General features: G+C 44.5%; 2 protein-coding genes across 5 annotated transcripts; one reads left to right on the top strand and one right to left on the bottom strand.

Annotated features, from left to right (window-relative positions):
• The first annotated feature begins 14,964 nt into the window (after positions 1 to 14,964).
• Positions 14,965 to 48,285, top strand: DHRS12 (dehydrogenase/reductase 12). 2 transcript variants are annotated; one of them, XM_054015199.1, is made up of 10 exons: positions 14,965 to 15,078; positions 17,066 to 17,199; positions 19,222 to 19,304; positions 23,461 to 23,553; positions 26,007 to 26,088; positions 38,497 to 38,558; positions 39,334 to 39,438; positions 40,233 to 40,323; positions 41,500 to 41,637; positions 44,763 to 48,285. In XM_054015199.1, exons 1-10 carry the CDS (start codon positions 15,071 to 15,073, stop codon positions 44,876 to 44,878), a joined length of 912 nt encoding a protein of 303 aa, XP_053871174.1. In that variant the 5' UTR covers positions 14,965 to 15,070; the 3' UTR covers positions 44,879 to 48,285. The 2 variants fall into 2 exon arrangements, with proteins under 2 accessions (XP_053871174.1, XP_053871173.1); XM_054015198.1 differs by having other exon boundaries at positions 14,965 to 15,126.
• WDFY2 (WD repeat and FYVE domain containing 2) lies at positions 19,185 to 191,291 on the bottom strand. 3 transcript variants are annotated; one of them, XM_054015182.1, is made up of 12 exons: positions 190,994 to 191,291; positions 116,763 to 116,830; positions 105,530 to 105,603; positions 95,909 to 95,963; positions 91,354 to 91,504; positions 87,654 to 87,766; positions 86,364 to 86,490; positions 80,131 to 80,236; positions 75,458 to 75,559; positions 73,651 to 73,781; positions 71,268 to 71,376; positions 19,185 to 19,269 (listed from the first exon to the last, which is right to left on the bottom strand). In XM_054015182.1, the coding sequence occupies exons 1-12, from the start codon at positions 191,128 to 191,130 to the stop codon at positions 19,192 to 19,194; spliced, it is 1,251 nt and encodes a 416-aa protein (XP_053871157.1). In that variant the 5' UTR covers positions 191,131 to 191,291; the 3' UTR covers positions 19,185 to 19,191. The 3 variants fall into 3 exon arrangements, with proteins under 3 accessions (XP_053871157.1, XP_053871171.1, XP_053871164.1); XM_054015189.1 differs by lacking the exon at positions 19,185 to 19,269 and adding an exon at positions 61,976 to 63,104; XM_054015196.1 differs by lacking the exon at positions 105,530 to 105,603 and having other exon boundaries at positions 190,994 to 191,084.
• Positions 191,292 to 240,124: the final 48,833 nt, after the last annotated feature.

Raw genomic sequence — 240,124 nt, 5'->3', positions numbered from 1 at the left:
TAGAGGGAGTGAGGGATCTGCCGCCCCCGAATTGCTGCAGGTGCCGCCCCCCTCCCGTGGTCGCCCCAAGCACCTGCTTGTTAAGCTGGTGCCTGGAGCCGGCCCTGGTTACCCCTTCAAGGTTTGAAACAGGAGCTTTATACCATGGAAAAGGGAAATTAGGAGATTTCCAGTGCAACACACAGCACTTGAGCCCCAAACCTTAAAGGTCTTAAGATATCAGACTTAAAAATCACATTATTAGTAGGTTTAGAAAAACAATTTTAAGTTATTTCCAGAGCTGTCTGAAATGTATTAATTATCATTTTCCTCTCCCTCTGACGTGTGAACAATTGGATTCATGTTCCAAATACATTGGCTTTACTGGCAAAGAGATACAAAATAGAACCAATAAAATTTTCAAAAACATTTCTAAAATAGATTTTCCATAAAATATTTTTAGTCCTACAGGTGTTGATGCAATTACCCCAAGCATGCTGAGGTAGCCATTCTACCACAACACACCATCATTTAGGCGCTGAATAGCACATTGTAACAGGATGGGCTGCCCCTATACTGCATCTGGGGGCAAGCCTCCCATCCCAGGGCCACAGACTCACACTAGCGCAGCTCACACTAGCATGCTAAAAATAGCTCACGCTCTGGAGCTCGGGCTCGCAAGCCCACCCCAGTCTTGAGCGCCCAAGCTCTGTCATAAGCCACAATGTTTACACACTAGTTTAAAAAAAAAACAAGGAATCCTTGTGGCACCTTAGATACTAAAAAATTTATTTGGCGTAAGCTTTCGCGGGCTAGAGCCCACTTCATCAGATGCACAGAGTGAAAAATATGGTAGGCAGGTATAAATATACAGCACATGAAAAGGTGGGAGTTGCCTTACCAAGTGGGGGGTCAGTGTTAACGAGGCCAATTCAATCAGGGTGGATGTGGCCCATTCCCAACAGTTGACAAGAAGGTGTGAGTATCAGCAGAGGGAAAATTACTTTTTGTAGTGACCCAGCCACTCCCAGTCTTTATTCAGGACTAATTTGATGGTGTCACATTTGCAAATTAATTCCAGTTCTGCAATTTCTCATTGAAATCTGTTTTTGAAAATTTTTTTGTTCAAGAATGGCCACTTTTAAGTCTGTTATTGAGTGTCCAGGGAGATTGAAGTGCTCTCCTACTGGTTTTTGAATGTTACAATTCTTGATGTCTGATTTGAGTCCACTTATTCTTTTGCATAGAGACTGTCCGGTTTGGCCAATGTACATGGCAGAGGGGCATTGCTGGCACATGATGGCATATATCACATTGGTAGATTTGCAGGTGAATGCGCCCCTGAGGGTGTGGCTGATGTGGCTAGCTCCTATGACAATGTCCCTTGAATAGATATGCGGACAGAGTTGGCAACAGGGTTTGTTGCAGGGATTGGTTCCTGGGTTAGTGTTTCTGTTGTGTGGTGTGTAGTTGCTGGTGACTATTTGCTTCAGGTTGGGGGGCTATCTGTAAGTGAGGACTGGCCTGTCTCCCAAGGTCTGTGAGAGTGAGGGATCGTCCTTCAGACTAGGTTGTAGATCCTTGATGATGCGCTGGAGAGGTTTTAGTTGGAGGCTGTAGGTGATGGCTAGTGGCATTCTGTTACTTTCTTTGTTGGGCCTGTCCTGTAGTAGGTGACTTCTGGGTACCCTTCTGGCTTTGTCAATCTTTCTTCACTTCCCCAGATGGGTACTATAGCTTTAAGAACACATGATAAAGATCCTGTAGGTGTTTGTCTCTGTCTGAGGGATTGGAGCAAATGCGGTTGTATCTTAGGGCTTGGCTGTAGACAATTGATTGTGTGATGTGGTCTGGATGAAAGCTGGAGGCATGTAGGTAAGTATAGCAGTCAGTAGGTTTCCTGTATAGGGTGGTGTTTATGTGACCATCACTTATTTGCACTGTAGTGTCCAGGAAGTGGATCTCTTGTGTGGACTGGTCCAGGCTGAGGTTGATGGTGGGATAGAAATTGTTGAAATCCTGGTGGAATTCCTCCAGGGCCTCCTTCCCATGGGTCCAAGTAGAGTAGGGGCGCTAGGGGACGAGAGCTGAGAAAGCATTGTTCTAAGTCCGCCATAAAAATGTTGGCATACTGTGGGGCCATGGGGGTACCCATAGCAGTGCCGCTGACTTGAAGGTATAAACAGGGGTGAAAGAAACTTAAAGGACTTACCGGTATGCAGGGCCGGGGTCCTAAGCAGGGGGTGGGGCCTCAACTGGAAGAGGCAGGGACTTTAAAGGACCTGGGGCTCCAGCTGCGGTAGCGGTGGCTGGGAGCCCTGGGCCCTTTAAATCACCGCCGGAGGTTCATGATAGTGGGTAGCGACTGCAGCAGCCAGGAGCTGGAACCCCTGAGCCCTTTAAATCGCCTCCAGAGCCCTGGGGCTCCCGGCCACTGCCGCTACCCCAAGGCTCCGGCAGTCGCGCTCTGGTGCCAATTTAAAGGGTCCAGGGCTCCCCTGTGGTAGCGGCAGCCGGGAGCCCCAGGTCCTTTAAATCACTGCCAGAGCCCCGGGGCTCCCAGCTGCCACCGCAACCCTGGGGCTGCAGCAGTGGGGCTCTGGCGCCAATTTAAAGGGCCTGGGGCTCCGCTGTGATAGCAGCGGCTGGGACCTCGGGCCCTTTAAATCACTGCTGGAGTTCTGGGGCTCCTGGCTGCCACCATGACCCCAAAGCTCTGGCAGCGGGGCTCTGGCAGTGATTTAAAGGGCCCGGGGCTCCGGCTGCTGCTGCCCAGCGCCCAGGACCCTTTTAAATTGCTGGCCTGGGGAAGCTGCCCCCTGCCGGTATGGTCGGCTGTGTACCGACTCTTGCCAGTACGCCGTACCAGACTGGACCGGCTTACTTTCATCTCTGGGTATAAATCGTCCCCAAATCTGAAATAGTTGTGGGTGAGGACAAAGTCACAAACCTCAGCCACCAGGTTTGCCGTGACATTATTGGGCATACTGTTCCTGATGGCTTGCAGGCCATCTTTGTGTGGTATGTTGGTGTAGAGGGCTTCTCCACCCATAGTGGCTAGGATGGTGTTTTCTGGAAGATCACCAATGGATTGTAGTTTCCTCAGGAAGTCAGTGGTGTCTCGAAGATATCTGGGAGTGCTGGTAGAGTAGGGCCTGAGAAGAGAGTCCACATAGCCAGACAATCCTGCTGTCAGGGTGCCAATCCCTGAGATGATGGGGTGTCCGGGATTCCCAGGTTTATGGATCTTGGGTAGCAGATAGAATACCCCTGGTTGGGGCTCTAGGGGTGTGTCTGTGTAGATTTGTTCCTGTGCTTCTTCAGAGAGTTTCTTGAGCAGATGGTGCAGTTTCTTTTGGTAACACTCAGTGGGATCAGAGGGTAATGGCCTGTAGAATGTGGTGTCAGAGAATTTCCTAGCAGCCTCTCGTTCATACTCCGACCTATTCATGATGACTACAGCACCTCCTTTCTCAGCCTTTTTGATTATAATGTCAGAGTTGTTTCTGAGGCTGTGGATGGCGTTGTGTTCTGCATGGCTGAGGTTATGGGGCAAGTAATGCTGCTTTTCCACAATTTCAGCCTGTGCACATCGGCGGAAGCACTCTGTGTAGAAGTCCAGTCTGTTGTTTCGACCATCAGGAGGAGTCCATGCAGAATCCTTCTTCTTGTAGTGTTAATAGGAAGGTTCTGTGGGTTAGTGTGCTGTTCAATGGTGTGGTGGAAGTACTGCTGGGTCACTACAAAAGTAATTTTCCCTCTGTTGATACTCACACCTTCTTGTCAACGGTTGGGAATGGGCCACATCCACCATGATCGAATTGGCCTCGTTAGCACTGACCCCCCACTTGGTAAGGCAACTCCCATCTTTTCATGTGCTGTATATTTATACTTGCCTACTGTATTTTTCACTCCATGCATCTGATGAAGTGGGTTATAGCCCATGAAAGCTTATGCCCAAATAAATTTGTTAGTCTCTAAGGTGCCACAAGGGCTTCTCGTTGTTTTGCTGATACAGACTGACACGGCTACCCCTCTGAAACCTGACACTATTTGTAGTGCACAAGCATCAATCTGGGGACTAGGCCTGGGAGGCTTGCTTCCAGATGCAGTGTAGACATACTCTTGGGTCTAGGGGCCAGCCAGCATATTTCTGAGGCAGAGCCTGGTTAAGAACAGGTTGGAGTCTAGTAGATTACAAGAGATCAGGGCATTGCCTGATAAGCACTGGATTCCTATAGAGGCTGAAGGAGCTAAGCTGGAGAGCTTAGCTGCAGCAAGAACAAGAAAGTTGGTGTCTGTGGCAGGTTGGCTCCCAGGCAGATGGCCTGTGGGAGGACTAGGGAAGAGCTGCTAAGGGCAGGGAGACTCTCCCAAGGAAGCCCCTGGGTCAGGGGAAAAGACCTGGTTTAACTGTTGGAATTATGCTGAACTGTTTAACTGGGGGTTTTGCTGAAGGTTGTTGGTGCCACGAATACATGAAGCCCTGAGAAAAAGGGCCTGAAACACTCTGGTGTGGCACTGGTTCTTTCCTGGACTGGGGAGCCAGGCCAGCAGCCTACAAGCATGGATTATGTCAATAACGTGCCGATATTAATACACAGTTTGTTCTCATGGCTTAAGACTCGTAATGTTCCTATAAAGTGGCAGTTAAGCATCTATTTCCTTTTGTGGAGTTAGCCTCAGCCCCACGCAAGACGGAGCCCTAAATGAGTCCACAAGGTGCAAGACAGTAGAGAATCAAGACCTCTGTTCTCCTTCGTACTGACGTAATGGAAGCAATGTACCGCTGACCCAATCTTTTATATTAGTGCTGCCTGTTTTTGCACACTGCATTGACACCTTATGATTTGCATGGATTTCAAATTAATATTTGGTAAATTGTACTAATTTCAGAATTATAACACACCACACAAAGAGCTGCTTTATTTCTTGTTGGGGTTTCGTTTTTTTTCTCAAATGTTGGTGAAATAAAACCTTTTATAAATGTTTTTGTCTCACTCGTCGCCTTGCGCTGATTAAATTAAAGTAGTTATCTGAAGCCCAGCATCGCAGCATGTGGATTGCTCATGAACAGAAGCTGCAATGCATTTCTTTAGTCATTTTCACCTGGGTGACAGCAGCCTTATATACTAAGGGCTGCATGTTGCCCTACTGATGTCAAGGGTAATTGTATGTGTACGTAGGGCAGCATACGGGCCTAAGTGGTAAAGCTCAAGCCACAATATTCAACCCCACAGCTTCAGAAATAATAATGAACTATAACTGAATTCTGAGTAAGCCAGTCATTACGCCTGTTATAGGATCTGATCCAAAGCCCAGTCAAGTCAATGGAACGACTCTCATTGAGTTCATTTGACTTTGGATGAGAACCCTAGCGTGGAAAACGAACAGCAGTGGCTATAAAGCCTAGCAGAATGATCATATTGCTTGGGTCATGATTTTCTCTTTCTGTCCTGATGACAAGTGTGTGTATTGGGGGGGGGGGGGGAATGTGTCACCCTCCCCGCTACATTACTGACCTGCCCACTCCTCCTTCAGCCCACCAGTACTGCTCCCTGCCCCTCCATGCACCACCAGATCCACATAGCACCCTTCATGGGAATCAGGGGCATTGCTACAGACAGCTGGCCCCCTTTTCTGCACGGGAGCAGTAGGATCTATACACCGAGGGTTCCCCCTGAAGGCAGATCAGTGGAAACTGATTGGCCCCTCTGTAATATATGATAATTCTTTATGGAAAAAGAAAGATAGGGTGGGGAGGAATGCAGCTAACTAAAGGAAATATCAGTACAGAAAAATACTAATGAGGGGAAAGTACTAATTACTGATATGACAATATAACGTGTTTGACGTGATGTTTGATTTACTGAATTCAAAATCATTTTTTAATAATAGGAATTAAAATATTGAGGCTTTATAGCCTAAAAATGTATTTTTCTAAGATGAAAATCAACTACTCAGCTTATTCTTTATAAAGGCTACTTTATTACTATCTAAAGGTATATACAGAAATGTCTATGCAATTAGGAGATGGGTTTATAAGAAGATCTCCACTCTTCCTGCTGTAATAGTAGGGGTTTCATCCTACTTGCACAGAAGTAGCAAAAATCCCATTGACGTGAGTCGGAGCAGGATTGAGTCTTAGCAGCCACTCTCACCGTGAGATAGCACCCGATCTTGAGAGGTGATCCAGGCCCTCAACTCCCATAGAGGTCAATAGGAGATGAAAGCCCTCAAAATCTTACTGGATCCAACCCGTATTTCCGATGAAGAAATGTAGCAAAATCCTATTCTAAGAAAAGCGTGGCTTGATTGTCACCTACCATGAGAGAAATTTCTTGGAAGAGTCTCTTTACATGTTTCCAGTATCAGCTGGAATGGCTGAAAGAAAAGAAAGAGAGGAGGCTGTCATAGGAGGGGCTGACTAAATTGACAGCACCCCACCACATGAATTCCTAATGAACAAAGAGCCTTTGTTCTGGGGAAATTCTGACTATTCACTGGAAAGCAATGATGCTGACAGTTGCCACTGACAGATTTATCATTCTCTCGGATGTATAATCCCTAAACAAAGAAAATGTTCCGCTGTTCAAAACACATCATGAGTTTCAAGAGTCAAGTGGTTTGGCCTATGTGTCTCTTCCTGCACTATCATAAGCAGTTCAGACTTATTCACAAGGCTCCGCGGCTTGGCCATGCCTCTTCTACTCATGTACCAGATTCTCTGCCTCCGCTCTTGCAAAGAGAAGTGGTAAACGCCTTCCCACAAGTTGCTGACAGACTCCCACTGACTCCATTGAGCACAAGACTAGTTACCTCGGGCCAGATTTTCAAGTGCTCAGCACCCAGCAGCTCCCATTGTGACACTGATTCCCAGCTGCAGAGCTCAGCCCATAGGCCACTTCTTTTGAAAGTCTGGTCCCAATTATGGGTGCTGAGCTTTTTTGAAAATTTGGCCCATAGAACCTGCTCCGATTCCCATTGAAATCAATGGCAAAATTCTGATTGACTTAATGGGGGCAGGAGCATTTATAAATCAATGAATGCAGGGAAACAGAGCATCACAAAAGCCATCAGATCTACTGTGGGAACTAAACGAGGAAGCAGGTTTTGGTTTTGTATTTAATACTGAGGCTTTTGCCACTTCAAAAACGATAGTAAAAGAGTTCGCTACTACCTTGGGGCTGCTCTTAAACATCTTTTATTAAATACAATTTCATTTCAGCTCTACTATGACTCTCTCTATTAAATCTCTACCCTCAAGAGATGGTATGAAACATGCTAAAATATGCTGTAGCACAGCCACCTCTATAGTATTCAATGTTTTAGAAATTCCCTTTGTGTTGAAAGGCCTTTAAAACGTTGCTTAAAACTTTCTGCTCAAAATTTGAAAGACGCTATGACAGAGCAGCTCTAGAGCCATTCTTCATGGTCCTGGAGGACTCCCTGTGCATCAGACCGGGCATGCCACTACTCAAGGGATGGCCGTGGTTTTGGGGGAGCTGTGCAAGGATTGCACACCCCCTGTATGAGGCAGAGTCTTAGCCTGTGTTTGGGGGAAAAGGAGTAGATCCTGGGCAGGGCTGGGGATTCGCCACTGTGCAGATCCTTCTATCCCACTCCCTTAATCCAATGGGCAAAGGGAGTGTTTGTCAAAGTCCTGCATGGGATACATCAGTCATCGGTCTCTAGTAACCTCAGAGACACAGCTCAGACATCGGCTGGCAGCCCATGGAAAGGATTCCTGTTCCTCTCTCACATCCTATACGCCAGTAGTTCTCAAACTTTTGTACTGGTGACCCCTTTCAATAGCAAGCCTCTGAGAGTGAACCCCCATTATAAATTAAAAACACTTTTTTATATATTTAACACCATTATAAATGCTGGAGGCAAAGCGGGGTTTGGGGTGGAGGCTGACAGCTTGCGACCCTCCATGTAATAACTTCGCGACCCCCAGTTTGAGAACCCCTGCTATACGCCTGCTATACGTCATTGCTACTGGTCCCTGGAAAGGTCTTCCCTCGCATTCTTCATGGTAGGATGCAGCCGCTCCTTAACAGACATCATCGTTCAGAACAATCAGGTTTCATTGCAGGGCAGTTAACAATGGACACTGTCCTTACCCGCTGGCTTCTGGCTGAGCCGCATCAAGAATTTAACTGCCTGCTTCCTGTGGTGTACATCAACCTCAAAGCTGCTTTTGATTCGGCTGACAAGGCTGCATTTTGTTTTGCTGCATCTGGTCCGTGATCTTCACAGCAGTACTGGAACAAAAGTGTGCATTGATTCATGGCTTTTGCCATGTTTCTTCACAACTCAGGTCTGTGGCAGGGATGTATTCTCATCCAGGCACTATTCTTTGGACCCATTGACTGGATATTAGGACTTGTTGCTCTACACATTGGAATCAAGTCTGGTCAAAAAGTGTTCACAGACTAAGATGATGTCAATGATGCAGCCTCACATGTGGACAAGTCAGAGATTTTGAGCCCTGCCGTCCAACGTCTCCAAGATTCTGCCTGCACAATGGGGTTGGAATATCTCATGGCACAAGACCAAGGTCCAGAACCTCAGCGCTGGGCTGTAGGAATCCTCGGTGCAGGTGGGACTGAGTACTGTGGAGAATGCTGATGAGTTCATCTACCTAGGCTGCAAGCAGAGTTCAAATGGTCAAATGGATTGTGACAGATTGTGCGTTGCCTAAGGCTAGCTTATCACACTGTGCACGTTATTTGAGTCCCCACATGGGCCAAACTGAGGAGATGATGGATTAAGTACCAGGTGATTAATCAATTACCAAGGTGATTCAGCTTGTCAGCTGGAAACAGTTAAAAGAGAGCCAGGAAGAGATAGTAAGGAGCAGTGGTGGATTAGACAATGGGCCAACGGCCAATTGGAGGGCCACAGAAAAATGGATGCCCCCATGCCCTGAGCCCGCTCCCCGGCAGGAGTGCAGAGAAGGACAAGGAGACTGCAGGCAGCAGGGGTGGGGAGGGGCCCCCACTTACTCTGGTCCAGGGCCCCACAAAAGCTTAATTTGCCTCTGGTAAGGATGGGGGAAGGCTAGAAGGAAGGGTAGAGGAGCCCAAGATCTCAGAGAGGTGAGATTTGTCTTCCCCTGCTTCTCCTCCCCTCTTACCCCAGTGCTTTGGTAATAGGTAAAGACTTGGGGGAAAGTCTTGTGCGGTGGGGAACAAAGATTTATAAAGCACATTGTAAATAAAGCACATGGTGTTGAACTTGTCACTGGTGTGCATGAGGAGTGTTTGCAGTAAGAATCCAGGATGAAGGAACCCTGCGTTGTGACAATGGGATTTTGTCCAGGATCTTCCACTCTGCAGTACGAGAGAGACTGATGTGCTGGGTAGTGGAGCAGCAGAAGGAGTTGCAGAAATCCCTCGAAGAGTTTCAGCAGACCCAGTGACAAGAGAGACTGTCCTTGTTATCCTGCAGGCAGAACAACAGAGCCTCCAGCAATTATGGGCCAGGCACAGGTGCAGCAACAGCTCATGGAGAAGCTAGTGAGTCCCCTGGTTTGGGGTGATAACCCTGTGGAGGGTTTGGGACTATGCAAAATGGGCCTGTTGGATGACTCTGATGCCTTTTTGTTACCATTTGAGAGGGTGGCATCAGAAGCGGGCTGGGAGAAGAGGGTATGGGGTCCCTCATAGGCATGGAAACTAGAGGTGCGGGGGGTGCAGGTTTTATGCGGGGGCCTGCATGCAGGCCTCCAGTCCCCAGCCTGGGGCTTGGGTTCCGGCCACCGGCCCTGCTCCCCAGCCGCTGGACCCACGCCTGGGGCCCCGCGCCCGGGGCCCCATGCCTGGGACTCTGCTCCCTGGCCCTGCGTCTGGGGCTCGAGTCTTGGCCACTGGCCCCGCTTCTGGGCTTCTGGCCCTGCGCCTGGGGCCCCACGCCCAGGGCTCTGCTCCCCAACTGTGAGCCCGGGGCTCGGGTCCCGGCTTCCGGTCGGTGGGTTTTCAGTATAGGGTGGTGTTAACGTGACTGTCACTTATTTGTTCCGTGGTGTCTAGGAAGTGGACTTCCCGTGTAGATTGGTCTAGGCTGAGGTTGATGGTGGGGTGGAAGCTGTTGAAATCGTGGTGGAATTCTTCCAGAGTCTCCTGCCCATGGTCTCTACCAAAGTAAACAGCTGTAGTATGTCAACATTTTCCAGTATATTGTTAACCACACTGATGGTTACAAAGTCCAATATAACAAATTTTTATAACAAGCGTCAAAATGTGGGACACCATGGGAGCTTTCTGATTGGATGCTAATGTAAGTAAAGCCCAGTTAATGCTCTGTTTAACTTGTGTTAAAAATTCCCATTCACATAATGTCAGTATGGCACCCCAGGCTGTACAATTTTGCTTATTGAGCTCGATAAGTGACTGTCATATAGCCTTCCTCTTATATCTTACAATTACACAGCTATAGGCAGAGCTTGTTGTGCCACCTGTAGTTAAGGTGGCACAAACTTACAAACTTAATTTGTCCCCGTGTGCATCTCATATAATCATATGGAAGACTGGAAGGGATCTCGAGAGGTCGTCTTGTCCAGTCCCTTGCACTCCTGACAGGACTAAGTATTATCTAGACCATCCCTGACAAGTGTTTGTCTAAACTGCTCTTAAAAATCTCCAGTGATGGAGATTCCACAGCCTCCCTGGGCAATTTATTCCAGTATTTAACCACCCTAATGGTTAGGAAGTTTTTCCTAATGTCCAACCTAAACTGACTTTGCTGCAATTTAAGTCCATTGCTTCTTGTCCTATCCTCAGAAGTTAATGAGAATAATTTTTCTCCCTCCTTCTTGTAACAACCTTTTATGTATCTGAAAACTGTTATCATGTCCAGGGGCAGATTAGGGTTTTGTGGGGCCCCTGGGCCAGAGCAAGTGGAGACCTCTCCCCACCCCTTCTGCCTGTAGTCCTCCCGGTCTGTCCCCTGGCATTCCTGCTGGGGAGTGGGGTTAAGGTGTGGGGGCTTGCCCTGCTCTGCCCACCCGGTGCTCCTGCCGGGGAGCCCCCAGGCTCCAACCCTGCTCCCTAGTTGGTGCACTGGGAGGACAGGCAGAGCAGGGCAAGACCCTGTGCCCTGACCCCGCTCCCCGGCATGAATACCAGGCGGGCGGAGTGCGGAGGATGCCCATTTTTCTGGGGCCCCCCAGTGGCCCAGTGGCTAATCCGCCACTGATCATGTCCCTTCTTAGTCTTCTCTTCTCCAGACTAAACAAATCCAATTTTTTCAATCTTCCCTCATAGGCCTGGACTTCCAATTTGTCCACATCTTTCCTGAAATGTGGCACCCAGATCTGGGCACAATACTCCAGTTGAGGCCTAATTAGTATGGAGTAGAGTGGAAAAATTACTTCTTGTGTCTTGCTTAAAACACTCCTGTTAATACATCCCAGAATGATGTTTGCTATTATAGCCACAGTGTTATACTCTTGACTCATATTTAGCTTGTGATCCACTATGACCTCCAGATCCCTTTCCGCAATATTCCTTCGTAGGCAGTCATTTCCCATTTCGTATATGTGTAACTGATTGTTCCTTCCTAAGTGGAGTACTTTGCATTTGTCTTATTGAATTTCATACTATTTTCTTCAGACCATTTCTCCAGTTTGTGCAGATCATTTTGAATTTTAATCCTATCCTCCAAAGTACTTGCAACCCTTTCCAGCTTGGTATCGTCCACAAACTTCGTAAATGTACTCTCTATGCCATTATCTAAATCACTGATGACGATAGTGAACAGAACTAGACCCAGAACTAATCCCTGCAGTACCCCACTTGATATGCCCTTCCAGCTTGACTGTGAACCACTGATAACTACTCTCTGGGAATGATTTTCCAACCAGTTTTGCACCCACCTTATAGTAGCTCCATCTAGGTTGTATTTCACTAGTTTGTTTATGAGAAAGTCATGCGAGACAGTATCAAAAGTTTTACTAACATCAAGATATACCACATCTACTGCTTCCCCACATCCACAGGGCTTGTTACTCTGTCAAAGAAAGCTATTAGGCTGGTTTGACACGATTTGTTCTTGACAAATCCATGCTGACTGTTACTTATCATCTTATTATCTTCTAGGTGTTTGCAAATTGATTGCTTAATTATTTGCTCCATTATCTTTCCGTGTACTGAAATTAAACTGACTGGTCTGTAATTCCCCGGGTTGTCCTTATTTCCCCTTTTATGGATGGGTACTATATTTGCCCTTTTCCAGTCCTCTTGAATCTCTCCCATCTACCATGACTTTTCGAAGCCTTATGAAATAGTCTTTAATTACATGATCACATTCAATTTTGACCACATGACTCATGCCTCATTGAGTGCATGGGTAGCTATTCGATATATCTTGCACATTCAATGTGTGGCCCCAGTCCTTATTAAACACCCACCGTCCAAACGTTGCATTCAACATTCATTCAAAATGATTAATTTCCTCACATGTGTTTCTATGATGCTCTCACCAGAGTATATGAGTGCTTCACAACATAAGTGAATATATTGACTTGAGTGTTTGACTTTTCAACCCTACATTCCTTTAACAGTTTTTGTAATGTAATTATTTATGTATATAAGAATTTATTTTACAGCAGGCACTGATTGTCAAAAGCCATGCTCTGGTTGACCAGCTGGGCCTTTGTGATGATGTTACACCTGATGGGCACCAAATTCCACTTGTGCATGGCCCAGGAACTCAAAATACACTAAAAGAAATTCCCTGTACCTATTATTATAGGCTGGCTTGTGTCATCCTGATGCTGTTACTTGGTGAGTAGTCCCACTGAAATCAATGGGATTATTTATAACATAAATATGGGTGGGACACTTTCTAACATGAGTATGGATGGGGCAATCTGGGTTTGATTATATTCAGCAGTTTCGCTCTGATGAACTGCCAGTGCAGAGGAGTTTTGATTTTCTGGAGAAAAGTTTTTTTGTGTAGGATCCCTTGTGGAACTCAGGGTTTTCTCCTAATACCACTATGCCATTTACCAGTGGGAATGACTAGGTTTATATAAAGCTGTCTGTGACAGCTGCTAGTGTTGTATAGAGACAGAGTTGCATTTGGCATCTAAATCACAGAACTGGGACTGGGACTCATGGGACTCTGTGTGAGAACAGGAGGACCAATGCAAGAAAATGTGGGGTTGTTTCTGTATCACTTCAGCTAGCAGGGCTCCCTCCCCAGACCAGTAGCATGAGATATTCTGGCATGTTCTGGAATGTAGGGCCAAATTCTTGGGGGAGGTGAGTTTCGCTCCCTCTAAAACTCAGTTCCTAGATCAAAGCAAATTCCAACATATGTTTAGTTATTGTTTTTTCTGTAAATGGCAGGCTACATCTGAACTGAGCAGGGCACATGGCCCATGTCTATGAGAAAGCTCTGAGTCCAGTTTCTTTTTTATGGTCTTTTTAAATCAGTGTAAATCATTTTGAGATTTTTTTATACTTTATAGTGTGTTTTAATGATAAAGCTGTAAATGTTTTTGTTCTTGTTTGATGCAGAGAAATTGAGAACAAACAGAAGGCAGAAGGGACATAGAGCAGGCAGAAGCTTGCCCATGGACTTTCAATTGCCACTTAGTGCCCACAAATGCTTACAGTCAATGTAAGCAGAACAAACTCTATTCCAATAGGTTGCACAATATACAAGTTACACTCATCAGATAGCAAAACACGTTGCCTAGGTATCTTTGGCTAAATAGTACTTTAAAGGAAAAAAAACAAAAGCACCCTAGCAGGAAAATCCATGCTAACCATGGGATAATGTAGACTCGTCATGTAGCTCGGGAGGTCATTCCCCAGTGCCAGGAATGGGGACCTGCTATTATTACAATGGCTAGCAACTGTGTAGAAAGCCATGGAGGGGCCGTGGAACAGCCGGGGAGATCTCCCAGCAAGAAGCCCAGCTGACCGTTACTGAGCCCTCCCAAGGTTGCGCTATCCAGAGAGGTGGCTTGGCCATGTCAGGGCCCATCGCAGCTGCGGGCTGCTTGCCTAGAGCCCTGCAAATCCGCGGGTGTCTGCTTTATATCTGTGCACCATTTCTGCAGATAGCTGTACAGATGCAGATACAAATTTTGTATCCATGCAGGGCTCTGATGGTAAGAGCCGGGCGGGCAGCTGCGAGGAACCGAGGCACGGATCTTCCACCTGCCCTGGGCGTGGGGCCTGAGGGGCAAGGACATTGGGTGGGGGGCTGATTGGGCCCCATGCCCAGAGCAGATGAAGGGTCCTCTGTGGCTCTGTACTGCTGCCCGCCCAGCTTTTACCATGGCGGGGCTGCAGCTCCAAGCTGCCCCTCACCCTGGCCGGAGCCGGGTGGGGGAGAGCTGTGCTGTCAGCTGTGGGGAGCCTGCGTCCCTCCACCTGCCCTCCGCAGAGGGGCTGGAGGCAGGGACACTGGGCAGAGGGGACTGAGGGGCAGGGACACTGAGCAGGGGCACTGGAGGGCAGGAACATTGGGCAGGGGCACTGAAGGGCAGGGACGTTGGGCAGGGGGGCAGGGACATTTAGTGCGAGGGCTGGGGGACAGGGACACGCAGGCAGGCAGAAGGTCTGCAACGGATCCCCAAAGCTGCCAGGCCGCTCTCCCGGATGGGGGGGCCAAGAATGACCAGACAGCAAAGGTGAAAAATCAGGACAGGGGTTGGTGGGTAACAGATACTGTGTCTATATAAGAAAAAGACCCCAAAATCGGGACTGTCCCTATAAAATCAGGACAGCTGGTCACCCTAGCCTGGCTCCCATGGTGGAGCCCTGCAACTCTGCAGATATCAGCAGCGATCTGCAGGTAATTTTTGCGGCTCGCGGATGGGATGCGGAGACACGTGTGTCTCTGCGCGGGGCTCTCTGCCTGCCCACAGCACACAGCCCTCAGCGGCAAGAACCCGCCAGCCGTATTGGCCGTATTGGCGAACCGGGAAGTGGGCGGGCGCCCGAGGGGGGCTGCGGGCCCGGCCCGGGCGCTGCCTGCTAGGGCGTCTCCCGGCCCGTCGCTTATTTAACTCCGGGGGCGGGGCAGGGCGGCGCTTACACAACAGTCGGGCGGCGGCGGGAGCGGCGCCATGTCCTGGTACCGGAACACCGTGTGGTTCCTGAAGGGGCTGCGGGAGTACACCAGGTACCGGGGGGGCCGGGCAGCCGGCCCCTGAGCTCTGCCTGGGGCTGCCCGAGCAGGGGGCTCCCGCGGCGAGCGGCCGCGCGCACAGCCCGCGCCTACCCCCGAGCCTGCAGGCGGGCGCAGCTGGGCGCTGGGGTCGGGGCTGTCCCCGGCCCTCGGGCTTTCCAGCCTGAGGTCGCCGCAGTCCGGGGCGGGGGGCGAGGCCCCGTGGAGCGTCCTGGCGCTTGGCTGGGTGCAAGCCGGTTGCCTCTGCAGCCTTGGTAGGAAAAAGCTGCTCCCTTGAGTCTCCTCTCCCTTGCGGTGCCCTGAGCCTTCGGGTGGGATTGGCTGCTTGCTTCAAGGGGGCGCCTCGGCAGCTCCTCATGCAAGCCCGGCAACAGTGGGGAGCTGGGTTACTCCTCTGTCAGAGGCACCGAGAAAGCAAGGTCGGCTTGGGTTGTATCTGGCTGTCTGCGGCGCAGATCTGGAGTTTAGCGTGCGGGTTTAGCTGCTGAAACCATCCAGAGTGTGACTGACCCAGGGAGTTCAGAGCATAGACCGGGTCCACAGCTGTAAGGTCTTTGGTTTGGCATGCTGGGTGTAAGTCACAGCATTGTGGATCATCACATTGTCTACAAAAACCTTCAGAACTCCACAGGTCTTTTCACAGATCGACCCAGAAATGTGCTGCCCCTCTCCACCCCACATCGAGCCAAGTGACAGATAGCCAGCTTTGTAATACCTTGGGGATGTCATCACAAAGCACTTTCCAGTGCGGAGCAGATCTTGCATAGGGACTGCCACTCTGGCTCAGACTGAGGGATATCTGCTGCAGGATCCTGTCTCTGAAAGTGGCTAGTATCAGCTGCTTCAGAGGAAGGTGTAAGACCCTTGCAGTAAGCCGATATGGGATAATCTGCCCCTGACGTAGGTCTCTGCCTGATCTCTCTAATAAGAGATTGTGTTAACCCCTTAAATGTGAAGTTTAATATCCCATCTAACATGTTGGTTGCCATTAATTCTGGCTATCCATCTCAATGTTCAATCCTTGCCGAATCTTGCTGAGTTCTTGGCCTCCGTGCCTTTCCATGGCAACCAGTTCAATAACATCGTGTGTGAAAAAGCATTTCCTTTTATTGGTTTTGAATTTCCTACCTTGTAATTTCATTGAATGCCCCCTGTGTGGGGTCAGGAAGGCATTTCCCCCCAGGTCAGATTGGCAGTGACCTGAAGGGATTTTCACCCTCCTCTGCAGAGTGTGGAAACAGGTGACTTGCCAGGGTTATCTGGATATACACCTCTACCCCGATATAACACGAATTCGGATATAACATGGTAAAGCAGCGCTCTGGGGGAAGGGGGGGGCTGCGCGCTTCGGCGGATCAAAACAAGTTCGATATAAAGCAAAGCAAGTTTCACCTATAACATGGTAAGATTTTTTGGCTCCCGAGGACAGCTTTATATCTGGGTAGAGGTGTATCTCATTTGATCATTTCCCTGCCATTGCAGGGACCTTGAGCGCGGTCCCTCCTGTTCTCTGCTTGTGTCATTTAGTAATCTAATCTCCCGTGGGTGTCATTTACATCAGTCTCACTTTGGTGGTTGGGTTTAGAGTGTGGGTGCTAGGTGGTGTTGGGGGGCCTGTGAGATACAGGTGGTCAGACTGGATGATCTAGTGGTCCTTTCTGACCTTAAATTCTGATTCTTGTCTTATTTCTTTAAAGTGTGCGCGCGCGCACACACACACACACACTTCCTATCTGTGTATATTCTTATTCACATATTCTTGCTGATCAGTGCCTTTTAATGTTGCATCAAAAACTCCTAGAGCAATAGATGGGGACTTCTTATATTTATTAGAAAGCTAAAGAAAATAAATAAGTAGTTAAATTGAGTCCTGGTAGTGGATCCCCTTTTTCTTTCTTCCACTGAAGACTTTGTATCTTTGTGATTTATTCAGGAGTGGCTATGACTCTGCATCCAAACACTTTGTTCCGGCAGATTTGGAGGTAAATGTAACTGGAAGATCCTTCATGATTACTGGAGCAAACAGTGGTATTGGCAAAGCAACTGCAACGGAGATAGCAAAGAGAGGTGAGATGAAACAGTGGCTCTCAACCAGAGGAACGTATACCCCCAGGCGTATGCAGCGCTCTTCAAGGAGGTAGTCAACTCATCTAGATTAGGGTTTCTCAACTTCGGGATTATGAACCACAGGGGAGTCACTGGACAGGTTTGGGGGGTCACAAGTGCATAGCTGGAATTATGGGGAGGCAAGCAGGGAAATTGCCTGGGACCCCATGCCACAGGGCAACCTGCAAATTTAAAATACATGCTTCAGCCCTGGATGGTGGGGGCTCAGGCTTCAGACTCTGAAAGAGGTACAGTAGTCTGGAAAGGTTGAGAACCACTGAGCTAAACCAATGTTAACCTTTTGGGGATCTTCACAAAGTGTGATAGAAGTTTAACTGGAAAAGTGTTCATCCTTCTGACTATAGGATTCTGCTTTTCAAGACGTTCTAGCTCCCATTTTCAGGGGTAGGATGTTTCATATGAAAAACAACTGTCTTCAGAGGGGCATATTTGAGGGTTGAGCACCTTGTATGGTTCTTTGGCAGATCCTACCATGAATACTGGTCATGAAACAAAAGTAACAAGTGGAGGGGAGCCACGAAATATTATGGGGTGGTAGCTAAAGGTCTCCATCATGGATCAAGACAGTGTTGGCCTAGGCACCGTACAGACAGGGTAAAGTAAGACAGTCTCTGCCTCAAAGAATTTATAGTCTTAAGGTGTGAAGAGACAACAGATAGATAAGACCAACAAAAGGAGGGGAGGACAAGGTAATAGTGAGACAATTGCGTTTGGTACAATAGTCAGCAGTGTCTACACACCAACTACCTTACTTGATTGCATGCAAAAAAATTTCAACTGCTATTCTTGTACTAGCTATCTGGAGTGCAGCATAACAGGCTGCCCCAGGCAAGTCCAAATTGATGTGGTCACAGTGCCAGTATTTCAACACAGGTACAAAATGGACTTCACAATTGAGAGACAAGATGGGTGAGGTAATCTCTTACTGAACCAACTTCTGTGGGTGAAAGAGTCAAGCTTTCAAGCTACAAGAGCTCTGTGTAACTCGAAAACTTCTCACCCACAGAATTTGATCCAATAAAAGATATTACGTCCCCCATCTTGTCTCTCTAATATACTGGGACCAACATGGCTACAACAACACTGCAAACAATTCACAATTTGATACAGTCATATCCCAGCCCATCCCTTTTTGAGCTCGTATGATTCCAGAGATATTGCTCTGGGAACATATGGAAACTTGTATTTAAAAACATCAAATACTATTTTTAGTCTTTCAGAGTAACAGCCGTGTTAGTCTGTATCCGCAAAAAGAAGAATAACAAATTTATTAGAGCATAAACTTTCGTGGACTACAGCCCACTTCTTCGGATGCATATAGAATGGAACATATATTGAGGAGATATATATACACACATACAGAGAGCATAAACAGGTGGGAGTTGTCTTACCAACTCTGAGAGGCCAATTAATTAAGAGAAAAAAAACTTCTGAAGTGATAATCAAGCTAGCCCAGTACAGACAGTTTGATAATAAGTGTGAGAGTACTTACAAGGGGAGATAGAGTCAATGTTTGTAATGGCTCAGCCATTCCCAGTCCTTATTCAAACCGGAGTTGATTGTGTCTAGTTTGCATATCAATTCTAGCTCAGCAGTCTCTCTTTGGAGTCTGTTTTTGAAGTTTTTCTGTTGTAATATAGCCACCCGCAGGTCTGTCACTGAATGACCAGACAGGTTAAAGTGTTCTCCCACTGGTTTTTGAGTATTTTGATTCCTGATGTCAGATTTGTGTCCATTAATTCTTTTGCGTAGAGACTGTCCGGTTTGGCCAATGTACATGGCAGAGGGGCATTGCTGGCACATGAAGGCATATATCACATTGGTAGATGTGCAGGTGAACGAGCCCCTGATGGTATGGCTGATGTGATTAGGTCCTATGATGATGTCACTTGAATTACCTTTCCCCACACCCCTCCACTTCACACCTAATTGTTAACTGTGATTCTTATGGAATTCCACCAGGTGGCACACTTCATCTGGTTTGCCGAAATAAAGAGAGAGCTGAAGAAGCTAAAAGAGAAATAACAACAGAAACTGGTAATCAGGTGAGTTTAGTGTATTGAGGTTTTTGTTAAGCACTTTACCAGCAATAAGACTTAGAAGATTTTAATAAGTAGTTCTCTGCATTATCCCACCCACTTTCATTGTTCGCGGTTTTAGATTGCATATTAGAGGCACCCTCAGAAATCAGCAAAATATTTATCATTCTTTCTGATGGCTGCATTTGATGTTTAAATTCCGCAGCTGATGGTTTTTATTGTTCTCCTGTATTGCTGTGTGTGTGTGTGGGTGTGGAGGCTGGTACATAGGATATTATTCAGGCCAGTGATATTCTTGTACTTTCTCTTTTTAATATGTAACTCCCTACAGTTTGCTATATGGCTGAGGCTTTTTACAGTGAATGTGTATAAAGCACATGCACATTGCTGCAGTAGACGTTCAGACCATTACCTTCCCAACCCCCCACAAAGTTGATCCTAGTCTCTTCTCATGCATTTGCAGATTTTTTCCATCTCCTGTACCTATGGTGTTCCACCGCTGCCTCCCCCCCCTTTCCCTGACCGTTCTTCTTCACACCAGTTTGTATCATTGTTCAACTCACCCTTGTGACTGCTCTTAATGTTGCACCACCAATTGTTCAGCAGTGGCCCCTCTTCAGTGGTGCCATCAGCATCTTCCTATCTTTTGCTGAGAGCTCCATTCGTGTTAGAAAGTGATGTGGCTCTTGACCAGAGTGTTTCAGATCCACTAAGAGTCCTTAATTTAGATTAGAATCAAACATCTGACTTTCTATTTCTAACTATTTCGTACTGCTTGGGTTCCTGCTCTTTGGTCTCAGCTCCCCTGCTGTGAGAGAAACTGGAACTTTCCTAGTCCTCAGACTTTTGAGACACAAGCAGGTCAGCCCCATGTTGTGCCCCCTTTACAATGTTACATTCCAGTTGCTGACTAGAAGAAAAGCAGATTACTCCCAAATAAATGGCCAAAAAGCATTTATTTAAGATAGGGTACCCTACTGGTTACACTGGTCTACAATTTTTGAGAAGTCATCTGCTTCAGAGATAAAATGTGCTATTTATTATGTATTTTGATGTGCTGAATTCAAATATGACAATTAAAACAATTGATTGGCTACTGTTTCTAAGATATTTAAGTTTTTACATTTTATGTCTATGTATATTGTGTAGATAATAGAGTTTTAATCATAAATTGTAAACCTAGGTCTTTTCATGTGTTTATGGTTGCTTTACATGATATTTCACCTGTCCTGTTTATGTAACACTTTAAAAATCAGCAAAAGGGTTATATAAATAAAATTTATTATGAAACAAAAGGCAAAAAACTATTATGTACATAGTTTAGTCTTATTCAGTGTCTACTCAGCGCTTCTTGGCTTGTCTCTTGTATTCATTAAATGGAGCATCTCTTGTCACTGTCCAGCAATAAGTCTGCAAGCATTGATGGGCTCCATTTGCCCTGATAGCGTTTCTCCATTGTGGCAATGTCCTGGTGAAATCGCTCGCCGTGCTCGTCGCTCACTGCTCCGCAGTTCGGTGGAAAAAATCTAGATGAGAGTGCAAAAAATGTATCTTTAGTGACATGTTGCAACCAAGGCTTTTGTATGCCTTGAGGAGGTTTTCCACCAACAACCTGTAGTTGTCTGCCTTGTTGTTTCCGAGAAAATATATTGCCACTAACTGGAAGGCTTTCCATGCCATCTTTTCCTTGCTACGCAATGCATGGTCAAATGCATCATCTGGAAGAAGTTCACGACTCTGAGGACCAACAAAGACACCTTCCTTTATCTTAGCTTCACTTAACCTTGGAAATTTTCCGCGGAGGTACTTGAAAGCTGCTTGTGTTTTGTCAATGGCCTTGACAAAGTTCTTCATCAGACCCAGCTTGATGTGTAAGGGTGGTAACAAAACCTTCCTTGATTCAACAAGTGGTGGATGCTGAACACTTTTCCTCCCAGGCTCCAATGACTGTCGGAGTGGCCAATCTTTCTTGATGTAGTGGGAATCTCTTGCACGACTATCCCATTCGCAGAGAAAACAGCAGTACTTTGTGTATCCAGTCTGCAGACCAAGCAAGAGAGCAACAACCTTCAAATCGCCACAAAGCTGCCACTGATGTTGGTCATAGTTTATGCACCTCAAAAGTTGTTTCATGTTGTCATAGGTTTCCTTCATATGGACTGCATGACCAACTGGAATTGATGGCAAAACATTGCCATTATGCAGTAAAACAGCTTTAAGACTCGTCTTCGATGAATCAATGAACAGTCTCCACTCATCTGGATCGTGACCGATGTTGAGGGCTGCCATCACACCATCGATGTTGTTGCAGGCTACAAGATCACCTTCCATGAATAAATGTCTATTAGGGATGGTCTAGGCAGTATTTGGTCCTGCCATGCGGGCAGGGGACTGGACTCTATGACCTCTCGAGGTCCCTTCCAGTCCTAGAATCTATGAATAAGAAGAATGGGACAAGATCCTTTTGACGGTCACGGAACATGGAAACCCTAACATCACCTGCCAGGAGATTCCACTGCTGTAGTCTGGAGCCCAACAGCTCTGCCTTACTCTTGGGTAGTTCCAAATCCCTGACAAGGTCATTCAGTTCACCTTGTGTTATGAAGTGTGGTTCAGAGGAGGAGGATGGGAGAAAATGTGGGTCCTGTGACATTGATGGTTCAGGACCAGAAGTTTCATCCTCTTCCTCTTCCTCGTCTGACTCAAGTGAGAATGATTCTGGTGCATCAGGAACTGGCAGTCCTTCTCCGTGGGGTACTGGGCGTATAGCTGATGGAATGTTTGGATAATGCACAGTCCACGTTTTCTTCTTTGACACACCTTTCCCAACTGGAGGCACCATGCAGAAGTAACAATTGCTGGTATGATCTGTTGGCTCTCTCCAAATCATTGGCACTGTAAAAGGTATAGATTTCCTTTTCCTGTTCAACCACTGGAAAAGATTTGTTGCACAAGTGTTTCAGCATATGTGTGGGGCCCACCTCTTGTCCTGATCTCCAATTTTGCAGCCAAAATAGAGGTGATAGGCTTTCTTAACCATAGTGGTTATACTGCGCTTTTGTGATGCAAAAGTCACTTCACCACAAACATAGCAGAAGTTATCTGCACTGTTCACACAAGTACGAGGCATCTCTGCTCACTTTGGCTAAACAGAAATGTGTCCCTTTGCAAAATCAAACACTGACAAATAAGAGAGCACGACACTGTATGATTTCTAGAGCTGATATAGGGCAATTTGTTCAGCAGAGTGATGTAAGCTTTGTTATGATTGCATCATCCATGACTTCTAGGAATAACATGATGCAATTCATATCCTGTATGACACAATACCAGCTTCAGATTACATCATTCATTGTTTTGCCTAAAAAGCAAGTACTGTCCAAACCCAGTCATAGATTTATTCATAGATCCAGTCAAAGACGTATTTTAGTCATTTCTGGTTTAAATTGAGATCCCTTCCCTTTATAACTCACTTATCCTCCGCCATTCCCAAGTCAAGGGTTGTATATACTGACCCAATAGCATATCTTGAAAACTAGAGCCAATCAACAATTTTAAGCATCATTTTTGTTCTCAGTGACCCAGAATTAGTAAAGTTTGATGACCTTTATTTCAGAAGCATTTTGGCTGTAAAGCAGTGTTACAGTAGGAAAAGGCCATGAGAAAATATGTAGTTTCTGAAACTGTTACTATCTTTCCAAACTCTGAGAAGACGGTGGGTGAGTAGTAATCCAATCAAATGATATTTTCAGAGAAGCATAACTACAGGTGAGTAATGCTCTTCTGTAAAGATACCTAATGATTACTTTTCTATTTTTGGAGACTACAAATCCATAAATTCTCCTCTCATGGAAGAACAAAGCAACCATACAAGGCAGTTTCATGTTATATTTGGGGAGAAACCTGGGGGCACATGAAGGGAAAACTTTTGATGAAAGTAAAGTCTCTCTATATCACCACACCCTAACTTCTGAAATATTTTCTCCTTAGCATATCAAAAGTAATGTGTTTTAAATTTACTTAGATTAGTTAATATGTAAATTCCTTGCCAATACTATGTTTAAATTTGTGTTTCACATAACATAATGGAGTTTCATTTATGCATGTTGGAGGAAACTGACTTTTCCATATTGATTGTAATGTAATTCCATTTTTGTTTTAGAATATCTTTTTGCACATTCTGGATATGTCTAATCCCAAGGGAATTTGGGAGTTTGCTGAAAAATTCAAGGTTGAACATAAATTAAATGTCTTGGTAAGTTTGCAAGTTTAAATTGTACCTCTTTTGGAGTTTCTCATCTGTACCTCTCCATTCAATAGTCTAACCTCTCTAATTCTGCAGGCTTAATTTGGGTATAATCCTGCTGCAAAAATAATCCACCTAGTCCACTTCTCTGATCTTGTCCAGCCCCTTTTCATATACATAACTTTGATACAGAACACAAGAGAAATCTATCAAAGCTCCTTGTTGCAGCCTTCAAGGCCCTGCACAGCTTTGCTTCCGCATGCCTCTTTGCTCTCATTTCCTCTTGCTTCCTCTTTCACTCCACGGAAACAGCCTGGCGAATTCCCTTATTATTCTACTCCCATTCTCCTGTCTGATTGGTTGGCCCAGAGGAGACCAAAGGCAGAGATGTCTAAAGCCCTAGTTTTGCACCAACGTCCATATAGATGGATCCCGGCATAGAGCCCTTTTGACTTCAGTAGAACTTTGCATGGGTGCATAGGTCTATCCAAATGGATGCAGTTGCAGGATCAGGGCCTAAGTTAGTGCAATTTACCTGGAAGGTGGTGTGTGTTTGTGTGGAAGGCGAGGGCAGAGTATAGAGGTAAGTGGGTAGTGCCTCTAACTTGACACCTTTTCATGCTCTGTTGTTAGCGCTTTCTCTTGCTCCTCCTTATCCTTACTTCTGAGTTTGGCCCAAAGAGAAGGAGGATGTAAGCAATAAGGGGTGGCATGGAAGAAAGCAAAAAGATTAAAGAGTAAGACACACAGACGCATTAAGATGTGTACATGTCTGCTGCGGCTAGGTCTATACTACCCGCCTGAATTCGGCAGGTAGAAATCGACCTCTCGGGGACGCGACAATCGATCCCCAAATCGGCGCTCTAACTCCACCAGCGGAGGTGGTAGTAAGCGCCGCCGACAGAAAGCCGCAGAAGTCGATTTTGCCGCCGTCCTCACAACGGGGTAAGTCGGCTGCGATACGTCGAATTCAGCTACGCTATTCACGTAGCTGAATTTGCGTATCTTAAATCGACTTCCCGCTGTAGTGTAGATGTAGCCTGAGTGACTATGATATCTTGTCATCCTTGTCCTTCCCATCCATTTCTGGTCATGTTTATATCTTGACTTTAGTAAAGCTTTTGATACTATCTCATATGACCTTCTCATAAACACACTAGGGAAATACTACCTAGATGGAGCTACTATAAGGTGGGTGCATAACTGGTTGGAAAACTGTTCCTAGAGTAATTATCAGTGGTTCAGTCATGCTGGAAGACCATTACAAGTGGGGCTCCGCAGGGATCAGTTCTGGGTCCAGTTCTGTTCGCTATCTTCATCAATGATTTAGATAATGGCCTAGAGAGTACACTTATGAAGTTTGTGGACAATACCAAGCTGAGAGGGGATAGGATTATAATTCAAAATGATCTGGACAAACTGGAGAAATGGTCTGAAGTAAATAGGATGAAACTCCATAAGGACAAATGCAAAGTACTCCACTTAGGAAGGAATAATCAGTTGCACACATACAAAATGGGATTCATTACTAGTGTCTTCTGGAATACAGCCCTTGGGATGGGGCTGTGTCTTACTGTTCAAGCACCTGGAACAATTGCTGGTGCTAATAGAGTGTGACAATCACAAATGGAGTATTTGGGAAGGGCAGGTTGGGGGCAGGGTCGGGTCTGGCTTTTTTGCCACCCCAGGCAAAAAAGCCTCCCGCCGCCCCCGACCCCGGAGCGCGGCAGGGAAGGGCGGCGAGCCTGGCCGCGGTCCCCGCTCTCCCTGGCCGGCCGGAGCGCTGCCCCCCCTTGAGGTGCCGCCCCCAAGCACATGGTTGGAGGGCTGGTGCCTGGAGCCGGCCCTGGTTGGGGGAGTAGCAGGAAATGAGCAGAGAAGTAGGTAGGAGCTGTTTTCTCTGGGATCTTGGTGGGGAGGATGAGAAGCTTGAACTCAAGACAGAAGGTGAGAAGCCAGTACGGGGAGTCACACTGAGAAAACACACATTTTCTGCACACCACTTATTAGTTTTTAACCAAAACATGGTAAAATGTTAATGACTTTTCACTGGTAAGAAAAATCAAACTTAGAATATATAAATGCATAGCTGTGATGATGTGGAGTCATTTGGATCTTTAAGATGAAATTGATAAACTACCATACATGCTTTTTTATTGTAATAGTTATGTTCTGCGAATCACACATTATTTCATAGCTTTTGGCCCTTTGGCACACAAACTAGTAAGGCACCATGATGTCTGATGGCACTTTATAATCTTGTTTGTTCAGTTAATTTTATCAGCCTGATTTCAATGAAATGTATTACACTTCCTTGTGAAGATGGTTTTCACACAGCAGCTTCACTGTAAGTGGCGGATTATGATAGCTGGAGTTGCAGTTTGCACACCCCGGTGCATTGAAACAAGTGTATGATTGTGTGTATGTGGCTTTTTTTTTTAATACTGAGCTGTGTATTGCAGATCAACAATGCAGGCTGCATGGTAAACAAGAGAGAACTAACAGAGGATGGACTTGAAAAGAATTTTGCTACAAATACCTTGGGTGAGTACAGCAGTCTTTAGATAAGAGTCTAGGGTACTCCCGTGAATCTTTTTTGTTTGTTTGTTTTGTTTATAGAAAGGTATAGTCTCATGTAGTTTTGCAGGATATGTTTTCTTCTTGCATTGAGAGAGTAGGAGGATTAGACTTGTATTGCAAAAAATGTATAACTTGTACAGAAGGTTTGTACTTCTCAGGTTTCTCCCATATGCAAGCTATTCTCATATTGACCCCATTGTTTGTTCGTTGCTCTGAGAATAGCATGTAGCAATTAAAGCTAGTTAAACCATTTTGAAATTTCAGTGGAAAATTTTCCAATTGGCTCTGCTAATGATACTCTGTGTAGTGCCTTTTTTGCAGGATCTGCAAGATGCTCTAACAACTGTCTTGGGGTTCAGATGGTTCTTACAACATTCAAGTGTGGTTTTTTTATTATAAAGATGACACATTGGTATTGTGGTAGCACCAAAAAGCTCCAGTTGACATCCAGGCCTCAATGATACAGAGCGGTACAAAAAATCCACACACATAAAAATAGGTAAAGGTTGGAGAGAAGGGATGCAATACACAGGCAGAGGGACGGGGTAATGCTTGGCAAAGGCCATGAGAGTCATGTGGTGTTTAATACATTAGGGCGAACTGGTGGGGGGGAACGTAGGAGGGCGGACAAAGAGTGGGGCAAGTGGAAGACGGGGGGCACTGAGGATGAGGGGCAGAAGAAGTCTGAGCAAGCCGGCAATCATCAGAGGGAAATGTCCAGATTTTAAACGAAGAAAGTAGTCATCACTGACATTCAGAGGGCTGCAAAAATCACTCCTGCAAAAGGAAGCATTGGATAGTAAGTGCTTTAGTGGCAGCTGGCAGGGACCATATTTTTTATTCTGTTTGTACAGAACCTAGCACTACAGGATCCTGGTCCCTGATTAGGGCTCCTAGATACTGCAGTCATACAAATAATGAATAATAAGCATCCCTGGTGGTTGACTCTGCCAGGAGTTCTGTGTCCCACCCTCCAAACCCCCATTGGTAGGGAATGGAGTTGGGTGACTTCTGGGCCAACCAGATAAGGTCACCTGCTCGGTTCTGGATCTAAGGGGTTGGAGGAAGCGCGCCCTGGCTGGGACTTACTGTTAGCACTGTTGCTGCTCTGTTTCTCTGGCTCCTGCTTACGTTTTTGAAAATCAACATTTGGGCAGCAATGTCTCATACTTGACTGGCATGTCAATGAGATTTTCGGTTTTGTAAGTCTGATTACATTCATTTGGTTCCAATTTTTCAAAAATATTGGAGCTGATGGAGGGAATGCATTTTTCTTCAGCTACACTTTCCATACTGTTTGCTCAAAACTCAAAGCAGATTGTTATTTCTGCTTCAGATTTGCCCTGGATCTACTCTATAATAAAGAATAAAAGCACCTCTGACCTTCCTGAAGAAATTGTCTTTCAGTTAAACTAGTTTAAACCCCTTGCACTTTTTCAAACAGTTCAGTAATTTACTAGGATGTAGTGGCTCCAGGTACAAGCACACTGAAGCAAACACAGCTGTTTGAATGTGAAGTTACTTTTCATTTTTTTAAACTGCAAACTAATTGCCATAAAACACATTAGTGCATCAGTTAGTATAGATTTGTATCACACACAAGTAGAGTAAACTGCAAACTATAAGTCAACCATACAGCATAGATTCTAGTTAACATTTAGGGCTGGTCTACACTTGGGGGTTGGGGGGTGGGGATCGATCCAAGATACGCAACTTCAGCTATGTGAATAGCGTAGCTGAAGTCGAAGTATCTTGGAACGAATTACCTGGGGTCCAGACGACGCGGGATCGATGGCTGCGGCTCCCCTGTCGACTGCGCTACGGCCGCTCGCTCTAGTGGAGTTCCGGAGTCGACGGTGAGCGCGTTCGGGGATCGATATATCTCATCTTAACGAGATGCGATATATCGATCCTGGATACATCGATTACTACCTGCCGATACGGCAGGTAGTGAAGACGTACCCTTACAGTGCAGAATACAACTGTATATATGTCCAAGAGGCTGTGAATTATGGTGTCTGAGGGAACTGTAACTCTGAATTGCCTGTATTTTTGTGGAAATTGGAACCATGCATCCATTCTTTTAGGAATTAGTAGTATTTAAAATCTTGCCTTACTTGCAAGGCATCTCATCTATCTTCCCTTAGTGACCTGCTTCTGCCTTATCTCATCTGTCCCTCTTAGGTCAGGTCTAATGAAGCGGTCTACTGGTAATACCTGTGTAATTGTGCAAGACTTTGGGACATGACAGGATTTAAACACTTTGCAACATTTTAGAGCCGAGTCAGTGTGCCAGATCTGATATCTAGATAACATGTACATCGGTTGTGGCATTGTCTGCCTTGGGGTCTAAAACATTGTGAAGTCTTTAAATCCAGGTTAGAGACATTTCCCCTTCTCTTTTTTTTTTTAGTCCTGGATGTATTGCATAAAGGATACTAAATTTTTTTTTATTTCTAATTGAAAACAGGGCTTTTAAGGGCATGCATATTTATTTATATTTATATATACAGTATATATAAAAAAATAAAAATATTGGCTATGGTAGAAAGAAAAGGTTCTGCACTATAGTCCTTTTCTCTCTCCTTTCCTCATCAGAAGATTTTTTTTCTTCTCACCAAGTTGTTTTTAAGAAGTAAGACTTTAATTCTAATTCAGTTCATGTGCTATACTTTGTTAGAAAATGTTAAGGCACAGCAGGTGTGTGAAGCAAAAGAATTACTATTCCTTAGTAAAGAGCTCTGAGTCACTGAAAGTGATCCTGAGGAGAATAGAGAAGTCCCCAAATTGTATTATCTACAGTTTTTGTGCAGTGGTAGTCCAAGTAAGAACTTTCTAGTGTTTAATAAAAAAAAAGATAGAAAAGCAAACTGTTTTATGCTGGATACTGGGATGTTTGAAGTCTGTCTTTGCAGTGTAGTATCATGCCTGTCTATTACATAATCCAGCTTGTGATTGGCTTGTCAGACTTTTCCGGATTTGTATTGTTAATGTTAAACCTTTTCTGTTGAGGAAAATAGGGTAGTCCTGTAGCTCTTTATTTCTATAAATGTTCATGGCAGTTTCGTGAACAAACACGACGTGATCCTTGCTGCAAAGACCTTTTGACCGAGGGGCCTGAATTCACATTTCATTGTGACTGTTCCGAAGTAAGGACTGATCATGTGAATACGAGTTTCTAGAATTGGCCCTACTTTTATACATGAGTGAAAGCTGGCAGGGCAAAGGGAAATAGGGTGTGTCAGTGGGCAGAGTGCACACATGCACACAATTGGGTTTTGTGTCTTGATGGCTTCTTTAAAAACAAAGTTTCTAAGCTAAAATCGTTGATTGTAAGCTTGTGGGCAGGGACCATGTCTTCCTCTATGTTCATCTAGTACGGTGGAACTGTGGGCACTATCACAGTAGAAGTAAATACTGTGTGGTTCATTGTAGTTGTATAGCTGTTATTGCTCTTAATACCTCGCCCCTTGTTACCAGCTAGACCACAAAGAGTTAGTGCTGTGTTTTCTGGAACTTAATTGAAGTAGAAGAATTGGAGAATGATCAATCTGTAGTGACTGCTGTGCAGCTATGTAGAATTAATACTGTAGTATAGAAACAGCAATTAACAAGTCACGTTGATTTGCTGAGATTGTATAGATGGTAGGGGGCAGTTCAAAATGGTTTCTTGTGTAGCAGCATATGTACATGGAGAACTCTTGTTGCTTTTGTCCTTTGTCTCAGATGTGGTTGAGCTTAAATCTCATTCTAGAGGTTGGTGTGGCTATTTTGTCAAGGAGCTGCTGCAGTGATTTCTTCAGATGTGACATCTAGGCTTTCTAGTCAGCATTTGCCTTTTTGAAGCCAGCCACTGCAAGATGATTATACCAGCTGACAGTGTTCAATCCATCTGTATAAAAGCTGTCAGTGGAGGCAGATGGATAGAGGACTCAGTACTGTTTGCTTGTGGGTGCATTAAAGATAATCTTTCACAGTTGAAACCAGGCCTGTAAAGTACTGGAACAAGAGAAGTTCTTTCTTCATTTTTACATGTCACATCTTTTCACTCCAATATCAGAAAATAGTACATCTATTCATTTTTATTGGTACTTACTGGCAGAGGGAGCACTAAAACACACTGGGAGATGATCGTAGAATACAGTATGTCTCCATTCCTCACTCCAACTGAACCTAAACCCTCTTGCTTCACGACCTTTTTTTCTTTTTAATTTAATCCTAGAATATCAGGGTTGAAAGGGACCTCAGGAGGTCATCTAGTCCAACCCCCTGCTCAAAGCAGGACCAATCCCCAGACAGATTTTTACTCCAGTTCCCTAAATGGCCCCATCAAGGATTGAACTCACAACCCTGGGTTTAGCAGGCCAATGCTCAAACCACTGAGCTATCCCACATAGACAATCTTACTAGTTCAAGCCACATCCTTTTCCCAGTGTTCAGCCAAAATAATGGGCATGGGGAAGGATCTTCCTCTCAGGCCCTAGAATGCAGCACAGCTCTTCAACGGTAACTACTTTAGCCTCCGTCGCAGTTTGCAAACCCCTTTTTCCCCAGTATGAGTCTGGCTAGTGAATCATGGGAGTCAGTGCTGCCTAGTGGTTAGGGCGCTAGACTATTTGGACTCAGGAGATCCCAGATGTGACATTGGGCAAGTCACTTCCTCTCTTTGTGCCTCCATTTCCACATTGGTAAAATGGAAATACTTGCCTGCTTTTTTAAAGTGCTTTGAGATCTACAGATGAAGTCTTGTATTAGTGTTGTTAATAATCCAGATACCTGCAAATCCACTGGCTGTATTACCTCCCTACATATCAGGGCAGAGAGAGCCCTTACTAAGCACAGCTTTGTGATATAAAGGAAGTGGCGACCGGTGTCTTGTCTTTCGCACACGTTCCACGTTGTCTTTTCACTCCACTTTCTTGTGCTGGGCTGTCAGATTGGGCCCTTAAAGAACAGTGTACTAAAATCTGGAATTCTGATTTCCTGCTTGAGAAAGCTGGCCTGTGGCTGTCTCCTCATAGGGGACTGTATAAACAAGAGGCTTCAAAGATAAACAGTTCAAGGAAAATCTTCAGTATACTTAATTTAAAAATACTTGGCTGTGGCAAAAGCAAGCCCATTTATTTTTTAACAATGAATTTACCAGATGAATGACCCATTGAAACCTGTATAAGCAAACAAGATTATTTTTGTTCCCACTTTTTTTCCACAGTTGAAATAACACTGTTGCCGATATGCTGCAAAGCATGGGCAAATAGGAAAAACTCCACTGAGTGTGGTGTTGGCTACCTGCCATTGTCTGAATGTTTGAGGATTAAAAACTTCACCAACAACTTTACTCTAATTGCCAAGTAGAACATCAAAAGAAAACTATTCCAGCATGCTCCCAGGACATTTTGGTCTGCAACGATTGCATCATCAATTAATTTAATGTTATAAACAGGCCGCAGGTTTACACTTTTCCTCTTGCAGAAGCCCTAATTTACTTTATAAATAGGGTTACCATATTTTGTGCCTCCGAATGGAGGACACTCCACAGGACCCCGGCCCCGCCCACAGCCACGCCCCTGCCCCCGCCCCAACTCCGCCCCCTCCCCAAAGTCTCCGCCCCCTCCCCTGCTTCCCGCGAACATTTAATTCGCGGGAAGCCTGAAGCAGGTAAGGGGGGGTGTGGGGGGAGGAGGCGCGACCCAGGCTGGGTCGGCTCGGGCCCTGGGGTGCCGGCCCCGGCCGACCACCCCCGGCCCGCCCAGCACTGCCGGCCCCCGGCGGCCCGGCGCACCCCCCGGCAGCCCGGCTCCGGCCCGGCTCGGCCTCCCGGCCCCGCGCACCCCCCGGATCCCGGCCCCGCGGCCCAGCGCACCCCCCGGCCCAGCGCACCCCGCGACCCCGGACCGGCTCCTGGCCCCCGGCGGCCCGTCTCCCAGCGCACCCCCCGGCGGCCCGGCTCCCAGCCCCGCGGCCCTGGCCCAGCTCCCAGCGCACCCCCCGGCGGCCCTGGCCCGGCTCCCAGCGCACCCCCCGGCGGCCCGGCTCCCCGCCCCGCGGCCCGGCGCACCCCCCCGCGGCCCGGCTCCCGGCCCCGCGGGCCCGGCCCGGCTCCCGGCCCCGCGGGCCCGGCCCAGCGCACCCCCCGGCGGCCCAGCGCACCCCCCGGCGGCCCCACAGCCCAGCGCACCCCCCGGCGGCCCGGCTCCCAGCCCCGCGGGCCCGGCCCCGCACCCAGCCCGGCCCGGCACCGCGCGCCCGGCCCGGCACCGCGCGCCCGGCCCCGCACCGGCCCCGGCCAAAGAGGCCCCGCCGAGCCCTCCCTCCCTCCCGATTTTCCCGGACATGCCCGGCTTTTGGGGATTTCCCCCCGGACGGGGATTTGAGCCCCCAAAAGCCGGACATGTCCGGGAAAATCCGGACGTATGGTAACCCTATTATAAATCCATTTTGAAACCTAAGATTTTTGGGTCATTCTATACAAATGCAGAACAGCAGGTAGGAAAGAATATTCTCATGTACAGTGTTGCATATTCTATTCTGGTGATCTTCAAGTTTTTAAGTATGTAAAAACTGGTTGTTTTAACCAGTAGCATATTAAAATGTTGACTTGAAGGCATTCTTGAAATCTGCTTTCAGGACATTGGCACTTGGGCTGATGCACATTTTGTTTAGATCCTCAGTCTAGCTCAGGATATATTTTTGTAGCCTTGTGTAGAAAGAATTAGTGTCCTAATACAACATAGTCGTCTAAGACACTGCTTGGGAGTAGTTTTCCCACTATTGTATTGCTGTAGAACTAGTGCGATCTGCAGTGACTGAAAATTTCTGCAAGAATTTACAAACTGCATTTCAGCAATACTGTTGTTTCATCAGAGTGCCTTCAGCTTCTATTTCACAACAGATGAATTGAAAAATAATTTGATTTAAAAATTAAAATTGAGATTTTTAAACCAACAAAATCTAGGCTATTGATATTTCTTGATTCCATAAGAAATCATAATTTTAGAACTCTAACATTGAGGGTCTCACAATGTGATCACGAAACACTGAGCATTGTGACATACAGTTTTACTGCTGTGTGTTTAACTGTGTGGAATTACCAAAATGGGAGAGATGGTAATTAGGGCATGATGTCAAATTACATAAAACGATGAGAGGATCTCTGAGTAATTGGGGCAATTATGGAACATACCACTAGGGAATGTGTGGTCATATTTTTTGTTTAAAATAATGTGTATGTGTTTTTTAAAAAAAGTAAAATATAGTGTTCTTACTGACATACCAACTACTCTGGAATGGCAGTGTGTAACTCACTGAACTTTAACCTATATTATCTAGCTTCTCATGTGAGCTACTGCTATGGTTTCCAAACAATGAGCTGTGCTCATTGGTCTACTTATTGAAAAGGATGTAGCAGGACTATATTATGCACCATTGATTACTGTGTGAGCTCAGTTTACAGAAATAAAACTAGTGGATTTTTCCCAAAGAAATATCCAGACCCCTATGTTTCTTTTGAAAAAGAAATCTGTGTCAATGGGTTGACAACTCCATTTTAACTCCAGAAGGCATGACCAGCTACTGCTGTGACAAACCTCATTTTGTGGGACAGTGCTGTGGCTGGCTTTTCTTTAGACCGCTTCCACTTCATCAGAGTCCAGTTTGATGTAGGATTTTTCTCACCCTGTCTGAAGATGACTGGCCTAGCATTTGCTAACAGTCTTCACGCTCTGTCACTTACTACCTAATAAGAGCCTGAAGAGATCTTAATAGACTCTGGCCTCTCTTCTGGCACTATGATTAAAAAATAAATACTTCTCCCTTTTGGACAGAAGTATGTAACCTGTTTCTAATGCAATTCATTTCTCCTTACTGCCTTCCTTGAAACTATAGTTTCTTGAGTTAGATGTGGATACACATTCCAAAATACTCCCACAGAATTAAGAGCTCTAGCTCTTTTTAAAAGAATCCTCTTTTGTCACTGAATCACTGCCTTCCTTCTGAATGAATAAAAAGAGCAAGGGACATAATGTGGATAACCACCTGGTGGATCTCTTCTACTTTATATAGGACCTCCTCTAAGATAGGGCATTAGATATGCAGTATTCAGTGGTAGTAATTTCACATTACACTTTCTGTTCACCATCTACATTTCACTTAAAAACCTATGTTTTGTGCTTTTTCTTAATCATTTTTGGTTTGTTCAGTATTTCTACTCATTTCTCTAATGGATATGATTCAGTCCTATAGTTCTTGGTGTTTATACTTTATGTATTTACCAAGTTCAGTTTGGTTTTGTGTATATTTCCCCTGTGCCTGTATGCAGAAGTCTGTTGTGAGTTATTTGTATATTTGGGTATTTGCTTTTTTTTAAAGAAAACATAATAGATGAGGGAGTTGCTATTTATTAATTATGAAAGTGCACAATCAACTCAGTTAAGTTTCAGAAATTTCACCTTGCTTTTCCTTAATGGTGGAAATCTTCATCAATCTTTCTAAATTCTATTCCACCAAACTAAAATTCTAGCAGTTATTTCTCTGTGGAGAAAGTAATGTACAAAATATTTGAAGGGGGTGGGGGGGGATGTTTTCCCCACATTTCTTTTCACTACTGTTATGCGATTCATAATACTACAGCTCTATCCCGATATAACACTAATTCAGATATAACGTGGTAAAGCAGCGCTCTGGGGGGGCGGGGCTGTGTGCTCCGGCAGATCAAAGCAAGGTCAATATAATGCGGTTTCATCTATAACGCGGTAAGATTTTTTTGGCTCCCGAGGACCGCGTTCTATCAGGGTAGAGGTGTATTTTGCAAGGCAGCATAACTTTTATTCCCATTTATTCACTCTTCTTCCCCCGCCCCCTCATCACTCAGTGGAAATTCTACATCTGTATTGCTGTCCATATAGGCTGTAGTCTGTCCACAATTGTAAAATATTTGCCCTATAGCATGCGATCGTGTAACAAAACCCTATTTGATTTTAGCTGAATTTTGTAGACTAGCTTGGCCCGTTTGTACATAACTGTCTAACTGTATAAGAATTTTTTATTAAAAGTGTGTGGGTTTAAAATAGTGGAGACTTCAACTAGAAGATGCACCAAATAAACTTTATTCCTTGTTTTAATTATTTGGAGGGGAGTTATTTCTCTTAACTCTAGCTGGCACAGACTGCTTTGTTAATATTATCCACCAGACTTCTATGTTAAAGTGCAGAGTAATTGGTATCCAGATAATTAGGCTTGGGGCACCAGTCATGGGATTACATAGCAATGGCTGAAGATCTGAGTCTTTTGAGGCCTGACCATTCCCATCAGTGTGTTTATGTATCAGCGTCTGCCTAATGACATCTGGAGCAAAAACTTTATTTTCACACCTTATCTCAAAGCAACTGCACAAGGGAACAACAACTCAATTTCTGTTTTTGCGGACTATGATCTCTACCTTTTTTTGTGCTTTGTTTGTTTAATTCTCATATTAAATTCTCCTCTTAAACTGGAGGAAGATAAATTAGGGTTTGAGTGGTTTTATTATTAAAACTTGTGTGATGAGCCAGCCCTTTGTCACAATCAGTCTCTAGCCTTCAGGATTTGTTTCTCTCACAAGGCTAAAAGAACACTTGCTGGACTGAAGGCCTTGAAAGATGAACAACATTCCTCTTTGTCTTTGCACTTCTTCAGAACTTGTAAACAAAAATGTACCATCTGTAAAATCCAAATTAATCCTGGAGACAACTAAGTTAAGTGTTGGCAGGTGTGTTGCACCTCAGGATTTTGGAAATGAAGTCAGTTTATCCAAATTTGAGTCCCTATCAAAATGAAAGTTTAAACCAGGATTGTGGCTTGTATTAGAGCTCTGCTTAACTCCTTGGGAACAACCAATGACAATCAAGATATCTTGCTTTGCTGCTGTTTTTCAGGCTTCCAGCCCCAGCAGGGAGAGACTTAAATTCTCTTTTGTTACTGACATTCTTCCTTACTGACCACAGCTTCTGCTTGTACTTTTTGCTCAAGACAAACTGTGCTAACTCATTCAGTGTGCATTCACTTAGTTTGATTTTTATTTTGTGTGCTCTAATTATTCATGAGGGTCCAAATGAGTATAGGAAAAGTTAGATCTGTTATGGATGGACAAGGGTACCAAGCAGATTGCTCAAGTGGAATGTATCAGAGGGGTAGCTGTGTTAGTCTGGATCTGTAAAAAGCAACAGCGCCCTGTGGCACCGGAATGTAATACTTTAAAATTCTGTAACACGTTGATCAATGTGCTGTATTGCAACGTTTCATCCACAAGTGTTGATCATTCTGATTTGCAAAGAAACATGTTAGTCTATATAAATAGTGAAAAATGTGGCCTCACTAATTTATGTGCAAATTGTTTATTTTCATAGAACTGAAGAACCAGGGTTAGGCCTTGTCTACACAGGCACTTTACAGCGCTGAAACTTTTTTGCTCAGGGATGTGAAACACCCCCCTGAGCGATGCAAGTTTCAGCGCTGTGAAGTGCCGTGTAGACAGTGCACCAGCACTGGGAGTCATGCTCCAAGCACTGGGAGCCACTCCCCTTGTAGGGGTGGTGTCTTTTTTTTTTTATTATTATTATTATTATTATTTTACAGCACTGGAAGTTCTTTCCCAGCACTGGTGCCGCGACTACACAGCTAGGTTAAAGCGCTGCTGTAGCACAGACTCTTCTGCCTGGTCTCCTCCAACTGGTCCCTGTCCCACTCCTGTCTCTTTCCTGCCCTTTGCTCCTTGTCCCAGTGTCCTCATCTCTACAGTCAGTCAGGAGTGGTTCTAGGGCCAGGCGAGCAGGGTGGTCGCCCTGGGTACCAACTTCCAGAGGCCACTGAAATGGTGTGATGCTGGGTTGTTTTCAATATTCATATTTTTGCTTCACTCTGTTTGTCTTTGCTCCACTTTGATTGGCCAGCCACTTTTTCTTTTTTGGCTTACCTGCTTGGCAGGGGATGCCAAAAACGTTACTGCTCTGGCCAGCAAAATGGCTTGGGCTGCTCTTGGTCCCAGTTGCCATGATTTTCATCCATTCCTCTTGCCCAGCTAGTCTGTCTTCCTCCTCCTTTGCCAAAACTCCCAGTCCTGGTTTCCTCTGGCCTAGGTTCCTGGTCCCAATTTAATTCTCTTGCCTTTCCTCTCTCTGCATTGGAATCAGGCAGCTTCCTCTTCACTGTCTGTGTGTCAACCATGTGGAGCGTTGGGAGCACAGGAGAGACAGGCTCACTACTCTCAGTTTAGGTCCCTGTTTCTGACATGGCCTGCAGCAGCCCAGAGCCGCAGGGAAAGACCTGCTCATAGAATCTCAGGGTTGGAAGGGACCTCAGGAGGTCTAGTCCAACCCGCTGCTCAAAGCAGGACCTATCTCCAGACAGATTTTTACCCCAGTTTCCTAAATGTCCCCCTCAAGGATTGAGCACACAACCCTGGGTTTAGCAAGCCAATGCTCAAACCACTGAGCTATCCCTCCCCTGCTCATGTTGCCCACTGGGGATGGAATATTGGAGATTTTAGCTGTGGTCTGGCGTGTCTCGTCTGAGCATTTGCAAGCTGTGATTCCTAACCCTTTCTCTCCCCCCCCCCCGTTCCAATGAAAGCATGTAACTTCTCCAAATTTGGGTAGATTTTCACAGAGATGGCAAAAGGCAAATCCTCAACTCACGGGCCACTCACTGCCAAATTTGAAGTTCCTGCTTTGAAGCATTAGGGCACTAGTGCCTCTCAAATAAAAGCTCCAGAATTTAAACTTGGCAAAACATGTTTTTCCCTACTTTTGTTTTTTTCTTGGAAATATCTGAACCCTCTTCAGGGAGGGAAAAACATTCCAGCTTGAGGCAGGCACTTAAGATTGTAAATTTCAAACAGTTAAAATTTGGCAAACTTATCAGCAACTAAAAGCAGGATTTTATTATGGGAAATGTCAGGCAACCTCAGTAGGCAGTGACACCCCCCCAGCCCCCTCATTGTAAATGAGCAGGCCGTTTTCTGCATAATACTCAATTGCAGTAATTGGAATTTGGGTATTTAAGTTATTTTAGGGGGAGAAAGTAGAAATGTCTGTCTGCCACAGTTGTGAGTTGTCTCTGGCATGTTTTTTCCCTAGTAAACCATTGTCTTTAGAATTATGACTAGACTGTAGCTAGCAGTCTAATATTGTATATAAAATACTTTTAAAAATCTTTGTACTCTGAATACGTCTAATGATGAACACGCAATACATTTTATTAATAATTTGTCAATTCAGAGAAGCACTGAGACTCTTGAGTCTTTATACCAAATGGCCAAGAAATGGAGGGTTTTTACATTAGTCAGTAATGTGGAGGAACTTGTTTTCGGTGAAATGTTTTTGTTTTCCTTTCTTTTAGGTACATACATTCTCACAACTGCTCTACTGCCTTTGCTGGAAAAAGAAGATGATCCTAGAGTTGTGAGTTTATAATGCTCCTTTTTTAAGCTGTTGTTTTTACTACACTCTTTTTGTGTTTTGTGGCAATGTCTCTTTCCTCTTTGATTGTGTACATGTTTGCAGCCCTGCTACTAGTTACCCCTCTGTCATGTGCCTCGCACACTCTTAGACTCTAATAAATAGTAGTCATCCATTCAAAATCTGAATTCTATCTCGCTGTTTTGTACAGGAGCTACAGTGGCCGGTGAAGTAGATAAAATACCTTATTCAGAGATTGCTTCCCTACACCATATCTCCTGCAGCACAGTAAAACACCTATAACAGGAGTGTAGGGTTAAAGTTGCCTTCTAGACGTTGGTGCAAAAGGGGACATTTTATTAGGAAGCATTCAATATTTATACAAAATAATTGAAAAATGTTCTAATGAGCTGCCACCTATATTTTAAGGTTTGCTGTCTTGTAACTTGCCAGGATTAGAAATGCACATCAGGCCTTTTAATGTGCCTGTATCTAAATAAGAAAAATGGATTTATTAGCGATTGCGATAAAAGCATGAGCAGGTCCCTAGTGGGGCAAAGAGCATTTTGAATGAGCATGTGCTCCATTTTTGACCTATCCTTTGTCCGCTCTCCAGGTACGCTTTGTGGTACAAGTGTGATGGTCCTCTTCTACAGGCACAGTGTAAAGAGAGTAGAACAGAAAAATCTTGTATGCAGTGTAACTTCATGAGTGGGCCTTAAGACAATCTTAATGAACGTGGGGGATTGGCTTTTTACATTCACTTAATTTATTACAGATAACTGTCTCTTCAGGAGGGATGTTGGTGCAGAAATTAGATGTATCTGATTTGCAGTCTGAAAACATAACATTTGATGGTACTATGGTCTATGCCCAAAACAAGGTAGGTATGTGGATTTGAAAGTAAACCCTATAACTTGGATCAGACTGACAGTGTGATACAGCTTCCTTTAAAATAGGCTGCAAATCGGATGGCTATTGACATGGGATTGCTCTTTTCACTGCATCTAAACTAGATATAGCGCAGCATGCAACATTCCGTATCAATACAGTTCATTTCCTGCTGAAAGTGAAATGAATGTTGCATATTACAGTAAAGATTACGGAGAAGCTTGAGGAGTGGGTGATTCTTGCACTTTGTGAGAGCAATATGAGCGTTTAGTTTCACCCAACCCCAAACATTTTACAGACGGGGTTGAGCAGAAAATTAGCCTGGATTTGTCTTTTTCTCATTCCATTTCTACCCCTATATTTAGCCTGCAGAAAATGGAGTTGGTGAATGAAAGCTTCCTGAACTTACATTAGCAAAAAGCTTTAACAAACAGGGGTTAATACCTATTGCTGCGTACGTAGGTTGCCTTTACCACTCTACAGTGGTTTCTGACAACATTATCTTGAAGAAGAGCTCTATGTAGCTCAAAAGCTTGTCTTTCACCAACAAAATTTGGTCTGATAAAAGGTATGACCTCGCCCATTTTGTCTCTCTAACATTATCTAATGGATTGCTGCTTTTCCCAGTATGAGTGGTACAGGTATTTTCTATATTGTCTGCAACCTGGTAATTACAGTGCATTATGGGTGTATTGGAAGCATTTGGGATTGGCTACTGGGAGAAGGATAACAGACTAAATGGATCATTGTTCTTTTCCAGTATGGCATTTTTTTGTTGTATCCTAGAGACAGCAAGTAGTCTTGACAGAACAATGGGCTAAAGTGCACAAAAACATCCATTTCTCTGCCATGCATCCTGGCTGGGCAGATACACCAGGTACAGTCTGCTAAAGGCACTTACGCCTTCCAGTCTTAGTCTAAAATTGAATCGTAATATGACATTACTGTAAATTTGTATAACAGGTCCACCGATCTCTTCAGTTTAAATTCCTGGAAAGCGGCTGTTTTAGAACCCTCTGCTGTCCTGTTTTACAGGGAGTCTGAGATCAGATGGAGCTGGAGATGCAGGTCTGCACTCTAGTCTGACCTGCTCCTGCAATTCCCCCCCACCTGACACTCTTGCTTCAGAATCTGGGCCCCCCCGTGATGTCACTCTCCCTTTCTGCTTTGAGCTTGGAAACTACCAGTTCCAACTGTGCACTTCAGTATCTTGTATTACTCACCCACACAACCCCTGTAGTTCAACTTCCCAGTGGACTTCAGCTTATTCTGCCTTGTTAAGGAGATGGATACAGGGTGAAGGATTTCCACCCTAGATCAAAGGACACTGTCTAGTCACCTTCCTTTACTTTTACACTCTGTAGAATGCAATTTCTTAATAGGCTTCAAAATATCCCTTTACAAATCTAGGGGCTGGCCTGCCACATAGAGAGCTCCCCCAACACCCACTGATCATGTGACTCTCCACATTCTCCTGCAGTTTCCTGCTGATTGGAAAATATAGGCTTCATCTTTCCTTGCCCAACGTTTTACTTCACACTTAAGCAGTTTAAATGCAGTGTTCGTAGCTTAGGGAATACTATTTTCCATGTCTGCTTTTTTTTGCCATGTGCTTATAAAATAACTCAAAAGACTACACTGGTTAAAGTCTATCTCATTATTTCTAGCAGTCCATAGTCATAAAATCAATGAAAATAAGAACTAAATCCCCAGATATTTCCACCATTTGTTTTCTCATGTTCTGCATCCAGTCAACTTTGAACAGGATCAAACAGAACTGGGGTGCACCTCTTTTTGATTCTTATTCTCTCAGCCTTTTGACTGTCTCCGTAGACTTTAGTCCAAACAATGAGAAATGTCTGGTTCATCTTTTGGCAACCTAACATCCCAGCACGATAGTAACTCTGCCATCCATGGGACAACAGTGTCTCCTTTCCCTGATTTTAAAAGGTCACTGCTTTTCACACTACCATTACCATTTTAACGTTTAAAAAAAACTCTTTAGCAAAAAAGATTGATTGACTCAACACCCTTTCATTATTCTTCACTGTAGCGGTGAGATCAGCGATGCCAGAATTCTATGAAAAGATGAAGAATAAACTGCGCACAGAGGCTCAGGGAGCCGATACAGTAGTGTGGCTGGCAGTCTCACCTGCAGCAGCTAAGCAAACAAGCGGCCTGTTCTTCCAAGGTAAGGTGGCAGTTTCATAGACTGAACCTGAAGGAGGAGTGCTATTACTGCACTGATTGTACAATTGACTTTACCAAAGGGTCAGAGCGGTTATACGTTGAGGGTTAAAATAGTTCCTGCAATTGTTTATAATGTGTGACTCCAAAGGCCAAGCACAGCGTTGCATAACTAACAGAACTAGTCAAACTGACAGTATTTTGCTGGTCCTGCCCTTTCGACCAGCTGGCATTAATTGGATAAAACATCTGGGTTGAAGTTGGCTCTGCACATGACTAGGCAGAGACGTGGCAAAGCAAAGTGAGCCTGCAGCGATGTCTGATGGACTCTTGCCTTCTGTACAGAGTACAGAGGAGTTGCATTCATTTTGAGGGCACTTGTCTCCCCTCTTTCTCCTGTTCACATTAACAGTGCCCAGGTGCCAGTGTGCACTCGTTCTTTCTGCAGCTCTGTGGTGGGGACTTGCAGTCAGGATTGTTAGTGTGAACAATGCAGACTCGGAGATGAAATCTAAGTGCAGCTGGGTTGGTGAACGAGGGGTCAGGGAGAGAGGAGGGTGGGAAAGGGCTTTGAAAGTTCCCATTCTGCTACTCACACAGTAAGTGCTCAAGTGGGAGTGGTTTTGTGACACCTCTGCTCTCAGGGCAGTGGAGATCTATGATGTGGGAGACAGGCCAGAGGTGGGGCCCCTTTTCATAGAAAGCCCCTCTCCCTCCCCCCCCCCTCCCTTCCTGGGTGTGACGAAGGCCTGCTTTCAACCTGTTCGTTCAGTCTGGGGCATCTGGGAAGTTTGGATCCCTCCTCTCCACAGGTACCAGACCCATTCTTAGTCAAGAGATTTTTACTGTGTGTCGTTCTTCCCCCCCCTCCCCCCCAAGAGCAGTAAACTACAGGCTTGAATCATCTGCCCATAAACCTGACTGGAATTTCTTTTCAGATGGAATCATTTGTCTGTGGTGCATGCACAAAATGGAACACACACGTGGTTCTGCCTCATTGTAGAGCGGGGGTAGTGCCTCTTCTTCATCCTTAATCTCTCTTCCTCCCTCTTATTTCTATTGTCTGCTCCAACCACGCTTCCTGTTACCTTGTCGTCATCACCTCGGCCTGGCCCAGCTTGCCCTACAGCCTTAGCAAACAAGCAGGGGGACTGTAATCCTCAAGGTTGACCAGAGCTGTGTGTTCCTGTGAGCTTTGCACTTGGCAAGGCTGCAGCTTTGGAGAGGGGCGTGAGGATTCTTGGGGTGGCCCCCAGTAACAGTGTTCTCCATTTTGTCGGTTGGGGAACCCTGGGACTCAGTGGCTCAGTTTTTTGACAACTCTGGGAAAATCACTTGTTTTTAAATGCTCTCTGTGCCATCATCCCTTGGGGTCAGGCACAGCCCCCCTGCTTCCCCTCTTGACTCTGAATAGTGCATTGTCATCCCTTGCTGTCTTAGTTCCCTGGGAGCTATTTGCCAACTCACAATAAAATACCCCCAAACTGGATGAATATGCAGCTGTTCTGCTTCCATTCCCCTCCTGCTTCACTTTCACCTTCCTTATTCTGTTCAGTTTAGATACTTAATGCAAACCCCAGTCAGCTTTTTTGCTGAGGAAGGGAAGGGGGCTGGGAGTAGGCTGTCCTAAGCTCAAATAATTCTTTCCTCTCTGCTAATGAGACTTCACAGGACAGTGCACAGGCAGGCAGGTAGCTGTTTCCTCCATAGCTTTGGCCTGGTAGAGTACAGCAGTTCCCAGGTATCCATGTAGGCTAATTCTCGCAAACATTTTTCTTCCCCCCAGTAGTATTGATTGCTGCACCATAAGGAAGCGTGAGTGTGCCTCTTACTGTTTGGCTTCCTGTGCACAGCCAAGGGTGAACAGATGTAATGCTGTATGTACACTGAGTTGTTATGCTAACTTCACAAGAAACTGACAATTCACCTTTCTGGAAATTCTCCTCTGAGAATGAGGCAGGCCCCTGTGCTTCCATGGAAATCCTCCACTAGAGCTCAGAACAATGTTTGAAACTGAACTCTTGTGCAAGGATGGATGACAATCCTGTAGCTCTCCACAGCTTCCTGCTTACTGCATGGCTGCTATAGATATGGTGAAGATAAACTAGCTTTCCGCAGCTCAACTGGCCACTTCACTAAACATATTCTAGCCATACTGCTGAAGGAGAAATACTCCTCCAATGCACAGTAGTGATCTGAAGTTGCTTTTTAAAAAGATAGTCATTACTAAGTTACTAAGTTCTGTAAAAGTTAATAAAGCTCTAACTTGCTGTACCTAAACAAAATAGTAAAAACTCAGTTTTTCTCCAACAATTCTGTGACCACAGTCATTGTGTTAAGGCAAAGACAGAGCTTCGCTGTGGGTGGTATGTAATTAGTTATAATCAGGAATGGAAATTTAGTACTATCCCTTGTGTTATGGTGCTCTATTGGTGGAGCTGTGTGGTAGACTGAACCAGGAGGCTCAGGTTCATGTAACCAGACAAGGAATGTCTTATTGTGCATGTTTGACTAAGCATTTTGACTGAGAACCAGTTTATTCTCTTGATAAAAGGCGGAGTGCTTAACAAGCTAATTCCATAGTGCTAATGCTAAGCTCTGTATTTTAAGGATAAAATTAGCCCAATTCCATCCTGTGGAATAGCTGCACCAGTGCAAACCCCCATCCTGAAAACAAGGAAAGCTACAGTTTGTTTTGCTGCTTGAAACTAGGTAAACTCCAGCAAAACAAATCACTGCACTGCTACAGCTACATTGACTAAAATCAGGGCTAATTTCTATGTGGACAGGGCCTTCCTTTTTCTAATGTCTGGCTACAAAGAGTCTACGTCTCTCTAAAATCAGTCTCACAAGGACAGGCCTTTTGGGTGCCTAATTCAAAATGAAATTAGTGTAAGTGCATTCTGTTTTGGTAAATGAAGTAATATTTTTTTTAAAAGTACAGTATTTAAATGTTGTAGAAATCCACAAGGCCAGATTAACCTTTTGGCCTCAAGATCATTCTGTGCACAGGTAAAATGCATTGGTGGGTCTGGTTTTGAGACCAACTTTGTGCTGGGAGAGGTGAAAGATTTACTACTTTACTTTTTTTTTTTTTTCTCTTCCCCTCTCCCGCCCACCCCCCTGCAGACCGGCAACCTGTTTCTACCCACTTGCTCCTGGCCAGAACATATTCTTCACCAGAGGAGGAAGAGAAGCTAATAAAAACTTTGGAAGAGCTTTCCCAGAAATTTAAACCCACTTGATCATGTCTTCTGTAGGCATTTATCACCACCCAATTGAACAGAAATGAAGCTTTGAATTAGAATACTAGCAGAACTGTATTACACCTGTTACAAATATGAGGGGAAGAGAACAAGTTTGCTACAACTAATATACTTATGCAGAATCACACTTCACCTTTTATAACAAGTTGTAATGTATACTGTTACTGCAGGCTTTCATAAGATAGCATAAGCTATTGAGCAGTTGAAGATGAATTCAGATTTTGCTCCCCTGAAGTCCTACCTCTGTCTGTCATACAGTAGAGTACATGCACCTTGCTTCAAGTATGTAAAGGAAACACCAGAGGGAGGTATTTCAGCATTGGGTTGCTCATATGTGCCTGTAACAAACAAGTGCTAGCCTAGCACTATTACTAATTACTGACTGCCCCATAAACTTGTGTGGCTACAATCAGTTAGTGCTTGGTTAGACTTTACCTCTCCTATCTAGGTTTTGCTAGTGTCAGTATTTTCCCCTTGCACTCACAACTCCTCCACTGCTTTATAACAGTAGAGGAGTGGGCTGTAGGTGGAAAAGAAAGGTCAAAGTACTTTTTCCAAGACCAGAAGTGCTAGACTGCTATTTGGAAAGCCTATTATAGTCCTTTTCAATCTGATTTTTCTAACTGATCTTTTATTTATAGCAAACTACTTTTCTTCTTTGGAGGCTAAACCAGTACCTTTCCCTCTATCTATATATGCTGTATTTTAGAGCTAAGAACCTTCTCTCCTGTATGGGGGCAAGGGGTAGTCTGCTTATGGGGCTGTAGACACTCAGTTTGGAGTGTCTTTCCTTTCATAGGTTTCAGAGTAGCAGCCGTGTTAGTCTGTATCCGCAAAAAGAACAGGAGTACTTGTGGCACCTTAGAGACTAACAAATTTATTAGAGCATAAGCTTTCGTGGACTACAGCCCACTTCTTTGGATGCATATAGAATGGAACATATATTGAGGAGATAAGGCCTGTTCCTACAAAGGTCTATATCAGTTTAACTGAACCAGCAAGTGTTACACAATTCATGTAAACAGTCAGGTTTAAGGCCTTGAGATTTTCTGTAAACTAATTACTGAAAACAGGAGGAAGTAAGACCACTATTTTCTGTGTAGGCAGCTCTGCAGCTGTTGCCAAATTCCTGCTGCTTGACTCAATGAACAGGGAGGAAATACTATTCCATTCCAGCCTCAAGGGGTTGGAGCTTTGATTTAAGGAAGCACAGAGCCACATACTAAAGTGAAAACCTAATCTGGATGGGAGCTTGCCTTCAGCAATGGTAATGACAATGCTTGAAAATAGCTGTACCTTTACAGCCAAGAGAATGAAAGGAGAAACTAGTACATGCTTGTTACATGGGTGGCACCTAAAGCTGTAGTAAAGCCTTTAACAGAAGGGTGCACACATCATAGCTTCCATATGCTGCACTTACTGCATGTAACAGGACTAGTTGCATTCCACCCTCCATTTCAGGGACTCACTGAAATCCCCCTCACAAGGATTCTGTATGTCTCCCATACCAGCATCTCAGTACATCCTCTAGTGATCATGTTACATTCAGACAGAAGTGCTGGCTAGTTGAGTGCAAGGCCATGCAAACTCAGCTAATTATGGGAGGTAACTAAAAGGTTAAATTCATTTTAGCTGTGTACATTCAGAATTGATGGAATATGCTGAATAAGACAATTGAAGTGCAAGCAGGGGGAACTAATGAACTTTAGAATTAGCAAAGTATTGGTCTGCTTAAGGCAACATGGACACAGCCACACTGCAAAAGCAGTAAAATTTTGAACAGCAGTAGTTTGATTGCCTATAGGCAACACCAGTCTTTGGCAGTAAACTTTTTATAACAAGCCTTTGAAAATTACAAAAGAAATATTATTCTAACATACCTTATTGAGACTGTTAAACTAGAACCTGTATATAAAAAATAACTAGTTCTCAGCTAGCAGCAAGAATACTACCTTTAAGGCTTGTCTACACTACATGGCAAAGTCTTCAGGGGGAGGGGGTCCACAGGTTAGAGGAGGTAGTTGTAGAGCACTGTAACTGCTCAATGTAGATACTGCTGGCATGTTCTAAAAGGTACTTAGTTTGCATTAGTCCTCTGTCAATAAGACCCCCTCTAGAACACTTTGCTGCCCTGCAGACAAGCCCATAGTTTACTAGAGATATCAAAGTGAGTGAGTTGTCTTTCTGGGCTATAAAGATTGATCACTTGAGGCCATGCTACTGCCCAAAGGAGAATTAATTATGTCTAGATTTTAAATGTTATAAGGAAGCTTTCACAAAAGAGGTGTCCCAGCTGTGTAAAGTGCACACAGTTTAAAAAAGGAGTATGCTGTAAGGTCCTTTACATTTGTGTTCAGAAGCATCCAAATTAGGTATAAAGAAACTTGTGTTTCCAGTCTGCTCTCTCTATGTCAAAATACAGTCAAACGAAAACATTATCTTAGTAGTATAACAAGCTTCTAGCAAGATACTGAGTAGTTAGATGTTAGAATATAGATATTCAGGCCTGCCTGTAAAGGTCTATATACTTTAAGAACTTAGGTGTATTTTTAATCACTTAGCTAGTTATAGAGGTATGAAACAAATCAAAAATCACAAGTCCACCTGTGTACAGGCCTTCTCCCACTAGGATAGCCTGAGGCCTTGTTCTCAGGCTAAGGCCTTTGGCTAAGCAGTAGAGGCAGCCATAAGCTGGGAAGTGAATGGTCACATCCTCACATCCCAAACCAGTCACACTAAAAATAAGCTGCTATTGGGCTGTTAGGAAGACAATCCTGTCCTGATAGTGCCCATCACCACCAGATAAAGAAATCGATCTTAAGATGGTTAAAGAAAACTTAAGTTTGATTTCTTGCCAGACAGGATGCTCTTATCAATGGTTGTGAAACCCTCATTTCTGTATTTTTATCTTTATGGCCCCCACTTTTCTATTGTTAATCTGTCTGGTTCTCTAACTTTTTCTGTCTGCTGTATAATTAATTTTGCTAGATGTAAGTTAATTAGGGTAGTGAGAATTCTCTAACCAATTCTATGTTAGGCTTGGTTAGTTAAATTTCAGTAAAATGACTGGTTAAGGTACAGCTGAGAATATTACTATATAAACTGGGGTCAAACAGGAAGTGGAAGAGGAAATTGGAATCATGCTTGCTAATGAGGGGGAAGGAACTGGAATAGGGACACAGTAAACACTCTGTGGCATCAAAGCTGGGAAGGGGGATGGGTAAATGCTCTGTGGAGTCAGAGCTGGGAACAGAACACTGAGGGGGGAGGGGGGAAGGGGAAGAAACAGGCTCTCTTGGCGTATTAAAGATAAGCCCGACTGGTGTGAAGGGCTTTGGAATAGGCTTGCTTGGAAACTAACCCCAATAAACATCGCATTGTCTGCGCTTCGGACTTCTGGTCTTTTACTGCTTGCTGTTTGCGTGACAAGAACCAGGGAAGTGGGAGGGTTGAGGGAAAGCCCTCTAACAGTAGATCACTTTCAGGTTATTGTAGTGTTGAAGAGGAGACTGGTAAAGAACAATCTAAAAAGCAGTAAGTAGTATGAGAGCGAGAGAGTGTGTGTGTGTGTGTATATGTTTTGAGAATTGGATTCTTTCTCACATACAAATTACAGTGAAAAAGTACAACAGGAAGATTTGCACAGACATTTATTTCCCAAAGGTTTAGGTTTTACATTAATTTATTACACTGTTTGAACAGTTAAACAGTTACTGAAAAGATGGCAAATTGTGGAGGGAAAATTCTAGACAAAGGGAAACAATGACATTCAGCAGCATTTTAATAGTACATTAATTGCAGAATTTAAATAAAAGTTTCTCATTACTGAATAATCTTGTTAGCCAAATTCCTGTGCAACTGGAATTTCCTCCTACCAGTGTAAAAATATACCAAACCCTCACCCTTCGGTAATATTCTGACAAATGGCATGTGGGTGTCAATATTCTTAGGGAACTAAATATATTTTAGTCAATTTGCAGTAACTGAACACTACCCTTCAACCACAACAAAGCTGGCAGGTGTGAAGAGAAAGTTTCAAAATAGATTCCAAAATCCATAGTTAATAACCGCTAACAACAGAGGGCATTCTTCTATTTAACAGTGGAGAGAAAGTTACCCGTACCAGATAATTTAATAAATTGAAGCATATTGTTTGGACAAGCGTTTTAACAGAAAGCATATGCAGTAGCTACATTTCCTAATCTAGCAGGCTGCAGAGCTTAACAACTTAATGTTCGTGTACTTTTCAGTGTGTTTTAGCTAAAGTAAGTTTGCAACCCTGTAGAAGTCCGTATAATGTAAGCTACCTAAAACAGCGCATAAAACTAAAAAAGTGCACTTACATCTTTTGGTCCATATTCCATACTTAAATATCCCTTTTCTTTCCATTCATAGGTTATAGGTGGAAAGGCTCAAAGTCATGTAAGCGTAAAACTTAGTCACAGTGTAGGAAAATGCCAGCTGTCATATTTTGTAGTTGAAGTGATCAACAATTAAATCTAGGGCTAGGGCAGCAATTCAAAACCAAATATGTAGTTTTTCATAACATTGGCATTATATTTCATTTAGTTCAACATTTAAACACAATTCTTCTCCCCTTTAAAAACATTCCTTTTTCCTCACCACAACTTTGACTGAGGTATGTAATCATGACGCAAGTGAGATGCTTTATTTTAAAATATAATGCACATTAGGTTGTGTGTCATGTAAGCAAATACATTCATTGTCATCTTAAATTCTAGTGGCAAGAGACACTACTGACTGAATATCCAATGTAGACAGAGGACCAGCACTAGTTAAGCAATGCTCTTTCAATACTTTAAAACAAACAAACAAAAAAACAAAACAAAAAAAAAAAAAAAAACAGCCAGACACAGGAAGGCAACATAAACAGTGAACGGGTGAAGTTATTTTTCCAGGATATGTAACTTTCAGCTTGAGTCTGTAATGCCAACACAGCTGTTCTCTCTCACCTCACCTCCTTTCCTACAATCAGTCTAGAGCTTTGATGCTAGCTTCCGAAAAACACTGCAAACTTATCTTTAATTGTCTTATTTAAAAAAAAAAATCCCATCGAGTCCTTATATTTTTTCCTTACTCTTAAGGGCTCCCGGGCAATAGTTAAGGGGCTGTGTGCTCCTGTTTATGTAAAGAGCTTTTTTGCACAGGCCAGAGAGCACCACCATTAACCATGCTTAAACTTACTCCCCTGCACCTTCTCAAGACACACGTCCCTGTTTAGAGGATAACCACCCCTTGCAGGCTCTGAAGATGGGCGCGCACCATCAACGCTACAGCAGAACTGATAATAGTGTTTTGAGCTCTACCAGGGAAGCAAACTTGAACACTTTAATCTTTGATAGGAATGCTAATGTAATAATGGTCAGGTGATTTTTCAAGTTCACAGGGTCCCTGTCCTGAGTTCCGTGTCTGGCACAAACTTGTTCCATGTAAAAATGTTAGTCTAACTAAAAAACCTGTAAACAACAATTGTAAACAAAGTAGGCTGCCTTCTAGTACCAGGGCTCTGCCGATAACAATGGTACCATATCACATTTTGTGCTGTTATTCTCAAAAGCAGGTGCAGGGCACATCCAGTAACTTTGTAATGACCACACATTTTTGTAGAATGTACCACTGAACTGGAAATGATTTTTCAGTGCAGATCCTTCATTACAATTTCTTGAAGGAAACTCAAAGTACCATCTACAGTTATTTGCTTACTTCTGACATGTCAGTTTTCTATACTATGTATAAAATGAGAATTTCTCAGCTTACTATTGTACCATGGTACAAGTAAGGTTGCAGGGGAAGATGTCCCTACGTGACTCAGATTAAGGGTGGTATTTTGAAAAGTGCTCAATGACTTCAGTGGGAGCAGAGTTAGGCAAACACCGAATACGTTTGAAAATCCCACCTTGAGATAGTGGGTGTAGATTTCTCTTCTAGGCCAATTAATACAATTTTCAACTCAATCTGATTACATTTTAGGAAAAATGTCACTTGTTAAAATACAATAGCATCTGTGGCAGTACAACATGTTAGTCAATGTTTAATTTAGTAAGTGGAAAGTGAATGTTGTTTAATAACCCAAGCAACAGTGGATACAAAGGGATACTTGTAGAAAAATCACTGCTCATTGACTTCATTAAGGACTGGCAGCCTCTCACCATTTGTAAACTATAGTAAAAGAAACCCATAGTCTTCAGTTGCCCTCCCGACCCCCCATACTCGGTATGTTCTCCCTTTCTTCTGCAAAGCTCTCTGATAGAGAGAGAGTTCTAACGCATAGTGCCATCATATTTTCCCAATTAAATTAGATCTCACTTTAATTCATTCAAAACTAGAGCTTGTCAAAGTCTTCCCAGTGCCAATTTTGCAAGATTTTGAATTTGGATGAAAATGGGGGAAGAGGCTTCTAAATCTGGGCATATTTCTCCCGTTTTTCAACCAGTTTGTTCCAACACTACTTTATAATCCTACTTTTGTGGGCGAGGTTGCTTTTGATGGATTTTCACTTACCTTGCACTTCGACAGACACCAGTGACTGGTTAGGGGAAAGAATTCTGGGATGTGAATAAAGGGGTTTAAAATCATTGTATGCAGGCAGACAAGAGGAGAGGGAAGGTACCTGAAAGGAAGGAAAACCAAGAAAAAGCGAAGTAAAATTTAACAAAAATGGCACCTCCACTATAAACGTGTCCAAACCCAAGAAATATTTCTAGAGGGCAGTATCAATATTTAATACCCCCCCCTCCCCATGCAGGTTCACAGACCTAATTCCTAAAGGGAGGGTGTCAGATAATATTTACAGGTTAAAAAAAAAAAACAAATGGCACGTTCTCTCCCTGAACAAAGCTATCTTCTAACATGATGGGATATATAAGGCAGGCTTTAAAAAAAGATGTGAGGACAGATGAGCCAAAGACTGCAGTAGTGGCAAGTCAGGTATGTGGATTTCTACAGTACCCAATGTCAAAGAAATTGGAAGACTAACAGCAGCTGATCAGGAGACGTTATAGCTCAATCCAGAAGGTGGCACTGTTTCTAACAGGATAAGCCCCAACCAGTCGAAGTTTCCACAGCTGCTAGTTTTTGCAGAGCTAGGTGAAGAAGGGAACTTTGAACAATTAAGGCTCTTCACAGTTTTTCTTCTTTTGGGCTGGGAGGGTGAAGTCTGATTGGCAAAACTAAACCTTTATCAGCCCCCCACACGACTGGGGGGTTTTAAGGATTACCTAAAAACACAGGCCCCTCTCGCTCCAAAGGAAACAGCCTCGAAGGACTCCTAGGGCATGTGTACACTACAAAGTTAAGTCAAGTCAAGTCGACATCCAGCTGCCACAGTAATTAAGTCAGTGGTGCATGTCCACACCGTGGTCAGTGTGTCGGTGGAGTGCATCCTAACTAACAGCATTTGCATCGATGCACAGAGCAGTGCACTGTGGGTAGTATCCCACAGTGCAACTAGCCGCAGAGGGTTTTAGGAAGGGCTTGCAATGCCTTATGGGACCAAAACATTGTCGCGGGGGGGAATGGGAACATGGCTTTGGCCTTCCATGATGCAGTTTCCTCCCTCCCTCTCCTGATATAAAGGGCAAACAGCCCATACTTTCTCAAGCCTTTTTTCGAAAACTTGGCTTAGCCATGGACCCCACTCAGCTGTGCAATCTTGTGAGCATTACAAACACCTCACCTTACCCTGCAGTATTTCCAGAGCCGAGACGAGAGCTGCCACATGGAATACAGCGATGTCATACAAGCAGCCCTGCTGCAAGCCATAGAACAATTCCCGGTTGCCGCTGGCAATCGTGCAGCACTTGAACATGGTGGAGCGCGGTTTCTGCTCTTGGGAAACAAGCACTGACTGGTGGGATCACATAGTTACACAGCTATGGGATGACTAGCAGTGGCTGCACAACTTTCGAATGCGAAAGGCCACGTTCCAGGAACTTTGTGCAGAGCTTTCCCCAGCCCTGAAGCACAGCAGCACTAAAATGAGACCTGCACTGACAGTGGAGAAGCGAGTGGTGATAGCTCTGTGGAAACTTGCAATGCCAGATTGCTACCGGTCAGTGGGGAATCAATTTGGAGTGGGTAAATCCACTGTGGGAGCTGTTGTGATCCAAGTGTGCAGGGCCATTAATTGAATTCTACTAAGAAGGGCAGTAACTCTGGGCAATGTGCAGGACATAGTGGATGGTTTTGTCACGATGGAGTTCCTGAGCTACAATGGGGTGATAGAAGGTATACATATCCCTATCTTGGCACCAGACCACCTAGCCAAAGAGTACATAACCGTAAGGTATATTTTTCAATGGTGTTGCAAGTGCTGGTGGATCACAGTTTGACGGACATAACATAGGATGGTCAGGAACGGTGCATGACGTGCACATCTTTAGGAAAACAAGTTTGTTCAGAAAGCTGCAAGCAAGGACTCTTTCCAAATCACAAAGTAAGCATTGATGATGTTGAAACGCTAACAGTGATCCTGGGAGATCCAGCGTACCCCTTGCTCATGAAGCCGTACGCTGTACTCAGAAACAGTCTTTTCTGGGGCGCACAGTCTGCGTAGCTGGAGGGGCTACTGGGAAGCAGATACCCACTGAACCTCACTTTTTCTTCAGATTAAACATAAAATATAAGAGCATGTAACCCCGACAGTTTGACTGGAATTGCACTCACCAGAGGTGCCTTCCCTGGCATCACACTTGGCCACCATGCTGTCCTGCGACCAAAAATACCTCCTAGTTCTCTGGGAGAATGGATCCACCCGCACCTGTCTCCCATTCTCCTCCTCCTCCTCTTGCTTGTCCAGAATGTCCTCCTCATTGTTGCCTGAGGTGGCCTGGGACTCAGACTCCTGGGAGGTATCCACACTGATTTGGGGTTAGTCGTGGGGTCACCACCAAGATCTGCATTCAGCTCATTGTAGAAGCAGCATGTGTGTGGTGCAGAACCAGAACAACTGTTCATCTCCTTTGTCTTCTGGTACGTCAGCCAAAGTTCTTTGATTTTCACATGATAATGCTGCATGTCCCTGCTGTAGTCCTTCTCCTCCATCTCGTAGATGTCTCTCTCGGCTGGATCAGAGCTGTGCCTGCAGACTCTTCTCCCCACAGACCAATAAGATCCACCACCTCCTGTGTACTCCAGGCTGGAGCGTGCTTGGGGCATTGAGTCACCATGATCAGCTGGGCTGGTGAGCTCTCCATGCTGATCCAACAGGAAATTGGAATTCAAAAGTTCCTGGAGCTTTAAAAGGGGAGGAGCTGTTTCCTGTGTAGCTGGCTGCTGTGCAATGGAGTTGAAAAACGATCTCCAGAGTGGTCACAAAGGAGCATTGTGGGACACCTCCTGGAGGCCAATTCAGTTGACTTACACAATGCTGTGTCAACACTGCCTCTTTGTCTACCCATCAACATTGATGTAAGCGCTACGCCTCTCGTGGAAGTGGAGTCATTAACTCAACATTACAGGCGAGTTAGGTCAGCAGAAGGGACCTGGTAGTGTAGAGGCATACATTATTAGGGAGATATAAGGTGCCTTCCATTGACCTAAGTTTGTAGTGTACAGCAGGCCCCGGATAATGTGCTGGTGTGACTAACCTGGTCAAAGACCCCTCAGCCACACCAATATGCCACTCAGCTGCTTAATCAAATGGTGCAGACAGGCTGATAAAACAAAGGGAGACCTGCAGAGCTTGTGTGCCTGGGCATCACCATAAGAGGAGCTTTCAGAAAAGTTGGGTTTTTCTTGCTTCTGCCAATTTGTCTGCTATTAACTCATAAGTAAAGCCTAGAAGTTAACTCAGAAAAAAGTTCTGAAGCCTTAGTGGGAGCTGAGAAGTTATGCTGCCAATCAAGATGATGCCAAGAATCCGGCAGCCCACACATCCTACTCTCATTGGCTGCTCAGGCCCTTCCAAGTGTGATAAGTGAAAACCCATCTCATTAAAAGAATGACCTTGTTCACTCATTGTTTAGAAGAGGCAGTTTTATTTCGGCATAGACAGAACAGGCAGATGTATATCAGATAAGACTGTATATCCAAATTTCCCTATTAAAAATTAAACAAAGCAAGAGGATGGAGAGGTTAAAGACAGATTTTGATGAAAATAAATTTAGTAAACTGTTAAACTCGTGCTGAAGAACATATTAAAGTATCTTGGAGACATGCATTTACATACAGGAACCACAAGACAAAGTGGTAGTTGGATCATTTATGCCCACAAGAATTATAAACTGCCAAGTAGAATTGTTAGAGGAAAATTGACTGGAACAGAAATCAGTAGTTTTTCCCGTTTTTAAAACTAAATCTATCCCAATCTGAGGTTAGCAAGAGCTTTATTTGGTCAATATAATGACCACAGAAAACAGACTGATAAAATAAAGGGAAAGTGAAAAATAATGGAAAAACAAATCAAACCATTAGCTGGTCAATAAAAATCAATTTTTCTAAGACAGAAGTATTACCACATGGATGCCTGGTAAGTGCAATTTATCACCATGTGGCTTGCATGCTTTTGTCCTAGTCATAAGGAACCATCAGGACTACATATTTCTCTCTGATGCAATATTATTTTTGTACTGAACATTTACCAAAGCCCAAACTGGAGGGAATGAGTTTTACAAATGTGCTGTAAATAACCAGATTCACAGTGTTAAAGACAAACTATTTATTTTACTCCACCCTAAAACCCAGGGGTCCACTTCATCCCTGTCTATCTACATTTACTTAGCTCAATTTTTCCACGTTCACCAATACTCCACTGACTGAGAACCACAATCCCAAGTAATTACCAGTAACAATTTCTTGGTAGAGGGACACAGAAGTGCTATTCATCTTCTTAAGAGAAATGGCAAGGGGCATTTCAGATCTGTTCAAGGAAGTCCTGACTGTTCACAAAATATTAAGTATCAGAGGGGTAGCCGTGTTAGTCTGGATCTGTAAAATATTAGTTATCTGGCTCCCATTACTGTAGTATTGGAGTGTCTCAGTGTAATATATTCTCTCCATACCATCCCAGTGAAGTAGGGAAGTGCTATCGCCCCACTGTATAGATGGGGAACTTCGGCCCAGAGGGACTAAGTGAGTTGCACATGGTCATACAGGAAGTCTCTAGCAAAGCAGGAAATTGAACTCCAGGTTTCCAGAGTCCCAGGCTAGCACCAACAACCAGGACCATCCTTACTCACCGTGGAATCCCGATCCTGACAGGGGCCTCTGGGCATGCTGTGATTAATAAAGAAGGCTAAAACAGCAGAACTGGGTTCAGCTTTGTATCCCATTGACTATTATGCATCTCCAGTCTTAGTTTGGTCTGAAAACATTCTGTTTCAGCACTGTTTTCTTTTGAATTATTTTGCCAATGGTTCTCTGAGTTCTGTCCCCAACAGGAAAAGATTTCAGTCTCCCTGAACACAAATAAATGGAATAGAGAAATTCAGAGATGCCTGGAATTTTTTTTTTTTTTTTTAAATATGGTTATACAACCCACCAAACTGAAGATACTGAAGTAGCCACACAAAATTAAGGGAGAATCTCTTTGAATCCTGATTATTAGAATTTTGGGTCTTTATTGGTCCCAAGCTGGAGGCAACATTTTTCCCTCAGATGCATGCAGGATTCCCACCATCATTCATGTGTGAGATCATAAGGAAAAATCTGGCCCCATCTTTTCCATCAATACTGCACACAAGTGATTCTGTAACACATCTGCTCTCACACGGTGCTTTGCCAGACTTGGCTCATCCAAAAATCAGCAAGCTTGCAAATAATAAAGTGATACTTATCTCTTATGCCCAAACCACTTCAAGTTAGAGCTCAGGGCAGTCAGCACTCCAGTCTTCCTAGAAATGTGGTTAGGTGTGTGGCTTTGGGTTTTTTTTTTAACACATCTGAGTGTGTATGCACGGCATATAGTGAAAAGATGAAAAAAGACTATTGAAAAAAAATATGCACCATTTGTTTAAGCTGGTCAATGCCGTCTTCTGTAAAGAATCAGGATACTCATGTGGGGTATGTACACATTCACTGCACCATTAGTTCCTACATACTACAAAACAGAAAGATTTAAATGCTGATAATTAATCTGGCCTTTTTTTCCAAGCTCTGTTGTAAACAGTAAGGACAATTCATGCACTGCATTCTAAAATAATAGTTCTAGCAGCCCTGTTTTGGACTGAGAAAAATCATCTCAATATTTTTCACCTACATTGAAGTCTTATGAAATGAAGCAATCTGCGTATGAGAACATACAATTTCCTTCCGTTTGCTTAAACCAATGGTTTCTTTCTGCAACTAGATGGGGCTACACAGAATCCTCTTCAAATGTCTGACATCCCACTTTTGCATCAGCAACCAATCCAATACTGAGGAAATATGCTCCCCACCCACTGCCCAATACTGTATATATTTAAGCAACCCTGCCAGGGCTAAGCTTTAACAGTTATCCCCTTTCATACCACTTCAAGGATCACACCATGTGGTGTTAAGACCCCCCCCCCCCCTTTTTTTTTTCTTGCTTGATATCAAGGTCACCATCAGTAGGGTTACCATATTTAAACATTAAAAAAAGAGGACACTCCACGGGGTCCTGGCCCCGCCCCTTCCCCAAAATCCCCGTCCCAACTCCACCCTCCCCTGAGCACCCCGCATTCCCCCTCCTCCCTCCCAGCCACGCGAAACAGCTGCCCGAGCGCTACCGGCTTCCTGGTTTGCTGGGCAGCCTCCAGACCTCCAGACCCTGTGCCCCCGGCCGGGCGCTTCCCCAGTGCAGCCAGAGCCTGGGAGGGGAAGCACCTGGCCGGGGGTGCAGGGTCTGGAGGTCTGGGAGCTGCCCGGCAAACCATGAGGCTGGTAGTGCTCAGGCAGCTCAGCTCTTCAGCTTCACAAAGCTGAGGTGTCTGGGGGGAGCAGCAGCAGCCATCACCGCAGGGGAATCCGCCTGCAGCTCGCAGCCTGCCGGAGCCGCTCTAAGGTAAGCAGGGGACTGGGGCAGGGATGCCAGCAAAACAAAGCTGGGAGTATTTTCCCGGACATGTTCGGCTTTTTGGCAATTCCCCCTGGACGGGGATTTGAGGACCAAAAATCCGGACGTATGGTAACCCTACCATCAGGTCATAGAAAATAGAAAAGAGACCTATTGGACCATCTAGTCTCTTGTTACTAGTGCAGAATTCTTCCCTGCAGTACAGTTTGTTAGCCCTCTGTCCAGTTTGAAATGACCCATGCAATGAGTTTGTTTTTTCTATCCTCAGGAGACTATTGCTGTTATCTAAGAAAACTGTTGCTAGTAGTCAGCATACATTTTCCTTTGCTTAATTTCATCTCATTCCTAGTTCCTACCTTAAAGACAAACAACACACTTCTCAGCTTCTCCTCCAAACCCGCAAAAATATCTTCTTTTAGTCACCAATACCGAGCAGGAACATAAGTAGTTATATTAATATCTTGCCTCAGGTCAATTGCCAACACACATTTATTGTCAGTGCAATGTACAATAATGGTGGGGTTTATTTTCTGTAAGCATTGCAGTAATCATTGGTTTTTAAGCCACACAGACTGGGTAGATTCCCTGAAGGGGAAAAAACGCTAACAGAGGATAGATGAAAATCTGATAAATTTAAATTTAAGAGTGGAGGAAGGCTAGTGTTTTCTGCATTCCTCTGATGCAGTGGAAAAATCATGTAACTAAAATAAACAGCAACTGTAATCAACTACCCCAAGAAAATGGAGGATTTCTGCTTGTACTTCTTAGGATGGAATTTAGCATCCTTGTTGAAAGATGCCCTTGCCTCACCTCCAAGTAAAAAGAAAAAGGATAATTGTATAGAATAATTGCACTGAGGGTCTCTCCTCACAGCTATAACTGCAAGAATGGAGCAGGCAACAGGAATTTGGGGATCCACGCTGATCAAAAGGGCTGAAAGAAACGGACACTAAGGGTTTGTCTACACTTACCGGGGGATCGACACGCGGCATTCATTGCATCGGTGGTCGATTTAGCGAATCTAGTGAAGACCCACTAAATTGACCGCAGATCCACTCCCACTGACTCCTGTACTCCACTTGAATGAGAAGTGCAAGGGGTGTTGATGGGAGAGCGTCTCCTGTCGACATAGTGTAGTATGGACCCCAAGGTAAGTAGATCCAAGGTACATAATTATTCACGTAGCTGAAGTTGCGTAATTTAGATCAATCTCCCCCCATAGTATATAGAAGGCCTAACTCTTATCCCAGAGATCGGACGTTCTTCTTAACTCTCACAGTGTTGAATCTTTGTACTTTTATTTGAGAGATAAAGGAGCTGCAGTTCAGGTAAGACAGGTCTATTTTTCTTGCTTGATATCAATACATATTCACATACGTAAGACGTAGCTCCAATGAGAGCTAACTGATTACATCAAGAGAACAGAACCCCTTTAGCTCTTATGTGTCCTCCAGTCAAGACAATTCTTTTTGTTAGTAGACTGAACCCTGAACTGCCCAATACATCAGAAGTTTTTCTAGGCACAAAGAGAAGCAAAAAGAACAAACCAACCCACAGAATGGGATTTCTCAGTCTCTCATCCACAGCATTTAAACTGTAAAGACCAAGAAAAGGACTTCATTACAATTTGCAGAGAAGTCTGTTTTCACAGTACAGTCAACCCTCTTACAGTCAGATGGTTTGTGGATGGTGGAGTCTCTGGTTCTCCTCCATTTTGGGGGGTAAAAACTCTGGGTTATTTTTTTGTTTGTTTGGTGGATTTGTACTTACACAGCCTATGAGGGAGAGGCTAAAAGACAGGGGCAAATCCTCAGCTGATGTAAATTGTTAGCTCCTCTGACTTCAATGGAACTATAATAATTTACACCAGATGCTGAACTGCCCTCTTAGTGTTTACCTTTGGGCATGTTTACACTACAAAATTAAGTTGCCCTAAGTGATGTTAATGTTCAGCCACCGCAGTAATTAAAATCGTATTTGCATGTCCACACTACGCTCTTGTCGGCGGTGCACAACCTCACCAGGACCGCTTGTACCGATTGAACTGTCAGTGCGGGGCATTGTGGAACCGCTTCTGAAAGGCAGCAACAGTTGATGTAAGCAATGCAGTGTCTACACTGACACTGCGTCAACCTAACTACATTGACCAAAGCGCTACGCCTCTCTTGGAGGTAGAGTTATTAAGTCCGTGTAGTGGGCGAGTTACATTAAAAAGTAGCTCCTACCAATAGGCACTTACAGAGTTAGGTCAACATAAGCTGTCTTATGCTGACTAACTCTGTAGTGTAGACCAGGGCTAAGTGTATACATTTTTACGAAAGACACTGGTCTGAGTTGTTTAGCCCAGTATTTCCAGATGTTTCACCCATCCTGCTACATACTTGTTCAGAGCAGCAGCAAAGTGGATCTTGTTTTAGGAAAGTAGCCCGACCCTTCCAAGGTACTGTGGAGTAGCATAATCCAGCAGTTTCCCCGCCGCTAAGCAACAAGCATGTGGAGTTATCTTGCACAGCTTTTTCAGCAGAAGAAATTTCAGTCATCATTAAGGCTGCGTGTCCGTCACAGAGGTCACGGATACTGATACTTTCAGTGACCTCCGTGATTTCGCCCAGCAGCAACAATAGTTTGGATGTGGGAGGGGGCTCAGGGCTGGGGTGTGATGCTTACCTTGGGGGGGGGATCCCCAGAAGTGGCCGGGATGTCCCTGCAGCTCCTAGGCAGAGGAGCCAGGGGGGTCTGCGCACTGCCCCTGCCTGCAGGCACTACCCCCGCATCTCCCATTGGCTGGGTTCCTGGCCAACAGGAGCTGCAGAGCCAGCGCTTGTGGGGGAGTGAAGGGGGGCAGCACACGGCACCCCTCTGGCCTTCCCTTCCCTCCTCCTAGGAGCTGCAGGGACATGCTGGCCGCTTCATGGAGCTGGGTAGGGAGCCTGCCAGCCTCGCCAACCCTCTCCCCTCCCCCAAGCACCAGTGGGGATCCCAGGCTGCATGCTCGTGCCCTCCCCCAGCACCCACAGTGGCCTGGCCCGCCTCCTTCCAGAGCACCCCAAGTTTTAGTTAGGGGTATATAGTACAAGTCATGGACAAGTCACGGGCCGTGAATTTTTGTTTACTGCCCATGACCTGCCCATGACTTTTACTAAAAATACCCATGACTTAAGTGTCGCCTTAGTCATACAATATGGAACAGGTGTAATGACCCACCTTTGAAAGGTTTTCCAGTGGGAGAATAAAATCAGCAGCCAGCTACCATGAGAGAAAACAGGATGGCTTGCAAAAGAATTAACATTTACATTGGAAAATATTCTTTTAGCTAAGTCTTTATCATGTTTGAAAATATACATTAAAATGGGCTGCTTAGAGGAGAAGCAGATACTTGGCAGCATGTCCAATGAAGCAAGAGTGGGGTCATTTTAAAAAGGAGAATATGAGGATTGGCAAACCTATACATATAGAGTAAATAATGCAAAACACAGAATTTTCAGGAAGATGGACCAACTCTGGCACGCGCACACCCCTACTCATTCACCCTTTACTATGACAACTGATGATGGCTGAAGAACTAATTGTATTTTATTCACCCACTAAAAAAAAAAAAAAAAAGGTTACCTACTGTAGGCAAGGGGCAAGAGTAGGTGTTTGCAGAGCTGTAATAGCACACTTAGCACTACAGCACTTGACATCCACAGCCTGCAATGTGCTTTACAAAGGTGGGTGTGTATCATTACACTCCAGTTTACAGTGGGGGGATGATGCACACAGAGGGGCAAGTCACTTCATCAAGGCCACATGGAAGACCTAGCTTGTACCACTGACTTGCTGATTACCAGTTGTATATTCAAGTCCCCAGATCATGGTGCCTACCTTGATAGTGGCCCCATATGAAAGGTCTGGCAGTACCTGCTGCAGTCTTTCCACTTTTAGTTTCTTCAAAGCATGGCCACAATAATTTATTTATAAATGAAACATTCAAGGAATCCAGAAGGCAAGGACTTTCCAGATGGGACCCCTGTGGAAGGAGGACAATTTTCCCACCTATGAACCTTGACAATATCCCTTTAAAAAGGTCATTTGGGCCAGGGTGGGTTTTTTAATCATTTTTATTTTTAAAAAGAAACTGCCAAACGCAACAGCAGGACACTGGGTGTGAGTCAGCAACATTATTTCTGAACCACATACACGATTAATAAAAAACCATCAGCAATTTTAAAATAAATATGAATAACGGGGTGGGGAGCAGGAATGGGAAAGTTAAAATTCTCTCCAGCGAAAAAGACGGACGTAAATGCTGACATGATGCTTCATGAGGAAGAAATGGGCTTGTTTGGGCCCGATCAAGCCTGTTTAGTCACCCTTTTATACAACTCCACAGTTCTACAAGCTGCTGTCAATTTAATTTGAATCAGCCTTTGTGGCCTCATCAAATTCAAACTGGTCTGGACACTCCTTGTTAATGTCTGGGCTAGAAAACTATTTCAGCTATTGTAAGATTAGTTGCTAAGCAACCCAGCCCCTTGATTTTGCAACCTGTGTGACAAGGGAAGAGACAGAAGGAACTGAATTTCATTTTATGCAACAATAAAATATCGTCTCAAGGTGGTATTTGCTAGAACAAGTAGACGGAAGAGCCCTTTTCGGAAGGGTGCAATAGTTCCACAGATCCTTTACGAAGCAGTAAGCAAAGGTGCAAGGTCTTGCTCAAAGTTGCTCCACTGAAGAGGCTGTTAGCAAAAACATCACAAATAAATAGGTACTCTCTCTGGGGAACTCTGATAGCTTTGTACAGTGTGTTGAGATTGGAAACTTTTTTTTTACAAGCCCAGACACAAAAAACAAAGAACCCTTCCACACAAAGCAACCAATATACCAACGTAATGAAATATAAAAACTAAATTGCACTGCACACAGATTTTCCAGATAAACTCAAAATAACTGAACATAGCCAGATCGTACAAACCGTTAGTTAAAAAAATACCTTCTCGGATATTTTGAGAACAAAGTTGAAATAGAGTCTTCGTGCAAATGTTCACCCTTGATCTAGCCGATGAAAAATCGTCACAGATGTGTTAGCTCCTTCCTTATCTGCCATATACACACAGCGTTTATCTTCTGCAATACGATTAGGGTTAGGAAATCTGTTTCTTCAGTAAATACCACCTTTTAAGTTCCACTGACGTATCATCAAGACACTACTGGTGTCATATCCCACAACTGTTAAAAATAATAAGAATGCATGTAATATCATAGGGGAAAGCATTGTGTTCTTCTGTAAAGAGAAGCATTAGGTTTGAAAACATTTGACATTTTAACTCATTTAAACAACAGAGCCTTCATTATGAGAAGGAAACAAGCATAAAACATAAAACCATAGCAATAACAAAACATAAAACCAAGAACACAGCACCTTTGCTTACATGTCCGATGAGCACTACGAGCTATAGTCCTTTCCTTTTGTCAAGATAAGCTACATCTAGACATCTAGATAGCTACCCTCTATTTTCCTAGTGTTGATGCACCCCCTGTTTCAGTGTAAGAATTATTTTTAAGTTGCACAGGTGACAAAATCTATCTTCCATCACTATTACACAAAACAGTCAAGGCAAATGGGTAGTATATAGAAGACTATATGCATCCGAAGAAGTGGGCTGTAGTCCACAAAAGCTTATGCTCTAATAAATTTGTTAGTCTCTAAGGTGCCACAAGTACTCCTGTTCTTCTTTTTGCGGATACAGACTAACACGGCTGTTACTCTGAAACTTGTCATATAGAAGACTGAATTTGTACAATGATTTTTTGTGCTATGAGAACTTTAAAGTGTATTTTTAAATGAAATTTGAGACATTTGCTTAAGACAAAAACATTCCACCCTAGCAATCTACTGAGGTTGTACACCACTTATTAGCACTTAACATATTTTCAGTTTTTCAGGCACAAGGATACAGAACAATTCCTTCAATTCTTTAGCTGTTTTGATTTTTTTTTTTTTTTTTTTTTTTTTTTTTTTAAAAGAAGTTACTGTTTTATTTCCCCCATTTCTGCCACCTCAGAGCTCTACATATGAAGCTCAGTGAAGTGATTGGGTTTATGAATTTCTTGCTCGTGGATGGGCAGTGACCTGAAATCAGGACAGGCCAAGATAAAAGACACGTTACCTTTTCCGTAACTGGTGTTCTTCGAGATGTAATGGACATGAGCAACTCATGTTAGTTGTGTGCTCACCACATGCACTGGTGCTGTAAGTTTTTCCCTCAGTGGTATCCACAAGGGACCGGCTCTGGCAGCCCGTGCACGTATGCCATGGTATAAGGAGCGCCGCCGGCTCCCCTCACCCTCTCAGTTCCTTCTTGACAGAAACTCCAAAAGTGGGGAAGGAGGGCGGGTCATGGAATGGACATTTCGAACACCAGTTACAGAAAAGGTAACTGTCTTTTCTTCAAGTGCTTGCTCATGTCCATTTCATGTTAGGTGACTCCCAAGCAGTACCAATGGAGGCAGGTAGGAATTCATGGACATGCAGCTTGTAACACAGCTCTGCCAAACCCAGCGTCATCTCTGGCCTGCTAGGTGATGGCATAGAGTGCTGTGAACGTGTGAACTGAAGACCACATCGCGGTTCTGCAAATGTCCTGAATGAGGACATGCATCAGGAAGGCCCAGGAGGACACTTGCACGCTCATCGAGTGGGCCCTCACCGAGGCAGCGGTTGGACCTGCGCCACCTCGTAACAGGTCTGGATGAATGAGTGACCGGGGTCCAAGTGGGGGCCAGCTGTGGACACTCAATTAGAGTGAACTGCAAAGAACGGGGTAGACAATCCCCATAAAGCTGGTGGATATTCCAATACTTAGATTCACCATAAAACACGCAGCATAAAACAGCTTCTTTATTACCTTACTGGTTACTCAGAAGTCTAAACAACACGGTTCCCTTAAAGTGATCCAGCCTTAGACCTCCACCCAGGTACCCAAGTCAAATATGAGGTTTTCTGAAAATTTCATAATATAAAAGAAAAGGTTCTACCAATCCCAAAGGATCAGACACATTACCTCCCAGGTTATTGAATATTCCAGATCTTACCCAAATACACGCTTACAGCCAATTCTTATTAACTAAACTAAAATTTAGTAAAAAACAAAGAGAGCATGGTTAAAAGATCAATATTGTGACAAAGTTCTGTCCTTGACTCCGTGGGTCCTGCGTTTCCTGATGGATTTTTGCTAGCCTCAGAGGCTCACTGTGACCCTCCTATAGCCCTTCTCTCTCTAGAGGCAAGGGTCACAGTCTACTGAGCCATTTTCATCATAAACCAGCAAGGGAGGTGAGGAGAAACAACCCTCCCTCACACAGTCTCTGTTGTCTCCCAGTATCAGTGATTAATCAGGGAGGGGAGGGGGGGAGCCCGGGCCCGCCCTCTACTCCGGGCTCCAGCCCAGAGACCCTAAACTTAGCAGCTATGAAAGCTGACTTTTTGGAAATAGGGCACGTACAATTCCCTGGGCTACTTCTCCACAGCAGCCCCCACTCAATATCTTCTTCACAATTACCTCAGGGCCTCCTTCCTTGCACCTGATATGGATTCATACTACTTCGTTCCTCCAACAGTACAGCTCCCTCCTATAGCTCCTGTCACCCACCCCGCACTGACTAACTGAGAGGCTTTTAACTAGTTCCAGCCAGTCCTTAATTGGCTTCAGGTGTCCCAATCAATCTAGCTGTCTCTCCTGCTTTCTAGAAGGATCTTAATTGGCCCCAGGTGTCTTGATTAACCTGGAGCAACTGCCATTTGGTTACCATGGTACCAGGGATTTGTTTAGCCTGGGGCTAACATACCTGTTCCTCACTTCTTTACTGTAGCCATCTGGCCTTGCCCCATCACAATATACATACAGACACGAGTTTAGTTCTTAAGATTCAGATTCACAGCAGAGATGGTTAGCTTTGTGGTTGCAAAGAGTCTCTTATAACCTATGGTTATAATCCAATGTTTATATTTTAGGGCGATCCAGTTAGAACTGGGATCTCAGTCTTTACGGCTCAAGCTTCTCCTGTATGAAGCTTCAAGCAGATCGGAGATGACAGAATCAGGACCCAATGGTCTTTTATACAGTTTTTTAGCATCCACTTGACCATGCAGTCCTGGGTAAACAATAGGCTTTTGATGTAACCTTCTGTTTTCTAACTACCACCAGTAATTAGTTACACAAATTAACATAGGGCAATTTATCCATTAGGCAGTCTATCACAAACTTCAAAGAGACATATAGACAATAACATTTCACCCAAGAGTCATCTAAATGTTAATATTCCCTTTTGATCTCTAAATTAATAGTTATAGTGACAGACAGGAACTGTCTGTTTACACGGGTAGCATCCAAGATGCACACAATTATGCCCAAATAAATTTGTTAGTCTCTAAGGTGCCACAAGTACTCCTCGTTCTTTTATTACTTCACAGGTTTGCATTTCAAAGTTCTAGCCTATTTACTATGAAGGGCCTTAATTACCATTCGCATACCTTTCTAGCATGACTTTAAAAGTCGGCTTTGAGTCAGCCAGCCTGCAAGCTGTTTAACCCCTTCTGGCCACAAGTTTATATTCTGTATAAGATTCGTTGCAAGTATATAATAGTGGTAGAAATAATGGCTTGCATAATTATATTTTAATCAGACGTCACAATGAGGTAATCCAGTTGGAGGTCCTCAGAGAGGACACCAGAAGGCTCTTTATCCTGTCCGCTGTGTCGCGATGAAGAGCTGCATCGACCTGCGAAAGGGCTTGGTACGCTCCAGGTAAAACACCAAGGCATGACAGACATCCAGGGCGTGTAGCCGCCTTGCCTCATTGGTCTTGTGTGGCTTAGGACAGAACACAGGGAGGAGAATGTCCTGGTTGATATGGAAGAAAGACATCACCTTTGGCAGGAAGGTCAGATGGGGTCGCAACTGCAGCTTGTCTTTGTAGAAGACCATGTAAGGTGGTTCTGAGGTTAGGGCTTTAATCTCCGACACTCATCAAGCCGACGTCACTGCCACAAGGAAGGTGACTTTCCACGATAGGTGGGAAAGGGAACAATAGCCCAAGGGTTCAAATAGCAGACCCGTGAGTCTGGAGAGAACAAGATTGACGTCCCATTGCGGGACAGGATTCCTAATGAGAGGGAAGAGCCTTTCGAGGCCTTTCAGGAACCTGGTGGATATCTTGTGTGATAACACTGATCTACTCTGGATCGGCAGATGAAAAGCTGAGATGGCAGCTAGATGAACCTTAATAGAACAGAGGGCCAAGCCCTGATTCTTCAGGAGGAGCAGGTATTCCAAGATTGACTGCAGAGAAGAGTGTGTCGGGGAGATGCTATGTTCAGATGCCCAGTGGGAGAACCTCGTCCACTTCGCCAGGTAAGTCGCTCTAGTGGAGGGTTTTCTATTTCCCCAAAGGACCTGCTGCACCTCCCTGGAGCAGGCTCACTCCTCCGGGTTCAACCATGCAGCATCCATGCCGTGAGGTGGAGGGAGGAGAGGTTGGAGTGCAGGGGGCGACCGTGGTCTTGCAAGAGAAGGTCCAGGAGGTTGGGCAGCGGCCCCAGGGGTGGGGGAGTCGGGGAGCTACTACCAGATCCAACAGCGTACCAAACTAATGCTGGCGCGGCCACGCTGGGGCGATGATGACTCGAGCCTTGTCCCTCTTGATCTCTGACAGGACTCTGCTGATGAGCGGGATGGGTGGGAACACGTACATCAGGACCCCCGACCAGGATAGGAGAAAGGCACCTGGGAAAGCAAGGCCAAGGCCCTGCAGGGAGCAAAATTGATGACATTTCCTGTTCTGTCTGGTGGTGAACTGGTCCACTCGGGGAGTTCTCCACCTCTGGAAGAGCATTTGGACCACTTCTGAGTGGAGCAACCACTCGTGGTGAGAAAAGGACCTGCTGAGGCAATCTGGCAGCGTGTTCCTGATGCCGGGAAGGTGATAGGCCTCGAGGTTGATAACATGCTGGATGTAGAAATGCCATAGGTGGAGTTTCTCTTAACAGAAGCCGATGAGCATGCTCCCCCTTGCCTGTTGATGTAAAACATCGAGGCCATATTTTCCATCAGCACTTGAACCACTCGGCCAGTTAACTGCAGGAGAAAAACCCAGCAGGCTAGGCGAACTTCCCTGTGTTCTTTGACATTTATATGCAACATCATCTCCTCTGTGGACCTCGTGCCAAGGTGCGCTCCACAGCTGAGGTCCGAGGCATCCAATATCAGCGACGCTGAAGGATGCGGGCTGTTGAATTGATACCAGTCAGCTCTGGGGAACCAGGGCGCAGTATCTAGCCTGTCTGATTCATGAAAGACACGCACACCCCCCCCCAACTCTGATTGAACCAAAACCAACCATAGAAAAGGCTTGCAGAGAGCAGTGAAGGGCGTTAGGAAACACACCTAGACCCCTCCTGACAAGGGTGACAAGATTAAGACATCTCCATTTGCATACAGAATGGAGAGCAGAGACAACTCCCCTAGCCTCATCTGCATGAAAGTTGGGACAGGGATTAGCATACAGAATGAAGAACAGAGAACCGCACTGAACTCTGGGACCAGAAAAAGCAGGGAAGCACTGAATCATGGGAATCTCTGCTCAAGATGTTAATGAATGTATGCCTGTTCACACCCAGCTCAGCAGTTATCAGACCAATTCTAGTAATGAATCCTTGATTGATATCCAAAATACTGAAGCAGCCTAGTTGCATTGTGAGCTCCCTGGAAGAAACCACCACCCATAGCCAAGAGTGATCAGCTCCTATTGACTAGCCTAAAGAAAAACCCTTGAGTCATCAGTTTACCGATAAACAAATCTAGTGTTCTCCCTTGAACCATTGTTGTTTCTCTACAAAAACCCCTACCTATGTTCAAGTAAGTGTTCTGATACTTAGATCCAAACTATGCATCAGTTCCACTGGGACTCCATCTTCTCCTGACTGATTGTGCTGGTGGCTCTGCCTGTCTCCAGCACTCAGGACCCTGAGCTACCACCATCACCTGGAAACCCCGACCAGTTCAAGCTTCATGGAGTGGGTGAGATCCCCCCCCTCTTTCTCTCTGTTTTCCTTTCTACCTTATATATTAACCCTTAATAATGTATGTTATGTTGGTTTAGCCCTCCTTGTGTGGTTATCACTATTATTCAATAAGTAACGTTTATGGTTAAGCTGGTTGCTTCTCTCTCTCTGAACTTTACTCTTGTGTTTTTAGCTTCCCCCATTTACTCTACAGCAATGCTTCTTGTACCTAAGCTAAAGATCCCTGCAGCGCCCAAAATACTGTGGGGTTTGCTCATCAAGTAGGTTACTACCAGTACAATTGTGATGTGGGAGTGGGGATAGGGACATGCTGAATCTGGGACACATAAGGGTGGCAGCTTGAAAGTGCTGCTTCATCCAGCCCATTGAGTCCAGGGATGTATAAGGGGGTCAGCTTGAAAGTGCTGATTGAGGGCCATGTTCTGGAGACTGGGACCTCATCAATGCGGGAGTCTTGGTCCCAGCTGCATCCACTGCAATGCTCCGAATGGGATCTGTATGTGGGCAACGATCCACTGCATCGAGATCCTGGTGACCGGCGTCAGAGTTCGGTGGATCCGCAATGGTACCCTGGCGATCCACACCAAATGTTTCCCGACCGGTGCCAGTCCATAGAGCGGGAGCAAAAGCGTGACTGACACCACGATGATGAGCGTCAACACTGGTACAATGACCTCTGACTATAGGCTGGTGACTGGTACAGAGTCCTGACAGAGGCTTCCGCTGAAGCGGCGTTGATCCAAAGGCAAGTGATGCTCCTGGTACCGGGGTCACAGGGATGAACGTGCCTCAGCAGGCCTATGCCATACCATCAGCAACCAGTGCTCAGAGCCCACAGAGCGATGGCTCGAATCCAGAGAGTTGCACCAAGGGCTCCAATTGGTAGGTAGCCCTACGTCCGAGATGTGGTGGCTTTTCGCGGGCAAGCACCGGTGGGACACTCCCTGAGGTGGCGAGCAGTGCCGCACTGATGGGAACTGAGGTGATGATCCAAAGGCAAGTTTACCCCTTGATTTGGGAGCTACTGTCGCCTGTGCGGACGGCACTGGGAGGGACAAAATATCCTGCGTCACCTGCAGGGCCTCCTGGGTTGATGACATCCCGTGCCACTATCCGAAGTGGCTGATGCATCCCGTGATGGGCTAATCCGCACAACTGAAGCTGGGGCTTGACTCTCACTTGGAGGCGATGAGCCACCTTTCGTGGGTCTAGGCTCGCCTCCTGCCCTCTCCTTGACCTTGTGATCAGGAGAACAACTTCTCCCAGTTTTCTTTTTACTGGGTCGTGCCAGGGAGATGAATTGTCGTCTGACGACAGTACCCGCAGGGCGCTCTGCACCGATGCCGTGATGCTAGGTGCAGAATCCAATCTCGGCTGCTCCAGCGCCGGTGTCAGCGCTGACTCCATAAGGAGTACGTACAATAGAAAGGATCGCAACAAACAGTTCTACAGAAGGAAAGGTTTGCCAAAGCAAAGGAACGTTCCAGTGCCATCACTGGCGGTAAGAAGGAACTAAGGTTGGAGGGTGCCGGTGGCGCCCCTTATACCGCAGCAAACATGCGCCACTCTAAGGGGCACCAGAGCCTGTCGCCTACGGATACCACTGAGGGAAAAACTTCTGGCACCAGTGCATGTGACAAGCATACACACCTAACATGGAATGAACATGAACAAACATTCAAAGAAGAAACTGGCATTTCAGATTAGCATTGCACATTTTTTTCTTACCAACTCCCTTGTTAGTACTAAGACTACAATAGATAGCATATGTTTGAAATAATAGTGTCCTTATTCAGATGGAAAGTTGCAAAGGAACTTACTGACTTAGGTGTAAAATTAGTCAGTTAAAACAGTGTCCCAGCCAGCCTGTTGGATACCATGCGCAGAATGACCAATTTAATCTGAAACAGGTCTTCTGACCCTCTGCCATGCTGCCAGCAAGACAAGGCCAGACACTTATGAGAGAGGAGAACATGTTGCATCAGCATAGTTTTCTGATAGACAGGGTGACATTCAAGAGAATTTTGTACTAACTCCCTGGTGGAACAATTCCATTGTAGAGGGCAACACCTGCTTGTGAAAGGAAGGAGCAACTCCCAATGGAAGGACATTGATGATCCCTACTGGGCAGAAAATCTCTGAATGGCTGTGAAAAATATCTGGTGAGAAACAGCGGTGTATGATAAAATTCTCTAGACCATGAGTCTGTTATTGGCAGGAAAGGGAGACTTAGACCTGAAACCACGTGGGAGGAGGAACGGACATGAAAAAAGACAGAAAATGAACTAAAGCAGTCTTCTTAGTCCTACCTTAATAATCTTGTCTGTCCCGGAAGTCAATAACCATCCCCTGGTTGCGTCAAAGTGTACATGGACAATGTTGTGCTTACTGTCATGGAAAGTAGCTGTGGGTGCACGTCTAAAGAAAGATCAAAAATCAAGAATCAAGGAGACAGTGACTGCAGTATTACCCTGAACTATTCAGAGGAGGAAATAAGAATTTGAACACTAAAGTAAGTAATTGATTTTCTTCAGTGACTCAACTTAATTACTGAGCGAGAGGAGATGGCTTCATGGTCTCTCTCTGGCTATGCCTACATGGCACACCACTAGTGGCAGCATGTAGCTACATGCTGCAGTGAAAAGTGGGCTGCTCCCATGCTGCGGTGTGAAGCTACATGTGTCAGTGAAAGGCTCTGGCAGAAGGGAGTTGCTGCTGCTGCTACTGGAGCCTTTCCCTGCTTCCTCCCTCTGCCAGAGCCTTTCCTTGCTGCCAGAGTCTTCCATGCAATAGGGAAGCAGCGGATTGCTGCACTGCTATTTTAGTGGTGTAAAGGGGGTAGGCACTGCTTGGGAGTGCAGAGAGCTGTGGAGGGGACATACCCACAGGATTCAGGCATCTTTGCTCATCTAAGCAGTGCCTCCCCATCTACACTGCTATTTATACCTGTGCTAGGGATGTGTGTATAAACATAAGGACCGTGCAGTTTAGACACACCCTACGAAGGATGACCTGTAGTTCCCTAGAACCACAGATTTTCTTTCAGAGATAGAAAAATCGAATTTCCCAGGCAGTTACTGTGCAGGAATCTTTCAGATGAGATACTGAAAATGTAAGTGTACCTGCTTTCGTGTGGACAATGAAGACACCAGGGCACTTTTGATCTTTCCTTGACCAATATTGCATTGCACTGTGCATCTCCCCTGGGGTGTCCGAGTTTTAATAAACCACAGAAGATAGAACTGGAACACACCTTATGAGATCATCCAGTACATCTCCACTGTCCAGGCAAGATGGTTCCCTACAGCACCTTTTCCAGTGTTTCGTTCAGCCTAGTTTTAAATGTCCCAAACAATGGGGTTTCCAGCACTTATTTAAAAAGACTATTCTATAGCCTAATGGATTCCATTTTCAGGAAACTTTTTTTTTAGTTAGCCTAAAGATGTTTCTTTTAATTTCATCCCACTGCACCTAATTATACCCTGCTTTACCACATTAAATAAAACAGACACCACTAAAAAGTCAGTTTCCTACAATTAATACAGTTATGTGGTATGCCAGGTAAATGCTAATTTTAAAAAAGTTATCAGCACTCTAACTAGCCTCTTCCTTTGGTGTATTTGTAGACAGTTGTCTTTCCCACAGCCACTTAGCTGTCACTCAGCCAAATGGGACAGGCACTGACTGAAGGGAAAGTGAGTGGGCATTGGTGAAGAAGTATGGTGCTATGACAGAAGCCCATCCTGCTGTCCCTGGTTTTAAGGCCCCAGGCTGAAATCTCTGAAGCAGGGTGGACTTCATCTCTCAAGAGACAGTCCAGTATTGCAAGATGACCATCTCGCTGAACCTCTCAATGACATGTTAGGCTGGGAAATGAAGTCCATTATGGTGGCCAACTTTGTAAGTACGTCTGTGGCAAGGCAGGCTGGGAGATGTAGTTCACAGTCTCTCTCCCCACAGGGGGATTTGTGACAAGGCAAAATGTGAAAACAGCTCCCCTTTCATATTCAGGAAGAGCATATCAGGAAAGAAACAGGTAGGAAGAAACAAGGGCTGTTTAAAATCCACTGCTGGAGGATTCTTCTACTTTGCACCACCTCTTTAGAAAGGACTCTTCATATTCCAGTTTTTGCTAACTGTGTCCAACTATGTACTGCAGTCTTGGTAAAAGCCACAGTTTTAGCTTCAGGCAAAATAAACCCTTTATTTTGCATAAAAATCCCTCTCTCTCCACACTCCATTTCTGGGGGCATCCCCAGATACAAGACAGATGTGTACCACAAGTCCTGGTATTCCAAACAGCAAGACACTGTACCAAGTTACACACAAGAAAGAGAAATTAGGAGCTAATAAAATGAATTCCTCTGGCCGCCAGAACGTTTTTGTTGCTCTTTCCTAAACTCCTTCCAAACTGTCTCTCTCTTTCTAGTAATGAGGTACGCAGAACTGAACACAGCAACTGAGTCACAAGAACACTATAGTCATATAAAGGAGGATACTAATTCCCGTCTCTACATAGACCTATGGAGACTGATGACCTGACCTGTTAAAGGAGAAAGCACTTTATACAGCTCTGTGACACTCCCATCTGGTTGACTCTGAGCAGAGTGCAGTATACAGGAGTACAGCTTGAGGAGTTCTGTAACTCATTAAGCCTCCTCTGAGGCAACTGGGCTCAAAGTTCAGACTCACTCCTCATCCGTTATCGATTCGTGACAGCTATCGCAGACTCTCACTTCAAACTCAAATCCCATCAGTGGTATGGAGGAGCGCTTAGAGCTGCATTTGCCACACACTGCTTTCCCACACTTCCGGCAGTGATGCTGAAAAAGGCAAGCCAAAAAAGGATTGGTCAGAATGGAAAAAGCAAAGCACAGCTGTGATCTCCTCTTAACTTCACACCCATTTGCCTCAGCAGAACTCACCTGGGGCCACAGCAAGTTCTCTGAACCCCCATTCAGGGCAGAAGGAGAAAAAGCTGAATAGTAGGAAAAAACTAGTCTCAATTTTGCATTTCTTTATCTTTCACTAATAACTACATCCAGCTAAGCATCTGGGGTAAGCCAGCTAACGATGGCCAAATGGGGGCAGTGTGGCCTAGTTGACCGAGCACTGAACTGGGACTCGAGAGATGGGTTCTGTTCCCGGCTCTGCCTCCGGCCACTGGGAGACCTTGGCCAAATCGCTTCTTCTATACCCATGTCACAGATGGGGAAGTGAGGGACAGGGATACTGACCTTTCTAGAGCACTTTGAGAGTGGTGGATGAAAAGAGCTACATGAGAGCTAGTTATATTATTATGTGGTGAATTTAGATCACAGCTATTTTACTTACATCTGTATCACTAGCTCGAGTAAAGATCTTTGAAACCTTTTCTCAGCCTGGTATTTTGATCAGGCAAAAATCCTCTGACTGGATATTCTCTTTTGTGCGGGGGGAAGGGTATTCTCATTACCGTGTGGGCGAATCAACGTGTGCAAGCCACTTTAGTGTTACGAGAATTGCCTGCGTATCATTAGGAGACCACTATCCTTTTATCAGTATTGTACAATTACATTCAGGACACTGGGCGAATCCTTCTGCCTCCTCAAATATGATCTGAGATACGAACACACATGTAAACATACATGCCTGACAGGCAGCTCAATGTGGTCCCTTTTGCCACTTTTTCAGTCTTAACAAAAGGACCAGGAATACATACCTTCAAACAAAGCGAAACAGAGTAGGATCTCACACACTGAGCTGGGCTCTGGGATCATGTATTAGGATTATAGGGGACAGCGAGTTTCCCCTCCCTGCTGGCTTTGTAACACTGGTTACTGTTGGAGGGCCAGATAACATCTCAGTGTTAAACTGAATGCCTGACATCGCCCATATAAACACTGTCCATCTAAAATCAAGTGAGCAGATTCTCCTCAGCTTTTTACAATCCTTCCTAATAAAACAGGCCTGGAAATGCCTTTGGCAATGTGACAGTTGCTACCTAACACTGTCCATTTTTCTCACACTGCAAACTGTAGACCAGTTTTGCTAATAACTCTGGGCAGTTGGAACTGCAATTATGGACATTTGCCTTGGAAGGGAAAGCAATGACCTTTTTAGTACACTATTATACTGGTTCCATTAGAATCTTCAGAAGTGAGCTTTGGGCCATGTTTATTTGTACAGAATATTCCTGTTGAGATTAAATGAGATTCACATAGCTAAACCCACATGCAACTCAAAATTTACCCAAGCCAATGTACAGTGTGCATTTTCTATAGAATGGATTGCAAAAAGTGCTTCGGTTTGTGAGGGCCAAGATATTCACCCATCACCAGGCCTTTGCCTACCACTCCCCCTCTCTTGGCATGAGGGTAGCTAAATGCCTTTAATCACTAAGCAGCCAACGGAAAAGTTAAACAAGTTCCTATACATCTGAAAAATGTTAAAATATTTCATTGAACTATCGGGTATATTGTTCCCTTAAATTACTTCATCAATACAAAACAGAACAAACCTGTCTAAGGCCTATTTTCTTACTGTCCCACATCTGTTTGAAATTCCAGAAGAAAGGCTGGTCACACTTTTGACAAGAGTCACTGTCCAACCACTCCGGTGTCTGTAACACATAAAAGGGTTATGATAAATAGGCAGAAAAGCTTCAGGCAGGAATCCAATAGCAGAACAAGCTGTGTGGCTTCTGTTGCAATAATTAAACAGTGTTATGCTGAACTTGTCTAGAAAAAACAGTTTTTCAGCTTAAGGTTGTATAAAACACCAAAGCGTTCCCCGGGATTTATGTTGCTGTGTTCTGAAAGTTCACACAGGAGGAACGTTTCTCACCATAAAGTGGGATTCTATTCTGAAAGAAAGGCCAACATTTGACAGAAACATGGATGCTTAAAATCAGACGCCTGAAATGAATGGTGTGATCCTGAGCACTCGCAACTGGCTCCACTGAGCGTTGCAGGTACTCAGCACTACTAAGACTCAGACCTGGGCCCCTGAAACTCTCCCTGGACCCACTTGTGGGGGGTCAGCACTACTTAGAACCAGCTCATTCATTTTTAGATGCCTAAACACCCAATGTTTGAAAATTTTGCTCAATCTTTTTAATTGTAATTGGCTTTTCTGAACCTCCTGCTGTCAGACTGTTGTGCTTCAAGTCTCATGTGTGGGGATGGCAGGCAGATCCTGAACAAGCCTGAACAAAAAGAAAGTCGGCTCTATCGTGCTTTTACATTTATATACTAAGCTAGCATTTATTTTTAGTAAAATCTTGTATTTTCTAAGGCAGTTTGATCTAATGCTATGCTTGTCATGCCGTGAGCGAAGTGGGTAAGAATTACTTCTGGGGAAATTCTGCGTCATTGCACAAGGCAGAATTGTGCAGAGATTAATGCTGTGTGTGCAGAATTTCCTTTCCCCCTCCCCCCCACAGAAATGGATTGCAGAGATGTTGGCCCCCCACTGGACGCAGGCAAATAGAAGACAAAGCCAGTGGGAGAGGGAGTGGTCGTGGACTGGAGGGTTGCCTGCAGCTGCAGTTCCCAGCATACCCTGAAGGAAGAAGACTGTATGCAGGAAACTCCATGCAAGCCCGGAACCCAGCATCAGGCTGTTTCTCCCTCTGGATCCCTGGGCTCTAGGAAGATAGGGGGTGAGTGTCTGAGCTGAGGGGGGCCCTATAGCTGGGCTCTAGGGGGTAGAGGGTGAGTGTCTGGGTTGGGGGGACCCCTGCAGCTGGGCTCTGGGAGGAAAGGTTGTGAGTTTCTGAGCCGAAGAGCCCCCCAGCTGGGCTCTGTGGGGGAGGGGGTAGTAGGGTGACCAGACAGCAAGTGTGAAAAATAGGGACAGTGGGTGGGGGATAATAGGAGCCTATGTAAGAAAAAGACCCAAAAATCTGGACTGTCCCTATAAAATCAGGACCTCTGGTCACCCTAGGGGGTAGAGAAACAGGAACTGGGTTGTCATAGGGGTTTCTTTAACTATTCCTGGGGGATTTTTGTGTGTGTCTGTATTGTTACAGACAGAGTTGCTGACAGGTATTTTGAAATAAATTACCAAAATAATTTACCACTACATAATCATGTCAGTTTCTTTTGACAAATAAAATTTGCAGAATTTTTAATTGTTTGGTGCAGAATTCCCACAGGAGTAAGGAATGGAGAAACCTCAGCAAAGGCTATCCTCAATAGCCTGTAACCCTCACCCAAGCCCCAACCTGAGGAGTGATGACAATGACTCAATTCTCTACTGGGAGGGGAAGTCTGGTAAACTAATGCATCTCCTGACCCCGTTTTGCTATCATGCCCCCTGCTGGCAGCAGACAACAGGAAACTAAGTGATAGCAGCTGTATTGGCAGGGGCCTGAACGCTCTCACCTCCTTGCCACTGGTGTGTCTTTGGGAAGCAGGGGCACTCCTCTCCAATGCGCAGCTTCCCCTCTTGTGTTTCCCTCCCTCTAGTCTTTGTCTTTCTCCTGCATCCCCACCAATAGGGCCCCTCCTTGAGGCTGCTGCTGCCTGCTGCATTCTCTCAGCCACCCTCACCCCCACCTTTTGCAAGGTTGCTCTAATATAAATACACATTAATCCATTTCACACCCATTCCTGACTATTGGGTGTAGAAGAGGATTGTTTAAAAAACTGCCTCATTAAGTACACACCCAGTTAACCGGACTGGATTCAGAAGATGCACTAGCTGCTTGGGTATCAAACATTAAGGATTAAAATGCACAACACTGTGGTTAAATAAGGTTAAATTATGATGAAGTTTAGCAAAAGCAAAAAAGCAAGGTAAGGCTGATGAAATCCTTAAACTTAAGCCTTCACTCCAGCCCCTTACAATGGAACAAGTCCTAACCTAACAAAGCAAGCTGCAGTTCCTTTATCTCAAAGGTGCAGGTGCTTTAGGGGTAAGTCCCCACTGTCTACTTTTCTAAAAGTAACCAAGTCTTTAATTAGATGTGTGTTCTGAGAAAATAGGGCTTTCATCTCCTACGCACTGAAGCACAACATTTGAAAAAGGTAGATATTGCTTGTGACAGTAACTGCTCAGTAGTAAAATGGAAACCACTTCTATCCTCTTTCAAATGTTCCTTTCTTATGGCCTTTTAAGATTGACAGATAAAATAATTTATAAGAATTAAAATATAAAATGGCTTAATTCCTCCCTTGTGCAATTCCAGAGACATGGTAGAAGTGATCATATCAAAGTGAATACTACACACACATCAAGTGGAAAATCTAATCAGTGAAAAATGCCACCAAAGCAATAACCAGAAAATTTCAAGAAAAAAGGCACTTCAGAAAAGAGCCCAAGGCAAAATATTTTATATGAAAATCTTAAGGATTAGTGTTTTGGAGTCAATGTAGCAATATATATACTCCCTCCTGACAACAAGAATGAGCCAATATAGACATATCTGTTAACACCTGATGCTAAACACTCATTTAGCTAATTATATTTCTTACCCACTTTTCAACCAACTCACACACAATAAAGCAGTTTGTTTTATAACAAAGTACTTTTCAATTTTAAATCTTTGTAGTTGCCTTTGTAAAACATTAAGTAACATATTATTTCTGGATGTTAAAGTTACACCAAAAGGGAAAGGGCAGTTAGTTACCTGTGACTGGAGGCTCTTTGAGATGTGTGGTCCCTATCTGTATTCCACAGATGGGATATGCATGTGCACCATGTGTCAAAAGTTTAATTTTTTTTGCAAGCAGTGTCCATTGGCCTCCTCATGCTCTGAGCCACGGGCACAAAAGATGGTGCAGGCTGACACTTCTCCAGTTTCCCATTCTTACCACAGTTCAATCAATCAATCAGCTACAGAAGGAGCGGAGGATGGGTAGCGAATACAGATAGGGACCACACATGAAGAACCCACAGTTATAGGCAGGTAACCTCTTCAAGAGATAGTCCCTATGTGATTTCCACATATGGCAGATTAACAAGTAGTAGTCAGACAGGCAATGGGTACCAAAGTGATAGTACAGCAATCTCAGGTGTAACAATAATTGTGAAAAAAATCCCACAGAAGTGAGGTTTTTATGTGGGTTGTGTTCCTTTCAAAGTGTAGTTCCACACTACAGAATGACTAAAAATGCCATCATGTAACTCATGTGGGTATCAGTTGTATGACCTTACTTTAATGGCTAAGGCCTTGTCTACACTCCAGAAATGGGCCAATTCAGCAGTTAAGTGTAGTTACACCCCATATGGTAGACAAGGACAAACAGAAGTTTGCAAGGATTGATTTTTTCGGGGTTTACCCCAGTTACAAGGAAGTGCAAAACATGAGCTCAATGAGTGCAAGTCCTGCATGTCCTTGTCTACACCTAAGGTTCAGCACCGTTGCAGCTACAGAGACTACAGAACTGAGGCTACTCTCAAGCATACATAAAGCATAGAGTAAGTTTTTACTACTTTTATGTTAGCCATAGACAGCCAATACGTTATGAGTGTGCAAGGAGGATTCTATTCTCTTATGCATCAAAGCAATTGTTTATTAATTGCCAATCGGTTACACCTGTCCAAAACTATTAGCAGTAGGGGGATTACACAGTTGTAACCCAGGGCCTAATTTAGTGATTTTTGGCAAAGGTAGAAAAAAAGAAAATGACTCAAATGGCAATCTGAGTTTCCAGAACTGGCTGTCTAAAAATCAAACATCCATCCTTTCACTTGTAAACTGAGAGCCCTGGATACTAACAGATTTGAGTCACTAGGGTTTTTTCCCCCTGTCATTGTTAAAACATTAAATTAGGCCTTTGGTATAATCCCACTACCTCTAAATTTTGCACAAGTGTAACTGACTGAAATTTAAACAATCATTTTGATGCATAAGAGAACAGAAATCCTACTTGCACATTTGTAACGGAATCCTATGGAGTCACTGAAAAACACAGGCAGAACACATCACGATGCCCTCTTCAAAGAGTCACTTTTCAGAGCAGACGCTATTTAGCAACATACATAAAACACAAACTCCCTGCTACATAACTACCCTGAACCACTAAATCACACACAAAGCTATACATCTTACATGTGTAACAACTGGAGCATTCCTAAAACACTAGTTTATTTTCTAACTTTTAAAAAGATACCAATCAGATTCAAATTACATGCTTTAGAAAGGCCCCAGATTTTTTAGAAGATGAACAAGAGATAGATATCTACCTCCTGTCTCTCAACATCCATATTCCAGATAACAATTCCACCATCTGCACCACAAGAGATGAGCTGTCTTGTGTGGGGAGCATAGGAGAGACACTGAACTTTATCGCTGCAAAAGAAACATACAATATCAGTTAAGTTAAAGGTTTAAACATATGTCCCAAGGCAAAGTAACTGATTTGCCATATTTTTCTCTCTTAGCTCATTCATGTATAAAATTCACTAGTCCTACAATTCCAATTAGTAGATTATATACTGTACCATGTGCTGTGAATTTGGTCCCCATTGGGTAGCACACCACTTATTAGAGGAGGATTTAAAACAAGATTAGTTTTCAGACATAACTATTGCTTTTCCAGTTAATTAGGTTGGAGATCCTAGCTTCCTTGAAAGCCATGGTTGCATTGCAATTGAATGACCCCTGAGAACATAGTCCCAAAAACCTATAAACCACTATGGTAAAGTGCTCGCTCTCTCTCAGAACAAATGTGTCAGTTATTGGTTTATTTGTTAAATCCCCATACGGTGCCTGTGAATGAAGCAATGAAAAACCCAATGTTATCTAGCAACTTGAAGAGAAAAATAGTTTCTAAGGTGCTGCTGTGAGCATTTAAATCTAACACTAACAAATTAAAATAATTTCAAATAGAATAGAACTGATAAGGCTGCCCCAGATCTTCCCAAAATTTTAAGATTAAAGGTTTTTACAAAAATGGACTATTCCTCCTTTTGTTATTCTTTGTTAAACATGAAAAAAGTGTGCTCAGCTCTATAGAAGAGGGAAATATTAAAGCCCAGAAAACTTTCTATCTAGGAGACAGGCACAGAAAGAAGACACTGAGACCAAGGGGGAAGGAATTACTTGAGCTCATTTTGTTTTCTTGCACTAGTCTTTTTTGCGGGGGCCTCCAGAAGAAATGGATCTTCAAGAGGGGGGTGGTTTAGTGCATTGAGCCCTGGTCTACACTATGAGTTTAGGTCGAATTTAGCAGCGTTAGATCGATTTAACCCTGGACCTATCCACACAACGAAGCCATTTTTGTCCGCTTAAAGGGCTTTTAAAATTGATTTCTGTACTCCTCCCCGACGAGGGGATTAGCGCTGGAATCGACATCGCTGGGTCGAATTTGGGGTAGTGTGGACGTAATTCGACTGTATTGGCCTCCGGGAGCTATCCCAGAGTGCTCCATTGTGACCGATCTAGACAGCATTCTCAACTCAGATGCACTGGCTAGGTAGACAGGAAAAAGCCCTGGGAACTTTTGAATTTCATTTCCTGTTTGGCCAGCGTGGCGAGCTGATCAGCACAGGTGACCATGCAGTCCCAGAATCGCAGAAGAGCTCCAGCATGGACCGAATGGGAGGTACTGGATCTGATCGCTATTTGGGGAGACGAATCCGTGCTAACAGAACTCCGTTCCAAAAGATGAAATGCCAAAATATTTGAAATCTCTAAAGGCACAATGGACAGAGGCTACAAAGGGACCCACAGCAGTGCCACGTGAAAATTAAGGAGCTCAGGCAAGCCCACCAAAAAGCCAAAGAGGCAAACAGCCACTCTGGGTCAGAGCCCCAGACATGCTGCTTCTACGATGAGCTGCAATTCGGGGGGGGGGGGGGGGGGGGCACCACTACCCCACCCCTATCTGTGGACACGTGCGGGGGGGAGGGGGAGGGAGTCTCACGCAACAGGGATGAGGATTTGGGGAATGAGTAAGATGAGGAGACGGAAGAGAAGGAGAAGGATAGCACACAGCACACAAGTGGAGAAACCATTCTCCCCGACAGCCAGGAACTGTTTATCACCCTGGAGCCAATGCTCTCCCAAACTGGGCTCACGAACCATGAAGCCGGAGAAGGCACCTCTGGTGAGTGTACCTTTGTAAATATAACGCATGGTTTAAAGGCAAGCGTGTTTAATGATTAATTTGCCCTGAAGACTTGGGATGCATTCGCGGTCAGTACAGCACCTCCTTTTAAATGGCCAACCCAACGGGTGCTTGGTATGAGAAAGGAGGGCGCTGCTGTTTGAACCCATTCCCACATGTTATGAAGGTTGAAGAAGCTGAAAGACTGTGGCTTACCAGGGCTGCCTGCAAGCCGAATTCCATTGCCCGGCCCAGCATCTGTGATCTCTCACACCAAACCGGCAGGCCCTCAATATAAGAGGCAAAATACGACCTTGTACTGAAAGTACACGTGCTATGTAATGTTAACAGCTTGGATCACCATAAAAGAGTCTACCCATTGTTCTCTAAAACGTGTCTTTAAGAATACTCTTTTTTTTCCTCCCGCAGATGCAAATGTTTCAACGATCCCCCCTATCATCTCCATCCCAGAGGCTAGTGCAGGTAAGGCAGCGAAAAAAACGCACTCGCGATGAAATGTTCTGAGCTCATACAGTCCTCCCGCACTGAAAGAGCTCAGCAGAATGCCTGGAGGCAAACAATGTCAGAGTCCAGGAAAGCAGAAAATGAACGCGAGGACTGGAGCAACGAGTGAGATGAGGTGGCGGAAGCAAAAGGAGAGGTGGTGGCAGCGTGATAAGAGGAGACAGGATGCAATGCTGAGGCTACTGGGGGATCAAACCGATATGCTCCGGTGTCTGGTGGAGCTGCAGGAAATGCAGCAGGAGCACAGGCCGCCGCAGCAGCCCCTGTGTAACCGCCTGCCCTCCTCCCCAAGTTCCATAGCCTCCTCACCCAGACGCCCAAGAATGCGTGGGGAGGGAGAGGGGCTCCAGCCACCCTACCACTCCACCCCAGATGACTGCGCAAGCAACAGAAGGCGGGCATTCAATATGTTTTAAAGTGCAGTGTGGCCTTGTCCTGCCCTCCTATCCTCATCCACCACCCCACCCAGTGCTCCCCTCCTCACCCACCCCTCGCGGGCTACGTTGGCAGTTATCCCCTATTTGTGTGATGAATTAATAAAGAATGCATGATTTTGCAACAATATTGACTTTATTGCCTCTGCAAGAGGTGATCGAAGGGGGCAGGGCAGTTGGCTTACAGGGAAGTAGAGTGAACCAAGGGGACGGGTTTTCATCAAGGAGGAACAAACAGAACCGTCACACCAAAGCCTGGCCAGTCATGAAACTGGTTTTCAAAGCTTCTCTGATGCGCAGCGCGACCTGCTGTACTCTTCTAACCGCCCTGGTATCTGGCTGCGTGTAATCAGCAGACAGGCGATTTGCCTCAACCAGTCACCCCACCATAAACGTCTCCCCCTTACTCTCACAGATATTGTGGAGCACACAGCAAGTAGCAATAACAACGGGAATATTGGTTTCGCTGAGGTCTAACTGAGTCAGTAAACTGCGCCAGCACGCTTTTAAACATCCAAATGCACATTCTACCACCATTCTGCACTTGCTCAGCTTCTTACTACTATCCAGGGTGCCTGTGTATGGCTTCATGAGCCATGGTATTAAGGGGTAGGCTGGGTCCCCAAGGATAACTATAGGCATTTCAATGTCCCCAACAGTTATTTTCTGGTCTGGGAAGTAAGTCCCTTCCTGCAGCTGTTCAAACAGACCAGAGTTCCTGAAGATGCAAGCGTCATGTACCTTTCCCGGCCATCCCACGTTGATGTCGGTGAAGCGTCCCTTGTGATCCACCAGTGCTTGCAGCACCATTGAAAAATACCCCTTGTGGTTTATGTACTGGCTGCCAAGGTGGTCCAGTCCCAAGATAGGGATATGGGTTCCGTCTATCGCCCCACCACAGTTAGGGAATCCCATTGCAGCAAAGCCATTCACTATGAGCTGCACATTTCCCAGTCACTACCCTTGATAGCAGCAGCTCAGTGATTGTGTTGGCTACTTGGATCACAGCAGCCCCCATAGTAGGTTTACCCACTCCAAATTGATTCCCGACTGACCGGTAGCTGTCTGGCATTGCAAGCTTCCAGAGGACTATTGCCACTCGCTTCTCAGCTGTGAGGGCTGCTCTCATCTTGGTATTCTGGCGCTTCAGGGCAGGGGACAGCAAATCAAAGTTCCATGAAAGTGCCCTTATGCATGCAAAAGTTTCGCAGCCACTTGGAATCATCCCAGACCTGCAACACTATGCATTCCCACCAGTCTCTGCTTGTTTCCCGGGCCCAGAATCGGCGTTCCACGGCACAAAACTGCCCCATTACCACCATGATGTTCAAATTGCCAAGGTCTGTACTTTGAGAGACGTCTGTGTCCATGTCCTCATCACTATGGCGATTGTGCTGTCGTCACCTCCTCGCCTGCTTTTGTAGGTTCTGGTTCTGCACATACTGCAGGATAATGCGCGAGGTGTTTACAACGCTCACAACAGCAGCAGCGAGCTGAGCAGGCTCCATGCTTGCCGTGGTATGGCGTCTGAGGGACAGCAGGAAAGCAGAGTTGCTGCGGAATCGGTGGATGACGACGGCTGCCACAAGAATAGATATTTATACCAATGACAAGAGGACCTGCGAGGTGGATTCATGGCACCAGGAGGGCAGAGTTGCAGCAGAGGTGGTGGCAGACGATGGTTAGCACTGTGCACATTTCCCGAGGACCCGGGAGCCCATGACAGACAACATGGAGAAATTTGCTGTTGAGGCAATATCAGCAGAGCAGAGTTGCAGCGGAAGCGGTGTATGACAATGATGATGGTTTGCAGTCCTACTGCACCGTCTGCTGAGCTGAGCGGGCTGCACGCTTGCGGTGGTATGGCGTCTGAAGGAGAGCAGGAAAGCAGAGTTGCAGCAGAAGCAGTGTATGACGATGATGATGGTTTGCAGTCCTATTGCACCACCTGCTGCCAGCAGCACCCAGGCCACAACAGTGGTGGTGTCAGTGAGCTGAGCTGAGTGGGCTGCAGCTTGCCGTGGTATTGCGTCTGCGCGGAAAAAAGGCGTGAAACGATTGTCTGATGTTGCTTTCATGGAGGGAGGGGCGACTGACGACATGTACCCAAAACCACCCACGACAATGTTTTTGCCCCATCAGACACTGGGAGCTTAACTCAGAATTCCAATGGGCGGCGGAGAATGCGGGAACTGTGCGATAGCTACCCACAGTGCACCGCTCCGTAAGTGGATGCTAGCCACAGTAGTGAGGACGCACTCCGACGACTTAATGCACTTAGTATGGACATACGCAGTCGACTGTATAAAATCGGTTTCTAAAAATCGACTTCTACGAAATTAGGTCGATTTTATAGTGTAGACATACCCTGAGATTAGGTCAGAATCTTCACCCCACACTTTGGCACCAGCACTGCCTGACACCAAGCCAGGCTCATACTCTGAAGTGCTTTAATACTGGTCCATTATCTTGTATATGGATGCTCCTCTATGTAGCAATGCTTTTTGAAGGCAATTTAGAACAGTGCCACACTACTGTGTATCTACGACTTGCCAACTCAAAGGCAGCACTGTGTGGAAATGCCAGATTTACTGTGGTTCTATCTAAGGCAATGCATTACCTCACTGAACCAGCATGTTCTCCAACACTGTCATACTGCAAATAAGATACAGAGGTTTGCCTGCACGTTAGATGCTGTGATGCTACAACAATGAGCCATGGCAGGGCACACAGCAGTAGGCTTTAATATAAATAGACAAAGATTGAGTGTTTCAGTGAGGAAGTCCCAGGCATGCACTGTTGGAGTGATACAGAACCACAAAATCAAGGCAGCCCAATCAGCCAAGCAGAAAGTGCCTTTGAACAGTCAGTCAGCACAGTCACAGTAATTCAATGGTTGGAAAAGCACGATGTGTGAAATTAGTCTTTAATATTGTGTTAGACCAAAAGTACCAAGTCGTCCCCTCCTCTCTAGGTCTATTAAGTCTGGTTTGTACCTCTAGTGAATTCCCCTCTACAACAGCAGGAGCCAGTTCTGCCTTGCTCAGTTGCTGATGCTTAGGAACACGCATTTAACACGTTGACAAATGATGGCTAATTAGACAGAGCATCTTGGGTACAGCCTGGATTCTACATACATTCACATTTCAAAAATACTTGGTTAGCATGGAGTTAAAGTGTCTGGTACTCCGAATCTTGTGCTCCCTTCAAGGGGGTGGGGGGAGGGGGAAGAGACGATAGAACCCTATCGGGAAAACAACCTCTCATTAAATGAGTTAATATTGGTAATATACAAAGATACAGGAAGTCGCACACAAATCCCATGCACAGACATAATATACTCCTTGGTTCTGCTTCATTTTGTTTTTCTCCCCTAAACACAGGAGGAGGAAAAACTCTTCAAACGTACTTGTGTCCTTGTAATTCAATGGCTGTTCCTTTTCTTCCTCCTATGTCCCACATAATAATGGAATGATCCGAACTGCCCGAGAACAATACTCTCTGCACTGGGTCCCAACAAAGAGCAGTGACACCACCTAAAACAGGAGAGAGACAGTACAGTTATTTAATTACAACTGAAGGTGGAAGGGAAGAATGTAATAAAAAGTGAGTCTCAACTTAAAGAGATGTGACTTAAGTTTAAACACATCCAACTCACCCTCCATGTGCACCACCACACTGCAAACTTTCCAACTGAAAGGTCTGGCACAGAATGAGCCCCACTGAAAAGCCTAGGAAACCAGAACCAAATTCTAATCCTGCGCTTCTGTTGGTGCAGAGCCCAGTCCCAGCTCTGTAACTCATGCAGACTGAGCCCAGTGAATGGTAAACAAATCCTGGGATAGGAAGTTACCTCATGAGTGGTCAAAGAGCTGCTATGTGGCCACCCATCTCCACACCCTGCAGGCAGAGTTTGTGATTCACAGTGGAGACACTGGGGAGTAATGAGAGGCGATGCCATCACAAAAATTGCAGGATGAGAACTGAGCAGCCTTGCCTCAAAGCTAGTAAGTCAGTGGGTTGTCAAAACACTTCCCACACCCTCAGCACCAGCTGACTGGTTTGACGTGGAGTGATAGGCCAATATGGAGATCCACTGAGGCCAAAGAACGGCCATAGGAGGAAAATAAATTGATCAATGAAGAATGAGCCATCAACCCCCCTCTCCATGGACACCTGTTATATGGTGGGCTGACACACCAACTGCAAGGACAATATAAGAGCCCCAGCAGCAAAGTGACCAGTCAGCTCCTGCGATGCGTATTGTCCTTTTAAACGTCAACTCCTTACATGCTTCTGGTCACATCCTGGAAACACTGCGCACAGCATTCCAAACGCTGAGCAGTTCAGCTGACTACAAATGGGACTCCTCACATGCATGTGTTAGCAGGATCGGGACTTTAATCTACTAACATCTTCTCTATCAGGGCTTTATTTGTTGTTACAGCACTTTCCCACCAAAGTACTTTAAGGTGCAGAAATTTTCACAATTTAAGTCTGGCTTCTCTCCTGTTTTTAGTAATACAGAATTACCACCCTTTACCTTGTTGACAATTTAAGCTCATCTATTGTGCCCCCCAAAATACAGACATTTCAATTCAAACCATCACAGCTACTTACAAATTTTAAAAAGTTCATCCCATGGTAATCCATAACCTATATGAAGAACCAGAGATGATTATTTAACCTTAAACTTTACCTGTATGTCCCTTAAATGTTGTGACAAGGCTGCAGTTCTCTTGCTCTAGTTTGAGAATGGTTACCTGCCCAGAATGATCACCTATAAACACATGTCGGGTCTCAACATCAAATCTGATTGAAAGCATTGAGGAATCTTTTATAAAGGCTAGTCAGAGGTTCTGAATTCTGGGATGTATCTATAAGAATATGTTGCATTTTTATGAAGTTACATAGCAGTTACTCAATTTTTTGTTTAAATACTAATTATTGTATTACACTGGAGTCATAGTTGGAATAACCACTATTACATTTGCATTTACGGCACGCCCATTGCAGTACCATTGTGCTCTGGGGGGGAGGGATAGCTCAGTGGTTTGAGCTTGGCCTGCTAAACCCAGGGTTGTGAGTTCAATCCTTGAGGAGGCCATTTAGGGATCTGGGGCAAAAATCTGCCTGGGGATTGGCCCTGCTTTGAGCAGGGGGTTGGATTAGATGACCTCCTGAGGTCCCTTCCAACCCTGATATTCTAGGATTCTATTCTATGATTAGAGACCGATCAGTTACCTCTAGGAAGATGACTCCTCCTTCCTTCTAAAATGGTTTCTAGTAGGTGGCAGTGGCTGTTCTTTGAGAGAGCTGGTTTGTGTTTTATGACATATTTGGGGAAATGCCAGTTTGAACAGGTGCATCCTGAAGTGTGGTCTAAACATGGCGAGATTACAACCAATTACTGGAATAATCCATTTTGACAGGTTAGATCCCCTCAATCTAATTTTAGTTGCACCTCATATATTTGAGGAATGGGTTATTACAGAGGTGGGCAAACTATGGGGTTATTACAGAGGTGGGCAAACTATCCAGTCCGCGGGACCCTCCTGCCCGGCCTCTGAGCTCCTGGCCCGGGAGGCTAGCCCCCGGCCCCATACCTGCTGTTCCCCTTTCCCCACAGCCTCAGCTCACTGCGCCACCGGTGCAATGCTCTGGGAGGCGGGACTGCAAGCTCCTGGGGCAGTGCAGCTGCAGAGCTGCGGCCTGACCTGGTTCTCTGTGCTGCGTGGGGCATGGCTGGTTCCAGCCGGGCGGCACGGCTGCCTGTCCTGGAGCAGCCGCACCGCCAGCCACTGCTCCAGGCAGCGCGGTCAGAGGGCAGGGAGCATGGGGGGTTGGATAGAGGGCAGGGGAGTTTGGGGTGCTGGTCAGGGGCCAGTGGTGTGGATAGGGGTTGGGGTGGTCAGAGGACAGGGAGGTTGAATGGGGGCAGGGATCCCGGGGGGTGGTGGGAGGAGAGTCAGGAATGAGAGGAGGGGTTGGATGGGGCGGCAGGGGGCAGTCTGGGGTGGGGATTCCGGGGGCCGTCAGGGGACTGAGAGCAGGGGGGGCCGTCAGGGGGTGAGAAGCAGGGGGGGCGGTCGGATAGGGGATGGGGGCTGTGCCATGCCTGGCTATTTGGGGAGGCATAACCTCCCCTAACTGGCCCTCCATGCAATTTCAGAAACCCGAAGCAGCCGTCAGGCCAAAAAGTTTGTCCCCCCTGGGTTATTAGCATTGACAGGCTGCATTGCACTAATGTCTTTTATAATCAAAGGGTACATTCACACAGCAAAAAGCCCACAACAATGAGTCTCAGAGCTGGGTACAGACTTGGGCTTGTGCTACGGCGCTAAAAATAGCCGCATAGACGTTCCTGCTCTGGGCTCTGAAGCCTGGGAAAGGGGTTGAGTTTCAGACGTAACTGTCTACATGGCTATTTTTAGCATTAAAGTGCAAGACCTACAAATGAGAGTCTATAGACCAAGGGTCTCAAACTCCTGGGCTGCGGGCCATCTGTGGCCCATGGAGGAGACACAGGAGGAGAGACCCAGGCAGATAGTTGCTGGCAATGTCTGCTGTAGGCGCCGCCCCTGTCGTGCGCCCCCCACTCACCATAGCTCCCATTGGCTGGGGAAGAGGGACAGAGATCTCATCATTAGTTGCCAGGCAGAGTCAGCCATGGAGGCAGCATTGTTTATATTCATTGTGGAAAAAAAGTAAGTCAAAATACCAAACACAACTATCTGACGCACACCTTGCTGCAATCCTGAAGGTTTCAACTACTCAGTCACGGAGGCCAAACATCAACCAACTGACAGAACTGAAGCATTGCCAGGTGTCTGGCAAACACTAAAAACACTCTGACAGATGAAGAATTGTATAAAGTTGTATGACAGCTTTATTATTTCTAAGAAATTCAAAATAAAAAATACAATATAAATATTTTCTTTTCTGAACACCATCTTCAGTGACATTATTGGCCCACTGGGAGGATTTGAGGACTGGCATTGGCCCTACGGTAAATTGAGTTTGAGACCCCTGCTATAGACCCAGGCTCTGAGTCTCTCTCTCTCTCTGCTGCAGATGTTTTTTTCCGCAATGTAGACATACCCAAAGAACTATGTATTCTGAAACAAGAGGCACAGCAGAGAACAGAGTACGGAATTAACAGGGTAAAGGGGTTGTTAGCATTACCAGTCTATTACTTATACTTGTTGGTGTTAATACAAACACAGGAGCGGCTGTTCTGACATGAATCATAGAATCATAGAATATCAGGGTTGGAAGGGACCTCAGGAGGTCATCTAGTCCAACCCCCTCCTCAAAGCAGGACCAATCCCCAGACAGATTTTTGCCCCAGATCCCTAAACTGCTCCCTCAAGGATTGAGCTCTCAACCCTGGGTTTAGCAGGCCAATGCTCAAACCCCTGAGCTATCCCTCCCCCCCAGACATGATCTAAGGGTCCAGTTCAAATGGTTTCCAAGCTGTGGGAAGAGTTCCCAGACCCCTAAAGGGAACTATCCAGAAGAAATGACAACAAGATCCTGTGTTAATCAACACTTAACACTAATAAGGACAAATATTTTAGAAGTGGAATTTACTCTTCACTATTTATACTTTTTTGCATTTCACTTAGCCTGGGCAAAGAGGCTGGTCAATTTCACTTGTTTGTACAGAAATTGGTTTCAAGTCAATTTGATCTTCAGGTTCTCATGAACTAGTAAAATGGGCTGTTACTGCACTGTAGACACTATAAGAGCAGTTTCACTAACAACTCATTGAAATCTCCATTGTCTCAGTCTTTCTAAAAGACTGGTTTTTAAAACTTACAATGTATCACTGATCAAAGGAGAGAGTTGACATTTCTTTTGTCAGGCAACTAGGGGCAGATCTTGGAGAATTAGCCTGTTTGTGAGTAACATTTTAGGAATCATTTACTCTCCAGCTGAGCCCATATTTCAAAAGCATATTGTTCTGTTCCAAGGTAGAGAATATGCGCTCATTATTTCATATTAAGTCATTTAATTTTTGCCATGCATGCACACACGCTTGGACCCGATCATTGACCTACTTTGCTGCTATTATAATTCCCAAAAGAAAAAGCGTGTTTTAAATGACGCTCCCATCAATCTCTACCTTACAATGAGACCACAATAGGATGCAGCTTTTAAGAATGGATAGGTCACAGAGTTTTTAAAAATAAATGTTTAAATCTAAATATACCTCATGCATAAAGTGGACAAAGCTATGAGGGCTGACAATTTTTAACTGAGTTTTAAAAATTATTTCCTTGTAAGGTTTTGAATATAGATGGTTAAGATGATGGAGGCCTGAAAATGGCTGTTTTAAACAAAGACGTGCAAAGACAAAAGAATCAGAGAAAAGCTAAGATGTTAACAAAGGATACTGCAGGCCGCAGGCCCCCGCACTGGTGCGATACCCTCCGAGCCGCTGCCCACTCTCCGAGCAGTGCCATGTGAATTGCTTGTCCTGTCCTGTGCTTAACACCCATTCCATCTCCAGGACAAACAGAATCATCATAACCCTGCCTTGGTGAGCTGGAAAATCAAGCAGAAAAACAGACATATAACACTGAAGAGAGTCACCCCTCTGCTATCCAAAAAAATCCACGAACATTAATCCCTTCCCACCAAACCACTTCTAGGGTCCAATCCTGCAAGCCTTTATTCACACCTGTAAGCCTAACTGATGTCCTAATAGGATTGGTCATGTGACTAACTACATATGTAACAGCCCAATCTTGCAAGCCTTATGTCTGTATGATACAGTACGAACACCAGAGTTACGAACTGACCAGTCAACCACACATCTTATTTGGAACCGGAAGTATTCAATCAGGCAGCAGCAGAGACCAAAAAAAGAGTAAATGCAGTACAGTACTATGTTAAATGTAAACAACTAAAAAAATAAAGGGAAAGCAGCATTTTTCTTCTTAGTAAAGTTTCAAAGCTGTATTAAGTCAATGTTCAGTTTTAAACAATGTAACATTTTTTAAATGTTCAGAGTTACGAACAACCTCCATTCCTGAGATGTTCATAACTCTGCGGTGCTACTGTAATATACTTTTGCTTACACTTGCATTTTTCAGGAAAACTCCTATCACTGCACTATCACCACTGGTAATGCTAGCATGGCAGGACTCAAGGCTGGGATTTTTAGACCTACTGAGCAGACTTAGATAACATAGTGGTACAAACGCCCATGCCCTGTCTACACTCCCAGCATTTCTATCACTGGTGGGACTGCGCAGGTGGAAATGCAATCACAGGTTTTCTGAAGATTTAGCATAGACACAGCCTTAAACTAAAGAAGAGTTTTAGCACTGTACACACATTGTTGGAGTCCTGGTCACAGATGACAAATCAGAGTTAGTTTGTTTCAGTGCATCTCCTTGTGTGAATGGAAACCGACGAGGGATCTGCAAATGCGTCCGCACATCAGGCAGATGTGGCTCCATGTTTTTGCCACAGCCTGCTTTCTTAACTCCCACCTCTCTTGGCTTTTCCTGTTCTGCTGTTCTCAATGGCTTTAATGGCAGACCAATAGGCCTGCTGCCATTGGCGGCAGCAGTTTCCCCTGCATTTGGGTTGACTTGGTCAGCTTTTAGGTGAGCTTGGAGACTGTGCTTATATTGCTTTCACTGGTCCCCCAGCACATGTGCTCCCGTTTTCAACTGTCCATAAAGCATTGCTTTGGGGAATCGTATTGTCCAGGCATATGAGGTGACTAGCCCAGCCAAGTTGCCCCTCTATGATAACAGATTCAATGCTAGTCACGCAGGGGCCGGTCCAGGACTGATGTTTGGTATTCTGTCCGACCACTTGATGTTACAGGTGAGATGCAAACAGTGCACATGAAAACTGCGTACACATATGGCACACCAGAAAGTTATTCAAATAGGATGTTGAAATAAGTGCTATATAAAGATCACAGCTGGTCAATATCAATAAAACAGCTGAACAAATAGATTTGTAGTTCTACATAAATAAAACCCTCAACAGCTTTTAACCTAAGAAACAGTGCTCTACCTCTGGGCTGATCTGCGAAGTGCTGACTGAACAGATTTAAGTAAAAAAAGTGGTTTGAAAAAAAAACGTACAGATTTATTCCTAGCTGTGTCATAAAAGTGAATGCCATACTCCTCAATACACAAACCTATTGCTTTATTACTGTTCTGGGACTTTGAGACATATGTCAGCCAAACCAGGCTGCTTGTATCTGTTTATGTGAAAGTTGACATTGGAAAGAGATCAAATATCTTTGCAGCTGTATTCTAAACTGGTATTTTTTTTAAAAAGCAAAATTACTCAGAATACAATCCCCAAATAAAGCACAGATTGTTGTTGTTGCATACACTACACAAATATATGCACACTGTCTGTTGAATCCTATGGAGGAATTAGTTCTAGTCAAGGATGTAAAGTCTGTGTAAACATCTGTCACTAGTTCCCCCACTTTTCAGGATCAGGTTCCTCATGGCCTAGTAACACGATTAACATATGTGGCTCTAACAGTGGCCTCCAAACTTCTATAGCAAATGGGTCAGTTTATTAGACTAAAACTTAAGATGTACAGTAACTCCTCACTTAAAGTCGTCCCGGTTAACGTTGTTTCGTTGCTGATCAATTAGGGAACATGCTCGTTTAAAGTTGTGCAATGCTCCCTTATAACGTCATTTGGCAGCTGCCTGCTTTGTCTACTGCTTGCAGGAAGAGCAGCCCATTGGAGCTGGCTGGTGGGGGCTTGGAACCAAGATGGACTGGCGGCCCCCCTATCCGCTCCCCGTTCCCCTAAGTTCCCTGTGCAGCAGCTGCCCAGCAGGCTACCAATCAGCAGTTCAGCTGTCCCTTCCCCGACTGCCATGTGCTGCTCCTGCCCTCTGCCTTGGAGCTGCTCCCTGAGTCTCCTGCTTGCTGTGCGGGGGGAGGGGGAAGGGAAGGAAGAGGGGGGCTAATGTCAGGGTGTTCCCCTACCCCTGCTCCTGTACCCTGCTTACCCCATCTTCCATAGAGCAGGGGGGACACACCAGGGCTCAAGATGGGGGGAGCTTGCAGCAGCTGCAGTCTCAGCAAGCTGATCTAATTAACAAGGCAGTGTACTTAAGGGGAAATGCGCATCTCTCCCTCCATTTCTGCTGCCTTGTAGAGTGAGAGAGTTAACCCTGGAGGGCTCAGCCAATTGCAAGTTAATCATTTAGCAGTAAGGGAAATATCCGACAATCTGACTCCTCCACCTCAACCAAGCTTCACAACCTGGAACCTAGCCCCCGCACTAACATTAATTCTTATGAACATAAGTGATCTCATAAGAACAGCCATACCGGGTCAGACCAAAGGTCCATCTAGCCCAGTATCCTGTCTACCGACAGTGGCCAATGCCAGGTGTCCCAGAGGGAGTGGACCTAACAGGCAATGATCAAGTGATCTTTCTCCTGCCATCCAGCTCCATCCTCTGACAAACAGAGGCTAGGGACACCATTCCTTACCCATCCTGGCTAATAGCCATTAATGGACTTAACCACCATGAATTTATCCAGTTCTCTTTTAAACGCTGTTATAGTCCTAGCCTGCACAACCTCCTCAGGTAAGGAGTTCCCCAAGTTGACTGTGCGCTGCATGAAGAAGAACTTCCTTGTATTTGTTTTAAACCTGCTGCCTATTAATTTCATTTGGTGACCCCTAGTTCTTGTATTATTGGAATAAGTAAATAACTTTTCCTTATCCACTTTCTCCACATTACTCATGATTTTATATACCTCTATCATATCCCCCCTTAGTCTCCTCTTTTCCAAGCTGAAGAGTCCTAGCCTCTAATCTCTCTTCATATGGGACCCGTTCCAAACCCCTAATCATTTTAGTTGCCCTTTTCTGAACCTTTTCTAGTGCCAGTTTATCTTTTTTGAGATGAGACCACCACATCTGTACGCAGTATTCGAGATGTGGGCGTACCATCGATTTATATAAGGGCAATAATATATTCTCAGTCTTATTCTCTATCCCCTTTTTAATGATCCCTAACATCCTGTTTGCTTTTTTGACCACCTCTGCACACTGTGCGGACATCTTCAGAGAACTATCCACGATGACTCCAAGATCTTTTTCCTGACTTGTTATAGCTAAATTAGCCCCCATCATATTGTATGTATCGTTGGGGTTATTTTTTCCCATGTGCATTACTTTACATTTATCCACATGAAATTTCATTTGCCATTTTGTTGCCCAATTGCTTAGTTTTGTGAGATCTTTTTGAAGTTCGTCACAGTCTGCTTTGGTCTTAACTATCTTGAGCAGTTTAGTATCATCTGCAAACTTTGCCACCTCACTGTTTACCCCTTTCTCCAGATCATTTATAAATAAGTTGAATAGGATTGGTCCGAGGACTGACTTTTGGGGAACACCACTAGTTACCTCTCTCCATTCTGAGAATTTACCATTAATTCCTACTCTTTGTTCCTGGTCTTTTAACCAGTTCTCAATCCACGAAAGGACCTTCCCTTTTATCCCATGACAGCTTAATTTACGTAAGAGCCTTTGGTGAGGGACCTTGTCAAAGGCTTTCTGGAAATCTAAGTACACTATGTCCACTGGATCCCCCTTGTCCACATGTTTGTTGACCCCTTCAAAGAACTCTAATAGATTAGTAAGACACAATTTCCCTTTACAGAAACCATGTTGACTATTGCTCAACAGTTTATGTTTTTCTATGTGTCTGACAATTCAAATAACTGTTTTTTCACTTTTGTAATCTCAGAACACAGTATAGTATCAATCCAATGACAAACCAAGGTTTTATATTAGTAAATCAATAATTACAGGAAATAACACTTTCCTCCCTTCTACTGCAAAAGAGAAAAAGGTTTGTTTTTTTTTTTAAAAAGAAATTGATGACATTAACAAATGTAAAATATAACTCTGCTAACAAAGACTGATTGCATTTCTTACCCTGGTAACTTTTGACTGGTGTCATCTTGTTGTAATCTTCTGCTAAAATAAACTCCTGTAAAAATAAAATAATGTTTTGAAATGTGAAATATTTGCAAATAAGTCTGTGTTCTATTTGAATTTACATAAAATATAAATTTTCTACCAAGTTCAAATCCAACATTAACTAGAATTTTACAAATAAATAGTTTCCTTTAAAATAAATAAATGACTATTAAATTCCACTACTACCAGAGTATTTCACCTTTGCAATCTGCCCAATAAGTGATTTCACAATAGTGACTTTGAATGAAATGGAGGTGGGAAAAGTGGCAACCAAAAAATTTAAAAGCAAGCTGGCCCAAGTTAATGACTTAGCTATTAGCCAACAACATGCCACAGAATGGGAGACCTGGGATCAAATGCATCCCAAGTACTTTAGTTTCTCAAGCCAACTGGGGCTTCAATTCAATGGTGTGTGTCTGTGTACTACTGCCCTCTTCTGGTTAAAAATAGGTCAGAACCCAGGTACCTGTAATTCAATTTAGAGATGCAACAGCCCTAGTCCAACCCCTTACCAGTGTTAGATTATTCCTCATTGTGTTCCATCTAGTTTCAAATCTCAACAGATCTGTGTGTTGGGAAGTTTTCACAGATATTAAGGCCATATTTCCTTTTGCTTAATTTCATCCCACTGGTGATTCTATATCCCTTTGTACCATCCTTAAACTCAATATTTCTCCTTTTTTGGTGTTTACACAAGGCTGCAAACAGTTACATCTGTGTGTATGTGGGATGCCATGAATTATTACAAGCTCTCTCTAGATGGGAGAGGAGGAGTGGTTTGGATCCTCAGCCTCGAGCACTTCTTTTGCCAGTTACAGGAGCATTCACATCAGAGGAGGTTGTCAGCCTCCCAATGCTGCTCAGGTTTGTGCCGATTTAAAAAAGCAACAGAAGTTACATTAACAGCTTAAGAACTATTTCTGAAAATATCAGCATACAATAAAACCTGAGGAACAGTCTCCAGCCTTTGGAGCACAGAGCGGCAAACCCCATGCAAGTTAGTATTTACAGGGAGCACCAGTGTCCTTCGTCTGCTTGAGTTTTGAGGAAGAACAGATCAAAATACGGGAAACTAATTGGCCTCAATTAAAAGAATCAGATAGAAGTCTTGTGATACTGGATTCCAATGGCTTAATACCCAGATCTCAGAGTTTGTGCTTTGTGGTAGGATCATATGAATTTATTTTCAGATTGATGGTGGGCACAGACACTAAAAAAGTGACTTATAATGGACTAGACTTGTGGTCTCCAAAGTGGGGTGCGCAAGAGGATCCTTGGGGGTGCGCAGCAGAAGCAGCATTTTTTTTTTTTTTTTTGCTTTGGCGCGGCAGGGGGTGCGTGCTCAAAAATTTTTTACCGATAGGGGTGCGCGATCAAAAAAGTTTGGAGACCACTGAACTAGACAAAAAACAAGTGAAGGTGACATGTTCAAGCAGTATGGCATAACTTTGGGGCTGAAGCTCATGGAGTCCTTTCATAGGGAAATAGGTGCACGAAATGGGTACAGGCTTAGTCAACACTCAGGAGCAAGTGAGAGAAAGCTAAAAATGCACAAGACAGCAAGTGTTGAGAGACTTCATGAGAAGAAAAGAGCAACAGTGACACTGGGGAAAAAATCATCCTTATTGTGACTTCAGTGAAAGGGGAGAGGATCACAGAAACTGAAATAGGTGAAGGTAGCACAGAGTAAGGGGAAAAATGAGACTCAAAGTATGTCTACACTACCCACTGGATTGGCGGGCAGCGATCGATACGCGATAAATTGACCCCCGAGCACTCTCCCGTCGACTCCTGTACTCCATCACCACGAGAGGCGCAGATAGAGTCGATGGGGGAGCAGCAGCAGTCGACTCACCGCGGTGAAGACACCACCGCAAGTCGATCTAAGTACGTCGACTTCAGCTACGTTATTCACGAAACTGAAGTTGCGTAACTTAGATCGATTCCCCCAGTGTAGACCAGGGCTAAGTAAAAGTGTTTAAAATAAATAAGTTTTAAAAGCCACAGAGTACTGGGGTATCCAATTTGCAAGAACTGCCAAAACAATGAACGAATGACTAGTACTGCAATCTATTTGTAAAGAAAAGTCTATTGTATATAAAAAATAATAAAAGCCATTCTTTGACTAGAGACCTGGTAGTTATTTAAAAAAAGCCAATGTTTCCCTATAGCTTCCAAGTTTCACGGAATAGCCAAGGTCATCTCAGATCTCACTGTGAAGTAGCTATAGGGCTATGTTAACTCTTTAAAATGGTGGCCAATTTAATCCAAAATCAGCCTACAGTAAAATGGCTCTGAGACAACCATTTCACAATAGTAACAGAGCAATCTTCCTCTAAAAGAGGCCATTATACCAAGGCACTGGATATGATCCACTAAAATTGAGGTCAGATTAATGAATATTACAGCCTGTCAGTCAAAGGCTACAAACACTGGACCGAAGAAATGAAATGTGACTGGTTGTCTTACCAGTTTATGCAGCAACAGAGCACAAAAGCAAGTGTTTTATGTTTGTAGGTTTCCTTGGCAAGTTAATTATAATTGTATAATTGCGTTCTCTTGACTTGCCCTACTTCACCCTACTGTTCCCTTACTCTAATCATTTCACAATGGCTATCCCCTGGCACCAGCAGACTACAATTCAGAGCACAGTTAACAGTGATAACAAATCTATTAAGTGCGCTGAATTTCTAGCCCAAGGTCACCCTGACATTTTCGCCCTCAGAGCAGCAAGAAATTGCTCCACCATTAATGTTAGTTTTGATTAGTTATTGCCCTAAAGATCCTAACAATCTAACCAAAGCATCAAGTGCTTTACAATAATATTAATTTAGACCAAGGTTCCTTGGTGTGAAGGGTTATTTAACTTTCCTGACGTTACCTGAAAAAATAAATTAGCTTTACTTGCCACAATGTGTAACAGGTAAACATTCCTACCTTATTAACCTTTAAGTTTAAAGCTCCATATGACACTGCAGTGGTGCATGCATTCAAGGGTTTTGAACCAGAGGTAGCTACATTAGTGTGACAACAATGATCCCAGTCACATACCCAATAGTGTCAAGTATCGGGGGTAGCCATGTTAGTCTGTATCTACAAAAACAAGGAATCTGGTGGCACCTTAAAGACTAACAGATTTATTTGGGCATAAGCTTTCGTGGGTAAAAAAACCTACTTCTTCAGATGCATGGAGTGAAAATTACAGATGCAGGCATTATATAATGACACATGAAGAGATCGGAGTTACCTCACAAGCGGAGAACCAGTGTTGACAGGGCCAATTCGATTAGGGTGGATGTAGTCCACTCCCAATAATTGATGAGGAGGTGTCAATTCCAGGAGAGGCAAAGCTGCTTTTGCAGTGAGCCAGCCACTCCCAGTCCCTATTCAAGCCCAAATTAATGGTGTTACATTTGCAAACGAATTTTAGTTCTGCAGTTTCTCTTTTAAGTCAGTTTCTGAAGCGTTTTTGTTCAAGTATGGCTACTTTTAAATCTGTTATAGAATGTTCGGGGAGATTGAAGTGCTCTCCTACTGGCTTTTGTATGTTACCATTCCTGATGTCCGATTTGTGTCCATTTATTCTTTTACGTAGAGACCGTCTGGTTTGGCCAATGTACATGGCAGAGGGGCACTGCTGGCACATGATGGCATATATAACAACATTAGTACATGTGCAGGTGAATGAGTCCCTGATGGTGTGGCTGATGTGGTTGGGTCCTCAAGACCCACATCTACCTGTACATCTACTAATATAACTATCAGCAACACGTGAACTCCAGTCTCATCACTGTCTTCACCCACCTCAGATTAACCTTCCACATTTTTCCAAAAGGAAGTAAGATGGTATACATACAATGTACATCCATAACTAGTTCCAATTTTGCCTTATGGTCATATTACCTAACTACCAGTTAATCACTAGTAGTCTTCAGTGAAAGACTTTGCAAACGCTTTGTAACGAAGTATTACGGCGTTGTGGTATAGGGAATAATATGGTCACTGTCTAGCAAAGGTGAAAGTGGAATAAGGATTACCAATGTATTGATTACCTACTTGTGCTTTAATACATTGTGGATAGATATTTGCTAGTAACACAGAGATATAAAATAGACAAACTATCATTATACACAAACTTTAACCCCCCCCTTTCCTTTCTTAAAAAGAGGAGGTTCAATGTATAAGAAAAAATGTTCCATTAACCTGAACACAATCCATAGTTTTTAATCTTTTCTTCCTTTCCATACAAAATCCATAGCTACATCTCATTCTTACCTTGTATTCTCTCTTCTTTATACATTCTTGGGTGTTTCCCCAACATTTTTTTTTTATTTTCTGCTTCCCTTCCCCTTTTGACCTTTGGTTTTCTTTTACTGCATTTTCATTCCCCTATCCTTGTCAAAAGTGATTGAATTGGTTGCTCCAATGGACAAGTATTTTAATATAAGGTGCCCTACTCATGAAGTTCATGCCTACTGCACCTATATGTTTTGTTTTGTCTCCACTTTGAGAACACTGGATTTCATTTCTAAAAACTGTACAAAGGTAAATTTTCATTTTTCTAACCATAGCTATATTATAAAAATAAATGTAAGTTTGCTATTTTCATGGAATATGGTTCTATTGTCAAAGCAATTGATTGCCAGTTGTTGTTAGACAACTTTCTGGCTCCGTCCATCATAAAGATAGAGGTCACCCACAAAGTTCAGAACACATCTGTCACAAATTGTAAGGGTTATTTCCACAGTACTTTCCTCAGGAATTGAAATTAGAAGTGGTGTTTGAATTTACCAGGGGGTGTGTGTGTGTGTGTGGAAAAAACTAAATTGACAACAGTTAGTTGAACACTCGGGGTGTGTGTGTTTAGGGAAATGCATTTGGATTGGACCTATCACTACTTAAATCGGAGGCGGATACATCTGACAAAGATGGACCCCAAGATAACTGGCTGTTGCTCTTCTGTGGCTAGCGACAATGGGTTGTAAACAAAAGCTTTTTTTGTTTGTTTGTTTGTTTGTTCAAATAAAGAGTTCTTCCACATCCACTTACAATTCTGAATGCCCACACTGGTTACACATATTGCCTATCAGGATGGAAGTTGCTGCTATAAACAAATTTTTGGTTGGCAAGGTAATTGGGCTCTTCAGAAGTCTGTTAGATTCTTCTTACCTACGCTGTTTGCTATGATGAACCCTTCAAATATTAGTCTGATTTGTTTCTAGATACACTTATTTAGTCAGTCACAGAATGATAAAAATGTAGGGCTGGAAGGGACCTTGAGAAGTCATTAATTCCAGCCCCTTGTGCTCAGGGAAGACCACATAACCCTAGACCATCCCAGATAGATGTTTGCCCAATCTGTTCTTTAAAGCTTCCAACGATGGGGAGTCCACAACCTCCCTTGGAAGCCTATTCCAGTGCTGGATCCACTACAAAAGCCTTCATGAACTGGGGAGAAGAATCTTGAGTAGGCAAGAATGATTTTGTCTTATTTGGTGCAGTATAGGCATCAACATTGCCACATATAAACCTTTGAATAATAGTTGAGATAGAGAGGCCAATATTTTCCCTCAAAATTTTAATTAAAGTAATATCCTTTGCGAATTTTAATCTTTTCCAATCTGAAAATCTTGAATTTGGCCACATAGGCATCCTAATGGTACTCTCTTGACAATCAATGAGCAGATTGAGAGTATACTATCCTCACACATTATTTATGTTAGCTACTAACAGAGTGCTCAGTGTTGTAGAAGAGGCAGAAAAAATGGGCCTTGGCCCAATGATCTCATAATCCCACTTGACAGACTATACAGTTTGGACACAGATATCCAGAGGTAGGTTCCATTTTACACTCTTATTTAAAAGGCTGTCTGACAGCATTTTTATTGGAGTGGGGTAGCGAGTACATTCCCCCAGAGGTAAACAGATTGGCCTCAGGATTAGAAAAAGATGAAGGGTCTTTAAAAGATAACTGTAATTGCATAGTCAACAGTAAGATTTTGTTTATCCCCCAAGGGACATTATGAAAGATGATCAAAGTGGGGTTTTTTTTAACTGGGAAATATTGCTCAGGATTAAGGATATTAAGGATTAAAAGATTTCAGAAAATGCAGAAAAAGTTGGGGCACAGAGTTTGGATTTGAAGTAGGATTTTCATTCTGGGTTTAAAACAGTCTCCTTGATCTAGTTTGCAGAGTAGAATTCACAGGATATATTCCAGAAGCAAAATAAAGTTTAAGATCTCAAGTTTTGAAGTAACTCATTCTGTACAGAATACGAATCAGATCAACGGGCTGGGAGGGTGACGTAAACTATGATTTAATCTTCTTGCCTCTTGAGGAAAGAGATATTCTAACTGACAATCTGGGTGAGCAAGCCAACATGAGTTATTCAGTTACAGACATTGAAAGTGCGCCATATGACTAAGTCTCTAAATATCTAGCAGGAGCAAATGATAGAAGATGTTAAGATCAATTCTTCCTGATGGTAAAGAGTCATTGTTCTGAACGGGGTGTTTGATGGGATCTTTTCCTTGAGGCCCAACTGAGGGCTTGCTGTCCAAACAAACGCCGAGTTTGAATCAAGCGGGAGTGTAAGTCTACCACATATTAGCCTGCTATGCATTAGGAGCTCATGAAGACAAGCCGTGAGATCATGCAAGATCTTTGCTTGCAACAAGAATAGTAGGAGAATAAGTGACAGTGTATAAATGTCCTTACCATTAAGGGAGGCAGAGCTTTTAAGATACCTTTATAAAAAGGGAGGTTTCTTCTTCACAGCCACTTGCGTGGGAGACTGGCATCTCCTTCAAAGCTTAATTTTCCTTCATGTTGAAGCAGAAAGTTTCTTTTTGGAGGGAAGAGTCCCATGGCTTCTAAGGGACCTGAAATAGCCCTGAAGATTTGGAGTGAGCAATGGAATGAGAGGTACTCTTCAAAGAGAGCTTTCCCAACTTCAGGCCAAGATTTGGGGAAGGGGTTGCAAAGTGGGAGCACAAGAAAAAAATAATACAACATGATTTTGTTTTAAGTGCCACCATTTCCTAAGGAAGTATGCAATCTGGCAGTGGTGATTAAAATCAACTGTGAGACATAATCTGTCATCTTGTCTAAAGGTTCTGCTTATAAATTTAAACTTCCAAGCTGACAAGTTATAAAGTTTGAAAATAACCACTTGTGTCACTTCTAGCAGCAAAAGGAGGGAAGTTTATCATCCATTTTGTTTTATTCCATGACAAATGGGTGAATGATTCTAATTAACTTTTAGCTAGAGGTTAAGTTAAATGGAAACATAACAGTAATTCATCTGAGCCACGAGTCTTCCAGCTCTTTTTCACCAGCTCTGGTGAAAAATCTGTCCCTCTACTGATTTTGATGGTAATACAGCCTCTCTATATACAAACATCCTCCTTCTTACAATGCACTACCCCATTCACCAAAATGCCAGGCATATTACTGGAATCAGTCTCATTTTAAAAGTGCACGTAGAGAGATTATTTTAACACATTTCCTTGATTTCTGAAAGTAGCATTTCTCTGCCCTGTACCGATGCATTTGAAATAGTCTGGACTTTGAGTCAAAAGTTGGTTATCTTGAACTATTTCCCAGAAATTTTGTTCTATATTTTAGAATTATTTTAGAACATAACTGCTGCTTTCTGAACCATTAGCAATCAGATATTCCTCTGAATGCCTGACTAATTCAGATGTTGGGGGAACATTACAAAAAAAAAATCTGTATGCTATGTGATTTTTGCTGTTGCTGCTAGTATAAGATGCTGGTACTGTCAGAGCATTTAAAGGGCCAACACAAGGAAAAAATAGCCTGACAGAATAGAATCTATGTGTATATAAACAAACCCAATAACGTACAATCTAAGAGATTGTAGCCAGCATATTTTCCCTCAATTTACTTTCTTTACAATAAATAACATGTGTCTTCCTAGAGGATCCAAGTGCCCTATCAATTATTTAGAATTACAAATGCAAAACACAGTTCTATCAGCTCCCCCTTTCACACACGCAGGAGCAAAAATACCAACACTCCATTATGCTGGTAAGTATATTAACCCCGTCCCTTTCCTCAAAGGCCAGGCAAAACAAGTGCAGTGTGTGCTGAAAGACAAGTGCAAACTAAATCAGACTGGAGGAAAGACTTCCATGAAGCCCTTACAGAAAACACCCCGTCAACCCCTCCTTTATTAGATTAATGAGGATTTAGCATCAGCACTTCTGCTGACTGCAGCTATAGCAGAATATAATGGGGAGATGCAGTCTCGGGCAGGCTGTTCCCAGGTAATTTCATGCTTTAGAAGTCAAAGCCAGCACCTTAAAACCTACCAGAGAGCTCACAAGTAACCAGGGCAGGTCCCAAAGCATGGGGGCCATGTGCTCTCTATAGGACACCATGCTTACCAAGAAGGCAAGTTAACTTTGGCACTTGTTCCAGCTTCCAAATCAATGTTAAGATATGGCCCCTTGTAAAGCACATGGCAAAGGTCTGACCATGAAATATCAAAGCTACAGATAACGGTACCAAGATTCTCATTTGAAAGAATGACAGAATGCCTCTGACCCAGGGCTGGCGCTGGCGACCCTAGGCAGTCTCCTAGGGTGGCAGGATTTGGGGGGTGGCATTTTGCCGCCCTCGGCAGAAATTCGGCGGGGGGGGGGCCCTTCCGCTCCGGGTCTTCGGTGGAAATTCGGAGGCGGGTCCTTCACTCGCTCCGGGACCCACCGCCGAAGTGCCCCGAAGATGGAGCGGAATGGACCCCCGCCGCCGAATGCTCAGAGGAGGAGCGCTGCCGCCTAGAGCAGCAAAAACCCTGGCACCGCTCCTGCTCTGACCAACACTGCCACCTGAGGCCCTAAAAACAGCTCTTAGTCTAGTCAGATGCCCAAGTAACAGTTTCCATAATAATTACAATCAAATGGCAACATGGGGCCCTTTGATCCACATGGCAGATCTCTGCTTCAATATTCTGCTCTTTTTACATGCATGGGGATATCTCAGAAGTTACTGAAAGGAGAATGGACCCATTCACACTGCTGTAAATCAGAACGGACTCCACGGAAAGAAGTTCTCTCTCACAAAGGAGAATTACACCTGCGTAACACTGAATTAACAAAAGGGTAACCAGGACCCGTCTTTGTACAGTGCTCTGGAACAGTGCTATATATTACATATAAAGAGCTAACTGTATGAGTTGAGATGCATCATATGGATCTGAGAGTAACTTTACGCCCATTTGCTGTGTTCAGAGACCAATTTAGCACAAGTGATTAATAATTTGATCAAAGTTGGTAAATTAAAAACTTGTTATTGGACAAGTAAACCCATACAATTTGTTTAGTTGCCTAATTCCTCTAAACCCAGCTCAAATTTATATAGCAGTTACTTTGAAATTTGTCATGGGTCTTCTGTTTTCTGCACTAGAGCGGTCAGTGTCATTAGTAGCTAGGATCAATGTTAATCTGTCATTTAGCCAATGCTAATTAAAATTCCTCAGCACAATAATATATACATACTTCTCAAAAGGGAAGTATTTCAATGGGAAATCTTATTTATATGTACTTACTGAGATTGAACCATTGTCTAGACCTACGGACAGCCTTCTTGTTTCCGGATTAAAAGACATGCATGAACATGGAGCTGAAAAAAATGAACATGTTGATGAAGTTAACAAAACCATGATTCTCATTGATCTTGAAGCTCTGGAGTCCCTATCTAGCTAACATACTTATGAGGCTATTCTTTATTTTACCCCTTATGACAGAAAACCATAAACATACCCTTCCTGCAATGCTATTCAGTAAACCCTGTTACATCAGGAAATAAATGAGTAGCTATACAACTACTCCTTATTTCATGATCCACTTCCCCCCCTCCCCCTTAATTAAATTATTTAAACAGAAAAATGTTATACAAGAGCAGTTGTGGGGTCACAGACCCCTCAAAGAATATTAAAGACATTTCAGTTTTAAAGTTTTTGTGGATTTAACAGAATGATTGAAGATAATTTTCTACATTTTCTGATTTTCAGCTATAAAGTAATATAATATTATTTCTAAGGTTTACATCCCATCAGTTTAAATTCTTGAAGTAGGAAACTCCTATGGACTGAAAGGTCATTGAGTTTCAACAAAATTAAAGACAGATAGTCCATAATGGAACTACAGTTGTCAATCATCTCTATTATAATTAGATTACATTGTAACCAATGACTAAAAGTATGTTCAAAACAATATTCTATCTAATACCCTAGAAACACATTACCCTACACAACTACCACACTACAAATGTTCAGGATATACTCTTGCAGCTTGCTTTTTAAAAAGTGTCTTAGGCTCTTTTGAGAATCTGGTGATGTTAACATGTTGGTGTAGAGTCAGAATTTTCTACTAAGAATTAGAGTTATGTTTGCTCTGTGTTTATAGACAGCCTTTTTAATCCAATTTAGGTGTGCAGTGATAGTTTTGGTTTTTTTGCCTCTTAATACTGTAGCTGACGTCTCAATCAAGTTTCTGCAGGACAGGTTCAACATTACAATTGGCAATCTTAGCAGTGGGGCCAGGAATTCTTGCTCCTTCTGATTTTTACCATTAATTCTATATTGATCACAGGAATAAAGAACTAAAGATTTTTAGTACTGCTTTTCACTGGATTTTTCTGTTCTGTTTTTGTAGCCCTCCCCCAACCCCTAACTAGATATGTGCACTTGCTTCTATAAATAGTGAATACCCTATATATTTTAGGGTTACCATACGTCCTCTTTTTCCCGGACATGTCCGGCTTTTCGGCAGTCAAACCCCCGTCCGGGGGGAATTGCCAAAAAGCCGAACATGTCCGGGAAAATGGCGGCTCTGTTTAAGAGCCGGGCTGCCTGAACGCTACCGGCTTCGGGCAGCCCCGTGCCTCCAGACCCTGCACCGCCGGAGCCCGGGAGGGGAAGTGCCCGGCTGGGGGCGCAGGGTCTGGAGGCAAGGGGGCTGCCTGAAGCCGGGAGCTCTCGGGCAGCCCGGTTCTTAAACAGAGCCTCCAGCGGCTGCGGCTCTGTGTAACTGACACTGTGTCAGTTACACACAGCCCCCGCAGCTGGAGGCTCCAGCCGCCCCCGCTCTGTTTAAGAGCCGGGCTGCCCGAGCGCTACCGGCTTCGGGCAGCCCCGTGCCTCCAGATCCTGCGCCCCCAGCCGGGCACTTCCCGTCCCGGGCTCCGGCGGCGCAGGGTCTCCAGGCACGGGGCTGCCAGAAGCCGGTAGCTCTGGGGCAGCCCGGCTCTTAAACAGAGCCTCCAGCGGCTGGGGCTCTGTGTAACTGACACTGTGTCAGTTACACACAGCCCCGGCGGCTGGAGGCTCCAGCCGACCCCGCTCTATTTAAGAGCCGGGCTGCCCGAGCGCTACCGGCTTCGGGCAGCCCCGTGCCTCCAGACCCTGCGCCGCCGGAGCCCGGGACGGGAAGTGCCCGGCTGGGGGCGCAGGATCTGGAGGCACGGGGCTGCCCGAAGCCGGTAGCGCTCGGGCAGCCCGGCTCTTAAACAGAGCGGGGGCGGCTGGAGCCTCCAGCCCCCGGGGCTGTGTGTAACTGACACAGTGTCAGTTACACAGAGCCAAAGAGGAGCAAAGCCTCCAGCCCCCTGGGCTGTGTGTAACTGACACAGAGGCTCTGTTTAAGAACCGGGCTGCCCGAGAGCTACCGGCTTCAGGCAGCCCCCTTGCCTCCGGACCCTGCGCCGCCAGCCGGGCACTTCCCCTCCCGGGCTCCGGCGGCGCAGGGTCCGGAGGCACGGGGGCTGCCCGAAGCCGGTAGCGCTGGGGCAGCCCGGCTCTTAGAGCCTAAGAGGAGCAGAGCCTCCAGCTGCGGGGGCTCTGCTCGTCTTCGGCTCTGTGTAACTTATACAGTATAAGTTACGCAGAGCCGCCGGAGCCCTGGAGGGGAAGTGCCCGGCTGGGGGCGCAGGGTCCGGAGGCATAGGGGCTGCCCAAAGCCCGAGCGCTACCAGCTTCACGGTTTGCTGGGCAGCCTCCAGACCCTGCGCGCTGGGGCTCCAGCTGCGCTGGGGAAGCGCCGGCCGGGGGCGCAGGGTCTGGGGGCTGCCCGGCAAACCGTGAAGCTGGTAGCACTGGGGCAGCCCTTTCCCCCTGGCTGGGAGTGGGAGGGAGGAGGGGGTGGAGTTAGGGTGGGGGAAGGGGTGGAGTTGGGGCGGGGCTAGGGGTGGGGAAATGGGCGGGGCCATGGCCCGTGGAGGGTCCTCTTTTTTTATTTATGAGATATGGTAACCCTAATATATTTTCAACTTGTTTTCTCAACAGTTTTCAACAAACACTCTAGATTGGTATCAAAACATCAATCAATCCAGTGGAGCCTCCATGTTCTTTATTTTGTGGCATAATCAGATGAAGACAAGACAATACAAAAAAGTTTGTGTTAGACATTTAACTGAAATTTCACCACCACGTGTAGTTTAGGATTGTATTGATTTATTTATTTATTGAGGGGCGAATACAGAATAATTTATGGCAACAGAAACTCAAAGAGCACAACAGTCAATCAAGTAGATCAAGAGTGGCTCTGATTACTTGTTTTTTCACTTTATTTTTTTGGAATGTTTAACTTGCTGCTCAACGAACAGATAAAAGGCTTCAGTTAAAAAAGGAAGCTGTCACAATGAAAAGTATTTTGTGGTGCTACTAACACCACCAGAGATTATTAAAGTGAAACTGGTGAATAGAAAAGTTTACTTTTCACCATTTTGCCATTTACTTAGTGGATTTAAAGCAATTTCTGTTAAGAGGTCATTCCAACTGCTGGTGCTTGGTGCAATGCTGTTATGTCTGGGTTTCTAACATTGCAGGGCAGTGTTTAAGGCAAATGATTATTCTTTCAAAAAAAATCATTGTATCATACCAGACTATATAAAATCCTTAAAATACCACCCACACCCTACAGTTTTTGGTCCAGTGCTAGATAGTATCTAATCTAAAGAACCCCTACCACCATTGCAAATACTATTAACAGTTCACAGAAAATCAGATTTTTACAAATCACTGTCAGTGGCGGGCTCCAATAAATTAGTTATTTTTCAAGTCATGCTTTTTCCAAAACACACAATGTGTCAGTAATGGAGCTGACCAAAAAAAAAAAAAAAAAAAGCTTTTGGGTAAAAATATTCAAAAGCACTTAAACAACATAGGCCTAGTATAACTATTTCTATTAGGGGGTTTTGGTTTTTTTTTTTTTCTCTTTCAAAACCACAATAGTTATACTGGTACCACCCCTAGTGTAAATGCAGTTATTTCTGTTTACAAAGATGCCATACATCTTATTCCTTCTCTTATATAAAGGACCTTTTTACTGGCTTATTTATGTTCACCCTAGGGGGTTGAACTGCTTTAATTGTACCAGTATAGTTCAAGTGATACAGCTTGTGTGTAGATGAGCCCTTTCGTGCTTACTTCCCATTGAAACTACCTGAGTCTCATTGACTTAAATGCTTTGAAAATAGAACTTAAACTGGTAAAACATTTAAGGGCTTGTGAAAATTTTACCCACAGGACTAGTCATTTTCATTAAGCCCCTCTGCTTTAGTCTTATTAAGGGTTGTTCTTCAGAATGGAATGATCCAGTAACCCCTTCTGCCGCCGAAAAGACTTGAGGTGGTGTGTTTTGTTCATTTACTTACAAATATGACAAGTGACCCACCCTTAATGCACTCATTTTCACCTTCTCAAACTGAATTATAAAGGAATTAACAAATTATATATTCTATACTCCCCCTATGGTACATTCCTCTCTACTACAATGAAGTATATACTGTTACTTTACATCAATGGTCTCCAACCTTTTTATGCACAAGATCACTTTTTGAATATAAGTGCAAACCAGGATATACCCGGCCCCTTCCCTGAAGCCCCACCCCTTCCCTAAAGCCCCACCCACTCACTCCTTCCATACATCCCTCCTTAGCTCACTCTTCCTCAATCACTTTCAGCTCTGGGAGTGAGTTTGGGTGCAGGAGGGGCTCCAGGCTGGGGCAGAATGTTGGGGTGCAGAAGAGGATATGGGATGCTGGCTCTGGGAGGGGGGCCAGGGCTGGGGTGCTGGCTCTGGGAGGAGGCTCAAGGCTGGGGGTTGGGGTGTGGGCTCCTGCAGGGTGGCACTTACCTCAGGCAGCTCCTGGTTGGAGGCACAGGGGGGGCTAAAAATTAATGGAGATATCCTATCTCCTAGAACTGGAAGGGACCCCGAAAGGTCATCAAGTCCAGCCCCCTGCCTTCACTAGCAGGACCAAGTACTGATTTTGCCCCAGATCCCTATGTGGCCCCCTCAAGGATTGAACTCACAACCTTGGGTTTAGCAGGCCAACGCTCAAACCACTGAGCTAACCCTCCCCCCTGCCTAAGGCAGGCTCCCTGCTTGCCCCGGCCCCACGCCGCTCCTGGAAGTGGCCAACACGCCCCCGTGGCCCTAATGGGGGGGGAGGGGGAGCACATGGCTCTGTGCACTGCTACTGCCTGCAATCACCGCCCTCACAGCTCTCATTGGCCACAATTCCCCATTCCCGGCAAATGGGAGCTGTGCAGATGGCACCTGCATGCAGGAGCAGCACGCGGAGAACTCTGCCCCCACAGGAGCGTGCTGGCCGCTTCCACGAGTGGCTTGGGGCCAGGACAGGCACGGAACCTGCCTTAGCCCTGCTGAGCCGCCAGACTTTTAGTGGCCAGAGATCGTGATAGACTGGCAGAGGCTCCAGGATCGACCAGTCTATTGTGATCTACGGTTTGGTGACCACTGCTTTATATAATTATTATCCCTATGAGTCCCTTGAGATGGGATACAACCAATACTGATTTTATTTAAAAGCGATCATTTTTATACCTAATGCATATCCTGATTTACAATGTATTTCACTCTCCTCTAGATCACAGTAGTTTGTATTGAAACTATTAACACTAACATCAGGTAGGCAGAGCAGGCTACCTCCTGGTACATAACAAATTCCGTCTTCCTCTATTACAGGATTCCATTCTACACTCTTTTAGCATATGTTTGTTCGCTAGACTGTTTCCCTTTCATAATCTTAAGGCCATTTACAGGCAAAAGTAAGGTTTAAACAGTGCTCGAATGCTTAATACTAACAAAGCCTTCGTGAATGTGCATGAGGAGGATAAGCTGCCTGTAGTTATCTTTTAGAGGCCCATTGTAAAGAATACTGCTGCTAAGCCAACTAACATGTACTGAACATGAGAACTATATTAACTTGTTTTTCAGTTCACCCCTGTTAGCCATATAGATCAGCAGTGCCTCTTAAGTGTGAGTTTTCATTGTCTGTTTCCCCAGAAGTAATAATCTATCAAGCATGAGGAGGGTGCTGTTCCAAAAACAAAGATCATCAACAAAAGTATGTCCCATCTGTTAAAGAATTCAAAAGTTTCATTCCAGTGCTTTCTCTCATTTTGTTCTCGTTCCATATTCTGATATCCATTAATGACCTATTTCAACGCAAGGCCGGCAGAAACTCAAACAGCTGACATCTGGCTCAGGCCTGTAGCCCTTCTTTCTCCCTCTTCCTCACACAGACACTCCCAGCGTACTAACAAGTCACAAGCACAAATAAGAATCCTGTACATCTGTGTTTTGAATAGTGATGCCAAAGTGACGTATGCATGTGATGCTAGTGGGATGGCTATGTTTGGGAGCAGGGATTTCAGCACATTCTGGTAGCAAAGAGACATCTTTCCCCCCACCTACAACCCTAACAAGTCTTTTTAGACAGTCACTGCTCCAGTGCTGCTTTCTCCTGGCTAGAGAAGCTAAAAGAAACTGTGTGAAGAACACAGCAATGCCACTCCACACTCAGGTAGTAAGGTCACTTCTGGTGTAAGAGGTGTGTGGGCAGTGGGGGTTACAATCACTCATGTCCCATCCAATAGCTTTCAGAAACAATGATAAAGAAAAGACGCAATGTGTGTCAATTCAGCAGGCAACACCCCACAGCCCTAGGATTATACTTGTATGCACTTAGAAAGAAGTGCTAGAACAGCATGACTCATGTTCGATAGTTCTAAAGTTTTCCAAAATATCGGGCAAGGGGGATGGTGCAAGATGTTCCTCAAAATTGGGTGTGGGGGTGAGGCTGACAGGCCAGCTCAAGTCAGAGCAATAGGCCAATTCGCTTGTGTGAGATTATCAAAGAAACGTTAAGTGTACTAATTCACTTGATTGTTAATTTATTTCAAAGGAAATGTGAATGATATGGTCTTAACTTATCTACAAACTATTGATTGCTGTCGATTTACATTATGTGTATCCCTGTACTTAATTAATCCTAGATCAAAAATTTTGTGAGAATACTTGGATAAGAATTTTCTTGATGTGTAAACAATGAAAACTAATGAAGGATTGTTCCTGGCTATCACACTGTGCTTACATTACATTTACTCATCACATGAGAATGGAGCACTGGAAATATAGAAGATCGCTAACTTCAAAGTATGCGTTGCTGTGTTCGACAATGGAAATTCAGAGACTTTGTTTATATTTAATCAGCAAAAGGAGAGTTCATGCTGTGAATGAAAACACCTGCCAGATTGCCCTCCCAGGAAAGACGCTATAAGAATGGATTCAGTGATCAATCATGCATCTCTGAACTGTTTTGGATGCTAACAGGGTGGAATACTGAACAAGTGGACAAAGATCCCTAGAATTACTCTGGATAACCCTAAGGAACTTTTGGAAATTTAGCAGATTAATGAAATGTTAAGAATTGTAAACTTATAAACTTTGACTCGCCTGTTAATGTATTTTACCTGCTTTAACCTCTCAATAATTCATTTCCTTTTTTAAAAACTAATAAACCTTTAGTTGTTTACTAAAGGCTGTCAGCATTGTCTTTGGTGTGATGTCGAGAGTATCCATTGACCTGGAATAAGTGACGGACCCTTTGGGGTTGGGAGTAACTTAATGAGATGTGATATTTGGTATAGTGACCAGTATCACAAAGTCCAGTTTGTCTGGGTGGCAAGGTAGGCTGAAGAGCCTAAAGCAGGGGTGGACAAATTTTTTGGCCTGAGGGCCACATTGGGGTTCCAAAACTGTATGGAGGGCTGGTGTAGTTATTAAATTGCTCCTCGTAGGAATGTGCCACTTACAGAGCACCAGGACTGGCAGCTGTAAGTACACCGTAAGTAGCACATTGCTACGGGGAGCAATTTAATACAGTACACCCCGGGTAGGGAAAGCTGTGGCTCCCCAAACAGCCTGGCCCCTGCCCCCTATCTGCCTCCTCCCAGCCCCTCAGAATCCCTGACCCATCCAACCCCCCCGTTTCTTGTCCCATGACTGCCCCCTCCTGGGACCCCACCCCCATCCAACCCCTCCTGCTCCCTGTCCCCTGACTGCCCTGACCCCTATCCACACCCCTGCCCCCAGACAGGCCCCCTGGGACTCCAGCTGCTCCCTGTCCCCTGACTGCCCCCCCCGGGATCTCCTGCCCCTTATCCAACCCCCCCACTCCCTGCCCCCTTACCATGCCGCTCAGAGCACCAGGACTGGCAGCCGTAAGTAGTACACCGTAAGTAGCACATTCCTACGAGGAGCAATTTAATCTACTACATGCCGGCAGCTCTCGCAGCCCCACTGCCTGGCAGGAGCTCGCAGCCCCACCACCCAGGGCGCTGGCGGCACGGCGAGCTGAGGCTATGGGGGAGTGGGGACAGGAGAGGATGGGACGGGGGCTAGCCTCCCTGGCCGGGAACTCAAGGGCCGGGCAGGACGGTCCCGTGGGTCGGATGTGGCCCGCGGGCTGTAGTTTGTCCACTTCTGGCCTAAAGGGACTGTTTGGGACTAAATGGTAAGACTAAAAGATTGATCAGGAGTGCACATGTGTTACTGGTTTGGTGAAATCTAGTTGTAGACTATACCACCAGTTTGGTGTATATGCCTTGACAGTCTGACCTGAAATTGGCACTCACAATTGGGAGCCATTTCAGACTGCGTGACAAGTGGTGTAGGCGGCAGGATTCACATGCCACAGGTCAATTGGGCTTAAAGATTAGAACAGGAGGACAGAGGGAAATCTAAAATTACCCTGCTCAGAACTGATTTGAGACAGAATTAATGAGATGCCCCCATGTTTTCTCATGACACCCGCCGTTTGCAGAGACACAAAACCCAACCCTCTGGATCTAGGGGATCTGGGCAGAGGTAACAAAAATCTTAAACACAAATGTATACAAATATTTTAAAGAAATAAATATCAGCCAAAGCAGATGAATGACATACTGCTAAAGGCATCTGTTCCACTACAGAGCTAGGTAAGGGAACACAACTGCTTAGGTCAGATTAACAGAACTGCAGCTGCTATAAATCAGCATAGCTTCATCGACTTCAACGGAGCTACCTACTTTTACCCCAGCAGAGGATGTGGCCCGGTATGTTTTTGAGCAACATACTGAATATACAGACCTCTCAAGCACTGAGATTCCCACAAGCTCACCCATGGACACAAGATGGCGGTTAGAAGAAACGGCCTGCCAGGGACACCTGGAATCCTTCTTGAATAGAGTAACTGGGGTGTTTCCCCCATTGAGCATGTTTGGTTTGGTTTGGAACATGTCAAAAAATATTGCATACTCCTGCTGCAGGATGTTAGTAACCCATCAATACAACAATGCTGTGCTAAGACTCCAAGCTTACAAAAGCCATTACTGGGGAACTAAACACTGAGTAGGTACAATGCATTTCCCAGTAAAGAGATGGGTCTATCAATCAGCAAGTCTTAAAATGTAAACTTAACATGTAAATATTCTCTGATTGGAGAGCAAGGCTGAGGGAGGAAGAGAGATGGGAAGAACGTTACATGTTAGTAACTCAGATTCACAGGATAGCTTTGGTTTTCAGTACACTATGAGCAGGTGGGGTTTCCACCCAGCTCTGAATAGAATCCACGCACACTTAGCTCAAACTTACCCCTCCCCCCATCCCATTATTTTTTTCTTTACTGGTAACTCATAAGCACAACACAAACCAGCCTAAGCTTTCTCCCTAGGGTTTCCATGCAGAAACCTGCCTTAGATCTGGTACCCTCTCTCTAAAAATCACTCCCCACTTCTGTTAGATCTGTGTGAACTGACTTAAGGAGCCATACCTGCTAAGGAGTCAGCAGCTTGACAGAACTTTAACATGGTGCATCAGCAAAGAAGACATGCCAACCTGTTGTGTGCATCATTTATAAACTTCCCTCTACAATTAGTGCAACCCTTCTCTAGAAGGTAGCCAAGATTTGCCACACTGGAGAAGACCACTGGCCTGTACGTCCAGTATCCTGCAGTAGCCAATACCAGATTCTTGCCCACTAAGATTTTAAAGGTTATAATGCTATAGGAGAAAGGGGTGAAATATAAAAGGTTCTTACTTGAGACTCCTCAGCCTTGACTGACCCCTTTAATGGCAGAATTTTAGACTGGACTGAGTTTCCTGGCTTTTGGTGATTTGCATTACATTTGTATATAAAAGTGTTCAAGCATTCATTCATCACCTGACTCAGTGATTCTAGTTTCCTTTTGCTGCACTTTCACCTCCCCTCTCCAGTATTCTGTTAATGACCCTCAGGGCTTTGTCCTCCATCCTCCACTCTTTCCCCCTTACACACAGATCTTCCCCTCTACTCATGAATTCTCCCCCACTCTTCACTCACCTCCAATTACCCTCAGGTTGCCCCTCCCGTCTAATGGAGCCAAGTTCCACTAGCCTCCTCCACTGCCCCAGCTCAGAAATTTGGTGTCTCTCACCCTTTTTCTCCTCCTTCCATTGCCGACTGCCATTTCGGATCTTCCTCTACATCATCATCATCTATGGAACCCACACTCTTCTCCATTCCCTACTGCTTAACTTTGACAAATGCTATGGTCATCTCCTCCCCTAATTTTTGTAACATTCTCCTCTCTGGCTTCCCTCAACTTCCACCTTCCTGTCCCTCCAGGACGCCTAGTTAAAAATAAGCACACCTTTTCCCACTGTTCTGATCAGATCACTGCCTACTTTAAATCCCATTATTGATTTTCCTGATTTCCCCTTAATTTCAAGGCTCTGTAAACACCATACTGTCTATAATTCTGTTCACTTCTTTCTACTTTCCTTCTTTAGTTAGCTCATTGATGGTGGATGGATATGTTTGACATCTCCGGACGCTGCTGCTGTGACAGAGTGGTCACATCACTTACCCAGCATCAGAACCCATACACCAGAAGACTGAGCTCATCTCAAATTGCCCATCCAATCCAGCCCCAACGTATTCTCTTCCCACTCTCCTCTTTGTATCTTCATTGATGCCACCTCTTTGGGGATATCCTCCCTCTTCTCACATATCAGACAATCCTCTCTTCTAGACCCTCTCTCAACAAAAGAGAGGCCACTTCCTCTGCAAAACTCCCTATACCACCTTCAGCTCACACTGGTGCATCATGAATCTGAACTAGATTGTCATCTCTTCAGAGTAGGGACTGTGCCTTTTACTTTTAAAAAGAAATCACCACTACTAACACTTGAGCTAGTAATAGAAACAAAGGAGAAATTTTTACAAAGTATCAAATAATTTATATTAAATTTAAAAAAAAGATAGGGGATTTTTTTAATTGGTTCATAACTTGGTAAACAAGCTTCAGAGAACCTAGACATTTAGCTCAAGTATAGTATCTAGCATACAATTGTGAGCTCCCCAAAAGGTCACAAGCTCAGAGGTACATGTCCAGGCCCAAAGAAGTCAGGCGGCAAATACACAGTAAAGAATGAACATCCCAAAATACTTACATGGCATTGCATGGTATATGCTAGGCCAATATTGCCCACTCTCTCTCTTCAGCCACACGCGGACAGTTCTGTAGAGGAAAAATGAGTCATTCATATTAATTTTCAAGTGAGTGTTAGAGTTACTAGACAAATAGCCTTTGAAACTAAAATATTTTGCCCAGAAAACCAAACACCAGAATCCCTTTGATTCCCTACTAGCCTGCCTCAGTCATTAACTGTATCTAGGGATAAGGTGACAGTTAATTCTCTACACCCATCCCAATCCTTGGCATCTCTGCTGAATGTCAAATAATAACAAACTATTTGGCATGTGTGGTAGCATTTTTGATGTTGACTTTTGCCCACTAGGAAGTGGACTATGGCCACCAACACATTTCATATAATCCATCAGACAGTCATTAAGATAGAAATGACAACTAATTACTAGCAACATGAACCACATTCTAATCAAAAGGGCTCCTGAAAGAGAGGCCAAAGACCGATGTCCCTCCAGCTCATGGTTGAAGCTAGAGGCTGGGTGGTTGTGGTGGAAGAGACTATAGGGCGCTGCTGTTCCCCTTTGCTGGAAAAGCAGAATTCAGTCCACAGTACTGTCAATCTGTCACCTTTTACCAGCTGTAAAATTAATGTAAAGAGTTAATTTAGCAGGGTTGAACATGTTGTATGGAGGTGGAGAAAGTTACAAGGATTTTAGTCCAACATCATTTGAATTTTTATCTACCGAGTTATTGTTATTCATCATTTAGATACTTAGACATTTCATAGTATGCAAACAGAGTGGCTCTACCTGAATTACAGAATTTCTTGTTCAAAGGTTGGGAGGGGTTCACAGTACCCTAGTGCCCCTCGGATTCATAAAAATCAAGTAATTCAGAAAGTTATAGACTTGGACATTATACAAATATACTTAACTAAAATGTCTCTTATGTAGCTCTTCGGAACATATGACACTCAGAAAAGGATACCTGAGGTGGTTTGTTAGTGTCAATACTGGAAGACTTATAGTTTGGACTATTTAAAAGACATGCATTTGGTTAAAATTACCTTTTTAGTTTTAACTGTCATTTATAGATGAGTAAGTGAAGGGTTAGATGCACCTTGGCAGATTTTAAGGAAAACAATCAAATTTGTTTTGAGACTGCAGTCTATTATTGCAACCAATATGGTCACATTGTTTCCTTGTACTCCTCCATCCCTCTATCCATATCCATCTGTTGTCTCTTGTCTCACACCCACTCTCTCCATTGTAAAAGCAGCTCCCATTTTGGTGTATTGGTGCCGGGTGAGCTCAGCACACAGTTCTGGGAATGTGGCCTTCTGCATCCAAAAGCTATGCCACCACCGCTGGTCATCCCAGGTTTGCATCACAATCTGATCCCACCATTTGGTGCTTGCTGCCTGGGCCCAGAACTGCCAGTGGCCACGTGCAGCAGCTGGCCAAGTTTCATTCAATAGCCGCATCATCCACTTCCCCTTAGTATTTTCATTTGTAGTGTTGTGCAGCCAGCCACACTGTGGTAGCTGTGGTTCCACAAATTAAAAACAGGGTGACTGATTTGTTTTGTAAGCAGCCACAAGAGCTCTGCTAATCTGTTGAGCATGCATATTTGCCAGTGAGGTGATGGACAGACTGAAAACTGTCATAGAAAAACAGATATCAAGATGGACCAGAGAATTGTGGGAACTTGACCCCAAACTCCCACAACTCCTTGAGAGCACTGGTTTCCCTCAATATCACCATGTGTTCCTGCAAACATTTCCCACAAAGTAATGTGCCAGATGGTGGTGATGAGGATAATGGGATGCCTTCCCACTGTGCCGCACAGCTGCTGCTGATACAACCTGGCACTATGGGGACCCACTGCACCAGCAAAGGCAGCCAAATGTAAAACACCTCCACCGAAATAGCTATGCCAGCTGCTATATGCTGGCAGAACTGTTACTGATAAAGCTTCGTGGCGCAGACAGGTCTTAGATTTAAGCTCCTTGCAGCAGGGACCTGTTTTTTGCTGTGTAATTTCAGTGTCTAGCACAATGGGATTCTGGTCCGTGGCTAGGGTTCCTCGGCACTATGGTAATACAAATTATTAACATTAAATGGAACTGCCTTTATTTCATGGTCTCCTCTTAATAAATTTTTTAGTAGACTTGCACACACAATATTCAGTATACAGAAATGAGTACAAACCACCAAGTAGCAGCTATTAATTAACAGTGTCAGTACAGAAACCCAACAGGTATGCTAGGGTAATGTAAATTTAGACAATCACAAATAAGGTCAATATGCCATTGTGATGACTGCAGACCGATTTTTGTGGAGGACATTAGGCTAGTTAGTTTAGCAACACTATTAGGGCCTAATAAATGGTACTTAGGAGATCACCATGTGACCACTTAGCACTCCCTCAGCATCGAGGTGAGCAAATTCCAATCCTCCCTGCTCTTTGGAGTTGTGGCAGCATTCCAGGTTTGCTTCTTAAATGCTCCTGACTTTAAGCATACTTCTTCCTCCTCATTAATCAAACTCCTTGCTTTTCTCTGGGAGAGAGTTAAAGCAAAGCCTTCAAGCAAGCTGAGAGATGCAGTGGTTTTCCCTCTTTTGAGCAGGGAGAACGTAAAACTTAAACAGGCAGCAAACATGTTCACTGGTTTCCCTTCCTCTTCAGAGCAGAGAAGTCTTTAAAAAGGCAGCAAACAGACCAGTGTCAAAACACACACTGACAGGCCTTGGCTACACTGGCAATTCACAGCGCTGCACTTGCTGTGCTCAGGGGTGTGAAAAAAGACCCCCCCTGAGCACAGCGAGTGCAGCGCTGTAAAGCGCCAGTAGCGCTGCACGCTCTCTCGCAGCGCTGCAAGCTATTCCCCTCGGAGAGGTGGAGTAATTGCAGCACTGCGAGAGAGCTCTCGCAGCGCTGGTGGCACGACGACACTCGCGCTTCACAGCGCTGCCGCAGCAGCGCTGTGAATCCGCGAGTGTAGCCAAGGCCTAATAAAAGGCTTACACTGATCTTAGTAGTGTTAGCTCTGAGGAGCAGACTTTTTATAGTATAGCATTTGAGCTGCTCAACCACTCCCAGACCCAAGAACTAGCCTTCCACTTTTGATGCACCAGGCTTGTTTCCCAGGAGGCCAATGAGTTCTCTATCTTTATAGGCCCTGCTAGACAATCCGCAGCCTCCCCACAAAGAACCTGGCCTGTAGCCCTGTAATCCATCCAGTCTGCTGGCCCCTCCATCACACAAGCATGGCATATTTTTGTTAAATTTCAGGTTTGTATGTTTGTGACAAGAATGTCACATACTTTGCTGTACTATCACAACAGCATGGGTACATAAAGCTTCTATCAGCCTGCAGCAATAGAAAGACAAGCAGCAATCAGAACTTGCCAAGATCTACCTCATCTGGAAATTCCCTGACTGCCAGTAACTAGGTGGCTATGTTCAGATCAATTTTTTGAATTTGCTTTTATCGTCCCCCAAAATATGTTTATTTTGGGATAGTCCCCCACATATCTAGAAGTACCAGTTTTACCACTACTATCCTAGCAGAGGACTGTCTGTCATACCCTATTCCGCAAGGATTTTTAAATGTAAAGTCCTATAGGAGACAGTGTATTTACAATTTAGATTAGAACAGATGGACACTTTGAATGGGGTGCGCCAAACTTCCCTTCTCAGTGTCCAGCATCAAATCAGGCAGCAAAAAACTAAGTTCACATTTAATCCAAATTATTCTTTACATTGTCGTTTGTACTTTAAAAAGAATTGTATTAGTTATTAGAGAGCTACTGAATAATCATAAATCCTGGCAGTTTACTATCCTTTGAGTAGGAGAATACACTCAACAGTCCATCTTCAACAAGTAGAAAACACTGCAATGAACTCAGATCTTGGGGGCTGCGTTACTTTGCTGAAAAGCTACATTTTCTTTAATCAGTACTGCACTGAAGAGTACTGGAGCCTTATTAAAAACTTCAATAATAATCACCTCTAATAGATGGTTTATCTACAATATTTGTATTTACATTGACACTGCCCATTTCTGAATGGAACAGAAATGGAGCAGGGCCCCTTAATCTTTATTCAGAAGTTTTATTTGCTTACAAAGAATTCAGGCAGCAGAATAAATATTTAGCATCAAGAATTCAGAGCATAGGAGGAGCCAAACTATCCCCTGCAAGTGACTTTCAGCCTACATTCTGCACATTTTTGTACGCCTCTTGGTACAACACGGTCCGCCAGAAATTAAACCCAGAATTTTTAAAACCTCATAAGAAAGCAAAGCACAAATAAATGTAGTTTAAATGCATTTATTATGGAAATAAAGCATAGTATATCTGCTGGTTGCTTAGTTACTGAAATATAACAGAGTACCCACCCACCTCAAAATCTATTCTTCAGCTGCTCTAGAATGCAAGTCACATTACCATGGAAATGAACTGTCCCTTTGAAAGTGAAGTCATATTTTGCTGCCAGTGAAATGATTTAAAACGAACTTTGAGAGTACTCGATGAATCAATGGATACTTTTCTAGTCCTTTCGTGACAGATCTTTGTGCATTCTATAGACTGAAAAACTGCATAAAATGAACAATTATGCCACTCAAAGGAGTGAGACTGCACTCTTTATATATTAAAGGGATGCAAAATCTTATTACTTAATAGACTCATAGACTTTAAGGTCAGAAGGGACCATTATGATCATCTGGTCTGACCCCCTGCATGCTGCAGGCCGCAAGACCCTTCCCTGGACTCTGCCGTTGAAGTCCCCAATCCTGTGTTTTAGTGACTTCAATCGGCTGAGACCCTCCTGCTAGTGATCCCTGCCCCATGCTGCGGAGGAAGGCGAAAAACCTCCAGAGGCTCAGCCAATCTACCCTGGAGGAAAATTCCTTCCCGACCCCAAATATGGCGATCAGTAATACCCCGAGCATATAGGCAAGAGTCTCTAGCCTGACCCTTGTTGGCCATTATGCTATTCATGTACCATTGCTTGGTTTTCCTTGGCTACTATGTTTTACCATTAAACCATTCCCTCCATAAACTTATCCAACTTAATCTTAAAACCAGACAGGTCCGTCGCCCCCACCGTTTCCCTCGGAAGGCCGTTCCAATATTTCACCCCTCTGACGGTCAGAAACCTTCGTCTAATTTCAAGCCTGAACTTCCCCACGGCCAGTTTATATCCATTCGTTCTCGTGTCCACATTAGTACTAAGCTGGAATAATTCCTCTCCCTCCCTTGTATTAACCCCTCTCATATATTTGAAGATAGCAATCATATCCCCCCTCAGCCTTCGCTTTGTCAGACTAAACAACCCAAGCTCCTCTAATCTCTTTTCATACGACAGGTTTTCCATTCCTCTGATCATCTTAGTCGCCCTTCTCTGCACCCGTTCCAGTTTGAGTTCATCTTTTTTAAACATGGGAGACCAGAACTGCACACAGTACTCCCCAGAACTGCACACAGTACTTAATTTTAACACAGCTTTTTAAATACAATTTTTTTTCCAGTTTCTATGCAGGAGTGTGTGTGCATGCATCCCAAGTCCAACTAGTCTGCTTGACTAGACTACTAAATAAAGTAAGTCAAGAAGTTACATATGATATTTTTTGACCACTAAGACACTTTTCCCAGATGTCAGATCCTAATTTTTAAGTGTGTATAATACGTTAAAGAGAGTCAGAGCAATGTTTGGCACCTGGTGCAATGTAAGCAGGCAAAACGCAAAATTCCTTAGGTATCTTTGCCAGTCACCTCTGTTCTGACCTGCAAGATTTTGTAAGTTCAATGGATGGTAAGCAGGTGGTGCATCAATCCTCCGAGATGCAAAGCCCCTCCTGTGTGTGCCTGGGTTATCCTCAACATCCTGCATGATCACATTTTGGGAAATGGCAGATACTATTCTTGAGTGTAATGTATCTAACCATATAGAAAGCATCTAACCGTTGTGTGCACTTTAACATCATGGACTCTGTTGTAAGAGATTCCAATAATGGCAAATATTTACTATGAAGGGATACAGTATCACATGGACTTCTGAGTTCTTCGTGGCATCTGTACAGGTGCCCAGTTCGCTGGGTGACTATGTTGTGTGGTAAGTGCTACCTCAATGGTCATTTTCCAGGGTGTTTTAAGGTTTGTTTTGTTTTCTTCTAACACTTTCATTAGATAAGGTGGCCCACCTTAACTGTGCATTTGCTGTGTTCTCTACTCCCTGCAGTTTGCCCCTTTCCCCCAAAAATGTTTGAGTTTGGTGTTTTGAAGTCTCATTCTGGGGAGTTACAGGGTGAAGAAGCTGTTATGAGGGAGTAACCTTAAGGTTTTTTGCAACTGAACATCTACAAAGTCAAAATTTCCTGAGGAACTGCACAGGAAAATGGACACCTCCCCCTCCACCCCCCCACCAAAAAAAAAAAAAAAAAAAAAGAGGAGAGAGAGAAAGATTATAGCCCAGATAAGAGGAAGTTTGAAAAATGGGTGGCTTTCCTGTAAAAATCACCTTCCAGTCTAGCTTTCTCAGTATGTATTGATAGTTGTCTGTCATGGAGAGTCACATTTTCCTAGTAGTTGTAAAATATTCACCTAAACTAGGGGCAGTCAGCATCACTGCCCACACACTGGAGAGATTTATTTTTAATTTGTATTGCAATAGCACCGAGGAGCCTAGTCATACACCAGGGTCCCACTGTCCCAGGGACTGTACAAAACATGAGACGTCAGTCCTTGTCCCAAAGAATTTACAATCTAAGATTACAGGTACTTACCCTTTAAGTTTCCGGTGCTGGCTGGATTTAATTTTTAACAAACAAATGCCTTATCCTCTAAGCATTGTATCAGATATCAACAAATTAGTTATCTATCCCCTCTGAAGATAAAATGATGCAGAAAGTATGTGGATTTTCTCTTACATACCTTCCTTTCCTACATGCTAATCAGAATTCCACTCTAACAACCCCACTTACTGTAGAGATCTGTGTCACCATGAATTTCATGCAGATATTTAACATAAGAATGGCCATACGGAGTCAGACCAAAGGTTCACCTAGCCCAGCATCCTGTCTTCTGACAGTGGCCGATGCCAGGCATTTCAGAGGGAATGAACAGAATGGGTAATCAACTGAACATTCCCTCTGGCCCATTCCCAGCTTCTGGAAAACAGAGGCTAGGGACACCATCCCTGCCCATCTTGGCTAATAGCCATTTATGGACCTATCCTCCATGAACTTATCCAGTTCTTTTTTGAACCCTGTTATAGTCTTGGCCTTCACAACATTCTCTCGCAAAGCGTTCCACAGATTTTCTTCACACAACGCATAGCCAAAACTTGCTTTTGTTTTAAACCTGCTGCCTATTAATTTCATTTGGTGACCCCTACTTCTTGTGTTATTTACTTTCTCCACAACAGTCATGCTTTTATAGACCTCTGTCATACCCACCCCCTTAGTTGTCTCTTTCCCAAACTGAAAAATCCCAGTCTTACTAAACTGTTCTCCTATGGAAACCATTCGATACCCCTAATCATTTTTGTTGCCATTTTCTGTACCAATTCCAATATATCTTTTTTGAAATGGTGTGACCACATCTGCACGCAGTATTCAACAGGTGGGCATACCATGGATTTACATAGAGACAATAGGATATTTTCTGTCTTATTATCTATCCCTTTCCTAACAATTCCCAACATTTGGTTCGCTTTTTTAACTGCCACTGCACATTGAGTGGATGTTTTCAGAGAACTATGCACAATGACTCCACGATCAGCTAATTTAGACCCAATCATTTTATATGTATAGTCAGGATTATGTTTTCCAATGTGCATTACTTTGCATTTATCAATAATGAATTTAATCTGCCAATTTCTTGCCCAGTCACCCAGTTTTGTGAGGTCCCTTGGTAACTCTTTGCAGTCAGCTTTGGACTTAAACTACCTTGAGTAGTTTTGTATCATCTGAAAATTTTGCCACCTCAACGTTTACCCCTTTTTCAAGATCATTTATGAATAAGTTGAACAGCACCAGTCCCAGCACAGACCTCTGGGGGATACCACTATTTACCTCTCTCCATTACGAAAACTGACCGTTTATTCCTACTCTTTGTTTCCTATCTTTTAACCAGTTACTGATCTATGAGAGGACTTTCCCGCGTATCCCATGACTGCTTACTTTGCTTACGAGCCTTCGGCGAGGGACCTTCTCAAAGGCTTTCTGAAAATCTAAGCACACTATATCCACATGCTTGTTGACCCCCTCAAAGAATTCTAATAGATTGTTTTTGTAAAGGGAAATAATGTCTCACCAATGTTGACTCTTCTCCAACAAATCGTGATCATCTATGCGTCTGCTAATTCTGTTCTTTACTATAGTTTCAACCAGTTTGCCCAGTACTGAAGTTAGGCTTACCTCTGGAGCCTTTTTTAAAATCTGGCGTCACATCAGCTTCTATACCAGATGACTGGAGAATAACTAATTTAAATGATAGGTTACATGCCACTGTTAGTAGTTCTAGACTGTCATGAAAAGCTTAATAGTGGGGAGAAAAAAAATCAATATAGACAAAGCAGTTGCTAAAGATTATTGAGATGGAGGGAGAGACAAGGCAGACCAACACCTGTTGATACCAGATCCAGCCCTCGCTCAAGTGTATTAGGGAGAATTTGGAGGAAAAAGAATGAGCCAGGATATGGCTCCACACCCAGAAGCATCCATGTGCTGTGGGAGAAATGCATGCTGGATAATTACCATACCATTAGATTTGTAATTTTCCCTCTTACAGAGGGAAAAATTCAATAGTGAATGTCAAGTTCAATGTTAGGAGCAAAATGGGTTACATCTCCATTTATGGTGAAGCTGCCCAGGGGATCGTGGAAGCAAGACAAATTTAAAAATGTAATAGGTTTGCCTACAGCTCTAGCCCCCAAAGTATTACTGGGCTGGAAGACAGCTCCTTCAAAATGAATAAAGATCTTTCAGTGAAGATAATACCATGCAGCCAGACATACAACTGCCCTCTGTCAGCTGTATTGACTAAAGATCTATCTTAGAGTGTTTGAAAAGCTCCCCAGTACTATCCACAGAGGAGACAACAATGAACTCTATTTGGGGACTACTTCAAAGTTCAGATACTGGCTGCCTGACTGGAGCAAGTCTGTATACTTGGACTTGGGCAGAATACAACAGGCAATTTAGGAAAGGATATATTAATGGTGTATCCAGGGTTTGTTGAACTGTACAGTTTTCTGTGCTCATAGGATAGATGTATTTGCAAGCATGCTTTGACCCCCATGTACTAGGTCTTTTCTTGCCTTAGCAAAATGAAGGCTTAAAAAAAAAAAAAAAAAATACGCTACCAAATATCCATCAGTGACAATGCTGATGTGTTCACAAAAGCACATTGAGCTGAAGTGAAGACTGAAATGTTTGCCTCCAACAGCAAAAGCTTTATCCTGCTGTCATATTCAGATAGGGAAAACGTTGCTCTTGATAACATCGTTTCAAACTAAGCCAGATCCCTGATAATTCTGTCATCTTTGACAGAGATCCTGCCATTAGAAAGAAAAAAACGGAGCAAAATAAATTTACAAAAAATACTACAGTATCAGAACACCTCCCCCAAAGATGACCAGTACGGACCTGCTCCATCCACCTTTTGAGTGAGAGATGTGAGCTGAGAATGGCCCCTGCCAGTTAATAAGAACTGGCCTCCAGGAGATTTCTGGAGGAACAGAAGGTTATTTATGTTAGCAGCAATTAATTTGTAACCTAATTCCAGTGGCTTGTAACTAGTGGTGGGGAGTTTTTCCATTTCTATGAGAGAGTTAATAGTGACAGAGGACACAAGAATAGAAGTGAGAGGTGGTGACAGGAGATAATTTCAAAGTAATTTGTCTTACAAAAAAAGAGAAGGCTTAAATCTTCGATCCATAAAATGGGGGTGGGGGGCTGCATATTTGTAGTGGGGGCAAAGGGAGGGTAGAGACCAATCCAGGCTTTGTATTTTCTATAGCAACTTCCATCGGAAAGTGACAAATTACTAGATCAAACTTCAAGGTCTTTACTCACTACTTTTTACTCCAGCAAACTCTGAAATCAGTGAGAATGTGCCTCAATATGGACCAAGCAAGGACTTCAGCATCTGACTACTATTAAATGCTAGGAGACAATAGCATGGCTATTCATCATTATATACTTATTGTCCTAGGTTCTTCTTTAGTCATCAGAGAAGGATTTGGTTAACAGATTCAACCAAATCAATTACTGGTTTAAAGTAGACACAAATGTGGAAAATATATCCTATTTTATTCCATGTGTACTTAATTGCAGGTTAATAAAGCAACTATTCAAATTATTCAAGCATCCACTACCAAAAAGCCCCTTAAAATATGCAGACCTATACTTAACACAAAGTTGGGAACTTACTCCAGTATTATCTAGTACATTTATACTACCCTGACAAGCAAGCTTGCTGTACTACTCATTCCCTTCTATGTATGCAGCAAGTTGTACAGAAGTATTTTATGCATTGGCATACAGCCTAAGATGGTCACATTCTTGTATCCTGGCACACCTATTTCTACATTTAATATTTACCTGAATGGGAGATTACTTTATAGATCACAGCACTTAATGTACCATATTTATAGGGTTTTGGTTCATCTCAGCTTTGGTTCTAAAGAAATGATTCTGTAATTTAGTTAAATAAAAAAAGCTGGGGTGTTGCCTGTAATTTTCCCTGAAGCTGCTGGGATTCCTTTTGATTTATAAGAGAGTCATGGAATTATTTTCATTAAAATTGGGCATGGAGACATTTGCTAAAGTTTCTAGCACAATTAAAAGTCTTTAACATTAAAGAGGAGATGTACTTATGTGAGGTGTTTAGAATGGTCCGGCACATAACCACATTGACACAGTGTCTGGTATAAAGAAAGTTTAATGCAACAGAAAATTGTGGGTTTTTCCCCCCTTTTCTTTTTGCATGCACTGTTGTGAACATGAGCACTCAATTGCATACCCAAAATATGAGATTCATAACAGACTGAGGTAATTTTGTGCTTACATAGCTGCAAACTGATTACTGGCCCCTTGCTCAACATTTCCTCCCTCATTGCATGTAAGTAAATGCCACACTGATGTATAAAGACACTTCAGTGTACAATGCAATGTCTTTACTGTTCAAAGACATTATTAATTATTGCAGTCTTTAGAAAAAATATTCATTTAAAAAAAGCAAAAGTGACTAGACAGGATTAGAAAACGCAACATTCTTGTGAAGTCTACCTTATTATTTTGTTATGGTATGAACTATACATTTGTAAAATACATCAACAAATCCCTTAAAATATTTTTTTTTCCCCAATAGCTCCTTCTCTCTTTTAGAGTAACCTGCCACAGAATTTCAACATAGTCAATTACCTCCAAATTCAAAGGATTTAGTTCAGAAAGTAGAGATGAACACAGGAGTGGCAGGGTGATCTATGAATCTTGGCTAGGGAAGCATCCTTTTCCTAAGGAAACCCACTATCATTTGCTCTCACTTGAGAAAAACATGTTTTTGTTCATAAGCAGTCCTTTCAGAACATCTAAAATGCCAATGCATTAGCATATACAGAAGTCAAACAGAAGGTGCATTTCTTTGACTCATGAGACCTATTCTATTTTTAAAGTCTAATTTGTCAGTTTTCATATACTGCATTCTGAAAAACATTCTTAAGGTCTTGTGGATTTGTCCTTTTAGCAAAATTATCAGCCGAAACAAACAAGTTAAACCATTTCCTATATGAAAATTTCCTATATGAAAGCCCATATTTTACACAAAACTGGTAACTTAGTCCATTAAGCAGTGCATTTATACTGCTTAGCAAAACAAACAGCATATTCCATTCATTCCCTACCGCATATGCACCAGATTACTCAGGTGTACACAAGTCTGTAGGAGTGGTAAGATTTAGCCTTAAGAGGAACCAGAGCCAACTCTCAACTGTTAATACCCTTGGCATATTATACTCCATATGCTAACCTGCAATGCGACTGCCACCACACAATAGTCAGACAAACCCTACTACACATAGCAGAACCAAAGTCAGTATCAGAACTGAGACAAAGAGCCACCACTAGAAAACCTAAATCAAATTGCTGTAGCACAACTACTGGCCATAGTCAGCAGTGTTCCAGATACACTTCTGTGTGGTACGTGGTTGTCAAAAGGTTCATAGGTCCACAAAAAAGTTCCTGTAACAGTGTCTACAAGAAACATTCACAGTTGTGTTGCTATCCCACCACTAGCTTGTCATCAGGTACTCTTCAGAGTGACGCTGAGCACTGATCATCATGCAAGCGTGCGAGCAGGTGCACATGTCCTGACACAGGTTGCATGGATTTGGTTTCTGCCAACATAAGGGAAAAGAGGATGAGAATGAGGGTAAATCTGATGCACTTGGGAAGTGCTGAAAATAGGGCTGTCAAGCGATTAAAAAAATGAAACATGATTAATTGCACAATCGTGCTGTTAAACAATAGAACTCCATTTACTTAAGTATTTTTGGATGTTTTCTACATTTTCAAATATACAGTGCTCATTTTATATTTATTACAAATATTTTCACTGTAAAAAAAACAAAAATAGTATTTTTCACTTCACCCAATACAAGTACTGTAGTGCAATCTCTATCATGAAAGTTGAACTTACAAATGTAGAATGATGTACAAAAAATAACTGCATTCAAAAATAAAAATGTAAAACTTTAGAGCCTACAAGTCCACTCAATCCTATTTCTTGTTCAGTCAATTGCTCAGACAAAAAAGTTTGTTTACATTAGCAGGAGATAATGCTTCTTGTTTACGTCACCTGAAAGTGAGAACGGGCATTCGCATGGCACTTTTGTAGCCAGTGTTGCAAGATATTTACGTGCCAGATATGCTTAAGGTTCATATGTCCCTTCATGCTTCAACCACCATTCCAGAGGACATGCGTCCATGCTGATGATGGATTCCGCTCGATAACTATCCAAAGCAGTGCAGACCAACGCATGTTCATTATCATCATCATCATCTGAGTCAGATGCCACCAGCAAAAGGTTGATTTTCTTTTTTGGTGGTTTGGGTTCTGTAGATCCTGCATCAGAGTGTTGTTCTTTTAAGACTTCCGAAGCATGCGCTGCACCTTGTCCCACTCAGATTTTGGAAGTCTCTTCAGATTCTTAAACCTTGGGTCGAGTGTTGTAGCTATCTTTAGAACTCTCACCTTGGTACCTTCTTTGTGTTTTGTCAAATCTGCTGTGAAAGTGTTCTTAAAATGAACAACATTTGCTGAGTCACTATCCAAGACGGCTATAACATGAAATATATGGCAGAATGCAGGTAAAAAACAGAGGAGACATACAATTCTCCCCCAAGGAGTTCAGTCACAAATTTAATTAATGCATTATTTTTTTAACAAGCATCATCAGCATGGAAGCATGTCCTCTGGAATGGTGGCCGAAGCATGAAGGGGCATACGAATGTTTAGCATACCTGGCCCGTAAATACCTGGCAACGCAGGCTACAAAAGTGACACGTGAATGCCTGTTCTCACTTTCAAGTGACATTGTAAATAAAAAGCAGGCAGCATTATCTCCCATAAATGTAAACAAACTTGTTTGTCTTAGCAACTGGCTGAACAAGAAGTAGGACTGAGTGGACTTGTAGGCGCTCAAGTTTTATATTGTTTTGTTTTTGAGTGCAGTTATGTAACAAAAAAAAAAATCTACATTTATAAGTTGCACTCTCACAATAAAGAGATTGCACTAGAATACTTGTATGAGGTGAACTGAAAAATACTATTTCTTTTATCAGTTTTACCACATTCCACCCAGGTGCAAAAAGTATCCAGTCTTAAGAAACTCAGCTTAGCTTCATTTAGCCGTCTACTATAGCTTCCTGGTATGGTGCATTTCCCCCGACCCCAAAATCATATTTGCTGTTGATTTTCCTGCAATGCTGCTTATGGGAATTGGAGTGCATCTTGTGTCTGAATCTGGCCATGAACTGATCTACAGCTTCAGTTATTTTTGAGTTGTTCAAGATCCACTTCACGAGTAACGTCAGCTTGTCTTTTCACCTCACAATCTGCCTCTCCAGGTTGCCGGGTAACGTTTGTACTAGGGACAGCCTCCTGCATATTGGACAGGGAGTGGAAGAGACAAGAAGGGAGACTGGAACAGAGGGCATTGGTGAGAAGAGACTGCTGATATAGCATTGTTATGTGGTTCTAGAATAACATGGATCAGCACTAGAAGCTGTCTTCTGTGGTGGTGTGCTAGACATTGATCTGGCTTTGGTCCTAAAGGGTCTATTTCAGAAGGGAGATTGAGGTTGAGCGCAACACAGTTTCCTCTACCTTGTTCTGGTCAGTGTGTTCCCCTGTCAAACAGTTGTCTCTAACACTAACTACTTACATGCGGTAGGGACTTCAGATTGACAGAACCTGCGGCTGAAACATCACTCTCCAGAAGCAGTTTGCACAGGAAACTGTCTTAGCCTCAGAAGGCTTGATAGTTGCATTTCAGCAACTGTCCTCGTTTTTAGGATATGACTGCTTCTCCTGCAACCTATCTTGCAGATCCAGCCGGCGGCAGTCAGGCCTACAACCCTATAAAAGGCCTGAGATTGCCTGTTAGTCAGCTATGGACATTAGTACCGTCCTTTGTCTTAGGCTGTGACTTCCAATGGCAAAATAAAAAATAAAATAATAATAATAATAATAAAAATTCTGATAATGGAAATAGTGTAAATGTGTTTTATCACAAGTAGTCAACAAAAATTAATAGCTGGAGCTAACAAACTTATGTATCAAAAGTGTGTTTAGCACTTCAAGAAGAAGAAGATATGGTCTCTGCCCTAAGGATTTTAACCAAGGCCCCCAATTCTGCCAGATTTACACACCTTGCTTTGCTTTACACATAAATAGTCCCACTAAAGTCACTGACCAGCAGGACTTGACAGAGGGAGAGATAACAAGCGAAAGGGGATGGGACCCAATAGGGCCAGTTACACAGACTAAGGTCCTGGAGGTTAGTAATGTTTGCACAGTATGCACTTCGCTAGTTCCTTCATTTTTATTCAGTTTAATCTATTTTAAATTGAGCGTGGAGTGTTAGAGGGATGAAGGTAAATGTTGTATAGACAGTAGTGAGTTTTAAGGAGGAACCTGAGAATTCTAGTTTTTAGTTAAATTATATGAAGTATTTCAACGTTAAGTTCAAATATTAGTTTTACTAATACAAACATTCCAGCTGTAACAGGACATTCACCAAGCAGACAGGCACTGTGAAAGAAACATGCTGTTTAATCATTTTTTTGGTGTGCTCAAATTCTATTTTTGAAGCAGCTGCAAGTTCACATTCAGCTTACACAACACTAACTCAAGTCTTGCTGTGTAAGATATTTTCCCATCCAATTTATGCTGCTGTACACTAAAATGTAATTGCAGATTGCACAACAGCCAAAGACTTGGAAAAGTTTCAGTATCTAGAACTAAAGTTTCATGGCCTTGGCAATAGAAAGCTGTCTTACAATAACTATCTCCTGTATTTAAATTAAAAAAATAAAATAAAAATAGACATTCCTATACTTAAGTAATAAATCTTTCTTTAGCAAATAAACAGTTTTTGAAACAAATATCCAAAATAAAAGTGGCCAGAACACAGACAGTGACTTGACCCACAGGCTGCATGTTATACAACATGCTCAGGAAAACTACATGTCCCTCCAAAATGGCAGCCATCCCAGTTTTGCAATTGCATAGCGCAATCTCATTTTCACTTTCTCCTGTTATTTTTCTGGGTACAGAGAACAGAAGATTTTCTGGGATGACCACTAGAACTAAAAAAGGATTTATATTTGGAGTTGGTGTATGGTACACTTGTTGTTTAGGCACAGAACCCAGAGTCAGGAAGATCCAAGTTTTGATCCTGACTGTACTGCAGTCTCTCCCACAGGGCCTGGAGCATGTTACAAGACATCTGTGTCTGTTTCTTAATCTTCAGAATGGACAACGTAACTTGTTAACCTACCTTAGAGCACAAGTGAGAGGACTAGATATTGAACCACTACTTATAAAGCCCTACAAAGTGGTAAAAGTTTAAGTTACTGAAGTAGTCACAGCATATTACCCTGGTATTCCATATGCTAAATGCATTCCAAAACAAGAAGGCTGTGGTAAACTTGTTTTACCTGAAAATGGGGGCAGTCAAGGTAAGGGTTTTAAGTGACTGCTATCAAATACATCCTAAATGTATAGATCTCATACTTTTTTGTTACAAGAGCAAAGCTTCACAATGGTTTCAATGAGGCTTCTGTATTTGTCTTCCTTATCACAGTTCTGGGAACAGGAAGGTTACAGAAAGATTCACAACAAGTTACCCCACCACCACCACAATTCCCTTAAAATGACTATATGAATACCCCAGATCAACACTTTATTGAAAACTGTATTCCTGTTGTCTGCGGTAAGACTAATCAAAGAATACAATTTCCATTTGTCCAGCAAACACAAGAGACACACTCCCTAAATTCAGTTACCTATTAAACGCTATGCCTCTAGCTACACAAAAAATGATGAAATATTGATTTTTCCACTCAAATATGTTTTTTCCACTGGAACAATGAACTGGTGCAGTCTTTTTTTTTTTTTTAAATAAAAAGAGAGATGACATAATGATCATGATTTACATTTGTATTATTTCTATTACATTGGCACCTAGAGACGATCAAGGCTGGGGCCCACCTTGTATGTGTATGGATCTAGCACAAATCAGAGTCTCTGACCCAAAGACAGTATGGGTCAATTACTCTTTTTTAAAAAAAAAGAGCTCGACAATGAAATATTATGACCATGTTAACTTTTGCAAGCAAAGAAAGTTGTCCATGTTTTCCCTACTACCATTTCAGTCTCAACTCATTAACATTTGAAAGAAAAAGACAGCAGTAGAGAACCGATTGCACTTGACTAGTTCTGATACTGTGCAGTGAAGAGGGGAATGGAAGGATAATTAAATAAATTGGTATAAAGATGTGCACTCTGACATAGTGTGCAGTTGTCCTCTTGTTTTTCTCAGACAGAACATCCACTAGAGATAGTGTCACTGTAAAGACCAGCCAAGTCATTCCTGTGATGTGCCTAGAATGCTTCAGGTCCAGAAATAGGAGTCTTGTCTCCTGGTCATGACCAATGCTGTGATATAGCTATGCCCTTCATAATATATCCTTGTTTTGCTTATTAATATATCTATCTATCATGGTACCAGAAAGTGTAATGAAAAGACATGCCAGACAAAGGTCAATATTGTAAGATGGAAAGGTAAATACTAGTTACTATCAGATGAATTTTTAGATTGAAGTTACACCTGTGCTTGTCATACTGCCACAATCAAGGGTCTGACAGATTCTATTATAATTTATAGGATTTGACAACTGGAAAGTAGAAGTCTGGTCTGTACTGAAATATGCAAGAGACACTGATCCCTTAAGAGTACACAGGGCAAAGGAGAAAGCAATAGAGTTTTGTTCTCCAGAAGTTTTAAAAAACGCTTTTTAGGTAAGCCCACAGGATAGAGTGATCGCTTCAGTCCAAACACTTTCTCCTCCTTTCCCAATTCAAATACCTGAGTAACTTTAGTTACTAAAAAAGCTTCTTTAGATGATCATGCAGGCTTGCTATGTAATCAGTAACTCAATGGAAATGTACTATAGATATCTATTGGATCAGTTATTTGCAAGCCAAAAAATACTACACAACCCATGGTATAGGAGACCAAAACGATGGAGTGTATTGGGTCAGTCTGTTTATCAAGATGTTTCTGAAGAGAGAGATGTGAATATTTAACAGTTTCTTCAGAGCCATTATGGGCTATTGAACTTGGTTTTAAAACTTCATTTATGCACGCTTCACTCTATATAAAAATGAATTCATTAGATATCCTACTTGCAATTTAATCTCATGTTTTCGAATTTACTGCATGCAAATTGGCTACATCCCTTTTTAAAATATAATGCACTGAGAATAGAATGACAGATTACCAATATCATTTCTCTACTGCTAAAGAGAATGTACAGTTTAACTTGCAGCAAAAGATGGATGTTCATTCCAAAGTTTCTCTTCTGAAGACAGAAAATTAAGCTTCTAATGGGAATTTATGACACTGTCTAGACACAATGCAATCAATGATGAAGATTCACACTATGCTGGAAGAGATGCGGGAGCTGAAGCACAAGTTATGAAGGAAATAAGAGACTGGATCACAAAGGCAGATGTACCTTTAGACCCCACCCTTGGTTAGATTTCTCTCTCAGCCCACCAGAAGTCACATTACATAGTGAATTACACACTCAGAGGGGTACAAGCATGTTATCACTTGGATATGGAAACATCCCTTCTTGGTCCCTACTCTCAACGCATGAGTGCAAAGATTTGTAACATCATAGTTCAGAAGAGTTGCTATACTGAGTATTATAACCAACTCACACCACTTCTTCGAAGTGGTTGAGGGAGGGACTCATATGCTAAATCTGATATCTACTTTATTGTGAATACTTCTCAAGAGCTTAGAGAGACTAGCGTATTAGAAAGAGGAGTTCCAATCCTTATAAGGATTTGTAAGGCAAAACTAAAGAGGAACATGCATGTTTTGTTAAATTCTGAAATTATATTGTCAGTGTTTGTATTATATGTATAAGAAACCATCTATGTATACACAAGTTGGAAAGATTAAGAAAAAAAAATCGAAGGGAAAATTGTTTCCATGTTTTTCCACAGCTTTGAAATGAGGGGTTATGGGGAAAAAAAAAAATCTGACAAGAGCCAGAACATCTATGTAGGGCAGGATAACAGCCTGTTTATCTGCTTTTAACCTTACAATATAAATGAACAGAGCAACTGGTTACCTCTCTTGCTTCACATACCAATGAGAAGATTAGTATTTAATGCAATATATTACTGTAACTAACGATCTATTTCTTATTATTGTTTTATAGGTGCAGGAAAATAGAGCTGCATAACTTAAAACAGTTAGACACCAGAAGGATACTCAAAGATGTTATATGAGGGCTGTGCTGAGGTTGGACGCTTATGAAAATAGTTGTGTGTAAAAAAATAATTTCTTTATATTTCTAATGGCCACCTACTATTTTTCCACATAAGTCTTACATACGTTTCTTATTATGTTTATAAGACAACCCTGAAGCAGGTTGGTTTTTTTTTAATCCCACCATTAATATGTGTCTGTAGGGACTATCAGAGGGGTAGCCGTGTTAGTCTGAATCTGTAAAAAGCAACAGAGGGTCCTGTGGCACCTTTGAGACTAACAGAAGTACTGGGAGCATAAGCTTTCGTGAGTAAGAACCTCACTTCTTCAGATGCAAGTAATGGAAATCTCCAGAGGTAGGTATATATCAGTGTGGAGATAACGAGGTTAGTTCAATCAGGGAGGGTGAGGTGCTCTGCTAGCAGTTGAGGTGTGAACACCAAGGGAGGAGAAACTGTTTCTGTAGTTGGATAGCCATTCACAGTCTTTGTTTAATCCTGATCTGATGGTGTCAAATTTGCAAATGAACTGGAGCTCAGCAGTTTCCAAAGTCAACCTGTGGAACTCCTTACCAGAGGATGTTGTGAAGGCCAAGACTATAACAGGGTTCTAAAAAAGAACTAGATAAATTCATGGAGATAGGTCCATCAATGGCTATTAGCTAGGATGGGCAGGGATGGTATCCCTAGCCTCCGTTTGCCAGAAGCTGGGAATGGATGACAGGGGACGGATCACTTGATGATTACCTGTTCTGTTCATTCCCTCTGGGGCACCTGGCATTGGCGTATCCAGAAGACAGGATACTGGGCTAGATGGGCCTTTGGTCTGACCCAGTATGGCCGTTCTTATGTAACTTAAGTTAATGATCTCCACCGTCCTTGTGCCAACCCTTCTCCCTATAGAAGCAACGAAACTCAACAGAAAGGCTCAGAATAACCCATTCACTCAAGGAAAGGAGCCATTTTGCCCTGGTAAAGCGGCAGGGTCAGGCTGGGGAGCCATTAGCATCAGCTCTGAAGGGGAGAGAAGAAATGAGAAGAGCAGCCCAAATACCACTGCTCCTTTAAATAGGACAGCAAGAGGAAGCACAAACCAAAGCATTCTCTGATCAGCTTGCTCTTCAACAGCATCTTCACTGCAGCCCTGCCATTTGAGAAGAGAGGCAGGCTAGCTCAGAACTCATTAAGGTGGGCAGAGAGAAGCGAAGCCCGAGCCCCCAATTAGTTAAATTGACAGAAAGGCAGACCTGTGGCTCATCTAGTCCAGTACCCTGTCATCAACAGGCATGTGAGGAATAATCTGCCCCTCCCCCCCAAATCTCCTCCTATTCTAATAGAGATTGGCTTAAAACCTAAAGTATGAGTTTTTCTATCCCATCCAAAACTCTCTATTTACTAGGACTCTGGATTTTCTTGTTATCCATTTGAGTGGCGAATCCCACTTTGAATCTAGCTACATTCTTCTCCTAAACATCCCATAACAATGAGTGCCACAGTATTGTGTGGAAAAAGCTTTCCTTTTATCAGTTTGTTGTTAGCCATCTTTTAATCGTTCTTGTCATGACACAGGGAGAACAGAAGCTCCCTATCTACCTTCTCTAGACAACTCACTATTTTGGTATATTTTTAAATCACTTCCCTTATCGGTCTCTCCTCTAACGTAAGCAATCCCAGTCTTTCCAATCTCTCTTCATAAAAATCTTTCCCATGCCACTAGTGATTCTCATTACATGCCTCTGATAGCCCTCTAATTCTTCAATATCCTTGTCTGAAATGGCATGATCTGTACTGGACACAGTATGCCAGGTGAGGGCAAACACTTCTTTATGCAATATCATTATTTCTGTTTTATTCTCCACTCTATTCCTTAGGCATTTTAAGATTATTTGCTTATTGTGACCACAGCTCCACACTGACCAGACCACAGTTCCTTTTCCTGAGTTGACAGAAGTTAATTTAGAACCCTGAAAGGTATATGAGCAAATCCATTTTTTCCCTCCGACGTGCATTACTTTTCATTTATCAACATTGAGTTTAATCTGCCAGGATGTTGTTCATTAACCTAGCTTGATTAAGTCCTTCTACAGCTCCTCAATCATCTCTGGATTTGATTAATTTACATTATCTTATCTACAAGTTTGGGGCAGGAGAAGGGCCCAGAATTTAATAGTGGGAGAGGAGAGCAGAAGTTTTACTAATTATGGACACAATGGAAACCCCACAATTCATGTACTGGAGGTGGAGTGGAGGTGTACACAAAAAACAAACAAAAAAACCCCAACACAACAGAAGTAGAAGAGCAACATAAGTGATCATGCACAGGGATTATAATAAAACCTGCACTACATCTCAAATTTTCCCCAGACCTGGTAAATCGGAAAAATCAAGTTTAATATGCAATTGTAGAGAAATACAAAATAAAAAAAAGTTTCCCTCACATACTGAAGTGGGGAGTTACTTTAAGTACATTAACCAGGTGGTGGTATACTATGATAAAACTGTGATGGACTTCAGGTAACAGATTGTGCTTTGACGGGAAGCCAGCCAAGAGAGGATGCTACCTCCTTATCAAATCAACAAACTCTGTAGCAATAACTAGCTCAGCTCCCATTGTTTTTTTCTACTTGTTATGTAAGAGATTCTTTGTGATTAAGCAAGGCTTTAAGGTCATGTGAATCCATTATACCTTATTAAAGCATCTCTTAGTGTTGTATTTCTGTCTATTTGCTCACCGTGCTGTTTTGAGTTTCTTTCGAGGGGAAGTGAATAAACAGTCTCCCACTCCTTCGTACTCAGTTCTCCAAGATCTGCACTGTTTCAGTTCACTGGGGAAGGCTAGGAAAGTATCTCTCTCAGTCCACAAGGAGCAGTTTCCTGAGGACTTTGGTGAGAACGAACTTATGGTGCAATGTACACATCACCACTTGATTTTCAGTGCAGGATGTGCTTGCATGTTTAATATTACATGGAAATTATAAAGGCATGGAAAGACCAATAAAATCAATCATGATACTAAGCAGAAAAGTTTAATTCTACTTTCATTTTCCATAGATTTCAAGGCCAGAAGAGACCATTGTGATAATCTAGTCTGAGCTGTTGTGTAACAGAGGCTACAGAACTCCCTAAAAATAAATCCTAGATATCTTTCAGAAAAAAATCTAGAACATAAGAATGGCCATACCGGATCAGACCAATAGTCTATATAGGCCAGATAACACAGAAAATATCATATTGCCTCTATATAAATTCATGGTATGCCCACATCTTGAATACTGCATACAGATATTAGAATTGGAAAAGGTTCAGAAAAGGGCAAATAAAATTATTAGAGGTATGGAACGGCTTTCACATGAGGCGAGATTAATAAGACTGGGACTTTTTAGCTTGGAAAAAAGAGACAACTAAAGGGGGATATGATAGAGATCTATAAAATCATGATTGGTGTGGAGAAAGTAAATAAGGAAATGTTATTTACTCCACCTCATAACACAAGACCCATGGGTCACCAAATGAAATTAGTAGGCAGTAGGTTTAAAACAAACAAAGGGAAGTATTTTTTTCACACAACACAGAGTCAACCTGTAGAACTCCTTTCCAGAGGATGCTGTGAAGGCCAAGACTAACAGGGTTCAAAGAAGAACTAGATAAATTCATAGAGCAGTGGTTCCCAAACTTGTTCCGCCACTTGTGCAGGGAAAGTCCCTGGCGGGCCGGGCCGGTTTGTTTACCTGCCGTGTCTACAGGTTCAGCCGATTGCGGCTCCCAGGGGCCATGGTTCACTGCTCCAGGCCAATGGGAGCTGCTGGAAGCGGCGCAGGCCGAGGGACATAGTGGCTGCCGCTTCCACCAGCTCCCATTGGCCTGGAGCACTGACCTGCAGCCACTGGGAGCCGCGATCGGCCGAACCTGCGGACGCGGCAGGTAAACAATCCGGCCCGGCCCACCAGGGGCTTTCCCTGCACAAGCAGCGGAACAAGTTTGGGAACCACTGTCATAGAGGATAGGTTATTCAATAGTTATTAGCCAGGAGGGGTAGAGACAGTGTGCCTAATCTCTGTTTGCCAGAAGCTGGGAATGAGCAACAAGGAATGGATCACTTGATGATTACCTGTTCTGTTCATTCCGTCTGGAACACCTGGCATTGGCCATTCTAGAAAGACAGGATACTGGGCTAGATGGACCTTTGGTCTGACCCAGTATGCCCATTCTTATGTTCTTAACTTCTGGCAGAGATTTAGAAGCACCCCGAACAAGGGGCTGTGTCCTTGACCATTTTGGCTAATAGTCATTGATGGTTCTATCCTCCATGAACTTATCTAAATTCTTTTTTTTTTTTAAACTCAGTTATACTTTTGGCCTTGACATCATCCATGGGCAATGAGATCCACAGCTTCACCGTGCATTGGCTGAAGAAATACTTCCTTTTGTTTTAAACCTGCTGCCTACTAATTTCATTGGGGGACCCATGGTTCTTGTGTTGTGAAGGGGTAAATAACACTTCCTTATTTACTTTCTCCACACCAGTCATGATTTTATAGACCTCTGTCACATCCCCCCTTAGTCATCTTTTTTCCAGGCTGAAAAGTCTCAGTCTTATTAATCTCCCCTCATATGGCAGCTGTTCCATACCCGTAATCATTTTTGTTGTCCTTTTTTGAACATTTTCCAATTCTAATATATCTTTTTTGAGATGGGGCGACCACATCTGCATGCAGTATTCAAGATGTGGGTATACCATGGATTTATATAGAGACAATATGATATTTTCTGTGTTATCTACCTTTTTCCTAATAATTCCTAATATTGTTAGCTTTTTTTTGACTGCTGCTGCACACTGAGCAGATATTTTCAGAGAACTATCCACAAGAAAGATCTTGGAGTCATTAAGTGCTAACAACTTTTCATCTGCCTTTTTTTGCCCCATTCACTTTTGAGAGATCCCTTTGTAACTCTTCATAGCGAGCTTTGGACACAACTATCTGAGTAATTTTGTATCATCTGCAAACTTTGCCACCTCACTGTTCAACATATTCCTAAATGATCTAGAAAAAAGTGGTGAAGAAGCTCTGATCCCAGTACAGATCCTTGTGGGACCCTGCTATTTACCTCTCTCCGTTGTGAAAAAAACTGTCCATTTATTCCTAGCCTTTGTTTCTTGTCTTTAAACCAGTTATTGATCCTTGAGAGGACCTTCCCTCTTAAGCAAACTTAAGCAGTCCTGGGATAAGAGCCTTTGGTGTAGGAACTTGTTAAAGGCTTTCTATAAACTGGATAACACTTGTCCACATACCTGCTGACTTCCTCAGAGAATCATATTATGTTGGTGAGGCATGATTTCCCTTTACAAAACTTGTGTTGACTCTTCCCAACATATTGTGTTCGTCTATGTGTCTGATAATTCTATTCTTTACTATAGTTTCAATCAATTTGCTTGATAGTGAAGTTAGGCTTACCGACTTGTAATTGCTAGGATTGGCAAATTGTAACATTTTTTTTTAAAAAAGAATAGATCTATATATATAATCTATCTATATATATTATATATATATATAATCTGAGAGAGAGAGAGAAATCAGCATCACACTAGTACAGAGACAGATTTAGGCAATAGGTTACATACCACATCTAGTAGTTCTGCAATTTCATATCTGAGTTTCTTCAAAATTCCTTAAATCTAGATTTATAAATTGTTAGTGATGGAGAATCCACCAGGACCCTTGATTAATTACTCTCATCTTATTTCCATTTTGAATTTGTCTAGCTTCAACTTCTAGCTACTAGATCATGTTATACCTTTCTTGGCTAGACTGAAGAACCTATTATTAAATATTTGTTCCCTATATAGGTATTTACTGGTAAGGAATACTTACGGAGTAAGGAGGTCATCCCTTAACCTTCTCTTCATTAAGCTAAATAGATTGAGCTCTGAGTCTATCACAATAAAGCATGTTTTCTAATCCTTTAGTCATTCTTGTGGCTTTTCTCTGAACCTTCTCCAATTCATCAGCATCTTCTTGAATTATGGAAAGCAGAACTGGACATAGTATTCCAGCAGCAATTGAACCATTGTCAAATAGAGAGGTAAAGTAACCTCTCTACTCCTACTAGACACTCCCCTGCTTATGTATCCAAAGGATCGCATTTGCCCTTTTGGCCACAACATCCCACTAATCAGTGTCACATATTGGTCAGCTGATTGTCCACCACAAACCGTAAACCTTTTTCAGAGTCACTGCTTCCCAGGATATAGCCCCCACATCCTGTAAGTATGATCTACATGCATATATTTAGATGTATTAAAAAACACATCGTTTGGTAAGTGGGGTGCAAACAATCTTAGTAATATCCTCTTAGAACATCTTAAACAAGTCTTCTGGGCATGTTTACCATCTTGCAGAAAGTTATCCGAACAATCTTTGTTGTTATTTAACCAGGCTATAGATATTTATTGTGCATTTTCATATTTCAGACATATCTACCAAAGCCAGAAATTTAAGTTGAAACACTTTAAAAATAATTAATTTTCCTGGTTTTGCTTGACACATTTTAACCTAACAAAGTAGTTTTTACAAGTATGCAGCAAGATGGTATCAGTATCCCAAGAGACCACAATCCAGCTTGGTTAAATGGTGGCCCAGATAGTTCAGGACATAAAACAGGTTAACTTAGACTCTTTGAACCAATATCTGAAAAGCATATCTAAAGCTGATCAATAAGTGTATTACAATAAATGCCTGGCAGAATTTGTATAGGAAGTTAGCATTTGATGAATTCTATTTTATGCCTTGCGCTACACAATTGGCTTGAATTGTTATATCAGTACATTAGTAAAGATGCAGAGCACATTATCCACTATACAATTCTTTGAGATGCACCATAGGCTGAGTGTAAATATACAAACAATCTATAACTTCTAGTCAGGATGCTGTTACACCTCTTATTTCTTAAGAAAGATGCAATTTTCCCTACATGAGATCTTAATGATTCCAAACTGCTATTTAAAAAAAAAAAAAAAAAAAAAAGAGAGCTGACTTCTGTCATTTCATTATAAAAACTGAGAATACAGGGTTACCCAAGGAGCTACTTGGAGGATCTCTGTCAGAGTTGAGACCTTCTCTTTACAATGGATTGTGAAAAGTGGGAGTGATTCATTCTGCAAAGTATAAGTATATGTCTATATTACTTGACAGAGTGCTTGCAACCTTACTTCACAACAAGTATAGGAAAGTCGTGGGTGGTGATTGAAGGGGGGGAGGAGGGAGAGGCAAGACTTCTAGCTACTTCACAGCCTGTTGAAACCAAAGGATGGCAGCAGATACATAATTGTATGTATGCATATTGTAATTGAAATGCTGACCCCAGCTGGCATCAGATTTTAAATGCTAATTCAAGGTACAGTGCAGTTAGGTACCACCTTGTGCATGAAATCGGTTCACGGCATCTGCTGCAGAATGGGAGGAGATTAAATGGGGAAAGGGAGGCTGGTAATGAGGGAATAAGGGAAGTTCTTTATGTTTCAGTTGTCTCTTGAATTAATCCTTTGGGAAGTACTGAACTGAAGTCTGCATGGCTTGTGGCAGTTGAGCCAGAATTACAGGGTTGCTTCTTACACAATTTTTTTGTGGGGTAGGGGCTGGGTGAGGAGTGAGTGGGGGGAGGGGGGAACGACACAGACCACTCTGTCAATAGTGACAGTTAAACCACTATGGAAAAGGCTGTAACAGGTCCAATTACCTGGGTCCAAGAGATTTGCTTCCCCCACAGACTAGAACCATCAGTTTCTTTTAATACGACTTCATACTCTGTGGCATTATTTGCATTTTTACATTCTTCTGTACTAGAGTTTGAGGCATAAAAACATTTAGTGAAGAGCTCCAGGGAGAAAAGACGGTTACTTACCTTCTGTAACTGTTGTTCTTCGAGATGTGTTGTTCACGGCCATTACACATTAGGTGTGCGCGCGCCGCGTGCACGGACGTCGGAAACTTTTTCCCTTAGCGGCTCCCGTTGGGCCGGCGGGGCCCCCACCTTCCCGCCAGAGCGGCGCCCCGCTCCAGGGTATATATATCCCTGCCGACCTGACCCCTCCGGTTCCTTCTTGCCGGAGACTCCGACAGAGGGGAAGGAGGGTGGGAAGTGTAATGGACGTGAACAACACATCTCGAAGAACAACAGTTACAGAAGGTAAGTAACCGTCTTTTCTTCTTCGAGTGATTGTTCACGTCCATTACACATTAGGTGATTCCCAAGCTTACCATTGGAGGTGGGTAGGAGTCAAGGTACAACTGACTGTAACACAGCCCTGCCGACCATCACGTCCTCTCTGGTCTGATGATGGATCGCGTAGTGGGCTGTGAACGTATGTATGGACGACCAGGTGGCTGCCTTACAGATCTCCTGGATCGGGACCTGCGCCAAGTAGGCCCTTGAGGACGCTTGGGCTCTAGTCGAATGGGCCCGGATCTCCGGGGCCGGAACATTGGCGAGTTCATAACAAGTGCGTATACAATGCACAATCCATGCCGACAAGCGCTGTGTCGAGATAGGCAAGCCTTTCATACGTTCCGCAATCGCAATGAACAGCTGGGGTGTTCTGCGGAACGACCTGGTCCGCTCCAGGTAAAATGCCAACGCCCTTCGGACATCCAGGGTATGTAGGCTGCGGTGGTGCAGGTCCATATGGGGTTTTGGAAAAAACACCGGTAGGCAAATGTCTTGCCCCATGTGAAACTGTGATACCACCTTTGGAAGGAATTTGGGGTGCGGCCTAAGTTGCACCTTATCTTTATGGAACACTGTATAGGGTGGTTCCGACGAGAGGGCCCTCAATTCCGATACCCTTCTGGCCGACGTGATGGCCACGAGAAACGCCACCTTCCACGAGAGGTGCGTGAGGGAGCAAGTGGCCAGGGGCTCAAAGGGAGGACTCATGAGTTTATTTAGGACTAGGTTCAGAGACCACGTCGGAACCGGCGGGCGTGAGTAGGGAAACACCCTTTCCAGCCCTTTGAGGAATCGGGCCACTGTGGGGTTGGAGAATACTGACACTCCCAACTCTCCCGGATGGAAAGCCGAAATAGCGGCTAAGTGAACTCTAATTGAGGCGGGTGCAAGCCCTTGATTCTTAAGGTGCAGTAAATAGTCCAAGATGGACGGGACCGAGGCCTGTAAAGGTTGTATGCGTTGAGGCTCACACCAGTGGGAGAACCTTTTCCACTTCGCCAGGTATGTTGCCCTTGTAGAGGGCTTCCTACTATTAAGGAGGATTTGCTGAACCTGGTGAGAGCACCTGTGTTCTGCATCGTTCAGCCAGAGAGATACCATGCCGTGAGATGAAGTGAGGACAGGTTCGGGTGGAGTAGGCGACCTTTGTCTTGCGTGACTAGGTCGCGATGGAGGGGAAGGGTGATTGGATCGGCTATGGACAGTTCCAGCAGGGACGTGAACCAATGCTGGCGAGGCCAGGCCGGGGCAATAAGTATGATCGTTGCCCTGTCCCTGCGGGTCTTGAGAAGAACCTTGTGTATAAGTGGAAATGGAGGGAAGGCATATTTTAGGCTCCCTCCCCATGGGATCATGAAAGCATCTGCTAATGATCCCGGGCTGAGGTTCTGGAACGAGCAGAACTGAGGGCATTGGCTGTTGTCCCTGGTGGCGAATAGATCCACCCGGGGAAAACCCCACCTCCGGAAGATCGAATGCAGGACGTCTCCTCTCAGCATCCATTCGTGCATTTGGTAGGATCGGCTGAGGCGGTCTGCTAAGCCGTTTTGAATTCCCGGAAGATACGTCGCGATGAGGTGTATCGCATGGGCTATACAGAAGTTCCATAATTGGAGTGCCTCGTGACAGAGGGGAGAAGACCGGGACCCGCCCTGCTTGTTTATATAGAACATGGCGGTAGTGTTGTCCGTCAGGACTGCCATGCTGTGACCCTTTAGGGAGGCGTGGAAGGTCTGGCAGGCGAGGCGAACCGCTCTTAGCTCCTTCAGATTGATGTGAAGCAGCTTGTCCTCTTTGGACCACAGCCCTTGGGTCCGCAGTTCCCCCAGGTGCGTCCCCCCAACCCATGTCTGATGCATCTGTCACTAACGTCAGAGTGGGTTGTGGGGCAGCAAAGGGGATCCCCTCGCATACCTGCTGGCGATCGAGCCACCAGCGTAGCGAGCTGAGTACCTGGTTCGGGATCGTGACTACTTGATCCAATGGGTCTCTGTTGGGGCGATGCGTGTGGGCGAACCACAACTGTAACGGCCGGAGCCTCAGCCGGGCATGTCTGACCACGTGTGTGCAAGCTGCCATATGCCCCAGAAGCTGCATGCAACACCTTGCCGTTGTCGTGGGAAATTTTTGGACCGAGCTTACGGCCCTGTGAATTGACATGAACCGTGCCTCTGGTAAACTCACTCGCGCGGTTACCGAGTCCAGGGTAGCACCTATGAAGTCCAGCCTCTGTGTGGGGACTAACGTGGATTTCGGCACGTTGACCCGGAGGCCGAGCTTGTCGAACGTCTGCAAGGCCAGCGTTACGTGAGATCGGACTTCGGCCTCCGACCTGCCCGCGAGTAGCCAATCGTCCAGGTACGGGAACACACGCATCCTTCTCTTTCGAAGGAAGGCTGCTACCACGGACATGTACTTTGTAAACACCCGTGGTGCTGTCGCCAGGCCGAAGGGCAGGACCGTAAATTGGAAATGGCGCTGGCTGACGATGAAGCGCAGAAACCGCCTGTGGGCCAGATTGATTGCTATGTGAAAATAGGCATCTTTCATATCGAGGGCAGCATACCAATCCCCCGGATCCAGGGATAGAATAATAGTTCCAAGGGAGACCATACGAAAGCGCGTTTTGATCAGGAACCTGTTTAGATCGCGCAGGTCCAAGATAGGACGAAGGCCCCCTTTTGCCTTGGGAATCAGGAAGTATCTGGAATAGAATCCTTTTCCCCTTAGGTCCGGAGGGACCTCTTCTACTGCTCCTGCAGCGAGAAGGGTCTGTACCTCCTGAACGAGGAGTTGCTCGTGAGAAGGGTCCCTGAAGAGGGACGGGGAAGGGGGATGGCAGGGAGGGGGCGAGGAAAACTGGAGGGTATAACCCGCCTTCACTGTGCGCAGGACCCAGCGGTCCGATGTTATGCGCGACCAGGCCCGGTAGAAACGGGACAGACGGTCCTTGAAACCCAAAGGAGGATCCGGTATAGGGAGTGGTACGCTGTCCTCGGGCGTAGCTTCAAAAGCCTGGTTTATTTCCCGGCTGTGGCTTGCCCTGGCCATGATTCTGGCCCTGGTTAGGCGTATTGTTTCGTCTCTGCCTATTATCCCTGCCTCGCCGGCGGTAAGGCTCGTGACGGAGCCGAGGGTGGTAATGCCTTTGTGGCGGCTGGGGTTTGAAGGGCTTACGCTGCGTCACCGGCGTGTGCATACCCAATGACTTAAGGGTCGCTCGTGAGTCCTTAAGGCTATGCAGCCTGGCGTCCGTCTGGTCGGAAAACAAGCCCGAATCTTCAAACGGGAGGTCTTGCAGCGTGGTCTGTACCTCCGGCGGGAGACCTGAAGCCTGCAACCACGCCGAACGCCTCATCGCGACTCCCGACGCAATTGTTCTAGCCGCAGCGTCGTCTGAGTCTAGAGCTGCCTGTAAAGAGGTCTTGGCCGCTGCCATTCCCTCCTCTACCAGGGCCGTGAACTCCTGATGGGCTTCAGGTGGGAGGGAGTCCTTAAACTTGGCGACTGATGCCCAGGAGTTAAAATTGTGCCTGTTTAGAATCGCCTGCTGATTGGCGATCCTCAGCTGAAGGCCTCCCGATGAATAGACTTTCCTCCCGAATAAGTCCAATCTCTTAGCTTCCTTGCCCTTGGGGGCAGGAGCTTGCTGGCCATGCCGCTCTTTCTCGTTTACCACCGAGACCACCAGCGAACAGGGGGACGGATGCAGAAAGAGGAAGTCAAACCCTCTAGATGGGGCGAAGTATTTTCTCTCCACGCCTTTTGCAGTTGGCGCACTGGAGGCCGGTGTTTGCCACACCGTCTTATAGTTGGACTGTACTGTCCGTATAATCAGGAGAGCGACTCTGGAGGGGCCCTCTGGGCTCAGGATATCGACCATGGGGTCGTCCTGCTCCACGGTCTCTTCCGCCTGCAAACCCAGATTGAGGGCTACCCGGCGAAGCAGGTCTTGATGTGCCCGATGATCAATCGGGGGAGGGCCGGACACCAATGTGCCCGCAACTGCCTCATCTGGTGAGGAGGAAGAGGTCGGGGCCTTCTGCCCATCCTCAGTATCCTGCAACCCGGCCTCAGCCAATTGCTCCTCTGCGGCATGACCCGCCGCGTGGGATTGGGACGGTACCGTACTCGGTGCCGAGTCCCCTCTTTCCCGCTCCGGTGGTCTAGAGACCGTTGCCTCCCTATACGATGGCGGACGGTGCCGCGGGGAGCGGGACCGGTACCGGGATGGCCCGGATCTCGAGGCCCTCGATGGGGGCCCTTGTTGGTGGTAGGCCCAGGGTGTCCAGAATGGCCATTGGCTCGGCTGGCCCCATTGAGACTGTCCGTAGTCCCTGCTAGCCTGTGACCTACGGGCAACCCCGCCGTATCGGTCTGAGTCAGTCCCCGAGACCACGGACGGTGACCTGGAAGGCCATGGTGGAGCCGTAGAATGGTGCCGGTCCGATCTTGGAGAGTAGCGCCTTCGCGACCAGGACCTGGAATGGCGCCTCGTCGACCTGGACCTGGAACGGTACCGGTGATCCCGGGACCGGGAACGGCTACGGCTGGTCGGCCTTGGGTAACGAGCCGCCGATGCTTTGCGGTGCCGACTCGTGCTCGGTTGCTGAGTCGGTGCCGATCGTTTGTTGAAGCCCGACTGCTGCGGTGCTTCTTGCGCCGGGGGCAACCGGGAGTCCACCGAGGCGGAGCTCGACCGGGACCGGTCCCTGGAACGGTGCCGAGACGGCGACCGTGACGGGCGCACCATCGCCGGCTTGCCTCTGCGCGGCAGCATAGGCGGGGCGCCTTCAGCGCGTACTGGGGCCTCAACGGACAAGGCGATGAGGTCCTTAGCTGCCTCAAACGTGTCCGGAGTGGAGGGCTGTTCCACAAGTTCCTCTAGCCCTTCATCGTCGCTCGACGCGCTCATCCCGGGGCTCGACGGGCCCTTCGGCGCCGGAGCCACTACCGGGGTCCTTGATGAGGCCATGTCGGCCTTAGGGGCACTCGAGGTCTTTACCGGTGCCGCCTTCTTATGCGGTGAGCGACCACGGGCCTTAGGCTGGCCCTTCACTTTCGCCGGCGAAGACGATCGGCGTCGTGCCCTACCCCGCTGGGTCGGTGCCGCGGTCTTCGAGTGGCCCGCCGGCGCCGGTTCCCGCACCGAAGCCGGTGCGCTCCGCACGGAGGCAGACGGTGCCGTCGAAGTGGAGGGCTGTAACGCTGTCTCCATGAGCAGCTGCTTAAGGCGAAAGTCCCTCTCTTTTTTAGTTCTGGGCTTAAAAGCCTTACAGATTTTGCAGCGCTCTTTCTGGTGAGCTTCCCCCAGGCAACGCAGACACGAAGCGTGGGGGTCGCTCAATGGCATAGGCCTGCAGCACGTGGCATAGGCCTTGAAACCCTGGGCGTGTGGCATACCCCACCGCCCGGGCTGGTGCCGGGGCTGAACAAACAACCCCAGCAGGAGCTTTAAGGACTCTAATGAGCCGTTAACTACTGAGTAACACTATCTTATAACTAACTGATAACTACTAGATAACTCTAATGACTATTGCTAAGGGACACTCTCAGACGAGAGAAAACACCATCCTGGCCACTATGGACGTAGAAGCCCTCTACACCAATATTCCACACAAAGATGGACTACAAGCTATCAGGAACAGTATCCCTGATAATGTCACAGCTAACCTGGTGGCTGAACTTTGTGATTTTGTCCTCACCCACAACTATTTCACATTTGGGGACAATATATACCTTCAAGTCAGCGGCACTGCTATGGGTACCCGCATGGCCCCACAATATGCCAACATTTTTATGGCTGACTTAGAACAACGCTTCCTTAGCTCTCGTCCCCTAACGCCCCTACTCTACTTGCGCTACATTGATGACATCTTCATCATCTGGACCCATGGAAAAGAAGCCCTTGAGGAATTTCACCATGATTTTAATAATTTCCATCCCACCATCAACCTCAGCCTAGATCAATCCACACAAGCGGTCCATTTCCTGGACACTACTGTGCTAATAAGCGATGGTCACATCAATACCACCCTATACCGGAAACCTACTGACCGCTACACTTACCTACATGCCTCCAGCTTCCATCCAGGACACACCACACGATCCATTGTCTACAGCCAAGCTCTAAGATATAACCGCATTTGCTCCAATCCCTCGGATAGAGACAAGCACCTACAAGATCTCTATCAAGCATTCTTAAAACTACAATACCCACCTGCTGAAGTGAAAAAACAGATTGACAGAGCCAGGCGAGTACCCAGAAGTCACCTCCTACAAGACAGGGCCAACAAAGAAAATAACAGAACACCACTAGCTGTCAACTTCAGCCCCCAACTAAAACCTCTCCAGCGCATCATCAGAGATCTACAACCTATCCTGAAAGATGATCCTTTACTCTCACAGATCTTGGGAGACAGACCTGTCCTCGCTTACAGACAACCCCCCAACCTAAAGCAAATACTCACCAGCAACCACACATCACTGAACAAAACCACTAACCCAGGAACCTATCCTTGTAACAAACCCCGATGCCAACTCTGTCCACATATCCATTCAAGTGACATCATCATAGGACCTAATCACATCAGCCATACCATCAGGGGCTCGTTCACCTGCACATCTACCAATGTGATATATGCCATCATGTGCCAGCAATGCCCCTCTGCCATGTACATTGGCCAAACCGGACAGTCTCTACGCAAAAGAATTAATGGACACAAATCTGACATCAGGAATCAAAATACTCAAAAACCAGTGGGAGAACACTTTAACCTGTCTGGTCATTCAGTGACAGACCTGCGGGTGGCTATATTACAACAGAAAAACTTCAAAAACAGACTCCAAAGAGAGACTGCAGAGCTAGAATTGATATGCAAACTAGACACAATCAACTCCGGTTTGAATAAGGACTGGGAATGGCTGAGCCATTACAAACGTTGACTATCTCCCCTTGTAAGTACTCTCACACTTCTTATCACACTGTCTGTACTCGGCTAGCTTGATTATCACTTCAAAAGTTTTTTTTTTTTTTTTCCTCTTAATTAATTGGCCTCTCAGAGTTGGTAAGACAACTCCCACCTGTTTATGCTCTCTGTATGTGTGTATATATATCTCCTCATTATATGTTCCATTCTATATGCATCCGAAGAAGTGGGCTGTAGTCCACGAAAGCTTATGCTCTAATAAATTTGTTAGTCTCTAAGGTGCCACAAGTACTCCTGTTATTCTTTTTGCGGATACAGACTAACACGGCTGTTACTCTGAAACTTCTCAGACGAGAGACAGAGTTGTTCTAACGCCGCCACGGACGGTAAGAAGGAACTGAAGGGTTCGGGTCGGCAGGGATATATATACCCTGGAGCGGGGCGCCGCTCTGGCGGGAAGGTGGGGGCCCCGCCGGCCCGACGGGAGCCGCTAAGGGAAAAAGTTTCCGACGTCCGTGCACGCGGTGCGTGCACACCTAATGTGTAATGGACGTGAACAATCACTCGAAGAAGAAAGACTAGAATCCAATAAGTCTCTTCCAGCTCTAATAGCCACTAAGGAGTGAATTATGTCTAGCTGTACAAGTGAATGTGAAACCTGTTGATGGGCATATGCACTTGACAGACAGTTATCAAAAATTCTACTCAGTGCTCATTAAAGCAAACTGAATCAGTGAGGCAAGTTTGTTATTAAATGAAAAAAGACACAGAAGAGTTATGATCCTAAATGCTAAAGGGAACAAATGGCTTATTTCAGACTTTACACAGGAACCTTCATGATCGATTTTGTGGAATAGAATGTGAGCCAGCTGAGGTGCCTGGGAATAAACTGACCCAACCAATCCACAAATGTCTCCTTAAAGGCATACCAAGGAAAGGAAAATGCACCCTTAATTTATGCAACACCTGAATGAAAGACTGAACGTGCCACCGTAGAACTGTAGTGTAGATGCTTTTAGATGCTTTTTCCAGCGATGTAGTTAATCCACTTTTCTGAGAGGTGACTTGGTCGACAAAAAAAATTCTTCCATCAACCTGGCTGTGTTTACACCAGGGATTAGATCAACCTAACTACTGTGTTCAGGGTGTGAAATTTTTCATAGCACTAAGCAACATAGCTAGGTTGATCTAATTTTTAAAATGTAGACCAGGCCCTCAAATTTCCCAATTTGTTTTGTTGTGCCACAAGCAGTTTTTATTTCGGGGGGGGGGGGGGGGGAGGGGTAGGGGCTGAGGGTGTGTTGATTGATTTAAGTTTGTCTGCAATGTTTTGGAAGGAAAAAAATACTTTTATGGAAGGGTATGAAGTGCATGGTATATGGCGGTGGTTCTCAACCAGAGGTCTGGGGTCCCCTGCGGGGCCGCGAGCAGGTTTCAAAGGGTCTGCCAAGTAGGGACAGCGTTAGACTTGCTGGGGCCCCAGGGCAGAAAGCCAAAGCTCCATCGCATGGGGCTGAAGCCCAGGGCCGAAGCCAAAGCCTGAGCAATGTAGCCACAGGCAATTGCCCTGCTTGCTTCCCCCTAACGCCAGCCCTAGCTTTTATATGCAGAAAAGCTATTGTGGCACAGGTGGGCCGTGGAGATTTTATAGCATGTTGGAGTGGGCCTCAGAAAAGGAAAAAGGTTGAGAACCATTGGTATATGGGGCTAGAACAGTGTCACAGAGGTCAAAGATTTTAATTAGAAATCAACTCCCATCTGTTCATGCTCTCTCTAGGTGTGTATATATATCTCCTCAATATATGTTCCACTCTATATGCATCCGAAGAAGTGGGCTGTAGTCCACGAAAGCTTATGCTCTAATAAATTTGTTAATCTCTAAGGTGCCACAAGTACTCCTGTTCTTTTTGCGGATACAGACTAACACGGCTGCTACTCTGAAATTAGAAATCACTGAACACTGGGAATCTCCATCCCAATTGATTGACTAATAGTTCTTATCTCTTAGCTAGGAGTTAACAACATAGAAAGCTTCACCACAGTGGCCCCCACGGCAGAATCCACAATCTACAAGTCTCTTGGTAACCATAGCAGCTCCCTCCAGCACTGCTTCTAGGAGCAGCATTCCTCTCCTGTTCTTTAACATGCCTCAGCCAGGCTATACTTCTCTTCCCAGGCTTTGGCTTCAGCACTCAATTACCAACAATCCTTATTTGACTACTTCCTCCTCCTCCCAGCCCTCATACTGTTAGGTCTAACCACTTACCTAAAATATAAAATTCAGGCTGAAGGGGAAAACAAAACAAAACAAACACCCAAACCTCTATTTTCAGAGTGAGGTTTGCTAGTAGCTATTGTACAATAAAAGTCTACTTTTTTCCTGGCCGCGGCTTGGATTTTCAGTAATCGTGAGTATCCCCAATTACTGGATTGCTCTGACCCACTTCTGGCCCCTTTCCTCACCCATCAGGAATTGACAGTTTCAGAAAGATCACAAGAAAAGAGCAACCTCCTTCACTCCATTCCCCACCATCTGAGTCTGCGGGAATGAAGATATTTGTTTTGTTTGATGCCATCTATCGCTCTGATCCTTCCAGCCTGCTCATTTGCCTGAACTGCATACACAAATACCCACAACCAGCATGACTTCATTATTCACAAAAACAGTGTTCTTTTAATAAAGTTTTAGTAGAAAAGAGAGCAATTCAATCACAACTGATTAGGACTATGAATGAATAGTGGAAAGAGTTGTTGAATGAAAAAATTGCTAGGAAATAGGATAAGCAGGCAGTTGTATTTTTAAATTTCTTGATGGCAACATTTGTCAGATACCAGTAGATTTTGATGATTTAGGTATTATAATACCACAGATGCACAGGGTTCTTTACATCCTGTCCCAAAGACTTCTCCATTCTAAGCTGCCTTCATTCTTCATCATTGCCTCGTATTAATTCACTGCTGGAAATCTATATCTAGTAGCACTGTCTGTATCAGTAAGTATATATATCAGTTGTGAGAGATCATGAAGATACTAAGCTAGAAGAAGGAAAGATCAGCCAGTCCGTATGAATTTCAAATTGCTAATCCTCAGCATGGATCAGGAGAGGAAACAGAGAATGGAGGAACAGTAAGGTGGGAAAGGAGAGTGAATTTTAAAAAGTGAACCTACAGATGATAAAGAATCAGAGTGGATAAAAATCAATGATTTAAAAAATAAATAAAAAAAACAGATTTTTTGATAAAATGCTTTTTGAGGGGAAAAAAACCCTATCTAAAGATAAAGATATATTATAGCTCAAAGATATCTCATCATGGAATAGGGATTATAAATTCTAAATCTGTAGTATGAGACAATATATTCATGTAATGTTTAAGAAAAGTTCTGTAAATGAGTTCCAATAGTTCATGGATCAGGAACCTAATCTTATGGGATTCCAGGGGCTTCTGTATAGATTATTTAGGTTAATCTTTCTATCTACCCAATGGGACTCAGTGCTCAGTCTAGACGATACCATCAGAGATGCTTAGTTTTGCAGTTCTCAAACAGTGGATTTGTGTCTCCAGAGATAACATTATTTAAAAACATTTTTGCTGTTAAGAAGTAATAAATATATAGATGTGAGAAATAACAGACCTCAACCCTATTATCCCTCTGCAAATTTGTGTACCCAGAGACAATCCCTTACCTCTCTCTAAAAGCGCAAAATTTCGAAAAGTTCAATGAATAGAATAGGGTTACCATATTTTGTGCCTCCAAAAGGAGGACACTCCACGGGGCCCTGGCCCCGCCCCCAGCCCCGCCCCAACTCCGCCCCCTCCCCAAAGTCTCCGCCCCCTCCCCTGCTTCCCGCAAACATTTAATTCGCAGGAAGCCTGGGCAGGTAAGGGGGGGTGTGGGGGGAGGAGGTGCGGCCCAGGCTGGCCCCCCCGGCGGCTCCAGCCTGGGTCGGCTCGGGCCCTCGGGTGCCGGCCCTGGCCCCCGGCCGACCACCCCCGGCCCGCCCAGCACTGCTGGCCCCCGGCGGCCCAGCGCACCCCCCCCGGCGGCCCGACCCCGCGGCCCAGCGCACCCCCCCCGGCGGCCCGGCTCTCGGCCCGACCCCCCGGCTCCCGGCCCCGCGGCCCAACGCACCCCCCCGGCGGCCCGGCTCCCGGCCCGACCTCCAGGCCCCGCGCACCCCCCCGGCGGCCTGACCCCGCTGCCCAGCGCACCCCCCCCAGCGCACCCCCCAGCGGCCCGGCTCCCGGCCCGACCCCCCGGCTCCCGGCCCCGCGCACCCCCCCGGCCCCGCGCACCCCCCCCGGCGGCCCGGCTCCCGGCCCGGCCCCGCGAACCCCCCCGGCGGCCCGGCTCCCAGCCCGACCCCCCGGCTCCCAGCCCCGCGGCCCAGCGCACCCCCTCGGCGGCCCGACCCCGCGGGCCCGGCTCCCGGCCCGGCACCGCGCGCCCGGCACCGCGACCCCGGCCCAGCCCTCCCTCCCGATTTTCCCGGACATGCCCGGCTTTTGGGGGATTTCCCCCCGGACGGGGATTTGAGCCCCCAAAAGCCGGACATGTCCGGGAAAATCCGGACGTATGGTAACCCTAGAATAGAAGATTATTGGGGGCGGAATAGATCTGGAAAAGGAGAAGTCTGGAGATAAATATGGGGGGGAGGGGGAAGACAGGGGGATAACAGGCAGTAGAAACAAAAGTGAAACGGTTTGAACAGCATATTCCAGAAGTCTTGAGGTCTTTCTGAGTGTAGCCTTCATTGATTTGAGATCTACCATACCATTCTCTCACTAGAAGAGAAAACCTATAATGGGAGCAGGCCATAAGAAAGACCTAGTTTGGGAATAAGAACCATTCAAGAGATATATGTTTGCTGATGATGTTTTAAAGAAAGTCACACCAGTGAACTGGAGGAAGTCACTTGAGCACTTGGATTCAGAGACTGTTGAAGTGATAATCTCACTTTTAACAGTAGTAGCTTCTTCTGCCGGTGTAGAAAGAATATTTTCTTCCTTTGGACTAATTCATTCCAAATTGAGAAATCATTTGGGATCTGAAAAAGCAGGAAAATTTGTTCATAATCTGGAAAAGAAAAACAAACAGGAAAATGAAGATGAAGACGACTAAGTTAGCTGCAGAAGCCAATATTTTAAGTTTCTCATGTTGACCTGTCTGACATACTAGATTTAATTTGTGGGTTTTTTTTTTTTAAATATTTAATTTAACTATTTTAGTTAAAAACCTATTTTAAATCAAACAAACCTGATTTTAAAAAACCTGAATGTTTAACTAAATTCAAAAATTCATATACTTGTTTTGTTAAAATATTATATGTTTGCTGTTGAAGGAAAAAAATCCAGAATAACTAACATTGTTGTTTTAGTTGAATAAAACAATTTAAATGTCTGTCTGGTGATGTTCTCCTCCTAAAACAGCATAGCAAGAAAATCCTCCAAATATTAATGATTAACCTGTTGAATTGGAGATATTTATGAAGTCATTGGGAGGTGAACCACCTGCTTCAATTACCTTTGGTAAATGAAATAACCAAACAATCATTCATTTTCTGATATAGCTGTAAAACTAATCTGAAAAGTTTTCAAAATAAATCACTTTACAAATGTATAGTGTGTACCTTCTAAAAATGAAACCTACATCTATCTCTGAGTTGTGAAGAATATGTATTAAGATTATACCAACCAACAAGAATGCACTTTTATATAGAAATCCATGATTAAATTGAGTCCTCCTGACTAGGGATTTAAACCAAATCCACCCTGTAAAGAATGAGGGGAAAGAGTAGGAAGGACATTCTAGTGGATCCTAGGAAGAAGTCATAAAACATGAATGGTATACAAAAATTCAGGTTTCTTTGTTACTGCTGTTGTTTAGTGGGTAATGCAATACTCAGTCTCAATGAGCTCTTCAAGTGCATTATAATATAGCACTAGGTTTAGACAATAGTACCTGTAATTACATCAACATTTGAGACAAAGGAATGAACAGATCCACCCTCCTCGCTCCTCCAATAACTCCTTCCAGTCCCACAGTACTGAAAAGGAGTATACAGAAACTTGTCTGGAGACTTACACTGTGCTTGCAGGTAATTTTAATAAAAACGGACATCCTTTCCAGAATCTGAACTCCATGCCTTTGATTCTGGAAGTACAATGATGGTGATAGAGAAAGATTCCAAGTTGTCTTAATAACTGAGTAAATATTTGCACAGACACCAAAAATCATGGACTGAACAGAGACACTGGATTTATGATTTATTACAACAATCTGGAACCCATTAACTCGCTCTTTTCATCCTATGACAGCGCAAGTGTTAACGGGCCACTCTACCTTGAATGGTCCCTTACAATGTACTCTAGCTACTTACACTAAACAATCTGTTCCACCTTGCATTTAGATGCTGGGAGTTCCTTTCCCAGACCTGAAGAAGAGGAGTGGTGTGTGTCTCAAAAGCTTGTCTCTCACCAAGAGAAATTATTCCAATAAAAAATATTACCTCACCTACCTTTTCCCTCTAAATATTTGCAGTTAGCTAGCCTCCATATTTTCAATATTCAAGATTTTTCCTACATTAGGCATATGCAAGTACAAGGTGTTACAGTTACCTCTGTATCTAGCTTAGGAAAGCTTTTCCAGTATCAGTGCATATACTGAATCCATTAAGCTACATAAACTTCGGCTAAAATACACAAGGATTTACTGGCATTTTTGCCACACGAGGGCTCTCACACTCTCCATCAATGTAAAATAAGTGTGAGCAATAAATAAACTGAATATATTGCCAAGGAATATCAAAATGCACTCTGCAGTGCACCAAGGTCTACATTAGTGCATTTTTAGAAGAAAAAAGTAATTTTACTGTGCATTTTCCTTTTTCAATTAATAACAGACTTCTACTGTATTTTTGCTACACGTTTTTGCAGTTATAGGGAGCCAACGAAAGTGCTTTCTCTATACAATGTCTGTGCAAAACCAAAAAAGTTTCAATGCTTGGTATCATCATGGCAATACTCACTTATCTGTACAGGATCAAACTTGAGCCAAGTTAGGGAGGGGTGAAAAAGTTTTTTCAAGTTACAACTTGGAAATGTTTTATCCATTAAACTCAAAGTATTATTCATTCATGTAGCATAATAAACAAACTGAGGATTTTTATAATATGTATGTTCAACACACTTGCAATCAGGCAGGAACTGAGGATAAAATGTTCAGAAGTGCCTAAAGGACTTAGGAGCCTAACTCTCATTGACTTTCAACGCTACTTAGCCACTTGAAAATTTTATGCATAATACCTTACACTGGATCATTGACATTCCATTCATCTTCACATTTCAAGAAAATAATACAAAAATGGACATATATGGACAAGAGCTAAGTTCCCTCTAAGCTGTGCAGCCGCACAGCTGCCTATTAAAGCCCGCACAGGGGTTCTGGGCTGCAGCAGGGAGAGGCACCTCTCCCCGCCGGCCAAAGCACAGACCTGCCCTGGACTTGCCACGGCAGGGGGAGAGGAGCCCCTCCCTCGGCCTAGCCCAGACCCGCTGGAGCTGCTGCGGCTGGGGAGAGGTGCCTCCCTCCCCCCTGGCCCTGAGCTGCGGTGACAAGAGAGGACTAGGGGGAGTCCTCTCTCTTCACCGCAGCCCCAGGGCAGCCTGCACCCCAAACCTTCTGGCCCCACCGCCAGCCAGAGCCCTCATCCCCCCACACCCTAACCCTCTGTCCCAGCTCTGAGCCCCCTCCCACACGAACCCCTTGGCCTGACTCCCACAACATGAATTTTGTTATATCCAACAATATGGAGGTGATGTGTCACACATCACAGAATATTAGGGTTGGAAGAGACCTTAGGAGGTCATCTACTCCAATCCCCTGCTCAAAGCAGGACCAACACCAACTAAACCATCCCAGCCAGGGCTTTGTCAAGACAGGCCTTAAAAACCTCTAAGGATGGAGATTCCACCACTTCGCTAGGTAACCCATTCCAGTCCAATAGTGTTTCCCAATACCCACCCTAGACCTCCCCCACTGCAACTTGAGACCATTGCTTCTTGTTCGGTCGTCTGCCACCACTGAGAACACGCTAGCTCCATATTGGTGCACATAACAAAATTCATTCTTTACATGGATGTAACAAATTAGAGGGAACATTGAACCAGAGCAGTCATTTTCATGCACACTTCGCCTTCCCCACCCCACTGTCTCTGCTGGCTCAATTCCAAATTAATAAATCATGAAAATGCTTGATGTTTGCAATCACATGCCTTGTTAATACAGAACAGTGTACAATGATCCCGTTTCTTACTCTTAAGTTGTTCCCAGTATAGGCTGGCTGCCAGCAAGTGCACATACATTTCCAGCTTGCCAGAATCACTCTGCATCTCACTTGTTGTCCTTCACAAGCTAGCCATCCTGGAATTCACAGCCAAAATTCCAGTTTTTGTTTAATTGCCTCCCCCCGAAGTCGTATTGAGACAAGAAAGATCAGTTTCAAAATGCTTATTCTGCTCATCAGTAACTTAGGAAGCTCTATAGCAAAAGCTTTCTAAATGAATCCTTTGTTTCAACAATGTACTTATTTCACAGCATCCTGAAATACCTCAGTCACCTGACATTCAACCTTAAAAACACTGTCATAGGTGGACATTGCATTAGTCCTTCCCACTCCTAGTTTTAATTGGCCCTAGTGAACTTCACTTCCTGTCTTAAATTATCACTTTGTTAAAGTTGTTAACTCAAGAACAAATAATTGCTGCATTTCATTCCAGAGACAGCTGCACTTCAGTGGTGGATAAAGTGATGCTTGGGCAGCATTTGCGTAGTCACCTGTTAAATTTCTGGAGAGCACTGGGATCCTTTGGAATTAAAAGTGCTGTATCAATGTAAGTTCATAGTTATTAAAATTATTTTATCCAATACACTTGAGCTTGCATAAAATACAATAGAGAGATATCTAAGTTAGTGTGACAGATGCCAATTTTCAACATTCTGATAAGATTTAGACATTGTATAACAACCAATTTAAAATGCTCTCTATTCTTGCAATACACAGTAGCAGATTCTCAGTTATGACTGGCATTATGTCAGAGATAAACATTAATAATGAATACAATTTTGTAATGGGATCACTACATTTATAAAGATTGAGATATCTCATCAGTTGAGATAGCTATATTTTTGTTGTTATAGTTACGGATATTCAAAAAATCCCAACGAGTGTTGCTTTTCTCTGAATGCTTGCCTGTTCAGCTCTCAAGCATTTGAGATGGGATTTTTCGGCATTTAAACATGATAAAATCTTAATTGTTAGGAGGATGCTTTTCTTAAACTTTATTTACATCTTACCTTCAAAAAGCCTGTCTGGGCAGAACCACCCTGAACACCCCACCTTAATGCTGCTCCAGATGATGATGCAAAGACGAAGCCTGGCAAATTAACAGACAGCACACCAGGTGGCTGCTTTGCAGAATGCCTTTTTCAAGCCATCTCTATTGGTCTAAGAGGGAACCACTGATCTAGTGGATTGGTCATATTTCCCCCAACAGGGACAGGGGAGCTCAGACGTTACATAGGCTTACTGGACACAAGAGCAGATCCAACAGGGTATAATGAAGTGGGAAGCTTCCCCCCCCCCCCCCCCCCTCCATTTGCAGAGACTCTCAAGCAGAATGGACGGAGGACTTCTATCCCAATATTGATGCAAGGGGTGATACAAGACTAATTCCTGCCCAATGGTACCAACTACTGTCTTGCATAGTAACAGAAAACTGGGATTCCTACAGAAGCTGACAGCAACGAGGAAACAAGACAGTAGGTACAAAAAAAGTCTCTCTACAGATTGGCTATCACTTGCCTTAACAGCAGGTGAGAGGGAAATACCACTGTCTGCATTAGTGACAGACATAAGATGGAGTAAAGATTTCACTGTTCACTCCTCTCACCTCCATTTTAAAGTGCCTTTGCAGGTGTTGGCCCTTTGGGAAAACTAAATGTAGTCTGTGGATGCACTAAACCCCAACAGTGCAATTAAAATACATAGATGAATGTAATTAAAACCCAACATACTTTAAAAAAAAAAAAAAAAAAGTTATATCCTTGAACTGATTCATGACTCAGAACTCTAGTCACCCATGTTTGCAGCCCGAGAACAGGATCATAGATATTTAGAAGAAGGAGATTAACATGAGAAGATAATAGCCCTTAGAATGTTAAGTGAGGAACTCTGAGACCTCTAGATGAATAGGCTTCAAGTTGAACTCAAGGTTTCTGAGGCACAACCTATACCTTAAACAGGAAATATTTTTCTCTGCACAGATTTAAAGGGAAATAAGTGATTTTTTAAAAATGGTTGCAAAACGTTAAGTTGGGCCTAAATATTTTAGGCACAGTTCCTTCATGCAGTTGCCAATGGTTGAGCATTTAAAATTTAAAGTTTTCAAAACTTACTCAAGATCTAAGAGGTACAATATGCTCCCTAAATAAAGGAAGCTTAGTTTTTAAGTGAGGTTACCACAACTAAAAATTCATTCTCCAATTTACTGACATTATATGCAAGATTCAAAAACACTCTGTCTAAAGTTCTGCTGTTGACATGCTCTTTGGCTAAGAAATTCCTATTATGGACATACAGTATAATGCTATGGGAGAGCATTGCTTAGTGTGACAGAAATTCAATTTGTGATTAAAATGACTATTATTCAGCATATGACCAGTGCACTCATTTCTGTACAAGCTATGCAGAGCCCTCCCATTTCTCCTCTCAGTTCATTCAAGAACAAAAGAATTGATAAGCAACATTTGAACTGTGTCACCTAGGGCTACCAACTTTCTAATCGCACAAAACCGAATATCCTACCCCCACCCCTTCCCCAAGACCCTGCCCCTGCTCACTACATTCCCCCTCCCTTGGTGGCTCACTCTCCCACAATCTCACTCACTTTCACTGGGCTGGGGCAGGTGCTTGGGGTGCAGGAGGGGGTGTGGGCTCTGGGCTGGGGGTGCGTGCTCGGGGGTACGGCCAGGGATGAGGGGTTTGGGTCCAGGAGGGAGCTCCAGGCTGGGGGGCAGGGCTGAGGGTTGAGGGTTGAGGCAGGGAGTTGGGGGGCAGAAGGGAGTGAGGGCTCTGAGCTGGGGGTACTGGTTCTGGGGTGGGGCCAAGAATGAGGAGTTTGGGGTGCAGGAGGAGATTCCAGGCTGGGGCCGAGGGATTCGGAGTGTGGGAGGGGGCTCTGGGCTAGGGCAGAGGTGTGGGCTTACCTCATGCGGCTCCTAGTCAGCGGCGCAGCCGTGTGTGTGTGCACTCCTGACAAAGCGTCCAGCAGGTCCAGTGCTAGTGCCGGGGGGGGGGAGGGGAAGAGAAGAAGCGCCAATTTCCCTTCCCCGCCTAAGAGCTGGACCTGCTGGCTGCTTCCGGGGTGCAGCACGGTGCCCCAGGACAGGTAGGGACTAGCCTGCCTTAGCGTCTCAGCACCGCCAACCGGACATTTAAGGTCGAAAACCAGACATCTGGTCACCCTAATGCCACGCAAAAACTGTGTTAACATGCAGTAGCCTTCTAACCTGAAGGATTGGAAGAAGTTCTCTTACTCTAAGTGCACAGTGATACCATATCACTGAGAGAATTGTAATACCAGGCAATATGCAAGAAAAAGAATCAGTGCAGTTATCTTGCAGAGTGAGAGAGACGTGGATGTGAGAGGGCCCTTAATTACGTACACACTATGATTATCTTATATAGGCTGTTCTCTTATGTAGAATATTTTCACATTATTCCTGGATCACTGGCATCCCTCCAGGAATTACATTTTTATGCTGCATTTCGCTGTGGTTCTTCTTCTCTCTCAATCACTGCTCAAGTCAAACTCTTGCTTTCCTTAGATTTGATGGAACGGAGACAGAGCAGAATTTCAGTTTGTGCAAGGAGTGAGACAGAAGGAGAACTCTGTAGCGCAGCATGAAAAACAGGTTTATGGGGAAAATGTTACTAGGCTGTGGTAGAAACAAGTTTCCTCAATATTTCAAAGTACATACAACTCTCAAGAAATCCCCTATCACTTTTCCAAATTCTCAAATATCTATTCTAAGAAAGGATAGTCATATTACCCCTAAGACTACTCTATGTTCTTCGCTCAAATTATTCCCTGGTGTAATGCCACTTCAACTGATGGAGTTAAACCAGGGATGATTTTGGCTGAGTGATATCTTACTGAAAACAATGAAATGTTACAGAAAGCAAGGACCTTACTTTTGCACAAGGGCTTTGCATATATAGGGCTAAGTAGGAACTCAGTAAAAAGAACAGGAGTACTTGTGGCACCTTAGAGACTAACAAATTTATTAGAGCATAAACTTTCGTGGACTACAGCCCACTTCTTCGGTATGCATCTGAAGAAGTGGGCTGTAGTCCACGAAAGCTTATGCTCTAATAAATTTGTTAGTCTCTAAGGTGCCACAAGTACTCCTGTTCTTTTTGCGGATACAGACTAACACGGCTGCTACTCTGAAACCTGTCATTATGCTAGGAACTCAGTGTATAACAAAAGTACATCTGATAAAAATCCCATTGAAATCACTAGAAGCAGACTTAGGCCAATCTTGAGCACTTTTACCTCTGCCATCTCCTCCACCCTCCCACTTCTTGCTATCTATCTTGCTAGATAAGCCTGAGAGAACCAATTTTTATTCTTGTGCAGCTGAAGTTTAAAAGCAATTAATTTCAGAACAGCATGTCTGAGCCTGCTCACAATTAAGTCAATAGCAGCATTCCCAATAGTTGAAGAGAAGGTTACTCACCCTGTCCAGTAACTGACGTTCTTCAAGATGAGTGTTCCTGTGGGTGCTCCACTCCAGGTGTTGGTGCGTCCCTGCGCCTTTGCTCGGAGATTTTTTGCAGCAGTACTCGTACCGGCCACGCATGCGCAGAGGCTGCCCCCCCGCTGTGAGTCTAGGTTAACAGTACGCATGCATCGTCGGTCTCCTCAATTCCTTCTCTACAACGGAGGCTACCCCAACTCCGAAGTAGAGGGGAGGAGGGTGGGTACTGGAGCACCCACAGGGACACTCATCTCCAAGATGGTCAGTTACTGCACAGGGTGAGTAACCACCTCTTCTTCAAGAGAGATGTCCCTGTGGGTGCTCCACTCCAGGTGACTTAAAAGCCATGTGTCTTAAGGAGGTAGGGACTTCGGATCTGATAGGAATGCCGTAGATAGTACAGCCCTGCCCAAGTGTATATCATATAGAGGGCCTTGGCTAAGGGCATAGTGTTTAACAAATGTGTGTTCAGAAGACCAGGTGACTGCTTTACAGATATCAGCCAGGGGAACTTTGCATAAGAATGCTACAGAGGCAGCCAGGGATCTAGTGGAGTGTGTTCTGATGCCGTCTGGAGGTGTAACTTCCATGTTTGAAAGTTTCTGGGTAGAAATAGGCGTACCTTTGGAGCGCTCCGCGATGGAGACAAAAAGTCTAGAAGAATTTCTAAAAGATTTGGTTCTATCCAAATAGAAGGACAAGGCCCTGCGTACATCTAGTGTATGCATTGAGGCTTCGAACGAGTTTGCATGTGGTTTCGGAAAAAAGGTCAGTAGGTGTATCGGCTCATTAATGTGGAATGACAAGTGCACCTTTGGAAGAAATTTGGGGTGTAATCTGAGGGTAACCTTGTCTTTGAAAAATAGCGTGTATGGTGGGTCTGCCATAAGAGCTGCTATTTCTCCTGCCCTTTTGGCAGACGTAATTGCCACTAAAAATGCTGTTTTCATCGAAAGGTGTAAAAGGGAACACGTGGCTAGGGGTTCAAATGGTTGTTGAGTTAGGCAAGATAGTACTAGATGAAGGTCCCACGGGGTGGTAGGTGGTTTAATGTCCGAGTATAGGGTTTGGAGTCCCTTGAGGAAACGCTTGGTGCTAGGATGAGCAAAGACGGAATTATCATCAATTGTGTCATGAAAAGTTGTAATAGCAGCTAAATGGACCCTGATGGAGCTGAAAGAAAGGCCGGATTGCTTAAGGTCCAAGAGAGAGTCAAGTATGAGCAAGAGAGATACCGACGTGGGACAAAGTTGTTTAGCTGAACACCAATGTGTGAATCGTTTCCACTTTCGTAGATAGGCAAGGAGATTGGTGGTTGAATCGACATTCTGGTGAGGAACAGAAACCACGGTTGTCTGGGCCATGACGGGGCAATTAGGATCACCTTGGCCAGGTCTGTTCGTATTTTTAAATCAGGACCCTGTTGAGAACCGGTATCGGGGGAAATGCATAGAGTAAGTTTCGGTGCCATGGGATCAAGAATGCGTCTCCCAGGGAATGTTTGCCCAGTCCTGCTCTGGAGCAAAAATTGGGACATTTCTTGTTTTTTTGTAGTTGCAAAGAGGTCTATGGTTGGGTAACCCCAAATGCGGAATACATTGTGAATGGTTTTCTTGTCTATCTCCCATTCGTGGTCCCATGGGACCCTAACCGTCTGCTTAGTTCATCCACTGTGGTGTTCATTACTCCGGGAAGATAGGCAGCCAATACCCAGATGTTGTTCGCAATGCACCAATTCCAGAGCTTCATAGCCTCTGTGCACAGCGAATGGGATCGAGCTCCTCCTTGCCTGTTTACATAAAACATGCATGCAATGTTGTCTGTCATTATGCGTACGTGATGATTCTTGATTAATGGCAGGAAGTGACGGCACGCATTGCGAATAGCTCCAAGTTCTAGGACATTTATGTGCAGGGAGGTCTCGGTTGAAGACCATAGCCCCTGGACTATGTGGTGAGACATGTGTGCACCCCAGCCTGTCAGAAATTCATCGGTAGTCAGTATGGAGGGATAGAGCCTGTTGAAGAAAGGGGACTCCAGAGCAGAGGTTGGAGTGAACTGTCCATCAGCGTAGAGAATCTTTGACTCGGACAGGTATGGAGAGAGTCTTGTTTAGAGAGTGCACATTCGGTCTGTAAACCGTGGCCAACCATGCTTGGAAGCACCTCATGTAGAGGCGTGCATTTTGGACGACAAAAGTGCACGAGGCCATGTGACTTAGTATTTGTAGGCAGTCTCGGACAGTCACCTGGGGACTGTTGCGAATTTTTGTGGCCAGTTGGCTTATGGAGTTGAAGTGGTCGGGTGGGAGAGATGCCAATCCCGTCCAGGAGTCGAGGTATGCTCCTATGAACTGCAGATGTTGGGTGGGGCATAATTTGGATTTGTTTTTGTTTATTTGCAGGCCTAGAGATAAGAAACAATTGATGGTAAGCCGTGTGGATCAGAGAGCTTCGTCGAACGTTGAAGCTTTGAGGAGGCAATCGTCTAGGTAAGGAAATATTACGACCCCTTGTTTCCTGAGGTAGGCAGTAACTACGGCTAGGATCTTGGAAAAAACACAGGGGGCCGTGGACAGTCCGAAGGGGAGAACCCTATATTGAAAATGGGTTGAGCCAAGAGTAAAACGTAGGAATCATCTGTGGGCCGGGTGTATAGTCACATGAAAATAGGCATCTTGTAGGTCGAAGGCAGAAAACCAATCGCCCTGCTCCAGCGCTGGGATTATGGTGGTGAGAGTAACCATCTTGAACTTTTGCTTTCTGACAAATTTGTTGAGCCGCCTGAGGTCGAGGATTGGTCACCATCCCCCATTTTTCTTTTCTGTTAAGAAATAATGGGAGTAAAAACCCCTTCCCTTTGTGTCGTTCTGGCACAATTTCTACTGCTCCCAGTTGAAGGAGATGTTGCAATTCTTGGAGGAGTAGCTGCTCGTGAGAGGGGTCCCTGAAGAGGGATGGGGAGGGTGGGTGGGAGGCAAGGAGAGGAAGGGGATGGCATATCCAATTGTAACTACCTCTATGACTTGTCGGAGGTAATGTTGTGCCATTGGTGGGAGAATGGTCGTAGGTGGTGTCCAAAGATAGGTGTGTTGGCTGAAGTGGGAACGCTGTTCTCTAAACCCTCGACCAATGCTTCAAATCTGCCTGTTAGTTGGAGGGGGTTGAGGCGCCCCTGCAGAATTGGGACGACGATGCTGGAATCTTGGTGGTGTTGTTGTTGCTCCTGTGGTCTATGGGAGTGTTGTGTAAATGCGGGATAGCGTGGACGGTGGTACGGTTGGTATCTATATTGTCGTCTTCTGGTCATAGGTGTCTGGAGACCTAAGGACCGGAGGGTTGCCCTTGAGTCCTTCATTGAATGAAGCACGTCGTTTGTGGTAGAAGCAAAAAAGTTTTTCACCGTCAAAGGGAAGATCTTCAATGGTGCTCTGAACTTCTCGAGGAAAGAAAAAGGAGGAGAGCCATGAACCCCGTCGCATGACCACTGTTGTGGCGGTCGATCTTGCTACAGCGTTGGCTGCATCGAGGGCCGCTTGAAGAGCGGTACGTGATATGACTTGTCCCTCAGAAACCAGAGCTGTGAATTGTTGTTTCTTCTGTTCTGGAATGTCGTCAATAAAGTCCATGATTTTATTATAGTTTTTGTGATCATATTTTGCAAGGACTGCAGTATAATTAGCTATACGAAAATGTAGGGTCGAGGATGCATATACTTTACAACCCAAGAGGGCCAAGCGTTTACTGTCCTTGTTGGCTGGGATGGACCGGGAATACTGTTGTTTGGCCCTTTGGTTTGCTGCGTCTACCACCAGTGAATTTGGCGCCGGGTGGGTAAAAAGGAATTCAGAGCCCTTTGAAGGGATAAAGTACTTCCTGTCCGCTTGTTTACAGGTAGGTAGGCTTGTAGCTGGAGTCTGCCAGATGGACTTAGCGGGTTCTAAAAGGGCTACGTTGATTGGTAATGCCACCCTAGAAGAAGAAGAGGGCTGTAGGATGTCCGTTAACTTATGCTGTTGTTCAGTGACTTCCTCCAAGTTAATTCTCAAGTCACTGGCAACTCTTTTGAAGAGGTCTTGGAATTTTGCACAGTCATCCGACGGTGTTGGAGGAAGGGGAAGTAAGGCTTCTTCAGGCGTTACCTCCGGCTCTGCTGGAATAGGAGCAGGACTAGGTTGATCCTGGAAGTGTGACGGTGCTGCCAGGTGTCTTGTGTTAGTGGCAGATTCGTCAGGTGGTGACGCCAGACCAGCGTTGCGCCTGGTCGAATTGCCGTAGCGCACGTGTTCGAGGGTACGATGCCCATGGTGTCCAATATTGCCGTGGTGGTGGGTAGGGCATAGGTGGTGCCATCCAGGGGTTCACCCCCCAAGGGGCAGGATCCTGAGAATAGGATGAGGTAGTTTTTCTATAACCTCTATTGACTGGGGTCTGGAAGTGGGAGTCTTGATATGGAGAAAAAACTTCCTGTGGATCAGTTTCTTCCTCACTGGAGGAAAGCTGTTCAGATCCTTACTCAGGCATTGGAGAAAAAGAGGCATTCATCAGGGGAGACTGCAGGATAGGTGATACCAAAGATCTGCTGTCTGAGTAAATTGAAATGGTGAGGCTCCTGCGTGAGGTGAAAGCTGTGCAGGGGGAGGTTGCCATGAGGGAACATTCCTCTGAGCAGGGGTTTTGCTTGTGATCTCCCTGTCAGTCTGCTCCGCGGTTGTCGGTGCTGCGGTCAGTGCTGGGCGGGCAACATCAGCCTGCGGGGGATCAGGCATGTTGTGAAATGTTGGCACCGCGTCCGTCATAAGAGAGGCAGGCAACTGAAGGCCTGAAGCCTCGGCACCGGAGCCTCGCGCCACTGCCGCAGCCTTAAGCGGCTTTCGCGCGGTTCCTGAGGAGCCCGGCTCATCAAAGTTGCTGAGGCGAGGAAACACAGGCAGGGAGACTGTTGATCTGCCTGAAGAAATCTTGTGCCTCATAACCTTCTTTGGTGAAGAAGGCTGCCCTTTCTTTGTAGATTTTTTTAGTTTTTTTGAGGCAGGGGGGCTGTGGCGGGCAGCAGAGCCAGATTCAGCGCCTGGGTCTGAAACTGACCTGATAAACTGCTCCTCCTGCAAAAGTCTAAGTCTAAGCTCCCTGTCCTTCCGTGCCCTGGAACTAAGTTTGCTGCAGTGGGCACATTTTTGAGGAATGTGGGCTTCCCCCAAACCTTTTATACACTGTGAGTGGCCATCTGACAGCGGGATAGCCTCCTTACATGTAGAACAGCGCTTGAAGCCTGTGGCCGAAACGGCTGTGGCTGACAGAAAAAACTTTTTTTTTTTGTAACAGATAAAAGAGGTAATTAACTACACCAACAAACAACAAACTAACTACTAGAAGGGTAATTGTAGCAAGAGTGAGGGACTTCCTAACGAATCTGCTGAGCTCCGTCTCAGGCCGGGGACGGTAGAGAAGGAACTGAGGAGACCGGTCACGCATGCGTACTATTAACCTAGACTCACAGCGGGGGGCAGCCTCTGCGCATGCGTGGCCGGTACGAGTACTGCTGCAAAAAATCTCCGAGCAAAGGCACAGGGATGCACCAACACCTGGACATCTCTTGAAGAAGAACCACACTTTTCAGAATATAAAGCAAGCATTAAACTATAACAAGCCAGAAAACAAACTACACCTCTACCCCAATATAATGCTGTCCTCGGGAGCCAAAAAAAAAAAAAAAAAAAAAAATCTTACTGCATTATAGGTGAAACTGAGTTATATCGAACTTGCTTTGATCCGCCGGAGTGCGCAGCTCCGCCTCCTCGGAGCGCTGCTTTACCGCTTTATGTCCAAATTCATATTATATCGGGTCGCATTATATCGGGGTAGAGGCGTACTTATGCTTATTCTCCCCCAATGAGTGTTATTCAGAAAAAAAGCATCACAAAACCTCTTCAGTTCACCTTACTTACACACAACTGTGTGCCAACTGCTAACTGTGTACACTCAGACTGGCAAAAAAGAATGCAAACCTGAAAAAAGCCAATGTGGTAGAGCTTGTATGAATAAGGAACAGATGCCAAAAGATAAAATGGTCATGAAAAGAAGGTATGCAAGATTAAAGCTGCATTTCTTTTGTAGAGGGATGGTTAACACTAATTGCCACGTGCCTCTAAGAACACAGCAGTTACCAATACGTTTCAGATTCCATGTAGTCCGGATCAGTGTAATGAGACTGGTAGAATAAATACAGGGTAAGCTACTGTTGATGTGGAATGTTACACACACACACACACACACACTATACAAAAGCAGCTTATTCTGTATTTATTCTACCAGGCTCATTACACCTATCCAGACTACATCGAATCTGAAATGTACTGGTACCTTCTGTGTTCTTAGGGGCACATGGTAATTGGTGTTAATCATCCCTTCACAAATACATACATACATACATACATACACACACTTTACACTTACAAAATTAAGTAGAATTAATATCTGTACACTTAAAATTAGCTGTACACCTCAGGAAAGTAACTGAAGAAGGCCACAGAGGAATTTTATGAACAAGTGATAAAGCAGAAATGGACGGCCCCAGTTTTGCTGATGACTAAGGCTAAGATTTTGTCACGGATATTTTTAGTCAACGTCACAGACAGGTCACATCTTTAGTGAATCTTTTTTTTTTTTTGCCCCTGACCTGTCTGTGACGTTGACTAAAAATATCCGTGACAAAATGGGCTTCTGCAGGTCCCCACACTGCCTAAAGCAGGCAGCTGTGCAGAGGGTAGAAGCCGCCTGCTGCAGCTGGAGGCTGCAGGGTACCCCTTCCGCCTGCAGCTCAAGGGGCCCCCCGGAGCCGCCCATGGCAGCTGGGAGCTTGCGGGTTTCCCCGCCGCTGGCAGCTCTGGAGGACCCCACTGCCCTGTAGCTCTGTGGGTTCCCCCGCCACCCGGGGTGGCCAGGAGCTTGGGGATACCCTGCCACCCAGGGCCAAGAGCTGCAGGGGTACCCCACTGCCCGCAGTGGCTTGGAGCTCCAGGGGCTGCCATAGGTGGCAGGGGTACCCCACAGCTCCCTACCCCCGCAGGCAGCAGGGGACCCTGCAGCTCCTAACCACCATAGTCACGGAATCCGTGAGTTCCACGACCTCCATGACTAAATCATAGCCTTACTGATGACACTGTCCTGCTTAGTCCAAATGGAAGGAAAAACCATGTTTTTGGCAGATACAGCAAAACGATTTGGTTTGTTCATCTATAAGGAGAAGACAAAATACATGGCTATCAATACCCCAAAAGTAACCATTAGAGTGGATGAAGAAACACTAGAAGAAATCAGTCATTTTACCTATCTAGGGAGTGAGATGTGCAATGATAGTGACATGATGCTAGAGGTCAAGCAACGAATATAAAAAGCAACAAACATCTTTCATATACAGGAAATCTACAACAGAAATTGATCAGGAGATCAACTCATTCCAAAGTAAATGCCTGTGGAAAAATCTTCTAGAGTCTATTGGAAAGAGTTTCTTGAAACATTAGATTGGTTTGTTCTAGTTAAAAGAATTTCTAAAGCATCAGATATGGTAAGATGACACAATGGACATGTTTAGGCCATGCTTTAAGGAAGCCCCCCCAACATGATTTCCAGAGCAAGTGATAATGTGGACACTACCTGGAAAGAGAAAAGGAGGGAGACTTATAGAAGCATTAAGCAGAACAGAGAAAAGAGCCAAATCCATCAACATGATACTCAGAAGCTTGACACACCAGCACAAGACCAAAATAAATGGCAGAAACTGAGAGTGGAGGAAGATAAAGAAAGGTGGTTTACTGAGGGCTTTCCAGGTACAGAAGTTTGAGCCCAGCGTACTTCCCCTTCTTAGTTCCTCTGTAGTAACACCAGTTTCACAGGAAAACAAGTTTCTTTATCTTGTATCCATCTGTCATAGGATCACCATCTTGGAGCACCTTCTGTTTCCCTTTCTCATGGTTCCTAAAAATAATACTTCAACATGGTCTCAGGCTTATAACTCCCATGTCATGGAGGAATTAATATTAAATTGAAATCACAAAATAAAGTCCAAAATGTTCAGGCTCCGCTGGCTTGTGTGACTACAGGGTCTTCATCAGTCTCAGTTGTCCTTCAGACTAGCAGGCTCTCAGGCTCACCGCCAGAGTCCCCTTCTAAAGTTCAAAAGATCAAACAAAGCAATAATGCAAACAACTGTTCACCTGCCCTGGGCTTAATAAAAGTCTCTAATCCTTCCTGGATCTTTCCCAAGTTCCTGACCCTTGTATGGCCAAGGGCATATCTTTGGGCTTTCCTCTTGCTCCAAAGCCTTGTCCTCCCACTACCCAGGTCTCCTGGCTTCTAGCCTAGTTCCCTATTCCCAGTGCGGACCTGCAGAACTTTCTGCTCTCTGCAGCTTCTCTCTCAGGCAGTGAAAGCCCCCATGTCTGCTCCCTGCAATCCTTTCATGACGGACTTTCAGGCCTGACTCACCCAGTCTCCCCCTGTTTAGGGCCCAGACAGCTTAAACCCAGCTAGGGGGTCCACTGACAAGTCACAGGTGCACTGGCCTCTCCCTCTTAAAGGGCCAGTGCCATCCCGTGACTCCATCGATCTTAGGGTACATCTACACTTACGGGTGGTGAGTAAAGTACAGAAACCGCATGCCCAGCTAGCACAGGTCTAAACAGCAGTGTAGATGGTGAGGCACATCTTAGGCAAATACAGTAGAGCAGAGAGCCCTATACGCCTGAACCCTCAACCTCACCTACACAGGCTCTCTATATGCCCAAGCCATCTTTAGCAATATAGTGGTTTGAGCATTGGCCTGCTAAATCCAAGGTTGTGAGTTCAATCCTTGAGGGGGCCATTTAGGGAACTGGGGTAAAAATCTGTCTGGGGATTGGTCCTGCTTTGAGCAGGGGGTTGGACTAGATGACCTCCTGCGTCCTGAGGTCCCTTCCAACCCCGATATTCTAGGATTCTAGTGTCCAACTGCTATTGTCAGCAGCATAGTGCCTCAGGCTCTAGCAGGGGGAGGCAGTTTCTTCACCTCAGAGAAAGGTTCCAGCAGTGGAGACCTTCTGGAGCTTTTCACTGCGGCATGCAGATACACACCAAAGGGACAAGTAAGAACCCAGCCTGCCTTTCACTGTACTGTGTAGCTAAATGTGTAGCGCCTGTACCCTGAATGCCTTTGTAAGTGTAGACATAGCATTTCAGTTTCACATTGCTGCCCACCACAGGACCGGAGGCCTTCCACACAAAAACAAGAGTAACAGTGAAGTCCTTAGTGGGCTACATGGAGCTTCCAGAATTCTCCTGTGCTGGGGTAGGAAGAGGGTTTGTGTTGGACATTTTTAAGAATTTTTGCCTTCATTTTTTGTAAGGTTCATTTGTTTCAGGGTTTTTGTAGGTTGGTTAGCGTTTGGGAGAGGAAAAGAAGGGGTGTTATTTTCATGGTCGAAAAGCCATTTTGAAGGGGGAGATTTTGCAGTATCTCCTTAAGACAGACTCTCGATTCACATGATCTTCTCTGATAGTTTGTTCCATAGCCAGATCACCTTGACCACAAATTATTTGCCTCCAGCAACTCAACCTGAAGATTTATAATTTGCTTTGTCCCAGAAGAGCACAGCTATCTCTGGGGTTCACAGATTGATATGCAGTCTTTAATGTAGCTGGGGTTTAATGCATTTAATTGCTTTGAAAATTAGGACGAGCATCAGAAGCTGATTGGTAGCCAGGATTTGAGCAAACATAAGCTGTGCTCATGATGGCATAAAACAGAGGAAGAGGAAGATAACCACATATTATAACAGCTGGTGTCTTGTAACTCATTTTATCTGAAGCTGCACGTGAAAACAATCCAGCCTGGAGGTGACAAATATGGCTAAATCTTTGTCCCAGAGGGAGGGATGAAGTTTCCTAACAAGTTGGAAGTGAAAGAAGGGATTTTTGGAAATTGATGCTACCTGGTCACTCAAGCTTAGCGAGGAGTCAGGGAGGACCCTGAAGCTTTGCACACTGACAAATGAGTTGTGAGTTGTATGCCTTCCAAAGATGGAAACAGTGTCTCTGCTAGCTCTTCAAAGCATCACTTTGGTCTTCTATGGGTTTAGCTTAAGCCAGCTGCTCTCCATCCAAGAATTGATTTCTTGTAGGCATTCTGACACCTTTGTAGTGATGGCATCAGCTGAGTGATTTTATATCTATATTACATAAAAATAACAATGTCATCAACATATTATTGGCAGCTGAACCCATGGCTTCTCCCCAGCGGCCTCCCATATATAGTATAGATTCTTGTGGGACCCCACAAGTGAGGACCTTTGGAGAGGAGGAGGAGTTGCCCATCACCACTCCCTGAGTTCTGCTGTTGAGAAACGAATGGAGTCACTTGTGCTGGACTACCTACTCCTGCTGTGTCATGCAAGGTCTTAGTAATACTCTGCCGTCAAAAGTGAGAAAAGCAGCAGAAGTCTGGAAGCTTGACCATGAAGTTCTTACCTGTTTCCATAGCCATAACACATTGGCTTTTAGGACCACTAGAGACATCTCTGTGAGGTAGTCAGACCCCTGATTATGAGGCACCCAGGATGCTGGCTGTTGTGTTGGAGCTTGGTGTACTTTCTCAATTATGTTGCCCAGGAATGGTATGTTGCAGGTAGGACAGAAGTTGGAAAGGGCTTCAGGGTCAACTGTTTTTTTCAGGACTGAAAGACCTTTAGCATTTTTTTAAGAAATTTGCTTCTCTGAAGGAGGCACTAACTGTTTGCATTAGTAATGGGCATAGTACTTAGCTGGCTTTTACCAGCCAGGAGCCGATGGATTCTTTTACTGGTTGTTCTCTAATACCTTTTACCTAAAATCATTAGTCTGTATCTTAGGCGTTGGCTACACTTGCAGATGTACAGCGCTGTGAGTTAAACCTGACTTCGTGCAGCTGAGTAGGGAAAGCGCTGCAGTCTGTCCACACTGACAGCTGCCCAGCGCATTGTCGTGGCCACATCTGCAGCAATTGCAGCACTATTGGGAGCGGTGCATTATGGGCAGCTATCCCACAGAGCACCTTTTCCCATTCAGGCGCTGTGGGTTGTGGGTAGGGGGCGTGGGTGCGGGGGGATTTGGGTCCTGTCCCAGTGACCCGTGATGCATCGCTTCACATCCCAGAAATCCCTTTGTTTCCGTCCACCTTTGGCGCCATCTTTCAACCGTTTCTGTGCAGCGCGATCTGTCTGTGGGAAATGGAGTCCGAACTGCTGAGGCGTATGCTGATGAGTCTTGCCAGCACGTTACGTTTGGCTGTCGAACTATTCCTTAAGATCCAAAGTGACAGTGAGAGTGAGGGTGAGGAGTCCGACGATGCTATCGAGCCGCGTAACGCGTACGACATGAAATTGCTTGTGGCATTCACGGACATGCTCAGCACCGTGGAACGCCGCTTTTGGGCTCGGGAAACAAGCACCGAGTGGTGGGATCACATCGTCATGGAAGTCTGGGATAACGAGCAGTGGCTGCAGAACTTTCCGATGAGAAAAGCCACTTTCATGGGACTGTGTGAGGAGCTTGCCCCCACCCTGTGGGGCAAGGACACGAGATTGAGAGCTGCCCTGCCAGTGGAGAAGCGGGTGGCTATTGCAATCTGGAAGCTGGCAACTCCAGACAGCTACCAGTCGGTCGCAAACCAGTTTGGAGTGGGAAAGTCAATCGTGTTGATGCAAGTTTGCAAGGCCATTAATCGCATCCTACTCAGAAGAACCGTGACTCTGGGTAACATGCAGGAAATAGTGGATGGCTTTGCACAAATGGGGTTCCCTAACTGTGGAGGGGCGATAGATGGGACGCACATTCCTATTCTGGCACCACCCCACCTAGGATCCGAGTACATTAATCGGAAGGGGTATTTCTCTATGGTTCTCCAGGCGCTTATGGATCACCGTGGGCATTTCAATGACATTCACACAGGCTGGCCCGGAAAGGTGCATGATGCACGCATCTTTCGGAACACTTGGCTGTTCAGGAAGATGCAGGCCGGGACTTTTTTCCCAGAGCAGAAGATCATGGTAGGGGAAGTTGAAATGCCCATTGTGATCCTTGGAGATCCCGCTTACCCGTTAATGCCATGGCTCATGAAACCCTACACAGGGAGCCTTGACAGCAGCAAGGAACAGTTCAACTACAGGCTGAGCCGGTGCCGAATGACTGTGGAGTGTGCCTTTGGCCATTTAAAGGCCCGATGGCGATCTCTGTATAGGAAGCTGGAGTTGGCTGAAAACAGCATCCCCGCGGTTATATCCGCGTGCTGTGCCCTCCATATTTGTGAAGGGAAGAGTGAAAGCTTCACTCAGGCATGGACCTCTGAGGTTCAACACCTGGAGGCTGAATTTGCACAGCCAGAGAGCAGGGTTATTGCAGGGGCCCAGCGCAGGGCTGCAAGGATTAGGGATGCCTTGAGGGAGCAATTTGAGGCTGAAAACCAGCAGTGATATCTGGTGCCCTGCACGGGAGTGAAGTGCAGTAGTTCCAATCTTTAGGAATCAGTGTTTGCTAAGCAGACAAGCAGACTTGCAGTGCCTGTTTATTTCCTGGGCTAAGGAGTCTCTTACTTTATGCAATAATAAAGAATGTTTTCAAAGCCAAAATATCCACTTATTGAAAAGAAAAAAAAATGTACTGAAAAGAAAGAAGAGGGTGGAGTGGGGACTGGTACAATCACAGATTCGCGGATGTCCTGTCTGGTGTGCTGTGCAGTGGGTGCTGCACTTCAGGACAGCTATACTGCATGGTGATGGGGGTGGAGTGCAGAGGGTAAAGGTCGTGGTTTTCAGGGCTGGGTTGTGAAGATACTGGTGTTGGAGGCAGCGGGTGGCGTGAAGAACACAGAAATTGGGGAAAGTGAGTTGGAGGTGACAGTGGGGCACAATGGAAAGAGTTTTGGGACAAGGGCTGTAGGGGGAGGTGGCGGCGTTTGCAGTACTGCTCCTCTTTCTGCACGGCTACCAGCTCCTGGATAGCGTCTGCTTGGCGCTCCAGGATGCTTATGAGCCTATCAGTGCTTTGCTGCTGGTGCGCGGTGCTTTGCTGCCGGTGCGCTGCGTTTTCCTGGCAGATCCTGCTTTCTCTCTTCCTCCAGTTCTGTGCTTTCTCATTCTCTTTAATAGATTGCCGCATCACTTCTTGCAGCATGTCTTCTTTGCTTTCTCGTGGTCTCTTCCTGAGTCTTTGCAGTCTCTGAGCAGGCGATAAGAGGGACGGTTGAGGTCTCAAGGTTGATGCAGCTGTATAGGCAAAATGCAATGTTTAACAGAGGCAGCATTGTTTATACCAGACAGAGTAATGATTCTCCCCACACTTAAGGAGTAGAAAACACACAGGGTCTATACACTAGCATAATTTTCCCGTCCAAAACAGAGCACACATATCCCACGGGAGCCTTAAAATGATGAGTAAGGGGGACTGATTGTTTCAGGGCTGCACTGCTCTCTGGGTTTCTTGGGGAGAGCCAACAGCTTCAGGGGGCACCTACACGGAACACTGTCCCAACATTTTCCACAGGAGTTCGTCCTGGACAATATCTCGCTGCTGAGAGTGACCTGGGAAGCAAGGGAGGGTCTTCTACTGCAATGTAGCTTCTGCCCTGGTCCACATGCAGCTTGCCTGTGTGCAGCAATGGTCCCCGCAACTCCTCGCGGCACAGTGGCGCAGACACGTTAGCCTGGCTGGGACAAGGACCACGGTGGCTCTCCCGATAAACCTGCGCAAGTGCATTGCACTCGTTCTGGATGAGACATTCGAGGAGATTACCGAGGCCGATTACCGCGATGTGATAAACCACATCAATGCACTATTCCGCATCTAGGCATGCATGCCTAACCCTCCTCTCCCAAAGAGCCTGCACCGAAAAAAATTCCTTCCCGAAAAAAAGCCGCTTACCGGGAACCTGCTCTTCTGTTTGTCCTCCACCAAGTACCAGCCGCTGTGACTGGCTACCTTCCTCCTGGCTCGAGAAGAGCTCCTGGCTGCATGGCTCCAGGGATTCCGGGGTGTCTCCATCCAGCCCACCACCATCACTCCTGTTTTCCTCCCCCTCCTCCCCCCCCCCCAGCTCTGAAGTGTCCATGGTGGTGCTTGGAGTGGAGGTGGAATTAACCCCAAGTATCGCATCCAGCTCTTTGTAGAATCGGCAGGTCGTGGGGGGAGCATCCGAGCGGCCATTTGCGTCACGGGCTTTGCGGTAGGCACTCCGCAGCTCCTTCACTTTAATCCTGTACTGCAAGGTGTCCCGGTCATGGCTCCTTTCCATCATGTCCTTTGATACCTTCCCGAAGGTATCGTAATTCCTACGTCTGGAGCGCAGCTTGGACTGTACAGCTTCCTCCCCCTAAATACTGATGAGGTCCAGCAACTCGCCATTGCTCCATGCTGGGGCTCGCTTAGCGCGTGGAGGCATGGTCACCTGGAAAGATTCGCTGATAGCACTCCACACCACGCCGGGCTGAGCAAACAGGAAGAGGATTTTTAAAATTCCCGGGAAATGTAAAGGGTGGGTCACATGGTTCGTTACCTTAGGCCAGGGCAGTAGAATCTGAACTGATGACCAGAGGGGCTGGAACAGGCATTGTGGGATACTGATGAATAATTCTGGAGGCCATTCACAGCGCATTGGGCGGCCACACTGGCGCCGCAGCGGCAGAGCAATACTCGCTATTCCTCTCGGAGAAGTGGAGTACATGCAGCGCTGCAACCACGGAGATACAGCGCTGCAAATGCCTTGCCAGTGTGGACGGGGAGCGAGTTACAGTGCTGGGGGAGGCTTTACAGCGCTGTAACTTGCAAGTGTAGCCAAGGCCTTACTTACTACAAAATTTCTCCTTTCAATACATGTCATGCAAGCGATCAGGAAATCTTTACACTTACATCACACATTAACACTCTAAAGAATTGAAGATGTTTAACTCTGGTTTGAGCATTGGCCTGCTAAACCCAGGGTTGTGAGTTCAATCCTTGAGGGGGCCATTTAGGGATTTGGGGCAAAAATCTGTCTGGGGATTGGTCCTGCTTTGAGCAGGGGGTTGGACTAGATGACCTCGAGGTCCCTTCCAACCCTGATATTCTATGATTCACTATGTATGAATCCAAGTAACTTGACACATTATTTATATTATCTGACTCATTCACATTTTCAAAAGTGGATGTCAGAGCTAATTCCCCACTCTGGCACTTCGAGTGCAGAAGGTGGGAGCCTACAAGGATTCTAAAAATTAATAGTGGCCACTCCAGGCTTGTATTAAACTCCCAAGGTTACAGCTTTTCTCTGACCTTGGATAGGTAGAGATGCTGCCACCAAAGTGCAAATCTCCTTTGAGAACCCAGGAAGGCACACTTGGGAATTCCTTCCTGTGGGGTACCCTCAAGCCCTTTCACCCCACCCCCCCTCCAGGGAAGAGCTGAAAAAGAAAAACAAAGGAAATCAGCTGTTGCCACCAGCTAATTAAACAACATGTGCACAAGCCTCTTAGGACACAAAAATCCAATCCTGTTCTTAAAATTTACCTTTTTTTTTTTTTTTTTTTTTTTTTAAAAGGAAAGAAAATACATCTGGAAACTCAGGCTATTACTAGATTAAAAAAAAAGCAGCTACAAGAATTAAGCACCAAAAATAACTTTGAGGTCCAGCTTAAAGGTTACAAACAAAACAAAAGCATCTGGGATTAGCACAGAGGAGTCCACAAGCCATAAAAGAGATAAACCTAATTGTGTCTTCCTAGACATTTCCTGATCTACTTACATATCTGTGGTTTCAAATGAGTAGTTTCTAGGTATGATACTGATGAGTTTTCATACCTGGCCCCTAGCTTCTTACAGCATAGGTGCTGCCCTGTTCCCGCTCTCCGGGAGAACAAAAACAGATAGACAAAAGGGGAGTCTTGTTTCAATTTTAAGCAATTCTAGCCTTCGCATTGTCTCTTTTGGCCAGGTACCCACTCACTTCCTTTTACCTATGCCTAGCAGTGAGACTTTTAACCCTTTACAGGTAAAGTAAGTAGAGCACAGCTATTAAGAGGGTTTTTATAGCTAACTGGCTGGCTGGGTCCATAAAAGAGAGTTTCCCCCTCCCCCTTCATTTATCACAGAGGTCTTTGTCAAAATGTTAATTTTGTTGTTTCCCCTAGATCACTCAGTACATAAAACTCATGCAATATTTTTTCTTCTTTTTATAGTTCAGAATTGAACACCAACTTGAAGCTCTTCAAACCTCATACCTTTTAAGTCACCTATAAGTCTGGAAAGAAGATTGTGTGCCTTTTTAAAAAACTATCATTCTATGTCAAGTAATTTCAGCTTTGAAGCAAAGCAAAATAGCAACACAGAGGTATGGTCCAAGCAGAATAAGCAATTTGAATTGTTTGATAAGAAGCCTCTATTTTGCTACCCACTACACCACTCATTCCCAGATTCTTCCTCCCACTGCTTAAAATCACACAAAGATGTTTGGGGTTTTGTTTGAACATGACTAGAACTCTTCCAAGCCTTTACAAAGAGAAGCAGCAAACATTCTGGGTGACAGCAGGGGAATAATAAGGATTAAGTTAGTTTGGGGAAAATAGTCTGCTTTTGTAGTTTTAACTTCTTTACTCAGCATCCGACTTTACAGGTGAAATATGTGAAAGCTACCAAGAGATTTCCTGCCCACTGGGGGACTAGATGCTCACCCAAAACGTCAAGTGACCACAGAATGCTCAAATGAGGAACTCATCTCAAGAGGAAGGAAAGCATGGGGGGGGGGGAGCAAACCAGGTGTTCTGGAAAATGGGTACGAATTTAAAAAGCTACATACATATTCAAGTTAATACTCCGCAATGTTTCCCCTTCCCATCTGGCTCCTATGGATATTCTTTACATTGTTCAACAGGAAATGAGTATTTGTATCTGTGCAGCTTGGAGCACAATCGCTGCAGGTAATATACATGAAGGAGCTGAGAGAGGGGGCTCACCCTAACTGATTGACTGATCTGACTCAATGTACTTGACCATTTTAAAAAAAGATTAACATATCAAGCTGTCACAGAATTCCATCGTGAGAAACTAACCCGGTCTTTAATTGCTTCCACTTTTTGCCTAAAATAATCTGAGGACTGATGAAATCAAATTGAATTACAATGTGAAGCTGATGGATTACGTTAAATAGTCAGTCAAGACCAAGCTAAAAATCCCTGCAGAAATCCAGTAAGATATTGATAGGCTGGGAGCATCATCTTAGAGCAGGACAGATGAATCAGTTATTTCCCGTTAATTTACTGAGAGTTCTAGTAAATGAGACCGAGAAACAGGATTTTCTGTATCTGAAGTCAGATTCACTTCCCTATACTCAAGGACTGTACATTATTTAGAGTCCCTAGGTTGTGTAAATGTTTCCCCTTATAGAACCATTCTGCTGCAATTACAGTGGCCTTTTTTCCTTCCAATCAGAGTTGATTGCTTAAGCAAAGAGCTTCCCCCTCTTTCTCCAACTTGTAAAGAATCATCTAGCAAGAGTGAGGAATATTGATTCTTAGCTAATAAGGGCAGTAAAAGCTGCCTCAGCAAAAGAAATATCACTCCCAATTTCTAACACAAGGGAACCACGAAAACCTGCAGTTATACTGGACAAAATTCTTGCTCTTTAAGGAGAGCGATCTTGTATCAGCAAGACTAGTAGTCTCCTTGGTGGCTACAGAAACATAGAATATTTGAGCACAATGGGAGATGTAAATAGGCCCAATAAACACTTCCAAAGTTCAATTTTAGATGTTCTGACAGACTAGTTTTCAGCATAGTGCCCATTTTTGATAGGCAAAAATAGGATGTAAGGCAGTGGTGGGCAACCAGTGGCCCACGGGCTACATGCTGCCCATCAGGGTAATCTGCTGGCAGGTCGCCAGACAGTTTGTTTACATTTGCACGGGTGCCCGCAGCTCCCAGTGGCTATGGTTCGCCACTCCCAGCCAATGGGAGCTGCGGGCAGCCATGCAAATGTAAACTAACTGTCTGGCAGCCCGCCAGCACATTACCCTGACAGGCTGCGTGTGGCCCGCAGGTTGCCCACCATTGATATAAGGTATCCTTTTCATTGCAATGGAAAATGTCATTCTTAACTCTGATTATGAGGTAGTTCTACTACAGGTTAGGGGTACAATAAATCTGACAGATCTGTGATATTTGTTTTTCTTCATGAGCCCCTCACACCAGTGCAGTACCTCCTAGAAAGGATGACATTTAAAGAAAGATTTTTGATCATCTGTAGCACATATCTTCACCAACATTATGGGGACCCCACACAAAAGAAATGTTATTATGTGTTGATCCCTATACATCCTTTTTCCCCTAATTTGCTTACTTTTTATGCCTTTGACTACACAGAGTAAATGCTGTAAGTCTGTTTCCTCTTTTGTTTGTGAGAGTTCCCCCCTTTCCCTTCACCCTCCAAAAACAGCAAGGGGGGGGGGACAAAACCAAAAACAAAAAATACACCCTTTTAAAGAGGAAAACTATTACCAAAAAAAAAAAAAAAAAAATATCAAAGAAATTGGCAGGTGTACTGCCTAAAGCTACTAGTACATTTTTAATTTATTTATTTTTTTTTTACAGTTGACTAGATTTCACATTGATAGTGTCCCTTTAAATAGAATTTGCTTTTTTATTTTAAATGTCTACAGATATATTTCACTAACAAACAACTCTTCTGATTAGGGATATTAGGTTTCAATCATTTTAGTGTGCACAAAAAAACTTGACAGGGAAGCTGCACTCAAACTGTCTAAAGCTTTAATTTTGGAAGCCAGTATCTACAAATGATTTAAAAAACACAGCATACAAGTGACCCCACGTGAGTTGGTGGGTCTTCAACTGAAATTGCTAACAGGTAAAAGGCAAATTATTTTCACATTTCACAGGCCTGTTTGCTTTCTAAGCCTAAAAGATCATAATCAGACTATTGTCCATTATCGTATCAGAATGATGGGCCAACATCAGGCAATGAAGTATATCAGCACTACCACCACACCCCACTCTTGTTTATATGACAAACCAGTATTAATTTCATCATTCAAAGGACGGTAACAGGGATTTGGAGTTGCTTGGTAATTAGTTAATTTTGTGTGTTGGTCTGGCTATTAGGGTGTTTCCTGTATGAATTTACTGGTTTTGCTCAATAAGTAGCTGTCTGGAAAAACAGTCGGGAAGGAAAAGAATGGCTCAAGACCTATAAGCGGTTATGATTTTGCCTCCTCCCCACTCAACTAGGAAGAGCAAAGGAACACTGGCAGAATTAAAAACGGAGAAGGACAGTAAATGTCTGGGAGAACCAGACAGACACAGGACTCTATTGGGGTGCCTGGAGAAGCTAGACCCTTGGTCCCCATCAAAGGATGGCAGTGCTTTAGGTAAAATAGGCATGCATGTAGACTGTTTTGATACTTCTCTCTAATGCTTTGTTCCTACTGCTAAAACAAACACTTTGGTTTTAGGAAGGCTGGTTTATCATGATATACCACTGGTTACTGACTTCTGAAAGGAAGAATCATAGATGCCTGAACTCAATCTGACCTTCAGGATAACAACGGTTGATACACAGGGTACTGTAGCCCAAGGCCCAGTCTAGGAGTGGGAGAATCGCAGAATACCGCTGCAGGATACATTTGTCCATATATTTCCTAAAATTTGGTGCCCAGAATTGGACACAGGCCTCATCAGTGTCAACTAGAGCAGGACAATTACCTCCTGTGTCTTGCATACAATGCTCCTGTTAATACATCCCAAAATATTAGCCTTTTTTGCAACTGCATCACATTGTTGACTCATTCAAGTTGTGATTCACAACAACGCCCAGAACCTTTTCAGTAGTACCAACACCTAACCCAGCTGTTCCCCATTTTGTAGTTGTGTATTTGATTTTTCCTTTCTTTATTGCAGTTTAACCATTTTGTAAGCTCCTCAGAGCAGGGAGCTGTCATTTTGTTCACACATAAAGCAGTATCCACAACTATGGCACTGTTTAAGTAACTACTACTTCTGAAGTAAACTGGATTGGGAATGCATACAAAGCCTGTATAGAGAAGACACACCACACTCAAACACCCACTGCCATCACACTCAGGTCTTGCACTGATGGCACACTCCTGCTTGACCACTGGTTCACAGTAAAAATTAACTGTCTGGGGCACACCACCCCCGCTTCAGCAATGGATTCAGGAACTAAACTGCACAGTATTGCACTCCACCACATCCTCTCTTTGGGGTGCTGCATTCAGACCACTGAATTTTCACCTCTTCCTTAAAATACTTCCCAGGTGTGATTTAAAATAAATTCTTAAGATATAGCCTATGCCACTATACGCCCGACTTCCTGGACATGGCCAAGAAGATACACAGAACCAGAGTTTATTCTGAGTATTTAACAATTGAAAGGCCAAATTTCTATACCTCATAGTGTATTTCACAAGCGTGCTAAAAAGCACACTGAAAAATTATGCTGATATTAATTATGGTGAAGTGTGCTTTCCCTACAACCATATTGAGCAACACCAGTAATGTGTGGAAATCTGAATTCCATCTACAGATCAAAACCTTTTGCCGTACAAATTCACTAACAGAATTGCTGACTAACATGCCCAGAAGACAATCCATGGACAGATGTGTTAAGACAAACTATGCTGACCTAAATTGAAAAAGCCTGATGAAAACCTCAAATTGCAACACTGCATGAGCAGTACGAGTTAATTTTTTACACTTCACTGGATGTGGAGTGAATAGAGAGGCCAATATGAACTCAGAATGCAAACTCTCGGAGTCTTCATCTGTTATGTTTGTACAGTACCTAGTACAATGAGGGTGGGCCCTTTAGGTACTGCAGCAACACAACAGAGTAGAGGGGCCAGTACACATTTATTTTTATAGTTCACTTCTAACTTATTACTCTTTATGGCATAAAATTACTTGTCTAAGTTTTATTCCCTTTTAAGATATTACAACTACTGCATTTTAGAAAATGACAAAGAAAATCAGATGAAGAGCTTTGATGATTCCCCCATTATGGACTACACTATTGGATCAGAATGGAGCAGAGGAGTCAGGAAAAATATAATGCTTGACCTTAACTCCTGAGTTTTCAAAATCAGCTCTATGGGAGTTAAAGCCCAGGACTTTCACAGAGATATGAGTTCACAGTCAGGAAGGCTCTGCACACTGGCAAATTGGTGTAGCTCTCCTACCATGCTTCTCCAGCTGGTAGTGCAGACTGACCAATGGCAGCCACCACCACCATGATGTAGCCAACCTTGCTCAGAGCAGGTTTAGAGGACACCATGATTAAAACACTAGCAGCCAGACTGCACTAGCACCCCCAACACTGTTGGAGCTGCACTGCTGGTAGCTTCAGAAGTTTGCCAATATGGACAAGGCTGAACTACAGACATTGACAAACGGGGAAGTCAATCCATTTCTCCGTCTGTATCCAATGTTTAGCTAAGGATAGCTACCTCCCTCACAATGCTATGCTGAAGATTTAATATTTGGCCAGTGACTTGAACTTGTGACATGCTAATGACCTAAATTTCAGAGGTGCCCTGCACACACAACCTTCTCCAGGGTGGTCTGATTTAAATTCAAATGACTTAAATCACCAATTTTAATAATAATTGTACTTTTTAGTTATTTTCATAAAGAAAGGTAGATTCTCTTTGGCTGGTAACCATTAAAACATGCTGATTTGCAACTAATTAGAGCCTATATACTAAACTGTGCTTCTTTTTGCTAGTCAGGGGGTACACTAGATCTACACACATTTGTTTAAGTAATTATATAGTTAACTTTTATTCAGTCCTTTTTGTATTCAGTCTTTTTTTTTTTTACATTTTGTATTGTTAAGAAATGCATAATTCAGTTTTCTATTTACCATATGATGTGTTTTTTACTTGTGATTTGATATCTGAATTTCTATCCAAATAGTTTAAATTAAAATGCATAAAAACAGCATTTTAAATTTGTTTTATTAGTTAAAAGTATTATGTATCTAGCAGTTTTATTTATTAGAAAGTTTATCAAAACCTCTTCTGCATTTAAAACTGATTTATTCAACAAAGTATCTGTGCTTAGTAAATTCAACTGATGATTAGAAACAATTATGCCCTTCAAGAATTTTAGAACTGATCTCATCCCTCAGCTGTTTTTTATTCATGAATTGGAAGAAAACAAACTTTTCTGCTTTTTCAACTCACATTGGTTTCTTAACTTTGAATAAATGATGAACTAGCTGAATAAACTAAAGAAAACATTCTCTCACACCTGCAGAAAAGGCTACTGCTATCAAAAGCTGTTTTTTAGCACTTCAACAAACTCTAGCTCCAGGTGCTTAGCAGTGACTTACACCAGGATCAGTGGTTTGACTTTCTTTAAAGCTTGGCACCCCACATGTACTGCTTAATATTTTTAAATTATTTTAATGGATATTAAGTTTAGGTCTTAATATTGGTTGTCAATTTCAAATAGGTTTATTTTTTAAAGCATTTTAAAAAAATATTAGATTTTTTTTTGGTTTAAAAAAATTAAATTCTATCCACCTTGATTTTCTCTAAAGTCAATGGGAAGTAGCACCTTTGAGAATTTGGCCAATATGTATCATTAAATTCAAGGGGCTCTGGAAATTTAAGACCAATGACAAGACATTCAGTTTTGGAACCTTAAATATTCCAACATTTAGCCTTAAGTGTAAAAATCTTTGGCACACTTTCAATCTAAGCTATGTATGATACAGGATTTTACGTGCTGGGACCTAAGTGGCTGTCAGCTCCATCAGTTTTTTAGTAGAGCTTGTAATCTTGTTCTCAGAACTTCACCTTATCAGATTTAAACATTCTTAGATAAGTTTTAACTTTCACCAGCGTAAACAGGTATACTCACTTCTTCTAAAACAAAGAGTCAAAATAAAGTTAGACAATTATTTGTTCCAATGTGCATCCACATCACATACATTATACCAGGGGTCGGCAACCTCTGGCACGCTGCTCGCCAGGATAAGCACCCTGGCAGGCCGGGCCAATTTGTTTACCTGCCACGTCAGCAGGTTCGGCCGATCGCGGCTCCCACTGGCTGCGATTCGCCATCCAAGGCCAATGGGGGCTGCGGGAAGCAGCACGGGCCAAGGGATGTGCTGGCCGTGGCTTCCCGCCACCGCCATTGGCCTGGAGTGGCGAACCGCAGCCTGTGGGAGCCGCGATCGGCCGAACCTGCTGATGTGGCAGGTAAACAAACTGGCCCAGCCTGCCAGGGTGCTTACCCTGGCGAGCGGCGTGCCAGAGGTTGCCGACCCCTGCAATATACCATTCCTCAATATCCCACGCCATGATAAATATCAACCCAAACAAAAACCAAAAATCTCAAGAACTTTAAAAATAAACAAATGCATCCTTTATTTTGACAGAGTCAACTTTAAGAATGTTGCTGTTATACAAATAAAGTATATTGTGTTCAGGTTCTCATATTGCATCAGCCATGAGGGTATTGTTAGCTATTGTTTAAAATGATCCTTAAAAGTTTACAAAGCAATGAACCCAGGCACAACTCTGGGCATTGAACAAAATACAAAAAGACATCAAGACCCCTATCCTAGACAGTTTATGAAATGAAGAGCCAGGTGATGCAAAACAGACACCCACCTTAAAGCCTAGCTTTGATTGTTAAACACTGATGGCGCTGGGAATAAAGAGCCAGTTGATGACTCCCTTGCATTCATAAAAAATTCCTAATCCCAAACATTGGATACAAGTCATTCCAGCTGAAGCTGATTAATAAATTTCAGAGTATCTCACATAAAACTGATACAAAATTTCTATCCACATCCAATCTGCGATCCGCAAACATGGTCCACAGATATCTGTATCTGTGGATATAAACCAGATATCTGCAGATTTGCAGACCTCTACATTTAATAGGTCTCACCTCAGCCAGAACTACCACCTCCTTCCGGAAGAAAGGAAACGGGCATAAACTCTCCACATTCATTACTAGCGCTTTATAATTTCCAACCATCTCTAAAAGCAACTATATAATTGGAGTACATAAGCCAATACAGAATGAGAGTCAATGTTAAATGGGAAATCAAACTAGGAGGCAGCATAGCACTGAAATGATGAAAGCAAACATTGTCACTTGGTGCATTCCCCTACCATGCTCTTGTCTCCGTAACAAGGAGGCTACAAGTTTACTCCCAAGTTGCTGTTTCCGCCAAATAAAACTTAACACAGATCTTGAATTCATTAACTGCAATAGAAGTAGTGACTACTGAAATAAAGTACTACTTCAGCTATGAATCCAGAAATGAACATCCACTTACATAAATCCATTTCTACCTAAAGTCATAAATTAAGTGAAGTTAATGAAAGAATGTAATAGCATCAAGTGGAAGAGTCAGAAGGTTTCCAGATTACCTAACAAAGGCACTTCTAGTTTTCCTAGAGCCACCCTGTACTGCCAACAGCACTCCAAACATCTACAAGAAGCAAAAGAATCACTTTTAACTAGTTTTACCAACATGCAGATTAATCATACCACAAGATTTTAAAATACCATGTTCCTTAGTGATACTCTCCAAATCTCCACTTTACTATATGCTCCTTTAGACCAAGGCTCCCTTTAACAGAGAATCTCTACATGGAGTACAGAAACATTACCTTACAGTGTCATGCTGCTATTCTGGCACCTAAAAATTAGGGGGGTTTGTACCTTGTAAAGAGCAGTGCAAGAAACAATTGGACTCCTTACTCTCTCTTTCTCTAAGGGGAAAGATACTAGGTACATTCACTCTATTGAGATAAAGAATGTTTGAGAAGTATTTTCTTACAGCGCAGAACATCAGTGGCATCAATCCAGCACATCACTATGCACCAACTCATAAGAACAGCCCTACTGGGTCAGACCAAAGGTCCATCTAGCCCAGTATCCTGTCTTCCAACAGTGGCCAGTGCCAGGTGCCCCAGAGAGAATGAACAGAACAGGTAATCATCAAATGATCCCATCCCCCTGTCGCTCATGCCCAGCTTCTGGCAAGCATAGGCTAGGGACACCATTCCTGCCCAACCTGCCCTAATAGCCATCGATGGACCTATCCTCCATGAATGTATCTAGTTCTTACCCCTACTACACTCATGCTTTACTCAGTGTTTCACATAGCAAAATTTGGCCATATCACTTGAAATAAGTGGATTTCACATTTTCAGTCACTATCAATTCCACAGTATACCTGCCTCTCCGAAGCTTATGAAAAGAAAACACTACCAGACACTAGAGCTTATTGGAGCCCAAGGCACAGATGAACTTTAATGAGATTTTGCATAGTTCACGTATCAAACAGTTAACCAGAAACTAACTTATGGTAGAACTTAGGTTTTTTGAATAGAAATACATTGATAAAGGAGCAAAATCCTAAACCTGTTTGTTAAAAAAAAAAAAAAAAAAAAATTCTGTTGGGGCAGATGAGTCAAGTGATTTTTGCTTGAGTGATGATGAAACTACCTACATTTTGGAATGGTTATTATATGGGTTCCAATGAGGATCATGGGGCAATTTTTTATTTTAAGGAAAGCACACCTAAAGAGTTAACAAAATGAAACTATTCTAGATGTAAGAGGAAATGCCTCTAAATGAAGTAAATTTGAACTCTTTCAGAAAAGAAAAGAAAAGAAAAGAAAAGAAAAGAAAAGAAAAGAAAAGAAAAGAAAAGAAAAGAAAAGAAAAGAAAAGAAAAGAAAAGAAAAGAAAAGAAAAGAAAAGAAAAGAAAAGAAAAGAAAAGAAAAGAAACATCATTGGATGGCTTAAGATATACTTTTATATTGTGGAGTAAGACTACTAAAAATTATAAAAATACCAGACACTTTTGCAGTTTTACGATACCAGATATCGGACTAGTTTCTTATCCTTTAGATATGTTATTTTTAAAAGAACTAGCAGGAAATGTTGTTGTTAGATAAGAACTAGAAGCGCTGTTTCAGCAAACAACATTGGTATCTTCTGTCTAGTGTCAAAACAAATGTCACATAGATTTGTCAAAAGCTGCATGTGTTGAAACTGGTCTGACAAATTACATATCTAACACACATAGATTAAAGAGTAATATAAACTGCCCACATTGAAAGGCTTAAAAATTTGTTGATTCCCCAATCTAGCACTTTTACTTAACTGTAGCTATAAGACTAAAAAACACAAAAGGCTATTCAGTGCAACTGTTGTATCTCACTGTTATCAACTTTGAGTTTGACATATCTTTCTGAAGGCTCATTTTAAGATGACAACAATATAAGAGAAATTGAATGAGACTACAGTAATTTGAGTGACATTTTGCTACAAACATTAGCAGCTCCTTCTTGGGAAGTTACCAATCAACACACACCACAATGCAACTGTTGTTTTAAAGGCCTGCTGAAGTACAATGTTGGACTGAAAAAAACCAGCTTGGCTTCTGTAAATATACAGATATGAATTTTCAAAGAAGTAGCATTTGTGAAATCCTCCACTACATTTTATGACAAAGGAAAAGTCATGCCCTGACTTGCGCACCAATTCTGACTACAGTAACACAGGCATATTATGGAAAATGACTCACTTCAATTTTCAGGACAGACCATTTTAGCATGTGTGACCATAAAACGGAATCTCTGAAGTATCTGATATAAAAGTTAATTAAAGATACGTTATTGGTTTTGACCAGGCATCAGCCACAATATATCCTTGCTCACCTTTGTGTAATCTGAATCATGCACATCACAGACATATGCAGTAGGGTTACCATGACACGGTGAGCTCCGTGGCAGAGTGAGCAGTGTGCACACATAATAGGCCTGATCAATATTTAATCTACTTGGTGTATGCTCTGCCCGAGCAACTCGTTCGTGTCTCCTCGAGTCCTTGTGCAAGACACAGGCCAGCCCGGCACCCAGCGGATCGCCCTTCTAACCACTCGGGCAGGTTTGATGCATGCAGAACAATCCCCATCCCAGCTTTTGCACACACAGCCCCTTGCATCCCTGCAGGGAGACCACTGCGGGACCCCAGCTCCACGGCGGGCTTGTCTCATGCATGCGCACATACACGCAGCATCCGCGCGGACCCCCAACACTGCCGCCCTGGCTGCGGGCGGGGCCGAAGCGGCGTGCCCGCCTCCCCCTGGCAGTACCTGTCCTCGGAGACGCTGATGACCCCGTCCTCCTTGGGCACGATCGCGGCCATGCTCACTACATCCTGGGAACCCTCCACCTTGCTGAGCAGGACGGGCTTGCGGGTCAGTGCCTTGGGCTGGATCTCAGCGGCCATGGGCAGCGCCGGCGGGCTCCGGCTGCGGCAGGGGGCGGCGCCGGTCTGCAGCAACAACAGAAGGAGAAGGAGGAGGGACCGCGGCTCGCGCCCTGTAGAATCCCTCAGAAGCAGGAACCAAAACAGCAGCTCGCGCGGCAACCAGCGCCACCCCTGCAACTAAAGCGCTCCACCCCCCCCCACCCCCCCCCACGCCGGGCCAATGTGGCAGCGGCACTTCCGGGAGCCCCGCCCCCCGCGCGGCAATAGGCACCCAATCGGGAGCCGGCTGGCCTGGGCGCACACGCAGGAGGGCAGGGGAAGCCCTTGTCTGTGCTGACGATGGCTGCGCAGTGAGGCGGGGCTGGGCCGGGGCAGCAGCGGCAGAGGGGCACTGCCTGCTGTGGGTGCTGCTTGGCCGGCAACCTGCTAGCTCCCGGCTCCCCCGTTCTGGGTTTGCTCCGACGCACAACGCGGCGTTCGGCTTCCCCTTCTCCCCGGCTGGCGGAGGGCGATCGCGGCGTTGAAGCCATCGGGGTACTTGGGTGACGGGAGCCCAACCCTGATGGAACCCAGCGCATGTTCCGTGTCCGTCTCTCTTCTAAACGGGCTGGGGTCTGGCTGGCCCCGTTGCTGAGGAGGCGGGTAAAGACGCAAATAAACCCTACGGCTCCCCTTGGCTACTCTCCCTCTGAGCCTGCGCCAGCTGGACGGAGTCTGTCTTCTAGGGTCAGAGCAGCTGATAATTAGCTTGGTGTAGGGGTGTTCTGTCCACCCTGTTTGCTCCATTCAAGCTCCCCTCCCTAGATGCAGAGAGGTATGTGGGATAAGAGCATGGGTGCCAGCTCTACACAATTAGGATCTCCTTTGTGCTGAGGGGCTTCTTCTGATGCCAGAAACATCACTTTTACTAATTGTGACAGGTTGGATCACAGAAACCCCCTTGGGAGCTACCACCCAATGGGCCAAGACTACCCCTGCTCCTGTTTTCCCTGCCAGATCAGGACTCCAGCACCCTGTCTTGCTGAGCCAGACACTGCCGTCTGGCTCCAGACACAGACCCAGGGTCTGAATCACTTGTCCCAAAGCTGCAAGTTTACCTGAAAACAGCTCCCAGAAGTGTGCTTGTCTTTAGCACTCAGATGCCCAACTCCCAATGGAGTCTAAACCCAAATAAATCTTTTTTACCCTGCATAAAGCTTATGCAGGGCAAACCCAGAAATTGTTCGCCCTCTATAACACTGATAGCGAGAGATGCACAGTAGTTTGCTCCCCAGGTATTTATACATACTCTGAGTAAATTACTAAATAAAAAGTGATTTTATTAAATACAGACAGTAGGATTTAAGTGGTTCAAAGTAGTAACAGACAGAACAAAGTAAGTCACCGAGCAAAATAAAATAAAATGCGCAAATCTATGCCTAATCAAACTGAATATAGATAATCTCACCCTCAGAGATGCTTCAGTAAGTTTTTTCTCAGACCGGACACCTTCCAGGCCTGGGCACAATTCCTTCCCTTGGTACAGCTCTTGTTGCAGCTCAGGTGATAGCTAGAAGAAGAACAGGAGTACTTGTGGCACCTTAGAGACTAACAAATTTATTAGAGCATAAGCTTTCGTGGACTACAGCCCACTTCTTCGGATGCATCCGAAGAAGTGGGCTGTAGTCCACGAAAGCTTATGCTCTAATAAATTTGTTAGTCTCTAAGGTGCCACAAGTACTCCTGTTCTTCTTTTTGCGGATACAGACTAACACGGCTGTTACTCTGAAACTGGTGATAGCTAGGGGATTCTTCATGATAGCTCCTCCCCCTTTGTTCCCTTCCACCCCTTTATATATCTTTTGCATAAGGCGGGAACCCTTTGTCCCTCTGGGTTTCCACCCCCACTCACTGGAAAAGCACCAGGTTAAAGATAGATTCCAGTTCAGGTGACATGATCACATGTCACTGCAAGACTTCATTACTCACTTGCCAGCACACACATATACAGGAAGACTCACAGGTAAATACAGCCATCTGCAGACAATGGGAGTCATCAAGATTCCAAACCATCCTTAATGGCCCACACTTTACATAATTACAATAGGCCCTCAGAGTTATGTTTTATATTTCTAGTTTTAGATACAAGAGTGGTACATTTCTACAAATAGGATGATCACACTCAGTAAATTATGAGCTTTGTAATGATACCTTACAAGAGACCTTTTGCATGAAGCATATCCCAGTTACATTATATTCACTTATATTTTTATAAAACCATATAGACTGCACAACGTCACACTAATACTATTTAAAAAAAAGATGAGTCCTTGAGGCACCTCAGAGACTAACAAATTTATTTGGGCATTTGTTAGTTTCTAAGGTGCCACAAGGACTCCGTTGTTTTTGCCGATACAGACTAACACGGCTACCACTCTGAAACCTAGTTATTTTTAATAAATATTACATTAAAAAAAGATTCTTCCCTGACTCCTTCAAAATTGTCAGTCCTTTTCCTAATTACTCTGTCGTCTTCACATGTTGAATATCCTACTGAAGATTAATTCCTCTGCAAAGTATAAAAAGAAAAAAGTGTTTCACTAGTTGGGGTTTGAGCACCAAAGTAGGTCAGGAGGGTACAAGGCAAAAGAGAGGATCAGTGGAAGAGGAGAAAGCTGCAGGATCCAAGCTCTGCCCATACATGTTGCAAAAATACTAGTAATGTCATGTAATAATGCAAAGAATGACAGAAAGAGTTGCTGTCCTCCAACACTAAACAATGAATTTTCTATATAAATAATCTTAAACAAGAATTAACATAATACAAATTATAAATTCAAATAGGTCACTAGTTTATCATCTCATGTGCTGGCCTTGGGAAGGGTTTTAGTTTAGTTTGTTGATTCACTTGGATTAGAAAATCTCAAAGTTAAAGACTCCTGTTCAGTAGGTGTAGAATCTCCCTTCACTCAGGCAGTGTGTGAGCACCTTGGCTACTAGGGTCACACAGCAAACTACTGAGTTTGGACACAGCTGAAGATGCCTTTTAATTCCATACTGAGTCTCAATCAGATAGGATCACAAGCAGGGCCGGCTTTAGGCCGATTCGGCTGAATTGGGCCCCGCGCCAAGAGGGCCCCGCGCTGCAGCTGTCCGCCCCGCCCCCAGCTCACTTCCCCCTCCTCTCCTCCTCTGTACGCCCTGCCCCCTCCCCTGCTTCCCGCGAATCAGAGATTCGCGGGAAGTCTGAGACGAAGCAGGGGCAGGCCAGCAGCACGAGGTAAGCTGGGGTGGGGGTGGGCGGGAGAAGGGTTCCGGGGAGGCGCAGCCCATTCCCGCAGGCCCCAGCGGCTCTGGCCCGGCTTGGCTCCGGCCCGGTCCCCGCGGCTCGGGTCCCCCCCCCCCCCCCCGCGCGGCTTCCGCGGCGTGGCTCGGATCCCCCCCGGTGCAGCCCCACGGCGCGGCTCGGGTCCCCCCCCGTCACCGCGGCGCGGCTCGGGTCCCCCCCCCCGTCCTCGTCCCCCCCGCGGCGCAGCAGGGCTCGGGTCCCCCCGTCCCCCCCCCGCGGCTCGGGTCCCCCCGTCCCCCCCCGCGGCGCGGCTCAAGTCCCCCCGTCTCCCCCCCCCGCAGCGCGGCTTGGGTCCCCCCGTCCCCCGGCGCGGCTCGGGTCCTGGGGGTGGCTCGGGTCCCCCCCCCGCAGCTTGGGTCCCCCCGTCCCCGTCCCCCCCGCGGCGCGGCGGGGCTCGGGTCCCCCCGTCTCCCCCCCGCAGCGCGGCTTGGGTCCCCCCGTCCCGTCCCCCCCCCCGCGGCGCGGCTCGGGTCCTGGGGGCGGCTCGGGTCCCCCCCCCCGCGGCTCGGGTCCCCCCCGTCCCCCCAGCGGCGCGGCGGGGCTCGGGTCCCCCCGTTCCCCCCCCCCCCCGCGGCGTGGCTCGGGTCGTCCCCGCGGCGCGGCTCGGGTCCCCCGTCTCCCCCCCCTCTTGCTAAAGCCGGCCCTGATCACAAGTTACAGCTACATCCAGTAACAACAGCTGATGTTGTCCAATATTCTTCATAGTTTTATCAGGACTGAGTTCCCAATGCAGGAAAGCACTTAAGCACATGCTTTAAGAATGTACTTCAGCACTTTTTCTGAATAGAGATGCATTCCTAAAGTGGGGCCTGGGTTTTCTGGTTTAGACTGGGGCAAATGTCAGCCTACATTCCGATGGTAAAATAAATCCTAAGACCTTTTACCTTTGGCACCTCTCTTTCTCAAAGCTGGCAAACTGTAGCCTGTTGCAGCAACTAATGGGAAACCAGATAGGTATGCCCCTTTTCTTCACAGAGGTCTACTGCTATTCTTTTCTAATGCTATTAGCTTATTCAACAGGTATGAGAGGCTCCTTGGATTTTTTTCTGGCCATTTTGCAACTGTTTGTAATACAGTATACATTTTTATAAAGAATAGGGAGGACAAAGACGGGAGGGAGATATTTCCAGGGTCTCTGTGTTTATATTACTTTTTCTTTCATATTTTATGATTGAAGGTGTAAGTTTGAAATAATGATTAGCAGAATTGTTTTGTAAAAGTTGGTGGCACTCTACACTGTCAGTCTATATTAAATGGGCATTTATATTACAAGTATTTTTGTATTATTGTATTGTACAAGTATCTTCTGCATCACACAGAGGCTATTTTATTAATTTAGGCTAGAGAACAGTATCTGAGTGATCCTCAAAAATTATGCACAATGGGGTGGAATTAAACACAGGTCCACCAGGTAAAATTAATTGCAAGAACACAACTGCAGTATTTACATGTAGTGACAATAGAATGTTTTTGCAGTTCAGTTTCTTACTTTCATGGGGGGGGGAGGGGTATTTTTATTCCCCAAGGAAACTCACCCTAATCCCAGCATGTGGTTTTCAGCTTTTCAGTCAGCTTTTCTGCTAGGTAAACTGAGGCACAGGGTGGTCAAATAACTTGCCCAAAGTTACATTCACATTGTGCTAAAGCTGAGAAAAAGGCATTTACTCTTGAAGTCAGTGTTGTTAAAGGCAAACTTTGACCATCTATTACAAGAATTCTGAAAAATCACATGAAACATGTCTTGGCCACATTTCTTCACTACCGAAGGGCTTTTCAGACTTAAGGCAGTACTGCAGCTGTAAATTTGGGTTCATCAAAGCAGCAGTTTTCCATGCGATTAGTGCTTCTACCCAATAAACAGAAGAGAAATACTGGATCCAAGTCTGAGCACCACAAGTGGTATATTTGCATCGTAAAAAGCATGTGCACTTGGGGGAAAAAATCATTACATGCCTCTCTTGCTAGCCTGGAGGCTTTTGTATTCTTTTTGCAGCTGATCTCTGAAAGCACAAATATAGAGAAATAAAACTGTTGATATCATCCAAGGGTGTTTTGGTGGTTTTTTTTTTGTTTGTTTGTTTTGTTTTGTTACTGTAAATTGTGAAATAGAAGGAAGCCCAGTTACAGGCATGGTATTCTTGGAAGATACAACAGAGAGAGAGAGAGAGAGAGAAAGAAGTCATTTCTGCATTGGTCCTTACTATTCAAAATGTCCTGGAAAAATTCCTCCATAAGGATAGTAGATTGCCTCTGAAAAAATTAACCTTTGTATGATATCAGTATAATTTAATCTGTGTTAATCAACAAGAGACAAGATGGGAGAGGTATTATCTTTTATTGGATATTTTAGTCAGCAATGGTCCTTGTTTTATTTTGCATTTTGCTGTAGCTGTTTGTAAATAGCTTTGGTCTTTCCTATTTGATGTACTTCTGTTTACTCTTTTTCTTTTTTCCCAGTGGGAGTGAAACGAACATAGCTATTGGTGATAGGTGATAGTACTTTTGAATTCACATATTTGATGATGTCAGCACAGCTCTGGGAATCAGTGGTGGCCTCAGGCCATGATGGTTACATACAGTTGAGCCAAGCCCCATGTGCTCACAGCAGAATAGTATACCAGAACATCATCTTTGATTCCTCATCTGCAATCCTGTTTGACATTCCTGGGTTGTAGCAGAAAGAAATTCCCTACCTACCACGGCTGTCTCCTTGCTTACAAAGTTGCTCTCTGGGTCCATCTTCTGGCTTCTTGTAAGAATCTGCAGAGTTTTAAAAGGTTTCAGAGTAGCAGCCGTGTTAGTCTGTATCTACTCCTGTTCTTTTTGCAGAGTTTTAAAAGTTGATGTCATGAGCAGGTAATCATAGCCTAAAGTTCTCAAGGTCTATGCATACCCCTGGGGGTACACAGAGGTTTTCCAGGGGCTACATCAACTCATCTAGATATTTGCCTAGTTTTATAACAGGTTACATAAAAAGCCCTAGCAAAGTCAGTACCAACTAAAATTTCATACAGACAAAATGAAAAAGTAAGCAATTTTTCAGTAATAGTGTGCTGTGACATTTTTGTATTTTTATGTCTGATTTTGTAAGCAAGTAGTTTTTAAGTGAGGTGAAACGCGGGGTATGCAAGACAAGTCAGACTGCTGAAAGTGATACAGTAGACTGGAAAGGTTGAGAACCACTGGCCTAAGTGAGAGTTCAGGCATAGGAAGGTGAAAGTGGAGTGGTCCAACATGGAAGGAGCTGGATGGAGTCCCCAGCCTGTCTGTGAGCGGTATTTTTTAGTTAACTACAGCTGCAGACTTGCCACTTCTATAAGTTTGAGGGGACATTCCTCTCCCAGCACAAGATAGCAACATTTGTCTGTGTTGTGTTGCCACTTTAGTTCATGCCTTTTTTGCTGCATGATTATTTTAATATTACATCATCATGCAATGTGATGACACTTGATGAACCTCCAAACAAATAGGAACTGTGGAAATCCAGCACGCCTTGGGATCATCCTGTTAAAAGTGAGCCAATCTAACAAACAGGGTGGCAACAGGAGCTCACAAAAACTGGTCATTTAAAAAAAAATGCTCAACAATGAAGGGTTCCATCAATTACAATAGATATTTAGAATCCTGAGAATATTCCCTTACCCAATTAGGACCGTTTTATGACTGGTCAGTTTTGGGGCCAAAACTCCTTAACAAATGCAACTTTAAGCTATTAAGTAATCTGATACCAGTCCCTCTCACTGTACAAGATGGTGATTAGTGTGGAAGAGAAACTACACTTTGCTTGAGTGCTTAATTTCTAGAGTATTTAGTTGACATGAAGCTGGATTTCAGCATTTTGAAGCCTCTCCAGGTCAATCACCCCTGTGTGCCACAGAGACCTCTTTACAAAGGCTCCCCTGTTCTTTACAAACAGCTCTCACTTCAGACCTGGCAAACTTACTACACCAAACACATGTCTTACAGGATACTTAATCATAAAGAGTAACATGTAGGGTATCTACAGAAAGCTTGTAACTTGTCAAGACTCAGAATCATTGTGAGATGAATGTAAGGATAATATTTAAGGAATAATATACTTATATTGAAAGTATGCCTAATGAATTTGGAGTAGAAATCAGCAGGTAAGAATATAACATAAGAACAGCCATACTAGGTCAGACCAATGGTCCATCTAGTCCAGTATTCTGTCTCCAACAGTGGTCAGTACCAGAGATTCAGGGGGAATGTACAGAACAGGGCAGGCAGGAGAACAGTGAGCAATCCACCTTCTAGCTTCTGGAAGTCAGCGGTTTAGAGTTGCCCCAAGCCTGAGGATGCATCCCTGACCATCCTGGCTAACAAGTAATTCATGGACCTATCTCCTCCATGAACTTATCTTGTTCTTTTTTTTTAAATCCAGTTACAATTTTCACCATCACAATATCCCATGGCAATGAGTTCCACAGGTTAATTGTGCTTTGTGTGGAAAAAGTACTTCCTCTTGTTTGTATTAAGCCTGTTGTCTGTTAATTTCATCAGGTGACACCAGGGTTTTGTATTGCAGGAAAGGGTAACACTTCTATGTTCACTTTTTCCACACCATTTATGATTTTATAGACCTCTATTATAGTTCCCCTTAACTGTCTCTTTTCTAAGAGGACTAGCCCTAATCTTTTGTCTCTCCTTATATGGAAGCCATTCCATAGCCTTAATCATCTTTGTTGCACGTCTTTGAACTTTTTCCAGTTCCACTATATCCTTTTTGTGATGAAGTGAGCAGAACTGGACACAGTATTCCAGGTGTCAGTGCACCATGGATTTACATAGTGGCATTATAATATTTTCTATCCCTTTCCTAATGGTTCCTAACCCTGTTAGCCTTTTTGACCGCTGCTGAGCACTTAGCTGAAATTTTCAGAGAATTAGCAACAGTGACTCCAAGATCTCTTTCTTGAGTGATAACAGCTAATTTAGAACCCATTAGAACCCATCATTACATAAGAGTAGTTGGGATTACTTTTTCCAAGGTGCATTACTTTGCACTTATCAATGTTGAATTTCATCTGCCATTTTGTTGCGCAGTTACCCAGTTCTGTGACATCCCCCTGAAGCCCTTCACAGTCAGCTTTGGACTTAACTATCTCGAATAATTGTGCAAACTTTGCCACTTTACCGTTTATTCCCTTTTCCAGATTATTAATGAATATGTTAAACAGTACAGATCCTTGGTGGACCCCAATGTTTTCCTCTCTCCATTCTGAAAACAGACCATTTATTCCTACCCTTTGTTTCCTATCTTTTAACCAGTTACTGATCTATGAGAGGATCTTTCCTGTTATCCCGTCTACTTAGTTTCCTTAAGAGCCTTTGGCGAAGGATGTTGTCAAAGACTTTCTTAAAACCCTAGTCCATTATATCGACTGACACCTTCAAAGAATTCTAATAGATTTGTGGAAGCATAGCTTCCCTTTTCAAAAGCCATGTTGACTCTTCCCCAACAAACTGTGTTTGTGTATGTGTCTGATAATTCTTTTCTTTACTATAGTTTCTACCAATCTCCCCAGTACTGAAGTTAGGTTCTATTGCCTACCCCTGCCACATCCCAGAACAGCCAGTGGAAAATCATCAGAGACAACAACAAACAATCAAAACTACTTCAAGGAAAGAAACTGCTACATGCCAGGAGTTCACCCTGCCTGTGAATAGAAAAAAGGACTGTTTTCAGTATAACATAGTTTAGAAAAAGGGACTTCAGTGAGAAAAACCTTGGCAGAGGGGGACACTTTCATGGACATTTGGATTCTGGTTCTTGAGAAACCATTCAGCTCTGCCATGGACTGAACTTTTGGGAAAAATCTACTTTATTAGATAGGAAAGGTAACTGTTTATAAGTGTAGATCCAGATTCGCTTTTATGATTGTTTCATATAGTAACATCTTGTTTTCACCACTTCTCTTGTTCCTAATTAAATCTTTATTATTTCTTAAATAAATAAATCCTTTTTGTTTAAGTGCTCACAAGTGCTGTGTGGTTTATAGGAGCAGGGGTTTAAGGTAAAACTGGTAAACTGGGGCACGCCACCCCGTTCAGTGCAGAGGATCAGGAAATTCGGTGAGTAGCCAGTCTCAGTAACTGGATATCACAGAGGCATGATTCAAAGGAATTTGGGTGCGCCTATTGTTAACCTGCAAGAAAAGAAAGGGCTGGCATAAGCCCAGAAGAGCGTGCTTGAGTGGTGAAGGGCTGGCAGTGTCACGGGACTGACATCCAGTTACCACAAAAAGACTCCCTTTTACTGGATGCAGGGGGTAACAAGGTGACGCACAGTCCTGGGTACCCCAAGTACCATCACACTATACTAAACTAAAAGGACTTGTATACACAAAACCACCACCTCATAAAAAAGTTAAAAACACTTGGCATCAAGCAGAGCCACAAATGGCCATTTAATACCCATCAAATTCAGCAGCCTCTTCTGCTCTGTCCAATGTCCCCCAATCACTGCATTTTCACAAATTTAACATAAATCCCAGACATTGTACAGTAGGAAACAAATCTCTGAATAAAGCATCACTTAGGCTTGTCTACACCATACAGCTTTTAGTGACAAGGCTGTCTCGACACAGCCTTGTCACTCAAAGTCAGTGTGTGTAAACGCTCTTTGTCGGCACTTTTGCCAACAAAATACTTCCAGCCCCATGAGTGGTGTTAGCTTTGTTGGCAGGAGAGTGCTCCTGCCGACAAAGCCATGTCCACACTGCCACTTGCGTCAACAAAACTTTTGTCTTTTGCGGGGGGGCTTTTTTAAGTACCCGTAAAAGACAAAAGTTTTGTCGACAACTTTGCAGTATAGACATACTCTTACTGAGCAACTGGATATGCGTGTGCTTGAAATGTCTTCCCAGGCACCACACTTTAGAGGTGGTAGTCTTCTTAACAAATTTACTGGAAAGAAATTTTTAAATAAAATGTTTTTCATTTGAGATGATATCAACACTAATATTTAAAAAATGAAAGATAATGGGGGAAAGAGTGTATATAAAATTTGCTGGGGGAAAAAGTCCAAAACAAACCACTTTGTAGACCATTTATTCTGTGGAGCACTAACTTGTTTGAACTTGTTTTAAAAAATGGATTTCTAGAAAACAGCTTGTATAAGAAAATGCATCTCACATTCAGACATGCTTTCCTCTATGTTGTGAAAAGCAACAGAGGGTCCTGTGGCACCTTTGAGACTAACAGAAGTATAGGGAGCATAAGTTTTCGTGGGTAAGAACCTCACTTCTTCAGATGCAAGTAATGGAAATCCCCAGAGGCAGGTATAAATCAGTATGGAGATAACAAGGTTAGTGCAATCAGGGAGGGTGAGGTGCTCTGCTAGCAGTTGAGGTGTGAACACCAAAGGAGGAGAAACTGCTTCTGTCGTTGGATAGCCATTCACAGTCTTTGTTTAATCCTGATCTGATGGTGTCAAATTTGCAAATGAACTGGAGCTCAGCAGTTTCTCTTTGGAGTCTGGTCCTGAAGTTTTTTTGCTGTAAGATGGCTACCTTTACATCTGCTATTGTGTGGCCAAGGAGGTTGAAGTGTTCTCCTACAGGTTTTTGTATATTGCCATTCCTGATATCTGACTTGTGTCCATTTATCCTCTTGCGTAGTGACTGTCCAGTTTGGCCAATGTACATAGCAGAGGGGCATTGCTGGCATATGATGGCATATATAACATTGGTGGACGTGCAGGTGAATGAGCCGGTGATGTTGTAGCTGATCTGGTTAGGTCCTGTGATGGTGTTGCTGGTGTAGATATGTGGGCAGAGTTGGCATCGAGGTTTGTTGCATGGGTTGGTTCCTGAGTTAGAGTTGTTATGGTGCGGTGCGTGGTTGCTGGTGAGAATATGCTTAAGGTTGGCAGGTTGTCTGTGGGCGAGGACTGGCCTGCCTCCCAAGGTCTGTGAAAGTGAGGGATCATTGTCCAGGATGGGTTGTAGATCACTGATGATGCATTGGAGAGGTTTAAGCTGAGGACTGTAGGTGATGGCCAGTGGAGTTCTGTTGGTTTCTCTTCTGGGCCTGTCTTGTAGCAGGAGGCTTCTGGGTACACGTCTGGCTCTGTTGATTTGTTTCTTTATTTCCTTGTGTGGGTATCGTAGTTTTGAGAATGCTTGGTGAAGATCTTGTAGGTGTTGGTCTCTGTCTGAGGGGTTGGAGCAGATGCGATTGTACCTCAGTGCTTGGCTGTAGATGATGGATCGTGTGGTGTGAACGGGGTGGAAGCCGGAGGCATGAAGGTAGGCGTAGCGGTCGGTGGGTTTTCGGTATAGGGTGGTGTTAATGTGGCCATCGCTTATTTGTACGGTGGTGTCTAGGAAGTGGACCTCCCGTGTAGATTGGTCCAGGCTGAGGTTGATGGTGGGGTGGAAGCTGTTGAAATCATGGTGGAATTCTTCCAGGGTCTCCTTCCCATGGGTCCAGATGATGAAGATGTCATCAATATAGCGTAGGTAGAGAAGGGGCATGAGTGGACAAGAGCTGAGGAAGCGTTGTTCCAGGTCAGCCATAAAAATGTTGGCATATTGTGGGGCCATGCGGGTGCCCATAGCGGTGCCACTGGTCTGGAGGTATATATTGTCACCAAATTTGAAATAATTGTGCGTGAGGATAAAGTCACAGAGCTCAGCAATAAGTTGTGCTGTGTCATCATCAGGGATACTGTTCCTGACAGCTTGTATTCCATCTGTGTGTGGGATGTTTGTGTAGAGAGCCTCTACATCCATGGTGGCTAGGATGGTGTTTTCTGGGAGGTCACCAATGCATTGTAGTTTTCTCAGGAAATCTGTGGTGTCACGGAGATAGCTGGGAGTGCTGGTGGCGTAGGGTCTGAGTAGGGAATCCACATATCCAGACAGTCCTTCAGTGAGAGTGCCAATGCCCGAGATGATGGGGCATCCAGGATTTCCAGGTTTGTGGATCTTAGGTAGTAGATAGAATAACCCCGGTCGGGGCTCTAAGGGTATGTTGATTTGTTCCTGTGTTAGTGTAGGGAGTGTCCTGAGTAGATGGTGCAGTTTCTTAGTGTATTCCTCAGTGGGATCTTAGGAAAGTGGCCTGTAGAATTTGGTATTGGAGAGTTGTCTGGCAGCCTCCTTCTGGTAGTCAGACCTGTTCATGATGACAACAGCACCTCCTGTATCAGCCTCTTTGATGATAATGTCAGGGTGGTTTCTGGGGCTGTGGATGGCATTGCGTTCTGCACGACTTAGGTTATGAGGCAAGCAATGTTGTTTTTCCACAATTTCTGCCTGTGCACGTCGGCGGAAGCATTCTATGTATAGGTCCAGACTGTCATTTCGACCCTCAGGAGGAGTCCATGTGGAGTTCTTCTTCCTGTGTTGTTGGTGGGAGGGTATCTGTGTATCAGTGCGCTGTTTAGTGTTATCTTGAAAGTATTCTTTGAGTCGGAGGCGGCGAAAGTAGGCTTCCAGATAACCGCAGAACTGTATCATGTTCGTGGGGGTGCTGGGGCAAAAGGAGAGTCCCCGAGATAGGACAGACTCTTCTGCTGAGTTGAGTGTGTAGCTGGATAAATTGACGATATTGCTGGGTGAGTTAGGGGTACCCCTGTTGTGGCCCCATGTGGCAGGTAGGATTTTAGACAGCTTACGGTCCTTTTTCCTTTGTAGAGAGGTGAAGTGTGTAATGTAGATCTCCTGTCTTATTTTAGTAAAGTCCATTCGTGTGGAGGGTTGGTTATTTATGAAAGTCTCCAGGTTGGAGAGCTCTTTCTTGATGTGTTTCTGTTTGCTGTATAGGATGCTGATCAGGTGGTTCCTCAGTTTCTCTGATAATGTATGGCATAATCTCTCACTGTGGTCTGTGCAGTATGTAGATAGCAATGGATTTTTCACCTTCAATCCATTTGGTATGATGTCCATCCGTTTGCATTTGGAAAGGAAGATGATATCTGTCTGTATTTGTGCAAGTTTCTTCATGAGGTTGATAGATTTCCATTCTATGTTGTGACTTTGTTTTGCTGGCTTTAGCATTCTTATAGTGAATAATACTGGCTGATATGTTTTCTAAAAATAAACCCTTATGTGCTCTTAATGAGATTTAAGCCTCAACTTTCTCCCATATTCCACTATTTTTGTGTCCTTTTTTTTATAAATTTGGAAAATGCCAAACTTCTGTATTATATGTAGAAACTGATGTACAGCTGGAGTTTCCTGAGTTATGAATTATGAAAAAAAGATTTAAAAGGACTTGTCTTCAATGTCAACATACAGCACCTCATCTAAAACAAAGACATTAATGTTTAGCTACTATTACGTGTTGTTGTCTCTTAACAGACTGTGTACATGTGGGAACAAAAAAGAGGGATGCTGTGTCAGTGTGTGGGCTGCAAATGAGAACTCCTGGCTCACACATTTTGCTCCATAAGCAGTTCTTCCACTATATGCAGTCTTATTCCTGTTTTCTCTGTCCTCACTGACACATCTCCATATATTTTCTCAAATTTTGGGCCTCTAACCTTGTCCACTTTAGAAACTTTTGTTAGTAATTCCATTATCTTTTTAGTGGATTGCTCCACCCACCTATTCTTATTCTTCTCAGCTCTTTACTCTTGAACTTTTCCAGGCTTTCTTTAAACACTTGACAAATTATGAATTGTTTTTATATCTTCCTTTTCCATTTGCTCCTGATGAAGTTATCAAACTGGAAATATCATTGATAAGTGTAACAGTGTATCTTCTATTTGGAAAGCAGAGAAAAAAAATTGCATGCAAAATCTACCTGAAAATATAAGTGAATTTCATGCACACATAGCACTAACTATATGACCGTTCCGAAGTGCTAAGTACCTGATCTTTCTCTGATTTAACTATAACAATTAAAAAAAATATTTCTCCAGGGAGTCTCAAAGGATCTTTTCACACAACGGCCTTTGTCTGCATACTAGATCACTAGATATTTTTTCTTGAAATTTCTCACTTTTGCTATTACTCATATGGTCCACCAGTGGGAGCTCTTATGTTGACAAGGGACTGGCAGCCACCGGATTTTCAACTACCACGTCATCTAGATCTTCTCTGATCCGTGTTAAACAAGATTATGATTAAAACACCGGTCTTCATTAACACTAACACTCCCCCTATTGCTAGCTCACTTGGTGAGGTATATCAGTAGTAGCAATGGTGGGATATTCTAAGAAAAAGTCTAGTGCAGTCACAGCCTAGGGTCAACGTCATTTTAGGATGGTTATTGCTAACAAAATTGTAGCAGAATTTCTGTTACCAGTATGGACAGGGATTCTTTTCTGTGAAAGTTAGCCAAATCATCCTGAAGATTACCCATTACTGCAAGAGTATAGAAAAGCTTTATACCATACAAATATTATTGCACGTCTGCCTGCGTGTGTAAAAAAGATGGTGGACCCTCAGTAAGGCTAATTTGTTCATTTAGGAATGTGGCAGGAGATCAGTTCCAACTGCTTATGGTTCCTAAACCAAGAAAGCATTGAAAGGAACCTTGAGAGTAAAGTGCAGAAGATTTAGGGCTCTGTGGCATAGAGTTGTTCTGGATGTCAGAAGATGTTGGATCATCCAGTCATGCTCTTCCACACTTTAAGTCACCTTCTCTTTTGCAGATGAGTCAACATGCCAGTCCCTCAATCAAATGAGTCTATGACCAAATGTGAAAGTACCTGCACACCTAGCTAATAGCTGGGCACCATAACAGCGCTAGCTTATACAAACTCTCTTAGCAACCTGCAGATTGATCCCCTGCAGTTCAGGTTGAATGGAGCCAAAACAGCCTCCCTACTTCAGGCCTGATATAAGCACAGCGGAAAGGCAGAAGCTTCCTATGCAGAGCCCTGAGTCAGAACAGAGCCAAATGGATGCTTAAAAGGTCCTTTCTGAGCTCAAACAGTGCTCTGAAGTCAAAAGAACTCTCCTTCTAGAGTAGAAAAGTTCCCCGCAGCAGCACAGAGCTAAGCAGTGGAACCACTGAGAAAGGCAGCAGACTTCAAAGCAGCAAGATGCTCTATGAGAGCTCTAGCACCTCCCTTGGCTGAAAGGGTGCAGGTGGAGGGCAGGAACCCTTAGCATGTTAAAACCCTCAAGGCCTACAAGAGGGGAGTTGGAAATGAGTTTCCCTCCCAGCAATTCTCTCTTCTCTGGGTAGCTACAGAAGAGAAAAGTCCTATATACACATGTCACTGACAGCTAGAAATCCTGCAGCCAAAGCTCTTCCCCGGTGTAGGGTGACGGGGAGAGAAAAAAGGAAAGCAAAGGAGAAACCAAGGCTAATACATGGGGGTGGCAGTGAAAAGGGCATTTCTTGCACTGTGAAGCCTACATCAAAGATTGGAGAGGAGTGATTGGAGCAGATCCATCTCCAGAAGAAGTCTTGACCAGTCCCTTGCAACTTCCAGCTAGTGGGTTAAGAGCCTCAGCTCTGGCTTTTAATTTAATCTTTTCTTTCATCCAAATTCTTTTTTTATTTGCTTCAGATTTTTTCACTTGTCTCCTTCCTTCTTTCCCAGGAAAAAATACATATACACAAAGAACATGAGGGCCAATGCCTGTGTTTCATGCTTCTAGGACAATAAATTTGGGGAATGGGAGGACATGGGGGAGTCTGGCTATGTATAACTACCCTAGGGAAATCTTTTATGCCCATTGCACTTTTGTATCTTGGTAAGTGGACATATACCACACTAATTCTAATTTATTGTAAAAGAGATAAAAATTCCCAGACCATCTATTTAGGAGCAAGAAACCACAGGATTGTGCACTCAGAGGTCATTAACTATCCAGACATCTATTGGGTAACTAATAAATACTGCTTGCTAAACATGTATCATGAAATGGTTCTTAAATTATGCAAAGAACAATTTCACAATCCAGAAAACAGAATTCAAACAGAGAAAAAGCCATCCAGGACTTACTTGTTGGCAGTAATTGGAGGAATTGATCCCAACATGAGAGTTATCTGAAAGTTTGGTACTAGTGACAATGGGCTACCTGAACACTACATGCAAACAGATTTGGACAATGGTCACTATTAAAATTTAAAATTAAATTTTTCAAATTGAAAGTAATTAACATTACAGCAGATTTTGTTATATTAATTTTAGAAATACTGTGATTAAGTTAATTAGACAAAAGTAAAAACTAAACATTTTAATGGCATCTACTGTAAGATACACTAATACAAGTGTAATAGATTTCAATAAGCAAATGTTGGGAAATTAAGTAACAATGAGCAGATGCAGCATTGGAAAGAATGTGACTGAAGGTGGAAAAGGGCCAGTGCATTCAAAAGAACACATAATTATGGCACAAGAGACCATAGTTCCTCTGCAAAGAAAAATGAATGTGCCTATATAATGTCCCAACTTCCACTGCTTGTAAACAGAAACAACAAAGAGTCTGGTGGCACCTTAAAGACTAACAGATTTAGTCTTTAAGGTGCCACCAGACTCTTTGTTGTTTCTGTAGATACAGACTAACACGGCTACCCCCTGATACTTGACTGCTTGTAAAGCAATTGTTGTATTTGCTTGGCAGAAGGACGGGACTGAGTCCTACCTCTGTTGCACTGGACCATGATTGGGCTGAATGGCTGTCACTTAACTCTGAAGTGACAGCTGGGACATAATTCATTCTTTGAATACTGAAACTTGCTCCACGATCAAGAATTACTGATTGGCTACTGTTGAAGATAGGCAGACAGCAAACTGAGAATGAAAGGACCTTCTTCTTATCTGCAGAAGAGCGCTGTGAAACTCAAAAGCTTGTCTCTCTCAGCAACAGAAGCTGATCCAATAAAAGATTACCTCATCCACCTTGTCTCTCTAATTTCCTGGGACCAACATGTCTACAACACCACCGCATACAATGAAAAGACTTGTCAGGAGAAAGTGTCTTTTGGATTTTCAACTAGTTGAAGAGAGCTGTTTAGTGTATGTGATTGGAAATGACAAGAAAGAAGGAAGACTTTACCTGGAGATGAATATAGGGAAGATAAAAAGTACTTAAAAGGGAAAGGTAATGATATAGATAAGGAACTAATCTAAACAAAATAGAGTTAAACAACAGTACAAAGGAATTAGCAATACAGTAGAACCTCAGAGTTATGAACACCAGAGTTACGAACTGACTGGTCAACCACACACCTCACTTGGAACAGGCAGTACGGAATCAGGCAGCAGCAGAAACCAAAAAAAAAAAAAAAAAAGGCAACAGTACAGTGTTAAATGTAAACTGTTAAAAAAATAAAGGGAACGTTTAAAAAAAAAGATTTGCCAGGGTAAAAGACGGTTACTCACCGTTGTAACTGTTGTTCTTCGAGATGTGTTGCTCATATCCATTCCATTAGGTGTGTGCGCGCCGCGTGCACGATCGTCGGAAGATTTTCTACCCTAGCAACACCGGCGGGTCGGCTGTGGAGCCCCCTAGAGTGGCGCCTTCATGGCGCTGAATATATACCCCAGCCGACCCGGCGCCCCCTCAGTTCCTTCTTGCCGGCTACTCCGACAGTGGGGATGGGGGGCGGGTTTGGAATGGATATGAGCAACACATCTCGAAGAACAACAGTTACAACGGTGAGTAACCGTCTTTTCTTCTTCGAGTGCTTGCTCATATCCATTCCATTAGGTGACTCCCAAGCCCAACTTAGGTGGTGGGGTCGGAGTGAGACATTGCTGTGTGCAAAACCGCTGATCCGAAAGCAGCATCGTCTCTGGACTGCTGCACTAGTGCATAGTGAGCTGTAAATGTGTGGACTGATGACCAAACCGCCGCTCTACAAATGTCCTGGATCGGAACATGTGCCAGGAAAGCAGTCGAGGAAGCTTGGGCCCTCGTGGAGTGAGCGGTGAGGTGCGGTGCTGAGACACCTGCCAGGTCATAGCAAGTCCGGATGCAAGACGTAATCCAGGAGGATAGGCGTTGTGAGGAGACCGGTGAGCCTTTCATTCGGTCGGCCACTGCAACGAAGAGTTGCGTCGTCTTTCTAAAGTGCTTTGTGCGGTCAATATAGAAGGCCAGGGCCCTGCGTACGTCCAGGGAATGCAAACGTTGATCCTGGCGAGTGTCATGTGGTTTAGGATGAAAGACCGGGAGAAATATATCCTGGTTGATATGAAAAGGAGAAACCACCTTAGGGAGAAAGGCAGGATGTGGACGAAGCTGCACTTTATCCTTATGAAAAACTGTGTAAGGGGGCTCAGATGTAAGCGCCCTGAGTTCAGAAACACGCCTTGCTGAGGTGATGGCTACGAGGAAGGCTGTCTTCCAGGATAGGTACAGAAGTGAACAGGTGGCCAGTGGCTCGAATGGAGGACCTGTGAGCTTGGAGAGAACCAGGTTGAGGTCCCACGTCGGGACGGGCTGACGTTGTTGTGGGTACATCCGGTCTAAGCCCTTGAGGAACCTAACGACCATCGGGTTAGAGAATACCGAGGACGCGAGTTCCCCTGGGTGAAAGGCCGATATAGCGGCCAGGTGAACTCTAATTGAAGATATCGCCAACCCCTGCTGTTTTAGGGAGAGGAGATATTCCAAAATGAGAGGAATGGGTGCCTGCAACGGGGACGTGGCTCGTTGTTCGCACCAACAGGAGAACCGCTTCCACTTGGCCAGGTACGTGGTGCGTGTTGAGGGCTTCCTACTGCTCAGCAGAATCTGTTGGACAGAGTGCGAGCATTGCTGCTCTGCCTGGGTGAACCATGGAGCAGCCACGCCGTGAGGTGGAGTGATTGCAGGTCGGGGTGACGCAACCGGCCGTGGTCCTGAGAGATGAGATCCGGACATAATGGAAGCGGGATCGGTGTCTGAACCGAGAGTTCCAACAGTGTGGTGTACCAATGTTGTCTCGGCCACGCTGGAGCGATCAGAATTACCTGTGCCTGGTCTCTGCGCAATTTGAGCAGTACCTTGTGGACCAGAGGAAACGGAGGGAAGGCATAAAACAGGTGGTCTTTCCAGGGAAGGAGAAACGCATCCGAGAGGGAGCCCGGAGCTCGAACTTGTAGGGAGCAGAACACGTGGCACTTCCTGTTGTCTCGAGATGCAAACAGGTCTATCTGGGGAAACCCCCACTTCTGGAAGATGGAATGTATGATGTCCGGACGGATAGACCACTCGTGCGTCTGGAAGGACCTGCTGAGTCGGTCCGCTAGAGTGTTCTGGACTCCAGGGAGGAACGATGCCGTGAGATGAATTGAGTGGGCGATGCAGAAGTCCCACAGGCGAATGGCCTCTTGGCATAGAATTGACGAACGTGCTCCTCCTTGCTTGTTGATGTAAAACATGGCCGTGGTGTTGTCGATGAGAACTAACACACAACGGCCACGTAGGAGATTGAGAAATGCCTGGCACGCCAGGCGCACCGCCATCAGTTCCCGAACATTGATGTGCAGGGCTAACTGGGGTGCAGTCCACAGGCCCTGGGTATGGTGTTCGTTGAGATGGGCGCCCCAACCCAGAGATGAAGCGTCTGTGACCAGGTGCAGAGAGGGTTGTGGGGTGTGAAAAGGGATCCCCTCGCAGACCACATTGTGATCTAGCCACCAGGTGAGGGAGGTCAGGACCGAGTTCGGGACCGTGACCACCATGTTCAGGCTGTCCCGATGTGGACGGTATATTGATGACACCCAGGTTTGAAGTGGGCGAAGCCGAAGTCTGGCATACCTGGTTACGTACGTGCAGGAAGCCATGTGGCCCAGCAGGGTAAGGCACGACCTCACCGTGGTAGTTGGGAAGGCCTTGAGCCCTTGAATGAGGTTCTTGATGGTGCCAAAGCGGTTGTCTGGCAGGATGGCTTGTGCACATCTGGAGTCTAGAACTGCGCCGATGAATTCTATTCTCTGGGTAGGTTCTAGAGTGGATTTGTCCTTGTTGAGGAGGATGCCCAACTCGTTGAATGTGTGCACTATTATGTGGACGTGAGCTTGAACTTGCTCCTTGGTGCGACCGCGTACCAGCCAGTCGTCTAGGTACGGGAACACCTGTATCCCTTGTCGACGAAGGTACGCTGCCACGACAGCCATACATTTCGTGAACACCCTTGGGGCCGAGGATAGGCCGAAGGGAAGGACTGCAAATTGGTAGTGCACCGTGTTTACCACGAATCGCAGGAAGCGTCTGTGAGGTGGGTAAATTGTGATGTGAAAATATGCGTCTTTCATGTCGAGGGCGGCGAACCAGTCTCCAGGATCGAGGGAAGGGATAATGGCCCCCAAAGAGACCATGCGGAACTTCAACTTTACTACGAATTTGTTGAGTCCGCGCAAGTCCAAGATGGGCCGCAGACCTCCTTTGGACTTGGGGATCAGGAAGTAACGGGAATAAAATCCCCTGCCCCTTAACTCTATCGGAACCTCCTCTATGGCCCCCATGGCCAGGAGCGTAGAAACCTCCTGTATAAGAAGTTGCTCGTGAGAAGGGTCCCTGAAGAGGGACGGGGAAGGGGGGTGGGAGGGGGGGATAGAAGAAAACTGGATAGCGTATCCCCTCTCCACCGTGCGGAGGACCCAACGGTCCGAAGTTATAAGGGACCAAGCACGGTGGAAGTGGGAGAGGCGATCCCGAAAGGAGGGGGCTGGATCCTGGGGGATGACTGGGGCGCCGTCCTCGACTGCACCTTCAAAAGTTCTGCCTGGGGCCTGAAGGTGGTCTAGGTGGCCCCTGGTTCTGGCCGGGTTGAGGGCCGGTCCACCTTCTTCTACCACCTCGCCCTCGCCTCCGGGCCGAGTCCTGTCTCTGACGAGGCGGGGGGGGGGGGGGTAGAAGCGCTGAGGCTGCGGCCTAAATGGCCTGCGCTGAGGGCCCGCAACATGCATCCCCAGGGAACGCATGATTGTCCTGGAGTCTTTGAGGCTCTGCAGGCGAGAGTCCGTCTTTTCTGAAAACAACCCTTGTCCTTCGAAGGGCAGATCCTGCAGGGTTTGCTGCAGTTCCTGAGGCAAACCCGAAACCTGGAGCCAGGAGATCCTCCGCATAGCGATACCTGATGCCAGGGTTCTCGCAGCAGAGTCCGCTATGTCTAAGGCGGTCTGTAAGGAGGTCCGAGCCACCTTCTTACCCTCCTCTACCATGGCTCCAAACTCCTCCCTGGACTCTTGGGGAACCAACTCCTTAAACTTCCCCATAGAGTTCCAGGAGTTAAAGTTGTAGCGGCTCAGGAGCGCCTGCTGGTTCGCCGCTCTAAGTTGCAGCCCTCCGGCTGAGTAAACTTTACGGCCAAACAAATCGAGCCGCTTAGCTTCCTTTGATTTAGACGTTGCAGCCTGCTGACCGTGGCGCTCTCTTGCGTTCACTGATGCCACCACCAGTGAACACGGTTGGGGGTGGGTATACAAGTACCCGTAGTCTTTAGACGGGACAAAGTATTTCCTTTCCACCCCTCTCGCTGTGGGTGGGATAGAGGCAGGAGTTTGCCATATCGTAGCTGCATTGGCCTGTATCGTGCGGATCGGGGTAACGCCACCCTCGATGGGGCATCCGCTCCGAGGATATTCACGATAGGGTCCTGCACCTCCACTATCTCCTCCGCCTGCAGGTCCATATTGCGGGCCATCCTACGCAGGAGATCCTGGTGAGCCCGAAGATCTATTGGAGGTGGACCTGTGCATGATGTGCGCGCCACTGCCTCATCCGGAGAGGAAGAGGAAGATGCCTCCGGTGGTACAGGATCCAAGGGAGGGTCCTGGTCCCCCTGTTCCTGGGCCGGAGCATCACCTGTGCTTGGGTCCAGGGCGTCAGGTGACGCGGACACGGAAGCCTCCATGCCCCCTGGCGGAGGCCGAGAGATGGTGGACTCCGGGGCCCTTCTAACGGAGTGACCCGAGCGAGAGGTCGAGGGTATTGGAGCCCCTTGCTCCTGGTGGTACGCCCACGGGGTCCAAAACGACCAGTGAGATGGGCCATGAGAATGGTCCTCTGTTATCTGCTGCCAATGGCCCAAGTCCTGTTCCTCGGCTTGCCCTTGAGGGGGGTATGCCGATCTCGACAGGTCCTCCGAGGAGCGAGACACCGATCTTGATGGCCATGGCGGTGCCGAGATTGACGAAACGATTCCCGTGGGCTGCGGTGCCGCACGGTGCCGGTCCGGAGATGATCTATCTCTACGCGGTGCCGGCGAACAGTGCCGGGACCGCGATCGGTGCCGATGACCTCGTCGGTGCCGGGAGCCGGATCTGGACCTCGACGAGGACCTGGAGTATGCCCGGTGCCGGGAGAGGCCTCTCGACGTCGAGCGTCGACCGTAGCGGTGCCGAGAACTACGTCTCGACGTTGATCGGTGCCGACGATCATAGCGGTGCCGAGACGTAGAGCGGTGCCGCGACGAAGATCTTGGCCGCGAGTACGACCGGTGCCGAGGTGATATTCGGCGCCGGGACTGCGAGCGGCGTGGGGACCTGCTTCGGGACCTGGACCGGTGCCGAGGTTCCAGCCCTTGCGATGGAGGGCGCATCAAGGCAGGTTTCCCCCTCGACTGGACCGGGCGAGTCAACGGTGCTGTCGGTGCCGGTGGTTGAGGCGGTGCCGGCTCCGTGAGAGCTATCAAGTCTCTCGCCGCCGCGAAGGTCTCTGGAGTCGACGGGAGGCACTGTATCACTGCCGGTCTCGGTGGAGACGCTATCTGCACCGGACTCAACGGCCTCGGCGCCGGAGTCGACAGTGCTGGAGGCACCTGTTTCCGGTGCTCCACCGGCGGACTCGGCTCTACCCCCGGCACTGGGGGAGCCGGCGTCTTCGGCACGGAGGCCCCCTTCTTATGGGCTTTTTTATGCCCCGGGGATAATGACCGGCGTCGAGGCACTTGCTGTGCTTGCGGTGCCGACGAGGTCCGGTGCCGGGGAGGCTTGTCCGATGCCACTCGCGTGGTCGGCATGGCCGGTGCCGCCGGGGCACTGCGCACCGAGGCGCTAGGTGCCGGGGCCTGACTTGTAGAGGGAGCGTCCGGACTAAGTGCCGCCTCCATCAGGAGTTGCCGGAGCCGAAAGTCCCGCTCTTTCTTGGTCCTTGGTCTGAAGGCCTTACAGATCTTGCACTTATCTGTTTGATGGGACTCTCCCAGGCACTTCAGACAGGAGTCGTGCGGGTCGCTCGTGGGCATAGGCTTAGCGCAGGAGGCGCACTGCTTGAAGTCGGGAGCGTTGGGCATGAGCCCGGGCCCGCGGCCGGGGGAGAAAGGGGGAGACGACCCCCTTAATCCCCTGAACTACTATAATAACTAGAACAACTTTTAAAACTATTTAACTATTTAACTATAAACACTAGAACTATGACTATAACTATAACTATAACTGCGAATAACTAACTAAGCTAGGGAGAGTGGAGAACAGCTATGCCGCGCTCCACAGTTCCAACGACCGTCAGGGGCGGTAAGAAGGAACTGAGGGGGCGCCGGTTCGGCTGGGGTATATATTCAGCGCCATGAAGGCGCCACTCTAGGGGGCTCCACAGCCGACCCGCCGGTGTTGCTAGGGTAGAAAATCTTCCGACGATCGTGCACGCGGCGCGCACACACCTAATGGAATGGATATGAGCAAGCACTCGAAGAAGAAGGAAACTTTCTGTGCTTCTTTCATTTAAATTAAGATGGTTAAAAGCCACATTTTTCTTCTGCATAGTAAAGTTTCTAAGCTGTATTAAGTCAATGTTAATTTGTAAACTTTTGAAAGAACAACCATAACGTTTTGTTCAGAGTTTTGTTCAGAGTTACAAACATTTCTACTGTATATTTGAGATAGTTGAGTGTGAAATGGGTTTAACAGGTAAAGGCCTGATTCTGCTATCTTCATGATGAGTAGTATTCAAGGAGTAGTCTCTTTTACATCAATGTTACAAGTATTCCTCACATGTATTGTGCCAGTATCAGGTCCTAAAAACACAGAAATATGAATTTAGCTTAAAGTAGGAAAGAAGCAGAAAAATCTAGAGGAAAATGCTAAGTTAATCACAGAATCAATATATAGTATAAAATATACAGTACCAAAAGTGGAGAAGTATACATGTAATTTTTATTGGTCAGGGCATAGATTGTGGGATATGCTAATTCGCTTTCCTGACCTTTACATTTTGGATGTATGCTTGGAAAATAACCATGAATTGTGTATTGTCTTGAGAGAAGGGTTTATGAACAGGTAATGATCAGAGTCAGTTCTGGAACAGTCAAGCTTCTCCAACTGCAGCATCATGAAATTAAAAGCCATTTCCAGCAACTGAAGAACTCATGGCTGAAGAAACGGCATTATTTGGTGCAGGCCATTATTATGGAAAAGAGGTCCTCTCATCACAGTTAATGTTATAATCAAGATTACATTATAAGCCTGATATTTATACCCCTTCTCTAAATTGGGACATGGAAAAAATTGTTGGCTGAAAATTGGGGTGATTAGGACTACAGTGAAGGCTTTTTCCCTTAAATTTCAAATAAGTTCAAGAAACGGTTTCAAATGTTCAGCTAATTAAAAATTATACCCTTTGCACATTTGAAAGTAATCCTTTTCCAGCGCCCTCGCTTCAAAATGGAAATATTTACAAACTAAGGCCCTGCTCCTGCAAGCGCCCTGTGCAGGCAGATCCTTGCACCAGCCTGGAGTTACACTGACTTCACTGGGACTATGCGAGTACACAGAGCAGTTTGCAAGAGCAGAGCCTTATTGTATAGGTATACAGTAATAAAAACATTCACACATAGGGTAGTTAAAAAGAGGCAGTATATTCTAGCAGATAGACTTTCTAGTTTCTACTAAAACTTGTTGGAAAATGAATTTTCTGTCCCATGAAAAATTTTGCGATTTCATCCCAAATTGTGACAAAGCCAAAATTGTAAAAAATTCTGTGAAATGAAATTCTGAAAAAAATTTTTGGTAAACTGAAACATTTTATTTTGTTTTCAACACTTTACTTTTATTATTTTTAAGTATAGATTTTTAAAAAAACAAATGGTTTCAAAATGAAAAATTGAAAATTTTCATTTAAAAAAAATGTCAGAATGGTGCATTTTGACATTTTAAAAACTTGTTTCCATTTAAATGTTTTTGTTGTTGTTTCACCTTGCTTTTCGTAGATGAATCTTTGATAGCAGTAACCAGTTTATGCTCCAAATTGACTGTGACTGGGACCAGTATCCCTGAACATCTGATTGGCTAAATGAGTTCTGCAAGCCAGTATCTGGCATCCATAATAATAGTATACGTCTCTAGTTCCACAATAGGGTTGTTATGCTAGGAAATGTGTGGGAAGGCCCACCAGTTGAAAGGACATGATGTCCTGGCCTACTGAAACTGCAATGTAGATAGGAAAGAATGTTTGCAGGAAGATACAGAAGAAACCTCTGGAACAATCACAAATGGTATTGCCCAGGTCAGAAGATCTTTGCAAGAAACTAGCATCCCAAGGAAATTTCTCTTGGGAAGGGTTTAATTGGCTTTTTTTCCTGGATGATTGTTAAAAAGCCATGTTGCTGGAGAAATATTACATTTGCTGTTCTAAAGAGCTTGTCATCTTGAATATGCGTGAATGGGACTGTTGTGGAGAAAGGGATTATATATATATATATATACACACACACACACACGCATGTACCCTTCTCTTCCTGGGAGCAGCTATCAGGACCACTATCACTTCAGTGAATACACTGGGTAAGATGGCAAAGCCAAATGGTAGTATACTGTACTGACAGCAGTTTGCACCTGTGATAAATAAAGTGGGGGGATAACTCCCTTTGATGGACACCCAGCCAGCCAGTTGGCTGTAAAATCCCTCTTGGTAGTTGTTCTTTACTTGCTTTACCTGTAAAGGGTTAAAAAGTCCCGTAGGTAAAGAAAAAAAAATGGGCACCTGTCCAAAAGAGCCAATGGGAGGGCTAGAACTTTTTAAAATGGGGGAAAAAAAACTTGCCTTTGTGTGTGTGTTGTGTCTCTCCAGGAAAGAAGGGAACAGAGGGCAGCAGGAATGTTGTGTAAGGCTTGCATTGAGATGTGGAGATATACTTCCCACAGGTCTATGGAGTAACTCTAAGATATGGCCAACAGGAGAGTCTTCAGAGTTTTTATCATGAAGAATGATTTTCTCACTGGATTTGTTCAGCAGCTCAGGTCTAGAATAGCACTATTTCCTCCAGAGCTCTTGGAGATTAGGTAGAAAGCAGAGTAAGATTACCAGATGCTATTCCTTTTGGGATAGGCTCCCTTTCCCGAAAATCCAGGAGATGAGCAATAGCCTCTATCATTAGAGAGTATCTGGTTGGATTTGAGATGAGGCAAACAAAAAATGCTTCAAGGAAGTCTGAAGTATTCTCTAACAAATCTCTTGCTCAAAACTTTCATCATTCATCTGCCTGAGGTGGTAGTCACACCTCAAATTTAAGTCTACTCCCCAGCTGACACAGCTGCACCAACAAATAGAAAAAAACAATTTTCAAAGAGTCCTAATTTTTGGGTGGGTGGGGGGGGAGGAGAGATGGGCAGCCGATTAACACCAGCCCTGGTTCTTCCTGCTCTGTTGTAATTCCAGTGTCCCCTGGAGAAAAAACCACCATCACATCAACATCTTACTGAGCCTAATTACTAAAATAATAAATAAAATAAAATGACTTTTTCACTTTGTTATAAGATCTGTAAGCCCTCTTCTGTCTGGAGGAAGTTCAGGATTTATTTTCCTTATCCACAGCTTCAAACATGGCATGCTTAAAGGATGCTTCTAAAGAGCTTTCCCCCTGCAATAGATAGAGAAGAATAACAGATGCATAGCCTGTATGTCCTCTTGATGAAGCCCTGGCTGGGATGATTTAGTTGGTGTTGGTCCTGCTTTGAGCAGGGGGTTGGACTACATGACCTCCTGAAGTCTCTTCCAACCCTAATATGCTATGCTTCTATGAGAGGGCTGAAGAATACAAAACCTCCAAAAACTGCTAGACAGCTCTCTCAATGTTCTTATCTCAGCTGTACCAACCCTCCTAGACCTTGGAGCCAGGGTGATCTGTTCCCCCACACTTTAAATGGCACTCCGCAGTCCCTGCCCACCCAAAGACCTTTGGAAAATGGAAGGTACCGGATAGGCCTGATTTTTGAGATGAGTACCTGCAACTCCCATCAAAGTTAAAGGGAGATGCAATTGCTCCTCACCTCTGAAAAAAAATTGGACTCTAAAGCTAACAGTTGTACTTTTGGTTTTCATTCTTCTCTGGTTAACCTTTTCCAGGAATTACCCACCCTGTGATGGGTTTAATATACATTGTCATCTAAGCTACCATGAGTTATAAGAAGGAAATTATGTGGCTTTGTTAAGAACTGCTAAAGATTTTTTCAGGGGAAATAAATCCCTAGACTGAAAGTAATAGAAAAGTGAACAAATAAATAGACAGTATACAGATGTCACAAGCTGCAGGGAGTTCCGAGAACAAAAAATGATTTATAAAGAAATATTAATAGAACTCTGTGTGTGTGTGTGTGTATATATATATAAAAAATAAAAAGAGAGAGAGAGAGAGAGAGAGCGCGCGCAACTGGCAAAATGAAGGGCTAGGATACCTACAAGTAACTACTGAAAGAGTGTAAATTGGGATTGCTTAGGGTATGTCTACACTACGGGATTAATCCGAATTTATATAATTCGGATTTGAAAAACAGGTTGTATAAAGTCGAAATGAATGCGGCCACACTAAGCACATTAATTCGGTGGTGTGCGTCCAAGTACCGGGGCTAGAGTCGATTTCTGCACCGTTGCACTGTGGGTAGCTATCCCATAGCTATCCCATAGTTCCCACAGTCTCCCGCGCCCATTGGGATTGTGGGTTAAGATCCCAGTGCCTGATGGGACAAAAAACATCGTCGCAGGTGGTTCTGGGTACAGCCTCACCTCCTCCCTCCCTCCCTCCCTGCATGAAAGCAACGGACGGCAGACAACCATTTTCGCGCCTTTTTTCCTGGGTGGGTGAACGCTGCAGACTCCATACCATGGCAAGCATGGAGCCCGCTGAGCTCAAGACAGCAGTCATGAATATTGTAAACACCTTGCGCGTTCTCGTGGAGTTTATGCTCAGCCAGGACCAGAAAAACGAGGCGAGGAGGCAGCGGCGGCGGCAGCGCAGCGACAAGCATGATGAGGACATTGACATGGACATGGACACGGATACAGAATTCTGTGAAACCACGGGCCCCGGTGCTTTGGAGATCATGTTGTTAATGGGGCAGATTCTATCCATGGAACGCTGATTCTGGGCAAGGGAAACAAGCACAGACTGGTGGGACCGCATAGTGTTGCAGGTCTGGGACGATTCCCAGTGGCTGCGGAACTTTTGCATGCGTAAGGGCACTTTCATGGAACTTTGTGACTTGCTGTCCCCTGCCCTGAAACGACAGAATACCAAGATGAGAGCAGCCCTCACAGTTGAGAAGCGCGTGGCGATAGCCCTGTGGAAGCTTGCAACGCCAGACAGCTACCGGTCAGTCGGGAATCAATTTGGAGTGGGCAAATCTACTGTGTGGGCTGCTGTGATGCAAGTAGCCAAAGCAATCACTCAGGTGCTGCTACGAAAGTTAGTGACTCTGGGAAATGTGCAGGCTATAGTGGATGGTTTTGCTGCAATGGGATTCCCTAACTGTGGTGGGGCGATAGACGGAACCCATATCCCTATCTTGGCACCGGAGCACCAAGCCACCGAGTACATAAACCGCAAGGGGTACTTTTCAATGGTGCTGCAAGCACTTGTGGATCACAAGGGACGTTTCACCAACATCAACGCGGGCTGGGCGGGAAGGGTTCATGACGCTCGCGTCTTCAGGAACACTACTCTGTTTAAAGGGCTGCAGCAAGGGACTTACTTTCCGGACCAGAAAATAACCGTTGGGGATGTTGAAATGCCCATAGTTATTCTTGGGGACCCAGCCTACCCCTTAATGCCATGGCTTATGAAGCCGTACACAGGCAGCCTGGACAGGAGTCAGGAGCTGTTTAACTACAGGCTAAGCAAGTGCAGAATGGTGGTAGAATGTGCATTTGGCCGTTTAAAAGGTCGCTGGCGATCATTATTGACTCGCTCTGACTCAGCCAAAGAAATCTCCCCATTGTTATTTCTGCTTGCTGCGTGCTCCACAATCTCTGTGAAAGTAAGGGGGAGACCTTTATGGCGGGGTGGGAGGCTGAGGCAAATCGCCTGGCTGCTGATTACGCGCAGCCAGACACCAGGGCGATTAGAAGAGCACACCAGGAAGCGCTGTGCATCAGAGAAGCTTTAAAAACCAGTTTCATGACTGGCGAGGCTACAGTGTGAAATATCTGTTTGTTTCTCCTTCATGAAAACCCGCCCCCTTTATTGACTGATTTTCTGTAAGGAACCCACCCTCCCCCTTCCCCCAGCTTTCTTTCAAACCAAATAAAGTCACTATCATTTAAAAATCATTTATTCTTTATTAATAGATTAGAAAAAGAGGGAGGGAACCCGGGTGGTATTTGGGAGGAGGATTGCTGGGAAGGAAAAAGCCACAAAGAAAAAGGTTAAAAAAATGACAGCCTTTTGCTTGGGCTGTCTACTGGGGTGGAATGGGAAGGTGTACGGAGCCTCCCCCCCCCGCATTCTTACACGTCTGGGTGAGGAGGATACGGAACATGGGGAGGGGGGAGGGTGGAACAGGGGCTGAAGCGGCAGTCTGTTTTCCAGCAGCCGTTCCTGAAGCTCCACCAGACGCCGGAGCATGTCTGTTTGCTCACGCAGCAGCCCCAGCGTTGCATCCTGCCTCCTCTGGTCTTCCTGCCGCCACCTCTCATCTCGAGCGTCTCTCCTCTCCTCACGTTGGTCCCTCCTCACCTCACGTTGGTCCCTCCTGTCCTCACGTTTACTGGCTTCTTTCCTATACTTTGAAACTGTTTCCTTCCACTCATTCAGATGAGCTCTGTCACTGCGGCTGGATTCCATAATTTCAGAAAACATCTCGTCTCGCGTTCTCTTCTTACGACGCCTTATCTGTGATAACCTTCGGGATGGAGGAGGGAGGCTTGAGGAATTTGCAGCTGCTGTAGGGAGGGGAAAAAAGAGAGAATTGTTTAAAAAGCTACATTTTGCAGAACAATGCTTATACTCTTTCACGGTGACCAACACTATTCACATTACATAGCACATGTGATTTCTGTGCAAGGTCGCATTTTGCCTCTTAATGCTGAGTGCCTGTGGCTTTGCTGCTAGAGATCACAGGTCTGGGCAACAGAATTCGGCTTGCATGCGGCCATGGTAAGCCATTGTCTTACAGCTTCTGCGCCCTCCTTTCCCACATACCAAGCATAGCCTGTAGAGTGCTGCGGTTTTTCTGTTAACATTCAGCAGCACCAGAAAACAAACTAACCACCCGCCCCTCTCGTCATGAATTCTCTGGGATGATCGCTGTACCCCTCCCCCCCACCGCGTGGCTGGTATCAGGGAAGATCCCTGCAGGCACCACCAAACTAACCACCCCCCCCGCCGCCGCCCCCCTCCCGCCATGAATTCTCTGGGATGATCACGGTACCCCTCCCCCCACCACGTGGCTGGTAACAGGGAAGATCCCTGCTAGCCAAACGCAAAAAACTCAGGCCCAATTTCCCATCTGCGCTTGGCTAACTGCAGGGAAGGATTTATTTTCCGCCACAGGCAAACAGCCCAGTAGGAACGGCCACCTCTGTCCCCTTAATTAAGTTCCCGTATTTCAACCAGGTTACCAGGAGTGATATCACTCTCCTGAGGATTACACAACAAGATAAAGAACGGATGTTGCTTGAATGCCAGCAAACACTGGGACCATACGCTGCCAGGCTTTGTCAGGCAATGATACCAGATTACTTGCTGCAAGCATGGCGTGGTCAAGTGTCCTACCATGGAGGAGGGAATAAGGATGCACTGCCCAGAAACCTTCTGGCAAGGCTTTCGGAGTACCTCCAGGAGAGCTTCATGGAGATGTCCCTGGAGGATTTCCGCTCCATCCCCAGACACGTTAACAGACTTTTCCAGTAGCTGAACTGACCGCGAATGCAAAGTCAGGCAAAGTAATCATTAAAAACCGTTTGCTTTTAAAACAAGTTTTATATTTTAAAAGGTAAACTCACCTGAGGTCCCTTCCATGGGGTCAGAGTCTTGGGTACTGGCTTGGGAGGCTTGGGAGGGTACTTCAGTCAGGGTGAGAAAAAGATCCTGGCTGTTGGGGAGAACGGAGTGCTGTGTGCTCTCTGCAAGCTCATCCTCCTCCTCCTCCTCTACCCCATCGGCAGAATCCTCAGGCGTCGCTGATGAGACTATCCCCGACCCAGAATCCACGATCACAGGTGGGGTAGTGGTGGCAGCCCCCCCTAGAATTGCATGCAGCTCGGCGTAGAAGCGGCATGTCCGCGGCTCTGACCCGGAGCGACCGTTTGCCTCCTTTGTTTTTTGATAGGCTTGTCTGAGCTCCTTGACTTTCATGCGGCACTGCTCAGAGTCCCTATTGTGGCCTCTCTCCATCATGCCCTTGGAGATTTTTTCAAAAGTTTTTGCATTTCGTCTTTTAGAACGAAGTTCTGCAAGCACTGAATCCTCTCCCCATACAGCGATCAGATCCAGTACCTCCCTCACGGTCCATGCTGGTGCTCTTTTTCGATTATCAGCCTGCATGGTTACCTGTGCTGATGAGCTATCTGTGGTCACCTGTGCTCTCCACGCTGGGCAAACAGGAAATGAAATTCAAATGTTCGCGGGGCTTTTCCTGTCTACCTGGCCAGTGCATCCGAGTTTAGATTGCTGTCCAGAGCGGTCACAATGATGCACTGTGGGATAGCTCCCGGAGGCCAATACCATCGAATTGCGGCCACACTATCCCTAATTCGAAATGTTAAAATCGATTTTGGCGCTACTCCGCTCGTCGGGGTGGAGTACAGAAATCGATTTAAAGGGCCCTTTACATCGAAATAAATAGCGTCGTTGTGTGGACGGTTGCAGGGTTAATTCGAATTAAAGCTGATAAATCCGAATTAAAGTCGTAGTGTAGACCAGGCCTTAGAGTGGTCTAAAAGGATATACTGTAGCTAGGAGTAACAGGATAAAATTAAGGAAAGGAAAAATTAAGAAGAATATCAGACAAAAAATCTTAATAGTAAGAATCTGCTCCACTCCAGAAGTTATGGAGACTTCATCAGTTGTGTTATTAAAAACTGGATAAAACAAAATCCTGAAAAATATTCTACATGGAACAGGGAAGATGGACTAAATCAAATAGCTCTATTTCCATCTCTAATTTCTTTCATCTATATAGTCTCCCTCATAGCGTATCTTCTATTCAAGATGGCAGTATATCACAAAATAATTCTGATGAGAACATACTGCGATTTTATAAGAGGATTATGATCACACTTGTATCGAACAAGAAGAGGAGAAACTGGATTATAATGTAAAATTTATTCAACAACAAATCAAATACCAAAAATACCATTTTGTATACATTTTCAAGTTAACATTAGTAAGAAAGGTTTTATTTCACTGATTCTCTAAAGTTACCCCTAGATTTGTAAGGTTGTGTTTTTTTAGACTGTCAGACTTCTTTTTAACTGGACACAATCAACTCCACATCTCAGAAAACAAATGACATAGCTTCAGAAACTACAGCTGCTGCTCAGTTCCCCAGACAAATTTTGTGATTAGGAATTTTTTTCCTCCCTTCTTGTTGTGTGAAAGCCACAGAAACAAATGGGGAAAATGGCTCACTATATAGTGATAATATGCAATGTGCTCTCAAATGTATACAGTAAACAAACAGAAAAAAATGCATTTCTTCTCTAGTCTTTCAGTTATAAAATAGGTGTTACTTGTCACAGTAGTAGGTGTGACATTCTCTAGGTACAATCTGGACCATTGAACAGCTGTGTCCCCTTTCTCTTTAGTCTAGGGTGCCTTTTACATTGCTTGTTTCTGCTCATATGCAGACTTCAGCATGTAACTTGATCCAAGCTACAGAGTATTGAGTTCTACTATTCAGCCACTCATGAATTACATCTGGGGCAACACCAGCAAATTCTTAGTTCCAGCCTTGTTCCCCAGAAATGTGCATCTTCTATTTCTCAGTAACCTCTTGAACAGTACAAGCTCATAGAAAGTCTGTCATTTCATCAATGGAAAATGTGTATGCACCAGCTTTGTTATCTCAAGCGGAGGTTCCCAAACACTTCAATCTAAACCCACACTGGTATAGATAAAAACAATAAAACAAGTTTATTAACTACAGAAAGATAGATTTTAAGTGATTACAAGTAATAAGGCGTAAAAGTAAAAATTGGTTACAAAGAAAATAAAAGATAAACATAAAAGCTAATACATAACTTACCAAGCTGGGTATACTTAAAAACAAAGAGGTCTGTATCACCGCAAGCTGCAGTAAATTCCACAGGCTGGGCCTCCAGTTTGGGACCCTTCCCCCAGCTCAGAGTCCTTCAGGTGTTCATTGATGTCATGAGCAGAGAGATGGGAGGGGGAGAGGTGAAGGCCACAGTTTCTCATTTTTATACCCCTCTCCCTTCTTTGAGGATTACCCTAGCTTGGATGGAGGTGACAAGCAGTGTCTTGTGTAAGTGAGGTTTTAGATCATCTCTGTGATGAAATGTATATTTCTTGTTTACCCCTTCTCCCCTGCTGGGTGTTGGTCTGTCCTTTGTTGTCTCTGAGGAACTAATCTATGGGCATTCCCCAGAATTATCACATACTTTAGTAACATCATACAGTAAAATCCCATAGCTTTACATAGTGTTGTTACACACATTTTGACAGGACAATGATGTTCAGCAGATTGTGAGTTTTCAAATGATACCTCATAAGGCATACTTTGTACAAAATACATCAAACCTTATTAAAAGTGGTGAACGTGGGGTACAGGGTGTCACAGTAGGAAAATATTTTTTCAGACAGAAATGTGATTCTTAAATTGAGATTGTTCCTTTATGATTCAAATAAAACAGGTGACTATCACACTAACTAATTTAAACTGTATATTAGATATAAATACAGTAACTCCTCACTTAACATCCTCCCGCTTAATGTTGTTTCGAAGTTACTTCACTGCTCCATTAGGGAACATACTTGTTTGAAGTTGTGCAATGCTCCCTTATAACGTCATTTGGCTGACTTTACAAGGGAGCATTGCACAAGTTCCTCTTGTCCGCCTCCTCCCCCTCCCTCCCTCCCAGTGCTTCCCCCGCCACCAAACAGCTGTTTGCCGGCACTTAGGACTTTCTGGGAAGGAGGGAGGGAGCGGGGAAGCTGCCCCCTCTCTCCCCCCACAGGCAGGGCCACCCGGAACACAGGGACTTTAGGGGCTGCAGGGCCCTGGGCTAGCTCTAAAGCCCCTTTCAGAATGTGGCCCTGCGAGCATGGGCCGGAGGACTCAGGAGGAGCAGGGGCAGCTGTGCAGCCAGCGGCCGGAGAGAAGTGGCTTTTCACTTCAAAGCGCCGCTTCTCTCCAGCCGGCTTTGAAGGGGAAAGCGCCACTGGCTGCGCGGCTGCCCCTGCTCCTCCTGAGTCCTCTGGCCCATGGAGGAGCAGGGGCAGCCGTGCAGCCAGCGGCCAGAAAGAAGCAGCGCTTTCCCCTTCAAAGCCGGCCAGAGAGAAGCGGCGCTTTGAAGGGGAAAGCTGCTTCTCTCCGGCCGCTGGCTGCGCGGCTGCCCCTGCTCCTCCTGAGTCCTCCGGTCCGTGCTCGCAGGGCCGCATTCCAAAGGGAGCTTTAGAGCTGCAGGCCAGGGCCCCGGGGCCCCCTTAGCCCAGGGCCCTGCAGCCCCTAAATTCCGGGTGGCCCTGCCTGTGGGGGTAGGGGGGGGCAGCGGCCATGGGGGCAGTGCCGCGATGCGTAAAGCCATCTGCACACCACATTCACCAAACAGGAGCTGCCCCAGGTAAGTGCACTGCAGCTCCTGCCTGCCCCAGCCCTGAACCTCCTCCCGCACACACACCCCCGAGCGCCCTCCCGCACCCTAACTCCCTCCCAGACCCTACACCCCCAGCCCTGAGCCCCAGGGATAAGCCAGGGGCACCTCCCCACCACAGTACAGTACTGTACAGTATAGAATGCCTTTTGTCTGCCCCCAAAAAATTTCCTTCGATGCTAATCCCCCGCATTTACATTAAATCTTATGGGAAAATTGGATTAGTTTAACATCGTTTCACTTAAAGTTGCATTTTTCAGGAACATAACTACAAGGTTGAGTGAGGAGTTACTGTATGCCTATTATGTAAAAAAGCTGAGAGGCCAAAAAGGGCTACACCTGTTTCATTGATGATCTCAAGGTAACCCCTTCCTCAGATGTATATGTTGTGATATCAGCATTTGGAGTTAGTTGTACAGAAATCAGCTGGTGTACCCATTCACTATAGGCATAGTTTGACTTCTATATTTGGGGAATGGGGGGGGCTTAATACTATTAATAATAGGTATAGGTCTAACGTCCAGATTTACCGATTGTTAGTAGTACTGAAATTGCACTGTACTTGAAATCACAAATACAGTTTAAGTTCATTATTTAATCACCATTCATTTTTTATTTTAACTTAATTATTTGACAACTTTACTCGCTACCACTTAAAAATCAACATTAGCAGAAAAACAAATCCTTGAATAAACAGAACTGAACACTTTAATGTAACTATGAATCATGTCTCTGGTTTTAGAGCTACATAAACATTGTCTTAATATAGAAATACTATATGTACCTTTTAGAGCTACAGAAACAGTGTCTTAATATAGAAATACTGTATTTACCTTAATGCAGATGCAATCGTCTTTCCCTTCAGTTAGTGTAAATGTCTACAATATTCTCTGGAATCAGCTTTGCAGTTAAATCAGCTTCTATGTGAAGAAGAGCCAGTGAAGAAAATCTTTCTTCTCCTATGGTTGAACACAACCAGTTTCTAATCCATCTCATTGCAGATAAGATTTGTTCTGATGTGGCCATCCCGACTGGCAATGTGACAGCTAACAATGAGTTTGTAATAGTTTTGGTACATAAGCTGAGACATTTCTTCTTGAAGTCTTTGAAAGGTAACAGGAGATTCCGTACTGGTAAAAGTGTCCATTTCTCCATCTGCAGGGTGAGGATTTATGTTGAGTAGGTCTACATATTTCTGCATGAGTGGATGAATGCCATTTTTGTCACAAATTAAGAATAGCCACGTGCTTCAGCAATTTCCACTGATTCTTTTGAGAATTGTCTCTCTAACTCTGCAATTATGCCATTTAAACCAGGAAGGTTCAACTGCTGATACCACTTTTTTTTTTTTTTTTTTCAGATGCAGTTACCATCTTGGGCATTTCAGATACATTGGTTGCCTCTTCTACACACTCTCTTTGACCCAAAGTTATTGGGACAATGAAGTCCGTAAGAGCTGCCGAGGCTTTTATTACATTTTTCTTTTTGGTGAAAGAAGTGTGTGTCTTCATCTGGCACTGCAACGTTATGGTCTTGACAGAATTCTGTAAATTCTTTCCACATATCGTTCCAGCCTTCTTCACTTCTGCATTTCTCAAAGTACACTTTCATTTTCTCTATGATAGGGAAGCTTTTGAAAGTGTGGTATTGATGCCTTGAAGTCCTTTGTGAGCAACATGAACAACTTTCATAAAATGTTGAAAGATAATCAAGCATGCAATGAATGAAACTCTAGTTATGTGATGATAAAGGCCATTTGCCTCTACAGACCACTCTTTGCCTTGTTCACGCAGATCTTTTAGACTGTGCATGATGGCAGTATATTGCATTTTTACTACAAGCATACTTCTCTACTTACATGCCCAATGCATATCAGTGGGCTGCACAATCTCTTGTTGCTTGAGACTCAAAGTTGTCTGCATGTCAAGAAACATCTGATGACTAGCTGGCTCCACAAAGACTGAATACAATTTCTCAAGTACAGTTAGAAAGCCCACAGCACTACAATTTACTTTACAGCACTCCATGAGGACACAGTTGAATTTGTGTGCCATGCAATATACATACACTGCAAACAGATGGTCTTTTTTCATTCACTGCTGAACCCCAGCAATGTGTCTTGACATCACAGAAACACCATCATAAGATTAACCAACTATCGGCACATTCTGCAATCCACTTCAAAGCTGTCTTTATGGCAGTATAAATGCCATTTGCATTTCAGGAAGAAAAGCAATTGATGAAGCACAGGAACCTTTCTTTAATCTCTAGGTTTTCTGAGTATCTGATACAAACTGGAAGCTGCTCTGTCTTAAATGACCTGGCCTTATCTACAATTACAGAAAAAACAAAAAAACAAAAATAATGGTCTTATTCACTGCCTGTACAGTTTATTTGCAAATCTGCACACATCTGCAGTACTTTATTTTGAAATTCAGGGCTTGTGTAATTAAAATAACTTGCCTGCAGTTTCTTGAAAGTTTCATCATACTTTGAAAAGAAATCACAACATTCATGGAAATTCTCTTTCAGTTCAGATTCTTTTCCCTCATCCTTGAAATGGTAAACCAAATTTTGAAAGTAATTTGACAATATCAGAAACCTTAGTAAGGTAATCCCAGTTTCTCTCATTGGTACTTTTATGACTTGCCAAAAGCTTCACTGCTACTTATCCAGTTTCTTTGCTATATTTGAAGCATTGCCACTTTTCCATGCATTTCACATGAACTTTGGAAACAGTATGTTTAGAAAATTTTTCAGAGATTGTCATCCAATCCTCCACACCATTTTTGATTAAGGTATCATCCACATAGGCTGTTTCAGAGTGGAAGTGATAGCAGGGAAAGCAGAATACAGCATCTTGTTGAACAGAATATTCAACCCAAGGAAATTTGTTGTAATGGAAAACTGGAAAAGAATGATTGTGTTTCCCAAACATTCTCCTTGGAAAATCAGGCAGATGTGATTGATTAGGCCCATTGCTTTTTTCTCCAAGGTCTGTAGAAAAAGTTACAGTTCTCATATCATACTTCAGTCATATCTATGCTGAGAGAACCTGTACTCACTGCATGCAAACATTCGAGATCCTTTTGCTCTACTTGCAATGATAAGGTGTCCAGACCCTGTAAGGATATGGCCTTTTCCTGTAGCCATATTGTAAGGCCTAAGGCCTTTGTCTTCACCCATATTAAGAGAGCAGCAGCCCTCAGCTAAGAAGCAGGAAGTCACAGTCTCACATTCCATCTAAACTACATTAAAGCAATGTAATATCAGGCTGTTAAGAAGGCAATCCTGTGCTAATAGCACCCACTATCACCAGATAAAGAAACAAATCTTAAGATGGTTAAAGAAAACTTACTAGTTTGATAGCATTCTGTCTGGCAAGAAATCACTTAACAATAGTTGTAGTTGTGAAATCCTCATTTTTTTATTGTTTTATCTTTATGGTCCCCACTTCTCTATTGTTTGTCTATATGATCTCTCTCTGGTTCTTTGATTGTTTCTGTTACATAATTAATTTTGCTAGGTGTGTATGAATTAAGGTGATGGGATGATTAGGTTAGAGAATTTTGTTACAATATGTTAGGACTGGTTAGTAAAAATTTAGTAAAATGATTGGTTAAGGTACAGCTAAGCAGGACTCTAGTTTCACTATATAAACTGGGGTCCAAAAGGAAGTTCTTTGGGAACCAACCCCAGGACACAGCCCAAAGATAAGAGTTGCCAGACCGCAACACTCAGCCAATGACACCAGGCAGAAACTGGAGTCTCCCCCCCCCTTCCCCCCATGACCTGATCCTGACTGGCCATCAAGAAAAGTTCACCCATCTTACTGGGAGATGTGCTTATTGCATGTGTAGCATGTGCATTCTGTTTTAGTGATTGTTAAAAAATAGAGGGTAAGTAGGATATTACTATGTAAGGCTCTTTCACTGGTAAAAGACCCTGTAAACCCACAAAATATTAAGCTCTGAGTCCACAGGGAATGGGTGTTTACCTGGAGCCCAGAACCAGAGTAGAGCCCGGAGCCCACAGAGGGGTAGAGTTAGGCGCCTTTCACCTGGAGCCCGAAGAACTGGGAAAGAGTGGAGGTGTCTAAATTAACCAGGTTACGCCTTGTGCCCTAGGAACTAGGTAGAGATGGAAGCCCTGAGCCCTAGGAACTAGGTAGAGATGGGATGTCCTAAAGTGAGAGAGAATTTGTGCGGATAACAACCTGAGGCAGGCAGTAGCTGGGCCCGGTCTGGAGGTGTTGTAAAATCCTGCAGTGAATTAGCCACCGACGGTTCAAGAGTCACTGTCAGAAAAAACTTCCGAATGTCCATTTTAACTGGTCTCAGTTTTAGATAGGTCCATTAATTTATTTTATTCTAAGTTAAAACTTTAAAAGGTTAATTTCAACATTTTATATTAGTGTTTACTGAATAAGTTGAACTAGGATGTTCCCTCTCACTCAAAAGTGATTGCTCCCTTTGTGATCCATGACTGTTGTTTGTATATTATATAAAAATATCACGCTCGGCTATGTGGTGTGGTGTGCTATGTGAGACAGGAAGCACTTAACAGAAAATTCAATGTTTCATCGGTGCCTTTTACATACAACTCTTGCTGGAGTGTCACTTTGATGTGATTCTTTTTTTCCCTCCCCAAACTCCAGCTATGCTTCAGCTGGTTTTGTGCATGCCTCATTTATACATCTGTCTTTCTTTCATTGAATGTTGGTTCCTCCCAAACTTCAGAGCACAGGCACTGCTGTATTTATTGCAAGAAGAAACAATGTTCACAGAAGTGATAAACTGCTAATTAAAAAAAAAATCTCATTTTGTATGCTATATGTACATAAATTCAGATGAAACTGTATTTGGAATTCACAAGAAAACCAGCAAAACACTGTTGGGGGTGAGTACTTGCACCTAAGGTCAGGGTGACCAGCTCCTTTCCCTAATCGGACAGGGAGTGATGGGGGGGTGGGGGTGGAGAAGGAGTCCTCTTCATTGTACTGATGGTCACATGCCTGGAGGAGCTTCACCAATCTTTGGACACACTTCATCCCCATACGCTGTGTTCTGAGCAGTGCTTTGCGATGCAGGGGAGCAGGAGTGCCTAGGTGGGGGAGGGAGCCCCTGGAGACCTGATTTCCCTCCCCTTCTGCCACACATTGATGGGACTCGGCTGCAGCGGGAAGATCCCATGCGCATCACTGCCGAGGAGGAAGTGCTTTTGACAGGCTCTAGAGCAGTGGTCATCAACTGGTAGATCGCGTTTGACTAGTCGAGTCTCTGACAGTCGATTGCGATCTCCAGCCACTAAAAGTCTGGCGTGAAGCGTAGCTAAGGCAGGCTCCCTGCCTGCCCTAGCCCCGCGCCACCCCCGGAAACAGCCAGCATGCCCCTGCGGGCCGTGGAGGAGAGGGAGAGCAGGGGTCTCTGTGCGCTGCTCTTGCCTGCAAGCACTGCCCCTGCAGCTCCCATTGGCCAGGAACAGGGACTTGGGTGCTGCGGCAGCAATGCCTGCAGGAAAGGGGCAGCGCATGGAGCCAACTCCCCCCCCCCCCCCCCCAAACGGCTCGCAGGGGTGTGCTGGCTGTTTCTGGGAGGGGCGCGGTGCCACAGCAGGCAGGAAGCCTGCCTTAGCCCCACTGCCTGGGAGCCGCCCAAGGTAAGTGCTGCCTGGCGGGAGCCCTCAAACCTCTCGCACCCCAATCCCCAGCCCTGAGCTCCCTCCTGGAGCCAGCACCCTGTACCCCCCCCTGCCCCCCAACCTCCTGCCCCAGCCCTGAGCCCCCTCCCACACCCCAACACTCTGTCCCAGCCCGGAGTCCTCTCCTGCACCTAAACTCCCTCCCAGAGCCCACAACCCCTCCTGCACCCCAGCACTCTGCCCCAGGCTCAGCCTGGAGCTCCCTCCCAGACTCCGAACCCCTCAGCCCAGAGCCTGCACCCCTTCCCCCTGCCGCAGCCCGGTCAAAGTGAGTGTAGGGGGGAGAGCAAGCAACAGAGGAGGGAGGATGGAGTGAGCAGGGCGGGGCATTAGGGAAGGGGTGAGGTAGATCCTGGGTTGCACTTAAATTCAAAAAGTGATCTTGTGCGTAAAAAGATTGGAGACCACTGCTCTAGAGCGCTGCAATAAAAGCTCCCACAGCTGACTCCTGCCCTCCCCTTTTCTCTGAAAAAAATACCCCCTCCCAAACAGCCGCTGGCAAAGTGACTGCAGCGGCTGCAGCCCCAGTACAGATAGGGCACTCTGTTGCCAACATGAGTCTCCTGCTGCCCATGCCAGGACCAGTATACAGTTTTGGGGGCCAATGCCCCAATCTCTGCCTATGCCATTCTCCCTTTCTACTAGCATCAGCACTAATGTCTCTGTTGCCTGCTCCTCCAGAATACATCCCTTATACAGGAAGATTTATAGATATCACTGTGATGCTGGTGCTAGGCCTTAGGATTTTTACATCAAAAGCTGGCTGCTCTAACATCTGCTTGGGACAAACTTTTTTTTTTTTTTTTTTAGATTTAAATCGATTACTTTGCATTTAAATTTTAAAAGTCTGTCTCAAGCAATAATCAAAACAACCAGCTCCCAGCAAAAAAGCATTAATACCTAGTACAGGCAAGATATCACTATTTCTACCCCTACAAGGGATCTAATATGGAAAAGCAAGAGACAGTAGTATTACAGGACAGAAACGTACATGAGAGGGAAGAGGCAGGCCAGCTGACTTCAGTAATACTAGCACTCAGTGCTAACATCACAGCAAGCACATATGTGCATATATGGTTCTTCAAGTATTTATTCATGTGGATCCCACTATAGGTGCACATGCACCCCATCCACATGACTCTGGATTGTCTTGGCTAGCAGTATCTGTTGGGGATCATTCATGTGGCCTCCATGCCCTTGCCCCCTGCCTTATCACCAAGGGAATAAAGGGCAGAATGGGCTAAACTGCTTCTCAGTTCTGTTTTATAGAATCATAGAATATTAGGGTTGGAAGGGACCTCAGGAGGTCATCTAGTCCAACCCCCTGCTCAAAGCAGGACTAATCCCCAACTAAATCATCCCAGCCAGGGCTTTGTCAAGCCTGACCTTAAAAACCTCTAAGGAAGGAGATTCCACCACTTCCCTAGGTAACCCATTCCAGTGCTTCACCACCCTCCTAATATCCAACCTAAACCTCCCCCACTTACCTGTGACAACCACACAGAATTGCATCTGCCTGTTACATTTAGGATTAGCATTAGGTTAGTGTTAGAATTAGTATTTTATACTGTTTTTCTTAGCCCACTGGCAATAAAAAAATCATAGATAGCATTGGAAATTCCTAGGACCCTCAGTACTGAGAGATTGGCTTCATGGCTGAAGCAAAGTATACATGGTTTAAATCCTGCCTTTTATGTAAGACAGCAATGCCGCTGGAACAATGGGTACTCTAAATGCCCTTTTTTTGCCTTGGAGAAGGCCAAATTCTTGATAAATACTCCATCTGTAGATTGCTCCCCAAACAGATGCAGAAAGCCTGAGACAAATTATTTTTACCAGAATGTTCTATGAAGGGTGTGTCTGACTCAGAGAACTATGTGTTGAAGGGTGGCTCAGCTGTTCACAAACTATATTTGGCCAGTCCTCTGGTAACCAGGGTTGTTATCTCTACTACTCAAGACTCCATGGCTGCCAAAAGGTCCCACACTTGTGTAGAGGTAGTGATTGTGTAGTATAGACCTCAATGGGTTACTCAGTTGCTCCTGATGTCCATGGTAGACTAGAGCACTAATCACCTTTCTTGGTGCTAAGAGGAAGTTGAAGAGTTATCATACTTCTGACTTGGCCACAGTTCCTACTCCCAAGCCTGACCTGCACTGCAGTTCTACTTTTCCCATGATGCACTCTCTTCCTTACCAGCAATGTCCCATTTGAGCTTGGTTGCTATTATCAAGCTTTCTACACTGACACTAACATTGTTACCATCTGTTACATTTTGGCATCAGAACTAGAAACAAGAACTTTATCCAGATTGACCTCTATAGTACCAATACTTCCATTACTACCTTCCCTGTTACCAACTCCTTTGGTACAAGCAATCTCAGCTCCCACTATGTTTAAAATAGCTACAGATTTAACTAATCATTGGAAACAGAATCTCCCCTTCTTGACATGGCACCCTTATGGGCATCTACAAAACCTTTATCAGTATTGGAACTTAGGGACCCAAAACTGAAGATTTCGCTGCATCAGTCATCATGGACATTGATAACTACATCACATGGAAGATTGTGTAGGTCTCTACAACACTCTTCAACTCTTCAGAGATCAGCCCCTCCCTCTGGAGGAAGTGTAGTCTTCTGTATCTTCTTCAGCAGGAAATAGCAGAAGTCCTTCTCCCACAGTTACCACTCACTCCCCTGGGTTAGTTCATGAGTGGGAGCCAGAGAATCAGGAAGTTCTTCTTTTCACTGTAAGCGCTATGAATCGAGCAAGGCACAAATTCCCTGGATTCCTCCACCTTAGCCTCATATCCTTGTCCCTAAAGGAAACCTACACACCACCTTCAAAAACTAAGCTTTGGAATTTAAATTCATAACTTTGTTAGACACTAAAAACCAAACTCACAGACATGGATTTATGATTCATTGCAATAACCCACTAACCCTTCTTTGTCCTGTTACTGAAGAGATGTTAACTGCCCACTCCACCTTCAATGGTTTCTTACAACATGTTAACTCCTTATGGCATCTGTTCCACCTTGTAAGCTGTGACACTCTGAGTACCTTTCCCAGACCTGAAGAGCTGTGCAAGCTTGAAAGCTTGTTTCTTTCACCCTACTAAACAGCTTCCACTAGACAAAATTCTCTCTTTGCCCAGCTCTACTCTAGAGCAATACTTTAATCTCTAAGTCTCTACACTTCAGCACACAAAAGGAAACAGGTTAGACCTCTAATCTTTTCCAGATGAAGATCAACCTCACCATATTAAATTACCAGCAAAAGGCCTTGAAACCTCCCAAGAAAAGACTTCAGTATCAGAGAAGAAAAAGTTTGCCTTCATCTACTGCTAAAGCTCATATAACACTTGACCAGAGGTAGATAGAAAGTAGGGCTGTCAATTAATCAGAGTTAACTCACGCCATTAACTCAAAAAATTAACCGTGATTTTAAAAATTGTGATTAATTGCATTTTAATAGCACTGTTAAACAACAGAATACCAATTGAAATTTATTAAATATTTTGGATGTTTTTCTGCATTTTCAAATATATTGATTTAAATTACAACACAGAATATAAAGTGTACAATGCTCACTTTATATTATTTTATTACAAATATTTGCACTGTAAAACTGACAAAAGAAATAGTATTTTTCAATTCACCTCAGACAAGTACTGTAGTGCAATCTCTTTATTGTGAAAGTGCAACTTATAAATGTAGATTTTTTTGTTGCATAACTGCACTCAAAAACAAAACAATATAAAACTTTAGAGCCTACTCAGTCCTATTTCATGTTCAGCCAATCTCTTAGACAAACAGGTTTGTTTACATTTATGGGAGATAATGCTGCCCGCTTCTTATTTACAACGTCACCTGAAAGTGAGAACTGGCATTCACATGATACTTTTGTAGTTGTTATTGCAAGGTATTTACGGGCCAGATATGCTAAACGTTGATATGCCCCTTCATGCTTCGGCCACCATTCCAGAGGACATGCTTCTATGCTGATGACACTCATTAAAAAAATAATACATTAATTAAATTTGTGACTGAACTCCTTGGGGGAGAATTGTATGTCTCCTGCTCTGTGTTTTACCCACATTCTGCCATATATTTCATGTTATAGCAGTCTCAGATGATGATTCAGCAGATGTTGTTCATTTTAAGAACACTTTCACTGCAGATTTGACAAAACGCAAAGAAGGTACCAATGTGAGATTTCTAAAGATAGCTACAGCACTTGACCCCAACATTTAAGAATCTGAAGTGCCTTCAAAATCTGAGAGGGATGAAGCGTGGAGTGTGTTTCAGAAGTCTTAAAAAGAGCAACACTCCAAAACTACAGAACCCGAACCAGCAGAAAAGAAAATCAACCTTCTGCTGGTGGCATCTGACTCAGATGATGAAAATGAACGTGCATCAGTCCGCATTGCTTTGGATTGTATCAAGCAGAACCCATCATCAGCATGGACACATGTCCTCTGGAATGGCGGACAAAGCACGAAGGGATATGAATCATTAGTGTATCTGGCACATAAATATCTTGCAATGCCAGCTACAACAGTGGCATGTGAATGCCTGTTCTCACTTTCAGGTGATATTGTAAAAAAGCAGGCAGCATTATCTCCTACAAAAGTAAACAAACTTGTTTGTCTAAGCAACTGGCTGAACAAGAAGTAGGACCGAGTGGACTTGTAGGCTCTAAAGTTTTACATTGTTTTATTTCTGAGTGCAGTTTTTTTTTTTTGGTACTTAATTCTACATTTGTAAGTTCAACTTTCATGATAAAGAGATTGCACTAGAACAATACTTGTATTAGGTGAATTGAAAAATACTATTTCTTTTGTTTCTTTTTTACAGTGCAAATATCTGTCATAAAAATAAATATAAAGTGAGCACTGTACACTTTGTATTGTGTTGTAATTGAAATCAATATTTGAAAATGCAGAAGACATCCAAAATATTTAAATAAATGGTAATCTACTATTGTTTAATCACGCAATTAATTTTTTAATCACACGATTAATCGCTTGACAGCCCTATTAGAAAGTTTGATATCACGATCAAAAGACACAGACTGATCTAAAAGGATCTAACAGTTCTGTGGTGAGGCTGTCAATACCGGAGTCTAATCCAGGCTATTGGGCTCAATACAAGGGTAGCTGGGTTAGTGGCCTGTGACACACAGGTCAGACTAGATCGGTTGGCCCTCTCTTGCTTTACACTCTATTTCTATCAAGAAAACATTTTTGTTGGCTTCTCTTAAGAATGACTGAGATTGAAGCATAATGGCAGGTTTATCTTACGCTATATTTCACGAAGACAAGGTGATTCTAAGACTCACTCAAAGCTCTTACTCAAAGTGATCTCAGACTTTCATCTGATCAGTATATACACCTAATGTTCTTTCCCAAACTTCTTTTGACTCCTGCAGAAGCAAAACTCCAGATGCCTGACTTGTTGAAAAGACTCTCTTACTACCTACATAGAACTACCTTCGCAAAACAAGACCCTTCCAAAAGTCACCTTGAACACCTGTAGTGTTTAGGGACAGGTCTACAGGGCAAGCTATTTTGACCCACAGACGCTAGAAATGCATATCAGATTGTATTAGATCTCCTGGAAACTAAATAAATTAGCTCCTCAGATTAAAGCATACGCAGCTAGGGCTCAAGCAACCTTTTTGATGTTTGACGAACATCCCTCTATCAGAAATTTGCAGAGCAGCCACTTGGAATTCAGTACATACTTTTACTCAACATTACTCTCTAGCTGCAGTTACTAGCTCTGATACTCAATTTAGTAGGGCAAGCCTACAGTCTTACTGTGGCACCCAACTCCTTAGGGAGATAGCTGCTAGCAAATCACCTACAGTGAGATTTAAATGGGGAAAAATTAAAAGAAAAAATAATTAATTTGCCTTACAAGGTGTTTTGTCCATATGGATCCCAGGACCCACAGTTCTTTGCTGCTACTGTGGAGTCCTTTAAATTTAGGATTCTATACTGGGAAAGGAACTAAGAGGCAGTTGGACCCACTCATTTATATCTTCAGGAGAGGCAAGGTCAGGGTAATGGTGCAGGACACATGCACGATATTGGTGGTCAAAAGACCGCTCTTACACATGAGATGTGTATACATCTATAGCAGGATCTAAGTGGACAGAAGTTACTAGATCACAGGCCCTGGTTCTCAAGGGAGACTTCAATCACCCTGATATCTGCTGGGAGAGTAATACAGCGGTGCACAGACAATCCAGGACATTTTTGGAAAGTGTAGGGGACAATTTCCTGGTGCAAGTGCTGGAGGAACCAACTAGGGGCAGAGCTTTTCTAGACCTGCTGATCACAAACAGGGAAGAATTAGTAGGGGAAGCAAAAGTGGATGGGAACCTGGGAGGCAGTGACCATGAGATGGTCGAGTTCAGGATCCTGACACAAGGAAGAAAGGAGAGCAGCAGAATACGGACCCTGGACTTCAGAAAAGCAGACTTTGACTCCCTCAGGGAACTGATGGGCAGGATTCTCTGGGAGAATAACACGAGGGGGAAAGGAGTCCAGGAGAGCTGGCTGTATTTTAAAGAATCCTTATTGAGGTTGCAGGAACAAATCATCCCGGTGTGTAGAAAGAATAGTAAATATGGCTTAACAGTGAAATCCTTGCTGATCTTAAACACAAAAAAGAAGCTTACAAGAAGTGGATGATTGTACAAATGACCAGGGAGGAGTATAAAAATATTTCTCAGGCATGCAGGAGTGAAATCAGGAAGGCCAAATTACACTTGGAGTTGCAGCTAACACGTGATGTTAAGAATAGCAAGAAGGGTTTCTTCAGGTATGTTAGCAACAAGAAGAAAGTCAAGTAAAGCGTGGGCCCCTTACTGAATGAGGGAGCCAACCTAGTGACAGAAGATGTGGAAAAAACTAATGTACTCAATGCTTTTTTTGCCTCTGTCTTCATGAACAAGGTCAGCTCCCAGACTACTGCACTGGGCAGCATAGGAGGTGACCAGCCCTCTGTGGAGAAAGAAGTGGTTCAGGACTATTTAGAAAACCTGGACATGCACAAGTCCATGGGGCCAGATCCACTGCATCCGAGGGTGCTAAAGGAGTTGGCGAATGTGATTGAACAGCCATTGACCATTATCTTTGAAAACTCATGGCGATCGAGGGAGGTCCCGGATGACCAGAAAAAGGCTAATGTAGTGCCCATCTTTAAAAAAACGGAAGGAGGATGATCCAGGGAACTATAGGCTAGTCCGCCTCACCTCAGTCCCTGGAAAAATCATGGAGCAGGTCCTAAGGAATCAATTCTGAAGCACTTAGAGGAGCAGGAAGTGATCAGGAACAGTCAGCATGGATTCACCAAGGGCAAGTCATGCCTGACTAACCTAATTGCCTTCTACGGTGAGATAACTGGCTCTGTGGATGAGGGGAAAGCAGTGGACGTGTTATTCCTTGACTTTAGCAAAGCTTTTGATACGGTCTCCCACAGTATTCTTGCCAGCAAATTAAAGAAGTATGAGCTGGATAAATGGACTATAAGGTGGACAGAAAGCTGGCTAGATCATCAGGCTCAACGGGTATTGATCAATGGCTCCATGTCTAGTTGGTAGCCGGTTTCAAGCGGAGTGCCCCAAGGGTCGGTCCTGGGGCCGGTTTTCTTCAATATCTTCATTAATGATCTGGAGGATAGCGTGGACTGCACTCTCAGCAAGTTTGCAGATGACACTAAACTGGGAGGAGTGGCAGATATGCTGGAGGGTAGGGATAGGATACAGAGGGACCTAGACAAATTAGAGGATTGGGCCAAAAGAAATTTGATGAGGTTCAACAAGGACAAATGCAGAGTCCTGCACTTAGGACGGAAGAATCCCATGCACTACTACAGACTAGGGACCAAACGGCTAGGCAGCAATTCTGCAGAAAAGGACTTAGGGGTTACAGTGGACGAGAAGCTGGATATGAGTCAAAAGAAGGATGTGGAAAAATTGGAAAGAGTCCAGCGGAGGGCAACAAAAATTATTAGGGGGCTGGAGCACATGACTTATGAGGAGAGGCTGAGGGAACTGGGATT

The sequence above is a fragment of the Malaclemys terrapin genome, chromosome 1 (assembly GCF_027887155.1).
Source record: "Malaclemys terrapin pileata isolate rMalTer1 chromosome 1, rMalTer1.hap1, whole genome shotgun sequence".
NCBI lineage: Eukaryota > Metazoa > Chordata > Testudines > Emydidae > Malaclemys > Malaclemys terrapin.
This window is presented reverse-complemented; position numbering and strand designations above follow the sequence as displayed.

What these genes read in the sequence shown, in the direction of transcription:
- WDFY2 (XM_054015182.1), bottom strand. Translation starts at nt 191,130, where the DNA reads ATGGCCGCTGAGATCCAGCCCAAGGCACTGACCCGCAAGCCCGTCCTG. An exon ending in ATTGAATTACAAGGACACAA is followed by an intron (nt 80,237 to 86,363) that starts GTACGTTTGAAG and finishes TTTCTTTTGCAG; the next exon opens with CGATAAAGTTCAGTGTCTCT. An exon ending in GAATCGATAACGGATGAGGA is followed by an intron (nt 71,377 to 73,650) that starts GTGAGTCTGAAC and finishes ATCTTTCTTTAG; the next exon opens with ACGTGCACCCACAGCTACTT.
- DHRS12 (XM_054015198.1), top strand. Translation starts at nt 15,071, where the DNA reads ATGTCCTGGTACCGGAACACCGTGTGGTTCCTGAAGGGGCTGCGGGAG. An exon ending in AACATAAATTAAATGTCTTG is followed by an intron (nt 23,554 to 26,006) that starts GTAAGTTTGCAA and finishes TGTGTATTGCAG; the next exon opens with ATCAACAATGCAGGCTGCAT. An exon ending in TGGTCTATGCCCAAAACAAG is followed by an intron (nt 39,439 to 40,232) that starts GTAGGTATGTGG and finishes GTTGTATCCTAG; the next exon opens with AGACAGCAAGTAGTCTTGAC.